Source organism: Lissotriton helveticus, chromosome 5_1, assembly GCF_964261635.1.
Source record: "Lissotriton helveticus chromosome 5_1, aLisHel1.1, whole genome shotgun sequence".
Classification (NCBI taxonomy): Eukaryota; Metazoa; Chordata; class Amphibia; order Caudata; family Salamandridae; genus Lissotriton; species Lissotriton helveticus.
Window position 1 is genome coordinate 682,063,551 of NC_136065.1, and position 288,358 is coordinate 682,351,908.

Consider the following 288,358-nt stretch of genomic DNA (forward strand, 5'->3'; position numbering starts at 1 on the left):
ACAACTGTAGTGCTTTCAGACGAACTATTTGTCAATCAGCCACAAATGAACTGAGCCATGTACATGTTTTATTTTGTTTATTTCAAAAAGGATGTTTTTGTTCTATGCTCAATGTGTATTTTTGTGTAATTGTTTTTCTTTACATTAAGTACTGCCAAAACCCCCAGTCTCAACGTAGATTAGAATTTTAGTGGGTAGGGCCACCTTCCTGGAGAACTACAGCCAAAGTCTAATAAATTTGATACATCTTGCTCTTGTCAAATTTACACAGACATCCTAACACTTTTTTTTACATCTAAAATTACTGAGCAATACAATGTCAGCACTTAATAAATATACAAACTCAAGTCCTAGCACTTGCACACAGTTCTTAACTCTAACTTCAAAGTTATTGCACATAATAATACATTATATGATTTAGGACTAAGCCGCTTATTCCTCTCTGTAGTTTGTTTATTTTACAGGCATATAAATGAAAAAATAAAAAAAATAATGTTTTCGACACCTTGAAAACACGTATCTATTACAGGTTTTAATATACATTGTTTATTCAGCAACAGTGGGCTTTGATTTTTTTTTGTCCAGCAGCAAATGACTTCTTCATTCCAATTTTGACTGTAGGCGATAAGACACAAGGATCACCGACAGACTATCGGAAATAAAAAATATTGTGTGGACAAAATATCGTTTCAAAAATATCGAGGACCAAAATATCAAAAAGGTAAGCGCAACTAGGTAAGTAAAGATTTACTATGCTTTACTCCACATCTATGTACCTTCGAGATATATATATATATTTTCAAAGTACATATATGTGGAGATATATATGTTTTGTAAAACTTTACTTACCTATAGAACCTTACCTTCACAATATTTTGGTCCTGGATATTCGTAACACAATATTTTGTTCGAAATATTTTTGTTTCGGATATTCAATCTAACCACCAAGACACATAGTATGCTTCATTAATACGTATTCACTGAAACATAAATAGGTCTGTGTAGAGTGTAAGCCACAGCAACTGAGGGTCATTCACAGCTTACACATCTACTACAAAATAAGCATTGACTTGTTTTTTCAACATGGCTGTATTCTTGTCAATATCCCCCATACCACTTATGTTATAAACTTACTCCCAAAGTTTACCATTTGTCCGGGATCTTTACACCCATATATTATTCTTGCACCTCATCTATTGCCATCTCTTTTATATGCTCCTCAAACCATGCATAAGTCCAGAATAATGAGGACCTTCAAACAAAGCATAACCTGCTTAGGTATTTATAGACATTTTGGGTGGAATTTTAAATTTCAGATTGTTTGCTCCACATCAGACAGCAATGTTGCACACAACACAACCAAAGCCTCAACTTCTTAATGAGTGGCTAAAAGCCTGGGTATGTCTACCACAGTGATCTTGAAGTTGCATCCTTATACAGCGTTGTATATGTTCTCACAGACGAGCAAAAATTACCAAGGTGACAGCGTGAAAAAAGCGCTTCCTGACACAATGTATGGTAAGTGATTTTGTGATCTAAATTTTAGATATGACTCTAAAAATGCCTTACACAAACATTTTCATTCCCACTGCCATTTCTCCTCAAGAAATATTTGTGTAATTTGAATCCAAAATTGCTTGAGGTTTATAAGTTACTCACAACAAAGATGAGTTCACAACAGTTGTAGCAGTGCATTGTAGAGCCGCATCCAGCAATACAATTTTATTTTGTTAAGGTTAAAATGAATTTATGTTATTCAAGTTCACATCTGAGTGCAATAATTGAAGCTATAAAGATGTGCCCACTAACTTGAGTCAATGGAGTTGACACATTCCACTATCCCTCAGCAGAGAGTAAAATCTTGATTAGCTTGCTCCGTACCCAGAGGTAAAGGCCGCAGGCTGCATCTGAAATGTTGTATGTACTTGCAACAGGATCTTGAATGATGGTGAATATGAAGGAGTGAGGTCAACAAGTAGTGAAAGCACAAGTGGAGCTTTGGGAAAGGACAAGGGTGTGTCCCATCCGAGGGAGAGCGTTAAAGTTATCTACAATCAAAATAGTTACAAAGTAGCATTGCAGTTATCTGATACCAATACTTTGATTGCTCATAAGCCATCATACAATGATTTTTTATACTTCTAAATATTATACCAATACTCCAAAATGAAGCATATAACTATTAGTACCTAATATTTGAATTACAGAAAACGACTTACTATTCTATTATGTGAAACATAGAATAATGAAGGAAGAAAAGAAGTAGGGTGAAACTAGAAAAAGAAAAACAGGAATGAAAAAGAAACAAAATGGAAAAGAAAAGTAAGCTAAACAGAAAAAGATATAAAAAAGAGCAGTGAAAAGGAATATAAAAGAAAAAGGGATACAATAAAGTATAAATACTGTAAAAAATGAGTGGAAGAATGAGGAAAGAAATCACTCTTCATAAATAGGTTAATAATAAAAAAAGTTAAGCAATCCAAACACATTTTGTTACATGCATATTTCATTGGACAGCCATATAACCCCACATGTTATAATATCACATCAGAATAAGAGCAGTACATTAGGCAAAATTTGTTAAATGCATCGTTCAGCCTGCTGGATAGCTGTAGAAGCATGGGAACGGTAATACAACAGTTAAATCACAGCTGTATATTTAGAAGGAAATGCTACAAACATCTTTTAGCCATGCAGGACAGTGATAATACAGAATTGAAGAAAAAGTATTATAGTTTGCAGGTTTTGGAAAGCAACACAACTGGAGATGGATGATTGTGTTAATGAATAAGGAAATTAAGGGATGTTAACATTTAGAAAGAGTGCATGATGAGTCTGGGTGAGTGAGTGAGAGGCTCAGTGCTGTTGGAAGCACTGCCGTGCTTTCTACCAACAAATGTGGAAAAATAATACTAATTAATCATTTTTGTCTGTTTATTGTGTTGAGGTAAGCTGTATTCTGCATTATTATAGAATTTCAATTAAGGAAATGTAATTTTATTTACAGTTAAATGCTTTATTGTTTATTTAAAACTAGACTTGGGTTGTCCTTGCGTTTTACAGATTAACACCCTTCGTGCAAACTGCCTAGTGTCCTTTTATGCCTCTTAAGTGTGCTTCTGTCATGCAATTTCAAGCAAATCAAAACTTGAAAATAGGAAATAAAATGTAGTAGCCTACATAGGTACAACTGCACGCAATTCGCAAAAGTACAATCAATGAACGGATTTGAGTTCAACTTGTGTATAATTTACAGAATGCATGCATATATTACGCGCAAATAATTTCTAAATTGGTGTGTAAATTTGGCTTGACTTAGGGAGAATCAGACGGGGACAAAAGTCATTCAATTGTAGTTATTCAAATAGGTTTGAAATTGCCAACTGCACTTAGCCGAGCGTCACTATCGCACACCCAAATGAACCTCGTATAAATATACTACATATGAGTAGTATGTATACAAATTAGCAAAAAGTTACAACTTAAACTGCACCGTGTAATATATATATATATATATATATATATTTTCCACAAAATAATATCGCGGCACTCCTCTCGGTGATTTAGATTTACTTTATTTCAAAAACGTGTAAAGACACGTTTTTGAAATAAAGTAAATCTAAATCACCGAGAGGAGTGCCGCGATATTATTTTGTGGAAAATATTTGCGAGACCCTGTCCTGGTCTCGACGCGGGCACCAACTGGAATAGTGCTCCGACTGTGCAGGACGCTTTGAGCAGTAATATATATATATATATATTACAGCTCCGCCTGCACCAACAAACCAGTGCACTCGTAGGTGGGTGCTTTCTGTGGTGGTGCTCCACATTAAAATCAATGCTCCAAGCAACTTCCCTTATTCTCCAAAAGAAGTCTCCAGTGGAGTGCTTGGACTTCTTTTGGAGAATAAGGGCAGTTGATTGGAGCATGTAGTAACACTAAGCAAAAGGATGCCACACTCCAGGATATCGTAGTTGTCATGAATTTATTAACACCACTAACACCAACGCGTTTCGACACAAGGTCTTGATCACAGTTGGGTAAGTCCTACATCAATTATTCTTTTATACTGATATCCCATGTTGCCCGTAATGAGGCATTATGGGACTTGTAGTTTCTATATACATTATGTACAGATTGTGGTCCTCAGATCCACTATCAAATAATTACATAGATGTATTTTATGGATCGGATTGTCCCACAGATTCATTACTATTTACATTTACATTTGTTATTATGCGTTCATATGAAGTTGCACTAGCTAAATTAGCATATCTGAGGCATTGTGTCTAGTCATGCACTTTGTTACATGGTTGCTGTAACCTCTAAATTGTAACTAGCTGGATGTTGCATAGAGCACAATGCCTCAGATATGCTAACTTAGCAAGTGCAACCTCATATGTATGCATAATAATAAATGTAAATAGTAATAAATCTTGGGACAATCCGATCCATAAAAATATCTATGTGATTATTTATTGACCCCTTCCATGCTGGTGACGGAGTCACGCCGTCAGGAGCCACGGGTGGCGTGTGCTCATGACGGCGTGGTTCCGTCATGCCGCAGCCGCTCCGCCCACATGGCACTGATTCCCCGCCTGTGCGGGCGAATTAGTGAGTGGGCAGAGTCGTGACGGTACCATGTCGTCATATGCACAGCCACCCGTGACTCGTGATGGCGTGGTTCCGTCACAAGCATGGTGGCGCCGTGTGACCCCCTCCCCCCCAGTGCCGCGGCGGAAATACTGCCGTGGCCAAGGGGTTAATTGATCTATGGAACACAATCTGTACATAATGTATATAGGAACTAAAAAACCATAATGCCTCATGCGGAGTCTGCTTAGGGGGCCCGTTGCGGGCCCCCATGGACTCCGGGGGGGGGTGGGGGTGCACATGGGCGGTACCTATAGTACCCCCCTGCCTTTCAAAGAACAACATGGCAGGCACCGTGCGGTGCCTGTTACGTTGTGCTTAGAAATGCTCAACATGCATTTTTAGCATTGCGGCGAGCAGTGCTGAAAGCACCGCCCACCTCAATGTTAAAAATACAGGATGCGCCCGCCACTGTGGCGGGCGCATCCTAATTGCCCCCAAGGACCCCTCCCTTATGGGGGGCAGTCCCATTCACCGTGAGGATGGCGGGTGGACTTTCCTAATGATGCCCCTAGTGTTGAAACGCGTTGGTCTTAGTGGTGTTAATAAATTCATGACAATTACGATATCCTGGATTGTGGCATCCTTTTGTTTAATGCCAAATGTGTTTCTCTGAAATGTGTGCATTTTTTCAGATCATGTTTTATAATCTGAGCTCCTGTTCCCAAAAATGATAGACATGAGCATATCATTAACAAAATTGAAAAATCTTCGCAACTGCTGGTTTAGTTACTTTTTATGATGTCAATGGGGTTTGCAGAAACACACCTCAGCAATAAAATTAAAACAATTTCTCCTCACAATGATATATGTGTTCGATCTGCATGTATATTTGTGAATAGCAAAGGGGTAAAATTGTATCAGTCAAAAGTGAGCCCTGTACAAATTAATGAGTAGGCCTTGTGCTACCTGAACTACATTCTAGGGCCACCAAAACTTTAATATATGAACAAAGATTTTATGTGTGGCGGGAAACCCACAACCGCCAATAAAACAAGATGGCTACAGCCTCACGTCCTTGTGTAACACCTTTTTTAGCTAAAAATATATTTACACAATTAATTAAACATGCAGAGCAGGATAACTCCCAAGAACATATTAAGTGAGCAAGTAATCAAAGACAGAAATAATACAAATATATTGTACGATTAAGAATTGGCAAAAGCATAGCATCAGAAACAAACTATTTCCAGTGGAAACATAGCAGCATACCTTCAAATTATTTTGCGATTTTGTTTCAGTTGGGTACAAAGAGATTTGAGGGGTAGGAAGTATGCTTTTGGAATATACGTCTTCCTTGGGGGTCGTGCCCATTCAGACAGTGTCCTTACCAGCCGAGTAACATGACTACGTTAAACAGATCATAAGACAACACAGTGAGAGATCTGGATGGGAACCGGAAGTCAGGGGTAGTAGGTCAAAAGTGATAAGCAGCATCTGCCTGAATACATTCCATCTATAACTCTTCAGAGTTTTGTCTCTTTCACCTCCGGGGCACTCCAGGGACTGCATTTTGACAGATTTTTCTTCTTTTACCCTTAATGGCCAACTTGTCATCAATTAGCCAGATATTCTTTGCTTACTCTGTAATTGTATACCAAGTCTCATTTGATGACAAGTGCATGTTATGGTCCCTTGAACAGAGGATATTTCTCAAGGTTTTTCAGAAATTATTGGCTTATTGGCGCTCATTTGAAGAAATATGACTGATACCCCTGCTGTTCAACGGTTCGTGCCCTGGAGAACCCGAGACAACACTCTATAAACTCTGACCTAAATTCATGCATTTAGGTCAGAGTGTTTACATTCATTCTGACCTCTGCAACATTTAAGGTATGAATATACAGTATTGCAAAGCGTCTTATGGACTAGTAATTGTATTCTTAATATTTGTTTACGTCTGGTGCACAACTAAGAGCATAAGTTGCAATTTGCAGCATGTCACATCAAGTCATCTACTGCACACGCATACCTTAGTTTGTCCACATATTCTTGAATATACAGCATAGTTGGGTGACTGTATTCTCCAGTAGTTTACACGTACATGCATAAACAAGCACACGTGCACCCGTACACACATACACGCGCAAGCACACACACACCAATCTCACTCTTTCTTCATTCCCAAGGGATTCATTTGTAAGGCCAAATACATCATAATGCTAAAGCTGTCCATCAATTTTTCTCTCACGAATTTCTTCAGAATTACTTAAGAGATGAAGCAAAGCATCAGAGCCCAATGTGGAGTGGCGTGGGCTTAGAGACTTGGTTTTCTATGGATTTGTCCTGATTTCTTTTTAAACAGTATTTTTATTAGGATGCCTGTGTTTGTAATGGGGCTGATGGTTAAAGTTCTAGTGCAAATTTTCTAGTGCTGGCTGCCTTCAATGGGAGTTTTCGTTTCGCAATAAAAGGCCTAGGATGCTATGGGTATTCGACTTGGCAGAAACACATGCTAGAACAGCCTGCAAGAAAGAGATCCAGTGTGATGGATCGTTTCCAGGTCCTATTTACTACAGCAAATTTAGTCAATATGGCAGTGCCATGCTCATGTGACTTATCGCTGTCAGGGCCTTCCATGGACGAACAAAGTTAGCCAATGAGACAGTGCCAGATCCAGGATCTCCTCCCCCAAATTGTGTTGTTTAATTCCTTGCTAAGAAATTGGCCCACGCCACTTGCCATGTTTGGAGACCTGTGCTTTGTTTAATGCAGTCCAATGTATGCACAAGAACGGTCCTTGCTTCTGTGTCCAAAGAATACAGTGAGTGCAAACAAGGGGAAAAAAATATAGAAAACAAGAATGCAATATTGAAACTTCAGATAGCAGAAACAAATTTCCAAGCGGGCACCTGTCACTGAATAATGAACATACCCTGAAAATGAATATTAAAAACAATCGCGTAAGTTTCTAGTCACAAGTTCAGCCATTTATTGTCCTTGGTTTTCCCCTCCGAATTACTTTACAAGCTGTATGCATGGGAGGTGTCCACATCAACTGGTCATATAAACGTGGAAACATTCAATATGGGTACATATCAAAGCAGGTACATATAAACGCAGGTAATCCACCTTGTGAGAGTTTTGAGAGAAATCAACAGTTGTGTTCACTGCGCTCATGATGGATTTTATGCAGTCCCACCACATTCCACACTTTGGCTCAAGGATGGAAGATAATAGCTGATGAAATCTCAAGATCCTTATTTGTTTTGATGAACAGTTTGACCAAAATGTTGGTGTTTAAAACACCAACATGTGCCACTGATTACAGGTCTTATTTTAGGGTCATCCCTCATATTCTGTGGTGACAGAGATATCTCATTGCTGATTTAACTGTACCACTTGAAATTAATTTGCATGCAATTACTGAGAGGAGGAGCCGAGCCCAGGTTTTAATGGCCTATTTTACCATGAAGCTGAAATAACAAGGATCAAACTACATAGCTGTCACTATGTCTGTCGCCACAAACAATTAGCATGTTGGTGCTGAGTAGGAGAAGCAACCAAGAGGAATATGGGACTGTTCAGCTGCACTGAACTGGGCCTTGGGAGTATATTTGCATGCTCACTAAATCTGGAGAATTGATTGAAGGAAATTTATTACATTACCTCCAAGGCATGGAACTTACTTCTTCATTATAAGTAAACTCTCTTCTGGTTTTAGTAATTTATAAACAGAAAAGAAGACGTATAAGCATTTATATTGACTTATTTTTCCAAATCTTCCCCTCATTTGTTGTAATTTCCGTTCAGTTCCCTTTGTCAGGTCACAATAGCATATTACACGTGAGCCCTGTGGACATGGAACAAAATCATCAAAGAATAAAATGGAATGACTGATTGGGAGATTTTTAAGGAAATGTCAAACTGGCCCTTAATAGGGCAGAGTGGTTAAATTTATCTTTAGGGCAGCGTGGTTAAATCTATCTTTTAGGCCAGTTCACAGTTTGGGAAAAAAAACAGTCCCACCCCACCATCTTGAAAAATTGACCCATTTTTTTTCGAAATGATCCATGAATGGCGTCAAATCACAATGGCGGCCCCATCTGCAGTCCACTGTGTAAAACCAGTACGCTGTTGACAGTGTCCAGTCAAACTGATGGCCTTGAAACAAAGCCTCCTTGTAGACATTTACTACTAATAGACAATAAATGAAAGGGGATGAGTTATTTTACAAGTTTGCATGGCTGTTGTGATCGAATTGGAAAAACTGCATTCTACACTAATTTATCTGCCCGACTCAAGGTTGTTGTCGAGAGCCGCTAGTACATTCCCTCTGGGTTGTTAATATTTTTATCTGGGTCATTCAATGCTTTCTATGTGGTTTTTAAAACTACTAAAGCACAATACAAATATAATAACATAAAAATAATAATGTATAATCCCAGATTATTGGAAGGATAACGTCAAACTAATCCAGACATTATTATTTCCAAAAACTGTGATTTCCCGAAGGGAGATGAATGGGTCTGCATTGAGGCTGGGCTTTCAATTCAAAGCGGCTCCTTGCTAGAGATAGCACTCTGATTCTGAGGGCCAGCACTGAGTACAAAGGCAGCAGGTAAAAATATCAGTCAATATTATGAGGAAAGTGAAGACTTTGTAGCAGAGTAACAACAGAGTGCAGAGTATAGGAGCTGGACCTGAAACCGAAACACTGATTGCGTCAAATAAGATGGCCACACCATTGGTTTGCCCTATGATCATACCAAACTCTGCCAGTGCACGGTGTACGCAACATGCACCACTCCCAAATAGCCCTCCTGGTTGCCTGGACTTTTGCTCTCGATTTGAGGCTCCTTTGAATTTACATCAAATATTGAGAAGTTCATAGGACAAGGCAAAGTCTTAATTCACCAATGACATATATGTGTCCTTAAATAGGAAAAGTGCAGTGCACTTGTCAATCTGTCAGTAAGCAAACACAATTCCAATGATTATGTGTTGATATGTGTGCCAAATGCCACATTTATAAGGAAGACATACCTTTTTTATATGTTAACTTCTTTTTTCTTCATTGTATGTACCCAATTTTTGTCGACACTATCGATACTTGTTATACATGTTACCATTTTTTGAATTTCTATTTCAAACTGTTACTAAACAAAATTGTTTTCCTTTTTTTCCCCTGTTACTCTCTGTTGTTCTGGGAGAAAAGGCGTATTCACCTTGGAGCCCATAAAACAAGTCTCAAGCATTTAGTCCCCAAACATGCACTCTCACACTTGCATGCACACTTGCTCACAAGCACATACAACTTCTACGGTATTAAGTTACTGTACATTCAGCTGTGTTTCCTGATCGTCCAGTGACACCAGTGTCCGTTTTGTTTACTGCAGTCTCCCAACATGGCTGCCAGCATCCTGGCAATCTGTGCTTCGACAATCTACCAAATGTATCCGCCATCATCGGCCTCCCCGCCCTCCCCCTCTTCCTCCTCGGCTTCCTCCCCGGCTTCCTCAGCTTCCTTCTCTTCTTCATCCTCCCAGCCGACTCCACTTCCAAAATCTCCGGAGAAACCAACCACGTCATCTACAATGTAAAAAGAAATGCTAGACTGTGTAGTAATACTTTAACATAATTAGTCATTAAAAATTTACAGAAACAGAGAAATATTCCCTTGTTCACCTGGACATCTATTCCCCCCAACATTGTAGGCCGCACAATCCTCTTTAGAATATGTACTAAACAGCCAGTAGGACCTGCTTTAACGAGCTAACGTTTGCAAGGAAAAGCATTTCCAAATAGTTTGTATATGTTAGTGCATTAAAGCCAGAAATATTGAACAATACTGTAGCGCAACAGGGCCCAGGTTAGAGTAGGCCGCAACTGCGCTAAATGAATGTACGGGAGACAATACTTTCACTCTCAGCCGGCTCCTTTATTTATACCCTCGGGACGAGCCTGCCCCGAGATGTGTAGGAATGCATGGGTGCACTGCAACATTTTATGAGAGGCCCCGGGTGGCTCTCGACATCCCTCCTTTCTTTTGGTTCTAGACCATCAAGTTCTCGCAGTTCAGGGGGAGTGTATACAAAGTCCTTCAGCCGCTGACTCGGCACAGGATTCGGCCGGAGATCATACTTCTGGCTCCGGGCACAGGGAGATGTCGCAGCCCCAGCTGGGGCTCCCTCAGCCGACTCGGCAGCAGTGTTCTGGCTGGACGACCTGGTGTTATCAGCAACCCCTTGACGGACTCGACTGGGTGACTCAGGTGGAGTGTTCCTCATGTTAGGCGAGACAGGGGGAGAGAAGGTCGGCAACTCGTCCTGAAAACCCGACGCCTCCGGGCTCACTTCCATTTTGGTGATTTTCTTGAAGTTGGACACATTCCTCATGAGTGAGTGTTGTTCCTTTGGAGTGGTGACAATGGTCCCTTGGATGTTTACAACGACCCACACCTCTGGTTCGTAGGGCGTCTGGAACTTCCACCCGGGTTGTCGGTCTTTGATCACCACCCGGTCTTCCACTCTTAGCTGAGGTTCCTGCGCTCTTCGGGCCTCGCTGGCTTTCTGATTAGTTTTTGCTCTCCTCGCCTGGACGGCTGCATCATCCCGTTCCACGGGCACCCACTTGGGGTCTGACGGGATGCTGTCTCGTGGGGCTCGCTTGAATAGAAGATGAGCCGGAGCACACTTAGTGGTGCTATGAGGAGTCTGTCGGTACGCACCGAGGAATTGGTCAAGGGCTGCCTCGGGATCTTCCCCATTATCCACCGCGATGCGCAATGCATGGTTGATTGTCCTCATCAGTCGTTCGACTTCCCCGTTTGCTTGGGGCCATAGTGGGGTGATCTTTCGGTGGTGCACCGGTAGGTTCTCAAGGTATTCCTGGAACTCCCGCCCCTGGAAGGGGGGCCATTGTCGGACTTGACCTTTTCCGGCAGCCCCATCATCGTGAAGGTTCTGTCTAGGACTTTCTTCACTTGTGGGAAAGCTGTTGATGCCACCACTTCGACAATGGGAAATTTCGAGAATGAGTCAACCATGACCGGCATGTGACGTCCATCCGGGAAACTCTCAAAATCCACGCTGAGATGGGTTCACAGAGTCTTGCACGGTTCTTCTGTGATCACCGGTGCCAGTGCGAAGTCCCCCCCCCCCCGTGATCGTGCAGGCATGGCACTGCCGTACCATCTCTTCGACCATGCAATCCATTGACGGGAACCAGACTTTATCCCGTAACCTAGCTTTGGTCTTTGCCATTCCCTGGTGACCAACGCGAGAATCCTCTTCTGAAGACTCTATGGGACCACTAGCAGGTGTCCCCGCAGGACAACTCCTTCCTCCCCCACACTGAGTTCGCTCCGAACATGCCACAGTTGTTGTCGGGCATGGCTGACCTCCAGCCGGAGGACGCAAGCCCCATCGATGAAGTGGGCCCAACCATTATTCTCCAGGGCTCCTCCTACTCTGGATAGAGTGGGGTCTTCTTGAGTGGCTCGGCCAATTTCTTTAAGTGCCATGACCTCGGGACACCCCCCTTGCAATATCATATTGACAAACGCTTGGATGCTGCAGGCATCCACCGGTGAGTCGGGTGGCGCTGCGGACTCCGGGTGGAGAGACAGGTAGTCAGCAGGGTTGTGTGCACCTGGGCGGAAGATCACCTTGAAGTTCTAGCCTTGCAGCTGCACCACCCATCATTCGACCCTTGGGGGTGCTAGCCGGGGTGAGCCAGCAAGCAGCGGGAGCAGCGGTTTGTGGTCAGTCACAATATTGAACTCCTGGCCACACAGATACAGGTGGAAGGGCTGGCATGCCCATTTGATGGCCAACGCCTCCCTTTCGATTTGGACGTATCTGATCTCGGGGTCGGTGAGGGATTTGCTGGCGTAGGCAACTGCCCCAACACTTCTGAGCCATGTTCTTGGAGAACAACTGCCCCTAGGCCCACGGGGCTGGCATCAACAACCAGTTCTGTTCGTCGTCTCGAGTGGAAGTAGGCCATCACGGTCTTGTCTAGCAGTCCCGCTTTGACATCTTGGAAAGCTTTGAGGGCCGCCGGTGTCCACTCCCATTTGTGATCGTGACGCGTAAGGGCGCGCAGTGGCTCAGACATTGCTGCAAGATTGGGGATGAAGCGTCCACAGTATGTGGCCATGCAGAGGAAGTTCCTCACCTCGGTGGGGTTTCTCGGGTTGCTAGCCGCCCAGATGGCTTCAGCCTTCTACGGATCCAACAGGAGTCCCTCTCGGGTGAACATGTACCCAAAGAAGTCGACGCTCTCTTGATAGAACGAGCATTTGGAATTTTGCAAAGTCAACCCACAGTCCACTAACCTTTTCAGAGTGGCTCGGAGGTGTGCGTGGTGTTCCTCGAGTGTGCTGGAGTACACAAGGATATCGTCGCTGAGGTTGATTGCCCCCTGCAGCCCGACAGTGCCTCCCGGATTGCATTTTGGAAGACCCCAGTGGCTGATGACACTCCGAAGCTGAGCCTCTTGTATCTGCGTAGGCCGACGTGCGTCGAGAAGGTGGTAATATATCGACTCTCCGGCTCCAGTTCCAGCTGATGGTAGCCGGCGTTCAGGTCTAGTTTATCAGGTCTAGTTTATCTTCCATTGTGGGGGTGATGTGGTGTTCTCTCTTCATGGCGGTATTTGGCAGTCTCATGTTGACACAGAGTCAAATGGCTCCTGGTTGTTTGGGCTTGGGTGCCACGACCAGCGGGGACACCCACGGGGTAGGACCAGAGACCTTTTCAATTACCACTAGCTCTTTGAGCTTTTTCAGCTCCTCCTCCACTTGCGGGCATAGGTTGAAGGGCACCCGACGGTGCCTGAGGGCCACAGGCCATACAGAAGGGTCAATGTGGAGCTTGAACCTCTTGCCTTTGAGTTTCCCGAGGCCTTCGAAGAGAGCTGGAAACTCCTTTATCATTGCTTCTGCATGGGATTCATGGATCTGGTTGGCAAAGAAGACAAGCCCTAGGTCTTCAGCCGTGTGGCAACTGAGTAAAGTTCCCTTCTTGCCCTCGGTGATGTGGAACCTCGCGTCTGTGGAGTAGCTTCCACTTACGACGGTGGTCTGGATGACGCCACGGAGAGGAAGCGGGTCCGTTCCCCCATAGGTGTAGATCCTGGCGGTGGAGGGTGCAAGAGGAGGTCACGGTGAGAGGTGGTCATACTGGTCTGAGTCCATCACGTTGACGAATGCCCCAGTGACAATGAGGGCTTGTACCTCAGTGCCTTTGATGGAGACAGAGCACATGAGAGGTGGCCTTCGACGAGTCCCCGACAGGCTGACGTACAACACCACAGACACTTCTTCGCTGTCTTCATCCTCATACATGGGGCGTCGTTCTTGTGGATGGTCATCCGGCACTGGAGGTGGGTCATCCGGGGAGATTTGGCGAACACGCTGCGACGCGCCTCTGGGTCTTGACGCTGTTGGTGGGAACCGCCCACCGCGGCACACTCAGGCATAGTGGTTTAGCCTTCTGCATCGGGAGCACATTTTTTCCTTTTGCCCCGCAGACAGCAGTCGCGGGGTGATCCTCGCCACAGTATCCACACGGTCCACCTGTTGTCGGTTTAGGTGCCTGGCGAGGCGTCGTGGGGTGTCTCTGGATTGCGTCCACCTTTTCATCCTTCATCGGTGGGTGCTTGGGCACCTGTGATGTGGCGACCGGTGTATGTAGGGCGGCTTCCATCTCTTCTGCCCTGGCATCCAACAGTTCATGGGAGGGGGCTTGGACCAGGATCTCGTCCAGCGAGATCCCAGGTTGCCGGAGGATTAACTTCCTCAGGAGTTTGGAGCTGCAGCCTAGGATGATCTGATCACGGATTTCATCCCTCTGGTCCGTGAAGGGGCACGTGCTAGCCAGCCGGCGTAGCCGCGCATAAAACATATCGACGGATCCGGCATCGGTCTGCCACGCTCTCTTGAATTTGAACTTTTCGAAGTCGTGGTGGAGCTGTGGGTCAAAGTGCCTGTTGAGCGCGGTGACCGCCCCTTCGTAGTCATCTTCATTTCCGGTGTTGGGGAGCGCCTCAAATAGATCATAGATTTCTGCGCCCCCATAGTAGATGAGGAGTGACCGTTTCATGGTGCCATCCATTTCTCTCATCCCCTTGAAGTAGTGGTTGAGTCGCCTGAACCAGTCCTTCCATCCTTGTGCAGCCATGGCGGGGTCTGAGGCTTCACTGAAAGGGGGTAGTGGTGCAACTGCCGTGTGGGTATGCACTGGTGGTGGTGGATTGGCACAACCGATGGATTGCGCCCTCCGTCTTGCTGAGCCGCAGCACCTGTCGCCGGCGGATTGCTCATCGCGGCCTGGTGGTGGTGCGTGAGCGCGAGGCTGTGGCTTGTGTGTGGGCATTCATGATGGGGTGGATGCTTCAGCACGTGGTCCTGTGTCGCTGTCCGTGCAGTGGCTCCGTGCGTGTGTCGGCAGGGGACGTGAGTAGCCCTTTGGCGCAGTTCTGTGAGTAGAGGAGGAGAGCTTGTGTTGGCTAAGCCCATGCACTACTGACCTAGCGCACCATGTGTTGTTCTCCCTCCTTGCCAGATGAGCTCCCCAGCGGTGTGATCTTGACTGGGTAGCCTGCTGCTCTAGACCAGTGCACACTTCCCTCCCTCCTTTCTTCCAAATATATTTTTTTCCCGTTTGTTGCTTCCAATGCTTGTTTGTCCAAAATCACCTCAGGTGCTGCCCTGGCCAAAGTTGCACACATGTGGCCCCTCACGGGGATCCATCGCATGTGTGTGTGCCTCTGGTAGCGAGCGCTGCAGAGAGCGAAGGCAGCGGAGGGGGCAGCCCAGCCCCAGGGCCTCTCTGCTTTGCCGCAGTGGAAAGGAGGGACTACGGGTCTGCAGGTCATGCCGCTGCACCAGTACAGCAGCGAGGGCTGTAGCAGAGGCGTCCACGTGGGAAGGCACTGTGTGGGCGGGGCCGCTGTCCCTCACCCCTCAACGAGCTCTGCTCCAGCGAGTTCCGCTGGCTGAACACACTCCAGGAGGCTGGGGCGGCGCGTGGGCTGTTTCGAGCTGGGCGGTGAAGGTAGATGGTGAGGCCGCAGACGCTAACAGCCCGGATCAATGCGGATGGGTTTTGCGATGCGATCACTGTCAGTCACGCGGTACCAGGAGGAGCAGGGTTACGCGGGTGGGCAACGCACGCTCCTTAACTGCACCACGCGAGGTAGGCGGGCATGCGTGTGGTGCGACCGGCTTTGTCGCCAATGTAGAGTGGCGGGGCCCAGGTAAGAGTAGGCCGCAACTGCGCTAAATAAATGCATGGGAGACAATACTTTCACTCTCAGCCAGAAGACCCAGAGCGGTCGCCGGCTCCTTTATTTATACCCTCGAGACGAGCCCGCCCCAAGGGGTGTAGGAATGCATGGGTGCACTGCAACAAATACTACTTATTATAGTATGAAAGAAATATGTGGAGCACACATAAAGACAATTCTTGTGTGGAATATGTTTTTAGTGGAAACACAAGTTTCTGACAGGCAGACTTCATCAAGGAAATTCATCCCTGTGTCAAGACCTAAGTAAATATCTGTGAGCAGGCTAACCTTTTCCAAGGAATGGCTCTACTTTACAATTCAATGTTTCCATGCATGCCATCAGAACTAAAAGTGCCATAAACAAAAAGTGAATTGTTTTATTTAGAATCAGCTTGAGCTAATATAATCCTTCTTTATCACTAAAAACCTCTGGGGATTGTTTTGTTTTTTGACGCTGTGAAAAATCAAATCTGTTGACTGATTCACTAAAGGTGCGTATTCCATTAGCCTTTGCTTGTTCTAATATATATTTGTTTCTGCCTTATAGCAGTCCCTACTCATTATAGTAAGCTGTGGGCTTGATTTTTCAATACGATATGGTTAAAAATGCATACAATAATCTTACATTGGGGAGGGCGGAGTCAAACTGCATGTGACATCACTTTAATTTTATCGCTTCTAATGGTGTGTGATTCCACTTCCGCTACCCTCTAATGTGGTCATATGACATTTGTGTTAAAGGTGTGGACATATGTTTGTGTAGAGTACTTGGCATGGTTTCAACAAAATGAAGCTGTAAATGTGCATGCCAAATGGTGAAAGAAAACGGATACTGCTTCATTCGCAGGTCTGAGCTAAGTAGCTACACATTGATGAAGACTACGGGCATCCTCGATCTCGGGTATAAAGAGGTCTAACACCTGCAATGTGAGTGGGAGTGGCATTAAGTAGATGCAACAGTGTCAGTGCTTTAGGTATCAGTAACATCTCAGCTGGGACTTTTACTACTGGAAACCCTGTTGATAGATCTAAGGTTAAAAGGGGCTGATCCCTGAACTTGCCCCAGAATGTGTAGAACCCATGGGATTCTTCTGTACCCATTGGATTGTGGGATATGTCGTATTCAGGAATCTTTAATCTGATTCTGTGTGACAGGCAAGGGGAGGTCATGGACCATTTTGGATGGGCCAATCATGATCAAACATGTTGTCAAAAGCAACAGAATGACCAAAAGAGGGAATTTTTGCGGCAGAGAGGGGAAGCTCCTTACCCTGGATCTGTGGGAGCCAGCAGAAACAGAGTGCTAGTTTGCTGCAACCTTCTCACTCTATTTCCCTACCCACCCCCCTTATGTGGACAGGTTGAATAGCATGAGGCATGCCATCTCCGTGGCTTTAGTATGCCTCCCAAGCAATAATACAACCAACCATTCTTTGGTTGTTTGAGAAAACCGAGGTGGCTATAATAAAATAGTTTTTATTTTTTAAAGAAAGACCATAAAGGCGCTTCGCTGAGCTGTTTCCTGAAAATTGTAAAGATGCTGCTCGTGTCCAGGCATATGCTGTGATCCGAAGTGCCAAATATCTTTGGCAGAGCAGGAGGCCTCTTTTGAACCAGAAAAGCTCCCCCCCCCCAGTTAAGCAAAGGTTTTGGCCTGCTATATTTAGAAGTGATTGAAATTCTAGATTTCCTGCAAGGAGCTTCAGCTGGCTACACGGTTAAAAACCCTTAACTGGTGGTCTATCCACTGCAGGCCTATTGGTTAATGTATGTATGTCCTATTGAGCATTGGCATTCTGAGGTTCATTCTTCCGGTTAGTGGGTAATAGGAAAAGCCTAGCACTTCCCAACGGTAAACAACAAAAATGATCCCCAGACACTGAGTTAAAAGTCCCAGCATGTCAAGGTCATTTTTTTTCTGAAAAAAACCTCGCTCTGGGAATTTGCCTCCATAAAGTAAAAATGTTGTAAGCAAATTCAGTGTGTTGCGTTGTGGTTACAGTGACCGAGCATTGTAGAGCCATATCTACCAAGATATGGCACTACAACTCCCTTCTGCAGCACTGGTCTATTGCAAGCACACCGTTTAGCACCATAGTGCCGCACATTGGCTGCCCCAATGACACAAAGAGGCCTGTTCACAAACTGCATTATGTAGTACATAGTGGTAGTATTATAACAGCATTACTGTACACTACAAACAATTATTCACATAGCTATGTTTGGAGGTCTCCGCCTCTCCTATCTTTTCTCCGCAGAGATCTCCACACACTTAAGTATACATTTTAGTGGTAAATGAGGGAGAGACAGAGAAGAGCAGCTGGATAATGGTGAATACGTGCTACTAAAGTGGAGAGGGTTAGAGGAGTAGTAAGGCGGGCTTAAGGGAAGGTGAGGGAGGGTTTTAGGGATTGACATGCCCCCACCCACCAAATAGTAAGCCCTTTTCTTTACACAAACTGTCCTTCTATAGTTACAACAGTCAAAAAGGATCCCAAACAGTCATAAATGAACTCCAGCTCAGAGCTGCAGTAGGTCCAGCACCACCCATGGTCACCTGAGGATTTCTGAGGATCGGGTCAACCATCAGAAGGGGAAATAGTAGTCCATACAAAATGGAGATGTAGGATGTAGGCTTCTGTGAGACTGCAAGGATCTCTGTAGACTATAAATTCAGTCCTTGTCTCTAATCTGAGTGACTCCTCAATATGGGTTTGTGAAGCAACCTGGTTCTACATGTTGCATCCTGTGATACCTTTTGTTGGTCTAGTAGAATACTAAAAATTATATAGCCTATCAGCAATCAAGACTAAACAAGTATTTCCTTTAAGTACAGTTATTTTAACCGAGAGTGGAACCAGTGTCAAACAACCGTTGTTGTGAGACTGGACACCAACTTGACTCCAATGTATAAATCTAAACATTTGAGAAATTTAACCTCTATTTCAAATCTAGCACTGAGATGTCCTCCTGGATTTGTGCTGATCCAAAAGTTTGGAGGAAACCCTTCATCTGAGTCAACCCACTGCATAGGCTATGGCCTTTGGTTAGCTACTCTCTTCCTTTAATAGACATAAAAGTTTTAATTGAATTTTTCACATATGGCCCGAAGAGTGCTCTGTGCATTGAAATGTTTTCTGCTATGTGATGGTCGCCAAATAGAATGACACAATGTCTTACTAAAGTAATCCGAATTCCAAAAGTGCAAATTTAATAATGTCCAATGCTGTAGAACCCATTAACATGGAATCAAATTAGTGTGGAATAAATAAATCATTATGCTATTCCATTGGGTGCGTACAGCCTTCAGCTCTTATAGAAGAGGGTGAGATGACACAGAACTTCTAGAGGAGAGGATGAACCCCCAAAAAACGGGTTCTTGCTCACACCCTGGGCATTGGTGACTCTAGCTCTCTATTGCAGCTTTGCAACAGTACCTCCTCCGACAATATTGTAGGCCGTCTGCAATCAAAGACACCACTCCTATGGCCTGAAAGGCCTGCAGGCTTCTATTACATTACTCACTCGCTTACCTTGGGATAAACTGTAAAAACAAAACATCAGGTAAAATTAATGGCTTGTGATAGCTTTGGAGTTAATGCAATTAGAAATTCCCACATCCAGGAATGACTTGCTAGAAAGGTTGTGTGATTGAAGAAGCACCAACCATTCTGTATTCATTGTAGCAGTTAACACAAGCAATTAATAGTATCACTTATTTGCATTGTGTAGCACGCAAGGCCTGCTTGAATAACTAATCCTGTTCCTCTGTACAACATTACTTGAGAACCAGCGAATAAACTATACTTATAACTTGGGAAAGCTCTTTTTTTGCCATTTTCTTATAGTGAACATTAGGTTGTTAAGAAAGTGATAGGGATGCTCAGAAAGGCAAACATAGGTTTGAAATAAATCTGTAAATCAGGTTTGCCAATGTTGAAAGTCACAAACAAACGTTAACACTTTCCAATGCAGCAATTAGCTCATGGGTACACAGACCACCATTTTTTAACTTATCCATGAGAGACCTTACCACAATCTGGATTCCCATGTAAACGTGTCCCCGTCAGCTCCACACCCAGCTGGTCAACACACCAGCACTCCCCGCTACTTTGGTCGCACTGCATCTTCCTATAGTAGCCATCTTCATCACAGCTGGGGATGAAAACACCTGGAAAGAATGAAACAGAAGTTGATGGGCAGAGGCAAATCAAAAATACATTTATGCAGCATCTTGCAGCTGAATATTTTAAGCTTTTTATACCTCTTAAATTAAGAATCAGCAAAGCCAATAGGTCTGGCTTGCCTTTAGGGTCCCACCTAAATATCAAAAAAGCTTGTCACAGTGAACACCAAAAACAAACTGCCTTCTGCAAACAATGTATCTATGAGATGATTAATTGAATGTGCAATGTCTACTTTTGAGTTGTAAAATAGTCTCTCAGGCATTGTAAAGTAATCACTCCAGAGGACGGGTAATGATACACCGAACATTCAATAGCATGATGTGGAAAAAAATGCTACTCCGGGAGGAGCCAAAATCCACTCTATGAATTTTTTAAAGAATGTATAAAACGGGGTATTCGAGACAGATCTCGCTCTCAAACCACACCTAAACATAGCACAGCATCCTACCGAAAAAAGGTAGAATCAATTGAAAGTTTTCAGATTTCTAAAATTCAAGTAGGAATGCTACTGCAATTCAAGTGAAAGTAAACTTAAAGAGACTAATGGGTCATGGGTAATCTAAAGGGGTATCTTAAAGACACTGATAACATAAAAACGAAGAAAGATTTAGTGAAGGATAATTATTTTTTTCCTTTGTACGTGTGCATGTAGTGGTGAGCAACATGTTTGTATGACTATATTTACTAATTGTGTGCTTGTGTGTATGTGTGTGTGTGTCTGTATGTGTGTGTGAAAAAGAGTGCGTGTGCATGCTTTCATGCAGATGGATACCTGACACAATATTGTGGTAAACAATATCGTTGACAAAAATAACATTTACCACAGTATTTTGGTCCTATACTCATAATAGCAAAAAGAACAAATGATGGACGAAATGCTGAACAAATCGAACATTCACACCCAGTCACAGATATGGGCTTAATCCATCACTTTTTGCTCACCAAGCCACCCCAGATTGGACCTGTAAGGTATTTTTTCACGTATCATGCATATGTGTATATTTTACACCTATTTGGTCAAAATGTACACACCTGCATCAACACATAAGAAAACATATTTTTAATTGTGTCCTGTTACGGTTAGAAACACCGCCAGCAGTGACATCTAAATATGGCAGGCGGGAGACCGTCGACTCCATGGAGTACTTGTGACCTCTGCCGCTGTGGGATGGCAGAAAGAATGTGAAAATTGTAATAAGGCTCTAACAGCCTGATTCATGAAAACCGAAATCTGCGATTTCTAAATAGCAATTAATACCGAATCGCTATTTAGAAATCGCATAATGGGATTCATCAAAAACAGCGAGAAAATAAAGCGAATCGCAAACGTCTGCAAAAGGCGATAGCGATTCTTCAAATTCGCAGCAAATTCGCTAAATCCGTCCATTTCCGTTTAGGAATAGCGATCTCGCAATTAGCGAGATCGGAAATTGCGATCTCGCTAATAGCGAGATCGCAAAAACGGGAAGTCGTTTTTCCAGCACAGTGATGATATCACAACCAGGAAGCAGGCAGTTCCCTCCCCCATTGAGAACACTGAGGCAGAGATTGAAGCAGCACCACACAGAGCTCCTCTCAAAACACCTCCAGACTTGGATATTTTGGATATTGCAGACTGCAGCTATGACACAGGATGCAGCAGCAGGGCCCAGTGACACCGGGCGCAAGCGCAAGATAACATTTTCTGAGCAGGAGCTGGAGCATCTAATCGATGGAGTCTGCCATGACCACAACAAACTATTTGGCAAGGACTCCAGGAGGGTGCCTGAGGCCGAGAAACGGCGACTGTGGCTGCGCATCCGCGCCAGAGTCAACGCAGTGGGAGTAACACAGAGGTCCATAGACGACCTCAAAAAGAGGTGGTACGACCTCCGAGGTCGTGCCAAGGAGAGGGTGGCTGAGAGGCTGGGTGAGAGCCTTGTCACTGGAGGGGGAGATCCAACAGTCCCTACCAACACCCCCTTGGAGGATTGTGTGGAGGACACACTGCAGCGTGAGGCATGTGTTGGGGTTATCCCTCTGGACTCATCCCGAGACAGCCAAGGTAAGTGGCATGCGACTGCGACCCTGTCCCCTAACAATGGCCATGACCCTATAGCCTCCCATGATCAACCCCAGTCATGCAGCCCATGCACATCAGAACATGCCCTATTGCATTGTGGGACATGTAGTCTGCCCACAACTTACAAAAACTCCAATGCAGCCAGACATGTCCCAATGTCTGCAATGCAACAGCCAGTCAGGGAATGGTAGCGAGCATGCATGTACCAACTGCACAAGTCAAAGAGACATGCAATTAATCTACGTCCACTTTCCATCACAGGTGGCGCAGATAACACCAGCAGTGACAGCGAGAGGCTGCAGATAGATGAGGCACCAGAGGAGCCTGAGGGTGAGGAGGAGCAAACATCCACACAACCAGCTCCATCTGGCCAAGCACCAGTGCCACCATGCAGACCACCACCAGCAACGCCAGCTCCATCAGGCACAGCACCAGTGCCACCATGCAGACCACCACCAGCAACGTCAGCTCCATCAGGCACAGCACCAGTGCCAGCTGCAAGACCCGGCCCAGTGGCACCATCAACATCAGGTGCTGCTAGACCTGCGACACAGCGCACACCCACTGTGGGCAGAAGGCACAGCAGGCATGGCAGGGAGCCGCAGCAGAGTACAGCACGCACCGGCAGGAGGGGGATGGCTGTGCGTGTGCCAGGGCTCAGTATTGAGCGCCGCATGCTGCGCGTGCACCAATTGCAGGCACGACGCCAAGGTGCCATACATCTGCAGCTCCACAACATAGGCAGAAATTTTGCCAATGTGTCTGATCGAATTGACCGGATGACAACTGCCATGGAGGCAAACACTGCGGCCATCATCAGCCAGCGCAACATCGCCCGCCGCCGCCACCGCCAGCTACTCACGCGCCTCTCGGCCTACACGCGTTCCAACTACGTGATAGGAAATGCCACCTCCCAGCTGTCCCGTCGGTGTCTGGCAATGCAGCCGCAGATGGTACAATGCAGCAAGGACGTGGCACGTGTACTTGAGCATGTGACCAGTGCTGTCCTGGCTCTAACACCAACTGGCCCAGCCAATGCTGGTGGGGATGACACAAGCGAGGGGACATCGAGTGTCAGCAGCCTGCCTGCAACACAGGTCGGTGTCCTACGCCGCAGCAGCAGGCCCAGTGCGGGATCACGTGCCCTGCTGGAGGAGGAGCCTGAGAGGCGACTGGGTGCTGCGCGCCAGAGGCGCACATGACATTTCAATCCATGGGCAGGGACATGCTGCTGACATAAGCATGTTGTGTCTAGACCATTGAGCAGTATGGCGCAATACTCCTCACATGTAAATCATAACAATTATTCCATATTATTGTGCTATCAACAATAATATTTATTCAAGCATTGAACATCGGACTCCTGTCATTATTTCCATTGTCATGCATTTGTGAAGTGTTGGGTGAGGGGAGTGGGTGCACTAGAAACAGTTCATTGTGATGTGGTTGCGCCGGCTGTGTCCTTCAGCTGGATGTTCCCCGCGTGCATGACGCGCATGTGCAGGTGGCCGGTCGTCCCCTTCCGACTCACTGCCAGATATCTCTACAGGAATCCGGCGCTTGGTAGCAATGTTGTGTAGTATTGCACACACAGCCACAATGCGGCAGCAGACATCAGGACTGTAGTACATGGCCCCACCAGTCTTGTGAAGTATGCGGAATCTGCTTTTCAGTAGCCCAAATGTCCTCTCAATGCAATTCCTTGTGCGTATGTGTGCTACATTGTAACGCCGTTGCTGTGGTGTAGCAGGGTTGAGGTATGGGGTGAGGAGGTATTCACGGAGAGCGTAGCCACTGTCACCTGAATGAGAGGAGCAGAGGGTGAGTGCCTGTGCAGCGCAGCTAGTTCATCACAGTGTAACATTGTGGGGCAAGTGTACTTACCAAGTAGGTGTCCTTCACCAAAGTCTCCCCTGGTCAGTCGTGTGTGGAGGCCGCAGTGCCGGAATATGAAGGAGTCATGTGTGCTCCCCGGGTACTGTGCCACTATGTCCGTGATGTATGTCTTGGCATTGCACACCATCTGGATGTTGAAGGAGTGGTAGGACTTGCGGATGCGGTACATGTATTCCGTTTGTGCTGGTGAGCAGATATGGATGTGGGTACAGTCAATGCATCCTATCACATGTGGAAATTGCGCTACATTGTAGCATTGATGCTTGGTCTCATCCAAGTCCTGTTGGCTGGTGGGGAATTTTATGTGCTGGTGTAGCTGGGTCAGCATTGCATCTAGGAAACTCCTTAGGCAGCGGGACATGGTGGGCTGGGATATCCCCCCAGCAGCGGCAACTATCCCCTGGAAGCTTCCGGAGGCCAGAAGATGCAGGCTGCACAATACCTGGACATGTGTGGGCACGGCATTGGCCCGCCTTGTTGGGTGCTGCATCAGGGGGTCCAGTTCCTGGATTAGCTTGATGATCATTGGCCCATTCAGGCAGTACTTAGCGTATATTTGCTCTCTGGTTTGGCCCAGCAGGGTGACCCGCTTGCGGAATATCCTCTCCTGGATCCTGCGTCTGTTCCGTGCAGCTCGCTGTAGCCTTCGCCGCCTGACCACCATGTTCAGTCCTGGCATTGTGAGAGTCCTAATGCTGCAGCTGCATCTCCTTAAGTGTGTTTGGTCAGGCCAGCACCTGTTGCTGATTGGGTAACGGTTTTTCAAATATTTTATTTTTTTATTTTGATGGTTACCACCTGCTTTGGGTTGTCCTTAAATAGCGCCTCACAAACAGCGATTTTTGGGTTTTTCGCTAATTGCGATTTTTCTTGAATAGCGATAGCGATTGTATTGCGAATTTGCATTCTTATTCGCAGATTCCGTGGTTTCTCGCTTTTCCTGATTCGCTATTGGGCTACTACCGGGATTCTGCGAATTCTATTGCAAATTCGCTATTATGTCTTAACGAATACGCTATTTATTTTCTTGAATACCTTTTTTTAGAATTGCGTTCGCAATTGCTTTTTCGCAGCTATTGCGATCGCAATTTAGCTTCATGAATCTGGCTGTAAGTCTTTCATTTACTGGGATTCCAACAACTTAGTTTTAAGAACAAACTGCTCAGGTAGATTTTTGCCAGGCGTGCATCATCTTACTCCTTTCTCAGGATCATTCGCGCTTTCTCCCATTTGAAGGAATGTTTTTCAGGCAAATGAGCTTCAGTGGCTGGCATATAAGCACCTTTAACCCTGTGACTCAGTAGAAAACGTGTGTCACCAATCTAGGAGGAAAATGCTGGAAGCCGAACTTCAGGATTAGAAGGAGCCATCTTCTTCCAATGCCCACTGTTAACCAAGCAGAAATCCTCAGGGGAGAGAGCCTACAAGCCTGCTCTCTTTTTGATCGAGTGGATCAAGCAAATGTTTTAAAACAAAAGACCAGTCAGTCATGGTGTAAGATCTAGCCAAATCAAATAAAGTTCATAGGCTTTCTATTTCCTAATTTTCGGCAAAGTAATGAACTACCTCCGTAGAGAACAGTATCAAAATGTTCTTAGGGCCCAATTACAACTTTGGCGGCGCAGCGCCGGGTCAGCCCTGCTGCTGCACCACCAGAACCATAGTCAGACCACCCACCAGATTAAGAGTTTCCTCCTGTTTGGCGGGCTGGTTTTTGTTGTTCCCAGGGCGGTTCCTCTAAAAATGGTCCCCGCAATGGGAATGCCAAAAACAATTCCTGAACTGGATGGACGGAAAAGTCCCTGGCATGGACTGAAAAGTCCGTGCCCTGCAGGAACTGGGAAGCATGCACACAGGGGGGCACATAATGTCCCCACCTGCATGCTTCCCCATGTGGCAGAGGAACAGGGGGCTCCCTTTGTTAACTCTCAGCCCCAGTGTTCATGGAAGAGGAACCTCCATGGCACCACCAGTGGAGAGGAAACTTTTAATATGCATGGTGGGATCACAGTTGTCCAGACAATCATTTTGCAACTTCCTGACCGCTGCAACAATGCCAAGGAATGGCGGTTCTCTGGCGGCTGCGGTGGGGCTGTGGCAGTCCCACCACCTGACGCTTAATAATGCAATCGGGAGACCACCACCGACATGCACCCTCAAGTCTGGCAGTCTGTGGACCGCCGGGCTTTTAATCGAGGCCTTAGAGTCTCAACCTGAGTCCCTCCCAGGTCAGCTCTCTCAGCTTCAAAGAAAATTTCCATCCCACAACCAGCAGTTGGCTTAAGCTTCCAGTCAAGCATGGCTTCACTGAGTGTCTTTGGATTCCATTTAGGATGAGGAACAATAGCACATGTTCTATACAGTCACAAATGTATTCCTTGGCAGGGACGAGGGATCTCTTTCCTTCTTTGACAAACTGGGGTGTAATATGATATGATATATATTGCAAAAAAAATCCTACAATGGAAATGTTCTCCATTCAAAGTTATTTTAGGTAATTTACTGACATTACACCATTCTTCGTTGCAATACTTAGGCTAATTCATTCATCGATTCAATTTGTATCCGATTATACCACTTCCCCACTCTTAAATTCAAAGTGTAATTTATTCACCAATGATGTGGTTTCCATAATATCTTATATAGGAAGTATGCTAAATTCAACCCTTTTGTGTGACCAGCCCTTTTAAGTTGCACCAGAAAAGGAAGGTCATGAAGTGAAGAGAAGTTCCAGAGAGAAATGTATATGCCAGTGGAATTGTCTGCAGCTAAGCAGAATACATTTCATATCTCGTAACTTGTGTAAGAGTATTTCGCAACAAGAATTCAAATATGCAAATCTTCTCAGCCCAGTTTACTTAAATGCTGTGAATTCAGTTTTGATATCACACAGTAACTTAATCTTACTAAATTAAATCTACCATTACGTTTTACATGGCATGAGTAGGTCCTACAGCAAAGGCCGCCAGGAAATGTGCCATCTAAACTCATGCTATGGTTTAGTAGCGAATGTCACAAATATTTTTATGATGTGATGTTAAGGTAACTTGAAAATATAAACATCCATACCCTAAACAGAGCACATGTGGCTAAGCCTGTTCAGCAGGTTTCTGTGACTACAGTGGTCAAAATGCTAGATGTTCGGAGGAAACAATGATGAAGAGTTTTGGGATTTTTAAGCCCCAGGTATCAAATGTGCCAGGGTTACTGGTGGTGTGGCAGTCCCATAGCAGGTACGCGAAAAGCAACATTTCTATGCCTTCTTTTAGGATTTTTGTTCTTGCTACTAGTAAAAGCCAGAGTACAATTCAAGGTACACTGTACGATGTACACAAAAGCTCAGGTTGAAGCTGCTTAATATATTTAAAATATCACCATTCCTCTCCTAAATGCAGATCCATGAACAACTGTGTTTTTTGACGAAGCCTCTTTCATGTTTTGGAAAAAAAGTTTGAACCAGGTTTTTTATATCATGATATCAACATGAAAGCTGAACGTCACTAAAACATTAAAAAAACTACCTTATCAATGAGTTATGATTTGCACATTCATTAATGTGGTTTATATTGCCTTCTAAGGATGAGATATAATTATTGTCTGGTTTCACCTTGCCCTTTTGTCCTCTTTGCCTTAATGGTGATAATGTATATTCCAAATCTACTTTAGGTTGATGCTGACGTTTGTAATGATGTCAAGCCATGTTGTGTGAGGCACAGTGGGGCAAATGGCAGTACATTCTAAAGCTACTTTCCACTGCAAGTTGACACCTTTTTACGTTTGGTAGGTGTACCCCCTTTCCCCGCCCCACTGCCGCTAATGTGTGCAAAGTGGGCATAACACAGAGAGCCGAGTGCAAGCAGACCTTACTTTTGAAGCAAGGCCAATCACCTAAAATGCCATGACTTGTCTACCTGCGAAATCATAATGCCAGGTGAAACCAGGTCCAAATTATGGGCAATCATAATATTGCATGATATTCCCACACCGCAGATGTGTGATATATGTGAAACTGCACATTTGACGCGGTAAACAACCTTTACAACGCAACTTTTTCCACGCAGTGCCTTTACAACGCAACTTTTACAACGCAAACTATTACAACGCATTGCGCTGGGGGGCGCTCTAGGATAGGGAATGTGTTTAATGTACTATCCAACACCTTCCCTACTATCCACCGGGACTGGAGTTGGAATAGTAAATTAAACAATTCACTATCCAGCGCCTAAAAGCACTATGCGTTGTAATGGTATGCGTTGTAAAAACCGCGTTGTAAAAGCATGCGATGTAAAAGCATGCGTTGTAATGTCATACATCCATTTTACGCAGCTTCTCCGTCATCAACATGCAACTCTTTACGCAACACACAACGCAGTGCTGCAATTTTCCATGCACTGTTCTATTATGTAGACAATAGTGAATCTAGGTGTATATGTTGGTTTGTTCTGTATACATTTTTCATTGCCTGTTATTTTGCTTTTAGTGTCATTACAACCAATGAACGCATAGTTTCGATATTATATTTAAAGGCAGTGTCTGTGGATCAAGAAAGGATTAGCCAATCAAACGTAAGCATAAAGATGGTAATTTGAACAAAATAAAGAAAATATTTAATCTCAGAGCTCGGCAGAAGTTCACAAGCAGTTGGCTTTGGGCTACTTGTTCAGGAAATGAAGGTATACAATATCTTCCACAGGCAACAGAAATGAAGTGCCAGGAAGGGGTTGATTTAGGCAGATGAGGGACATCCACCCAAAGCAGTAGATGTCCTGTCCACACTAGCTAGAGTGTATTGATGTCTATGCACTCTAAATGGGACTGAGGAAACGCCTGCCATGTTTTGGCATATGTCCCACATCCACTGAGCTCTAAATTAGGTTCTTAGTTTCAACCTTGAACTAACACATAGAGGGACTGATTTAGAGATGCATGCTAATGAGAAACAGCTGGATTTTTGGCTGAAGCAATAAAGTCAAGCCATGCAAATTGTACGCCCCACCTGAAATTCGCAACTGGGAATCAGGGCCATAGAAAGCCCTGTTAAGATACCAAGATTTGGAAAGAATAAGGAAGGGAAATGTGAAGACATGAAAGCAGCAAGGAAAGTTTAGCTGAAGAGGAACACAAAAGCAGGAGGATTACACTACTAGAATCCAATCCTGGCTTCTATAAACATGCAAGTAGCCACTAAATTAGGAGTGTGATCTACAGAGGAGAAGGGGAGCACAACGCCCTTAGTGTTGACTGTAGTGTTGACACTACAGTCAACACTGAGGGAAGCGCAAAGTATGGACTGCATGTTCCATGATGCAAAGGAGCAAACCTTTCTGGGATATAATGTAGTGTCCAGCCACAACCTTTTTCCTGCCCAAACTAATTGTCATGACCTCCTCTGCCATTTATCACACCTTCCTATTGTTCCTTTTTGTTAAAATTGCATTCTGGCCCATTGATTACACTTCATCCGGCCCGAGCCGGAGAGTACCGCCAGGGCCTCGTAAATGACCTCTGTGAACACCAAAAGTCGTATAATTTGATTTTTCTCTCAAATTGCCTTTGAGAATCGGGCCCACAGTCTTAATGTTGAATTTCTGATTTCAGGAGCTTTCTTGGAAGAGTTATGTGATGACATGACAGAAGAGAAGGAGACTGATGGGATATGGGAAGCACAAGAAGAAAACCCTCTGACTGGGAGGACAGGAGTGAATGCACCTGAATGCCCCAGCAAAGAAGCTATGGAATGGGTGGAACATAAAGAGTGAAAGGGGTTATATCTTTAATAAATACAGTAGAGACCCTAAAAGAACATATGGAATACACATAACCTACATTGCCTAAATTATGTTTTATGAGCTGCCCACTGTAAAAAAATGTGTTAGAAATCGGTCAAAATAAATATTGCAAAATGACTGAATACAACTAAATAGTTGTAACTTGGCTTCTTTGCCGTTTTGAAAATCGCAATTAGGTGATTTAATGCTTCTTTTCACTAGCAGTTAGAGATTAATTACAGTAATTCTCAAATAAACTTGCGTATTGATCATATGAAATGGTCTTTGGTTCGAGTCTCATGACATCAACATGGTGAATAGATGGCTGTTCCAGAGATCCTGTGCCCAGCTGCCAATCTGTACGACTGGGACACACAGGGTAATTAATAGAATATCTCAATATTTTGTAGTGCTCATTCATGTTCAAAGGTAGTAACAGTAACAATGAAAAAAATACCTGGCTTCTTTTTGGCTGCTTCCTGGATCTCAATCTTCTCCAGCTCCACTAGACAGGGGGGCTCTATGACATACAGGAGAAAAACATGGAAAGTGAATGGAGACTTGGTACATATAATGAATCAAGTATGCGTAGGCTGCCATTTTGTTTACCCAGTGTCTCTCATGCTAATTCCCTATAAAAGTTGACCGCGCACCTACATATGTATTCTGCATGAATCTGCTTACTTTTACTCTTTTAATTTTTACCTTCTTTTATTTTGTCACATTTCTGCATTTCATACAATCATTATAAATACAGAGTGCAAGATATTTGAGAAAAACTTTAATACACTTTTGCTTCTTTAAATTAGGATCAGAATACATATCATGATGAATGTTGTTAGAACTTTCAGAGGGTCATGGGGCAAGCACAAGCTACTAGGCCCAACTATGGGGATTGAGGCCATTTTCTCCTGAGGAACGCATTTATGGGCACAAAACATGTAGTCTGTTCTTGTCTTCTCTAATTGAAATCCAGCATTCTCCAATAGGCACATCTACTCCTTCTTCCAGTCCACACTTAATTATCAGACACTGGCTATTGCTTTGTCCTTACTGCCCATTTGAAACTTATTTTAAATGACTTAATTTCCTAACCATGTTATTCTGACTAAACGCATTACATTTCCTGCAAGAGAAAATTAATATTTAAACAAGAAACAATAGAACATATTGTAGCAATCATTTTGAAATGCATGTGTTATATTCCTACAGTAAATAAATGAGGCTTTAAGTCAGTTCATGAATTTATCTCTTGTCTAAAAAACATTCTTCCAGCAATTAACACAATATCAAGAAGGCTTCTGAGTTCATTCTGAGCATCTCTATTTCCCAGCACATTTCCACCATTATCTGCAAGGTCAAAGTAAGCTTCTTCCAAGCAAGCTGAAAGCCATTAATTCTATTTAGCTCTAATTGCTCTTGCACATTTTGTTTTAAAAATGTTGAGTTAAGTTAATTACAAACTAAACACTACTACTGAAAGGTTTAATAATTATTGTAAGTTAAGAAAACGCATTTAATAAGTAAAACAAAATCTAAATTAGTTACATTCACATCATGCTTGCACGTTTTAACATTTTTAAAGAGCATGATTAAATATAGGGGAATGCATTGTTTTAATTTTGTGTCTCGTGTTTTTATTTTGTGCACTGAATGTCTGCATGTCATTTTTAAAAGTCCAAGGCAGATTATTATTTTAATTTGGTATGGAAGTCTAATTTTATTTTTTTAAGTTAATTCCTACAAGGCCTTTTACTCCTGAGATCCAGGGGCCCAGTTTATTATGGATCTGGAGCAAATGGGCCAAGAACCTCTTCAGCACTTGACTCTCAGAAGTTTGTGTGTCAAGCAGTCCAAGTCTTCTTTGTGGGAAGGGGGATTGTTAGATGCAAGGGATGAACACAGGCCCACAACTCAAAATATGTTCAATAGCAGCAATAAATGATTATCCCGTCCGTTCAAATACTTCCTTTTATGAAACAGAGAAGTATTTATATACAAGCAGAAAGTAAAATACAGCATATACAAATAATACACACAGCTCCCTGAGGTCAGTTTTCTAATGTTCGATAGGTAGGTAAGTCCCACATACCTCTCTTTAATGAGAGTGGTTATTTCCCATTCACAATAGGTGACATTCAGGACAGTACCCACTAGCAGTCCAAATCTCAGCAGTCCTACTTTGACTCTTCCAAAGTCAAAAGTTTAGCGCCTAAAGTGTTATGAGGCAGAACAAGTTCCCCTGCATCTACCGGAGTCTATAGAAGCATTCCAATCTTGCACAACGCAAAGGTCTGCAGTGGCTGCTGATGGTAGTGTCTAGCGCTTTCTCTGATGACACTATAAGTACCGCTGATCATTTTCACGGCTAGGGGGACAATCATTCGGTTTCCGATACTTCAGTTGGGGCTTGGGCATGCACAAGTCACCATGGCGCCCTTTTCTCTTATCGTTGATGAAACCAGACAATGAACCTTGCTCTTTACACAGCCCTCTCTGGCATATGGGGTTACGGCCTGATCGGCACGACACAGCATTAATGCAATCTTCATTGCGGCCCTCTCTGGCATAAGGTGTCACTGACTTTCCTCCGCACATGGGCCATGGCCTAATTGGCACGGCAGTAATTACATTTTCAGAGTGGTCCCCTCTGGCATACGTTTTCACCAACTTTAATCTGCACACAGCTATGGCCCAATAGGCCCTGCAGTAATGCAATCTTCTCGGTGCCCCGCCTTTAATCGGCAAACGAGTGACAGCTCAATTGGTGTGACAAAGGCTAGCTTTGTGCCAGCCGGCTCTGGCATATGGGGTAGGTGCAGCAGCAGCTTCCTCACACTTCACAATGGAGATCCACTTGCCAGGCTCTCCCACTGGACCTCACTCCCTCCAAGTGCCTTTCTTTTTCTCACAGGGCACACTGGTCTTGGCAAGCAGGCAGATGCTGATGTCCCAGGCTCAAAGCAAGTGGTCTCACCCAACTGGGAGACTGACAGACCTTAAGCCCCAATCCTGGACAAAGGTAAAAGTCTTGCAGAGCTTCTCCTCCCCGACATACAGCCCAACTGACAGTTGACAGTTTTTGGGTGACTCGTGCACCCTTTCTTGCAGTCCATTTTCAGCCACAAAATGTGATTATGGGCCTCATTATGATGTTGGTTGGAGTTGCCTCCAACCAACATTGCTGCGGGTGCAGAACTGACCAACCTCCAGTCAGTTTTTCCGAACACACAATTACGATGTGATCGCACATGGTAAAGTTGCAAACTCCCATTTCTCTACGGAAGCTTGTGCAGTGGTGAGAAACCGGCCACAGCACAAACTCTCATAAAGAAATGGGAGTTTCTGTAAATGCCTGCCACACAGCCTTTTCATGTCGGAAAGGCCGGTATGGAAAGGCTGTCGGAAACCAACATCATAATCCTGACTGTGCAAACACTGTCCTAAAGGGATTATGTGCAGTTTCCGGCTGGCGGACGGGCTTTTTGAGCCCATCGGAAGTCAGTCGGATTGACTGGCCAGTTTGGACTCAGACCACCATCATTGAAAAACAGCTGTTGGAGTTCAAACCAAGGATGTCTGTTGGTAAGCCTCCAACGAGAGCTTCTCCTCCTCGACATACAGCCCAACTGACAGTTGATAGTTTTTGGGTGACTTGTGCACCCTTTCTTGCAGTCCATTTTCAGCCACAAAATGTGATTATGGGCCTCATTATGATGTTGGTTGGAGTTGCCTCCAACCAACATTGCTGCGGTTGCAGAACTGACCATCCTCCAGTCGGTTTTTCCGAACACACAATTACGATGTGATCGCACATGGTAAAGTCACAAACTCCCATTTCTCTACGGAAGCTTGTGCAGTGGTGAGAAACCGGCCACAGCACAAGCTCTCATAAAGAAATGGGAGTTCCTGTAAATGGCTGCCACACAGCCTTTTCATGTCGGAAAGGCCGGTATGGAAAGGCTGTCGGAAACCAACATCATAATCCCGACTGTGGAAACACTGTCCTAAAGGGATTATGTGGTCGGAGGCTTACTGACCGACATCCAAGTCAAGCTCTTAACATCTGAGCCTTTAAAGTTTGTTCTGGTGGTCTCCTTCCTTTTGAAGTGTCCATTGCTCTGCCACACCATGCCTAAAAAAAGGAGTCTGTCACTTTAGAGTGATTCCAAATCCAATAGCACCATACACAGGCCATTAGAGTGACTAGAGGTTCACACTTGAATGTCTGCACACACTGATATGTGCATCAGAGTGTTATTTAAGGGCCCAGACATACATTTTATGACAGCCCCAGCTCCTCTCCAAGATATGCCCGGGCCCATTCCCAGTGACCTCTCGCTGAATCAAAGAGCATGCTTTTATGTGCAATGAAAAGCTTGTCTCTTCATTTCTCCAGTGTGCGTCCCACCCTGCTCTCAGAAACTTAGCTAGCCACAAATCTGTCTGGGGAGAATCCTCTACCCCCTCCCCCATGTGCCTCCAGGTAGCCCTGGGGCTCCCAAAATGTAACCCAGAGCTGTACCACTCATAGGCACACATACACTCAGAACATGCATACAACCATATGTGTGCTATACAGTGCTACATACTAACTTGATGTAGGGCAAGGGTGAGTTAAGCACACAGCAGCAGAACTTTACATGAGTGGGCCTGTAGACCTCATTCCAGGTACCCAGGTAAAAAGGCTTGTTCACTCCTACTGATCATTCCATGGTATGCTGCCACCACTGCACCTGTGCTACTTAACTCCTTGTCAAAACAGTAGCCGTTAACCATCATGTGGATAGCACTTTGTGCACCCCTCCCTGTCCAACAAGACCACAGTCCCTGAGATAGGAATATGGCATTATCCATGTTCAAAGCCAACACAAGGAGATGATGGACGGAGCACTGAAACTTTTCAGACACAAACCCCCAGTCACAGATCTGGGTTGAATCCATCATCGTTCTTAGCTCACTTCAGCACTCCAGTTCAGACACAGCTATATGAAAATCGATCTTGACCCTGTGCCTCGTGGGAACAGTCCAGCCCAAACTGCCAAGTCATGTCTTCCCTGGACCAAAAACAAGCATCCTGGGACTGGTTTTGGGCTAAAAGCACTCCTCAGCCACGCTAGCTTGAATACAGTGGTGAAGTGAGCATGGGACCCATGTCTGGGCATACCCTGCCAACTTAGGGCGAACAAAGCAAGCACAAGGAGATGATGGACGGTGCGCGGAAACTTGTCAGACACTCACCCCCAGTCACAGATCTGGGTTGAATCCATCATCGTTCTTTAGCTCAGTTCGCCACCACATTTCAGACACAGCTATATGCAAATCAGTCTTGACCCTGTGCCTCATGGTAACAGTCCAGCCCGAACTGCCAAGCCATGTCTTCCCTGGACCTGAAACATGCATCTTGGGACTGGTTTCGGGCTAACAGCCCTCCTCAGCCAGGCTAGCTTGAATCCAGTGGCAAAGTGAGCAAGGGACCCACGTCTGGGCATACCCTGCCAACTTAGGGCGAACAAAGCAAACGCAAGGAGATGAGGGACGGAGCCAATAGCAACTAAAATCAGCAGGGATCCAGATATCGTTGCATCTGAGGCACTCAGCTCAATGATACATGTCCATGCAAGGGGCTTAACCATCACACTTTAGCTATGCACCTCTTCAGCAATCAAATTGTGCTGTCTGCAGTGCCTGCGGTCTATAAATTCATAAGTTATGGTAAGTGCTGCAGCGAGGATACCATAGAATCACAGAGAGACATGTTGCAAGGCAGCACAGTCGTTTTCTGCACAGGAATTACACACTGGCAGAGACAGGACTGTGTGCTGACCATAGTATGGCCCTTGATGTTTAATTCGAAATGCATTTGAAAAGAACTGCTGATAAGATTTTGGGATTTAGAGCAAAATAGGGATGTTCCTGAAGAAGGACCTGGTTGAGTAACACAAATTTGGAGGAACTACTCCTACACTGGGCAAACTAATGAACACTTCAATACCTTTACAAACAAATATTTTTTAACTTCATTTGCTTTTGTTTTTTTACAAAAAAAGCAAATGAAGCTAAAAACAAATTAAAGAAAAAATTATGTAACATAATATTATGATTTCTGCTTCTTTCACAGCAGTCTATTTTTCAAGGCATGCATATATAGGGCAATAATTGTACTTAAATGCAGAATTCTCATGATGGTGTGAAGGACTCTTTGGGTGCCACGTAGGCAATACAAAATATGAAACCGATGAAAGGAAAATTAAAATGACGATCGGATAAGAGATAAAAACATATGTGTCTATTCATGAGCTGCATTTTCTTGTACTTTAGTAACACTACAGTAGTACTACAAAATGCTCTTTACAAACATACAAGTGTAAATCTCCATCTCCATCTCCACCTCTCCACCTCTCCTATCTTTTTATGGGCAGATCCTCACACATGTAAGTTTACTAGTTATGGGCAGAAAGCTCTCTGAACGAGCCGGATCCGGAGTGTTTTCCGACCGAGCCGGACTCCTGCAGTCGTACAGAGCGAGTACGATGCAGCCGCATACTGCCAGACTCGGTTCGGTCGGACTCCCATGGGAGCTGGTCGTACGATGCGTACATGGGCTCCCATTGACTGAATGGGTACATCTCGCAAAAGGGTGCCCCCTACAGTGGGTACGCGTCGGTGCCATCTGCACTGTACATGCCTGTGTTGGGGAGACCCATGGGTCTCCCCCTGTGTCCAAGTCGTAAGGCTGCCGGTGACGGGGGGTCCGACGTGGACCCCAAAAGGCAGCTTCCCAGACTTTTGCAAGCCGGTAAACTTTAGCTCGATCTAGCTGGCTGAAGCGTGCATCGTACTGGCTCGGTCGGAAATCGCCTCAATTGCACGGCACGGTTTGCTTACGGACGAGGCGTAGGGAGCGGTTCAGACCCGGAACAATTCGGTCGGCGATTTTGCGTTTCTTGCATCGTACTTGCCCGCTCGTACAGCTGAACGAGTCGGGTGGAGAACACGCGTACGGCTTGTACTTTTTCCTGACGGGTCGCATTGGAGCCCTTCCGAGCGAGATCGGAATCGGCCCCTTAGTAGTAAATGTGGGAGATTCCAAGGGGAGTGACTGGAAAAGAGGCATACTTACTACTAAATAGGAGTGGTTTCATGAGAAATAAGGAGGGGTTTAGGTAGGGCTTTTTCAAGGATTGTGCACTCACCCACACAAGAGTAGGCACCTGGTACTGCAACACTCTCTCATAGAAAATAATTGTGGTCTGGACATAAAATAAAACCTTATAGGAAAGAATGTTAAATCAAGTTAAATTATTTAAAATAATTAAAACTACAATTAAATATAATTTAATGTGGGGGGGGCTAGAGGGCGCACTGCGGGATGGCTGGCTGAAGTGTCAGCTCCGCCGGACGGACGCAACTGCGGACCTCCTTTCGCCTCGTCAACCCGCCACTGAGGTGACCAACTGACATGAATGGACGTCGGAACATGAGGCCGACACTTCGGCGGCACTAATGTTACAGACTAAGGGCTCATGAACGATTAATAAGCGGAATCCCCGGGGACTGCCTGGACGCAACAAAATGGCCGCGCGCTGCCCGGATACATATCGGCGCTTTAAGAGGACTGGCGACCTCCCTGGACGACCTCATGCCGGTCGATGAGCATATGCATGGTGCCTGTTGGACAGTGATTCAGCGAAGTGGAGGGGGTCGCCCTAACCGGCGGTGAACGGAGTACTTTACTGTGCGTTTCAGCGGTGGTAAGATGGCGGTGGCGCTGGAACGCAAGTGATTTGTAGCGCAGACCCACTACGGAGCATGCACAACGGGACTCCGAGTTGCACCAGGCGGCATAGGCGGCAGGCGTGATGTGAGCGAACCTGACTGCACATGCTGCGGGGGCGGCCACATACCTGCTGATCCGTATATTGAGCGCCAGCCACGCTGAATGCCCAGGGGGGGTGAAAGCTGGAACCCGGAGCGCGGAAATACTTAGACCCTACCGACGCGCCGCGGGGCTCTGGAGAGCACTCAGGTGCAGACCCAACACACGTGGCAACACCCAGCCTCATCCAAAATCTGAGGGATGCTACCAACGCCTGCCACAGCGAATGTAGAGATCCTGGCAGCACACAGCAGCTCCCACCACTGCGCCATTGACGACGCTCCTTGAGGCCACAAGGGCAAATGAATAGACGTACCCCGAGGTGGGGCACCAAGACACCGACACCCCACGATACCCTTGAGACTAACAGGGCACCAACAAGCAGCCCGAAGGCGACCACATCTACAACACCCCCGTCGCAGTGGAGCATGGGAAGGCCTGAGAAACAACAAACCAAGCTCCCATTCGAGACGAAGAAACAGCAAAAAAGCACAGCTCCCCCTCCGGAGTTAGAAGGTGTGGGAGAAATGGCGGAAGGATCGGGCATGGAGACGGTGCTGCGAGCGATTCAGCAGAGCCTGCAGGAGATGAATGGCAAACTAGATAGCGTGGTGCAAAGAGTGGACAACATGGCAGCCAAAATAGAAAAACACGACGAGCGTATTGTGGAGGCAGAACAGAGGATTTCCAAAGTAGAAGATGAGCACAACACCACCTCGAAGATCTGTGGGGGCTTGGAGAAGACGGTAGAGACCCTGCGCGCCAAGGTGGAGGACCAGGAAGCCAGGTCCAGGCGGAACAACCTTCGAATATCGGGCCTACCAGAATCCACCAACACGGGGAAACTGGAAACTTATATCGAACTGCTCCTGAAAGACGTATTCGGCGCTGACAAACTATCACCGATGTTTCTGATCGAACGTGCTCACCGCTCACTGGCACCTGTGCCGAAATCAGGGGCCGCGCCACGAATGATCATTGCCCGAGTGCTCAATTACAGAGACAGAGACACTGTGCTGCGGCTTGCTAGGGACATGGGCAAAGTCACACATCAGGGTAACACCCTGGAGTTCTATCCGGATCACACCATGGCGGTACAACTGGCGCGAAAGGAGTTTGTCCCAGTAAAGAAGAAGTTAAGGGATCTAGGACTTGAATACGCAATGCTGTACCCAGCGAAACTCAAGATCACGAACGTGGGCAAGCCTATAATTCTGCTGACGGTGCAGGCCGCACATGAATTTATCAAGCAACATGTGAAACGTCGAAAAGCGCAGGAACGAGCAGAACCAACGAGCGATGTGGACTGACGGGATGAGCTGCGATATCTACGTGTTGTCCCTGGTAGTGCTGCGGGGCCGAACTGATCATTATATAATTGCAACGAAATAAGCAGCTGTGCCAGGGCGACCTGAGTTGGTGCCAGACTCACTTTGGACAATGTGGACCTCGGCGGAGCCACGCCACTCGACCAGTTGACTGCAGAGGTACACCCTGTGATGAACTTCCACGCAGTGAGTACTTGTACGACCGGACATTTCCGGAGGGTGCAGGGCGGACCATGGAGTTCGGGGGTATGGAACACACCAACGGCTGATGGACTAGCATCAGGAAGTACTACGGTGTAGGCCCTCGGATCGATACCGTTAATGGGCACAGGTTCGATATGTCGCTGGGCTACAGTCCTGGGCTGTGCTAAAGTTGGTTGATCTGAAAATGATTTATAATTGTACATGTTTCTTGCTGGCGGGGGGAGAGGGAAAGGTGAATTGTTATGCAACTCACGTTGAAGACGTCATATGCGTCCGTCCACGTCCACTTTGTGGATGGAGTTGTGTGACCCTGGTGACACCCCCAGGCGGGTGCGCCCCAACTTAAGTTCTACACTGATGTTACTGTTTATTAAGGGATGGCTTTGGCAAAGTTTGGGTGCTAAAGTGGGAGGTGGGGGGGGGGAAATCTGAGACGACTGAGCTACGAAGGCTGTGTCTGAGAAGCATGGCGACCTCTTTGACCGTACATAGCCGGGCGGGTTTTAAATGCCGTCAATCTGCACTCTTATGGATTTGGCAAAGTACACTTAATCACGAAATGACTGGGATACACTCAGTGAGGTTACGGTTCTTGAAAATTGATATCATCATCGAGTGTAATGGCGAACCATAGTACGTTGAAGTTCCTCACTTGGAATGTGCGAGGTCTGGGCAACCCGAAAAAGATTAGGCGCTTGTTCGCATATTTTGATCGGTTGAATGTTAACGTTGTCTTCTTACAGGAAACACACTTGGCACGGGATGGCACAACCACATTGGGCGCTAAATGGGCGGAATCAGTCACTAACTCGAGCTACTCGTCTTACTCTAGGGGGGTGAGCATATTGATAAAGAAGGGTACGAACTTTGAGGTCACTCACATACATAGGGACACTGATGGCAGGAGCGTTGTTATGGCGGGCACACTTAGGCGGCAAAAGGTACTCTTAGTTAATGTGTACGGCCCTAATGTAGATGACCCGGGATTCTTTAGAAATGTGTGGCACACCGTGGTTGACCTCCGGATAGATCACTTGTTATGGGGGGGAGATTTCAATGTTACCCTTCGGGACACGACGGACAGGGCAGCACATACAGCTGAACAACATGTGAAGGCCCGGTTGATGCTGCAAGACGCGATGGAGGACCTTCATATGGTAGATATGTGGAGGACGCGTAACCCAGGTGCGACAATGGCGACACACATTAATGCGGCTAACAACAGTTGGTCCAGGCTGGACTACTGGTTAGGCACACAAGAAGTACTAACGTGGGTTACAGATATCAAACATTTACCACGCACGCTGTCGGACCACAACCCTGTGCTGCTGGAAATAGCCATCCCACACTATGACCCACCTCCCTTTACATGGCGCTTCAATGCCACAGCATTACGAGACCCGATATATAGTGACACAATACATAAAGCTATAGTAGAATACTTTGACATAAACGGCCCGTCGACTGAGGACCCGGGATTACTCTGGGAGGCTTTTAAGGCTACGATTAGGGGAGTCTGTATCAGTACGTCCTCAGGTATCCTCAAAGACATTCGACAACAATTACACGCGCGAGAGCGCTCCATACAAACTCTGGAACAGACATACACACACACTGGCAACGCGAAGATATTAGGGGACATTCAAGCACTCCTAACGGAACATCACAAATACGCACTGGAAGAACTTCAGTATGTGTCGAGACGGGCAACTGCTAGGAGATATGGCGAGGGGGGCAGACCGGGCAGGGAACTGGCCGCTAAAATTTGCTCGGGTAAAACTCCACAAAATATTAAGTCCATCTGTACGGATTCAGGGGAGGTGATCACTGATGTGAAGGGGATACTGGCGGAGTTCATGCACACATACGGCACTTTGTACGAGGCGCGCCCGTCCCCCCCTCAGGCTGACTTACTAACATATATGGACGATATTGAACTGGCGTGGCTAGCGGATGGCCATAGGCAATACTTAGAACGTCCGATTACAGTGGAGGACGTCACGGACACCATCCGACGCTTGCCAAATAACAAGGCGCCCGGCCCGGATGGCTTTGTGACGGAATTTTATAAAACATACGCTGACCTACTTGCCCCGCATTTGGTACGACTATACGGGGCAGCCCATGAAGCCCAGACACTGCCAGCGTCACTGAGAGAGGCTTTACTCGTCACACTGCTGAAGCCGGGCAAAAAAGAAGACAAATGTGATTCATACCGCCCTCTTTCGTTATTAAACGTGGATACGAAAATAATAGCCAGTCTGCTAGCAGATAGATTAAAACCTCTTATGCCCCTGTTAATAAGACCCGACCAGTCCGGATTTATTCCTGATAGAGCCACCACACACAACACCCGCACATTGTTTGCACTAGCTCACTACCTGGCTCCCGAAACGAAGGTTGTGGCGGTGTTACTTGACGCCGCTAAGGCATTTGACACCATCGGCTGGCCCTTTATTCAGGCGGTGTTGGTGCGTATGGGGTTCCCCATGATTTTTCTGGGATGGATATCTATGTTGTACACTGACTTAACTGCACGCATCAGAGTGAACAAGTACATTTCGGAACCGATCCGCATAGGCAGGGGCACCCGGCAGGGTTGCCCACTCTCACCGATGTTGTTCGCATTAATCCTGGAGCCACTGGCTTGTAAAATTCGACAACATCACCACTACTCGGCACTCCAAATGCCTTCCCGTCCAATACATATCTCGCTTTATGCAGACGACATGGTGCTATATGTAAAAAACCCTGCACAACATTTAAATCCGCTATTGCGGGAATATATAAAATTTGGCCAACAGTCCGGTCTGCAGATTAATTGGGATAAATCCCTTATCCTATCGCTGACGGACAGCACCAGCCCAACACAATTGGACTACCCGCTGGAATGGCAGGAGGAACCGACGAAATATTTAGGTATATGGTTCCACAGAGACCCGGAATTGGTTGTACGGACGAACTACGGACGTACCATAGCAGCCCTTGAAGATAAAGTTAAGAGATGGAACAGACTTCCCTTGTCCTTGGCGGATAGAGCCGCGATAGTCAAAATGGTACTTTTACCGAAGTTCTTGTACTTGTTTAATAATATTCCGATCAAACCCCCTGCTGCAGTATTCCGTAGTATAAATACGTTGGTACTTAGTCTACTTTGGGCGGGCAAACAAGCGAGAATGGAGATGCGCACCATGACCCTGCCATATGCTAGGGGGGGCTTTCAGGTCCCAGACTTCTACCTGTACTACTTATGCGCTCAGGCGCAATTCGCGCATTTTTGGCACCACAGTGTACCCTTTATGACGCATGTGGCGGTGGAGGCGGGTGATGCGGATCCGATCCCTCTGTCTAGCATGCTGACACATCAACGCCCTAGGATGCACGAGCGCGACATTAACCCAGTGAATGCGACCACGGAGGCTTGGCGATTGATGGGCAAGGCAGCACACACCCTACCACTATATGCACCACGGCTTCCACTAGCACATCACCCGGCACTTTCGGTCACGCAGGAACAGATAGGTATGGATTTGCTTAACCCCTTCGACGCTCATGACGAGCTGGGCTCGTCATGAGGTAGCCTCCTCGCACGCTCATGACGAGCCCAGCTCGTCATGAATAATGGGTTTTTAAAAAAACGAGCACAGGGGCAGAATTTCGCTAGCGCTCATGTGGTTAAGAGGGCTGGCATAGACACACTAGGGGATCTGTACATAAATGGTGACTTCCAGACCCTGGACAAATTACACTACATCAGCAACCCATCCCCACTCTTCTGCTTTAATTATTATCGACTCCAGAGAGCGCTCCGGGAACATTACCCATCACATCCAGGAGAACCGCAGACACTGGAACCCCTGCAATTGCTCCTGACCACACCCACAGCGTCTCACCTAGTATCTAAACTATACACGAGCATACAGGGGGCTATAGGGGGTAACTCAGACAAGGCTAAGGATAGATGGGACTCTGTGCTGGTGGAACCTCTAACAGACGATGAATGGGAATCCGCATGTTTGCTTACTGGCATGTTAACACCTAATGGTAACCTGAAAATCATCCATTACAAATATCTGCATCAGGTATATCATACACCTCAGCGACTGTATAAATATGGTTTGAGGGCCGACTCCAAATGCTGCAGATGTCACCAGGATGACGCAGACTTCATGCATCTGGCTTGGCATTGTCGCAGAGTAGCAGGATACTGGGAACAGGTCATGCGGGTCTTAAATGAAATGCTCGGAGTGTCTGTGGTGTGTGACGTTAAAATCTGTCTGTTGGGTATCGTTCCGCAGCTCAGGGCTTTAAAACGCAAATTCTGTGTAGTTGCATTACTGTTAGCCAAAAGACGAGTGTCGTTACATTGGAACAGCGGGAGAATCCCGGAGGTGAAGCACTGGATAGAAGATTTGGTGTATTGTCGTGACACTCTCAATACATACGAGGAGGAGCTGCCGATCGGGTCAAGACCTAAGGACTATTGGGGGTTTTTGCGCACGTATCTGCTAACTCATGGCGCGTCAGACTCGGAAGCAGACACTGAGTGATATATTCGTCAGAAGGTGTACATAGAGTGTAATGCGGTATAATATTGGTACTAAGGAGGAAGGATGCTGTGATACAGAGTATTAGTGGCAAGAGGAACTCAGAAGTTGGGTAATGTGTTGTTATTTTACAGGTTGTTAAGTTTTTTAAACAAAAAATGGTGAAAATGTAAGAAAATTATCGAACAAGAAAGCGAGTATGACACTGTTGACAGCTTATGGTCTATCTGATAATACGCCGCCGGTCCATTGGATGTCGGCTGATGGGCTGTGTCCAACTATGACTGGCTGTCCCTGCAGTGAGTACATATAGCCGGCCCGCTTGGGTTGTAGGCGACTTCTATGTATTTCTTTATATGTGATGAACAGTGCAATTAACTTTCTTACGTCAATAAATACAAAAAAAAAAAAAAAATATATATATATATAATTTAATGTAAAAAATATTAAAAAAGGAAACATTATTGTTATTTAATTATAGCACATTTTAATAACGTATTGAATTTATAAATTAATGTAACATTAACTTATTTTTTTATTATTTTCAATTAGTTCTATACATCACTTGTAATCATTTTTTATGCATAATATTTTTCTTTAGGTGTGAATTTATTTTCTAATTTAAACTTCCAAAAAATAACTGTAATTTAATTTAAACCATTTAATTAAATTAAAGATTTAATTTAAAATTAAGTTACTAGTGTTATAACAATTTTCAATTTTGTTCTACATTACAAATAAACAAATTAAAATAGTTTAAATTAATATTTAACTTAAAATATTGTTACTATTTGTATGGTGAAATAACTTTTCCCTAAGCTTTACCATAGGGAAACTCCACAATTGGGGTGAAGCCCTCCCCACGATGAAGCAAAGGGAATATTAAAAACATTTATTAAACTTTAGAATGACTTTGTAACAATATTTTTATGTCAAATATTTTTGTAAATGAATGTTATATATTTATTTTAAATGTGAACAAATAAAAAACGCTACAGCACTCTAGATGTAATTCTGAACTAAAACTTTACATAATCTAAATATAAAATTACATCATAACAAATTTTGTAGTAGAAAAATAAAACTCTTACTTTCTCTGAAGTAGGATTATGCAAATGTTGTTAAAGTTTTTGCATAATATGAGTAACTTTTAAAAAATAAGTGTCATTTGTGAAATATGTTTTGCCAGTATTTTACATGTCTCTGCTAGGATGTACCTCATACAGAAAAGTCACATGAGATACTGCCAGGAGATGGGTTCAACAAAAAATATGTCTTGTGAAGAAAAAGTCTCACAGAATGACATTTTATATTTGAAACAGTCTCCCTTGGTAAGAAAACTCATGTAATTTCGTATAATGCAAAAATGGTTAAAATTACGCATATTTTGTGTAACACAAAGTTCAGGAATACGATAACATTATGCTGGTTTAACAAAAATGTCCTACATACCTAACTCTAAATTTGTTGTCATTTTCTACATAACTTAAAATATTAACCTCCTTTTTGTTATACCCCTTCGCTAGTGAGCTTTGGAAACAAGCTTTCTTTAGTCTCACGATGCAAAAATTATAAACAATGAATATTAACAAGGGGAATTTAGACTCCTTCCATATTAAGGGGTCTATATACATCATATTTTTCCGCAAAAACAATAAGGAAGCAACATTTGAAAACCTTTCATTCTACCTAAACTTATTAAGCAAAGTATTATTTCCATAGGAAGGAAACAGATGTGCTTCAGATTGTGCAAAGGAGTCTATGAATGTAGAAAATCTACAAAGTACTGTAGAATTTTCAGATGCTTTTCCAAGACCCAAGCTGCATTGTCCCTCCTTTGTTCATTATGTTTGTTAAAAAATGTCACTCTTGTGAGGATTGTAATAAGAAAACATTTAGTAAAACAGACTTGCCACTTTGTTTATTATTACAACCCCTTCTGAAGTGAGCATTCTGAAAACTTAGGGCCCCATTACGATGGCGGGCAGACTTTGTCGGCCCACCACCATAACCGAAAACTGGACCGACCGCCTAAGGTGCTGCGGTCTTGCGGGGCCAATTTGGATGCGACCGCCACCCTGGAGGTCGCATCCTGTATCTTTTAAATTGCAGTGGGCGGTCCTGTAAGCAGCACCCATCGCAATGTAAAATTAGCATGTTGTGCATTGGCATGCACAACGTAACAGGCACCGTGCGGAGCATGTTACCTTGTGCATGCCAATGTAGGGGGATACCATGGGTACCCCCCAAGTGCAGCCACCCACCCCCGGGGGCCCGCAGCGGGCCCCCATAGCCATTTACCGTTTGCCTTTCCATGGCGGAGTCTCCGCCATGGAAAGGCCTAAGCACCGCATGCATCATAATATGGATGGCGGTGCTGGCAGAAAAGCGGCAGACGGACTTTCCCTGCGCCGTGGTACCCACCACCATGCTAATGTGGCAGTGGGTAAATGGGCTTTAGATGGCTGGCGGATCCTTAACGCCGCAGGCGGATCGCAACCGCCGGCCAGCAGTGGTGATCCGCCCGCGATCATAATGGGACCCTAAGTATTCTTTAATTTCCTTCATTTAAGAGTATTCCATAATTGCACAATGGTCTTTTACAAATTCAAATAGGAAGCAAAAGCTGAAAACATTTATTTGTACTTAATACAATTAAGGAATGTAAATTTTCTGGGAGAATGCAAAATTGTTTATTGTATACTGCAATTGGTTCTAGGTATGCAGCTATTGTACAGAGAATGAGGGGTCTGCAAGGGGTCTACCAATGCAGTGCCTACACTTTCTCCTCTGTGCATACCTGTCTTTTCCTCCTTCTTTATCAGAAGATAAATTATATCTTGAGCTGGCTAACCAAAACAAAACTAAAACAGTCTTTTGTTTATACCCCTTTCTGTTACTCCCCATTCAGAGCATTCTGGCACATTGATTTATTTCATGAGTTATACGCAAATACATACTAACAAGGAACATGAAGGCTCCTTCAGAGGTAGGGAATGCTTTATACAACATATTCTCCCCTAAAAATAATAAAACAGTAAAAGAAGAAGAAACCATCGACTAATGTTTAATACTATTAAAGAATGTATTTTCCCTAATGAATGAAAATGAAGGATTCTGGTTTGGTACAACGATTCTGGGTCCGTAGATATTGTAAAGGGGATTGTGGGTCTGCAGATGTTCTGCAAATACCTTGCCGGCACTACCCTTCTATGAAAGAACTTGGATCTTCTTCCATCCTTCATTAGGCTAACACACAGCTAGTCCTGTGAAGGTTGCTGTGCTGAACACAAATTCCAATGAGAACTGAGCTGATATAAGTGACTATTTTCTGTTTACTTTGTCTGCAAAAAAGAAAGCATGCAGCAAATATTATATTCACAACTTCTTCACTTTCCAAATCAGTAATCCCTGCATCAGAGAAAATGAAGAAATCGATATGTTTCTGTAAAGAGGATATTGTCTTAATTTTTTTTGCAAATAAAGTTTTGTACATCAAGGTTTTCAGGAACCATTAGAAAAGCATTTAATAATAAATAAATGCTATTTCCATTTATGTTGTTGAAGAAAAGGAATTCATTGTCAACAAGGACATCTGGTCCCAGCCTCTGGGATTGCTGTCTTGTGGTCTAGACTCAACAGGGGTATCTGGTTGCGCCTTGTGCTATTGCATGTTTGATGCTAACTCTATGGCATGGCACTAGAATTATTGTACCTTTAGCTAATAAGTTGGAAACTTTCTGATGTGGTATAATAATTTGTTTATAGACACCTGCCTATCGATAAAGGTATAGCTCAGTACATCTGTCTAGCAGTAATTTGGAATGGTTGAACAAATTTCGAATTTTAATAGGTAGATGCTCACCAGGATCACAAGATATTGTCACAAAAAAGGAGAGATTAATTTTATATCTATGATACTCACTTCCAAAAAATAGAAATGAAATGAAAAAATAAAAGTGGTGGCAATTCACTAGGTGCAGTTAGAACCCCAAGGCATCCTATATGGGCATCTGTTGGAAATGGGATGCCCTAAGGATGGAGAATAAGAAAGGGTCACTATGTAAGGAAGTAGTGGGTAAAGTGTCGGATGAAAAGGGCAAAACATCAAACAAACTTCAGGTGAGACAGTATTGAAAACTGCAGTGTTTTTGAAATAGCTAATGGGAACTTTCAGGGTTGGCAAATCCCCTCTTGCTGAAATCTAGCTCTAGAATGTTAATGGTTTGAGAGCGTGGAAAGCAAGTGAGAGGGAGTACTAAATTATATTAGGGTGAAAATGTTCAATGTGTCTTATTACAGGAGGCACATTTCTCTGACTTAGGGCCACATCAGTTTCTTAGACCAACATGAGAAGTCATTTTTATTTTTAGCTCAGCAACACAATACAAGGGGTTCTAACATACTGATCAAACAGGGGATTGAGATTAAGGTTATAAGCAATAAGAATGCTCTAGATGGCTGATAGGTCACACCAGAGATACAATTTGCTAACCTTTGGCGATTAACTAAATTTATCTTACCAATTGGTGCAGTTGCCCTTTCCGTACTTCCTGGCAGAAAATGTTTATGTGGTTCTAGACAAATGGCTGGATAGGTCAAATGTAAGATCAAACTATAGAATAGGAAAATCTAGGTATGAATTGGAGGTGCTGATGAAAGTACTAAGGGTCATATTATTAAGCAAGGGCGATACATTATCGCCGCTTTATCGGCAGGAAACTGCCGCTAAAGCTGCGATAATGGGCTTGATAATATGCCCTTGTGAATTCCCATAGAAGCCCAGGTTAACACCAGAACCTGGGCTTCTATGGGAATTCACAAGGGCATAATATCAAGCCCATTATCGCCGCTTTAGCGTCAGTTTCCTGTCGATAAAAGCGGCGATAATGTATCGCCCTTTCTTGATAACATGGCCCTAAATCCGGGGACTGTGTGGAGGTAGAAAGAGGGATATACTTTGTAGTCAAGAAAGTATGGCAACTCAGCTAGGTTGGACTACATTCTTGTGCATAAAAACAAGACAAATGGGATTGACCTCCCTAAGCGTCTGTCAGATCATGCTGCTCCGAAGTTGAGTTTATAGATTGAGTGGAGCTCCACAGGATTAGCCCAATAGACAGAAGGGGGGGTGCTTCTACTACAATCTGATCTGAATTTGAACTATAAATCATGCAGTATAATAATGAATATAATGCATTAAATAGGGATGCAGCAGGTTTGATGACTATATGGGTTGCTTAAAATACAAACATTAGAGGTAGTATAACCACTTATAGCATAAAAGAGGGAAGCGCAGGAAAGGAGTTTCTGAACAGCTAGAAAGAGAGATTAGAGAACTAGATTTATATCTATTAAATATGCCTAGGGAAGGCCTCTGGAACCCAATACTGACATTAATTACATTTGTGAAGGATAGAGCTGAACGTAAAAATGGATAAGATAATAGCACAAAAGGGAGAGGCTAAAACATGTAGAAACCTGAGTATGAAGAGAACTATGAAGCAGCATTGGCTTGGAAAGCTAGATCTGGTAGGTCAAGGAACACAATTATGAAGTATTCACAGGTGAACTAGGCAAAACCACTGGTGAAGTAGAAGAAACGTTTTAAGGCCTGGATTTACAAACAGTTCATGCAGTGCAGCGCAGCTCAGCAAGTGGAGTTGCTGTGCTGCATTGCATTAAATGGAGAGAGTAGAACTGTGCCATATTGTCAAATAAATGGTGCAGTTCTGTTCTCTCCCTACGATGGTACGCTGTAGATTGCCTTGAGGTAACAAAGTCAGCCTGTGTTACCACAAGGCAATCTAAAGGACTATATTCAACAACGAAAGGACTATGGGGCATATTATCAAGGACGGCATTAAAATTATCGCCGGTTAAGCATCAGAAAACTGCCACTAAAGCGGCGATAATGGGCTTGATAATATGCCCTGGAGAATTCCCATAGAAGCCCATGTTCACACCAGAACATGGACTTCTACTGGAATTCTCAAGCGTGTATTATCAAGCCCATTATCTCCGCTTTAGCTGCAGTTTTCTGCTGCTAAACCGGTGATAATTTTTAATGTCAGCCTTGATAATATGCCCCCTATATGACCAGTGGTGGATTCTGTTTGATGATTTCACTGTGAGATAGAGGTTCGAATACCTCCCCTCCATCAAGGGATAGCGATCAGAGTATGGTTTGTCACAGAAGTGTGGGGAGCTAGAATAACCTGGAATAAATTAGGAGTCGCCAAAGCCTGGTCCATGCCCTAAAAATCTATGGCCCTGTTCGAAAGATCGCCAATGTGGCAACGGATTTAAATGAGTTTGCAGTTGTGGACGCTTGAGTATTAATAGGTTGCGTGTTGAGATTGTGTATGCTAAGCTTGCGGCGTCATGTCACAGACGTGTACTCTGGGGTGTGATGATATTTTGATTTATTGTATAAATGCACATGCACATAATGTTGATATCGGGCTTGCTGCAGTCACTAGTGTAAGTAAACGAATGATATTGAAAATGCACCTCTGAAAAAACGTAAATACATCAATGCCTCATCAGAAACAGTTTTATGCAGGCCTATTAGGTTTAACTCTTAATAGAAATTCGATGTACTTTGCAAAGCACAGAGCAGGATTTAAGTCGAATTAAAAGAGGCAATTATCACAGCAAAGGGGAATTTAATAGAGGCACAAGGCACTTATTCAGTGTGAGTTTTAGCTCTATAAACAAAATTATTTATATGAAGCCACAGTACTTTGAAAGGATGATGAAATAAGCTCCCCGTCTTCTAGACCTTCCCCCAGGGGTTATATGTCACAATATCGCAATTTGCACAATGACCCTCAAAAATATTGTATCCATACTGAGAAAAGCATATTGCCAATCAGACCATAGCACTGTTATGCGACTGAGAATGTTGGTATAAATCGACCCAGGTGTATTCTATTCAGTCATTTAATCTCTTTAAGTACTCTCCTCTCTTTAATTCCTCTTTTATTTTATATTCTCACTACCCATCTAGTTCTTTTTTATTTGAGCTTCAAGATACTGCCTAATCTGGTTATGTTTGTGGTGACTTTAGTTCTTTTTATGACAATCTCAAAAGTCTACATTTCAGTATTTGTATTTGAAAAAGCCCTGTGGCATGCTTATGAACTGTTTGCATTTTTCAAGTGTAGATGATCGAAGGTATACAAAATATATAAGTAGAGTTGTTGAAAGAGTGTCGCCCCACTGCTTTCTCGCACTGCAAGAAAGCCAAAACACAAAAACTGTAATACTTTTGGTTATCACCATTTTATGCTTGCTTTGTGCATTGTTGGAGGGTGGGTGGGTAGGGCTGCCTGCTCTTTGAGCAGAACAGGGGAGGAGTGGTTTGCCCACTCCTGAGTGTGCAAAGACCGTTTGGTCGGCCTTCTCAGGCAGTCCAAACCAGTCATGCACACTCTGCCCTTCTCCATGCAGCCTGCAGAAGATGGCCACCCCATTAGCCCCTGGCTGGGCACCTTCCCAGCCAATCACAACGCTGCTTGCAGAGTTGTGATTGGATTAAGAGAGGGAGCTGGCTGCCTGCTTCCTGTTCCTGTCTGAGGCAAGAGAGCAGGTCAGCAGGAGCCGAGAAGACGCAGGACCCGCCGGAAAGGTAAGTTTAATTTAATTTCTTTTATTTTTTTATTTCCCCGTGACACCCCCCCACCCGCGAAAACCCCCATGAATTCCTCCCCCCTCCGCGACCCCTTGAGCCCGCCCCTCCGAATAACCAAGTTTAGGATGTGTGTAATGTCAAGTAAATAATGGAAGTATCTCACGTACTCTCTCTCCAGAAGCAGAAACACCACTCGGCGGTTGAGACCTGGCCATCTTTGTAGGTGTCGCAGGAGTTGAAGAATGGCCGGATGCAAATCTCGTACTTGTCCAGGTTGATAGAGGACAACTCTGCTTGGTCCAGGAACAGGTCATTGTTCGAGTCCAACTTGGAAAACATCCAGCCAATGGAGTCCTTGCAACTGGCCACCAAGTTCTTATCCAATACTGCAGACGGATACAGGGGTTGGAGAGGGAAAGGGGCAGGCGGGTAGGAACCAATAGACAGACAGAGAAGAATTAGCAAATTATACTGTAAAATCCTTAGCATACTGCAGGACAGGGAGTGATCAACTAAAAAGTAGGAGGTGGCAAGGTATTTGCCCAATCATTAAAAATAACCTGTGAGTGGGTCACATTTAAAACATCACCGGTGTCTGTTCGCATGGCTCAAGGCCGATACAAGGCTATGATTGATTATTAAGAACTAACAACAAACAGTTGCTTTAGCTAAAATCCCAGTAAATAGCTTTTGGAAAAGATTAGTGTCACCCAGAATTAAACAGGGAATATTATCTCAGCTCAAAAAACAAAACAAAAAAAAACAGCACAATCTTTTGAAATATAGAGATAATATTTTCTGCTCAGTAGTTTGCCAATACTATATGTCCTGGTGAGCCATGAAGACAAATGTCTGTTCCTTTCTGCTTGTATCGAAACTTCACTGGGTCCACTGCCCAGCAAACTACTGCCCTTCCGTGGATGCCACTGAACTACTTAGACGGCACAAATGGCACAAAAATGTCTCCTATTTAGGAACTGAGAGCATATTTTGAGAGAGGACTACTTTATGCTAGTTCATGCCTCCGAGTAGGTTGTCCTTTGGCATTCAAGTAAACCCATGAACTAGGTGTAGAGTCCGGCTTAGACAGGGGCATGGTCTGGGAAATGGGCAAAGACAATACCTGAGGTATGAAATTTCCCACCCATCTTTTTACTGTAATTAATGATAGCAACCCGAACAAGGCACATGGACCACCCCACCTTGTCACCAGATAGCTCCAATAACGCTTCTACTTTCCTCAACAACAAGAAGTAGCAAAACCCCCATGACGTCCTTTAGATTGATATTATATGGCTTAACTTATATTCTATGTTGTCCTCTAAGCTTCTATATATCATACATGATACAGTTTTTTCATATGCTGTTGTTCTCCTACCTATGCATGGTATGTTGGACTGTATTTAACTCGAACCCTTCTCGTTTATTGATTACACATTGATATATTGTATGTAATTCTTATATTTTCATTGTCCTTATATCTTATATATTAATGTAGTCCTTACCTTAATAAACTTACTTTTGAACTTTAAAATAATGCTTCTACTTTTATTCCTTTCCTACTAATGATCAGGAGGTATTGTTAAGGTTGTTCTGTTTTCAAAATTCCATTCACATATTGTTTCCAAGAAAATGTGGCAGGTGAAAATATTGTTGGGTCTTTAAACCTAAGGCAGATTAATTATGATGGAGCTTAACGGTTGTGCGGTAAAGTAGGATAGGAGAAATGATTTTGCATATACTTCTTATCATAGGCTGTTCCACCAAGAGCACTGTTATCTAATCTGCTGATAACTAACTTGGAAATCTCCTTTTGGCCCACGTGTTATTTTAGAATGAAAAACAAATCTTTATTACCATTCCTACTCAGACGCTAATGCTCTCCTGGCTACATTTCTGCAACCTAATTTACAGCAGGCGCCAAAGCGGGAAATCTGGAACCTCAATTAAATAGATTTTGCATTGGCCTAAGGAAAACGTCCAACCTCGCAGATGTCCTAAAAGTTGGACAGAGAATAAAATGCAAAATATTTAGCAGAATGGGTGTTTGCAGCAGGAAAACTGTAGTACTCTGAGCAGTGGTCATTACTGAGCCCAGGTGAAGACCAGGTATTACCTGGAAGGAAGAGGGATGAATTAGTTAGGTGCACCTGGGAGGATTGCAAGGTGAGTGCCCACAGGGAGATGACTGGGGTGCTCTTGCGGTGGAGTCGCCACTCAGTGTCAGCCTGCGACCGAGCAGCAAGTTTGTAGGCAGGTTATCTTTGGGAAGCCCAGTGGAGCCTTGGAACTATCGTTCTGGTATTGGGGTAGGAAAGAATAAAGATCTTCCTATGGAAAAACCCAGACAGGGATCCTACTGGAAATGGACCTGACCCTAGGTATTCACAAACTGGACTATTCTGGGGATATTGACTCTGTGCTCTAGAGCCCATCCTCACCAGACCTTCAGCACACAAGATGAAAGGAGTCAGATAATGTAATACCTGATGACTTATGGTGATGTAATAACTAGGTAAAATGCTGGGATGAGCTTTTTAGCAGCTTTTAATTTTGCATTCCACCGCACTACTAGTGACTGTCCACGACCACTCCATGGTATGGCACCCAAGGATATGAACTGTGCTTTGACCAGAGTGTCATTCATGTTATCAGGCTTCCCAGGAAACCGATAGCCAGGCGATGGCACTAGGTCTGTATACCATAATGTTTGCTTATACAATATTGTCCATCACAAATTTACATATAAGACCAGGAAGGCATTCCTCCTCCGGTACAGTCAGCAGCAAAACTACACATGCAACCCGGTGGGTGTCTGAAAGAAGGGAACTATTGCTCCAAAATCATTTGGGATCCCCGAGAAAAATTACATCCAGAAACAGCCACTCCACTGGAGTTCTGGCATTAACCGTAGGTCAGCAACGGATATCTGATCATCTAAGCAAGATTTAAACTCAAAATCCAAAGGTGCAAAAAAAGGATGGTGTATCCCAAACTCTTGAATGCCTTCAGCGCTGACCTGATGAAGCAAACAAACCCCCAGACTTTCAAACGATCTCTGAAGTGGAAGCCTCTGCAAACAAGCATTTGAAATGCAATAGGTCTAGCATTTGCGAGAGTTTGAGTAATTGGCAATGTAAATGGTAATGTCTTTTATTTATGTGTTTTGAAAACCTGCAAGCAGTGCGTAAACACGCACTTTATACTTTTAGTCATTGCTTACGAGAATCAAGGCTAATAGTAACTATGCTTCTTTTATTGCCAGCCTTGCTTCTCGTAAGCAAGGACGATAAGTACCAAGTGTGTGCTTACTCATCACTTGCATTGCAAATCCTTGTTCTTACATGGAGCGCTCCCTACCCATTTAATGCATGAGCGATTACTTACCGGATTGATAACAACTACTCTTTCGAACACCAGATACCTACTGTCGAATCTACTCAAGCTCTACCTCCCTGTGCTCAATGCTCAGATGGGACAAAGAATGAGTGAGGCCTGTGCACTTGATCCAAACAATGGCAAGAAAAAGCAGAGTACACCAGTACACCAGTCACAGAGAGCTACTGCGCTTTTTGACGTTAATCCCCAGAGGCTTTTCCATTCCAAACAGCCAACCACAAGAGGTCAGGGCTCTTATTACACCCAATTATAAGAAACATAATACTGTCATTTTACTGGATTTGTACGTTTGATGCCGTGACTGCTAGTCGAGCGTCTCGGTATTCAGAAAGAGAGCTGGTTTCTTTCTTTCATTTTTTTGACTGAAGGAATAGCAAAAGCAGCAAGCACCACAAGAAGTGCCACTACTTCCTCAGAATTGTGATTAAAAACAGGAATGCGTTTTTAGATGCAAACAGGCATCATTGGGTGCCTCGCTACTCTTGAAAGTTTTGCCGAAAATCAATTTCCTATGCCACGGTTTTAACTGTAGGTTACTATGGCGCTTCTCTGTTGGACCAAGGCCCGCACCCACACAGCTAGTCCTTGGTATAACTCTGAACTAGCTACTCTGAAAAAGGAATGTAAAAAGGCGGAGAGGTGTTGGAGGAAAAACTATGACGCCAACCTCAAACAGGATTATGTCCTGCTACAAAAAACTTATCACCGTAAGGTCTGCAGAACAAGAGCGGCATATTATGCCAGTGAAATCAGCAATAGCTCCAATACTTCGAAATCTGTATTTAAAATTCTGAAAGACCTCACTGCAAAAAAAAACGTCAATACTACTACCCCTTCGCCCGACCTTTGCAATAACATGGCTAATTTCTTCACTGATAAGATCAAGAAAATATATGACACTTTTCCAAAATGCCCACAGTCATCGGTCATCTTTGATCCTACCAGGCCCTCTCTCACCTCCCTTCCTACACTTGAGCGACAGAGTTTTTAAAAAATCTGCAGAAAGATTAAATCTGGATCCCCGGCTGACCCCTTAAAACCGGACACTTTCTGTGAAGCGCACGAACTTATCACAGAACATATCCGAGACATCATCAATCTGTCACTTTCCACCGCCAGTGTTCCTTCCAAATGGAAGCAGGCCTGGGTTTCCCCCATCTTAAAAAAACCCACCTTAGACCCTTCGCTCCCGGAGAACTTCAGGCCCATCTCCTTGCTCCCCTGGCCTGCCAAAATCATCGAGGCACACGTCAACAACATCCTGTCCGACTTCCTCCTTGCCAACAACATTCTGGATGACTCCCAACACGGGTTTAGAGCTGGTCACAGCACCGAGACAGCCTTGCTCAGTGTCTCAGAGGACCTCCGTTCCATTCTTGACACCGGCGGTACTGCAGCACTGGTCCTGCTGGACCTCAGTGCTGCCTTCGATACGGTGTCACACGAGGTCCTCTTGACGAGATTGGAGGAAATTGGAGTTACAGGGGTAGCCTTGGGATGGTTCAGAGACTTCCTGTCTAACAGGTCCTTTAGAGTCTCTACCCCCCCTTACATCTCGAAGGAACATAGCATTGGACAGGGAGTGCCGCAGGGCTCTTCCCTTAGCCCCACCCTGTTCAATGTCTATGTTCGCCCTTTGGCGGAGGTGGCTAGAAGGAATGGACTCGCACTGCTATCCTATGCAGACGATACCCAGTTGGTGGTGGCTTTGAATAACAACAGTGGTCTGGAGGCCCATCACTTTAAACAGACACTAACAGACATCACCAACTGGATGACGGCGAATTTCCTCCAATTAAACGCCGGGAAAACTGAGATTCTGCTTCTGGGGAAAAACACCTCGTCCTGGGGAGACAATTGGTGGCCTGACATCTTAGGCCCACCCCCCAAGCCAAAGGATTGCGTAAAAAATCTGGGAGTATGGGTGGACTCGGCTTTAAAGTTCACCAACCACACTAAAAAAGTGGTTGCCACGTGTTTTGGCATTCTACGTAACATCAGGCCCATTTTGAAGTTCTTTGACTGCCGCACCCGCCAGCTTATTGTTCAGGCGACGATCCTTTCTAGACTGGACTATGCCAGCTCTCTCCTATTGGGAGCGAATCTGGCTGAAACCACCAGATTGCAGAGAGTCCAGAATGCGGCAGCCAGGGCTCTGGTTGGTCTCCCTCGCCATTCTTCCGTATCTGGAGCCTTGAAAAAATTGCATTGGCTCCCGGTGGGCAAAAGGATCCAGTTCAAGGCTTTATGCTTAGCCTTCAAAATCCTTAAAACCGCCTCTCCCCCCATGCTGCGCCCCCTCCTGTCTGAGTACACACCTAGAAGATCGCTCCGCTCAGAGGGGCAACATCTTGCGACCATCCCTCGCACTAGACTGGCCAGAGTAGGCGGCCGATCCTTCAGTTTCTTGGCTGCCAAGTTATGGAATAGTCTGCCCGAAGCCATCCGGGGTATTCAGGACCTCTTAGCCTTCAGAAAGGCCGTCAAAACTCATCTCTTTTAATAATCTGTCACTTATCTGTGCTACCTTCTCTCTGCATTTTGTCTGCTCGCAGCGCCGGGACGCCCCTTGGCTGGGGCAGCCGTGCGCTATATAAATCCCCATAACATTAACATAACATTGTGATATCAGCATAAGAATGCCGCAATTGTAACAAAAGTAAACAAATAGAAAACAATTGCAGCAGCAAGCTTTTTTGATGTTTATTTACTTTTGTTACCATGGCGCCAGCCTCGCTTTAGCTTTAAACAACTTAAGCTAAAGCGCCTCTGCTGCTATTGCTTGAAAAGTAAAGAAATAGAAAAAAAACATTATATTTCGTTACTTTTAAAGCAATCGAGGAACCCGTGCTTTAGCTTAAGATGTTCACAGCTAAAGCGTGGGTGCCACCATCGTAAGCAAAGTAAATAAAGAGCACGTGGTCCTTCATTCCAAACCAAACAAAAGGTGCGGCTGCAATTATTCTAGCCAAGGCATGCCACTCTGCATAAAAAAAAAGCTTTGCGAGAGAGAACGTTTCCTGTCTGCAACAGCAGGCAGGACAAAGCTATGTAAGAAAATAGTGCTCCGAGCGTATTGGTAAAATGTAAGGAGTAACAACACATGTAACAGGGATGTCCTCATGGGAGGCTACTAGAAGAGAAAAGGCGGTACTAAGGAGGGACTACTAAGCCTATTGACCAATGAAAAGCCACCATTTGTAAATGAAATGACAGGAGCCAATTAAACGGTGGGTGGAAAGTGGGCGGAGCTTCATGCCCATATCCTGAATGGTATGCAACGTTTACCACGCAATTTTTACAACGCAGTACCATTACAACGAAACTTTTACAACGCAAACACTTTTACAACGCATACCATTACCACGCAAGATTTTACAACGCAGATACTTTTACAACGCATACCATTACAACGTAAGTATTGGTAAGTATATAATTATTTTTAAAATGTTATATGTTTGGGTTTTTGGGTAAAGGGGTATTTTTAGGGTTCAGGGTCAGTTTTCAGTTTTTGGGTAAAAGGGTATTTTTAGGGTCCAGGGTCAGTTTTCAGTTTTTGGGTAAAGGGGTATTTTTAGGGTTCAGGGTCAGTTTTCAGTTTTTGGGTAAAGGGATATTTTTAGGGTTCAGGGGCAGTTTTCAGTTTTTGGGTAAAGGGGTATTTTTAGGGTTCAGGGTCAGTTTTCAGTTTTTGGGTAAAGGGGTATTTTTAGGGTTCAGGGTCAGTTTTCAGTTTTTGGGTAAAGGGGTATTTTTAGGGTCCAGGGTCAGTTTTCAGTTTTTGGGTAAAGGGGTATTTTTAGGGTTCAGGGTCAGTTTTTGGGTAAAAGGGTATTTTTAGGGTTCAGGGTCAGTTTTCAGTTTTTGGGTAAAGGGGTATTTTTAGGGTTCAGGGTCAGTTTTCAGTTTTTGGGTAAAGGGGTATTTTTAGGGTTCAGGGTCAGTTTTCAGTTTTTGGGTAAAGGGGTATTTTTAGGGTTCAGGGTTAGTTTTCAGTTTTTGGGTAAAGGGGTATTTTTAGGGTTCAGGGTCAGTTTTAAGTTTTTGGGTAAAGGGGTATTTTTAGGGTTCAGGGTCAGTTTGGGGTTTTTGGGGTAAAGGGGCATTTTTAGGGTTCAGAGTCAGCTTGGGGTTTTTGAGGTAAAGGGGTATTTTTAGGGTACAGGGTCAGTTTTCAGTTTTTGGATAAAGGGGTATTTTTAGGGTTCAGGGTCAGTTTTGGGTTTTTGGGGTACAGGTGTATTTTTGATAAATAAAATAAAATTACATTTAAATTAAATTAATTAAATAAAATAAAATTAAATTATATTACAATATTTTTAATTAATTTAAATTAAAAAAATAATGATATACTTACCAATACTTACGTTTTAATGGTATGCGTTGTAAAGGTATATGCGTTGTAAAATCTTGCGTGGTAATGGTATGCGTTGTAAAAGTTTTTGCGTTGTAAAAATTTCGTTGTAATGGTATGCGTTGTAAAAGTATGCGTTGTAACGTCATACATCCATCCTGAATACTGCATGTCACGAAGAGACAGCGCAAGCGCTGCCTAGGCAGAGACTTAAAAATCCGGATTGCACAAGGACCCCCCGCCCCATTCCAGATAAATCATGGAGCCCCACTGCCACAGCACTCATGACTCTGCATGTAAACTATCATCAACGTCTGATAGGAAAATTCCCACCACAACTTGTATCTTCTACTGCGTTCCACTAAAGGCTTCTTGATCCTATGCCAAACAAATTTACAGCACTGCCAATGCTGCCAGGCACTAAATCTGAGCAATATGAAACAATTAAATACAATTCACTTTTTAAGATATTATTCCCCAGCATATTCTCAATTCCACTGCAAGAGTGCAAAAACTGTATGTTTTCTTTGACTGAATGTGATTTCACAAAAATACAGGTTCCGAAGATTACAGTTCACGAGTCTGCAGGTAGCAACCCTAAGCCAAAACACTGTTTTCACTCTGTAATATATAATTTCGATTCATCACTGCCCTTTGAGGAGGCACTGTGTGAATCTGAAGATAGAATAACAAAATGCCTCGCTCCTAGAACAGAGTTCTAGCAACAACGGGCATGTTGTAGCTTCATTCTTTGTCATGGGAACAATGAAAACAGCAATTTCATGGGGAAGGGCGAGTGGATAATCACACTCTTGTAAATTTGCCCAACACTTGAATTTCAATCCCGTGGGAAACAAGCACCTTGTAGATCTGCCTTTTGCAGTCAAAGCCCAAGGCACTGCTGGTCCGGCCCATTGCACTAAATCTCACTATCAATGGCTGCTGCTGTCACGTAGTATTTTGACTCCAGAACTTTCAGTGCTTTTGATGAAAATTTTGGCCAAGTTCAGTATTTTATAGTAATACCAATTAACATACAACCCTCCTGGCCATCACTAATATTGATGAAATAACATTCAGTGGTCAGACAGCCATTGCAGTTTAAACAGGCTCCATAGTAGCTACCTTTTGCTGCCTGGCCCTCTTACAGTCACTTAAGGCAGAACCACGACTGGTCATGTCCATCACTTAGTACGGGAAACATCCTTTACAACTGAACCGTTACAACGCGGTACCGTTACAACGCAGGATTTACAACGAAAGTCGTTACAACGACTTTCGCTGGAGGGCGCTCTAGGATAGGGGATAGTTTAATTTACTATCCAACACCTTCCCTACTATCCACGGGGACTGGAGTTGGAATAGTAAATTAAACTATTCACTATCCAGCGCCCCCCAACGCAAGTCGTTGTAACGACTTGCGTTGTTAAACCTGCGTTGTAAAGGTACGCGTTGTAACGGTACACGTTGTACCGTCATACATCCCTTAGTACTGTACCAGTCCACAGCAGTAAACCACCCATCACCAATTACACAGGCACGGTACAACTTAAGGGATTTGCCACTTACCACTGGCTAACTGTGGACTCTAAATCAGTCCACCACTAGGCAACTAGGTGCATACCATGGCTGCTTCTTGACATCTCACAATGACAGACATTCATGGGACAATGGCAACAAAGTCCATGCAGATTTCCCCACCATCTCTCACTTCAACTTATACCTTCTCAGGACCAAGAACTTTAAACTAGGAATCTCCGAATGGACAACCCAGTGTGGTAATCATCTGTGAGCACTATAATTAGAAATACCATAAAATGTCTTGCAGAGATGTCAAAAATTGCCAGCTTACTGAAAAATGTAAACTGATTTCCTTTCTCTCAGTCTTCTTCATCCTTCACTGTACTAAATGATGCAACCAGTAACATGATAACCATACCTTAGTGATCTTCATGCACTACATTCGAGCTGTACCAAGATAGGGTCAAAACACTGACAATACCCTCCAGTCACGCACCCTACACAGTGTATGTGCTACCCACGTAGGCAAGTGGCTAAGCACAATTTAATGTTACAATACAATTACATTCTGTTTACTTCCAAATTCAACAGCAAATAGGCAAAGAGAATACAGTAAACATAATTACCACCCTGGAATGTAGAGATCTACGCTGAAGACAATGTAGTGCCTGGGGGATGGTAATGGTGGTCACAGGCCTTCTGCTTGAACAAAGCAATGGTGATCTTTCTGTTTTTCATTATATAGCCTTAGAGCCCGACTTAGCGGATGCTACCAGCCATTAAAGGCCCAATCCAACGTTAAAGGCCCAAGCAGAAGGCAAGGGCCTTTAACAAGGGAGTGAGCCTTTAATAGCCAGTAGAGCCCGATACGGAGGCAGAATGTTCTAATTTGTAAAACAAAGGCCTCACGGAGCACGAGGGGGCTGAAATCCCCTAGGGCTCCGTGAGGCCTTTGTTCACAGCTGTTGCAGTGAACAACATTGGAATGTTGATGCTCCGGGCATCTGCCAGCCATTAAAACTCCGGAGCACTCCATTGTCTTCAATGGAGCTCCCAACATTCCAATGTTCTAATTTAAAATAAAACATGCTAGACTCAATGGGTTGACTGTTCTAATAGCATTACAGCCATTCTGCTGATGGCTGTACAGGTTGCTAAAGGCCCACTCCTGCATTACAGGTACCCACACTGTGTATACCTTGGCAGAGGGCTAAAAGGATATTGTCTTCCAGAACCATGTCTCACACCTGGTAACGAACCTGTTAACCGGTTCCATGTCATGAGGGTAACCTTCAGTACGTTTTGTGTTTTTATCCAAAAGAACTAACGTAGCATGCTAAGCTCTGGGTTAGAGCTAGATGCACACAATGACAGCAGATATGTACACACACACCAGATGGGTACATACATCCAGGTATCTTTATTGTTCAAACACACTTCAGATTCACCAACTGATAGACGGAGCATTTCCTGGCTGTTCCTGTTGTCTCTTCCACTGACCCTGTCAAAGGCATTTTGCCAGCAAACTGCATAGAGGGCTAGTTTATCTTAACCACCATCCCAGTAATAAAGAGGTAAACTGAAGTTGGTGCTTATGACTGCTTATGACTGACCTGTCAGACTGATAACCTCTTCGTATTCTCACTGCCTATTCCAGATCTGGCTTCAGAACCGACATAGACACCTGCAAACAGCAGTTCACAACTTCAACCGTGGCGTAGAGTGTCTAGTCTTCTCATAAGTGTTTTGGCGTTCTGTGCCCATGAATATTTTGTGAGGCCTATTGAATAGCGAACAGGTGTGGGATTCCAGAGCACAAAACTAAAAATAAGACACCTTGGAGATGAGCGTTCCAGATGGGAGAAGGGGCATGTTGAGTGAAGGTTAAGTCATGTGACCTGGATCATCTTGAGTCTAACTATTTTTATACAACTGGAACTTTCTTGTTGCCATCATGGACACAGCTTTTTGGTGCTGTTGTTGCTGTCACTCTGCCCTTCCTCCTGATTTTACCTTTGTGACATCTGCACTAATGGATTGTTTTTTACCACATACCTGAGGTCTGAAACTTCCTGCCTCTAGATCTATCCCAATTGTGTCCTGAGCACTGCACATGGATATAGAGTGAGAAAGTGCAAAAAGAACACCTGTAATATTTACAAGACCACAGGTCCATCCCTTCCTTAATGTCTGTAGTCTGGATCAAATTTTGGGTTTGTCACGGGTAAGATCTGTAAGATCCACACCTTCGGTGCCTGTCACACCACACTTACTAATAGTGGTGAGACTGGGCAATGGGGTGGCATTCAAGATGGGTAGAATGGGAGAGTGCAATTCACCACATCTAGAACTGAAGTAGGCGGAAAAGGAATCTTGAAGAAGAGTGGAGGGACTTGGGTGGGACACTGGTGTCCCCAAGAAAACATCAACCTAACATCAACTAAGTATTCCCAAAACCCAGGGAATGAGAGTACAGATAAACAGACAGAAAAAAAGAGTTACCAAAGATCAAAGCTGATTAGGCTTATGCAGACTATAGGTAGAAATCACAACATAGGAAGAAAACAAAAAGATCACTTAGTTTGCCCAATGTGACAGCAGGAGGAGGAATCCTGTTTATCTATTAAAGCTTGACATTTTCTCTCATGGGCTAGCAAATATGAATGAAAGAGAACAAGCCTATAGCACACTTCCCAAATCATCCAACTGAGATGACTCTCACTGCCACCATTCCCAACCATGGGAAATGAGTAATTTCTGGTGCCAAGAGAACCTTTAGAAGGAGTTGGCAATATTTTCTCAAGGGCACTCTTCCAAACTGCTTGACTTCTTACTGCACACAGCGAAGTCCCAGAGAATCCAGAACAGGAGAAAAAGGTTCAGTAGATCAGCAAGAACAGAACTAGAACACCCTAATAGTATATCTAAGTAACCATTTGTGCAAACAATTGGAAATATTACCCATAGTAGACTAGCATACCTATAACCAGATAATCCAGAACAAATTGAGTTTGATCATAAAAAAAATTTAGGAAAATCCTGTTGGTGTGAACCCAAGGATGTTCAAAAAAATTAGTTGATGGCATGTCACCAATCCAAGGGGGAGAGATGTTGGCCTAACGGCTAGGGCGGTCGACCTAGAATCTGGGGAACTGGGTTCAAGTCTCGGCAACGACACTGAACATCCTGTGATTCTGGGCAAATCACTTAATTTCCCCATGCCTAACAAAAAATTATCGTGTTCTCATGTAACACAACTGGTGCTATGTAAAGCGCTCTGATACCGATTCCTTTGGGTCAAGTTCGCGTTATATAAAACTCTGTAAAATAAAACAAAATTAAAAAGGTGGAGCAGGTGTCCATAGGTTGAAAGACATCCATAGTTGTTCTAACAGCCAACATTGATGGTAACTGATACTTCTTTACTCAATTGTTCTCATGGTACTCATCATTGGGGACAAACAAGTCATGGGTTTTTGAAGGTTATCTCAAGTAACTATAACTTGTGCCCTAAGGTAACTAAAACGTGTGCCCCTCATTGCACAGCTCTCACATCAATAATTTAATTGCAAATGTTGCAGTGATATTATCAATCATGTCATAGAAGATGTCATAAGTGATGTAATATGTGGGATATTTATCAGCGCTTGGCGAGGGCACGAATTATAGTTACCTTAGGGCACGAGTTATAATTAGTTGAGATAACCATAACTATAACTGATGAATTACTGTGTTTTTTAGCGTTTAAAACATTATCTTGTTAGAACATTTCACCTAGTTATAGTTACTTTAACCTTAGTTTTGTTTTTTCAGTGAATATCTAGTTTAAAAAAAAAAATGTAAAGTAATATTGTATTACCATATGTAAATCTCAGGCCCTGTGGCCAAACCCCCACATGCCCCTTAGAGGCAGCCAAACCAACGCAGCCAAACCGCCTGACCCCCTCTCCAAGCCTCATTAGGCCCTGGGGACCCCATCCCCCATGGCCGTTTTATTTTTTTAAAGTAGAAGGGGCCACATGGCCCCACCCCGAGCCTCACCATGCCATGAGGGTCCCAGACCCCAGGGCATATCTCTCTTAAAAAGGGAAGAGGGCCACAAGGCCCACCACCTCGATCCTTATTAGGCTCTGCAGACCCCATCCCCCAGGGGGCGTGGTGCTGCGTGGCCGCCTCCCAGAGCCATTTTTGGGCCTGGGCACCCATGCCCGCAATAATTAAAGGTGGATGCCTTGGTGCCTACACAGGGCATCCAGCATACACAACGAAGGGGGCCAAGGGGGAACCCTAGAACCCCCACGGCGCCACCGGGCTCCCCGCATGCTGCAGGAGCTGGCATTGTTCCAGCTATTTATGCTGCATGCTCTGGGCGGGAGCAATCTGATGATATGTTTCCCTGCCCACAACACTGCAGGCAGAGAAACAGATCAAAAGTCTGCTCCCAGCTGGCAGAAGCATTTTTTTCAAAGCTCCTGTCTGCGGGGAGAAGACTTTGGGCCTTATTTATCAAGGGGGCTGCATCGCTTTTGCACCAAGCAACGAGGTGCATTGCAGACGCAACCTCAAAATGCAATTTATCAAGCCACGCGAGGCCACTTTACGTGGTGCTGAGTGGCTTGATAAAACAAGAGTAACACAATGTAGTGCAAATCATTGTGTTAAATTACCCTGCCCTGGAAAGGGTGTTGGGTGACACATTCCCAGATTTACAATCACTGGTAGACCTGGGAATGCACCAAAAAGATACGCCTTTCCAGGGGAGGCGTAACAAGGAGAAATAGCTTTATTTCTCCTTGTTAATTCCTCTTTCTATTTGTGTTGCGTTCTGGAGCACACCTAGAAGGAGGAATATGCCTCAGGGGATTGTTTTGTGCACAAAAACAATCAAGGATGCAACAAAGGCACCTTTGCACCATTCGTCAGTGCTGAGAAAAAGGTTGGAATGCGCCTTATTGTGATAAATATGGTGCATTCCTGTCCTTTCCCTGTAACGCAGTGCAGCAAGGTGACTTGCTGTGTTGTGTTACTTTTTAAGATATATGCACCTTTGAGTTTGCTCCAGTTTGGTGGGAGTTTTGAAAATACTCCCACCAGGCAGGAGCAAACACAAGTTTCTCTGGCCGAGGTGGTATGGGTAGGGAAACTACTGTGTGCCAGGGGTTAGCTCCCAGGGACACAGTATATAAGTCAGATGTGTAGGATGGGATCCCTGGGGTCATTAATGGCTCAGGGAGGGGGTTGCAGAGTCCCTTCCCTTCGTTTTAATAGAAGAAACTCTGGGAAATGTGGTCCCCAGGGTCTTTTAAAGGCTCAGGGAGGGGGGGCAAATGACCCCCCTTAAAAATACAGTGGTCCCTATGGTCCCTAGGGGTGACAGTGGCCTGGGGAGATGGTGGCACCTATCCCCCTCTCCAATAAAACTAAACCAGTCATTCCCTGACCATGGGGGGTTTGGAAAAGAAGTATGGGAGCCCGTGCTTCGTTTAAAAAAAAATGTTGCCATGGATTCACGCATCCTCGGTCAATTTGTGGCACAATTTACAACAAAAAAATGCTTTGCCCCAGGCGGGTTTCCTCTGGCCTAGGGGGTTAGGGTATCCCTACCCTGCACCCTTTTGTGTTTTTCTACATTGTTTTCTAGGATTCAGGATTGGATCCTGAGTCATGGAAAGGCGTCCACGTATGATCTATCGCTTCCTGTTGATAAATGCCCCAGGCCAATTCTTCCTTCTCTGCAGAGGTGGGATGGCTGGGTGGGTGAGCTTGATGATGATGACTGGAGGGAGCCATGCCTGGCCCTAACAGAGCTGGTGAGTTCCTCATGGCATCCGATAATCCAGACCAATCTTCATGTAACATATCTGACCCCTCAGTGGTTGCTGCAGATAGGCTGCTTGTCTCTGGCCACCTGTGCGAGATGCTCTTTCCTTGCTGCTGACTCCTCTCATGTGGACTGGTCCTGCCTGGCCCTGTCATCTTTCTGGGACAGGGTGGGGAGTGAGATTTCCAGGGTGCTGGATCACCACATGGACTTGATTCCCCGGGTGTCCCTGCTGGGTCTCCGAGAGGAAATTAGGGGGTCAAGATGAGAGAGGATCTTCATAGGAGTGATTGCCATAGTGGCGACCAGGGACATAGCCTGTACTTGGAAATGGCCAAAGCACCCCTCTCTTTGCGATCTGGAGAAACGGAGTTGACAGGTGTGCACACCAGGAAAAACCAAAACACGAGGCAAGAGGCTGCCCTAAAATAAAGTCGAATGTTATTGCTAAACACAGCTCTCCCCTGAGATCAGTCCCCCCCCCTTCCAGGTCAGTGCGCAGGGTGGCAGCACTGATCGCACTGCCCTAAAGCCGCCCTTTATTATAAATATATATCTATATGTATATCGACGCTCCTTTTTCTTTCTGTTCTCTGTCAAGAAAGATCACTCACAGGGGTAAATTAGTAAATTGCCATCCGTTTATTTTGGAGCAAACAAACTGTTTGCTCCAAAATAAACGGGTGGCAGTTTAGTTCATTGAGTGCTCTTTCTTGACAGAAAAAGGAAAGAAAAAGAAGCACCAATATTATCGCGGACACTCCTCCGCGACCACAGCACCCATCCGAGAGTGCTTCTGTAAGGTGTAACGGAGAGGCAATATATATATATATATATATATATATATATATATATATATATATATATATATATATATATATACATTGGGATGCGCAGATGATCTGCGCATCCCAATGTAGGGTGCCAAAGAGCTTTTCTTCACAGGCACACATTATACATTGAGAATAAATCAAGGGTGAATATCGGGGCACAGGAGACGTTACATACATTAATCAGGGTTACAATGTGTAGGAGTCACGTATCATCTTTACTGGTAGGCATTAAGGCCCAGATTTAAGAAACTTTCACGCAACGCAGCAATGGAACTTGCTGTGCTAAACTTTGCTGCCTGAAAGGGAGTGCAAAAATGCACTCTATGTTCTCTCTCCTTGCGCTAGCTCACTTGCACCAGCCTCGCGCAAATACAAGCCCCTTTGCACCATGGTGCAGAGGTGCCTCTGTTGTTCCCAGAATAGTTTTATCAGGAAGGGGTACCTTCCTGCCCAAAAACTATTCTTTGAGGCTTATTTCTCTCTGTATGTGTGCTGCATTGATTTACAGACTTTAGTAAATGTGGGTTTGCGATAAAACACATGGGTGGATGCGCGGGAGCGTCCATGCTCCACCCAAGTATCAATTCTCTGAAGCACAGAAAAGCAAGGCAGCACTCTGTACTGCATTGCATTACTTTTTTTGTTGTTTGTTTATTTCACAAAGCCATGCAAATTGGCCTTTACGTAGCTTTGATATCCCGGAATACACGTAGCAAATTATTAGTAAGTCTGCGCCTATATGTTAAGTGTGCATGGTCGGTGGAAACACAAATTCAGATTTTAAAGCGTAACAGTGCTTTGGGTTAAATCTAGCAATAAAATTTTTATGAATATTAAAGGAATATTTTTAGCAGCCTTATAACTTCAGATTGAGAAAAAAACCAATACGTTTCTAAACCCATGTCTTGCAGTTTTCATGCAGCTCCTTGATGTTGGTTCATAGCTCACTGTGCTATATTAGAAGATTTACAATTTAAGAAGGCAAATAACAAAAGGTTCTCTGTGTCAAAAGAAGAAACCCCCTTACCAATCTACATGAAATAAAAATCTGTGATCTGCATGTTACACAGTGTGCTTTGTAGGAGACACATTAACCCTCTATGCTACTTTATGAGTCTCAACTGTGACTATACAAAACACGAATCTCTCGCAATGGTGAATTGCATATGATGGGATCACCTGGCAAAACGTGATGAGGCCCCCAGAGTCTCCCATATCTCACAGATATTCATTGGCCTTGGGCTGAATGGGCTCCATGAATAGTTGGGCCCGCATGGAGTGTTGGATGCCCCGCCTGCGCTGGTACGGCAGGAGGAGGCCTATGTTATGGCCCTGCATTCTAGCAACTGCATTTCACACCAAAGCTGTCTTACCATTATTATTATCCCTGAGATTTTCTGGGCACACAAAGATCTCTGCAGCTGGTGCCTTAACCCCTTAAGATATTTAAAAATGCAGCCTTCATGACAAAGCAAGGAAAGGTTTACTGGCACGTGTGTCCTTGTTGTCAATTTCTTTGCAGCATGGTTTAAAACAAAATAAGTGGATAAGTTGTGTATCAAACTCTGATTTTGATGACGCAACATCTCGTGACTCCACCCACTTCCATCTGTTGATATGCTCGTAAGTTTATTGAGAATTGTCTGCCATTCCGCGTTTCAGCCCAAAAAACAGCTTCAAAATCACTTGACCCTCAATATCCACCCGCTTTCCTTTGCGACGCTGTGACCCCCTAATGTATGGGTTCCCAATGTGAATTTTGTCCATTCCCAGCACTGGGTCACATGGTCTATCTCTGCTGGTTGTAAGTTAAATGTTAATGGGATCCATTAGGACCCACGGTACTCTGGCACTGAATACCACAACGCTTTCTTCAGCTTCATGATGGCAAATCCAATCTCCTCAGGTCGATCAAATGAAACTGTGGCATGCAACATCATTTTAATTTCCAAAGCCGGCTATCATCAATGAGATATGGGGGACGGTAGAAAAAGATGCACTTCTTCATATTTATTCTTTTGATTTTGCATGCTTGCCATAGCGAGATGCATGCATAGAACTTCTTTCTGAATGTAAAGCTAATCAGGTGCTAAATCCCTCACATATTACATTTGTATTTTATATTCTCCTGATTAATAATCAGCGTAGTGTAGAATAATACACTCCCACAAACTGACTTAGCCTCCAGTAGGCTTATCTAACCTAACATAACATAGCCTACCTTGATAGGACATAACTTGACCTAGCATAGGTTTTTTTTACCCAGTTTTTATTGATTTTCTTAAAGCCATACATAGATGCAACATTTACAGCCACCTCATAATGACAATGAGAAATGTATGCTGTTCCCAGCAAGGGCCTGTGCATAGTATGACAACAGGATGTACATCCCAGGAGAATTTTAGCTCAAGCGTTACAAATTCTACAACAGGAGAACAATCTGAACTGCTAAGTCTATAACAGGCGCAGCTAGCATACAGTGGCTAACATGAAAACTGTGTATGCCGGCCTCTAGGTCACACTATCTGGATACATACTCAGCAAGGCAAAAAACATTTGAGAACAGGTACTCACAAAGACAGGCTATTACAGTGGTGTGGATTAAAGCATGGGGGAGACTGCCCATTGATAGATACCTTATATCATTTGAAGACAGCAAGTGAGTGGACGGTGAAGGCGTTAGTCAGACTGAGACTCTTCCGTAAATACTTGGAGCTCATGCAGTATAGTGAGCCATTCCAATGCTATGGGGGGGTTCTGCCAAGGCCAAGGGCTTCCTCCTGCAGGAGGGCCACAGATTCAGCCATTCCCCATGTTAGAGTGGCTGCGCGCCAATACAGCAGTACTGGTACATTGCTGGCCTTCCTATTCATTGCAGTGGACTTATGCACCAGTAGCAATGCTAAGTCTAGGAAGCGTTTGGTGGCGCGGCCCGACTTTTTGCACTTAAAGAGCCCCAGCATGCTACAGACCATGGTGCATAACTCCGTCCGCCCTGTCAGAGCTGTCAGTGCTTCTGTGACTTCCCGCCACCATCAGGCAATTCCAGAACATATGCGCCATGTCTACATCTTGGGCACCACAGCGGGGGCCATTTGAAGCAGCACCATATATCGTGTGTAAACGCGCCGGACTAAGGTACGCACTATGTAGAATGTTATGTTGGATATACTGGAATTTGAGAGGTGGCGCGGGTACACTATTGCCCTATCCCATTCCTTTTGCATCAGGGCTCCTTCTATACCCCCCTCCCATTGCTGGCGATGGATTGCAGGAGATCGTGTGGGGTGGAGGCTAGGGCCCGAGTGAGCCAATGATTAACCTGCGAACTGTACCTCTTGTGTGGAGGGAATGTACCTAGGGATGTTTCTGCCTCCGTATCCGTAATCTGCCAGAGACGCTGCAGTTCGGCTATTAGTGTGTTATAAGCCAGGAAGTGGCCCATAGGTAAACAGTCCTCAGACTGGAGATGCACAAGGTAATAAGAGCAGTGTTCTGAAACATGGCACCAAAGGGCATATTAGCTAGGGCAGTATCGCCGCTTTAGCGGCACTTTTTGCAGCTAAAGCAGCGATACTTCTATTGCCCAATTAGCAAGCTGTCGCTAACAGCAGTTAGCAACAGCTTCTAGGCGATAACAACCGGTTTGGGGCCCGCTTTGCATGTCAGCGATATTTATCACTAATGACTAGCAAAGTGGGCGTACCCAAACTGGTAGCGACTGAAGGAAGTCGCTAACACAGCTATCGCCTATTAGCAACGCAGGCGAAGCGATAAAAAAAGTCACACTAAGCGCGATTATCGCTAGAAATTAACACCTGCTTGAAACCTGACTTACCTGCATTCCCCAATGGGAGGTGGATTATCAGGCTAAGTCCACCATGGCGATAATGCGTGAATATCGCTGGATTTCCAGCGATATTCAGGCATTCCGTCTCTATTGCTAGATATTTTATCACTGTGGAGATAAACGTTGCTAATAGCATGTTTTCTCCGCTAAAATATCCAGCGATAGGCAGTGATAAAAATAAGCGCGCTAAGCGCGTTTTGCGATAAATATCGCACGTTTTTGCTGATATGCCCCCAAGAGTGTCAGCCCTCGCCGTCGTCCAAGCCTCGAGACCCTCCCTCCCATTGACCTAGCACAGTATAGCACAATATAAACTAACATAACATAACATACCATCATAACACATAGCAGAATAACACAGCATACTTTACCATAGCATAGGTAAGCATACCATGACATAACATATTGTAGCATATTATTTTATCATATATTGTACGGAATTGTACGCATTAACCATTACATTTGTATGCTCCCCCACCTACTAACCTTAGCTTGATAGCTTCAAATTACAGTACCCTGTTTTGGGGTGAAGAATTAAAAAAAAAAAATAGGTGCTCAGCTTCTGGCCTGAGATAACTTCAATCTCCCACCCCTTCTAGTTTGGCATACGAAGGCACGTTTTCACGCTCAGCCTTCCTTCCTTGTAAACATTCTCCTGTGAGGCTTTGTCTGGTTTTTACCCAGGACTTTAGTTATTTATTTATTTGCAAAGTTTTATATAGCGCTGGCTAGACCCGGAGGAATCAGAGCGCTTTACATGAGGATCAGCGAGTTACAGGTTACATAATTACATAGCCAAATATGGGGAATGGTAAACAGAGGTAAGGAATGCAGGTAGGAAACACAACTGGAAGGTGCTTTAAGTGGGATGAAAAACTGGTGGGGTCTCTCAAAGGGACGTTGCTTAAAATATGTAACCTGAAAATCTGTGCTTAGCATAGTGTGCAGTCTGACTGGTGTTTTCTGCTTCTGTCATTACATCCAGATAGATAATACAGCAAGTAACATTACACCTACAATAAGCCAGTAATATTGGCTTTGTCAATGATTGTTGTTTGCATTACATAAATAAGCAACAACCATGGCTTCGTTACAGTATAGCATATTGAAAATGCTTCAGTTTTGAAATGATGAGACGATGAAAGAATTATTATGCAGTCTTTTAAGTTACATCAAAGGCCGTGAAGGATGGTACTGCTGCAGAGTTAAGATTTAGTTTTCACCCTGATGGTGAGGGCAACAATGGAGAGCCTGATAGGGACCCGTCTCGGCACCTGGGGCCTCATTTATGAGGCTGTGCCTCACTTTTACGCCGCTGGCGTGTCACTTTTTGTGACGCACCAGTGGCGTAAAAAATGCGCCTTGTTGCGCCATATTTACAAAGTGACGCATCTAGGTAGATGCGTCATTTTGTAAACCCCTGCGCCACATTATACCTACGCCAGGTATAATATATGCAAGGGGGGGCGTTTTGACGCAAGATAGGGTCGTAGAAGTGACGCAGTGAAATCTATGAGATTTAACTGTGCCACTTCTAGGACACAAATGCGTCAATTTCTTACGCCTGCCTCACAGCAGGCGTAAGACTGATACAGGCCCTTTCACATGGGGCTTGCCCCATGTGAAAGGATACATTGCTGGAGTTACGTCACTTTTGTGACACACTCCAGCAATGCGTCACTTTTGCGCCCTACAGATACGTCATAAATACTTACGTATCTGTAACTCCTTGCGCAATGATGCGTCACACTGTAAATATGACGCATCATTGGTGTCGCGTCACTTTTCATAAATGAGGCCCCTGCTTTTTAGCACTGCCGGTGCTCAGCACCTGCAGGACCCGGCCAACTTAAATCCCTGTGTTTAGCATACTGCTGGAGCTGTGGCTTGCTCTCACGAGCGTCACGGGTAGAAAAAGTGGAAGGGAGCGCCAAACATTTCTGTAATAGAAGTGAGTGACTCTCAATTTTATAATGAAGACGTGTTCTTGCTTCATTCCGTGTAATTGCTCAGCATTTTCTCAAGCTATTAATTTATGGAAAAAGTCAACTATGCTGCAGTGGTGTCATTATGCACGCCTCGTTGGTAGAGGCCCCAGGAGCTAGCAGGCCGCAGCACGCGCTTCACAGTAAAAGAGCATGAAACAAATTCACCTTCCGGGAGTCGCAGTCTGAAAGCCCGCGCTCGGTGACATTTCAGCCTCGACAGGTCCCTCCCTGCAGAGCGGATTTCACGGCACTGTAAATGGAGCAGGTGAACCGGAAGAGACGGGGCGGTACGTGGCTGGGTTTCACGCCTGCAACTCACTGACAATACGCTAGACTGCAGGTGGCAGCCTTGCCAGGGAAGATGTCAGCTGATGGCGCTGAGTGAGCATTTGGTTCTGTCCTCCTCTTCTGCTTGTAAGTGCTCCATGTGAACATAGTGTGAAGTGCCACGCATCACACACTCCACCGAATAAGACAAATGTTATAAGACCCCCAAGCAAGGCTCTCAGGCGCACAGGAGACTATTTACTCAATGTCATGCTACAAAACCTTCATAAGAAGCCAGAGTTAGATAAGCTCAACCTATGCGACTGGACTCCATTCTGAACCTAGACAGGTTCGAACCCCTCGCTTTGGACCAGATCTTGGGGTTCCTGACCAAAGCTAAATCCAGATCGCCTGCAGACTTATGACCCCGCAGGATCTCTGTCAGTTTTGCAACTCTGACAGGCCCCTCCATTCTTTCGCCATTCATTCATTCATTCTTTCTTTAGACTCAGCCCAAATACCACTAGCTTGGAAGGCCGCTCCGGTCTCTCCAATACTCAAAAAATCAGATGCCGATCCTAAAAGTCTGTCCAACTATTGCCTCATATCACTTCTTCCTATATTGGGGAAATGTTTTGGCAAAGCTGTGTCAACAAGTAGATGATGACATTCCTGGAGGAGCACAGGAATTTGTTCCCTCTCAATCAGGATTTAGTACCACCCACAGCACAGAGACCGAGTTAGTAGCAGTCACAGACACCATCCGGCTTCCTCTGGATGCTGGCTCTCCTGCCATGCTTGTGCCATTTGGTCTTTTAGTGGCCTTCGATACCGTGTCTCCTGACGTACTGATCAGCAGACTGTATGGAATCGGCGTCGGGGGTAACACCCTTCAGCGTCTCGCTGATTTCTTACACGGGAAACATCCTTTACAACGCAACTTTTACCACGCAGTGCCTTTACGACGCAACTTTTACAACGCAAACCATTACAACGCATTGCGCTGGGGGGCGCTCTAGGATAGGGAATAGGTTTAATTTACTATCCAACACCTTCCCAACTATCCACGGGGACTGGAGTTGGAATAGTAAATTAAACTATTCACTATCCAGCGCCCCAAAGCACTATGCGTTGTAAAGGCATGCGTTGTAAAAACAGCGTTGTAAAGACAGCGTTGTAAAGGCATGCGTGGTAAAAGCATGCGTTGTAATGTCATACATCCTTCTTACACAGCCAAACACAAACGATCACGCTGGGCTCATTTAAATTCACCACAGTTTCCATCAATAATGGGGTGCCTCAGGGCTCCTTCTTGAGCCCAACGTTGTTTAACATCTAAGTAGCCCCTCTGGCCTAGATTGTCAAATCCTGAAGTTATGATGTGGTATCATATGCGGACGATTCCCAGCTGATCATCTCACTGTGACAAAATGTTGATGGTGAAAAGCACTGATTCCTGGACTGTATGAGAATTGCGGCTTGGATAATGATTAACTGTCTCCAACTAAACAGCAAAAAAACAGGGGGCATATTATCAAGGACCGGTGTTAACATTATCGCCGGTTTAGTGGCAGGAAACTGCAGATAAAACGGCGATAATGGGCTTGATAATACGCCCTTGTTAATTCCCATAGAAGCCCATGTTCTCATGTTAACATGGGCTTCTATGGGAATTAACAAGGGCATATTATCAAGCCCATTATCGCCGTTTTATCGGCAGTTTCCTGCTGATAAAACAGCGATAATTTTAACACTGGTCCTTGATAATATGCCCCCTGAACTTTTGCTGTTCAACAAAGCTCAGCAACTCAGGTCCCCAAGAATAATGTCCCTCAGGACTTAAAGTACCCCCCTCCCCAAGGCAAGCCACCAAAAATCTGGGTGTTAAATTAGACCAGGAGTTGCCCATGAAGAGTCATATAGCGACAATCTGCGGGGCTTGCGTTGCCACTATGCAGCAGTTTTTAAATTGGAGAACAAGGATTGCCGTAAGACTTGACAACTCCAGAACTGATTACTTTTTCACTACAGCGGTGAATGCCTGACAGTGTGAAGTGTACAAACTTGTGGTGAAAAGCCATGGGTTATTTTTCAAGTTTTGCTATCTGATAAGAGTGCTGGGTCCCAATGAGGAAAGTTCCCCCTGGACATTGAAAGCTTTGAGGTGGTTCAGGACTACTGAAGATGGATGCAAATTGAAACCTTTGTGCGGTAGTGTTCACAGAAGTTGTTTTATGTGGGAGAGACATTTTGTTTGTCTTGAGGAAGGTGGGGACCTACATGTCTTGTCCACCGAAATGCGTCAACGTAATTCAGAAAACTGAATCTGTGAAGACTGGGGACTTGGCAGATGGTGATATGAACACCATGGGCCATATGCATGAACACATTTTCCCATAGACACAGAAGGGGCAAAGCCCTTTGATGCATCCGGCCCCAAATGATGTACTTTGATACCCACCATTGATCAGATCAGTTTTTTGCTATATAGATAATCGTGTCTGTTTTGTTTTTCTCCCTGTCTGTTATTGTCATGATTGTATACTTGGGTATATGTCATATTGATTTGTGTTGTGCGGTTCTGTGAAGATTAAAAGCAGGTTTTTAATATCATTGTGATAACTTGCTGATATATTGTATTTTTAACTACTGATACATGCACTGCGAGGTTGCTCAGAAAATAAGTATATACATATTGTAATGTATTTTTAAGAAAGATAACATTAAAATCTTCTATATTTTTGCAATAGTGTTGTGGTACTGAATTCAGATTTTTTGAGGTGATTGAGGGTTGGTTGTGAAGTACGCATGTGACTCTATCGTTCTGACATAGGGGAAACTAAGTTTCTGGCTTTGAGCCCTGTCCCCAGTGATGTGGGGCTATCGCTCTCTCTCTCTCTCTTTTCACTGCTACTTCTGAATCTTTCACAGGTCTAGAAGTGATCTAAAGAGTGGGTCTGAGGGGCCGCTATTTGAAGTGGGAGAAGCTTTTGAGGTCCTCCCCCTACAGAGGTGTCTGGAATTTCCTTCCTCTGTACCCTGGCCCCAGCATGCCTGGGGGCACAAAATAATATTGCTATACCTTTTGTTTTTTGTTGTTTAAAATGGTTTTTTTTTTTTAGATTTGTTTACCATACTCTGACAGATTACACTCAACTGTAGTTTGTGTACAACTTCAATACATTTTCTCACAAAGCATCGACATCAAGAACAGTCATAACCATACAACGCAGTACCAATACCACAGAACATAGTATACATGTCCTCTCATAAAACCTAGTCCCATTACGATAATTAAACCATTACGGCTACAATGTCTATGGTCGCTGTAATTTCCGCATCCACACATGTAACTATATGCCATCTTTATTTCAACACATCAGGGTGTTCTGTAATATACACATCAACAGGGCTCCAGAAATCCTTTGGTCTGGAAGCTACAGGCAGATCCTCGGCATATATGTTTAATTGCTCCTTACAATATGCAATGTCTTTAAAGCATTTGGCCACCACCCTTTTTGCCAGCAGCAGAGAGACAGCCACCAACCTAAGATTACATGCATTTAGTGCTGTATAGACACCCAGCAGACACACCTACGGAGTACAAGCCACCGGCTCCATTAACATCTTTGTGAGGTGTTGTGTAACACTGCCCCAGTACCGTGACACATGGGCACATTCCCAGGCTAAATGTCGAAAGCCTCCGGTTTCCACCCCTAATCTCGCACATCGCGAGTCCTCCTGCAACCCATAGCTATGCAATCGTACAGGCGTATAGTACATTTGATGTAAAACCTTGAAGTGAATAATCCAAAGATTACAATTTGCTGTGAGTCGCCCCGTCAGTGCGCAGCAAGCTGTCCAGTCCTCCCATGATAATGGGTCCCTCAATTGCGCAACCCATTTTTTAAACGCCATAGAGGTGTCCATCTGATTCTCCACTAGAGAAGCCCTATATAGCCTAGTTATCAAGCCCTTCTGTCTTTACTAGTCAGGAGCATCTTAAGGGCTTTCAACATCTGCAGCTCCTCAGGATATTCAGGATATTCAGCCCTCACAGCCGCACGTAACCTCACGAATGTAAACCCTAGGATGGCAGTGTAGGCTGTCTTGGCCGTATGATCTTCCAGAGTCACAAAAGAGCCACCACCATACATATCCCCCAGCGTAGTTATTCTAGCCTCACTCAAAATACCTAATGCTCTCTGCTCCTGGGTTACGGAGATACCTGGGTGCGCATTTATAAATAATGCCGGTGCATACCGGTGCGTCCTACCCGCTCTGCCCTGTAAACCCCTCCACGCACGAGTGGTACAAGTCACTGTATTAATATGCACTCTAGAGTTTAGTGGCCGAGCATGATGCAGCACAGCTGTAAGTAAGTGCAATTGGGTGGGCATCATCCGCCTCCACCGCCAAGTGCGGCAGGAAACTCTGCACAAATTGCCAATAGTGAGCAAACTGAGCCTATCATCGGCATACAATGATATGGCCAACGGTCTCTGCCGAAACCCCAGTGCTGCATACTTATACTGCTGCCTAATTTTCATGCTAAAGTTTAGAGAACAAGGGAGAACAATATAGGTGACAGTGGTCACCCTTGTCTAGTACCCCTTTCGATCTGAATTGAATTAGGCACCCAGCCATTGGCATGAACTCTAGCCGACAGTTTGCTGTGCAGCAATCTGATCCATTGCGCACACTCAGGAGGTAGCCCCATCCTACCCATCACCATGAACATGTATCCCCAATTTATAGAGTCGAAGGCTTTGGCGGCATCCAGGAATACCGCGGCCGCCTTCATCTCAGGATCTAAATAATGTAGCACAGCTTTCTAAGATTATGCGTTGTGGATCTCTCCTGAAAAAACCCAGACTGATCTGGCAACACTAAAGCTGGCACCAATGGTTGGAGCCTCATCGCATTATTTTTGCCAGTATTTTAACATCAATATTCATTAAGGACAACGGACAATACGATTCACATTTGTTTGTGTCCTTGTCGGGCTTTAACAACATCACAATCTGCGCCTCGCGTAGAGTGGGAGGCAAGACACCGCTATCATAAGCCTGTGCATACACCTCTACCACTACCAGGGCCAGTTGATCCATGTAAGTTTTATCAAATTTGCTGGGCAGGCCATCAGTACACTCCCCCTTGCCTGTCAGCAGTTTCTGTATAGCTTCCTTAACATCATCAACTGTCAGCCACTGGAGCAAATACTCCCTCTGACCTGAAGATAGCCACCCCAAAGCTATATCCTCCAAAAACCTAGCACACTCGTCTGGCGCAACCTCAGGGCGTTGCCTATACAGATCCGTGTAGAAGTCTTCAAAGACCGACACTATCTCTGGCGTGGTGTAGCATGGTGTCGAATTTTGGTCCAGAATTTCAATTATGTGGCCCTGCTCTTTATGCCGGGCTAGCTTAGCTGCTAATATATGCCCCGCTGTTCCCCCTTCACAATAGGTTCTGGCTTTCCAGCATCAGGATCTGAAGCGTACCTCCTTATCAGCTAATTCTGCCTATTCTGTATTGCATTCCCTTATTTTAGCTAGGAGCTCTGGCGCTGGTGTACTAGTATATTGTTGCTCTAGAGACAGCAGTTTCCCCTCAATGTCATGCATCCTGTTACGCAGGGACCTCAAGACACCGGATTGTACCCAGGTGCACTCGCCCCTTATTGTGACTTTAAAAGCTTCCCATAGAGTCCCCGAGTTGTCAACCATCCCTGCATTCTCTTTAAAAAACATTGTGATGGCAGCACCGATGGAGCAACAAAGCAACGTTTATAGCATGCCTATCTAGATATGCAAAGACCTGCCTTATCTTCCTTGGATTGGTGAGGCCCCTTACGTTCCATGTTATCATTTTAATTACACCGCCCTTCAATGTCATTAATAGCTTTCGCCCGGTATACCTCAACAGCTCATCTACTTTTCCCAGGCGGCAAGACCAGTATTCAGACTTAGAAACAGCCTCCCCAACTGGCCGAAGTCATACCCTACACAACAAACCCAGTTATACAATAGGGGTGCACCCAATTGGGTGTCGCAGGCTACAGGCACTTTCCTCCCGATGATAAAGGGAGGTGGTCGAGCATGCACCTCAGTGGCGTAGCTAGGGGTCCGCCCCATGCGGCACTATTTTTGGGTGGACGCGCGGCACTTGTGGCCCGTTGCGGCCACGGCGGCCTTTATAACTTATTTGGGAACGCAGTGTCCCCAAGTAAGTTATAAAAGCTGCCACAGCCGCAACGGGCCTCCAGTGCCATGGCCTAGTTTGAAAATGCTTCTTGTTGTTTAACTTGTTGTTTAACTTCCAAAATCACTAACAGTCGGTCCCGCGTTTTGTGTGTGCTTGACTGTTGTTGGTCCGAATCAGCCTCCAGGGCCATCAATCTTGTAGCGCGCGAGCGCTACCAATGACAGCCCTGGAGTGACATTTTGGCCAGCCCTCGCGTTGAGAACGTGGCAGTGATGCGTCACGCGCTTCACCACTACGTTCTCGTGAGGAGTCTGGATGCTGTAGAAGTCATAAAGTAAACGAAGTTCGACCCAACCACCCCGCCGCCATAGAGACCCCGGAGCGAGTGAGGTAAGAGGAGAGCTGGAGCAGCAGGTTCCGAGGGGTGGGTGGCTGAGTTAAACATGAAAACGATTTTTCATATTAAGGCAGAAGTCCAGGGGGCATATTACCAAGGAATAGCGATATTTATCGCAAAATGCGCTTAGCGCATCTTTTTTATCGCTGCCTATCGCTGGATATGTTAGCAAGAAAACATGCTATTAGCAACGTTTTTCTCCATTGTGCTAAAATATCCAGCGATAGCGGCGAAATGCGTGAATATTGCTGAGAATACAGCGATATTCACGCATTAGCGACAAAATGCTCTTAGCCATGTTATCCACCTGCCATTGGATAACATGGCTAAGAACTGGTCTGGGCAGGTGTTAGTATTTGGAGATATTCGCGCTTAGCGCGAATATTTCTATTGCTACGCCTGTCTTGCTAATAGGCGATAGCGACGTTAGCGACTGCTTTCAGTCGCTAACTGGTTGGGTACGCCCACTTTGCATGTCATTAGCGATAAACATCTAGCAATGCTTAATTGAAACAAATCTACCTAAAACATCTTGGGCCTTAATATGGACTCTCTTTTTTTCTCCAGCTTCTAAGGTGGTTTATCCCAGAGTTAAAACGTTAGCAGACAAACTGTAGAAAGTATAAACAATTTACAATTGTGGCAAGAGAGATCTGGCAATAGTTTAAAACATATTTTAACCTTGTATTTTTTCCAATTTAATCAGAAATCTAATGTTTATTTAATGGGGTATTTATTTACACTGAACGGTGTTAATCAGTAAACTATTACAAATAATTAAGGAAAACAATACAGTCATGCTGGAGAGATTATATTACTGATAAACTGATAATGAAAGCTTTAAACATATGTTAGGATTATATACCTCCGCAGCCTTTAGGAAGAAAGGTAAATTTAACATTTTCATAAGGAGAAAGCTCAAAATGTCTGAACATATACGGAAAACAAGACAAGAAACCTAATGGGTTTCTAGATACTGTTTCAAAAAAACTTTCAAAAAACGTTTTTACTAAATGTGAATGTGAATGAATGTTCTATCTTTGTTACAAAACGTTAAACATATGTTCTTGGTTACAGTTCGATTTGATGTTTCGGATAATCTGATGGTATATTTCCAGTAGCCAAAATCATTTTTTTGCTACCCTCAATCCACTGAGAACGCCACATTTTGCATACTTTAATAGCAAGAATGTAAGTGAAAGAAATATTATTAAATACTCTACTTATGCAGCTTTACATTAAATATGGCTGCCAGCTGGATTCTTGATTCAATATTTTACACTTTTCTTAGCCTTTGTTAAATGTGCCTAATTAACTTTTAACTAAATTTAGCATTTAGAGGTTGTCCACTCAGCCGTTGCCATTTTTATGTAGGTGGAGTTTGTTCACATTCAGAAGTGTCCAGTATATATAAAATAAAATGTAAAACGCTCTGATATCCTTCGGGATCAAGTTTGCGCTATATAAAACTTTATAAATAAAATAAAATTTGTAAATAAAGCACTACATTAACTTATCACCAGGCACACGTAATAATGCCAGATAAATAATAATGTTAACTGATCCAGCCCTAGAGCTCCCTTTAAGTGACGAGGCCCCAGGGGTTACATCACAGAACATTTTTGACTTGCCGTATGTCCTTGGAGGAACTTAAAGCAATTCTTGATGAAAAGATTTTTTCCACTGTATCACGAAAGCATGATTCTGGAGGTGTTAATGTGTGGCAAGAATATTTGTACATGTTTGTTGGGTGGCATTATGTTGTGGTGGTGAAGTCTACTGTCATTCTCTTTTATTGACTTTCTGGAATCAGCAGTGTACATTTATCAAAGTGGCTTATCACAGAAACAAATTATAAAAATTAAACCTCAAATATATGGAGCATCTTGAAAGAGACCACTTTTCTCTGACTAGTTGCATTGTGATCTCCCATTCATTGATTCTTTGAAATGTAAACATCGACATAATTGCTGAAATAAGTACTTAAGAGATTTACAAACTAATAGGCAATCTCATCTTCTTGGCAAAATAAGTAACTTGTATTTTTTAGCAATATAAAACATGCTCCTTCACTCCTGCTGCTATCGATAGGGAAGGACAAATACTAGAAGAGTATCCGTGGTTGTAATAAATAATTCGGCAGTTCCTTTAATAAATCAAAACAGCCCGTGGTTTCTGCTGTGCAATTCTGCATGTTCAGGAGAAATGTAATGTACTGAGATCACTGCGGAAAGTCTCAGCTCCCCACCATTGGCTGCACTTCCAGCCTTTGGGCCACCAGAGTAGGCTTTGTATCTGGTCTGTGTGGCAAGGTGGAGCTGACTGACCACATGCGGTTTTTCTGAGTCCCCAGATAGATCATGCAGTCTGTGTGTTCTCTTTTGTACTGCCAGTCACCGGTGTATTCAGCTGTGTAGCTTTGTATGTGCATGTAACTTGCATGAGGTAACGACTAGCGGCGATACTACGTGTCTCTCGGATCTCTTTCAAGCGTTCGCCGTCCTTTTTCCCCAGCACCCCCATCTCCCCCCATCCCAGGGGCGGCAAACTGAGGGATAGCCCCGGGCGCCACAAGCTCTAGCTACGCCTCTGATGCACCTAACACCACTGCCTGCACTCACTTTCGGAGATTTCCAACAAACCTCGCTAGCATTGAGGGTAATTTATTAACACATCAGTTTGGACTTAGACCTGGGTAGGTCACCAGTCAGCCATCTGACTCGGCTTTTGCCTCACACAGTACCCGTAATGCATTTTTCTAAGCGAATTACAAATAGACCCTGCTTAACAATGACAAGATATATTCAAGTCAATGTTTCCAGTAAAGACAATATCCCGCTGCCTTTCTTACCCACCCTTGCGTGCACAATAAGTCACTCAACATCCGACATTGGAGCTTCTAGTTTTCTGATTCTTCTGCCACTTTTTTACAAAATCCATAGCACTCTCCAGGTTCATGGAAAGCTTCTGCTTGCCACCCACCTCCACTCGTAGGCGGGCCGGATATAACATTGCATAGGGAATCTTCTCGGATTGCAGTATTTTCTTTACAGGGATGAATTCCTGCCTTGCCCCTTGGGCTTAAGCCGTGAAGTCAGGGTAAAACTCAATTGCATTTCCTTCATATGTAATTTTCTGTTTCTCTTTTGCTATGCGGAGTATTGCGTTCCTATCTCGATAGTTAAGAAGACTGGCAAGCACAGGCTGGGGTGGGCCCCCGGGACTGGGCGCAATACCAGCGATCTGGGCACGCACTCCACCAGCATTACCTTAGAAAGGTTCTCCGGGCTTAATATCTCACAGATCATTTTTTCGATATAGGCCTCCATTTTGCCCGTGTTGGTAGTTTCAGGCAGCCCAAGAATGCAGAAATTATTACAACAAAATCTCGCTTCAAGATCTTCATTCTTTGCCTGATTCACTGCAAGGACTTTCTCCATGTCCCAGGCTTTTTGATGCAACAGACTGCAGAGTGTCTTCTGCTGTGGATATCCGCTGTTCCGCCTCACCTATCCGTGCCCCCTGCTTACCCAGCCTAGTGGCAAACTGGTCCATGCGCATGGTGAGTACATCGATTCTGCCATCTATTGATTGCAAGCTGGCTTGCATTGCCAATAATGTAGTCTCGAGAGCGGTAGGAGTTTTATCTGGGAGTTCCTGCTCTGAATCTGGCGCAGCCTGCTGCTGAGACTTGGACGGCTTCTTAGATTCGAAGGTTAGGCGCGACTGCTGTTTATCAGTTTCCCTCATTTTGGATCGAAAACGCACTCAGTGCAGCAGCCAACCTCTAATCCTTAACGGTGTTGCTTGCCTGTCTATGTCACCTTGCTGATACTGCTCCCTTTGGCACAGCCTCCAGCCAGCCTGATTCAGTAGCACAGGAGACAGCTGATAGTGTTTAAAGTAATTACAGATACCCAGGCGCACTACCTAGAATCAACGTTACAATTCGTAGGAGAATGAAGTCTATGATGTGGTGCGTGAAGAGCGAACGGAGTAACCCTAAACCGTTCCAAGAAAATCTAACAGACTTCCGCTAATGAGACAAGAGCAAAAACTCTCGCAACCACAAAGCAGTGTGAATGAACAGTACAACAGTAGTTTCAATAAAGTAGAACACAACAACAGATCTTCATATTCTTAAAGTTTTCCAGGACGTTTATTTGGATCCACATTCAGCCGACACGTGTTTCGTCGTGTTCCCAAAAGTTGAGTCAACACGACTCTTCAGGGCTGATCAAGAAATAAAAACAACAAGTGTATAGTATAAAATCGCTTTGGCAGATTGAATTGTTACAGTAGTGCACGGTAGTGATAGTTGGTTTTCATCCACGTGTATTTTGTGTCTAGGGTGCAATTTGTGTTACTTGCCCCAAGGTAGGAAAGAAACATGACGTGCTCAGTGTGAAAACGAGAGTCTATATAAATTCGGTGAGAATCACCTGTAAGTAAGATCTATCCACAGTAGCCACTCATTCCTAGACTTGGAATTTTACGTACAAAACAATGAACTCCATAGTAGACTCTTCAGGAAACCAACCTCATGTAACCCAATTCTCCATGCTTGTAGCTCTCACCCCACACACCAAATAAAGGCTATACCTTATGGGGAGTACTTGAGAGCTAGACGTAACTGCAGCGATCAAAAAGAATTCGACTGCTGTTTAACTAACATGGAAAACAGATTTCTCAAGAGAGGTTATCCCCTTAAAACTCTGAAATCTGCAGAGAAGAGGGTTCGTCGAGCCTCAAGGCCAGATTGTTTAAAGAAACGCACCGTAACGGAATCCTCGTCCCATAAAATCAGACTCATTACGGAGTTTAATGCACTACACCACACAATCTCCAAAAGCTTCAACAAGCATTGGAAACTTTTAACTGAGGATGCAACCCTGAGAGAATGGTTACCAGAGAGACCGGCCATTACATACAAAAAGGGTTGCACTCTGAGAAACAAACTCAGTCCCACAGTCCCACACAACACTTCAGCCACAGACTGGCTCACCACACGGAGCTTAGGCTTCCTCAAATGCGGCTTCTGCTCTCTATGTAGTTGGGGCAAACATGGAACCAAGACCTTTACAGGACATGATGGTGCTGTTTACAAAATCAAACACAACATCACATGTATAACTAGGTTTGTAGTCTATATCATTGAGTGCCAATGTGGTAAGATTTATGTGGGCAGCACTATCAGACCCCTTAAGGAGCGTCTAGCAGAACACATGAGGGCCATTCAGAAAAGGGATCCTAAATACCCGGTTGCCTTGCACGTTGCAGCATGTCAACCACTTGAGGATGAAGTGAAGGTGCGTTTCTTTGGAATTGACGTAATCCCCCCAAACATTAGGGGGGGCAACAGGGAACTTACGTTGAGACGTAGGGAGGCCACTTGGATTATGCGTTTGCAATGCGTGGAACACGGGCTCAACTATGACCCAGAGCTTCAATTTTTCGTGGGGAACTAAAACATTGTTGCTCTGTTGATTTTGTATTGAGATGTATTTTGTGCAGTCCTGTCTCACTTACTCGGTCCAAATACATGAAACCATTGTTGATAATGAGAACTGCATAGATGTTTTCACTTCGAATTATGCTGTGTACTACAATTTTGGAGTGACATTCTGAAGTCCAGGTCATCTGATCTATCGTTTCTGTACTATGTGAATTTTAATGTATTGTAAGAACTTAGTATTAGCCTTTTATATGAGACTGTATACAAAGAGTTTAAGCGTGGCATAGAATTCTCAAGTCCGTCTACAGTCACTTAAAATTAGCGCTATACACACTAAAATGTATACAAAATTTTTTTTTGTAAGGCAATATGTGTATGTTGATGATGCTGTCACCAATCACTGCGTGGACTTTCCTGGTTTCACTTAGGGTGGCACATATCGAGGTTTATTAATGGTTTGCAGCGGCGTACTTTTAGATGAGACACCGACCTTCATTGCAGCTTTAACTTGCATGGCGAGAAATTTTAACCTTACACTTAAGTGTTATCCTTAGATTTATCTACCACAATGCTTTACTTTCCAGAGAGTTCGCTCTCTCTGTCAAGAGAACCTGTGAACCCTTTTACCGTGCCGGGTTTTATTTTATTTTATTTTCACTTTGGAAACTTGTGTCAGAAACGACATTATCGCTTGGTGATATGAGTACACATCTATAATCATTTAGTAATGTCACGGAATCATACTGGCTTACGTGTGACTCATTCCTGCAAATCTCTTAGTTGTTTCACTCATCACCAAGAGGGGAACTGTTCTGTAACCGATAGTGTTTTAGATTGATTTGTGACCCTTCTCCTCTAACAAGATGGTGGCTGTCACGAGCTATCCTGAACTGAGACGGCACATTCTAGTCTTCGGCGGTCGAATACTATTTGTTTCCTTCTGGTTTCCGGTCACGTGTCCGTCCCTGGAACACGGCGACCGGGAATATACAGAGGAGGGATCCCGCATCACAGGTAAGACTTAGGTTTCTCGTATTCTGGACTCCTCTAATGCGTAGCGCATTACTTGGGCGGTTTTCTGATCCCCTCTCCGTCTGCCACATTTTATTTCCTTGACTGTAGTGCACACTCGTGTTGCAGGTACGAAACAGGAACTCATTCTGCTACTGTCGCATTGGGATCCCCTCCCGGTTAGAGATAGACACTTACACGTGTCTTGGTATGTATACTTTTAAAGATGAGCTGGTATACACGTTTGTCATGTCTCTTACTGATCTCTATTGCACTTATCCCGTGCTGAATGTGTACCTTACTTAAGGTTTCCCTGTCATTTTTTCCCCATTGTTTCTACAGTCTCCCCTGTTTTTTTTGTATCATATGCGCTTTACTGAGGGCTTCCTCCGCAAGAATCGATACACAATTCACTTGGAACCCGGAACCAGGGCTCTTTGCATTGAATAGAGACTGACTACTGGTCAATCTTTGATGTGGGTAAGCTACAGTCAATTATCTCTGGAGTGGTACTTTGTCACCACAATTACGTGCCCGCTCCTAGTGTCGCCTCCGTATACATATCAATCCTCTTATTATTGTTTCAAATAGATTCTTAGCTCGATTTACCTACGTGTGGCATCGACCCATAGATGCCTGGGTCTATTTACCAGGTACGCATGAGTGGCTACTGTGGATAGATCTTACTTACAGGTGGTTCTCACCGAATTTATATAGACTCTCGTTTTCACACTGAGCACGTCATGTTTCTTTCCTACCTTGGGGCAAGTAACACAAATTGTACCCTGATTCCTTCGCAGACGCGGTTTTTCGTGTGCATGAGACAACGGGTCACGCGTCTAGTAGCGTTATAACCAATTTACACATGAATATGGTTTGCCTCACGCATGTCGTACACTTTCACCATCACAATTTTATGTAGTCGTGCACGATATATCGATCACGAAAATTTATGCTAGACACGAAATACACGTGGATGAAAACCAACTATCACTACCGTGCACTACTGTAACAATTCAATCTGCCAAAGCGATTTTATACTATACACTTGTTGTTTTTATTTCTTGATCAGCCCTGAAGAGTCGTGTTGACTCAACTTTTGGGAACACGACGAAACACGTGTCGGCTGAATGTGGATCCAAATAAACGTCCTGGAAAACTTTAAGAATATGAAGATCTGTTGTTGTGTTCTACTTTATTGAAACTACTGTTGTACTGTTCATTCACACTGCTTTGTGGTTGCGAGAGTTTTTGCTCTTGTCTCATTAGCGGAAGTCTGTTAGATTTTCTTGGAACGGTTTAGGGTTACTCCGTTCGCTCTTCACGCACCACATCATAGACTTCATTCTCCTACGAATTGTAACGTTGATTCTAGGTAGAGCGCCTGGGTATCTGTAATTACTATAAACCCTATCAGCTGTCTCCTCTGACTGGCTTTCAGATTGGGCGCCTCCACGTTACTGCACTTGATCACTTATTCCTTTGCTCCCTATTATGGACAGGGACAAAGCAGCATCAGATCTTTTTGACAACTTAGCAAAAGGAATGGCAACACACCAGGCCTCTGCCACGACAGGTCCTGCACCTGTAGAAGGACTCAGGGCTAAGTTTTTCAGACTAGAAAAGCTGAAGAAACAAGAAAATTCTCGGTGGTGGGATGGAACCACCCTGAACTACTATAGGAAAATGAAACAGATTCCTAGAGGTCTACGATCCCAGACCTTTCCCACTTATGATAATCTTGACGTAGACTTAATGGTCAAATGGGAGGAATCTCTGAACTATAACTCAATGACACTAATGGACATACTAATAGAGAGTGCCGAACGTAAATCTGCAAAGCTTCTATTAGAAATTTCCACCTTAGAGCAAGAGATTAAAGATCTCAACAAACCTGAATCTACTGTTAAGAATTATACCATCATGGATGAAATTCTCCTTAAACACCAGGCAGATATCAAAACCAGGAAAGCCCGTCAAATTAGAAGGGATGAGGCTGACTATAGAAATGGGAGGGTTTACACGTATGAACAGAAATATGACTCACTAATTCCAAGAACAAAACCAGGCTCCCAGATGGGTTTATCTACCCCGGCCAGTTCAGTCGCCTCTAGTACCTCCTCACTGAATTCTACTGGACTCAGTGATTCTGACAATGAAAGAGTGGTCAACACTGACCTAACCAACATGCCCTTTTTTTTAGAAATGGAACGCATCAGAAAGGGCAACATAATAGTACCAAACAGGGGCGCTACAGACCCAAAACCCATAGGGGTAAACACAGTCTCAAACGACGAGTACAGGAAGAAACTCAGATCAGGCACACACAGGATTTGAACAATTCAGGTGACACAGTACAGGTCATTAATCTTTCTTACTTTCCCTTAACTACTGAGATGGTTTCATTACTTAGCAGAGGTTTGAATTTTAACCCTTACACTACTGGTGATATCTGTCAGAGTAAAATTGACATTTTCAAATTTATACGGAATCTTAAGTTGAAGAAACATTTTGCCTGTAAACCCACTGTTACCGATGTTTCTGTGCCTTCTCGTACTGTCTTTAACAAAGAGATTCTGACTATTAAAGATGTTCAAGCAACTCATCTGATTCTTTCTTTGACAGATAGAGAAGACAGCCCTTACGAAATGGAGAGGCTTTTAGAAGAACTAGACATTGAGACTGACTATGGAATGGCCAGTGGCCTGAAAAATAAATCTAGGTGGACCCCCACTCTTTCTGGGGGGAATGCTATAGATAACTTTCATAGGCATGTCCTGGAAGACTTAAACAAACTAAACATTAAGAACCTTAATGACAAATTCAAATACAAGGACAATCTGACTAAAGGTGAACGTTTTGCACTCTCCACTCTTAGTAATAACCCTAACATCATCATTAGGGAGGCGGGCAAGGGTGGCAATGTGGTTGTGATGAACCTCGTAGATTACAATAACGAGATACTCACACAACTTAATGACACTTCTTGTTATGAACAGATTTCCCATAACCCCATGGGTCCTCTGACTATCCTTATCAATAAGTCATTACTTGAATGGAAACAATCTGGCCTCTTGGACGAAGACGAATACCTCTATCTAAAGGTTTTTAGACCAACTTTCCCATGGTTGTACACACTTCCTAAAGTACATAAAAACTTACCATTCCCGCCAGGCAGACCTATAGTTTCGGGAATTGGGGGCCCAACTGAGAGACTTTCGGAGTATGTTGACCTTTTCATAGGCCCTTTAGTTAAAAACTTACCGTCCTATATCCAAGACTCTAAACACATCCTAGGGGTGATGTCAGACATTGATTGGCAACCAGACACCATAATAGTCACATTGGATGTGGTGTCTCTGTACACCAGCATCAACCCCAATTTGGGGATGCAAGCCATGGAGAAAATACTCTCGAATCGACCAGCTTCGTTGTGGGCTCACACGAAGATGTTAACACGAATGATGGAATTAATTCTGGACAACAACTATTTTATTTTTGACCGCAAATGGTTTCGACAGATAAAGGGGGTGGCGATGGGCTCGAAATTTTCCCCCTCTTTTGCCAATTTGTTCATGGGGGCCCTTGAATCTGATCTTATCTGGGGCCCGAAAGGTGCTACCTATATCGACTCAATTTTGTTTTGGGGTCGGTATATCGACGATTGTTTTTTATTATGGTCTGGCTCACTAGACTCGCTGACTACCTTTTATGAACATCTTAATGACAACACATGGGGAATACAGTTCACCATGAAATCTAGCAAAGAGAAAATGGAATTCCTAGACTTGGAATTTTACGTACAAAACAATGAACTCCATAGTAGACTCTTCAGGAAACCAACCTCATGTAACTCAATTCTCCATGCTTGTAGCTCTCACCCCACACACCAAATAAAGGCTATACCTTATGGGGAGTACTTGAGAGCTAGACGTAACTGCAGCGATCAAAAAGAATTCGACTGCTGTTTAACTAACATGGAAAACAGATTTCTCAAGAGAGGTTATCCCCTTAAAACTCTGAAATCTGCAGAGAAGAGGGTTCGTCGAGCCTCAAGGCCAGATTGTTTAAAGAAACGCACCGTAACGGAATCCTCGTCCCATAAAATCAGACTCATTACGGAGTTTAATGCACTACACCACACAATCTCCAAAAGCTTCAACAAGCATTGGAAACTTTTAACTGAGGATACAACCCTGAGAGAATGGTTACCAGAGAGACCGGCCATTACATACAAAAAGGGTTGCACTCTGAGAAACAAACTCAGTCCCACAGTCCCACACAACACTTCAGCCACAGACTGGCTCACCACACGGAGCTTAGGCTTCTACAAATGCGGCTTCTGCTCTCTATGTAGTTGGGGCAAACATGGAACCAAGACCTTTACAGGACATGATGGTGCTGTTTACAAAATCAAACACAACATCACATGTATAACTAGGTTTGTAGTCTATATCATTGAGTGCCAATGTGGTAAGATTTATGTGGGCAGCACTATCAGACCCCTTAAGGAGCGTCTAGCAGAACACATGAGGGCCATTCAGAAAAGGGATCCTAAATACCCGGTTGCCTTGCACGTTGCAGCATGTCAACCACTTGAGGATGAAGTGAAGGTGCGTTTCTTTGGAATTGACGTAATCCCCCCAAACATTAGGGGGGGGCAACAGGGAACTTACGTTGAGACGTAGGGAGGCCACTTGGATTATGCGTTTGCAATGCGTGGAACACGGGCTCAACTATGACCCAGAGCTTCAATTTTTCTTGGGGAACTAAAACATTGTTGCTCTGTTGATTTTGTATTGAGATGTATTTTGTGCAGTCCTGTCTCACTTACTCGGTCAAAATACATGAAACCATTGTTGATAATGAGAACTGCATAGATGTGTTCACTTCGAATTATGCTGTGTACTACAATTTTGGAGTGACATTCTGAAGTCCAGGTCATCTGATCTATCGTTTCTGTACTATGTGAATTTTAATGTATTGTAAGAACTTAGTATTAGCCTTTTATATGAGACTGTATACAAAGAGTTTAAGCGTGGCATAGAATTCTCAAGTCCGTCTACAGTCACTTAAAATTAGCGCTATACACACTAAAATGTATACAAAAATTGTTTTTGTAAGGCAATATGTGTATGTTGATGATGCTGTCACCAATCACTGCATGGACTTTCCTGGTTTCACTTAGGGTGGCACATATCGAGGTTTATTAATGGTTTGCAGCGGCGTACTTTTAGATGAGACACCGACCTTCATTGCAGCTTTAACTTGCATGGCGAGAAATTTTAACCTTACACTTAAGTGTTATCCTTAGATTTATCTACCACAATGCTTTACTTTCCAGAGAGTTCGCTCTCTCTGTCAAGAGAACCTGTGAACCCTTTTACCGTGCCGGGTTTTATTTTATTTTATTTTCACTTTGGAAACTTGTGTCAGAAACGACATTATCGCTTGGTGATATGAGTACACATCTATAATCATTTAGTAATGTCACGGAATCATACTGGCTTACGTGTGACTCATTCCTGCAAATCTCTTAGTTGTTTCACTCATCACCAAGAGGGGAACTGTTCTGTAACCGATAGTGTTTTAGATTGATTTGTGACCCTTCTCCTCTAACAAGATGGTGGCTGTCACGAGCTATCCTGAACTGAGACGGCACATTCTAGTCTTCGGCGGTCGAATACTATTTGTTTCCTTCTGGTTTCCGGTCACGTGTCCGTCCCTGGAACACGGCGACCGGGAATACACAGAGGAAGGATCCCGCATCACAGGTAAGACTTAGGTTTCTCGTATTCTGGACTCCTCTAATGCGTAGCGCATTACTTGGGCGGTTTTCTGATCCCCTCTCCGTCTGCCACATTTTATTTCCTTGACTGTAGTGCACACTCGTGTTGCAGGTACGAAACAGGAACTCATTCCGCTACTGTCGCATTGGGATCCCCTCCCGGTTAGAGATAGACACTTACACGTGTCTTGGTATGTATACTTTTAAAGATGAGCTGGTATACACGTTTGTCATGTCTCTTACTGATCTCTATTGCACTTATCCCGTGCTGAATGTGTACCTTACTTAAGGTTTCCCTGTCATTTTTTCCCCATTGTTTCTACAGTCTCCCCTGTTTTTTTCGTATCATATGCGCTTTACTGAGCGCTTCCTCCGCAAGAAACGATACACAATTCACTTGGAACCCGGAACCAGGGCTTTTTGCATTGAATAGAGACTGACTATTGGTCAATCTTTGAAGTGGGTAAGCTACAGTCAATTATCTCTGGAGTGGTACTTTGTCACCACAATTACGTGCCCGCTCCTAGTGTCGCCTCCGTATACATATCAATCCTCTTATTATTGTTTCAAATAGATTCTTCGCTCGATTTACCTACGTGTGGCATCGACCCATAGATGCCTGGGTCTATTTACCAGGTACGCATGAGTGGCTACTGTGGATAGATCTTACTTACAGGTGGTTCTCACCGAATTTATATAGACTCTCGTTTTCACACTGAGCACGTCATGTTTCTTTCCTACCTTGGGGCAAGTAACACAAATTGCACCCTGATTCCTTCGCAGACGCGGTTTTTCGTGTGCATGAGACAACGGGTCACGCGTCTAGTAGCGTTATAACCAATTTACACATGAATATGGTTTGCCTCACGCATGTCGTACACTTTCACCATCACAATTCTATGTAGTCGTGCACGATATATCGATCACGAAAATGTATGCTAGACACGAAATACACGTGGATGAAAACCAACTATCACTACCGTGCACTACTGTAACAATTCAATCTGCCAAAGCGATTTTATACTATACACTTGTTGTTTTTATTTCTTGATCAGCCCTGAAGAGTCGTGTTGACTCAACTTTTGGGAACACGACGAAACACGTGTCGGCTGAATGTGGATCCAAATAAACGTCCTGGAAAACTTTAAGAATATGAAGATCTGTTGTTGTGTTCTACTTTATTGAAACTACTGTTGTACTGTTCATTCACACTGCTTTGTGGTTGCGAGAGTTTTTGCTCTTGTCTGATTCAGTAGCACAGTCACTGAAACCAGCACTCTCTACTCACAGACGTTCTGCTGATTGGCTATGGCCACCCACTGCTTCCCATCTCCACAGGCCTCCAGTTATCATATTCGGACTGCCCAAGCCTGCGCAGTATCTTTGGTGAATGTGGCCCCTATTTAACAGGTATTCGCCCACTGCAGTCGGTCGGGCCCGGTGTTGCACCAGCAACTCGAGCACCTACAGTCCATCAGACAATGCTTGCCCATGCAACACATTCCTCCGCCCGTTAGTGTCATTTGTCAGGCGGGCTCTGTCAAAGCACCTCCACCCATGTATTATCTGCTGGCCAGGACTCCGCTGTTGCCCCCAATATTATGGCTGCACCCCTGCTCATTCCGCACCATGCAGGTTGGGACGTCTCAGTGCTTCTTCCCGCTTCATAACTGCTCATCCCGCTGGATGACTCTCGTCTCGGTGTGCGTCCTGAACCTCAGTCCAGTAGGATCTGATGGTCCCCCAGGGCGCCGCCCCGACATAGGAGAAAGGAACCGCCACCCGGTAATGGCTCCGAGCAGCCTCTCACGCGCCATCACGGAGCCATCACAGCACTCGTCCCCCGGCGGCTGCCATCTTACTCCTTGCCAGAATAGTAATGCCCCTGCAGCCCACACTTACAGATCCGGTGCTCAACAGGCGGCTCGAGTCAATCTGCAGCACACCACTGTGCTATTAGCGCCGTCCTAGCCCTTCAGGCGACACACCGCCTCGTTCTGTCGCCGTTACACGCCACTCTGGTGGTGGCTGCCATCTTGCGTGGACACCGCAACCACCAGCTGCAGGCGCCAAAAGTCGATCTTACCGACGGACGTCGAGATCCTTGATGGGCCAGCATGCATCCCCCAATGATCCAATGCCCAGATTTATTGACGTTGGGTGCAGAGCTGCCGTATTTCACAGGATATTTTATGGATGTTGCTGCTCGGTCAGCAGAGCTGCTCTAGCAAGCAGCCATCTTGCCGAAGGCACACTAGCGCCCCCCCTTGCTAAACCCTTTGTGAGTGTGCTCAGGCAAAGCCTTTGTGGTGTGCAAATGAAGTAGGAGCTCCTCTCTTCATCCTAACAGAGATGTCTTATCCTGGCAACACCTATTCTGCCTTTGTATCACTGTAAGGGAGTAATACACAAAGACCAACTGCCAGCCACACCTAGTCATGCAACCCAGGATATAGATTGCAGGCATTAAATGGCTGGGACAAGAAAATGTCATTGTTCTAAAATTGCCCTTTCCAGAATTGTGACTTAAAATCTGACTTCGCATTGAATAGGATTTTAAATGACAATTCTGTAGAAAACAAATTGGACATTCCTACCTGCTCTCAATTTAAAGTTATCACGTATTAAATGTAAGAAGGTAAGCCAATGTTATTCTTCAGGAGAGGTAGTCGTCACAGTAGTGAAAAATGAATTTAGGAGTTTTCACTACCAAGACACGTACAACTTAAACGTACAAGTCCCATTTTTTAGGTATATTGCACACTGCCCTATGGGTGGTTTAGGGCCTTCCCTAGGGGTGACTTATTTATTAAAAATGAAGGCTTAGGCCAGGAAAATGGTTTATTATGTCAGTTCGAAATGGTAGTTGGAAATAGCACATGCAGGCTGCAATAGCAGGGCTGGGACATGCTTCAAAGGTTACGTAAGTGGGCGGCACAAGACTTGATGTAGGCCCACTAATTGCATTTAATTTACATGCCCTGGGTACGGGAGTACCCCTTTAGTAGGGACTTACAAGTAAATTAATTGTGCTAATTGGGTGGAAGTCAATTTTGCTATATGTTAGGGAGACAGAAAAAACACTTTAGCACTGGTTAGCAGTGATAGAGCATGTAGAGTCCTAAAGGAAGCAAACATGAAGTATTAAAAAACAGGAGGCTTGAAGGCAAAAAGTTGGGGAAAACCACACAAAGGATGTCAGGTCCAACACACATCTGTTTTAGGATTATAGCGATTAGCCAACATCTTTATTGCTGCTACTTATTCAATCACCACCCCTTACTTCCCAACTAACGCCACATATGGGAGCTGCTTATATGATCCCTTTCACTTGAACTAAATCTATGTATCGATAACGGGAAAAAAAATAATCTATACATCATCCTAGTGGCAACTAGGTAGACCTCAAAATCATCTGTCCAGTGCTCCAAAGCCAGAATAGAAACTCCTTTGCACAGCAGAAAGGCATAGGTAGTTGAACATCTGGCATGGTTCTTAGTCACTCCATACACTCCTCACCAACCTGCACTCTGTGCAAGTCCTGTAGGACTGCTACAAGGAACCATGCAGGGTCTCACGGAAGAAATAAGATCAAGTGGAATGTTAAGAAAATCCTAGATGAAATCACCTGTTCAGGTTACAAATGTATCCACATAACTTCAGCACACTACCCAGGATCCTGCCTCACTTAAGCACATTGTGTCCATAGGAGAGACTGTTAATTCCTATTCACAGTCAGCATGTCTGTCTCAACACTATTTTGCTCAGTTTATATAACCTAGTGTCATACCCTCGAGATTGCTTGTGTTTGCTCGTCCGGATGAAGTTGATGTGATGATTCTCACTTTGCCTATAAAGTTCTTCTCACTATCCGATGGGCCTTGGGCTGTTCTCGGGCAAGCAACACTGTAAATGCTGCCACTCAGGGGCATAACAAAGACCCCCCCGCAGCCCCTGTGGAGTGGGGGGCCCCAGGATTACCCATACTGGAGGAGGCCCCCTCAGCCCCTACTGATGTGAGTGTGAAGGGCCCTTTCAGCATATCTTGCAGGGCGCCCTGTCACGTTTTGTTACGCCACTACTGACACTGTAAGCCTACCATGCCTACAATGTGCGCTCCTTGAACGACCTCCTCAAGCACATGCGAGGTATCCACAGAAATTATGGTGCTGCCAGAAACGTGCCCAGTAAGCACATGACATAGCTTCTGTCCCACATGTAAACAGCCAATTATCTTGCTTCAGGGAGGGCAGAATGACTGTGGAGCACTTTAATATCTTTATTAGGCATTTGTTCATGATATGACTTCTCCCCCGAGATCCATACCGGTCAGGCAGGCCCTGACAGCTTGTATAGTGCTTAATTTGAGCCGGTGGTTGCAGGCCGATCCCACAAGCACACTATTTTGAGGACCAGCACTTATTTGTTCGTATTCAAATTTCACAATGAGCAACAGAGAAAAAACAGAAAAGGGCAAAGAAGGAGGAAAAGAAAGACAGAAAAACAGTGACAAAGAGAGAATGCAGGGATGAAAAAGAACCTTAAACAGAGTGATAAAGGAGCAGGAAGTGTCCGTTGGTGAATGAAAGAGGAATGAACTAGAATCAGGACAGCACACCCTCGTGTTAGGCAAGCTAACCTTCAGAAGCGCACCTCAACATTTCTTCTGAGCAAAACTTTGGGGCCCAGCACTTACTCTGTTACAAGAAATTCACTGTGCTCATGAAATCCATCCAGCTTGGATTCCTGACTTTACTACTACTACTAAATGCCTTTTGTGAATACAGAAAGTCACAAAATTAGGATTTTTCTCAGTTTAGTAGTAGTAAAGTTAAGAATCCTAACTTTACTACTACTAAATTCCTTTTGTGAATACCGAAAGTCGTAAAGTTAGGATTTTGTCTCGGATTACTTTTGTGAATCGGACCCTCTGTGATTTTGCAAAATGTAGAGTTTGCAAAAGCAAAATCCCTGAATATATGTGGCCTCATGAAAATTCCCCACAACACCTCAAGTACCCGCAGAGAGCAAACATGGGTTATATAAATATAATAAACTGTCCAGTGAGGCTTGTCACTATGAAGGAAGAAAATGGAGCCCTACATTACCAACGCTCAGCTTCCATAGGAAAGTTTAATGTCTGCTGCATCTAAAAAAGTGACTGAAGGTGGTGTATTGGTGCCAGCATCTCCTCATCAGAGTCTAGGTATAAGGAAGAAGATTTAATACCAGTAAATGCAACATCCATCCATCAACAGTAGATGCCAAGCAACTGCTATCTCTGAGATTAAAAATGCCAATCTTGCTCGACCAATACCATACCTACCAAATTTCAATACAACCTGTCAACCATGTTAGAAGTTTCACATTGTGTACCTGTTAAATGTAACGGCAAACTCTCAGGGATGGGAGTGGGTTTACTTGGGAAGTAAATTCCTCTCACTTCTCTAGAAAATATCCTGGCAAATGCAGCAAAACATTTTTTAAATACATTGGGCAAAATCGCGTTTTGCAGACAATTCTCAAAGGGGACTTATGATATACTCCTAAACTTCAGCCTCTCTCTCCTTAACCTGGTGCCCACAGTCGCACATTATAAAGGTGTCAATCACAAAATGTGCCTCCTCTTCAGAAACACTGACTGGATTCACTGTGCATTTCAATTGGCTAAAAAGCACTATTTAATTAAATGTTTAACACAATATAAGTACAGCACACGTTCACCCAAGGATATCTTGCCACTGAATAACATATTTATTGTTACCCAACGCAATAGTACTCATTTTATCGACCTCAGAAGGATGAAAGGCTGAGTGGACCCACCGGGATTTGCACCTGTGACCATGAGGTTGAACGCATGCTTCTACAATGGATGCATTAATCCACTAAGTCACCACACCCGGTCGAGCAATGTCTTTCTTGTATTTTTTGAAATGTAGCATATGGGAGTCATCAAGGAGTGCTCAGCTTGAAGCTCCCATGAGGCACATGTTATTTTACCCCATTAGGCTATGACCAGTTCCGGAAGACCAACAGTGCACTGCTAGGTTGAGAGTATATGGGATGTTTTGTCTCTGTAATGTGCACCAGTACATATCATCCTCTGGAGATTTTCCACAGGGAAGTGCTGCCTGGGGTCAATCACTACCTCCCCAGAGATCCTGGAGTCTGGATATTGATCCATAGAAATGTGAGCCGTTGGGGGCAAGAGGTTTGTGCCAAGAGCAGCAAAAAACTGGGTTCAAAGGCCGGTGAGGTTCTTGCTGCAGGGATGCATACCTCGACTCACTTCTGTTCATCTCAGACCCGGATCAGTGTGCTTGTGCCCAATCCTTGGCTCTTCAGCACCCTTAGTCTCTCTATTTCACATATCTTATGGATGCTGAATTGACCAGCTTTTGCTGGCACTTTGCATTGTTTCGTGCTTTACGGACACAGCTCTTGGAGAGCTGAGCAATGAGCAGGTGGTCGAGCATTACAAGTGTGCAATGGCTGTGGCCTGGAGGTCAGAAACATACCTAGGATGCTGGGAATGGCATTGTGAGTACATCTTGGCAGAAAGTGCCACTGGCTGGTAACTGAAGACTGCCTAAACTTAGGGATATCTGGCCCTAAATCTGTCCACGCACAAATAGTGCACATATAAATTAGGACCTGAACTACGGAACTATTGCACCCTAACCTTTTTTTCTGTTGCCTAATAAAATATCTGGAAACATAGGGGTCCATTAGGATGTCGGGCGGATTGCCCCCTCCAGGCTGGCGGTAGCCACGGCCAGCCTGGCGGGGGCAATCCGCCCGACATCCACACTCGTTTTACCCTCCGCCATATTAGTATGGCGGGGGCGACCTCGGCGGACGGAAAGACCGTCCGCCGCTTTTCGCTCCAGTCGCCTTGCAGCCGGGGCGGAAAAGGAATAATATGGTGGCGGTGTCTATCAGACACCGCCAGCCATATTATGATGGTTGTATTTAGGTGCCTTTCCGAGGCGGCGATGCCGCCACGGAAAGGCATGCAGTCTTCACTCTGGGGGCCCTGCGGGCCCCCAGAGTGAAGTATAGGTGAGGGGTGCACACGGGGGGTACCTGTGGTACCCCCCTTCATTTGCATTTACAAAGCGGCAGGCACCGCGCGGTGCCTGCTGTTTGTAAATGCAAATGCTGAAATGCATTTATAGCAATGTGGCGGGCGGTGCAGAGAGCACCGTCCGCTACAATGCTAAAAATGCAGGATGTGCCCGCCACTGTGGTGGGCACATCCTAATACCCCCCACGGGACCCCCGCCCTTATGGCGGGCAGTCACGAATACCGACAGGATGGCGGGAGGACAAAGTCCGCCCGGCATCCTAATGAACCCCATAGTTGGGGCAAAGACTACACAAGAAGCTCAAAGGCTAAGCTACTATTCTCACATAAAGGGGCTATCCGGGAGCCGAAACACTCAAGGGGGTGGCAGAGGCAAAGGGCGCCATGAGAATAAACAGTCAATTCAGTGTGGCCTGCTCAAGCTGATGTTCTGTATTTTAGTATATGTGTTAAAAGTATGTGAATCAAATTTTTGGTATACGTGTAGTTTTTTTATGTATGTGTTACATTTTTAGTAGTAATTACTTTTATGATAATTAATTTCTGCTTATTTTAGTTCTGTGATATAGGAAAACAAGGGTACCCAAAAAAGCGAACCTGAAGTTATAGTGTATTTAAAGAGTACAGTGGTTCGAGGGTGGCCTAGCTAGGTCCAAAGGCAAGAGCAATTACTTAAACTAGGTACTAAATCAATGTGGGAGCAAAACATGTAGGGCAACATGTATTTTTTGAATTGATGTGCTTTTTCAACACATTTAAAAAATACATTCAGGTGCTCACATAAGTGACAGGGTGTGTATTGTGACTGAGTTAAAGTAACATAGACAAAGCATCACCTAAACAACAAAAAATTATATACAATGGAAGAATTTTCGTTGGGGGGTCGACGAAGTTTCGATCTTTTAGTTAGTTGAGATCATCATCAGGACAGGGTGAGCAGTCTGACATTTCTTTGGGGACCAGATCAATGGTGGAGGGAGGCAGACTGTGACATGAACACTGAAGTGGTTGCCTGAAACCACTGGCCTGCGGAAACTGCTGGCGTGATTTCCGGATGAGTCAAAGTTGGGGGAGGAATTTCACGGGTTGAATAGGTAACTCCACAACTTGCTAATCATTCAGAAGGAAGAGTCACTTACACAGAAATCTTGCTGTATACAAATTCAGGCGTGTTCCGAGTGTGGATATCGGGCTTTTTGAACTGGGATTGAATCGCCTGATCGGGGGCCTCTAGTACCCTCCTGGTCCTCACCTTAGTCTCCAAAGACGCTACCGCTGCGTTTTAGTTCTATAGCGGGTTGTGGGTTTATAGAGGAATAGGGTGGGAAGTAATGTGATTATAATAAAGTAATAATACATTTGTATTTATTATTATTTATAATTATTTAGTATTAATTAATTAGTAATTGGTTATTAATCAATTAATAAATAATTCTATTAATTGTGTTATTTTTTTAGGAGCGGGTTGTGGGTTTATAGGGGAATAGGGTGGGAAGTAATTTAATTATACAAAATTATTATTAATTTTTATTTACTATTATTTATAATTAATGTATTATTAATTAATTAATAATTGGCTATTAATTAATATTAATTAATTAATATATAATGATATTAATTGTAGTTTTTTAGAAGCGGGTTGTGGGTTTATAGGTGAATAGGGTGGGAAGTAATGTAATTATAAAAAATGATTATTAATTATTTATTTATCATTATTTGTAATTAATAATTATTAATTACGTATTAATTGGTTATTAATTAATATTAATTAATTAATGGATAATTATATTAATTGTGTTATTTTTTTAGGAGCGGGTTGTGGGTTTATAGTGTAATAGGGTTGGAAGTAATTTAATTATAAAACAGGAAATATTAATTTGTCTTTATTAGTATTTATAATTAATTTATTATTAATACATTATTAATTGGTTATTCATTTGTATTAATTAATTATTTGATAATTACATTAATTTTGTTTTTTTAGAAGCATGGTGTGGGTTTATAGGGGAATAGGGTGGGAAGTAATTTAATTATAATAAAGTAATTATTATTATTTATCTATTAGTACTTATAACTACTGTATCATTAATTAATTTTTAATTCATTATTTATTTTTAATAATTATTTAATTGATAAGTATGTTAATGTTAACCCTCTGCTATCCAACACTTTCCCTACTGTTGCACTCACTGGAGTGGGATTAGCTATTTGTATTCCTACGCTATCCAACACTTTCTCTACTGTTGCACACACTGGAGTGGCAATAGTTATTTTTATTCCTATGCTATCCAACACTTTCCCTACTGTTGCACTCTCTGGAGTGGGAATAGTTATTTTTACCCCTACGCTATCCAACACTTTCCCTACTGTTGCACTCTCTGGAGAGGGAATAGTAAATGTTACCCCTACGCTATCCATCACTTTCCCTACTGTTGCACTCTCTGGAGTGGGAATAGTAATTTTACCCCAAGACTATTCAACTCTTTCCCTACTTTTGCACTGTCTGGAGTGAGAATAGTAATTTTTACCCCTACTTTATCGATCACTTTCCCTACTGTTGCTCTCACTGGAGTGGGAATAGTGATTTTTACCCCTTCGCTATCCAACACTTTCCTTACTGTTGAACTCTCTGGAGTGGGAATAGTAATTTTTACCCCTACGCTATCCAACACTTTCCCTAGTGTTGTTCTCACTGGAGTCGGAATAGTAATTTTTACCCCTATGCTATCTAACACTTTCCCTGCTGTTGCACTCTCTAGAATAGGAATAGAAATGTATCCCCTCCACTAACCAATATTTTCTCTATTGTTTTAGTTAATGTAGTGTAAAATGTATTTTAAAAAGATTTTTAAAAGTTAATATTTTAATTTGTTATATATGTTTGTGTTTTTAATTTATATTATTGATCTATGTGTATATATATATGTATTTATAATTGGTAATGTTTAAGTTATTAAAATAATTATTTATAAATATTATTTTGTATATATATTATATTTTATACATTCATATGTTTAATTAATTTTACATTATATGTATTACTTATATTTTTAAACATTTTCTAATAATTGTAACTGTTTTTCAATTATATGTATTATTTATTTTATTTTAAATTATCTTTAAACAATAAAAAAACTATATTTTTAAAAATGATATTTTTAACAACAATATTTGTTTCCGATATTTTTGTACTTACCATTATGTAGATAGGCCTTCGATATTCTGGACATCGATATTTTTGCGTTAATATTTTTGTACCTCGATATTCCTACTGTCGATATTCTGTCAGTGATCCCCTGTCGATAAGCTGCCAGAAAAAAGGACTGCTGCGCTGCTGAAGGACTGCCACTCTACTATACTCCTGCTGTTCTGAGCTGATCTGCTGCCTGCTGCTCTCTTGCTTAGGTGAGATGGACTGGACCGGCATCTCTTGACCCCAGAACCCAGAGTGACTCCAAGGGCTAGTTGGCTGGCCTCATGATCTGAAGTCTCATGGACATTACAGGCTTCAAAGCCCTGCACCTGGACTATTCTATCTGTGGGTCTACCCTGACAAGTGGTGTCACCCCAGTCCTGGACCCTTGGAAGTGGGCCTAAGGGGAACTGGAGCTTCTTCTCTGCTGAGCGGTGCATCCCTGTGCAGAACCGACGCACCTTCTTGGCTGAGTAGTGCATCTCGGAGCAGAACCAATGCATCATCGCTGTAGTGTAATTTTGACCCATTGCAAGATACTCACATGGTCGATGTAACCCGCACCTTGGGACCGATGCATCACTTTCAGAACAGCCACTACGCAATGCTTTCCCTGGTGCAGCTCCTCGCATTTCTTGTCGACGGCAGCTTCAACGACGATGATGAAGCTCTGCATCGCAGCTTCACTGCTCATCGGAATCGACGCATCACCTCAGCTGAGAATTGCATCCCCAACACTGGACTTCACATCGCAAGACCCGTTGATGGAATTCTTGAAGTTGAGGTAACAGGACCTCGCACCGCAGCCTCGCTGGACATCAGAACCAATGCATCATCTCTGCTGTGTGATACATCTTCGACGCAGATCGACGCAATGCTCCGCAACCAGGATTTAAAGTACTCTGTTCAGCTGGCATAACTGGCTCCCTCTTGCTGGCCAGCACTCCATCGTGGTCAGCCTGAACTTGTGACTTTGTCCCAGTCCGGCCCAACCAGATATACCCAATAGTGCTTTGTGCTTGTTGGCGATATCTTTTTCTATAAAGTGTAAAAATCAATAGCTCTAGTTCTACTGAGTGAATTGTTGTTGTTTTAGTTTTGGTTTATTTAATAAAATCAGAGTTATTTTCTAACCCGGTGCAGAATCATTTTGTGTGGTGCTTTCACTGTTCTACTGTGTGCTGTGTTCCATAAATACTTTACACACTGCCTTAAGTCTGCAAGCTACCAGAGGGTGAGTACAGGTTCATTTAGGGATTGCCTGTCTCTTACCTTGACTACGATGGTAGTTGCTGCTTGACCAGGGCTCCTACCCCAGTCAACTAGTAACCCAATAACTAACAACTGCCTATTGGTCTTCCTGTACTAAAATTTCTTTTAGGTTCTTAATCTCAGTCTATGCCTCTGTATTACGCTTAGGTGGATCTGACACTCATGATTAGGCAAGACATGAACAAATCTACTATACTGCTACTAGAACAGACTGCCAAATTAAAATTGTTTTGGGGTTCCTTGCCTGACAGCTCAATAGCTATAATATGAAGCTCAGCCAGTCAGGACAAATTCTACTTTGAAGAAACTCAAGAAACTCCAGAAGCTCATGATTTAATAAGGTTAGATAAAGGTGACATGTCAATAATAAAAGACATGCACCCGTCATCCATGTTGGGAAATCAAGTCAAATATTTTATTTTTCAGAGCTCTCACAATTTTAACTACCCATTACTCACATAAGGGAAAATGCTCATCTTTACGTTTCCATAGAAGCTACCCAGTATTACCACTTTATGATAATAACGCTGTTCCTTCTCTTCAAGAGGAAGAAAGTATCCCAAGTATTTTCAAGAATCTTGCTAATTCTACCTAAATCCAAACAGTAAGAATGTCTTAAGGCACCCAAAATGCGACCCATAGAGGCTGATGTAGATCTGCAAACCAAATATGATAACCATCTTCTTAAAGGGCTTCAGAGTAGAAAGTGAATGTAATTAGACCTAGTTCCAGGTTGTAGGCTTTCTTCTTGATCATATGTGCATTAGTAAAGTTGATGCATCCAATATGTCACCCTTTTCTCTGGTACAATTACGAAGTCAGCGCTCCTAAGGGTTCAGAGGATTAGGAGATGGCAAGTTCTTAGTCTTTTTTGTCTCTTTCAACCAAGGCCATGCTTAAAACCATCTTCAAAGAAGTCAGAGCTATTAATGGCATACAGTTGCAAAATTGAAGCAAAGATAACTTCATTAGAGGTCACCCTGAAAAAGCATCCTAACAGTATTCAATAATACATGAGAACTATACTGGAGAAATGCGTGGACTTAGAGAACAGTTCTTGTTGATTAAATATGTGAATTGGAGTGATTCCTCAAGGGAAGCAGAGGGAGGTGAAAAAGCAATCTGACTCCATGGTTACAGACCTTATCATACAATACCTGCTTGATAAAAGTCAAGGGGGCATATTAGCAAGGAACCTCGTTAAAATTATCGGCGTTTTATCTGCAGGAAACTGCCGATAAGACGGCAATAATGGGCTTGCTAATATGCGTTATAGAATTCCTATAGAATCCCAGGTTACATGTCCTGCACATCTAACCTGGGATTCTATACGAAACGGCGATAATTTTAACGAGGTTCCTTGCTAATATGCCCCAAGATTCTTTTGTGGGGTGGAGATTTTAACTTGCCAGAATACAAAAAGTTCCATCTTTCATGAACAACCAGGAAGCCTACTTGAACTGTTATTATCTATTTTCAAAACTTTAAGCTCAAGGAAACAATTCTGTGCTGCCAGTGCGTGACTTTTTATATGGCATGTACCGGTGGCACAAGGGGCTTGTAAATAAGCCCATCTGGCTGTTGCCAGGACTAAGCACTAAAATACAACCAAGAAGACTTTCACTCTTTCTGTGTTCCCTTATCTATCGTGGGAAACTGCAATATGTCAGAACGAAAGAAGGACATTCATTCACGCGCTCCATGTCCTTCCCACTCCTGTCTTGCTAGTGGAAGGTTCAACCCTGAAAATGAATTGGCAGTGTTTTTTCAGCTTTTTTTCTAAAGCTACGCAATCAAACATTTTCTTACACAAAAAAGAAACAGACTGGGGTGAAGGGTAGGAAAGGAAACATAGAGGGGACACTATGTCTGAAGAGGGTAGATGAAGAGGATTGGGGGAAGGGTTTGGGGAAAAACATTTTGAATGCTATAAGAAACATTCCTTGTCTTACTTTTTCTTCTCTTATCTCTCCCTCTTTTTAATGGCTAAAGTGCAAAAAATAGCAATCCTCAATGTAACAGGTCTCAATGCTCATTGCAAGCAAACATGGGTGAAAGATGAGCTATTACATTTAAAGCCCCATATTACTTGTCTTCAAGAAACCAGAATTTTATATGCAGATCAATTTATTCTCTCGCCTAGGGTGACAATCCTTATTTGTAATCAAACAATTGTCTTCTTGTAAATGTTTAGCAATTCTAGTCTTCAATACACAGCTTAGGGTTGTTTCAAGCATGGTGAAATAGGGTGGCTGTTGGGTAGGTCTCTGTATCAAAGCCACCTCTTTGCAATTTTACTTATGTTCTTTGTATGAGCTGGATACTGACTCCCTAGAAATTTAATAACAGCTATTGCTTAAATTAAATGGGTTAATTGGCCCATTTATACCATCAACTGACTTTAATTGCTCCTTTTGCTTGAAGAAGATCGAATGACTCAAATTGCTCATGCAATAATTGTGTTGATATATGGGTTGGACCTAATCAATCAATGGAGCTAAAATATCCATATGAAAAGACACATACTTTTACCCCAGGGCATTCACAGTACTCAAGTATTGATTAGTTCTTGGTGAGTAGGCAAATGGTTATAATGTCAGAGGTCAATTGTATAAAAAGAAGTTCAATGGATGCATTCCTAAGTCAGGACATGAACAACATTTGTATATAAAATCACTTAGGCAACTGATGACAATATGGGCAAACAAATATATAAACACAAATCCAGATCAAAATCTATATTGGAAACGATTTATTAGTATAAAAAAATTGAAATGCAAAGGCATAATCAATATACATTAAATAATTACATGATCCAAAAAGGTACCTTTTTGGATCATAATAATTATTTAATGCATACACAAATTCTAGCTGCCATTTCAGGTATGTTGAGAGCAAGGGGACAGCTGATCTACACTATGCATGGCATGACATTGTCCAACATCCTTTCCCCCTTCATGGAAATGTCCCTATTTGAAATATACCACAGCTACCACAGTTTGTTTGATGCCCAGGGGTTCTTTCTGGCTTCAATCATATTTAGAATTGCTCCATCAGCTATCATGAGGAAATCTGGAACTCCTTTTAGGAATTTATCAATACATTTGGGATTCACCGACATGATTTTTTTAAAGAGCAGCTGAATCTTGATTCTCTTACAAAAATATTTTGACCTTACCCAATGCTGCTGCCTTGCTTATGTTTGCTATACTATAATTCTCCACAATTCAAAATGTCTGTGTATTATGAGGTGTCTTTTAATGAGTTAGAAGATTAGCATATTTGGTTGACCGTCAAATGGTCTGAGTGGCTGTGTACCGCAATTACTCAAAGTCTGTTTGCTGTTTCACTCACAAAGGTCTTTCGAATTTCCATATTGCCGAAACTCATTCTCCATCAGAATAAAATACAATATGATTTTTCTGTCACTGCAGAAAAGTTCACCAAGTGGTACCCAAGCTCAGGCCCTGCAGAAACTTGCTCCTGGAGTCAGTGGTGCATAGCTGTCCACATTCATATGTCCGTAGTGTATTTACACTGAATCCACATTGGAAAGACTTTTTTTGTAAAATGCTTAAAGTTGTAAGCTTCTAAAGAGATTTTACTCCAACATAAATTATGATGGGAATCATCAGCATCTTCCGTTCGTTGGCCAATTTTAAACACACTTACTTATCGTTTGCCAGTGTTGAGATCCCTACCATACTGATATAAAAAATTGGGTTGGAGGTCCTAGACTTCTATTACTTTAATGGAAGTATTTACCAGAGAAACAATCACAGGTGTTTCAGTTTTATTTAGGTCAAATTTAAACTGAAACAGTTCTTAAAGCCAACATCAATCTACATAGTGGAGGAGGGCGGGTTTAATTTATCACTGTAATTGAATGATGCACACTGTACTGGATCTTTGTTAATTTTAGATTTTGTCTTAAAATGTGTAGCAAATATTATGGAAGGAATTGAAATGCATCTGGTACAATGAACAAATGAAATACTTAATTAGTTTATTGATTCAATCATTTGTTTACAATTTCAAGTATTTTCTTCTATTGTTATTCAGTTTTTAGTATATCTAGTTCTTGCCTCATGTAATATTTAAATATGCTCAATAAAAAGCAGAAAGGAAAGTCTTCTTCTTTAGTTCAGGATGAGCTCCATAAACTCCACCCTAATATGACTGTCTTACAACCGCATAATTGCGAACATAGTGAGTTGTGACACTATTTTGTTTCGTCTACTTTATTTAAGGCCGTATGAATGAATACGTTTATTTGCATAAGTTAACTAAAACCATTGCAATACCAATTAAAAAGGAAAAGAAAAAAACATTTTATTTTGGAATAAAAGAGTTAATAAAATACAGCACTTAAGTGCCAGTAATTGACTCAGATCTTGTGTTCAAATGTGGATTTCACTGTAGCACTGTGGACCCTCCTGAGTGAGATTATCGCCACCGAGAGTGTTCGGGGCTCTAGGGCTGCTTTTGATGTCTGCACTTCTCTCCATCCCTACTGCTCCTTAAGCCCCCTTCCTGCCCTGCTTTGCATATAATGTATTTTAACTGGTATGATTGTTGGGAAATATGAAGCTCACATTACCCCATTCTTACTGACCGAGCTACGCCCCTGACACAAAACGCATCCAACATAGTAAATAAATAAAAAATCACAGCACCAAACATTGGCACATCACAAAACCCACCCTAAAACAATAGGCCATTGCCATTGTGCTCTGTCGTTGTTATGCATTGATGTGTTTCACTAGTCCAGGCAAAGTCTAAATAGGAATTCTTGTTTAGACTTTGCCTGGACTCGTGATTGATCCAGATATCTCTACCATGGCCAAACTTCCTTACAGATCAGGATCTTTTAATATACACACGGTTACTTTCATAAATATCTCGGTTTCTCCATCGTAAGGGTGACTGCCCTTAGGAGCCCTGATGAAGTTCTCCCAGACAAAACAAAACGTGTTGGCTGGAATCTAATGTCTTGAAATAGCATGATCAATGAAGAATTTTCAAACTCTTACTTTCGCTCTCTGGACTTTGTCACTCTGTGCACACCCACTATTTGTTTTACAAGGATCTGAAACACAGAGGCATCACTGGACGGTTGATGCCAGGGCTGGTTGCGCGGGACTTTTGTACATGTTGAAACTGGTGTGAGGTGCAGAAACTTTAGTCAACCGTCTTTCTCCTCTTTTACTAGAAAATCTTCAGCCTCTGTAGTTTTAAAGTAATGTACGGGCATGAAGGTGAATGTGTTTCTGTAGATGTACTGGTGACAAGGGTGCATTGTGTGTAAAATATACATGTGATCTATTTCGGAGCAGGTTACGTTACCTTTAATAGGGGTTCCAGAGCTGTTCTGCTTGGCGTTCTCATGGAGAAGTTGGAACCAATCTCGAAGGCGGTCTCCCAGGTCTGCCAGATCCTGCCCAGTACAGGTTTCCACTGGACAAAAAGAAAAAAGAGAGATTCAATTACCCAGATACTTTAGTGAAGGAGCATTAAGTGGGCGTGAAACAATATAAGAGAAAAAATAATGCTTGACAAAAAATATCAATATGCGAAGAATTTGCAAAAACATTTTTACATTTTAAAAAGTTGTCAAGAAAAGAGTATTGTGTTTTTATGTATGAGGGCGATGGACATAATTACAGAGATCTTCTATGAAGTCTACAGTCGGTGCTGCCGCTAGACACTGAGAAAAAACTTAACAGATGCTAGAGGAGCCGACGAAGAAGAAGAAAGAGGGAGATATTGTGTTGTTATCCAGGATTCTCAGTTGGAGCAAAGTGTGAAGCAGACCACATTATAAGATGCCAAGTTTAAGGGGAAGGAATGCTTTAAAGAAAACACGCAACATATGGGTAAACCAGTAGGGAGACGTAGCATGGGGAAGAATGATGACTGATGGGAACGCATGAACTGTACCCGTGGAACCATGCACCCATGACGCAAAGCATGACATCACGTCTAATGAATAGACTGTAATCTTACAAAAAGCCATTCACTATGACCGATCTGTAATGATGGAAAATACATAGAAACAAGTATGGTAATTCAGCATCTTGCGTAGGAATTTCGTTCTAGGCCACCAAAAATCTTGCATTGGTATGGGAGGGTGTTACTGCATAAAAACAATAATTTCAGGAGTGGATTCAGCACCCCACCATTGCTGAGCAACTTGCACTCAGATACTATGTGGAAAGGTTGACTTCTGGGGATGACCAACGTTAAGAGTTAGGAACCTGTTTATGGAATAAACGTGATTCTCTCCACAAATGTCTCTATCAATACACAAGAACAGCCCTCAGCGGTGAGCATGACCCGCTGCTTGTTCTCAGGCAGACAAGACGTCGAGGGCTGGACCATCACAGTTTTTCAATGGTCTCCACATGCTTCACCACACACACTCAATGCACAGTCAATTTGTGCGCTGGGAGCCAATAAAAACCATCTAGAGTCTAATTAGAACCGCATTCCTTATTCTGTAGGAACCGATACAAACTACAACTTGATGATACAATGCTATTAAACGAATAACCTAGCAACGTATATGCACACGATCCACCACCTTAAATTCCTTTTAGTCAAACCAATCAATAATTAGGAGACACACAATTGTAATTGAACCACTGTTGTATAGCTTTGTCTATGTAAAAAAGTCTTAAAAGAGCAATATGCAGCCGCGGCCAGTCCCTAAGGGTGGAGGGGCCAGGCCTGCACACCTTTTCGAAAAAAGCAGTGTCCGTCAGCAAATGCCAGCCTCACATACATTCTTTATTTTCAGGTCAAGCAGTCAGGAGCTAGACTTGTGCTAAATGTACAGGCTCTGGGCTGCCTGAACTGAACTTTGCTGGGATGAGGGGGAAACAGCATTTACAGCGCTGTCATTACATTGCTGTACCATTACAACGCGGTCGTTACAATGACCGCGTTGTTAGTACGCAATGCATTTACTTCGCAAGTCATTACAACAACTTGCACTAGGCAGCGCTAAGGTATTGGAACTGAATTCCAACACCTTCCCTACTGTTGCGCAAACTGGAGTAGGAATAGTAATTGATATTATTCCTAAAACCAGCGCGCCCCCTAATGCAAGTCGTTGTAATGACTTGCGATGTAAAACATTGCATACTAACAACACGATTGTTGTAACAACCGCGTTGTAAAAGCACTCGATGTAATACATAGCGTTGCAATGTACCATATTCGGCTGAGGAAGTCACAGCTCCTGTGGGCTTGACCTCCTAAGCTTGACGAAGGTCCTCGAGTCATCCCCCTCGTGATGAGGGGGAGCGTAAGTGATAGCCTCCTACCTGGGTGCTTCAGTTTTAAGCCCTGAAGTGCCAAGGGTCGAGTGTCTATCACTGACACCACTTCACAGAGTAGGTGTTGTCAGCAGTCTCTCTTACCCCATCCTATTCTGTGACACGGTAGGGACTACTGCCTCCCCTCATTAATTGACCTGGCATCAGCCAATGAGGGGATGCAGCTGTCCTAACCCTCCTGGCACCTCAGAGGCTTTCCACCCCAAGAGCTGCAGCAGGTAAGTATTGTGTTTTTATTGACTGGTGCAAACATGCGTGTGTGTATGAATGTGTGTATTTATGAGTGAGTGTACATGAATACATAGGTGTAAGTGAGTGTGGGCCACTGCACCCCTCTAATTTGCACTTCCCCGCCGCCACTGGCATTATGTAGGGTAAAATAAGTACGGCATTCTAAGATGAACCTACACAGACCATAAAATATGAAGGAATGTGCGGCAACATATTTCATAAAAAAGGATCATAATATAGAACATAGCTAAAACCAAGCATCACCATTGGGGGAACTTAAGTAACTGAAGGTACTAAATTCTAAGAACATGGTTCTCATGGTTCTAATTCTAATTGTGTGTTTATTGTTTGTCACTGGGAATTATGAATGTTCTTTCACCATATTTGACGATATGTAGCCCACTTTAAATAATGAATAGGGCCCCTCTGAGAGCACTTCAAATATTACTGAAAATTGGATCTTAAAATTAACACGAGATTTTCATTTATCCAGGTGGTTAGAACTAAAAAACTCACTTGTTCATATTCATCTGTGTTATGATGTGGCTGCCTGTCAAAGCTATCAAGTTACAAAACAAATGCACAAATGATTATGTTTTTCAATAGCGTCTGCTGATTACATTGCTTTGTTATGTTATTATTATTCTGTTATTCGGTGCAAAGTTCTCTCACTGAAACCAGATAATCAGCTACTGTGTATGAACCATGGTCTGTAATGATTCTGAACACCAAATTTGCTTGTGCGTGGGTTTCAGGCCTGACGAATGTTTTCCCACTCTTGTTTCTCAAGTTAGCTCAGTTACAAACCCCCCTCTGAGTCTTCCCCACTCTTTGCAGCTGTGAGCACTTTCACTCACAGGTGCCCTCTCTTTGAAGCTGTCGCCTCACTCCTGGCAATAAGCTAATATTACTCCCTAGAAGCGAGGCCAGAATCCTATTTTCCAGTGGGTCTCCACACACCTGGGCGCCTCTCTTGACAGCCTCAAAATAGCTGTTCACATTCCTATCTTTGTGACCCTCCTCCTTGTCCAAAGGTGGATATGCCCCTTCATGTTTTGCTGAGACCTACGCCTCAAGCTATTCCTGTCAGAATGCAATGTTCTGGCCAGGGCTGTTGCTTTCCTTTGTTACTGTTTTTGCTCCATCTTTCCCTTTCTACTTGCCTCTTTAAGCTTGGATGTAACTCATCTAGGTCTTCTTATTGAGATTTTTATGTTTTCATATCAGGTTAGCATAAAGCATTTTCTATACCTTTAATCCTGTACCCAATGCAAAAAAAATACTCTTAAAAGAAATTAAAACAGTCCTATAGGAAGGCAGCAGAGAAAATAAGTTGAATATTATCTTACAGGAAATTAAATAAAATATAAGAGGTTGAAGTGTTTTGTATGGAGTTTGAGAAATTCTTCAAATCTTCAGGGCTAGCACTTGCTACCCGATCCCACTTTTCCCAATTGAAGGAGGCTCCCATAGACAATGGGCCCGATTCATAAAGGTAAAGTGAGATGAAGTCTAACTTTACGACTTTCGGCATTTACAAAGGGCATTTACTAATCCTAAATGCCCTTTGTGAATACCGAAAGTCGTAAAGTTAGACTTTCGCCTCACTTTACCTTGTGAATCGGCCCCTTGTTTTTAAGTCCACCCTACCCTTTACCACCCAGGACACTGGTATTTTTCAAGGTTGAGAACAGCTTCCTCTGTTATCAGGCATAATCTTCTGCATCTTGTACAAAACAGCCACAGATGCAAACAGACTTTTCAGGTACTACCTGGATGCCTTTAGCCCATTGAATATATTGGAGGCTAGCTCAACCAGCCCTGAAGAATACAGCAGAAGCAGACATCTAAGAAGGACCTGGAGACATTTTGTCCACTTCTTGAGCAAGCAGGAATTCTTCATTGGAGCAAAAAACAGGGAATTCCTCTTCTCTTCAGTTCCAGTGCCACATTGGAAAGGGCCAAGTAGTTTTTTTAAACAATAAATATATTAGCTGTTCGTGGTGAGACTTCCCACTCTCAGTTTTTTCAGCAGTCTGATGCATTTCCTTTCCTTTGAATATGTTCTGTGCCAGCAAGGCTATCCTATAATTCATTTAATCCAAAACCCAACAAGGCAGTTTTACACGTCAACTGTGGGGTTCCTATTGACCAACTCTACCTTCTTGCCCTAACAGTTCCTTCAAAGGAAAACATCCCCACTGACCCGCCACTGTTGTATCTGGTGACAGTGAGGGTGAGAGGAACCCTGTTCTATATATACAATGTCCTACAAAGATGTACTGTAAACAGTGCCACACCCATCAGCTGTTGGGAACGCCCCCTCTCCCTTCCTGTCTATTGATAGTCAGTTGCATGAGGTTTAAAGAAGTTATGTTCCAGACTGAAACATGAATGCATTTTCAATGCACCCATCTGATTTCTGATACAATATATTTCATGTTCGCAAACTGGTAGGTTCTCAATTAAATTTCACTACAGTTCTTTTTAGCCCAGAGTATCAGTACACTGCAAAATTTGGTTTGATGGCACCTTCTGATCAAATGTGACCAAATGTTGATGTATGCGTGTTTTACAAATTGGGGAAATGTCCTGAAGAATGCTGCTGTGAAAAACTGAATCTAAAATGAAGTTATATTTTAGGTGTAGTGTTTAAAAATATTTTCTTTGCTACTACACATCATGATTGTCCTCTGGGCAATTGTGTAAAGGATTTGGCCACAGAGCTTATCAGAGTGACAGTTGGCCATTTGGATTAAAAAGGCTGATCCATTTAAACACAGCACATACGGAAGGGCCTGTTTAGTAGGTCACCAACAGAGGTCAAACACCAGCTGATCGGAGCAAACAAATGAAGGTAATGTTGAAAATAAGTGGTTCCCTTACATGTACAGACAGCCATAACACAGTATGTCACATCATGGGGTTTTCCATTCATCTTTCTGACGCAGAACTTCTAGAAATGTATATTTGAAAATGGAGTCCCAGACTTATAGGCACTATTATAAGGCAATATGGTTTTCTTTAATGGTTTTCTTTAATATAAGTTCTTTGGATGGTGAATTACATTGACCATGACAGCCTGGCAGTGGCGTAGCAAGGAAGCGGGGGTGGGGGGGGGGGGGGTGGGAGGGGCGTCCTCCCCGGGCAGCACGAGTTTTGGGGCGGCAGCCTCCTCCCTCACTTACCTTGTGTCTCAGGGGCAGCAATCCCCCCCCACATTCTTCAATTGGGCCGCTGCGGGCGGCAAAAGCAGGGTCACCACAGGCAGCCATAGGGCTGGGTACGCCACTGCCGCCTGAATAAACATTTGCTTATAGTTTAGGTGACCTGACCTGGTCAGTGCCGGTCGCTCCACCCGCACCGCGTGGCCCATCCTGTGTGTGCCCAGTCCCCGTTTGCCGCCGCCACTGCCGCCACTGCCGCCACTGCCAGTAATTGTTTCTGCCTGTATTTGTATTGTGCGTTGTGCCAGTAATCTGTATTTTGTCCCGCTGTTGTGCCCCTGATTGTCACTGTTGTGCCCCTGATTGTTTTGCCTGCTCTATCGCCGTTTTTCTCCCGCTGTTGTGCCCCTGATTGTCACTGTTGTGCCCCTGATTGTATTTTCTGCTCTATCGCCGCTCTCCCGCTGCTCCACCCCGCTCCCCGCTCCCTGCCGCTGCTCCCCCGCGGCCCCAACCCCGTTTCCTTCAGCCTCACCGCATCGCATCGCTTCCCTCCCCACTCGCCACCCCGCTCCCGCCTCCCAGCTGCTCCTCCCTCCCACTGGATACTTAAGGTGGTGTCCGCGAGGCGGGGAGCTGTGACCTGACCTGACCTGGTCAGTGCCGGTCGCTCCACCCGCCGTGTGGCCCATCCTGCGTGTGCCCAGTCCCCGTTTGCCGCCGCCACTGCCGCCACTGCCAGTAATTGTTTCTGCCTGTATTTGTATTGTGCGTTGTGCCAGTAATCTGTATTTTCTCCCGCTGTTGTGCCCCTGATTGTCACTGTTGTGCCCCTGATTGTTTTGCCTGCTCTATCGCCATTTTTCTCCCACTGTTGTGCCCCTGATTGTCACTGTTGTGCCCCTGATTGTATTTTCTGCTCTATCGCCGTTCTCCCGCTGCTCCACCCCGCTCCCCGCTCCATGCCGCTGCTCCCCCGCGGCCCCACCCCCGTTTCCTTCAGCCTCACCGCATCGCATTGCTCCCCTCCCCACTCGCCACCCAGCTCACGCCTCCCAGCTGCTCCTCCCTCGCTCCGCCCCCCCACTCTCCATTTATGGCAGAGTCCGCACGTACGAGCAGCGCGTGCGCCAATGGTGCGCCGAAGGCACTCCAAAGGCAAGTCCGTCTACGCCAGTCCGCGCCTGGACTGCACCCAGCGCCAGACCCCCTGGCCCCCGCAGAGGCCATCCCACCCGCCGGACGTACGACTCCGCCACCCTCAACGCACTCAACACCGGCCGGATCCCTGGTTGCCACCGAGCCACCCCAGGACGCACCCACGGACCCTTCACCTGCCAATCCTGCAAGTTCTCCTGCATCCGGACCTGCACCGCACCCGCCAAGCCGAGCACCAGCAACAACCACCTGAAGTGCATCCTGCTCAACACCCGCTCCGTCCACAGACACGCCGTGGAACTATGGAACCTGCTCGACACCACATCTCCAGACGTCGCCTTCCACAGGGAAACTTGGATGAACGCCTCCTCAGCGCCCGACATCGCCATCGCCATCCCAGACGGATACAAGATCACCCGGAGGGACCGCGTCAACCAGACAGGAGGAGGCATCGCCATCGTCCACAAGAACACCCTCTGCATCACGACCAACTCCGACGACACCCTCACAACCGCCGAACATCTTCACTTCCAGATACACACCGACCCCAAGACCACACTCAGAGGCACCCTCATCTACAGACCCCCAGGACCTCACACACAATTCAGCGAAGACATCGCAGACTTCATCAGCCCACACGCCCTCCCCTCCGCTGACTACATCCTCCTAGGGGACCTCAACTTCCACCTGGAGAACAACAACGACAACAACACCACCACCCTGCTGGACAACCTCGCCAACCTCGGACTCAAGCAACTGGTGAACACCCCCACCCACTACGCCGGACACACGCTTGACCCAGTCTTCTCCTCCAGCAAGCACATCTCCTTCAGCCACTCCACCGGACTCCACTGGACAGACCACAGCTGCGTCCACTTCAGCTTTAGAAGGACCACGACTCACCACCACCCGCAACAGGCTCCCCGCAGGAGCTGGAACAAGATCACCAGCGACCAGCTCACCACATCACTGAACCAGAACCCCCCTGCCAGATCAACGGACCCCAACCAAGCAGCCAGCAACCTCACACAGTGGATCACCAACTGCGCTGACGACCTCGCACCCCTGAAAAACCATCCCAGCATGCACGGAAGCAAGAAAGCCTCCTGGTTGAACGACGACCTCAAGAACTCCAAGAAGAACTGCCGTACCCTTGAGAAAGCCTGGCGAAAAATTCCGACTACAGACAACATGACCACCCTCAAGCACGCCACCCGCAAATACCACCAGCTGATCCACACCACCAAGAAGACAGCATTCAAGGAACGACTAGACAACAACGCACACAACAGCAAGGAACTCTTCAGCATCGTCAAAGAGCTCTCCAACCCCAGCGCCGGAAACAACGACATCACTCCCTGACAAGACCTCTGCGACTCACTCGCCTCGTTCTTCCACAGCAAGATCGCAGACATACACAACAGCTTCGGCGCACAGACCACGCACCCAACCACAGAACCAACGACCCCCACCACCACCCTCCGCGTCTGGACCCCGGTCAGCACCGAAGACACCATCCAAACAATGAACACCATCCACTCCGGATCTCCATCCGACCCATGCCCCCACCACGTCTTCAACAAGGCCAACTCCGTCATCGCACCCCAACTCCGAGACATCATCAACTGCTCCTTCAACACCGCCACCTTCCCGGAGAGCTGGAAGCATGCCGAACTCAGCGCCCTCCTGAAGAAACCATCAGCAGACCCCACCGACCTCAAGAACTACCGCCCCATCTCGCTCCTCCTGTTTCCTGCCAAAGTCATCGAGAAGACCGTCAACAGACAGCTTGCCGCCTTCCTCGAGACAAACGGATCCCTCGACCACTCGCAGTCCGGCTTCCGAGCCAACCACAGCACCGAGACCGCCCTCATCGCAGCCACTGACGACATCCGAGCCCTGCTCGACTACGGGGAAACAGCGGCCCTCATCCTCCTGGATCTCTCCGCAGCGTTCGACACTGTCTGTCACTACACCCTAGTACAACGCCTCAGCAACATCGGAATCCAAGAGAAGGCACTGGAGTGGATCATCTCGTTCCTCGCCGGAAGAACCCAGAGAGTCCGCCTCCCCCCGTTCAGATCCGAGGCCACCAAAGTCATCTGCGGTGTTCCACAAGGATCATCACTCAGCCCCACCCTCTTCAACGTCTACATGAGCCCTCTCGCAGCCATCGCACGCCAACACAACCTCAACATCATCTCCTACGCCACCGAGCTGATCCTCTCCCTCACCAACGACCCAGGCACCGCAAGAACCAACCTACACAAAGGGATGAAAGACGTAGCCAAGTGGATGATGAACAGCCGCCTGAAACTGAACTCAGACAAGACGGAAGTCCTCATCCTTGGATCATCACCCTCTGCCTGGGACGACTCCTGGTGGCCCGCTGCCCTGGGCAGCGCACCCAAACCAACAGACCACGCACGTAACCTGGGCTTCATCCTGGACTCCTCCCTCTCGATGACCAGACAAGTCAACGCCGTCTCATCATCATGTTTCAACATCCCACACATGCTCCGAAAGATCTTCCGTTGGATCCCCACCGAAACCAGGAAGACGGTCACCCAGGCACTCGTCCCCAGACGACTGGACTACGGGAACTCCCTCTACACCTGAACCACAGCCAAACTACGGAAAAGACTCCAACGCATCCAGAACGCCTCCGCACGACTCATCCTGGACATCCCCCGACACAGCCACATCACCGGACACATGAGAGACCTGCACTGGCTCTCAGCAAGAGAATCACGTTCTGACTCCTCACCCACGCACACAAGGCCCTCCACGACCTGGGCCCCAGGTACCTCAACAACCGCCTGACCTTCTACACTCCCACCCGCCAACTACGATCGACCAGCCACTCCCTCGCTACCGTCCCACGCATTCGAAGAGCCACCATGGGAGGAAGATCCTTCTCCTACCTGGCAGCCAAGACTTGGAACTCCCTCCCCATCCACCTCCGTATTACCCAAGCCCACTGTAGCATCATGCTACAAATAATCACAGACACTCTTGGTTGTCATTAATGGAGCTTTATTCTCTGCATCCATTCTCAGCCCTGTCCCTACTCTAACTGCCTTAGTTCCTGTCCCTGGCTCCTCCCGTTCCTGCTCCTCCCTTTCACTCCACCCCCAACCACTAGACTACATCCCACAATCTCACATCTCCCCCTTTCTTAACAAAATGAACTTAATTTCCACAATGTTCGCAATTCGTCAATCAGCCGCACAGGTCGGCGGACAGCCTGTTCTTCAAGCATCAGTAGTGTCGAATCAGTGATGGACCTAGCTTTGGTCGATCTTTCCGTCGTCGTAGCTAGGTCAACCTTGACTACGGGAGTGCACTTTTGAGGACGTAGACAATTGCGTGTGAGCTGCTTATTCTCAGGTTCCGCAGTTACCATGCTTCTTTCTTGTTGTGTGACTGCTACTGGCTCAGCTCGGCAGTGACAGTCTGTTTTCTTTGGTGGCTCTTGTTCTATTGACGTTCGATCTCCTTCATGAGTGGATGACATTCTGGTTCTCTTCCGAGCTCCCACCTGTAGGGTTACTTCCTTTTGTCTTGTCAGGTTGGGAGCAGCACTGTTCTTCTGTTCACCGTCAGGCATGCCAGACATTAACGTACTGTCTGAAATGGGTGTCCTGGTTTGATTCTTGGACTCATTTGCTGCCTCTGTTTGTCTCACCCACTCGTGTTCGCGACTGGTGTACCCCTTGGTCATCCGGGCATGTAACTGTTTCTCTCTCAGCCGGTGACAATCTATCTCTTTCACCACATCTGGTCTTCCTTGCAGGGTGACAAGATAGTCCTTTTCCACCTGATAAGTGCTGTCCCATCTCTTTGTTTGCCTTCTGTCAGTCCTTTGAGTCAGCCTCGCTGACCCCATCAGGGGTGACGGTATGTTACTCATGTCTTGATATGGTGATGACTGACATGACACGTTGTCTTTTGGTTCTATTGTGCGTTCGGGTGATTGATGCCATAGACGGGATCGGGACCATGACTTTGTTGACCCGAGTGATTGGACAGACATGCTTTCCCAGTCGGAGGAGTCGGTCGCCGATTCCCTTTGAGAACGTTCCTTTGGGGTTATCTTGACTGGTAAGTTTATTGCATTGGTAGTCTGTGATGATATGCTTCTGGAGTCAGAGCTATCTGTAGGACATTCCTTTGGGTATGTCTCTTTACGTGTCTTCTGTGTTGTTGCTGTGGAAAGGTCGTTTGCTAACCACTCGTTTACTTCTTTAGTTTGATCTCGGAACATTTGGTCTCTGCCCCTCTCACGCGACATCAATTGTCTCTTCTCCGTTTTCTCATCGTCATGACTGTCTCGAGTGCACATGCCTCTCCCTTTTCGGTGTCTGAGTGGCTTACCACTCCTCATGTAGTTAGTTTCTTCTCTTCGCTTGTGTGTCCCACTGCTTGATGCTTCCTCCGACTCATCTGCAGAATTTGGCGAATAGTGAGAGGATGCCCGGGGTGTTCGTGTGCCGATTTCCAGTTTTGACAGGATTGGTCCCATCTTCTGCAGTTTGTCTTTCTTGCCCGCTTGTTGGGCAGATTTCCATCTTGTCCATGGGTGCAATCTGTCCCACTTGACACTTCATCTTCTTCAGAATAGTTTGTGCCATACTTTGAATGACTCCTTGAGGTTGAATGCCTCCTTGAGGTTGTGTCAGTGAGACTCTCACACTCCTGGATTGTCCCGGTCTGTTGTATTGTTGACTTGGAGTGCTCCATGTCACTTTGTCTCTCCCTCTGTCTTCTCTCTGGTCTACCTTCACCCTCCCTCTTTCTAGTTTCGTTTGTTTCTTGGGCTTTGTTCCCAGACATGAGGGAAGTCTCTTTCCAGGTATTTTTGTGTCTTGCCTTCGGGTGCAATTCTTTCAATATGTCTCTTGCTTCGACCCGCACTCCAGCCTCGGCCCCTCTGATGATTCTCCTTAGCGACCATTGCCCCTGAAGCATCTTGCGCTTTGTGTCTGCATTTGAACATCCTTCGATTATCCGAAGTCGAATGGCTTCTTCATTTGTAAAGGTATTGAAGAAGCAACCGGGCACCAAGCTCTGCAACCGGGCGATTAATTTTGGCAATGGTTCTCCAGGTTCCTGCCGTGCCGTGGTGAAGGCGATGCGAGCATGATCCACGTCTACCGGTGCATGGAAATGGGTACGCAGCTTCTTTTGGAGTCTCTCATTGGTCTCTGTGTCCTTTTCAGGGAATGTTCTGACTAAACGTCGGCCCTCATGACCTATCAGCTGGAGAAGTAGTGTCAGACATTTTCTATCTCTTCGTTCACCGATCGCGTCAAGGAAATCGTCCAATGATTCCAGCCACCGGTTCCATTTGAGGCCCAAACTCTGACCGTCAGTCTGTGTCACCGGAGGCGGTACTTCAATGCAGGGATTGGACCGATGGGTTGCTGTAATCACCGCCATGAGGGAGGAAAGGTTTCGTCTGCTACCGACGCAGGATTGTTCACTTTGCCTCCCGTCTTATCTGCTGACCTTCTTCTGCCGAGATCCTGTGTCTAGTCGTCTCCTTTGGTTTTGGGAAGGTTCGCCACTCCTGGGTGACTACTGTATTCTGTCCGCCCTTAGTACGACGGTCTCGGCAGGCTTCAATGAGTTAGGCCTGGATTCCTGATTTCGAAATGGCCACTACTCCGATCATTTGATCTCTTAGCTCTTCTTACTGTTGATCATTTATCTTCGCGGGGTGTTGGAAATTTACTTCAGTACTTGCCTTTGCTCGTGTTTGTTGCGTTCAGGATTTGCATTTGCTTGTATTAGTTTCATTCGAGATTTGTGTGGGCTAGTGCTTGTTTGTGTCGAGGCTTATATTTGCTCGGGCTTGTTTATACTTGAAGCATGTGCTTGCCTGTGCTTGTGTCCAATGTATCTCTTGCACTTGCCGGTGCTTGTTGTGTTTATTGTTGTCTTTATTTGTGTCTTGCATTTACTTATGCTCGTTTTGTTACTCTGCTTGCGTTCGCTTATGCTTGTTCTGCTGCACTTCTTGTAGTTGCCTGTGCTTGTGTATTCGTTTCATTTCTTGCCTTAGCTCGTGCTTGTTTTCTTGTTGCACCTCTTGCACTTGCTCGTGTTTGTTTTGTGTCTGTCCCATGCATTCGCTTATGCTTGCTTTCTTACTTCACTGCTTGTATTGGCTTGTGCTTGATTGCAAAACTGTAACTTACTCTTGCCAATGTTTGTTTCCTTCTTGTGGCCTTTCCACTTGTGTTTGCCAGTGTTTGTTTCTTTACGTTTGTCAATGCTTGCTTCTTTATGGTTGCCAATGCTTGTTTTCTGCCAATGCTTGTTGCTAAATTTGGCTCGCCTGACCTCAAAATGGCCGCCTCCAGTTTGCACAGGGAAGACGTCCCAACAGTTGCCTGACTCAAAGATGGCCGCCGTAGTTATCTGCAGGCACTACTTTCTCTCTCTTTACTCGACCCAGTTCCTTCACACAGGACTCACCGGCAGTCGTTTTCAAGGGCAGCACCCTCCAGATTCGGCTCCCTTCGGTCACTGCTGCAGTCAGGTGAGGTTGGGGTTGGCTCCCACGGCGTCTCACCAGGTCCCGCGCTCACTCGGCGATCGCGTGCCAATGCTCACGCATCGGGAGTGAGGTTTCCGATGCCGGGACTCCTCGAGCTCCGTTTCAAACTCCGCTTTCGTCGCGCTTGTTAGCGCCTGCCAGCCGGTCCTCTGGGGGTACTTTCCTTCACCCTGGGCACTCTTCACTACTTTGGGGTGGGCTCCCACCTTATTTTCCAAGTTCCCGCTCTTCTGTGCCGATAGCGTGCCAAAGCTCACGCATCGGGCGTGAGGTTTTCCGACCTCCGACGGCACCCGGGCTCCCACTCCAGCGCGTTCAGCGGCGCTTGCCAGCAGTCTCTCGGGGACAGCGTCCTCCACGCCGAGGTACCTTCGTCTCGCTCTGGGGGCGTTAGGCAGGGTCGGAGTGGGCTCCCGACTCCTGTTTCTTCAAGGGTGCCAAGTTGCACGCATCCGGCGGGACTCGCGCTTTCAGCGCGTACAGCTTCTTCCTTCGAGCGTTTCAGCGCTCGTCACAGTGGCTCCCTCTGGGCTTCTCACGGTCGCTGGAGGGGCAGGGTCACCTGCTGCTGTCCTCTGTCTTCAGGGAGCAGCACCACACGGCAGCGAGCTCCTTTTCTCGACGCTGCAGGGGACAGGGCACTCTCCTGAGATTCTGTGGGTTGCAGTCATGCACATCCCACCCTCGTCGCCAGTTGTAGCATCGTGCTACAAATAATCACAGACACTCTTGGTTGTCATTAATGGAGCTTTATTCTCTGCATCCATTCTCAGCCCTGTCCCTACTCTAACTGCCTTAGTTCCTGTCCCTGGCTCCTCCCGTTCCTGCTCCTCCCTTTCACTCCACCCCCAACCACTAGACTACATGCCACAATCTCACAACCACCTCTCCTTCAGGAAGCAACTCAAGATCTGGCTGTTCGAGCAGTAGCGGACCCCTCTCCCCCAAGCGCCGTGAGACCCTCCGGGTGAGTAGCGCACTATACAAATTCTTGATTGATTGATTGAGGTATATCAACACTGTAAATAAAGAATAGGCCTCAGACTAAGAACATAAGCTTTGATTTTTTTAGTTTTGCGATCATCCACCTGGAAGGAGATGTTGAGTTGGGAAGTCTTGGACAAACTTCTTAAGTGTTACTTAGGGATGAATGTCTACAAAGATGGAGGCTTGATGCTACAGAAGACGGCAGCACCGAATTGCCAACCTTTTGTGGGGGCCTTGATATGACATGAAGCTACACTAATATTAATGTTCAATGCTTGAATGCACATTTATTGTTGCGCTTAAAGTTTCCATAAAAGAGGTTAATTGCATCTTGTAGTGCAATTCCTCTGCTAATGTAGGCAAAGTGATCGCTACGGATCAGAAACTCTGACCTCATAGGGGCAAAGACCATAACAACGCCATGTAGGGCGAACCCACTGTTGTATGGAATACCAGTGCCAAATTAACATAGGCACCAACAATGGGCAATATCTATGTGGGTGGCATCGCATGGGTTTATCATGCATAATACATGTATCAATTGCAAAAAGTATGCATATTAATCAGTGTACCCGAGGTCAATTGTCTACTTAAGAGATCAGTACTAACAGTATTACCCCGAGTAGAAAAGTCGCACAAGACACTTAATAAGTCCTCCTCCAGGTCTCTGTGTCAATGACCCTAACAACACGTTTACTAGATTCAACCACAAACTGCAATCAAGTAACATCCGATAGCTAATTGGGTAGGCAGATATTTTTCTAATCTAATGGAGCTTCAGTTCCCTTGTATCGTGACGTTTTCCTGTCCTTACAAGAGAATTCTACAAAAGCTAGAGTACACAATTCTTATGAAAAGGAGAACAAATGAAACAAAGTAGTTTACAGTGTTTTTTCACGCCTGAAAGTGTTTGTCTACTCAGCTTCCCGTGAAGCTAGCTGATGCTGACATATTCTCTCCGCCTCCTGCTGCCAAACACAGCCTGTGGCTGTTTGCCACTGAACCGAGGAAGATCTCACAGGATACGAAGAACTGAGGCAGCTAACACAAAATGATAAACAAAAGCAACCTTTGGCGACTCCTAACTGGTTCTTGGCAAAAATAATCTTAAAGATTTATGATTCTCCACCCAGACAAATTTACCCGAAAGCTTGTTTAGATTATACAGCACAGTGGACCCCAAAGGAGTCTGTGAAGCACCTAAACGCGAGGAACCCTGCGTGTTTTCGCACAATGAGTGCTTTGAAACTTAGGGGCCATATGTATCAAACTCTGATTTAGCGATTCTCAAATTGCAATTTTTTGCGAATCGCTATTTGAGAATCGCAAACCGCTATGTATGTAGGATTTGCAAATAATTTTGCGAATCCTACATATTCCTTAATTGTGAATTGCAAATTGCGATTCACAATTAAGGAATACCTCCCCATTCATCCCTATGGGCCTAGAGGCCCATAGGAATGAATGGGAAGACATTCTCAATTTGCGATTCTCAATTTGAGAATCGCAAATTGAGAATGCAATTTCAAGGGTGCCAGGGTGTCAAAAGGACATCCTGTTGCACCCCTGAAATGTGCATGTGTGCACATGTGGCACACATGCACATGGCCTCCTAAGGGCATGTATGTGCGCCACATGGCACTTTGAAAAATGGAAAAAAGTGCATTTTTCTGAGAAATCGCAAATTACCACCAACTTGAAGTTGGTGGTAATTTACGATTCCTTAAGGCCAAATTGCACTTTTTCTGTGCTTCCTACATTGCATTTAAGGACTAGCAATTTGCGATTTCTTAAATGCAATCGCAAAATAGGGAATCGCAAATTTTGCGATTCCTTATTTTGCGAGGCAGTTTTTCTTTCATACATACCACTGAACCCAATTGCGAATTTCGGCATTTGCGATCGCAAATTGTAATGATACATATGGCCCTAGATCTTTAGCTGCGTAGGTTCAAATCATGACTTCAGCTGGTGCATGTGCTGAGAACAATGAGCAGGCAACTGAAATAATGCATTTCTGTGCTCAGAGCATTTTCCGCACATTTATAGATTTACCGATGTGCCATATATTCCACCATCAGCCCCAAATTTGCCTTTTCCTACTGCATAAATACTCAACTCTCGGATAATAAGGACTTCCACAGCTGCATAATTCTAGTGGCCCATGACTAACTGCGATGTATTTCACAGACATAACCTGAATAACAAGAAGTGAGTGTGATTTGATAGGATCTGTAATAGCGGGGTTGATAAGGTCAGCATTCCAGTTTCTCCAAATAAGAAGAAACAAAGAATGAGAGCAGCACGTGTTATAATCACCTGGAATGAGCATGAGAGAAGGCAATGGCTCCAAATGTTATCTGTTCAATTCCTCTCTGATGAGCAGAAACTCAGTTAACCCCAAAGGAAAGTGTCACCTCTGTCATTAATTTGATTGACGCTGATGACTTTTAGGACGGTCGTGAAATATGACTTTCAATAGATTGTAAACACCTCCCAAGAGTAGGAGTCCAGTTCGTCAAACCCATCATGAGATTTGGAGTGCTTTGCTACTTCTGTTGATGATCCTAAAGGCTGGGAACCGTGGGGACTAAACAACTAAACACAGTTTTGATCAGCCGATGAAGTAATGTAAAATTAGCTTGATGATATTAGTCCAAGTTGGCAGGTGCAAAAGCAAGGGGCGGAGAGGCTAAAAAAAATTACCTTACCAAAAACTTTCATTAAATTGGTTTCCAATTGGTAGGCCAGTTGACATTGCTACCCTGAATGGAGAAATTATTTTTCCTTCAGTAAAGCAGTGCTCTGCCACAATTAACACCACCCAATATCTAGATACATTTGGATTGCAACTGGCTCTTACCCTTCCAGAGCTTCTGAATCTCTGGTCCGGTGGCATCAGCTGTGCCATCATCCAACCTGTTTGCTAATAAGTGCAAATATTGTTGTGGTCGGCATATATAAGAAAGTCAATGCCGCGAGATTGTGGAGAAACCGCTCTTACTGGTGAAAGTAAGATACATCCGTTCTTATTCCTGTGGAGCCATTGAACAATCAGCTACACTATTCCCTAAGCTTTTCCCAGCAGATTTCATCAACTGAGAGGCTGCGGGAAGAAATAGGAATTGTAGGTGGAACCTGGCTACTAATTCCCAGGGGTCATGCGACCTTTGTAGGAAAGCGCCTAGTCTTAGGGCCGGCTTTAGTGCGGGTGGCACCCGGAGTGACAATTATTTTTGGCCACCCATCCTCCCTCCCTTCCCCAAGGATCTCCTCTACAGAATCTCTCACTACCACCATGCCAAATTATCCATCATCTCCCATAGCCCCTCTCTCACAAACATTTTATTTGTTTTAAAGCACTGGTAAAGGCTGGCTTAACTAATAATAATGCAGATCTACCCAAAAAATTCCTTCTTAGCAACATTAGAAATAGGTAATGGAAGACTGGGGAAAAACACACATAGCATCCTAACCTATTTCATGCCGTTTGCATCCAGCTCTTTGATGACAGTTCATAACAGTCACTGTTCTATTTCAGAGTTGCATTTATGAACTGTGTTAACAAAGGGATCTTTGTGACAAAGGCAGTAGTCCACTCAGCTATTCACATAAAATACTAATCTGTGATCTGTACATTATGCGTTCTTTGCAGCAGGCATATTAACCCTTTGCTCTACTTTATGGTGAGTTGAAACTGCCACAAGACAAAACTTCGATCTTTCTCTCTAGCAAGAACATTAATTGCAAGAGTTTTCTTCACATTTTTATTGCTGCCTGAAAGCTGGATGCACAAGGAACTCTGCACAGGTGCTGTGAAATTGTAAGTTATTGCTAAACACAGTGCCCCCCCCCCCCCCATCCCCCCGAGGTTGCTGACTCCATCCCTAGGTCAGCGCCCGTGCAGCTGCATCAGTCGCACAACCCTAAAGCAGGTCCTGCCTGAGCCGTTCATACTGCCTAAAGGAAACATTCATGGAAACTAGATCTGCATAACAATAGATATAGGTGACATTCATTGACCTAACAGTATCCTCTTACCCTGTTTGATGGTGTCCGTGGTTGAAGTTGGAGTGTGTGTTGTTGGGCACGGGCATGACCCCTGACACTTTACAGTCAGCTGCTTGCTGGACAAACACGCCTGTTGCTCCAGTTTGCACTAAGTGAGGAAAAAGAAGGAGTCACACAATACATAGAGCTACAAATGGGTCAGATCCATGATGCTTAGGCCTCACATTCAATTCAATCCCAAAAATATATACACCTTACATGCATGTGAAGATTCACAACTTTTTGGAATTCACAAACATTCCCAGGAGTTTTTATGGAAAGCTGCAGCAGGTGCAGGTTTCCATGTAGAATCCTGGAAAGGTTATATGACGTTTCAATCAGGATTCTATTCCGACTGTGCGGAGTTCTGTATACTAGACAAGTCCATAGAGGAGGAACAGAATCCCTTGTGCATTCATATGGATCCCAGGATGCAGAATTGGAATATGCATGATCTCTAGATCTAAGATAGCCAAGAAAAAAGTTACAAGGCGTCCCCCATTACCCCCTCCCCAACCCTCACGCTGATGATGGAATTGGTGGTATACAGATACAGAGATATCCATCCCATGTGAAATACCTGGTGGCCCAGGTCTCCTGAAACATGATACTATTATATGTCTTTAATTTGGATCCATCATCATTCTTTGAGAATTCATTTGGCAGCTATGACTGAAATATTCCAGTAAATCAAATATAGATATCTAGCTTGGGTAGTTGACGCAGGTGCTTTGCATGAGATGTCATTGTGCTTCCATCGAACAATCATTCCTAATGGATGCGGTACCCTCCACCCTTTGTCAATCCAAGTCCCTCAGCTCAGAGAGTGGAGAAAAATTGATGATAACTTTAAGTTGTTACCATGCCTCCTACACCAAATGAGGGAAAAAATTATCATCCTAGTTGCTGGTTTGCGGGCCTATGCTGAAAACTCTTGTGAAAGAAGCCCAAGGGTAAAACGCTAATGTGCTCCTCATTCTTGCGATCTTAATGATTCTGGGAAAGAAAATATTGTGCGAGAGCAGAATATTTAAAGTTGATGACTCCATAGTCTCCTGTAAAGGATTTCTGGGTTGGTCCTATCCAATTCACCCCCTGACAAATAAAATATTTCCATGATCAGCAATAATAAAGTTGGCATGGTTGACGAGCCAGTGGTACACCTTATTCTTCAGTTGTACAGTAGAATATGTTTTCCCTTGTTCCAATATCGACATGTTAGCTATAACAACATTATAAGGGCATGCATCCTGTGGACGATTAAATCAAGGAAAAGGTGATATCTGAACATGTTTTCACAAAACCATGGGACTAGGAACCTGCGTTCTCTCACATTCTGGGGCTGTAGGATGATCTAAACATTCAGGTATGGGAGTAAGTCAGTTGGAGCAGACTTTCAGAAGGGTGTTGCAACAGATGAAACTGCTGTGACTGGGAGTGAAAATGGGTGTGGGCGATGGATGTGTAGTAATCCCACCTCAGTATTCATACATGACACAAGGGGTGGTTAATTTCACAATTTAATTTTCCAATATATGCAGTTGCTCCATCAGAGGGTAGATACAAGACTCAACAAACCTTTTGGTTTATCAAAAAAGATATCCCAGTAGGTGTATCCACCCCCTACCCCAGGAGCTCATGTTCTCCCCAACCAGATGAGCTAATAGATAGCAGCCAGCATGTGTTTCAGGCGATACCACAGGTCTCTTCGCCCTTTTTATCCCTTTCCACAAAACGGTAACATAGCTACTATGAGCACAATCAGTCGGTAAACAGCGTTTACAACGCAACTTTTACCACGCACTACCTTTACCACGCAACTTTTACAACGCAAGTCGTTACAACGACTTACGCTGGGGGGCGCTGTAGGATACGGAATAGTTTAATTTACTATCCAAAACCTTCTCTACTATCCACGGGGACTGGAGTTGGAATAGTAAATTAAACTATTCACTATCCAGCCCCCCCCAACGCAAGTCGTTGTAACGACTTGCATTGTAAAAGTTGCGTGGTAAAGACATGCGTTGTAAAAGCATGCGTAGTAACAACATACATCCCAATCAGTCCAGTCCTTTCACACTGTGACAATATTATTGCTAAAAGAACCTCATCTGGAGCTTGATTATGGTCTCCTTAAAGAGGATGAACTGGAATGTGGTCCCAATGATCTAGTGAGCCTCACCTCTCTGCCAAGGCAATCTTCTTAGAAATGACTCCCACCACCTGTGCTAAAAAATAATTGAGAGTGGTAATTTTTTGATCACCATTCTGGGTTTGAGGAATGTAGTCCCTGTGGTAGCTGCGTGTAAATAACACCCCACGTAGTGGGATGCTGGAGCACTCTTTATAGTGGCACTGCGTGGCCCCTTCTGCTTCACCAAACAAGCAGGTACAGTCACAGGCTTCTGGTCGATGTAGTCTTTGCGATAGCTGCGCACAAATAACACCCCTATTGAATATATACTAGTGGCAAATTCAGAGATGGGGAAAGAACTTTCAGTAAAAAATAAATGTGCAATTTTTAACTTTATCAAGGCTTGCTGTCTTATGCACAAGAAAGACCGACTGTTATACTGTTTGCAGTTGTTGAAAAGCTTTACCACAACTATATGACTTTTCCTGCAGGATACATAACTGTGTATCCAGAGAGTAGAAAAGAGAGATACTGCACTCTCACATTGAACCACTTTGACTTTTGAAATCTAAGCTGAAAGCCTGGTTTACTGTTTCTAAAAGATAGCTCTGAAGAAGTGTAATCTTGATCCCATCAGAAGATAATATAGAAGTGCACCTTACGAACAGTCAGTACTCAAATATACTCTGTCATGACTAATGTATTAATAGGAGTGTATAATATATATCAAAGATATTTTGTTTGAAACATTTATTTAGAATGTGATTAATATGGTTATGTGACAAGTTAGCTACTAATGCAACAGGAGAAGTTAAAATGAAATGTTGTATTGTGTGATACTTAATGTGTGCAACTAATGTTAATGATTATATGCATAATTTAAATTGATTAAGTGTAGACAGATTTACAGTGAGGCTGTTATGATAAATAAACCAAGTAGATCTGGTAATATTTCCAAGTGGATTTATTCTTCAAGGAGGCTTTATAATTCATTGCATTTATTCATGCTTTATGCAGTTGCATTTATTTTTCTTGTAGATCAGTGCACGTATTCTGTAACCCTGTGCAGGTTAACTTAACAAAACTAGGCCTCGAGAAGAAATTAGTTTAGTTGCTCCTCACATTAAATTTTGAAATGCAATTCACATTTAGCCTTCATTATGGAATGTATGTTGCTGAGCTATTCCAATTGCAGGTGGATAAGCTTCATGATGTAGAATAAAGGAGTCTTGTGTTAATAGATAGCAAAGCACGAGGAGGCGGAGGAGGACAAAGAAATGGTGGTAACAAGCGAGGAAAGGAGTTCTCATGGGAAAGAAATGGCCAAGGACGAGAAGAGACAATGTGTTATCTGACGGGGAAAGGTACTGAAGGTTTTCAATTGTGCCAGAGCTATGGAAATTTCTCATCGAGAAGCCACATGAGAGTGTCACATTGACTGCAGATGATATTATGTGCTGTGTTTATTTAGGGAGAGAGTCTATCTTAGCTTTCCTTAGGGAGCAGACCTATGCTACTGCTTGCGTGGCTTTAAGCTACTTGACCCGTTTTTTGAGTTTTTCTATTGAAGACTCTGATACCTTGACACCTTTCTTCTTTTCAAATTTGATTATAACCTATGCTACTGCTTGCGTGGCTTTAAACTACTTGACCCATTGAGTTTTTCTATTGAAGACTCTGATAGCTTGACACCTTTCTTCTTTTCAAATTTGATTAGGTCCTTATTCAATTTCTTTAGTTTAGGGTTGGCCTTTTAGGTTGTGTAGGGAAAGTTGTGTTACTCATGCTTGTTAAAGACAATCATCTGATGCAATTTAACCTTAATTTCTTCTTTTTGATTACCTGCATCATTGTCTCAGAGCTAGTCATTTGCTTTGTACTATATTGGGCTCATCTCTTAAAAAGTTGGACTTACTCTGATCTTTTTATATTTGTGTATGGTTATATTGAGACTAATTTATACTGATTTGTTTCTGAACTTATAATTAAACCTACTAAACTCAAATCAAAGAGTCGAGTGGATTAATGTGAGGCCACATTGGTTACACTGTACTGAAATGATAACTAGTGATTTGATTCCTTTCACAGCTCACTCTACTGGAAAGACCTGACCCCTTTACTCAGGAATGAGAAGGCTATACCCCGTAGAGCAATGCAGTATCTCCAATCCTGATTCACTTGAATACTTGCCCGGGGTGCCAGTGGCATCTCTATCTGCCCACCTGCGTTGAGTAGTTCTTCATAGCCTGGCACTAACGTTGCTGCCACCATGCATTACATGCTGAACCTCTTCAGCTCAGTCAGGGATCACAAGTGCAGTGCTGCAATGCAGGAACAACCTTGTACACAGATTCATCATGTCAACCTACAGCAGGCAACTCTTTGGAGAAGCACAAGGTGTGACAAGTCTTTGAGGGTAGGCAGACTGACTCAATGATAACCATACTGGGACAAATACGTTTGACATAATCACCTTTTATTCTTTTATGTAGTACGTTTTAATCCATTTTTATTTTCACCACAATGATGGTTAGAGTCTGTTGCTATTCTTTACAACTTTGCTATAGGAAAAAAGGCTGGATGTGTTCCTATCTGCCTGAAAGGCGTTTCACTGGCAATACTTAACCCCGCTTCACTGATTTCTTTACTGAGGTATAGTCACTCGCACAGTCAGTCACTGGTGTGAGGATACCTAAATTAAGTCTCCTGGAGACACCAACTCAGTGCATAATTAGCAAAAACAAAAGATGGACTTGAAGGGGCACAATGTCTTGTTAGATGTGTGCTGCCTGTGCTTGTGAATGTCAAGGCTGCCAAATATATTGTCTGCCTAATCCATCCCAGACTTCTTTCCTCAACCACTCCACTCTTTACATCTCCTCAGCATACTTTACAGGTTATTTTTCATTACTGGGTTGTCTCGTTATCACTCATTTCCTATCGTTCTTCTCCTCTTTCCTACCCACTTTTCTGATATTCTCTCTCTTGCTCAGGGCCAAAGTCTAATGATTAAAAACATCAACAGGACCTGAACATAGACTTGGGTTTCCACCACCTGCAACACTCTGCACAGATTAAACACTGCACTAACTTAGTCTTGCAAGAAAAAGGACTCAGATAAACCCAGAGAACGAGGATATGGAAATATTACCTTTGTCATTGATATAAATAGTAACATACCCCACTCTATCTATGTCGAAACTGGAATATGGGAGGGAATTAAATATCTTGACAGTAGCCACTCTTTCACCAGGACCCGGGAATGTGTGATGTCACTGACTGCCACACTGTGCTAGACCAGGCCTACCAATGGACGGGGCTTAGAGTCTTTGATAGAGTAGAGTGGCCTTCACTTGTTGGAGCAGGATTGGATTGATCCAGTTTTAGTCCAATGCTTAGCACATAAGTAATTCTAGAGGTTTGCATAGTATCCTCACCACAGAGCTGTAGGTGTGTCCATCAGTGCCGCAAACAGGTGCAGGTGTGGTCGCGTGGCATGGCTTGCAGAGGTTCTCCTTGCTTCCATGAAGTTTCACAGCAGGCTGCTTGATTCTGGGCAGATAAGAACCAAAGATGAGCAGAGTATGAGAAAAAAAGGTAAAAAGAGAGCGAGAGAGAGAGATGGAGTTACAATGCAAGAGGGAAAGAAGAAGGAAATAGAAAACAAGAGGAAGATATAAAACACAGTAGTGACGAGACCAAATGGAAATACAAGAAAAATGAAAACAGAGAGTAAGATGGGAAAAATCTAAATCATGATGAAAGTAAGTTAAAGCCAAAGGTTATGTGTGGGTGCAAAAATCGAAGTAGTAGAGGGGAAAAAAGCAAGAAGGAATTATTATATGAGCCACATGGAGAAACAAAAGGGAAAGGAAATAAAAAGTAGCTTAAGTGAAATATAATCTAATTGCAGTACAGTCAAATATGCATGTTATTTTCTTTGCAACTGGAAAGGATACATTTTTGTTGTCATCATCAAGCCCCATTTCTACATAATAAATGGTATGGTCCTGAAAGCTAACTTAAACACAACTTCACCATGATACACTGGAACAATAATAAATGACAGATACCAGGAAACAGAAAGCTTGTCGACCTGTGATGTATCGGACCAATGGCAGGCTTGAGCTGACTGGAGCTGAGTCAAGCAAAATGGAGGCGAATGTGATAGGACCTACATGTACAAATGGCCAAAATGGAGCTGAAAGGGGTGAATGCCCAAACAGGAAACCAGTGACGGCTGACTGGAGCAGACAAATTGCATATTTGATTTGAGAAGAATGGGGTGAGTGTTAACAAGAGTATAAGGAGTGTGAAGGGGGACTCGAGTAGTCAGAAATAATGCCTGACTGGAGCATAATGGGACCATGTCTGATTCCAGCAGAATAATAGATGACAGACTGGAAGAGACTGGGATTATGACTGGTTAATAAACAAGACTGACTGGAGGAAAGTGGAGTGGTGGCTGACTGGATCAGAATGGGGCGCGTCTGAATATTGCAGAAACAGTCTGATGCACATTAGGGTGATTAGTAACTGCTCCACGCAGTGGAGACGACTGACGGAAGCGCAAAGGCTGATGGCTGGCTGGAATAGACTGGTGATGGAATACTGAAGAATCATCTTAAACTAAACCTTTCTCAATTGGAAATATTTACCAATGGATCATTGCAAAATTAAACAAATCTACCTATTTCTGGATATGGGACTGCTACTATTCACATCAATTGAGATGAAAATCCTCGGTGTGATCATGAATCTCAAGCTCTCGCTCGAAGTCTAAATCAACAGTGTGTCCAGAGTGCGTTCTACACAATGAGCACACTGCAGATTATCTTCATTTAATTAGGCCTGTATCACAGGATACAGTGGACTGTAACGACACTTCATTGGAAATTCTATATGCCATACCCCGCTAGGTCCTACTGATCAGGCGGGAACCCAATACCACTGCACTCAAGGCTCTATAAGGACTATCTTTCTGAAGAAAAATCCTTTCTTAGTCTTCTGCATTGTACACTGGGCAGTCCAGGGAACAGGACCAATAATTTTACATTCTTACCCCAGACTGTAATTCAAGAAGGAGAAATCTTAAATCGTGTATGGCTCCACACCTGATAATCCTACCTTTTATTAAATGACTATGTAAGAGCGCTGTCTCTGAATAGACATGCACGTTGTGGAACGTGCCTTCCAAAGAGAATAAGGATCCTCATCAGCTATCTTAATCTCAGAAAAGAAATCACAATGTGAATTTACCCTAAATCATAACCCAAGTGTCTGTCATACTAGTTTGTAAAGGCGGTGCATGACTGATCCACCATGCTCTCTTCACTTGACACTCCAAGAGCATGACTCTCAGATATTCACACATTCCCAGGGCCATACACACCACACCAAAATACACAATTAAAAAATTACACTCCCATCAATATCCTTCTCTCAGTATAAACCACAAACGTAGCATGGGTAAAAAGAATAAAATATCCTCAAATTATTTTGTTGGTCTTTCACCTTCACCTAAAATAATGCACAACTTAAATGAAAAAGAAATGCAATATAAACTAATCAGTGAGAAATTGACTATTTTAGTCAGTGAAACGTCTATTGGTTAATGCAATCACAGCAAATGTCTGTGTAACCAGATAGCCACAGAATAGAATCTGGGTTGCTGCATTGAGGAATAGTGTATTTCTAGTGATACGAGTGATACAAGGTCCCTGCCAGTGACAGAAAGCACTGTGAACATTTATGAAAATATTTTAAATTTGTGCTACACACAGCATAACTTCCAGAAAATGCACAAAAAATTGGTTTAAGTTTAAAAAAGTGCTTTAAAATATAGATTGTTTAAAATATGCAGACTGTACCCAGTGCAAACCATTTTCATAATTGTCATTTAAAAGCACACGCTCCAGAATAACTAAAAACTCTCTTACAAGATCGGTCAAAAACAATAAATCTTTGTCATTTAAAAGGCTCAAGTATCTCCAACAATTAAAGCTAATACCAGCTACCAAGCACCCATTATCATTGATGATCAACCAGTTGCACACATTTAAATTTCTTCCAGACAGCAGGCCCCCTGGAAAGAAGGCTTGTTTCCTGATTAGATTTCTATTCCTTCTTCGATTTCACAGCACAGGAGATTCCCTCCGTTCCACTTCAGCTGAGGCACTACACTGTCAAAATTAACCATGCGAGGAAGCTTTTAACAAACAAGCATTTTCAATGCAGTAGGCCTTGCATTTATGAGAGTCTGAGCTACTGGGATTGTAAATGACAATGCCTTTTATTTAATCATTTGTTGTTTTAAAACAGATAAATAAAAGGCATTGTATAGCACGCATTGCAAATGCGTGCTATGAAAATTAAAAAAAAGCATTAGGAGAGAGCGTGACCTGCCGCAATAGCAGGCAGGACAAAGCTGTCTGAGAAAATAGTGCTTGGAGGCTGTATTTAAAGACTACCGTAACAGGGCGTGTCACCATGGGAGGTTTCAAAATGAGACTCAGATTAAGGAGGGACTACTAAGCCTTTAGACCAATCATACGCCACAGTTTACAGTGTACAATGACACAAGCCAATGAAAAATGGTGACAGAGATTGGGAGGAGCTTCAAGCCTCTACCTAAATACAGCATGCCTCGCAGAGGAACTGTTTTCCTTAAATTAAAAGGCCTGAGCATGTAGTGCCTCAGAGCTACTGCCCTCTTAAACCTCCGCGCCAACGGGTGGCAAAGATACAAAATGCTCCAATACAATAGAATGACTATGCCTGGGTTGGGGTAATGACAGAGTGGAGCAAAATATGATGATGATTAATGTCTTTTGTAAAAAAAAGAATCACGTTTTCCAAAGCACCACATTAGATTTGAGGCATCTCTACTGCAAGTGTAAAAATATATTTTGTGTCAAACATATAGAGGTAACAGAAACTACTATCAAACTATTAGTAAACAGTGAAACCTGAAATCACAACAGCCAAGTAATCCAGAAAAGAAGAAGGGCACTAACTTTATGAAGCACAACCACATAATTTCTAAACTGCAACAGGAAGGGATGGTGAGTGACCCGTGCATTACATAGTGCAGGATACATGGAATAAAATGGTGCTAGGAGCATGCAACATCAATGTGTGGTGGCACTCCCGAGCATAAACACCCTTTCTTTCAGTGCACCATCTCACCTGCCACTCTGTTGACCATGGGTGCAACAGGGTGCCCCAGACCTGTGGGAGACCAGGACCTGTCTTTGACCAAGGTACAGGAATCCTCTATCCCTCTAAAGAGTCTTGAAGAGCAAAATGCAGATAGTAGTGGTGGTGAAGGATGGGCATGTAATGTTGACAGGACCCAAAGGGGCTGAAATCTAGTGCAATGCATGGATCTTTTATATACAATGACATTTGCAGTGCAGAAACAATGTAAATATAAACTTAACAGTGTCATGTCACAACTCATGTTTTGCATTCTAGAAAATGTGCAGCCAGTTGGTGTTCTTTGATGGTTCTTACCTGTGCTCCAGCTTCTTGCGGCTAATGCACATGGCTCTTTGGTAGCCATGGGCTATGCAAATTTTATGCCGGCTACATTTCACCTTCTGGCAGGGGTCCTTTGTGGTGTCCAATGCTAAATAGAGCACATTGGTAGTTAAATATAATTGCAAGTAATTTCTCCACAGTAATACAGTGACATGGTTGCAAGCACAGATATCCCACTTAGAACCCTTTAGTTATTTGGTATTTTTAACAAGAGCTGTACATTGCCTTTCAGTAACTTCTGTGTGCTGAGGTCATGATGGAGATTACCAGGTGGTAAGTGGAAAAGGTGTGTGTCCCAGTTGGGATTGAGCTGATCCTATTCCAACACTCCCCGCTCATGGCATGTGTGGTGAGTAAGGGAATAGCCTCATTCCATTTTCAATTAGTTTCACTGATCGTGCTTCTTTGGTTGCAAGTCAGAATATCTATAAAAAATATTGTCTATCATGAATATCTTGGCCTAAATATCGTTGACAAACATCACTTCATTGGTGGGAGATTTTCTATTAGTAACTCCACCGACACTGACATTTTGACTTGACTCTCCTACTTTTAGGATCTTTACTAAGACCTGAGATCAGTATTTTAACTTAAATCCTAACATGACTTTAATGAGCTAGACCAAATTTTCATAAGGTTACAGGCACAATTCCTTCTATTTGACTCGTCCCCCAGTTTATGCTGCGACCCCAGCGTGTGTAGCACAGTGGGTCCACAAGCTTCTCTGTGATGTAACCGTTTTAAAATTATTGGGAGTCTTATTTAGATCTGTTTAGTGGAAACTCAACCATTTTTTAAGGGGAAAGAGATATAAACCTGAAACCTCTAAATCTGAATTAATCATTTTAACACCTTTTGGGAAGGCGAGAGCAATTTTGGCAAAAATGTACTACCGGCTAGGCTACCATATCATGTTTATGGGCAATGCCACTGTCAATCAAAGACAGAATGTTTTTCTTTCATTCAAAAACTCGGGGCATATTATCAAGAAAGGCGATAAAATTATCGTCGCATCAGCGGCAGGAAACTGCCGCTAAAGCGGCAATAATGGCCTTGATAATATGCCCTTGTGAATTCCCATAGCAGCCCAGGTTAACACCAGAACCTGGGCTGCTATAGGAATTCACAAGGACATATTATCAAGGCCATTATCGCCGCTTTAGCCTTTCTTGATAATATGCCCCATAATGTTTTCTGTCATCGTGGGAGTCATTGTCTTCTCTCGCTCATGACAACTATGCCTTCAATAATGCCTTGATCTGGAAAAATTACAAATCCTAGACCAGTTGCAAAGGGTTTCCAAAGACCAAGTACAGCTGAGGAGGCTATGCGGTCAGATACCAAGGTGGTCTCCCACCTCTAAATGGGAAGGGAGAACTGCAAGGTGGACAGACGGACATGTACTGATTTTTTGTTGATGCCCTCTTCCACCGAATTGTAAATGCCCTATAAATCTTTATCCAAACTTCCTTCTTATTAGACCAGCAGCATTCTCTCACCCAGTCAAACCACGGTTTTATGAGACAACGGTTTCTCTTTCACTAAACAAACCTTCACTTTTAACAGGAAAGCCTAAATAATTGAAAAAGGAATGATTGCCAACAGCTCATATTTGGTCATATCTAGTGGCATTTTGTTCATAACTAACTGAGGGGCATATTTACAAGCCTATTTTTGCTGCTTTAGGGGCCAATTTCGCCCGAAAAGCGGAGAAATAAACATCTCTCTAATTTCAAGGACACACTAACGTGTGTTTCCTTGATGCATTAGCCAGTTTTCTCTCCATTTTGCATGTCAGCGATTATTATCGCTAATGACATGCAAAATGGGCGTTCCTCACAATGTATGCATGATTTAGGTGGCAGACAGACCTTCGCACTATTGACAATGTGGCCCCAGCGATGTAAAAAACTGCGCTAACCACAGTTATTGCATGAATTGTACGTCTACTTTTTCTTGTACTTAGCTATGCTGATAATGGGAGGTGGATCGCCATGTTACGACCACACTCCCCTATCAGCAAGCATCTCCATTATCATCGCTGGATTTCAGGCGATGTTTCTGTTTCTCGCAGTCTATCGCTGGAACTACATCGCCAGTTTGCAAAGCGTTGATAATACGCTGCTAACATGGCGATGTAATTCAGCGTTAAAAAACGATCAACAGAATCGCGCTAAGTGCGCTTAGCGATGTTTACCGCTCTTCCTCGATGATATGCCCCTTAGTGCAGAGGTCTAATAAGCATTTAGAAGGCATGTTTTTTAGTTGTACCCAAAACCCAGGTTTCACATTGTACCTGTGACAACCAATAGCAGCCTGGCACAGAATACTTTAAAGTAAAAAGGATAATACGTGCATGTACATCTCCCACTCATAGAATATCTGACACGGGAAGGAACCTTAGGGAATTTCACTTTGATTAAAATCAGTGACTAATCATTAAGTCTTACCTTCATCTCCAGGTTGGCTATCCTCCCAGTTCTTGATATAGTCATCCTGTGTGGAGAAGGGGGATAGGAAAGAAGATCAGCCAAAGAACAAGCAACAGTATAACTACTGCTGCAAAGCAGACGCCTACGCACACATAGATGAGGTTTATTCATTTGTAAAGTGCAACATATTCCAGAAGGACAAGCTTCAATGAGCATTTGGAACAACATATAAACAAACCTAACAAAAGCTGATTCATTGAAAAAAAAAATACACCCCTCAATGTATAATACCATTTCCCAACTAACCGTACATTATCCAGGCCACTCAGCAATTTTAACATGAGATTTCATCCCATAAATATTTTGTCAACCTTGATTTAAAGGAGAAGAGGGTAGGGCAGTGTTAAACAGAGGCAATCGCATTAAAGACCATCTAAATTTACCATTCAACGAAGCACAGTTCAACTTTGACACCAGAGCAATACTTACAAAATAGACACGTAAACACATTGTGCCGCAAAACGACTGTAGTTCTGATGCCGCAAGTACCCAAATATACTAGGATTGCACCGAACAACATGAACCCTGATACATGAGGCCCATTATTCTTTAAAAAGGAAAATACTTGAATGCACAACTAAATACAATAGTGAGAATTAGAAACATTTACAAGATTTCAGGTGGAATTACAAATTAGAATCCTCCTATTGGCACATTGCAGATTAATCGGAGTGCAAATCACAAACCCTGAAAAATTAGCATGGGAGGCACATAAGCCTGTTAATGTGGTATGCTCTCATGATTTGTGAAGTACAATGTGAGAATCTGCACACCAGCAGGCTCTAATCATAAAAACCTGAAATTGTCTATGGGACAGCCTGATGCTTTTCACTATCACAAGGGTTTTAATCCAACAGGCTTCGTCAAGTCAATCCCTATATATATTTATATCATATATGTTTGATTTCATCATAAATATATATTGTATACACACACACACACACACATAACATATACCTTTATTTAAAATTGGGTACCCCCATTTTTTAAATGACCTTTACCACCCCATACCCCTACCGACCCTTAAACCCCCAAAACACCCTTACAATCCCAAACCCATACCCACTCTTAAACCGTAAAAGCACCTTTACAACCTGATACCCTTAGCCACCCCATAACCTTAAAAACACCCTTACCACCCAATACCCTTACTTACTCCAAAAACCTAAAAACATCTTTACCACCCAATACCCTTACCCACCCCTAAAAACTAAAAACACCCTTGCCACTCTGTACCACTTCCTCCCCATAACACCAAAAACACCCTTACCACCCCTACCCACCCCTAAACCCTAAAAACGTGCTTACCACCAAATATCCTTAGCCACCCCAAAACCCTAAAAACAACATTACCACTTAATACCCTCACCCACCTCTAACCCTAAAAACACCTTTGTACCTACCTAATACCCTTGCACACCCCTAAAGCCTAAAAACAACCTTACCATCCAATTATCTTACTCACCCCTAAACCCTAAAAGCAACCTCACCACCCAAACCCCTTACTCACATCTAATCCCTAAAAACACCATTACCACCGAATACCCCTACCAACCCTCTCCCCCATAAATTATGTTATAGACAGACAGACAGACAGATAATCGATAGATAGATAAATAGATAGATAGATAGATAGATAGATAGATAGATAGATAGATAGATAGATAGATAGATAGATAGATAGATAGATAGATAGATAGATAGATAGATAGATAGATAGATAGATAGATACACACGCACTTACCTTAAATATGCCACCCATAAAGGCCTATTGGAATTTACATACATTAAATTCAAATAAATAAATAAATAAATAAACATATGCGTTTCACAATAAATAATGTAGGCCTACTGTCTTTGTCATAAGTTTTCATTATAAACAGTTCAGAGCTATGGATTCTTACATAACTTTTCCCAATGAACCATTCGGGTCTACAGCGTTGATGCTGGCTTATTACAACAAAAAAAACACATGCCTACCCTATTTAGCATACTCTGTGCAATACACACGCTCTCGTTCAGTGAACGCACATAACCTTTCCCATATCACATCATGTAGGAAGGAATATTAATATGTGGGTGGGCCCATAGCTCATCTTTCAATACTGCTTCTTAAAGCTCTTTCTCGATCAATAACATAAGGCAAGGAAACAGCTCTGCGTTCAAGCCAGACCTAAAACATAGGGAAGTAGAGAGGCGGGAAAATGGAGCGAGAAAGGAAAGATGTAATTACAAGAGGCAGAATACTGTTGTGCAATTGAATCAGCAGTCCAGTGTTCCATTAATTCCTTTACGGAAACTTAATGCAAAAATCTCTGCCACCCAAAATAGCAGCTCAGAAACAGGCCCTGTGCTCCTTCTCCTATCGCAGGCGAACTCCAAGTCCTTGTAGTTGATCACACCCAGTACAGTCCTCGATCTGAGTCTCAAACTCAAAGGGAGCCTCATATGTAGGCAATAGCCTGCACAGCCAAGAGGTAAACCGTCCCTGGAGGGAGATATCTGTCAGTGACCTACTTTATTCAATTTTCAGCAGATTTCGACCAAAGGAAAGCCCTTGGTCAAGGGTTTATTGCTAATATCACCTAAGAAGAAACAGTTGAGACGAGCATCAGGCAAAAGCCTCTGCCCTGAATCCCTGAAGTGGAACCAAGCGCTGCTTTATTTTTAAGGATATATGTTTCTGCAGCTTCCTTACTTTGGCAGAAGAAAATAAATTGAAAACCTTTGGGGTGGACCAATTCTTACGTACGCTCCTCCACCTATCATTCTTATTCTCCCTCCCAACTCATACTATACAAACTCTCCACCAGGTCAAGTTTCCACAATTGTTTTGTTTCTTTTAGATTTCTGTAGAAATGCCTGTGCGACTAACCATCATTAAGCACCATGTTCTGTATGGCATTTTCCAGAATTACAAGCAATTTATTATATCTGCTGATATCCACTTGATAAATTCCCAAATTTTGAGTGGAAACGAGAAAGGTATTTTTCTTTACTCACAAACCCACTCCATATGATTTAGCATCCTCTAACAGTATCTGATTTTTTTAAATAACACGTTAGTACCAAATAGTCAAAGAGATGTAAGCAAGTATATTACATAGACACCAGTCTTCAAATAAAGGGCTAGTGGTGGCCCTAAATGATATGCTGTGGATCATTATGACTGTTATCTCCTCACTTGCTCAAATCTGAGTTTACTGTTGTGCTTTCAGTACTTTAGATTGTGATCATGATAGATGTGTTAAAAGCCTACTGTAGGCTGCGCAGAGCATGCTAAGCCTGGTCCAGTAGATTGTGTCTGGACATGCCGCTATAGTATATCTTCCATGAGTAAGGATTCCATTGAGGAATGGTTCAATGAAGTAATGAGAGGATTTCTTACTTGCAACCTTCATTCACCATTCCTCAACCACTTGAAAGGTTCGAAATCTTAAATACGCTTAAGTACTAAACTTAATAGATCGCCATGTCATCCAGTACCACTTCAGCTTAAATTTAAGAGATATGCAAATTGCATTTTCATGTGACGATGAATAGAGATGATGCTAATAATGGGTAGCAGATGATACGACTAGCTCAACTTTTGCTGCCACTGGCACGGCTCATGCTAACCCTGGACTCAGGGATAACAAAGAAAGTGGCAGTAGAAGGACCTAAGAAGTGTTCAAGAAGATATGTTTACTTCCTGTAGCTTTCACAACCTGATCCTTCTAATACCCTCAGCAGCAAGTACCCGAAACTCGGGGGACTAATGGTGGAGCAAAGGTTCAGCAAAGTGAGGTCTTTGGGGACATGGTGTCATTTCCTCTATCCCTGGCATTTTCCCAAATGAATATCCGTGACATGGCACTGAAAGTAATCATTTAATCAACACTGGGAAAAGGGAATTTTGAGACAGAATGACCAGATATGGGACATGTAACCAGCATTTTTTTCAAAGATTTCCAAAGAAGGCACCCTGGCCCTCTAAACCATTTCATCAATAGTCCTCAATATTTGCAATTACAACAGTATGGAATAATCATGAGTGTTCATGTCAAAATTGGCAAGGCCAGAGAATTGCCACAATTTCAGAATGTCATCATGAGATAAATTTACAGGCAAAAACCTTAATGGTAATTATTGTGCTGGTCATACCTTGACACTGAAAAATCACTTGTTGCACCCCACAGTTTTGTAGGCGCACTATGGTAAAATAATACTCAGGACACCAGTGTACTAGTATTGATGTCTGGCGCGCTACTGCCTCATAGCTGCGCCAATACATATTTATTCCCCGCCGCACGCACCTTGTGGGTAGTACTATCTGGGGCACATCAGTGGGGTATCAGAACAAACACCCCTGCCACCAGTATGGTATAGGTGACATTACATCCCTTCTCTAATTTAACAAAACAAACCTTTGCCAAAACTCAACATTTGGGCTGCATACGATTGGTATACGAACCGCACTCAATGCCAGCTGAGCACTTACACTTAACAGTTTTTAAGCCTGGTACATGTCGCTGGATTGTGTTGAAGGAGGTCTTTTGTGGGGTCACTCCTGTCACTAGAGTCTCTGGTAGGCCTTGAGAGCATCTGTACATCAGCAATCTTCTCTAGCTAGTTAGAAGAAGAATGAGATGTTTAGAGTGATCTCCACTTCACTTGCCTGGCAGTGATCATGGTGGCCTTTTGCTGTGTGACGACCCAGGGATGGTGTTCAAATGGCAGTCATAATTTGCTTCCTGAGTGTTGGTCTTTGACGAACACTTTGCTCCAGGGTGAATGCTGGATTGATGGGTCCTTCTATCCCCACTTGCTCGTTCACTGGTGTCTCTTCTCTTTTGTAGAGTCCGGGCATCATCAATGGGGGCTGGACTCCAGGTCAAGTGATGTGGGAGAGCATCAGTTATGACACACCCCACGCTGGCATGCCCTGGGGCCTGCCCTGTGGTGGAGTGGAGTGTCTGTTGGTACTCCATCAAGAACGCATATATGGCTTGTTCCAATGGTTGCTGACTTGCGTGAGCGATGCAAATCACCTTGATGAATTGCTCAACTTCCCCTTTGGCTTGGGGCCGGCCAGTGGGGAGTCACTTTTCGGTGGTGGATGCCCCAGAATTTTAGATAATCAGCAAATTCTTGACTTTGAAATGGTGGTCCATTGACTGTCTTGAGTTCTTTTATTAGCCTGTGGGTGGATATAATTTTTCTATCATGAGAATTACCTCGACTGCAGCTTGAGACCCTGCTAACTCTATTTCGTGGTATTTCGTATAATCATCAATCAGAACAAGGGTGTATCGCCGATCCGAGAAGGCACCCAAAGTCTTAGGCTGGCACATTCCCACGACTGCTGGGTGCCTTGTTCCGTGAATATGGGTGGCGGGGCTTCTAGAAAGCCTGATAATTGGCACCACTAGCAAGATCTTACACTCGTTTCTACCATCTCATCCATCATAGGGAACCAGACTTTAGTCCTCAAGCAGATCTTGATTTTAACCATCCAGTGATGGCTGCAGTGGGTGAGCTGCACAGCTCGTCCTGTCAGACTGGCAGGTATTTTACATCCAGGGTCCTCAATGCAAAAATCCCCTTCCATTGGTCTTGAGCTCATGGCACAAACTGAAGAGTGACTCTAAAGTTTATTTTGCTTCTGGGGTTCTGTGGAACTGATGCTCCTTGAGCGAGTGACATTTTTTAGATCAAATCACAGCGATGGCCAGCAGTAAGCACTCATTGGCTTCAGTGGCAGCTTGGATGGTTTCAAGGGATAGCGGTAATGATCTTGCTCACTCTATGACATATTTGACGTACTCTTCTGTCTCTTCTGTGTCTTCTGCTTCCTCTGAGTGGCACTCCGTGGGTGTCAGGAGAGGTAGGCCACCGGGTCGGTACTCTACCTTGCAATCATACTCTTGTAATTGGAGCATCCACTTTTCAAAGTGAGTTTTGGATGCTGAGCCATGGAACAGGGGTATGAGCGGATTGTGTACAGTGGTTATCACAAAGGGGTGGCCGTAAATGTATAGATGAAAGTGCTGACAGGCCCAGTGGATGGCAATGACCTCCCTTTCAATTAGCAAATATTGCTGCTCAGTGTCCATGAGTGATCAGCTAGCACAGGCAACTGGGACCAATTACTGTGAATTATTTGTTCTGTGTGGATAACTCCTAGCCCTTTCGAGGTGGTGTTAACGGCTATGGTGGTTGGCTTTGCCGCATCAAAGTACAACAGTGTGGTGTCTGCTGAGGGGGCCTTCTTAGTCTGTTGGAACTCTTCCTCCTGTGCTGTACCACATGTCCATGGGGTTGCAGACTTCGTACGGTCTCTGAGTGGCTGCGTGAGATTTGTGAGGTCAAGTATGAATCGCCCATGGTAGTTCACCATACCGCGGAAACTCCTCACCTGTGATGTATTAGTTGTTGCATTGGCCTCTTGAATGTCTTGTACTTTCTCTGGATCTGGTGTGACTCCCTATGTTGAGAAGGTGTAGCCATAAAAGCTGATTTGTTGCTTTAGGAATTCACTCTTTTCTTTGTGATCTTGGCAAAGAACAGAATGTCATTGCTGATATTGCTGACACCAGGTAGCCTTGCCAGCAGCACTGTAATGGTATTTTAGAATACCAAGGTGACACTTGATATCCTGAAATTCAGTCATTGCTGGTAGCGACGGAGACCAACGTGAGTGAAGAACGTGGTTATGTACCTTGAGTCCTGGTGTAGGGGCAACTGGTGGTAGCCAGAGCGCAAATCCACTTTTGAAAACCACTGTGCTCCGTTGAGCTTTCCTATGATGACGCTGACTGTGGGGGTTAAGTGGCGTTCTCTCTTGATGGCAACGTTGGGTAGTCTCATGTCCACATATATTTTTTTCTGCTTTTTCGCACTGGGATCAGCGACACCCATGGCGTGGGGCTTGTCACTTTTTAGATGATTTTGGTGCATTCTACTTTGTCGAGCTCCTTCTCCGCTTTTGGTCTGAGGTGGAATGCAATGCGTCAGTGTCAGAGCACCACTGGCTGTATACATTTGTCAATATGCAGACGCATAACTTTCTTTTTCAGACAGCCAATCTCTTTGAATATGGTCTAAAATTCAGTTGGTATGCTGAACAATTCTTCCACCTGTACCCCAAATGCGAATGATATCAGGTTCAGCGTTTCCGCTGTGTGTTTCCTTACAAGCATGCCCTGCAGTGCATTGGCTATGTACATGGTGGTATTAAAGCTCACTCTTCTGTGTGAGACCGACAATTTGAAACTCTCCAGCATGGGCAGTGACTGCGTCTGGCCATATGCGAAGACTCTGACATTAGCTTTGGTGAGTGCTGGGTGGTCTGGCAGTGCATGATATGTGTCTGCAGACATTTGATTGATAGAGGCCCCTGTGTCAATGGTCACGGTGATTGGGTGTTGATCAACTTGGATTTGACACTGTGAGAGTGGTCGGCTTGCGACGTTGACGGATCCAATGGCGAAGACTGTATGCACAGTATATTCAACCACATCATCATCATTGTCCATATCCTTGGCCCTGTCATGGTTTCTGGGACAGTGTGGACAGACTAATTTGCAGGAATGCTTTGCCTGACCTGCAGGATTTGGTGTAGTGATTGTATTTCTCTACATGCCGTGCATTTCCGGCCTTCCATTGACCAATCAGTTGGTCTGTGAGCTTGTCTGCCAGAGTATCCACACTTTCTCAGCTCATGTGGTGGTCTCTTTTGGGGTTTGGTGTGATGACGTGGTTGCAGTGTGTTGACAGGTTCGGTTTTAATAGCTCAGTGGAGGGCGGTCTCCATGTGTGACGCACAAGACTTTGAGAGTTCTTTCGACCTTAGAGTAAGAATGTCTCTTAATGACTTGCCTGATTCTTGGAGAATTGTTTCTCTCAAATTAGATGAAGATCAGCCTTTGATTGTTTGGCTTCTAATCTCCTCTTGTTCATCCTGGAACCCGCAGGTGCTCATGAGTTCCTTGAACCAGGCGTGGAAGGCATCGAGTAACTCTTTGGGCTCATGGCGGCTTGGCAGAAGACAAACCTCTCATAGTCTCTATTTGCCATTGGCTTGAGGTGTGCGTTCAGAGTTGCAACAAGTGTGGCATATGTCTTTGGCGTCGCCTCTGTGAGGGTTTCAAATATTTTGTGGATGTCTTTTTTCCCAAATGTAGTAGTAGGGCACAGCAGTGTTCAGCTGCAATGTCTGCACCTTCAAAGTCGATTTTGAGGCATAATACCCAGCCCTTCCACTTTGGCGTCTGTGATTGGCTCAATGGCAGGGAGGGCGGACATGTTAGTGCAGTTATGGGGAGATGCTCCCTGGGATTCGCAGTCCCAATGAACGCACACCTCGCAGCACCATCCCTGCTCCCGCTGTGTGCACGAAAACAACTGCCAGGCCAAGGGGCAGAGATTGGCTGTGTGACTTTGCAGGCTACACTGGCGGGTTGGGCGTGTGCCTCCTTGTGGTGTCATGGTGGAGGTGGCACATGTGGGGGTGGGCATCGGCTGTTGATTGTACAAGCTTGACACCACTTTAACTACCTGAACGGGCAGTCTAGCTTGCACCCACCTCATGCTTTTTGTGGAGGTTTTCCTCTGGCAGGCTGGGCACCAACACTGGAGTTCCAGGCCGCTTGGAGCAATACTAGCTGTGCCAGAGAGGCCTGGTGACCTGGGCTTGAGGCATGAGATTGTTGGGCATGGGATAGCTCACATTAGGACTGACACATTATGGGGGCACATGGTAGTGCAGATGCCCATGAATTCAGGCACTGCCTCACCTTTCCTACGAATGAGTGTTTAGCAGCTATAACCCCCAGGGGGCTATTATCAGTGTAATGCAGCAGGAGTGAGGGCACGCGTGCAGGCTTAGCTCTGGCCTCGTCACCAGTGTAAAACCGCTCATTGCACCCCAAAGCTATGAGGGCGCAATGCCCTGAAATGATACCCAAGACACCAGTGTATTAGTATAGGTGTCTGGCGCGCTACTGCCTCATAGCCACATCAACGCATATTTATTCCCCGCCACAAGCAGCGCGTTGGTGGGACTATCTAGAACTCTTCGCCGGGGAATAAGAACAAACACCCCTGCTGCCTGGTTGGTATCGGCGACATTACAGACACTAGGGGCCCCATTAGGATGGCGGGCGGATTGCCCCCGCCGGGCCAGCGGTGACCGCCCATCCCAGTAGAAAAGACCCCCGCCATATTATTATGGCTGGGGGGTCCGCGGCGGACGGAAAGACCTTCCGCCACATTTCCGCCCCGGTCGACTTGCGACCGGGCGGAAAAGGCTGCAATATGGTGGCGGTGTCTGCTTGACACCGCCAGCCATATTACAATGTGCATTACGGAATGCCTTTCTGTGGTGGCATTGCCGCCACAGAAAGGCATGCGGAGTCTGCTAGGGGGGCCCCTTGCGGGCCCCCAAGGACTCCGGGAGGGTGGGGGGTGCACAAGGGGGTACCGATGGTACCCCCTGCAGTTCTGTGCGCAACATGGCAGGCACGACATGGAAGTGCACAACATGCCTCCCTAACATTGTGGCGGGCGGTGCTGAGTGCACCGCCTGCCACAATGTTAGGGATGCAGGATGCGCCCGCCACTGTGGCGGGCACATCCTAATAGCACCCACGGGACCCCCGTGGGTGGTCAATTTCCACAACGAGATGGCGGGCGGACAAAGTCCACCCGTCATCCTAATGGAGCCCTAGCCGTTTAGGTCTTTGGAACAAACATCTTACTGACCTGACGAACATTTCTGACAAATGCCCTGTTGATGTTGCTTCTTTCCTCTTTGTAAAAGTTTCACATAGTCCTTCTTCCAAGGATACCTAAAAAAACTAGTACTATTGGGTGAGAAAAATGTACTTATTTTTCAGAACCCCCAAAAAAGCTTGATGTCAAGGTAGGGCGACCGAGGCTGAAAAACGCAGTCACTGTAGGCTAACAACTAATCAATAACACAATGGCATATTAAAACTGTCCTCTTCCATAACAGATGCATCTGCATATTCTTAATTAGAATGCACGAGACGTCCGCATTTCCACCATCTTAGTTTTTAATTTAGAAGGATTGTGAGTAAATCTACTTTTTCTCTACGTTGCTCTTTGAGCAGAATTTACAACTTCGTATAATTGCATTTGTGGCAGAGAGGGAATATGGATTACTCCTTGAATACCGAAGAATGAATTACCATAGTGATGTGCTTCGACAAAAAAGAAATGATAGGCTTCGACTTGCTTCCAAAGGAACAAATGTTATTCTCCAAGCCGACTGCAATGTCAGACCTTCACAATATTAGGCTTCAATTAGGTTGGACTTGGTAAATTATAGCATATACAGTGGTGCAATCAATAGACTACATTGTGATTCATTTTTGTGAGGAAATGGGCCCGGATAGTTAGCTTCTGGGCTGGTCAATTTCAGGAAGATGCCATTATCCTGTCTCAGATAACTGTTATTCAGCATTGCATCCGGGATGTTAAGAAATTTTTCCTTGCTCGAGGACGGTATATAAATTTGCCTTTTGGAGCGCGCCCCTTACAGTGAAAAGGAGCCTTTTGGGGGGTCTAGTTCAATAATAGGCAACCACAATCAGGAGGTTCATAAGGCTGCTGCCTTACATTTACTTTTAGATGCATCAGCACTGTATAGGATTTAATCGATAAATGCAGCAAAAAAAGCCCTCTATATGGAAATGTTAGCTCTTTCTGAACCAATGGAACAGTGGATTACTCATATTTAAGGCATGGTTTAGAATTTGGAGAATTTGATATTCCATCACAAACGTGGCAGATATCCAGTCCGCCCCATTATTAATGGATTAAATTCTATGTGACTTGTAAAATGGCAAGTGGGATATCCGTCTTGTTTGTGACAGAGTAGCCATCTGCCAAACTCAAATTCAGGCCCTTAGTCACATTGCACCTCCCCAGCCTTTATCGTTATAGGCCTAACATGGGAACTCTGGGGCATATTATCAAGAACAGGCGATAAAATGATCGCCGCTTTATCGGCAGGAAACTGCCGTTAAAGCGGCGATAATGGGCTTGATAATATGTCCTTGTGAATTCCCATAGCAGCCCAGGTTCTTGTGTTTACCTGGGCTGCTATGGGAATTCACAAGGGCATATTATCAAGCCCATTATCGCCCCTTTAGGGGCAGTTTTCTGCCGATAATGCAGCGATAATTTTATCGCCTGTTCTTAATAATATGCCCCTGAGTCCTTACCCCAGAAATTCACTTGACACCTATTGAAAATATTTTGTCAGTTTTCAAACTCCACCCTTCCTCTCACAGGAATATTACGCCCAGAGTGGACAGGAATTTGCACACAAAACTGTGTGGCAACCCTAGCAAGTGTGGAAATGGAGGACTGTGATGAGGGAGCCCAAATGGAATAACAAAGATTACCAGTGAGCAAAGTAGACATCAAAACCTCGTCTGCCTTCTTTGTCAAATTCCTAACATTTGAGAATGTACCCAGCAATCAAATAATACACCAGACACCAACGGAATAAAATGATGTGTGGATTGTTTCAAGACGCAGAAAAGTCAACGATGCACAACTTTGAGGACACCACCTCCAAATACAGTGGACTCAGGATTAGCAAGTGGGGAGGGAATCATTGATGGTTTTGAAGATGAGGACTAATGACTCGTACAAACCCCTGTTTTTACCTGTAACCAGTTAAAGTGAAGATGGTACTGTGAGGTAGGTGTATAAATAGTGAGTTTGTGGAGAGTTCTTGTTGCAGGATTTCGAACTTTCGCTTGTGAGGTAAAAGAATATTGGGGAGACCTACTATTAGAGTTACAAACTTGCTAATGAGATGTGAGGAGATAAGTGTTTTGGTTATAAAGAAGGAAATGTTAGAGCATAATTTTCGTACACTCAGTAATTGAAATCTATGTGCTATGGCTACCTTGGTTATTAATGTGTTCATGTTTGTTAAAGGGTTAAAATGGACCATTAGGTTTTTGGTTGAGGATGACATAGTGATGATGTGTTCGGTGGAACAGATAGGGTAGGAAAGGCTTTTGTGGAAGCAGGCAATTATATTACTTCTTTTTTCATTAATTCAACATCAACTGGGGACCCTCCAACTCATGGCACACAAGAACATATAATGACCACTAGATCAGCAAACTCCAAAAACTTTCATTTGACTTCTTAAGTTATTGAAATTTGGCTGCTTCCATTAGCCAAAATAAATCTCATTCTACTAAATGTAATGTCGGAAGCATAGAACTGCATTGCTATATTTATTTATTTATTTAAATAATGACTTGAATGCGTGGGTAAGTAAATAGGCACACACATTCAGCACACTGGATGTAGCAAATCACAGCAAGGCACTGTCTTGTGTTCTGCTCTGATTTCTTAAACATTTTAGGGATGAAAAGGGCATTGCCCTAATTTACTTCTAACCATGAAAAACAAATTGTAATCATATTCTCTCCCCTCACACACCAGTCACAAATTCCTCCCTCTCGGCTGATGGCCTTGCATCAAGCTTCTCTTCAAAAATCTAAAACCTCGCAGTTGGTAAGGTTCTGATACTTATCTCCAAACTACCTTCTTCATCCTACACTTCTTCCACTCCTGCTGCCTACCTTTTCTCACACATCATTTACTTAGTTCTTTCCCAGTCTCTTAGATGCCAATCCTTCATGAGCATCACCTGACCCCAAGCCTCCATACCAGCTTTACATCTCTCTTTAATCACTCTTTCAATGCAAGTACATATGCAACCCACATCAAATAAGAAGGACCCTTACCAAAAAGCCACTGCTAATCTTATATCAAAAGCAAATATTGGCCTATTTCTCTATTTCAATTATCCTTCAAAATTCTCTAGTGGGTATGTTTTCTAATATGTCATTCCTCATTTATCATAATCTCTTAGTCTCCGACTTTTTAACCTCTGCTTCATCACAATCCCTTATCATCTGTTTTCATACTCCAAAACCTCTGTGTGACATGATACTGTGGTACTGAAAATTCTGGACTTGTGTAATAAACTTTGTCGTAGCATGACGATTTTTATATCAAAAGACCGAGAATGGCTAGTACACTATGTACAAGCATTTTCGTTAGATTCCAGTAACAATTTCACCTCGAAATCGTCATTTTCGTTCTGAAACCCTTGGCAGCCATTTGTGTGTTGCCCTTTACATAGGCTATAACACACAGCTAAATTCGATTCCAAAAGGCCACGTACACCTTGATTGACTTTCCCCTGACCTCAGCATGTTGGAACCATTGCCCCAGGCCGGACCTGTTTGGTCAGTTCCTCTCCCAGTGGCCGAGCAAGATAGCATCATGCCATAAACCTTTTCATCGCACACACACCCTGCCTTATCTTACTTCCATCTGTTCCTGCTCCTGCCTCCACGAGCTATTCATGACATGGGCTGTGATCTTACTGTTTTGGGGTTAGCCAGCCTTGTCAGCTAAAGAATGTATTCATTATGTGGACATTGTTTATGGCCTGGACTTATCTTGAAAGTGGGTTTTGCATCTGTGTGCACGTTCTGGGAATGTACTTCAAATATGTGCCTAGGGCATAATAATTTGTATAAAGGGCCTGTGCTCAGACCATCCAGCAGGCTATCTCATTCAGTCGCTTTTAGGCGTGGCTGGGCGACGTAGCCTCACAATTGAATTGTAATAAAGATGTATTTTCATATTTCAGATTCTCTGTTGATTTCTTTGCTGCTTTTTGAAGGGACTACTTATTGGTAAGACCCCTGAGAAGGAGATTGGGGACTCCTAGTACTTCAAATGGCGCCCTAAACAGTGGGCCTCGTCAAGCAGTGATTATCTGGAGAAGTAACTGTGTCAGAGGACGGAAAACTACTGGGGAAGGCAAGACAGAAATCTACTAAAAGAGGTACTCTGTGCACAGAGGTTCTGGGGGATTCTCTGTCTTTGCGGCCCAGTATATTTTTGATTTTTCTGACTTAAACTCTCCAAAAGGTGTCACTCACGACTGAGGAACCCATTTTGGCTTAAGTGCGTTTTTTGCAGTTAGAACTTGGCAGTTAGAATTTGGATAACTATTTCTTTGCTATAGGTTTGAAGGTTTGTATAGGTTTGGATATGCGAATTGCAATTTGTGTAGGCGGATAATGAAGAGACTTTTCTCCATCTGCTTTATTTTGGAGTATAACTGGGTCGCTTCCAGTTCTTTGGTATTGCGCTTAAGATTATTTGAACATTGCAATTTTCAATAACCGAGGGTCTTGTAAATTTACGAGTGTATCAATAGAGATAATCCCTTGAAGTTTAGAAGCTAGATTAGGGGGATATAGGATGCCTGATCTTAGCATATTTGGAGTTTTGTGTTGGCCAACTTTGGTATACGTTTGGATTTGCCGGCTTCCCCTAAAGGGAATATCTAAATAGGTTTAGATTTAAAAACATATTTCTTCCTTGGTGATTTTTGTATCCCCAGGGAATTAAAATATGACATAATGCAAAACAAGGATCCTTTGCTCTGTGCAATTTTACATGCAAAACGATTTTTTGGTGTTCTGCCACCTAAAGCTAGTGTATTAAGTGTATTTTTGGTTTCCTGCACATACAGTGGTCTGTTGAGCTGTTTATGCAGTCTTTTTGAACAATATTGAGAAGTGTTTCTTGTAAATATGGTCACAGCTACACTGGTTGGGTTTTGAGTACAGTCTGGGCTGTCCTGTTTCCGTCCTATGTATTGACCTGTGGGTTCCATGTGTGTTTAAATGTGGTTTTTGCCGTTACTGTAACTTCTGTTGTGAATAGCGTTGGCGCGAATTTATGAAACAAAATGCCTAAAAGCGCTGTATTGTGTGTCCTGAATGTTTTGAACACTTTCTGTTTCTGTTTGAAATGAGCTCATGTGTGTATTAAGAGTTTTGATGTTTGTCAGTTTGGTGAGTGAAATGTTGGATTAATTAATATTAGGTCGAAAATTACATGAACAATGCAGCAGTTTACCATGCGACATGCTAAAATCGCTATATGTTGCTATTTAATTTATACATTAAGCAAAACGCATATGTGCAAAATGTTAAAGGATTGAAATTAGATAAAGTTAAAATTCGCATTTACTAGGAATATGAAAGGCCTCAAAAATAAATTGTGTGTTTTATAGAAAAACGAATTTATAACATTTTTGTACCTACATGCATTAGTATATGCACGCATACAAAACTGCCGTTACACGCTTAAAAAGGATAAAATTAGAAAAAAAAATATAAAATGAATATAAATAAGGCCCCAAAAAGAAAAAAAACGAAATTGTCTATTTTTGCACACAAAAAAAAAAACAGCATTTTTCCTTAGTTGCACTGTATTAGATGTTTACAGGCAAGCCTTTCAGCTGCAGTACATTTGATAGGAATGTTCATTCAGCCAGCACTTTTCCAGTTAAAGATGGGTGGACCTTTGCATAACCGTCCATTTAAATGAAAGTGGCGCAGAAATGTGACGCAGGAAAATGTCATGTTTAAAGTTAAGCTTTTGTGTTTCGGCGCATAAATGAATTCATCTAAAATGATAGGCAAGGGATGCAACTTACCTTTATATGTGGAATTCTCATAAAAAGATAATTGGTTTCTTTGAAAGAAAAATTATTAAATATGAAAAAATTATCTGAAAAAAATAAGTGCTTTTTAATATCGTTTTTTGATATTTATAAAGCTTAGTACTCATGCTATGACCCCCTGGCATTAAAATTTGATTTAAGTTATGTGTTACTGAATAATTAGGTAATTTGCATGTTGGTTTTCGCTTGGCGCAGGCGTAAAACACCTTTTTTTCCAGGATTTACATGAGAGATGCCCAATGTTCAACCTCTGTAATGTGTAAAGGATATTCTGAGGATGATTAATATGTAAAGCAATCATAGGATATTAACTTTTAAGTTCCCTAAATTCCAAAGTCGAAAATGGGTAAATTAGACTATTTAAAGAGGCATTCTTGCCATTAGAGTAACTTTCACAGTGTCTTAGGCTTTAGTTAATACATACATTTAGGTATCATACAAGTTTGCCAGTTATTCTTATTTGGGGTTGCTATGCTGCCTCAATGAGCCAATGTGACTGGTGCACGGGTTTTGTTTAATATCAGGATTGAAGGTTCTAGGTTTGGCAGGGCCTACTTGGACATTCATGTTTAGGGTTGATGAAAATAGTATCATTGCATAGGGTGGTAACAAGCAGTTGTTTTAAGCTGGTATGTTGTGTTGTTGTGCTCAGCAAATTCTTCACAGTGAATGTTTTAATAATCTAAGCATAAATGAATTTTAGCCACTAAAAGAAGTCATTTATAAACATGTGTGAGGGTTAAAAAGAGTTGGACAGTTTTTGCCTTTGTCAGCACAAGAGACGAATAGGAGGGTGGTCAAGGAATGCACGAAGTATGTCAGGCAGAGTTTGACCTGAAGGTCAGTGAGGTGGGGGTTAGGAGTAAGTGAAACCAGATGTTCTGCTGAGGGCCTTTCGGACCTCAGGGCATTCTGGTGCAGGAGACGTAGAGTGTCTGTGAATGTGTTTTACTTTTGGAAAGTTGGAATTTAGTATGTTTATGGAAGTTGGTATTTTGTATGTTATGGCAAGTCAGCAGTATGTTGAAAAGAGATGGGTTTTTATTATGACTTCTTTGCAAGGAAATGTTTGTGTGTTTTTTTCATGATTTAGCATTTTCCCCTTTATGAATCGTTCCTGCTGGTCGACACTGTAAGTTTTATTTGACAGTTCAATCTCCAGTGCTGGTGATGATCTGTCAAAAGGGTGGGAGTAAGTGAAAGTGTAAATTTTGAGATTAAATGAAAAGTATAATTTTGGTGCAATTTTGATTTTTGATTCTAAACCTGACAAATTAAGCAGGCCTGCATTTCTGGGTTTTGGGCTGCATGAATACATGCGTCACTGTTTCCTTACATGTGCTATTGTAATTTGTCCATGCCTTTTTGTGCTTGCTATACTGCATGTATATTTGATGGCTTGGTATATGTTGGTTGTGTTTTATGTTGCTACTTAAGAAATTATTACAAGTTTGCCTTTATTGCAAGGAGGCATGTATGACGATATGTGTCACTTTTACAATAATTAGGTAACATTTGTGTTGATACTAAATTTCACAGACATGATGTTTGCATGCTGTGGACACGAATAGACAACACCTCACCAGTGTATGTCAAAATTTGGCCATAATAGTATTGAAGTAAAATAAAAGAGATATACAGGAGTCATGATATTGCCCTCTCCCTCATGGACCAGGTAATTCTAAATTTATGTATCCTTGATTGGACATAAGGATGAAATTATAGATTTGTGGCTCTTGTTAAAGGTGACCTAAACTTTTCATTTTTTCCCTGCAGAAGGAACTGGACCATTAACTGACATTACCGTATATGGTGTAAGGGCCAGTGGTAGAGTCCAAATTTCTGCACTATTTGTAACTTTTGTGTCCATGCTTTTGGTATTATTCTTTCTCCCCTGACTGATGTCGCATCATGCTTAGTTATTGGGGATTTTAGTTGTGTCCTATTTCCATTTCCCTTTTCCATATTCCTTTCACCAGTCAGCCCATTTATTATTATGGGTGTAGTGTTTATGCGCACACTTTTAGACTAGAGTGATGTATCAGGGATCCCCCATGTTATGTAAAATGTTTTTTTTCTCAGACTGATTGTCGGGGTAGTGACAGGCTGGTTAACTGACCCAATGTTATAGTAAGACACGTTTTTCATCTCAATAGGAGATATCTTAAGTTTACCTTTTGAACATGACAAAATTTCAATGTCTATTTTAATTCCTCAGTTCTCTTTTATTCCTGCTGCTTTAATTTTTGGTGGGATCAGATGTGTTCTAATCATACAAATACAAGGGACTCTTAGTTCGTGTCCTTTTGTCTGCACATTTGATCATTAGCCTTTGTATTGCATAGTGCACTTAATGCACAACTTTTAAAGGGATTTTTCTTCATGTCCTTGATAATCTGTATTATGTCATTTCTCTATTTGAGATGTTCTAGATAAGGAATTTAGAAAACCTAGGCTTAATCATTGAGGAAAATATGTATTTGCACCATTAGACAATGCCACCATATGTAAAAACATCCATTTAGGTAGAATTTTCATGTAGTTATTTACCCTTCGATGGTGAAGGATATGCTCTCACACGAAAACCCAATTGAGAAGCCCAGAGACACCGTTTTGCCTACTGCCTTTATGTTTGAAATTGCTTTTTGAAAATGACAGTGCATTCTAGACCAACATTGTCCCATGGCGTGTGGCCACTCCCTTGCAGATTGCAGGCCACCTGCTTGCAGTCCCCTTGTTAAAACCCATGAACTGTTTTTGTGCTTGATTTGAAGGAAACTAACAGTTGTGTCACATTTCCTATATCACTAGGTTCTGCGGGATCTTCCAGAGTCAAAGGAAGAGTGATACCCTGCAGACCTGTGATCGAGACTAAGCCCACTCTCCATCAGTGACAGATGAAAGACAGACTTCTTGGCTCTACAATTCCTGCAACCAGAAAGTAGTGTGACAGCAATCGTCAGCGTGACAGCGATCATCAGCGTGCCCCCAATGGTACCTCCCAAGCAAGCCATTTGTTTCATCAGAAGGCGTTGTAAAAAGAAAAGAAAAGAGGAGCTGGTTTCAAAGATGTGAAGGATCCCTGTTGTTGATGGCAGGGCTGTCATCCAGTTTGTTCAGTTTGTTCAACTGTCATGTGCTTGAACCTCTGACAGCGCGCGGTCCCCTGATCCCCTTGGCCTGAGTTTTTGGCCCCCCACACACCTCTTTTCCTTTGCTCCAGCGGAAAGGCAGTGCACCTGAGGATAAAAAGGCACTACATTCCGGTGCCCATGAGAGAGCAGCTTGAGCGTCCTCTGACACTCAATGATGAGTGTTGGAGTCTGAAAGTGCTGCTGATCTTGCTGGGTTGTTTCTCAGTAGTGCTTGGATCTGCATGAAATGCTTTGTGCCCTTGATCAATGAAGGGCACATCATTTGTAGTGTCTGCCACGAAGAAGAGACACTGGTGCACTGCCTTGAGACATTGAGACTTTGTAATTGAGCTATGAGTGTTTGCCAGGAGGGCACTCCAACGGATACTGAGTCATGAAGAGCCTGAATGAAGAGGCCCAACGCGAAGAAGACACTGGAAGCGGATTTGATGGACAATAGAAGCCTGCCAGCAGAGGCTTTGACGGACTCTGGGTATTTTCTGTGAGCTTGTATAGAATTGGAGTTTGGAAACTAATTTTTTGCAGCTTTGCTGGCATTGTTTTAAAGTACTATTGTGTTTAGTAAAAGCAGAATAACGTCCATTTTCTGTGAAAGAGTATTCCCTTTTCACCTCAGAGCATTAATGAGAGTCACCACTGTTTCACTTGAGCATATAATGAATTACAGAAATGCTTTGGAAGACCTAAAATGTACTAGATAATTTTAGGATTTACGTTTGCTTAGGGTTGTGGAAAATTATGATTCATTTGTAATAGCGGTCACTACTTTGTCTGTATGTTCTTAATTATGTGTTTTCTAGTGTGTTTTAAACAGGCATTGTCTTTTATGGGTGGGATTGTTTTGGCTGCCCAATTCACATCTGCACCCACCTCCCAAACCTATGTCTTTTCCTACTTCTACTTCTTTGCATCTTTCCAGATTTTACCCGAACACGGATAGTTAGGAGATCAGAGTTTACTGATTTTCCCTCTTGTCCTCTTGTACAGTTTCTGCATCAACACCAGTTAGTAGTTGAACATCACTGATTGTTGGGTGTGTGGTCTTGTACCACATACTACAGATAGGCCTTTGTGCTACTGCGTGTGTAGGGAGACCTGTCCCGAGAAAGTCGCTAGGTAATAGGATTATGCTTCAGTAACATCTTGAGGATTTTTATAAAATATAGATCTGGACTCAGACTAGCGTGAGTATAGGTTATTGCCTATGTAAGGGCAAAAGGTGCGTCTGTGGTACTGAAAATTCTGGACTCGTGTAATAAACTTTGTCGTAGCATGACGATTTTTATATCAAAAGACCGAGAATGGCTAGTACACTATGTACAAGCATTTTCGTTATATTCCAGTAACAATTTCACCTCGAAATCGTCATTTTCGTTCTGAAACCCTTGGCAGCCATTTGTGTGTTGCCCTTTACATAGGCTATAACACACAGCTAAATTCGATTCCAAAAGGCCACGTACACCTTGATTGACTTTCCCCTGACCTGAGCATGTTGGAACCATTGCCCCAGGCCGGACCTGTTTGGTCAGTTCCTCTCCCAGTGGCCGAGCAAGATAGCATCATGCCATAAACCTTTTCATCGCACACACACCCTGCCTTATCTTACTTCCATCTGTTCCTGCTCCTGCCTCCACGAGCTATTCATGACATGGGCTGTGATCTTACTGTTTTGGGGTTAGCCAGCCTTGTCAGCTAAAGAATGTATTCATTATGTGGACATTGTTTATGGCCTGGACTTATCTTGAAAGTGGGTTTTGCATCTGTGTGCACGTTCTGGGAATGTACTTCAAATATGTGCCTAGGGCATAATAATTTGTATAAAGGGCCTGTGCTCAGACCATCCAGCAGGCTATCTCATTCAGTCGCTTTTAGGCGTGGCTGGGCGACGTAGCCTCACAATTGAATTGTAATAAAGATGTCTTTTCATATTTCAGATTCTCTGTTGATTTCTTTGCTGCTTTTTGAATGGACTACTTATTGGTAAGACCCCTGAGAAGGATATTGGGGATTCCTAGTACTTCAATACTGTCAGTCACAGCACTTTCCTAGCCTCCTTCACCAACTTTGCAATCAATCACATGATCTTCTTTGAAATGGTTCTCATCATATCTCTCTCTGATCGATCCTGGTGCTCTTCATCTCCACACTCTTGCCAGTTTATGTTCCACAAGGCACGGTCCTCCTCCTGATCCCATTGCAGCCCTGGCAATATCATCACTGTGTTAGTTTTTCCTATTGTTTCTCAACAGCAATATGCCATACCTTCCTCTCCTTTTCACTTTAATTCATTGTTCATTCGCAGATATTAAACGGCCACATCACAATTTGCCATGGGTTGGAGGATCACCCATTGATGTTGAATTAATAAAAATTGGAAGTAATACAATTACCTGTTTCCACAAAAATCTTTCCTACCTTATCTGTTCCACCTAACGCATCATCACTATGGCATCCTCAGCCAATATAAATTCTCTTCCATAGCAGCTAACTCATAAGAGAAAACTGTGTAAGTAAGTTGAGACTCCTGGGTCACAAAAGTTTATTTCCAAACAATAGATTACCTTAGCTGCCAGATAGTCTGGACATAATCCTGTCAGGGATTCAAATGTGAGGCAGGCAATCTTAAATGTGAATATTTCCTTCCCAGCCAAGTAGTGTGGTGACTTAAGCAACTCAGAGGCACACTACCTCTGTTTCAGACCTCCTCTGAGCCTGACATGAAGCATTCTGAGACCTCAATAGAACCACTAAGAATTCAGCCAGGAATGTGTAAAGTGAAACCCACTGCAATGCTTTCCTAGGGAGAATAGCTTGAACTCTCTCTAACTCTTGTGAAAGATGACATATATTCTCTTCACTACAGTCAATATTTAAGAGTGAAACAAGAGATCGAGGTATCTCCTCATTCCTTCAATGTGTTTTTACTTTAGTTTTCAACTCAAAGAGTTTACTTAAGTAAATTAAGAGGGTGTTGGGGTATACGTTCCTTGGCCATTCTTTTCCTGGCTTTAATAATAATCACCTCTGCTTTTGAGACATGTAGACATTGAGGATAGGCAATTAGGATTAAGTTAAAACGTGCCTGAGAGCTGTCATTCCTAATATATAACTGAATACCCTGTGTGTATCTGTGCCACTGAACCGATGTATTACAAATTAATTTTAAAAAGTGGGGCCAAATAGATGTAAAAATCCTCAGCTAGAAGGACAAGCTCAGGGACCCCAAAAAAAGGACCGACCTTTAGAACAGAGGTTTCCCCATTTACTGAACATGATATGGTAGGAATAATTGAGCGAAGTGCAGTCAAATCACACCCTATACCTGCAAGGTTTGTTATATGGTTCAACAAGATGGAGAAGTAAACCTTGTATGTTGCACTGATTTACTGATTCAGGCGTAACCAGAAGGTTTAGGTTCAGAATCATCCTAATGGTCAGTTGGGGCACCTCCGTTTCATGATGTGGTCTAAAGCCTTTCCAAGCAAGATGACACAATTAGGGTTTTCCAAAGGATCCTGCAATTGAATCACCAAATTCTATGGTAGACCTATGGCTGGTGTAGGAAAATGTATCTTTTTGCATATTCACTACCCATTTATTTGGTCTGATGATGCTGCTTTTCTGTGACTAGGCACTGAGACCTTACTAAAAACTGCACATCCAACCTGTCTAAATAACTCCTTTTGACAGGCCTAAGCCTTCCTTTTAAATTAGTCACCCCTCGGTATGCCTTACTGCCCATAACACAGGGTGCATGATATGTTAACGTAGGGCATGAAAAAGTTTCATTTTCAACAGTGAAAAGGTCATAAGAGCTATTCTTGCTGAAGCATGGTTGGCTGTTCCATAGAAAATAATTGGGATACAATAGTAAATGTAATAATGTCATCTCTTACTAGGAAACAGCTACAAATGTAATTCTTGGACTTTTTGAAATATTGAATACAAGCACCATTAACTGGTGGAGTCAGATTTGTAATAAATATTTTGGAAAAGGTACTTTTGGAAAGTTACCATATACCTGCCATAAGCCTCTAGAGGCTCATTTGCATGAACTCCAATTGTAGCCCTCAACAGCTGAATAGCCCCTTTCACAAAGTGTGAACACTTTTTCCAGGTCAGGACAAAGGTTGAGTTGTGAGGAGGAGTTTCTGTTCTTCTGGCAGGATGATTGTCTGGGCTGTGCCCAGGAACTTGTTCAACTTCAACTTCATAGAGGCCTACCCTATCAGAGACAAACGTTAGCTGACACCTGAACAGGACCTTCATTTGTTCCCTCAGTCAGGTCCTAATCCCAGTGGGAGAGGGGCTTCCCAATAACTGGTTTGGAGTGATGACAGAGGAGGGGCTGCTCATTTCCGAGGCCACTCCTCTTGGGTAGGCATAGAGGCTCTGCTCCTGGGTATAAGGATTTCAGCATCTTTGGACAGTAGGGCTAACTGTAGTATTGTGTGCATTACCGCACGAAGAAACTGCTACAAAAGCTTGGATATTTTTTCCTATTGATTGAGGAGAGGCCAGGACTCACCTATACCCACAGGCTAGTGTCAGACACCAATATGTCATCAATGAGAACCCTCTTTGGAACACTCTTGGTCGGTGGAAGACCAGAAGAAGGACTGCAACAGCTGTTTGAGACCGGTGAGGAGTCCTGAAGGGTAAACAACCTTTACAACGCAACTTTTACATCGCAGAGCCTTTCCAACGCAACCATTACAACGCAAACTATTACAACGCATTGCTCTGGGGGGCACTCTAGGATAGGGAATAGGTTAATTTACTATCCAATAACCTTCCCTAGTGTCCACGGGGACTGGAGTTGGAATAGTAAATTAAACTATACACTATCCAGCACCCCAAAGCACTATGCGTTGTAATGGACTGCGTTGTAATACTTGCGTTGTAAAGGCATGCGATGTAAAAGCATGCGTTGTAATGTCATACATCCGTCCTGAAGGGCTGAACCTGCTCCCACTTGTACCCAGGACTAAGAAATAGACTCCAAAGGGTCTGGTGGCTGAACTGCTGTTAAGCCATAGGGCTACAAAAAACTTCAGGAAGCCAATTTTCGTGTACAGACCAGCAACCCAGTTCTAACTGGATCTGCCCTGGACCCTGCTGGTGGCTTCTACTGGAGTGAGTCTTGCCCCCCCCTCGCCATCCTTGAAGTCCTTGGACCTTTGGCTGTGTCAAGGTATACTCCTTCTAATATCCTAAGAAATCTGGGGGCTTCACGTCTTCACATCTAACATGGGCTTCGATAGGAATTCATAGAGCATATTATCAAGCACATTATCGGCGCTTTATCGGCAGTTTCCTGCCGATAAAAGCTGCGATAATGTATCGCCCGTCCTTGATAATATGCCCCCTGGGACCTAGAAATGCTAACAGAGTTCCCTCCCCATCAACATTATTGTCTGCCCACCTATTTTTGATTCGGACAGACCATAGTATGACGCTGGCGGTGACTAATCCACCTCTGCCATGGTCAAATTTCTCTGATGGCCTGAAGGAGTAAGGGCCATCAGAGATATGGCCATATGTCCGCCCACCTAATTTAGAAGGGTGGACATATAGCCGTTTTTCAAAGGCAATCAACGGCAGGAAAACACAGGCAGTAAGGGGCACTGGAAAGTGATCAACCACCCTCCACGAGAGGAAATTTCCATGGTGCAGGGGCATTCTGCCAGATGTTCAGTTCTCTTCGCCAGGAAGATGGAGCCCTTTTGGAGGACAAGCTGACCTCCAGAACTTAAATATGGCTCTCTGTCAGAATGTTTAATTTCCAAACCGGGTCGAAACTGCCTTCTGTAGCTGGCTCACGCTCCTTGTGGTCAGCCTTAAATTGCGCCTAGGTCCTGGTCAAGCGCAAACAGATTACCATAGTTGTCACTGAACACTTTTCTGCACTTTTTAAAACATTTGCCTTTAAAACTCATATCTCAAGTTCCCCTTATTGGATTTTTGTTATTTTTGTGCTGTTTTTTTTCATTACATAAATCTGTATCTTTATAAAGTGGAGTGGGATTTTTATTTTGTTGTGTTTTCAACTCATTAACTGTCTTGGTACTTTGTAAATGCTTTCCACATTTTCTTAAATTAAGCCTGTAAATCGGGTTGGGCTCAGGTTTACATTACTGAAACATTTGCTGTATTTGATAGGAATAGTGGCATTATTTATTGTGGCTGATTACCATCCACTCGAACTAATAATCTTCTTTCCCACTGCTGGTACTTGTAAAATTATGATAGGCCGAAAATTTGACAAATTAAATGCATCTAGCACAGATTTCTTAGGAGAGTACGTTTTTTAATTACGTCCTAATAAAGGGAAAAAATTGTTGCTCATGCATTATTCAGAGACATCTGTGGGACAATGCCCATGAACCGTATTCATTAGTTTAATCTAATTTGATCTCGGAAAAGTAGCTTCTAAGTGAGACTTTGAAAAATTAAATGATGGCAGTAACTGATTTGAGGACTTACGTAAAATGTGTCATTCGCCGGGCTCCAGACTTTTTAACACATATTTGTATAAAACTGTGAATATTGAAGCACAATTCCAGAGTATAGAGTAACTGATTTAGAACAGCTGGGCATAGCAAGTTCAGGCACAGCTGCAGAGAATTCTGCTTTGATGACCTCCAGAGGAAATATTCAAGAGGTCAGCTTTGCTCCAAAATGGGCTTGTGGTATAAGCAGTGTTGTTTATTTAATCTTATTTATCAGCCACTAGGTATTTCTCCTTAACTTTGGCTTCAATGGCCTGGAGGTCTGAACCTCTTATGTGATTCACAGGGTCCGAAAAGGGAGTATGGGGTGCCTCATAACTTGCTTTCCAGAGGCAATCGGAAAACCTATTTAACGAAGAGTATCAGTCCTCACTGTATCATGGAGGACTGGAGATAGTGGGCTGATCATTTTTCTATCCTATGATGGGGTTAAAAAAGGCTGAGCTGGGATCTTCATTGGATGAGAGGAAAGAGGTATATCATTTATTAGAAAAGGGGCAATATTTTGATCCCTTTTGCGCCTTTTCCCAGGTGCCGAAAGACGCCACCGCCTAGTTTTCTATGAAATTATGCTCTTTACAGTGCATACATATAATCACCAAGGGCCCTATTGACAAATGCCTCCGCACTTGTGACGGAGGCCATTTAGTCGTGGCGGGAGGCTCACACTCGTTACAGGACCTCAGCAACGAGAAATTACAATGCAGAGATCCAACCACGAGTTCCCGACCCCTGCCACAAATGCGGGGCCTCCACCAAAAATGCAGAGGCCCTTTGTGAATTGGGCCCCAACAGTCCAAGTTAGTGTATGATCTGAGGCAGCACATCTCACACAACAGGGCATTGGTTACCGTTCTTTGTATTTAAGCTGCAGCTTGTACACTTACTCACTTAGTGCACCTAGGAAGCATGCTATCATGGAGTACAGGTGGGTGGCCCCATGTTGGCTTTGAAAGGCTGAGTCATGGAGAAGCTGATTCAACGAGCACATATTGAGCCAGATAATTTCAGGGGGTGCTGAGTTGGATTGAAAAGGGTAGCTTCAGCTCAGAAGGAATGAATAAATCCGCATCAGCCGAAGGCCCAGTTGCATTTAGCTCACAGTAGGGTAAAGAAGCTCCAGAGAAGCTTACCTTTCCCTCGTGGTATCACAGTTTCGGCTTTTAATTAGATTGGGCAATTCTAATTCTGAGAATTTAATTCTGAGAAATGTTATGGAAGAGCAATGGAAGCAGAGGCAGGAGATACGCATCGAGGGCAGATTTACTAATATTTTACGCACCGCAAAATAGCAAGACAACTTTCTGCATCATGCTGTGTTATGTGAAAGGGAGAGAACAGGAATATGCCATATTTACGAAGGTTTGTCACATTTCTAGTGTCTCCTAGCACTGGCTCACTTGTGGCTGCCTACTGCCAATGCAAGCACCCTTGCACCATGGAGCAAGGGTGGCTGGATCATGGACAGGATCTTTTGCAAACAGAATTGCAAAAAGAGGAAGTAAAAAGGAGAAATACAAATATTTCTTCTCATTATGCCTAAGTAGGGGAGGCACACCATTTTGCCGCAATCCCAGGTTAACAGACCTTCATAAATCTCGCATTATGTCAAAAACCATGGGTGGATGACTGAGGATGCCCATACTCCACCCATGAAATACCTCCATGCCGCCGGGTAATACAAGGTGGCAATATGTGCCACCTTACATTACTTTGGATTTACTAAATCACGGAGAGCCAGATAAGGTGGCATGGCTTAGTAAATCTCACTAAAGAACTTGCGTTACCTGGCGACGGCTTGGGTCACGAAGGGCAATGCAAGTCCTTGATAAATCTGGTACCTGGACCATAGAATCAGAGCAAAACTGGACTGTATTAAATAGAGTGGAAACCAGTGGAATGTAAAAATACAGTGGAAAAAAAGGAAGTAAAAAAGTTGTGGCTGACTTATATATAATGATGATAATAAATGTAGAGGTAAAACAAGTTTTACCATTGCATTTGTGCACTTTACCTAGACATTACCTAACGTATCTCTAGCCCCCTCCGTTATGCAAGCCCTAACCCTTACCCCAATCTTACACTAACCCTAAGCTTTTGCTCCTGTCATCCTAGTTATAAAATACTCCCCATTCAACCTGGCATACGTAAGGATTTGTACCCCTGATATGTAATTTGTTATTAGTCTTACCTAAAAAACGACCTCTTCATCATTGAAATTTTACGCTTTTGAAAGTGTAAGAATGGATATAACTGTTTTCAATTTGCAAATATATGTGCCAACTAACCATGTGATCAAAATGTCCGTAGCTTCCATGAATCAAATACTTTGCCCTGTGTTTCTTGCTTCATTGTGCAGGTGTAATTTAACCAAGGGGTGTGTCTCTCAAATACTTTAACCCTTTGTGAATTCACATTTTTTGTACAAATTGTGTCTATTTGAAAGTGCATGGATTTATTTAACCAGATATGATTTCTCCTTAGTTTCACCAGCCATGTTATAGCAGTTATAGTGAAGAGAATATCTATAACATTGTGCAGTGTGCAGTCGCTGATATGTAATGTGACATACAACCTCAAACAAAAGTCTATACACCTTATGAGCAATATATCTGAGGACCACATATTTTGGGTAGCTGTTGTGAACATTGACGTGGATCCATGTTTTGTTTGTTTGACATTCTGGATGCAGACCAGGCTAACTCTAAGTCAAATGATTGCGAAACCATGTATTAGCATATGATGTAATAATAAAAAGATCCTCATATGAAACAGGTAGTTGAGTACTTGCCCCAAGCCTCCAGCACCCTGGGGAGGCTCTTCCTTGAACTCTCAAATATTTGTCCTACCAGAATCCTGAGCTTATGGAGAAATGACTAATCCACCCCCTCCAAATCTTGAACCTCCTTCTTCAGCTAATTGTCCAGAATTTTATGTCAAACTATATTTTGCTGATTAGATAATAATGGAGTAACCCTGAGTCCCTCAGAGCCTGGGTAAGTATTAATTAAACAACAAGTGGTTCTGTTGGGTAGAATGTACGTTAATTAATGTTGCTCGTAGTGCATATGTAATACCGAAAGCAACCTCTAGGAACACGCCTGTGGGGTAAAAACACATATCTCTTTGAAGAAATTAAGACAGAAATTTGATGCTTAGTACCGGTTCTTTTTATCAGAATTAATTCATTTGTAGATAATCACAGTTACCAGAAGCTGTCAACAAGAAATATTTACATGGATGTGGGGTGATTATGTGACAATAGTGTGGGGGGAATCGAGGAGGTAGGCTCATTGCAGAGGACAGACGGCACTATGGCCTGTCCGCCGACCCCCTGACTGAATTCTTCCTTACACAGAGCAATACCCGCTTGGACCCGACTCGGAAACCTCCTCGAGTCCCCCCGCCCTCGGCTGAGACACATCCGGCCTCCATAGGGCTGTCAATCCCCTCCCCCCCGACACATTGTCCTGATAAAGACCCGTCGTGACCACCAACCGGGGCACCACTAGGGTTGAAATGTCGCCGAATATTTCAGGTCCAGACCTACCAAGACTCCACACAACGGAAGATAGGAGTCGCTGGTGTGAAAGCATTATCTGGCCTATCACCCACCTGTGCATTGAAACCACACCCACCCTGTATATACTGTACACTTGTTGAGCACTTAGCACTATTGTCACATAATCACCCCACATCCATGTAAATATTTCTTGTTGACTGCTTCGGTTTACTGTGATTATCTACAAATGAATTAATTCTGATAAAAAGAAACAGTACTAAGCATCACATTTCTGACCTAATTTCTTCAAAGAGATATGTGTTTTTACCCCACAGGCGTGTTCTAGAGGTTGCTTTCGGTATTACATATGCACTACGAGCAACATTAATTAACGTACTTTCTACCTGACAGAACCACTTGTTGTTTAAACTATATTTTGATGCCACATGGGGGCTTTCACTGTCTTGCCCTAATATCTTAAACATTGAACCATGATTTCTGACTAATCAAGTGCTGATTCCTTTCCTTGACACGCCATTCCACCATTGTATTCTTCTTTTCCCTACTGTTCATTACCTTTCATGTCCTTACATATTGGGCAGAAACTGAGAGAAAATGGTTGTGTGAATTGCCTGCGTTTCTCTGTCCGATGAGGTATCATCTACTCAAGGAAAGCATGGCCATCATATGATACTGGACCCTACAAATTCCTGTCTCGAAATGTAGCACATTTTGTTGCCTAAGTTCTGTGATTTCCTCAATTCAGTTGCTTTAATGTCCATATTTGCTTTTCTGAATTTGGCTGGTTCAAGGATCAAGAGCAGAAGATATGTTTTGGTTAGCCAGCAAGCCTTCAAGGTCTGTTATGATAGGTAGGACAGTTTTGGTGGCACTGTGTATGGAATCAACTCCTTGGAACTTACGTTTCAGGCATGTGTATTGGGTAAGAAAAGTTGTTTTGGGCAATGCGTTTGTATGTTAGGTTGCGGAGCTTGATAGATCATACCAAAGAACATTTTTAAAATGCTGCGACATTAGGGAGGTACATAATGAAGGTTCAATGTATAACTTCTGGTTGGGTCAGTGTGTTATATTAGTATGTTAGGTTGGCTCATATTTGTGGATGGACAGTAATATTCTATTTGACAAGTTTATGGGTTTGAGATGTAGGGTGTGGCTGTGACAATGACACTCAATACCTACTGAAAGCGAAGGGCAAGCATATTCTCAAAGAGGTCCTTTGCTAGTTTCAAATCTGACCTGGGGCAGCTGAAGTCCCCTGTGATCAGAATTTCATTGCCAATAAATTGAAGGTGAATTTGAAGTTCAAGGAATGTGTCCAAAAAGGTTAGAATGTAGCGTATGATGTGGTTTAAAGCTTTCCCAAGCAAGATGACACAATTTGGGGTTTTCACAGGATCCTGCAATTGAATCCCCAAATTCTACTGTAGACCTTTGGCTCGTGTAGGAAAATGTATCTTTTTCCATGTTCACCCCCCCCCCCCCATCTTTTATTTGGTCTGAAGCTGTTGTTTTTCTGAGACTAGGCACTGAGCCCTAACTAAAAACTGCAGATTCAACCTGTCTAAATAACCACCTTTGACAGGGTTAAACCTTCATTTTAAATTAGTCACCCCTCGGTAGGCCTTACTGCCCATAACACAGGGTGCATGATATGTAAACGTAGGGCATGGACAAGTTTAATGTTAAACAGTGATAAGGTCATAAAAGCTATTCTTAGTGAAGCAGGGTTGGCTGTTCCATAGAAAAGCATTGGGACATAATAGTAAATGTAATAACTGACTAGGAAACAGCTACAAATGTTATACTTGGGCTTTTAGAAATATTGAATACAAGCATCCTTCACTGGTGAAGTCAGATTTTTTTAAAACATTTCTTCACTTTCTTCTAATCATTCTGATATTTTGCAACATAAAAGATGTTGTATATGGCAGCTAAACCTTCACATTTTCATTTCAAAGGATGAATACCTATACATTTAAACAAAACCACGTAATTTTGCTTTCTATATTTGAAAATAAGGGAAACAGATTTGTTCTCAGCAGTTTGCCTTCCAATGAGAACGATAGGAGTTAATTACTAGAATGATAATTATGTTACACGGTGTGATTACTGTTGGAGGCAACAATCGAACCGTGAAAACTATACATCTGGGAATCCAAGGTATATATTATTATTTGTCATAGCTCTTGGAACTTTTTCCTGCAATTATAAGAATGATGGGTGTGTTTTTCTTTATCCATTCTTCTTCAACCAAATTGTTTTCAATCAAAAAGTGGTATAGAAGGAATATAGAAATATTGCCATAAATTTGTGACGGCTGGGGTAAAGTATAGAGAAAATTTAACAAATGTATTCAACTTGAAAAAATGTACTAAAAATATCTCTAGGTCAAATGTTAATGTAAAATCATTTTGTATATTTTTTTGACTGCAGTACAAAATAAAAAAATGCAAGAACATTTTTAATTTAATTTTGAACTCCATATTTAATTATTTCAAATATGCTAAATTAAATGAACATTACATTTCTGAGGCTTAATTTAAAAATAAATACCATCTAAAGTAAAAACATACATTTTTTATTAACCATTATTAATTTGAAACAGGAAGTATATAATTAATTCTAAGCAATGTTATAATATCTTAACAGAAAGTATTACATTCAGTTTTAAATTAATAAAAGGTTATTAAATAGTGTTAAACGTATTGATTTTTTTAAAAATTAAAATCTATTTATCTGTTTATAGCTTAAATCCTTTATTTTTAACTTAGGACTATTTTCTATAAGTTTTTATTTCAAGTCCCTACCTCCATTGATTTCTATGGGTCCATTTGGTTGGCCAAATGTAGTGCTGGTCTTACTCCGCTCTGAGCTGGAGTGGGTTTACGACTGTTTTGGACCCTGACTGGCTGTAGAAACTTTAGTTTGTGAATAGCAAGGGGCTTAATCTTTTGTGTGTGGGTGTCTGTGCCTCCCTAAACCCCTCTTTACCCATCTCTTAATCCTCCCTAAAGCCCACAGACTGTGTAGTAAGTACCCTCGTGATCCAGGCTTTATTTACTACAAAGGGCCTTATTCCGATCCCGTCCGGAAAGCGCTCCGTATTGCTCAGATCCGGATGGCTTTCCAGACGAAACGTGCTCCGGGCATCCAAGCGAGCAAGTACAATGCATCCTTAAGCATACACACCCAATTTGCTCTCACCCCATGGTGTCCACCACACTGTGCATGCTTGGATCAGGGGGGCCCATGGGCACCCCCCGTGACCAAGTCGGAGGGCCCCGGGTGAAGAGGGGCCTGCTACGGCCCCCCGAAGTATGCTTCCCAGAGCCTTTTCAAGTCAGAGGCTCCGACTCGATCTGGCTGATCAACGCATGCATCGTACTTGGTCTCTCAGAAATAGGACCCATTGCGTTTCACGAGTTGACCATGTTGTAGTCATCTGGACGGTTTCGCTGACGGGTACCAGTTGCTCGGAGCACGAGGTGATATTAACAGCGTAGTTGCTCGCACCTACAGAGGTACGAGTCGTTCGGAAACCAGGGTGACGAATCAGACTCGCTTGCTATGGATCCCGTTCGGAGCCCTTCCGAGCGAGATCGGAATCTGGCCCTAAGAAGTGAACTTACATGTGCAAGAATCTCCCCCTAGAAAAGGTAGGAGAGGTGGAGGTGGAGATTTACACTTGTAGGTTTGCGAACAGCCCTTTTGTAGTTATTTAATGGTACTACTGTAGTACTATTGAATGTTAGGCAAAAATCAGTTCGTGAATAGGACCCATAATGCCTGTGATTAGGAATGAGGATGAATGTCAGTGGTGGTTGTTGGGTCAAAAAGGTGTATGATTAAGTATCAATGTGTAAGGTCTCCCAATAAGAAAGGGGAGAGATAAATGGAGATCATGATTATAGGATGAAGGAGGTGTATCATAACAACTCAGGTGTAAGGTCTGCGAATAGCAGAAATTACAGGGAGAGAGGCAATGTTGGTAGGGTTAGAAAGGCACGTAAAAAGTGGCAATGTGTAAATTATACGCTTAGTAATATGGATTTGAGTGGTGAATGTAGTTATGGGATGCTGAAGAAATAAATAGGACTAAGGGTTCATGTGTACTATACTATTACTAGGATAGATTGGACCAGTGGCAAATCTCGGAAAAAGGAATGATGTGCTCAAGGCTTCAAGAAAGAAATAGCACGTCTGGAATGAGGCACAGACATGGCATGTTTTTCTGCCCCTACAGGTCTTTCAACTGCCCAAGGCTGGATTGGCCTCTTATTCCACAGGGTATTTCCCCGGTGGGCAGGAGATCTTGGAGTCCAGTTTTAGTGCCCTGGGCTGCGCAGCCTGCATGAAGAAAATGGCCTCCCCGTAGACGCCTGTAAGGAAGGCGTCCTAGCCAATCACAACGCTGCCATTGCAGTGTTGTGATTGGCTTAGGGGAAGAGAGGGAGGCTGCCTGCTTCTGCTTCCTGTGAGCAGAGAGCAGGAGACCCGACACGGGAGTCCGGGACCGGAGGCGAAGGTAAGTTTTTATTTCATTTGAATTTTTATTAAATGAACCCCTCACCCCCTCCCCAATTGCCCCCGCCACTCCACCCGCGATTCATGCCCGCTGCGACTGGCTTGGATGCCCAATCATGTCTTTGAACTCTGTTACAAATCTCATATATTATCAACTCGAACACCACTAATGCCCTCTGGAGAAGGAGCATTTCTTTTAGTAACTCCTCATGCTATTCATTTGGTCACATGTAACGTTGTTTACAACAAGGGGTTGTAAATGAAAATGACCATCTTTTGCGTGGTAATCCCCCCAGAGTTTTTGCCTTGACTAACTAGTGGAATATGAGCTCCTGCACTACATCACTTTCACTACATCGTCTTACCACTACATTATGGTCATTATATCTTTCTTGAACACATAATAAACTGGATGCCAGCAGATCCCTGATTCGAAAGGAAACCATTTTGTGAGGTACGACCTCAAACAAGATACCACGCTTTAACTTTCAGTGGAAACACAACTCTTGAATCAGGAGGTCAAAAATTATGCTCTATCTATTTATACTATTAAAGGCTCACAGCCTATTTTCAGATTCTGAATAGATGCTGAGGTTTTAGCTCTTAAATTGTATGGAGGAAGCTGAGAACCAGTGAGTTATTTATGATCGTGATAAGAAATATGGATGTACTGATAATAGGCAAGATTGAGCATTTTTCATGATCCCCCAAGGCTCTCTGGTCACTTTTTTCAGAGCAATCAATTGTTTTAGGAACTGATTTTCAATTTACTCTCCGATGCAATAAAGATCTTAACTGCTATCACTGTCCTGCTTCTGGGAAAACTGTGTATTGAGCCTGTTGGGAGGTGAAAAGCAGATTGAAGAATATTACTCCTCCCTCTTTCTACATCATCTACATCTACATTGTCTCTCTCTCTCTCTCTCTCTCTCTCTCTCTCTCTCTCTCTCTCTCAATACACCTCATTACCTCTTTTAAATAACCCTGATTCTCTCTACACTCTCTGTGACTATCTTTATATGACTTTCTCTCTACCCCATCCCTACCTCAATGCTCTACCATAAGATATTTATCTGCACTTCAATGCTGTTTCCATCTCACCTTACAGTATCTCTCCTCAATCTCCTTCACCTCTTCCTGAATCTCATCTTTTTTTTCCTCACCTTTCTCTCTATCTCTCTCCCTCTCTTTACCACTCCTTACCTCCCCTCTCTGTGCTTCGCTCTCTCTCTCTCTTAGTTCTGCTCCACCCTTGCTGCTCTTTAACTCACCACTCTTTCTCACACATTCCTTTTTACATCACATCTCTCTCACTTCCTCGAGTTTCTTCACCAACCGCATCTCTCTGTCGTTCTTTCATTTTCTGTCCCTCTCTCTCTCTTACTACCCAATGTAGTGTTGTATGAGTTTGTAATGACGAAATCTTTGTGGCTCCTGGCGGACTTCTTATAACTGCGATATAAGCATTAGAGCACAGTGAGTTGAATGCAGGTTTAGAACGTTGAGTTCATGGTTATAAGCAGAAGAATAAAGACGTGTTTTACTAAGCTCCATGTTATTGGCGAGTACCTGAACTGGGGAGGACACTACAACTAGCTTCTCAATTTACATCACCATTCAGTCACTCGTCTCTCGACTTCCCTCTCTCTTCTTTTGTTCTCAAAGCCTCACCTCTTTCACTGCTTTACTCTGTTTCTGCACCTCTCTTTCTTTATCTGTCATTACTTCCTCTCTCCCTCTCTCAGGACCACCTTTTCTAATTCAACTCACTGTTTCTACCTCACCTCTATTTCTACCTCTTTGTCTATATAAATACCTTTACCTTTCCTTTCTGCCTCTCCCTCTTCTTCTACCTCCAAACTCTGACCTTCTAATTGTCTATCTGTCTGCATCATCTTTTTTTCTCTGCACTCACCTTTCTCTCTACTTCCTTTTTTTCTGTACACCTAATCTCTTTTTCTTTGCATCACACATCTATCTTTTCCTTTCTCTTTGCCCACTACTTTTTTCCTGAAGTGTCTTTCTATACACTTTCTCGTTTTTCACATCACCACTCTCTCTGCACTTCACCTCTCCATGCCTTCCTTCCACCCGTTCACTATACTTTTCTCTTTAACTCACTGACCTTCTCTTGTGGCCTGCCCTTCCCATTTCTCTTACGTAACATAGTCGGAAATCGTTGTTTAGTCAGAGAAGTGTAAACATAGAAAAAGGAGAGAATGGGCAAGCCAGAAGAAGTGAAGAGAAAGGAATTATGACATTTCACCTGATGAATTTGCAAGAATGCCAGCTGTAAAGGGTGATTTATTTGTGATTAGAACTTTTGGGCAACTAAAAGCTACAATCTCAAGCGCTATGTGCCTATTACTCTTGCCTACTAAACATCCACCAGGCACAAGGTAATGTCGTGATGTCACTGCCTGACCTCTGTCTGCGACAGGGCAGGCAGGAAGGGAAGGGGCGGAGGAAAGAAAGGAAGTAAGGGGAAAGAAGGCAGTTAGGAGGTATGCACGCAAAATAAAGACGTGTCCACCTTACCTCCTCGGCTCCCGTGTCTCATTTAGGGTGCGAAGCGACAATGGCGACGAGGATGGGATCCCTACATTAAATCCCACGTCTCTCTAGCACCCTGCTGCCGGTGAGCAGCCGAACACTCCGAGCCTGCAGCCCTCGTCGGAGCGGTGAGCGAGCAGCCGAAGACGCGCTCACTCGCTGCCTGGCTGCCATCAAAGCGGCGCCAAAGGAAGAAACCCTGGTGCCCAACAATCCTGCGGCCGTGACCAGAAAAGAGCGCGAAAGACGCTGAAAGCGCTCCATAGACGCGAAAGAGCGCGAAAGACGCTGCGGCCGCGAAGGGGAGAAAAGGAGACGCGTTGTGGCCACAAACGGACTGGGTGAGTCCCTGAAGCAAAGCGACTGCCCCTAATACTGTAGTTCACCTAAAAACTACTAGCGAGCACGCTCCTGCAACTAAACTAGTCCTTCACAAGCAGAGCCACGTGTCACCAGCGGCGGCCATCTTAAGGTCAGGCGTCGCCCATAGACCTGCATGCACACCTTCTGTGTCGGCCATTTTGAGGTCAGGCAACTGAAAATAAGTGCAACAAGCACCCAGACGAAGGGATGTCTGTGCAACCCAGCTCGTCCAGCGACACGGGAGGGTCGTCAGCAACAGCCGCCCCACCAAATAATCCCACAGCAATGGCTCAAGGGCTCCCAGCCATCATGGGACTGTCATACCTCAGACCACCTGAGCCTCTAGAACTCACCTCCGGCAGCAGCATGGGCCCCAAATGGAAAAGCTGGTCCGAGGACTTCGAGGACTATATGACTGGGTCGCAAGTACAGGACCCCAAACAGAAGCTAATTGCCCTAAGAAACCTAGTGGGAAAAGATATTGCCCAAATCATCAAAGAGCTGCCTGACGCAGCTACAGCCTCATATGATGACGTCAAAGGAACTCTAGACCGGCAATTCTTACCCAAATACAACCTTGACTATGAACGGTACACGTTCAATCTAGCCGCGCAGGAGAAAGAGGAACGAATGTGTGACTTCATACTGCGCATACGACGGCTAACCCGACACTGCAGTTTGACGACTTCAACACTGAGGATGCCCTACGGCTCCGCATAATCGCAGGATGTCAGTCTGAATTTTTACGACGGCGCCTACTGAAGAAGCGCTATTCATTAGAAGAAATTGAAGAAATGACACGCATAAACGATCAGGCGGAAGACCACGCCAAGAAGATGGAGACAAATAAATCGGACAAGACGGAACAAGCGTTCCGACTCCAAGCTCACAAGGATCCAAAACGCAAGTCTGATCACCGAAAATCGAGCAAGTCATCATACCACATGTCATCTCGGAGAAGATCCCGAGAAGCACGACATGCCAAACCCAACAAATCCACGTCAGCCTGCTACAGGTGCGGACAAGACTATCCACACTCCGGCCAATGCCCAGCTATGGGGCAGCGCTGCCACCGATGTGGCAGGGACAATCACTTTGAAAACGTTTGCCAGTCTAGGTCATCAAGACAAAGTTCACCGCACTCGGGACGCCGTTCGTCACAACCTCGATCTTCGGCACGTTATCATGCACGAGCAGTAAGGGAGCGGGAAAGACGCTCGACCAGCTCCTCCCGATCCAGCGACCACTCACTCAGATCACGTCAGTCACGACGATCCAGGTCAACATCCCGTGACTCAGTGACACATACACCGGTGTCCCAAGACAGTGATGAGTACATCTGTATGGTCTCGGATCCAGACCGCCTACGGAAATACCCAAAACTGGACATCCGGATAGGCGATCATCCAGCCAAGTTTGTCCTAGATTCAGGCGCCTCGCTGAATTACATCTGCGCCCTAGAACACCAAAGCATGAAACCACGGCCAGCGCTAGAACCGGCAGCGGTAAGAATATTCACATGGATGTCCCGGAAACCACTGCCATGTCTCGGTCGTTTTCACACGACCCTATCATTCAGGGACCGAGCGATTCCAGCCTACATTCACATAGTGGAAGGACCTGATGTAGCCGACTGCCTACTCAGCCTGCCAACAGCAGAACGACTTAAACTGGTGGAACTCCTCTACATGACCGAAGATGCCCCGGACATCGTGGCCAAGTTTCCAAACTTATTCAAAGGATTTGGAAAATTAAATCACTTCAAAGTCAAACTACACATAGATGAGCGGGTAACGCCAGTGGCACAACACCATAGAAAAGTACCGTTTCACCTGCAACAAGCAGTAGACGAAGAACTGCAAGAATTACTCAGAACGGACATCATTGAACGCACCTCTGGCCCCACTCCGTGGATATCACCTGTAGTCGTAGTCCCAAAAAAAGGTCAAAACAACAAAGTGCGCCTGTGCGTGGACATGCGTGCGGCCAACGTAGCAATCGAACGTGAACGTCACCCTGGACCACACATTAGTGACATGATTGCTCGCCTCAATGGAGCCACCATCTTCTCGAAGCTGGACCTTAATAAGGGCTACCACCAGCTTGAACTTCATGAAAGATCCTGCTACATCACCACATTTACCACTCACCAGGGACTCTTCCGCTACAAACGCCTCAACTTCGGCATATCATCTGCAGCCGAAATCTTCCAAGAGACCATCAGGCGCGTAATTCAAGGGATACCTAACTCCTTCAATTACAGCGATGATCTACTGGTGTATGGCAAGGATCAAACCGAACATGACACTGCCCTTGACAGAGTGTGCCATGCCCTACTCAATGCAAACCTGACGCTGAACTCAGACAAATGTGAATTTCACAAATCGAACCTCAAGTTCTATGGCCACATATTCTCTAAGGACGGCATGACTCCAGACCCTGAGAAAGTCTCCGCACTTGCGGACACACCAACACCACAGGACGTGAGCGACCTTCGTTCATTCCTTGGCATGGCAAGCTACTGTGCCCGTTACATTCAGGACTTTGCCACACTCAGTCATCCCCTGCGAGAACTCACTCGCCAAGGACAGCCATTTGACTGGACGGACGCATGCCATCACTTGTTCCAAAAGATCAAAAAGGCTGTCAGCTCTACGATCAACCTGGCTTACTTTGACGCAAAAAAACGCACAGAGCTCACTGTAGATGCCAGCCCGGTGGGCCTTGGTGCCATTCTTGCACAATACACAGAGGACTCCGACCAACGCCACATCATCGCATATGCCAGCCGCAGTCTCTCTGATACTGAAACCCAGTACTCCCAACCTGAGAAAGAAAGCCTGGCAGTGGTCTGGGCATGCGAACACTTCCATCTCTTTGTTTACGGTAAGCATTTCACCATCGTCACGGACCACCAAGCCCTCCTCACCATCTTCGGCAATCCCAAGGCCAAGCTGCCTCCACGTATTGAGCGATGGGGTCTCCGTCTTCAGGACTACATCTACACCATTGTCCACAAGCCTGGGAAGTCGGAGAACCCAGCCGACTATATGTCCCGTCACCCCATAGTCACCACCGCTGCACCGCAATCGGTTGTGGAAGAATACTTACATTTTGTCATTGACGCGGCGTGTCCTCCCACGGTCCCGCTCGCAGCCATTTTAGAAGCCTCCATCCAAGACCCAACCATTCAGAGTGTGACTGAACGCATTCGCACCAACTCCTGGCGCCACGTGACGGAAGACCAAAGTACCCAGTCTCGCGAACTCCTAGCCTTCAAACACGTCCACGACGAACTGTCCATCAGCACTGACGGTCTGATTTTGAGAGGGGGGAGGATTGTCATTCCCCAAAGACTGAGACAAGGAGTAATCAACCTTGCCCACGAGGGCCACCGAGGGATAAGTGCCACCAAGAAAGCACTACGGGAACGTGTCTGGTTCCCGACATTAGACCAGATGGTAGAAGCCACCCTCAAGGACTGCATATCATGTCAACTGGTAAGCCGAGACGAACCACCAGCCCCACTACAGATGTCGGAATTGCCTGAGGGAGTGTGGCAACAAGTTGCTGTAGACTTCTTTGGACCCCTGAAGTCAGGCCAGTACATATTCGTCATCATGGACGAATACTCCCGGTTTCCGTTTGCACACCTCACATCATCCACCAAGGCCACTGCAGTAATTCCAATACTAGACGAGGTATTTGCGGCATGGGGTATCCCACTACGTGTCAAGTCAGACAATGGACCCCCATTCAATGGCCATGAATTTGCAGACTTTGCCAAGCATTTAGACTTCAAACACCAAAAGATCACACCACTCTGGCCGCAAGCCAACGGCATGGTGGAAAGATTCATGGGCACATTGAAGAAAGCTGTACAACAAGCGGAACTGGCCCACAGAGACATCCAACAAGCACTGAACGAAGTGTTACGAGCCTACCGCACCACGCCTCACAATACCATAGACCAATGTCCAGCTACTCTCATGCTAGGAAGGATTCCACGCACTCGACTGCCCACTCTAAGCAGTGTGAGTCAGTCCAAACCTCCGAACATTGATCATGAAACATTAGTCAACATCGATCAGGAGAAGAAACTAAAAATGAAAACGTACGCTGATCAGCGCAGACATGCCAAGCACACCGACATCCGAGAGGGAGACTGGGTGGTAGTCCGACGGGATCGAGGAACAAAAGCAGACAGTCGCTACCTTGCCCATCCCTTAAAAGTCAGCCGCCGGAAAGGAACCATGATCACGGCGCAAGGTGATCACAAGAGAATTACACGGAATGTGTCGCATTTCAAAAAGTACAGTCCCCAAGAACCTGACGATCGTCACCCTTGGGAATCATCTACGGACTCTGAAAGCCAAAGCAGAAGCAGCGACCGCAGTCAGTCCAGCCCAGCTAGGCATGATCACCACTCACATCACCGACGCACCTCGGAACCATCTGAGAGACCAAGACGCCAAACTCGACGGCCAGAACGCCTCATCGAAGTCATCTGAGATACAGTAAGACATTATACAAAAGGGGGAGATGTTGTGATGTCACTGCCTGACCTCTGTCTGCGACAGGGCAGGCAGGAAGGGAAGGGGCGGAGGAAAGAAAGGAAGTAAGGGGAAAGAAGGCAGTTAGGAGGTATGCACGCAAAATAAAGACGTGTCCACCTTACCTCCTCGGCTCCCGTGTCTCATTTAGGGTGCGAAGCGACAGGTAACATTTACCATATTTACAGAACAGTGGTAGGAATAGTCAGGCTAATCACTGTTAAATATTATTGTTGCAAGTCAGAATAATTTCAATGACGGCACAAAATAAATGACTTCAACAATGTTCATTTAAACTTGCCTTTGGTTCTGTTTGGATGGCTAATGCCAAGCAGCTTGAGATTTTGGATGTTTCTGATACTTTAACACATCACTCAATATTGAAATGAACAACGGCGGACCTCTAGTTCCGCACCTCACGCCAGTTCCAATTAGTAATGTTTCTGCGCAGCCAACCCCAACGCCAGTCGTTGTTTGGCGTTTCTGTGCTCCAGATCAAGACTTGTTCTTAGTGAAATGGGGTGCACAGGTCATAAAGTCCAAAAAGTCAGGTAGTAGTTTAAAAATAGAGGGGCATATTATCAAGAATGGCGTTAAAATTATCGCCGCTTTAGCGGCAGGAAACTGCCGCTAAAGTGGCGATAATGGGCTTGATAATATGCCCTTGAGAATTCCAATAGAAGCACAGCTTCTGGTGTTAACCTGCGCTTCTACGGGGATTCACAATAATTTTATTCTTGATAATATGCCCCATAGTTCTTTATTTTCAAATTTTAAAATTCAGCAAACTGAGACACTCAGCCAACGCGTTTTATTCCCACACTGGGAACTTCATCAGGGCAACGAAAATCAACGCTGGAATGTGCCGACCCAAAATGGCCTGTGCAAGTGTGACATGAACCAAAGGTACTCCCCCTTATATTTTCAAATTCAATAGGCGTCCATGTGTTGTCCAAGAGAATGTAGGGCAGGTTGTGAGAACTCTTCAATTGAATTTTTAAGTTCAAGAACAAGGTTTGAGGGAACCTTTTAAGAAAATAGTGGGCACAGGAATCAGATCGGATCACTCCTCGTTACGATTTTCCTATGCAGGATTTATACTAAACTGACAGTTCTTTGGTCTGTTCCAGCAAATTACACTGGACCATAACACAAATTGTCTCTCTGAAAACTTGAGCCATGTCACTATTTTCTTTAAAGGTTCCCTCAAACCTTGTTCTTGAACTTGATATTCAATTGAAGAGTTCTCATATGATTCCGTCGCTTATGGAATCTATGCATTTGCCTTTCACAGCCTAACCTACATTCTCTTGGTCAACACATAGACGCCTATTAAATTTGAAAATATAAGGGGGTGTACCTTTGATTCATGTCACACTTGCACTGGACATTTTGAGTCGCCAAATTCCAGCGTCAATATTGTTGCCCATCCTAGGGGCTTGAATGTGCTGAAAACTTTAACACATCACTCAATATTGTTGGCCATGGGGGCTCGAATGTGCTGAAAAGGGGAAATAAATTCAAAGTTGTTCCAAACAGAGGACTTCAAAATATGTCTTGGCCAGGGCCTCAAAAATCCTTAAAATAGTGCTATCAACACCAACAAGTGGAAGTATCCCAGTCACTAAAAATGCAGGTTCCTCTTAGTTACAGAGATCGCTAAATGTCAATTCTGCTGTGCATTGATGTCCTTAGCTGTGAGGATCTGTGTTAATGGGTAATAATAATAAGGCTAGTCGCAGTGCTCTGATGGCACTTGTATTTTGTCATGTCCTCTGGGGGCCAAAACCAGATTATCATTTCCTCGACTCTTGTCCCAATACTGCAAAATATGATTTCCCTCTCACATGATGATGCCTGACATGATGGGATGTCATCTCACTGGTGATTCTGAAATCTGAGAGGTACAAGTTATTTTGGTCATGCAGCGTGGGCGAGACTGGTGTTCCATATGTCAGCTTTTCTGATCTCGGACCGCTCCTGTGTGATGCAATTTCTCAGGATTTGTTTTTTATGTCATTCCTATTAACATAATTATGATGATTCGGGTATGATGACCTTCTTACCCTACCATCCTGGGGAACCCACTGCACCTATTTTTGAATGTCCAGTTTCCTCCATGCAATATTTTCAATCGCTACCCCATGACTGAAATATTAAAATGTAAGCTAATAGTTTGAGCTTCACCAATATAGCGAGATAAATGTAATCCCCTGCCCAACACACTGTACCATATTGGTGGGGGTGGTAGGGTATTTGTTCCCCAAACATATCCCTTCCACAACTTATCACATAGTTATGGAATAAACATTCTTTGAATCTTGTCTAAGTGACTGATTTAGAGTTTGGTAGAGACAAAGTACCTTCTCCACCAAACAGTAGGTCTGCGTACTTGATTTATGATTTACAAATGGGCGGACCTTAAATATGTCAGCAACAGAGACTACTCCATCTCCGTCGATACTTCTCCGACTGCCAGTCCTTTGCCCATTTGACCACCTGCCTGATTTATAGTGGGCAGTTGAATGGCCACTATGCACTGACCGTCACCGCTGGGTATAACCTGGTCATAAAGGGCAGTGAATATTGCAAAATGACCGGTACGCCATGGGAGAAAATCCCCATGGTGTGAGGGTCATTTGTTTTTGTATTTTCAAAAACAAAATCCCGCTTTGGTATTTTGTTTTTTAAATTACAAAAACATGTTAAAAGTTTGGCAGCTCTTACCTTCAGGTTGACGGAGCCGTCTGTCAAACTTTAAATACATGGACAGGAACTGCCCTGACGGCGGTTCCTGCTAATGTTATGAAATGTCTGCTAGGCCCGCAGAAATCTCTAAATTTGGAGCATTGTTACTCTGCCCTGGAGATTGAGTAATTTTGCATTGTTGTCCTATTAGAGTAAGTAACGAGCTTTGAACTATGAATCAAGCCTATATCTTCTCATGTTACAACAGACAAGCAGTGAATAACTTAATATTTCCAGTATGGCAATCACAGTAGTTAAAATATCTATGTAACCCCATTTTTTCAATGTTATTATGTCAGGTGTTAGCCAAGTCCTTTTGAGTTTATTAAAAGTATATATATGTATGCGTACATATAGGGGCATTGCAGTCAGCCCTCTTCATCCATTAGTCTTTTGTTCTGTCATTCACAATTTGATTCTGTCCATTGCAGCATATGGCATTGGGCAATGGGTCAAATAGATGAAGTCATTGATTTCCTTCTGGTTGTTAGTTGGCATTTTGCTTACGCACAATGTTGAGACCCACAAAGAAAATAGTTCTCTTTAGTGTCAAGGACTTGGGGACCAATATGTCCAATGGTGTTTTTAAATTTGTTTATAAACTTTTTTTTACCTGCAGCTCCCTAGACACTGTTTCTCGGCCCTCATCACCACTTGTAGTTAGCTAAACCCTAGATGGGTACAGAGAGTAGTACCCGACTTCGAATGGTCTTTAAAACATTTCAAAGAGGGATACCTGTTGTTCATCCACGTTCACATGTTGCCATCTAAGAAAGCATTTTGCTTTTTTCCCCATGTGTGCATGCACAGGCACCCATTTGTGAATGAATTTGGAGATATTTTACATAAAACATTTTCAAAGAAAACAAGCGTTGTCAAAGCCACCAGGTTGGCAAGGAACGCCAGATCTATTAGATGTGCTAATGCTTCTTGTTTTATGAAGTAAGTAATTCAATAAATCACAGGATGTCATAAGGCAATTTAAACACCTTTTGTTTTAGAAGAACAACATAAGAAAAGCATTCTAATATGGTCAAATAAGCATAGCAATTCGAAACTGTTGCCTTGTGTTGAAAATGCCATCTGGGGCTTGTTTTGTAGGGAATGTTATATTCTCCCTTGCGTTTTATCGCTCTGTTTCCTAATTTGCGCCTGTAGTTGCAGGTGGTGGGCACCAGCCACTCAGTTTGGAGGCCAGGACGTTTTTTTCTATCACCCGACCTTGACCCAGAATAAGTGTGAAATAAGCAGAAAGTGAACAAACAAGAAGAAAGTTAGGGGAACCACTGACAAAAAAGGAAGCAAGAATGGGGAACGCCTATAAATTATAAAGAGACAGGAAGTGTAGAGCGAGGAAAAAGAGGCAGGGGGTGCAATCAAGACTAAGCAGCCTTGGTATTTGTCAATTCTGCTGTTTCATCAGCACCAGGAGTGGAATGCGAAGAAAAACTTTTTCCCTCCCTGCACTTATGAGGTTACAAATTAAGCACATACCATTACAGGCCGCTTGGAGGATTCTCAGACCCCCTATTCAGTATTGTATTTTATTGAATTGTATTGTATTGCAGCATTTATATAGCGCTTACTACCCCAATGTAGGGCGCTGAAGTGCTTTGCTACATAAGTAGCATGTCACACCATGTAGGGAAGAGGTGTGGCGCCGCGGCCAGGGCGACTGACTCCGGAATCTGGGGATCACGGTTCGATCCCCGGCACCGGGGGCAGATTAGCCCAGCACCATGTGACTCTGGGCAACAGCTTGCTTAATCTTCCCGACGGCCCCCAGCGCCTAGAGACCCTAACGGGTGATTGTGCGCTTTACAAATGTGGATATTATTATTTATTATTATGTAGGGTGTGAGGTTGGAAGGATGTTATGTTTGTTTTGATCCTTGTGGGTAGTGTTTGCATGTTGTGTGTGATGGCCACTGTAGTGTGGTTATCAAGATATGAGACGCAACACTTATCAGTGTGTTGGTTGATGAAGTGTAAGAGACACGTCTGCAGTTTTATGGTTTTCAGCATTCTGTTATCTTTGATCAGCCCTGCAAGTGCTTTTATGGTATTTCAAATGGTGTAGTCTGTTTAGATGGTCACTACACTGGGTTGTCCAATCTTAGATTTAGTGTATAGTTTTGGTCCTGAGTTGGCATGGTTAGACATAAGTGATTAAATATTTGAGATGCAGGCTGAGCCACACCATCTCAGGGGCCCATAAATATGTGACATGATCAGCCTAGGCTGAGCCACACCATCTCAGAGGCCCACAAATGTGTAACCGGATCAGCAATCAGCCTAGGCTGAGCCACACCATCTCAGGGCCCATAAATGTGTAACCTGATCAGCAATCAGCCTAGGCTGAGCCACACCATCTTAGGTGCCCTTATATGTGTAATCTGAACAGCCCTGTCAGGTAATTATTTTATCAAACAGTCACTACTTGGGCACTTGTTATTTACACGAACTCCTCAGTTCTCAAACAAGCACAGCAATTAAAGCCACATTGCTTTCCTTTTGGACAAGTCATTGCAGACCCTGCTGTGAGATGTGACACACTGTGCTATATGAGATCAGATACTTCTATTCCAAATAGAAAGTAGACGAAACATCATACATTATGCAACAAAACAGTCAGAAATAGAACCTTGCATGCTATGTGCTGCACTAGGCCCCAGTCCTGCTGCATTTCTCATGACGGAGATGATGGATGGAGCGCTGAAACTTTTCAGACACTCACCCCCAGTCACAGATCTGGGTTGAATCCGTCATCATTCTTTAGCTCACTCTGGCACCTCAGTTCAGACTCAGATATTTGCAAATTAGTCTTGACCCTTGCTTTGTTCGCCCTAAGTTGGCAGGGTATGCCCAGACGTGGGTCCCATGCTCACTTTGCCACTGGATTCAAGCTAGCCTGGCTGATGAAGGGTGTTACCCAGAGACCAGTCCCAGGATGCTTGTTTCCAGTTTAGGTAAGACTTGGCTTGGCAGTTCTGGCTGGACTGTTCCCATGAGGCACAGGGTAAAGACTGATTTGCATATAGCTGGGTCTGAACTGGGGTGGCGAAGTGAGCTAAAGAATGATGATGGATTCAACCCAGATCTGTGACTGGGGTTAGTGTCTGAAAAGTTTCAGCGCTCCGTCTATCATCTCCTTGTGTTTGCTTTGTTTGCCCTAAATTGGCAGTGTATGCCCAGACGTGGGTCCCGTGCTCACTTTCCCACTTGATTCAAGCTAGCCTGGCTGATGAAGGGTGTTACCCAGAAATCAGTCCCAGGGTGCTTGTTTCCGGTTCAGGGAAGACCTGGCTTGGCAGTTCGGGCTGGACTGTTCCCATGAGGCACAGGGTCAAGACTGATTTGCATATAGCTGGGCCTAAACTGGGGTGGCGAAGTGAGCTAAAAAATGATGATGGATTCAACCCAGATCTGTGACTGGAGGTGAGTGTCTGAAAAGTTTCAGCGCTCTGTCCATCATCTCCTTGTGTTTGCATTTCTCATGACACCTGACTATAGCCGCATATGAGTGTAGTCCACATTAAACAAACCTAATCCAAAGTGAATATTAATTTGAAGCGATCAATCTAGGGCTGATGAAAAAATGCAATACTAATTTTATTAAATAGAATTGCCTCTGGATTTAGTTCCCCAAATATGAGGAATGACCAGCGGTTGTGACCTTACCACACATTTTACCACTTTTTGTGGCAAGTAATTATCATCAGAATTTTACTAGTGGTAGTGGGGTGTAGTCTGCAGTGACGTGATTGGTAAAATAGCATCAGGGGTGCGATTTTATTGAAAAGCTTTCCATCGGTCCAACAATATTTTGGTTTTACTACTTAAGTAATCTAACACAGGGTCCAAGAAGGTTCAGGGGCTCTGTAAACGTCCTGTAAACTTAAAACAAAACAAATAACTGTAGATTTATAAGGCGAGCAATACAGCAACTCTGGCTATTCCAGAACATTCAGACAAGAGAAAACAGTAATATGTTTGTCATGCAAAAGTGGCTAAGTCTGCACCGTTTAACGAGGTTACCAGGATCCCAAACTACTCCCCCACACAGTGACGTACAGACTGATTCCATGACGTTATACGTGCAACAGACGTTAGCATGGACAATGTCTACGTGTCACTCTTATATGCGCAGCCTTACATACAGATAACAGCATGCAAATGAGCCAACATGCATGGACATGCAGATGTGATGACAGGTCATGCAGGCTATTGAAAGCGGGCATACACACAATCCTAGAGAGTGCTTTCACTATAGTTCCCTAGATATATGGCCGTTAATAGGTATAAGCATGCCTGGTGAGAGGGACACTGCCTAGGTTTGAGAGTTTGGGCTGCAAGAGTCAGAACTGGTGCAAGGACAAGTGACATGTTGTGCCCCAAAGGATGAAGGGTATCTTTGTGCTAGTCTCCTGGCCATGGATGCTGATAGACTAAAAGCCAGGAGTAGCGGAAGTGACGTTACAATATCCCGAACAAGAAGCAAGCGTCCCTTTACAAAGCTTCTTTTTCTTGTTCTTCCTCGAGCCACTGAGCAGTGAGTGGGAATCTACGGGTGGGTCACCTCTGTGAAATCATCTGCAATGACAACAGCAGGCCTGTCCCTCTCTTGTACTGGCGCGCGACAGATCCCTGCCCACACCGCTCAGTCAGATCAGGTCCTCAGGCAGAACAGAGAGCGCGTGACAAGGAGACACAGCAGAAACACGATGAGAAAGAGTCTGAAAGCATACTGACCTCCACCTCCTGGAAGCGGTGCGAGCCGAGCGCGAGCAGGGGAGGAAAGAGAAGAGATAATTAGGAGGCAGAAGGAAGGACACCTTCAGAGCAAAGCTCGGCGCTTCTCCAGGCAGCCGAAACAATCATCACTGGAATTACCCAAGGTGTCAGGAACATATCGCTTTCACACACTCCAGCAAATTCTGTACTGCTTTCTAATTTGTACAATTTTATATCGTGCCTGTCAGAGTGAAGTACGATGAAGGACGGAAAAAAAATATTCACGCGTTCTGTAATAAAAGCAAGCCGCACTCCTCCCACGCCTCCTACATTGTATAGGAACAAAGAAGCAGCGGCTTCTGTACGGTTGTAAAAGAAAACAAATGCATTGCGCCGGCCTCGTATTGACAAGTGCCGTCCCTGAACCGAGACCGTGTGCGTCAATGTGTTCTGCTGGCGGTGGCCGCCATTTTATCCTACCGCGTTCCTCATCTTCAAATACAATGGCAGTATGAGTATCGGAATCAAAACCCACCTATCCATAAATTATTTAAGTGTATTGAGCTGCAAGTCTCTGTTCATAGCAAATTTAAACGAAGCGCCTCTTTTAAAAAAAACGTGCTGGGTTGCCTCCAATCAGAATTCTTGCTTATAGAGATTTGGCCACCAGAACAGATACAGAACTCCTGAGGACGTCTCAAAAGTATGTAGGGCCTCATTTATGAGGCCTTGCGTCGGTTTTGCCCTTCCGATGCGTCACTTTTGTGACGCATCGGTGGTGTAAAACTTGCCTCCTGTTGCGCACTATTTACAAAGTGACGCATCTAAGCAGATGCGTCACTATTTAAAACCCTGTGCTACATTATACCTGCGTCAGGTATAATGTATGCAGGGGGGGCTTTCCCCCGCAAAAAGCCTCGTAGAAGTGACATAGTGAAATCTATGAGATTTCACTCCGTCTCTTCTAGGACACCGTTGCGTCAAAATCTTGCGCCTACCTCATACCAGGTATAAGACTGATGCAGGCCCTTTCACACGGGCTTGCCCCATGTGAAAGGACGCATTGCTGGAGTTGCGTCACTTTTGTGACACACACCAGCAATGCGTCACTTTTGAGCTTACAGATACGTCAGAAATACTGACGCATCTGTAACTCATTGCGACATGATGCGTCATACATTAAATATGACGCATCAGGTATGTCGCAAGGAGTGCGCACTGAGTAGTGACACATCGCTGCTTTCACGCAGCGATGCGTCATTTCTCATAAATGAGGCCCCTAGTGTTTTCCTTGAAACTAGCTGTATTGTCCCCTGGTGTGTCTTGAACCTCATAATGTTGCTTTATTTATTCAGGAAATGTTTTTATCATCTGTACTTTTATGGCCACGATTGCATGAATAAAGGTTTTGTGACTGACTGACTGATTCAAGAGTCATGAAAGGGTACCACAAGTTAAATCTCCCAGATACATCAGTAAATCCTTCAACACTGTTTCTGATGTCACTCATACTTATCTCTTTGTTTTGCCACAGTGAGATCAGAAAAAGAACAATTATTGAAAATATTTTGCTTTTATAGAGCACTTTGTACTTCACTTCTTCAACTTCAAAGGGCTCTCAAAAACCACTGTTGCTAATTCCCACTGAAATGCCAAACTTGACCTGATGGAAAACTAAGGGGCATCTTAGCAAGAACCTCGTTGAAATTATTGGCGTTTTAGCGGCAGGAAACTGCCGCTAAAGTGGCGATAATGGGCTTGCTATTATGTGTTATAGAATTCCAATAGAAGCCCAAGTTAGATGTGCGGGACATCTGACCTGGGCTTCTACTGGAATTCTATCATGCAGATTAGCAATTGCTGACATTCGAACTTTTGACCTACAGATCACCACATATCTCAGGAGCAAGTATTTCATTCACTCAGTCATCCAGCTGGTGCCCATCAAATGATATCAAACAGTCAACAAGTGCAAAACTCGAGTTTTCTATGATATTAGTTGGAACGCCAAAGTGGAGAACACCCATTCTTAAATTTTACGATCAAGAAATCTCATGTAACGTGATTGCTTGGGTTAGCAGTGCAGATAGGAGGTGTCTAGGGAGAGCCACACATAAGATATTCCTCTTCACCCATGCTCGCATCCCTCGATGCATCTGTACCTCCTTTATGAAAGCAACTCAGGGCAAACTGCCACCTCCAACCACCTCCCTCAGCAAAATTCCCCTCCTCACATACTTTTTAAAAATATCCAGCACGCTGCCCCCATACCCGTTTACTCTAGGAAGCCTCATGTCTGCTCCTGTCTAAATAGTAAAAAATAATACATGACCTGGCTTTTTGCCACTGACCCCTAACATCCACTGAGCCATCCTTCCTACTATACCCCCGAAGGCAGTGCTCTCTGAAACGACAGCATATTGAATTCTCATAACACTTGTAAGTCTGTTCAGGCATGCTCATGATAGTATAGATGGTGGCTGGCAGCACAAGAGTGCCCACCCAACTTCTCATTCATTGAGTCTGTGTAGACCATTCTAACATCTCACTTCAATACACGGAGACCAGGAGATAAATAGGGAATTCGGACCGGAGGGGAGTGCCTAGGTGAGACCGATTGTGGTATCCCGGCAGCAAATCTACCAGGATATTGTACCCCTACCGATTCCATGGGGCACAGTTAAGCCTCTTTTCATGACCACGTGATTAAGTTCGGTCGCGTAGGTACCAGATGCATGCCTCAATCTTTTGCAGCATAAAATTGTTTCTATATTTAATAGCTTATTAGGCTTTGGATAAGGAGTGGCGAACACAGGGCTGGTCCCTGTGTAGCCCTGAGGAAGTGCTAGGGGGACGCACGAAACATGTTGGCAGACAGGAGTTGTTAGGTACACCTAAACCCATTGTAATTTAGGCATCCTACCAGTTCTACCCCATTTTTAGCTTTACCACCTGGGAGCCAGAATAAAGTGTTTGAAACTCATTAGGCAGGTAATTTTAATCAATCACATATACTCCACTCCTTCACATCACATTCCTTGCACCACACATAGGGGCCGATTAGGATGGCGGACGGACTTGCGTCCGTCCGCCACCCCTGAGTAGGAGGGACCGTCCGCATGGGCAGCGGCGGTCCCTCCATGGCAATTAGGATGTGACCGCCACCCTGGCGGTCACATCCTGGATATTTAACATTGCGGCGGGTGCTGCTTCAAGCAGCACCCGCCGCAATGTTAAAAGTGCATGTTTTACATTTACATGCACAAAGCGGCAGGCACCGCGCGGTGCCTGCCGCTTTGTGCATGTAAATACTGGGGGGTACCATAGGTACCCCCCATGTGCACCCCCCACCCGCCTACACCCTGGGGGCCCGCAACGGGCCCCCAAAATCAAAAGTACACATGCTTTTCCACGGCGGAAAAACCGCCGCGGAAAAGCATGTTTACTAATGCATCCTAATTTAGCTGGCGGTGTCTGTTAGACACTGCCAGCCAAATGAGAGCTTTTCCGCCGTGGTTGTAATCCGACCGCGGCGGAAAAGCAGCGGACAGAAACCAAGACCCACCAGCCATCGTAATGCGGCGGTGGGTCTTTGGTGACTCCGCAGAGGATTTTCCGCCTCCTCCGGGCCGGCGGTGGCTTCCGCCGGCCCGGAGGAGGTGGAAAATCCTCCATCCTAATCGGCCCCATAGTCTTTTGTAAGTGCTCCTACGTAACTCCGTAAGTCGCAGCACGCCCCAGTCCGTAGAGGGCTGGGATGGCCCCAATGATGAAGCATGTCACCGTGGGGCAACCCTGGTGAGTGAGGGGACACTTAAAAAAAGGAATATTTTTTCCTTTTTTGTTCTTGAAGCTATTGATACTATTCCAACACCATTGTGTGCTTTGGGAATAGAGTCATAGATACCGGCTGGGTTCTTGATCTCTGTCCTCAGAGATTGTTTGTGACTTATTGATACTAGGAGGGTGAGCCCTAGCCTTTCTCCCTCTACCTCCCTCTTTTGTTAATGTATTTATATTTCACCGGACAGGATATCTGTCACCATTTTAACGGAGTAACCCATCCACCAAGATCTAAATCAGGCCCTTAGTCTCGTCTTCCATTTTGGGAAAAACATATTATGAATGCAAATAAGTAGAATAAATATCGACTCTGTGGGAAACACACATGAATATGCAGCTTCTAATTAGTTGAAAACACATATTGTGATCGGTTTAGAGTGAATCTATTTGTTTTAACTGCTGCAGTACAGAATGTGCAGAGTCCTAAATTTTTATGAGGAACCCCGGCAGAGCAAAACATAATTATTGTACCACTCTTGTCCTTATTAACTAATTAATTTTCAGGGGAAAGTAATAAACGAAAAAGAGCTTAAAACTAACTATCTTTTAATTCGCTTAAGCAGCAAATGTAATTCTGTTTGGTGGCATACCTTTCACACTGTCTGCTGACCCTAGCAACACGCACCATGAAGTCCAATTTGTTCTAATAAATGGTTACTCTAGAACAGTGTTTTCATTTGTTTTATATTGCAGATGAGTAGCCCGGCCACAGTGCCACTGCAATAAGGGAAATCAGAGACAGGTAGTTATGCGGTTAATGGATATTTGATATTCAGTATTATTAATAACAATAATGATAATAATACATGTAATAAAGAATTAACAACTGCACCTCATCAGGTTATTGCAATTCACCAAGAGTTTCATATCCATGGACAGGCACAAGGCTGCAGGACTTTATAAGGATGGGGGACTCCAACGTGACCTGCTTTACTCCAATTCTTTACAATTTTGAGGGAACTATTCTATGTAATATATGATGACTCAAATGCGGTATATTTGGATAACAGGGAAATATAAAAAATAAAATGGTCCAACTGTCAAACTGCACCCTTTATAAATGAAGCTCTGTTTGCTTATAACATCTCTTAAAATATGAAGTCAAATAATTTACAATAAAATGGTACATTAGGATTGTGGTTATGGAGTTGTATGGGGAAAACATGTGTTGTTGCCAGTAAAATTGAGGGGCATATTATCAAGGACCGGTCTTAAAATTATCGCCGTTTTATCGGCAGGAAACTGCCGATAAAACGGCGATAATGGGCTTGATAATACGCCCTTGTTAATTCCCATAGAAGCCCATGTTGTGGTGTTAACATGGGCTTCTATGGGATTTAACAAGGGCGTATTATCAAGCCCATTATCGCCGTTTTATCGGCAGTTTCCTGCCGATAAAACGGCGATAAATTTAACACCGGTCCTTGATAATATGCCCCTGAGTGCTCTTTTCCAATGTTTATACATCTGGCACAAGGCAGGAATGGGCTCAGTCTTGAGAGAACTAGGCCGGGGTAGTAAATTCCATTCCGTTTGCGGAATTTGCGGAATTTGGGTAATTTTGATTTCCGCAGACAACGCAAAATTGCCCAAAATTCTGCGTTCCCCGACTTCACGAAATTTTTTGCTTGTTCGCGTTCTCAAATGCGTGTTGGCAATATATTTTCCCCTCAAGCATGCAAACAGCAATTGCGAACAGTAAAAAAGGATCGCGAACAAGCAATTCCACGTGTTCGCGGAATTTCTGCGTGTTCGCAGAGATTTTTTACCGTTTCGTGGAGATTTGCATAACGCGATTCCGCAAATTCCGCCCACCCCTAGAGAGAACATTCCGCTCCTAAAGAGCCTGTAGGGAACAGGCAGTAAGCTGGGCCTGTTTTTCAGCAAGGACATTGTCTAATTCAGGAACTAATCCACTTTAGTAATAGCGGTGTACCATTAACTTTTATGTTTACTGATTCTTCCATTGTTATAATGTTTAAAGTTAATTTTGTTTGTTACATGCATTTTGCAAGTTGCCAGACTTAAGCATAATTTCACAAAGTTTTTTTCAAGTAGTAGGAGTGATTTAAAGCCAGAAATTAAAAAGAAAATTACATTTACGACAAGATGGCTCAGTTAAATAATGCTTGCCTCTGGCATCTGCTCTGATTTGCAGGCTAGGAGTCTTCAATTCCTGGCTAAGCTTTTCAGGGTGCCATCCTTCCAAACATAGATGACTATCATTACATTAAGATGTAGGGGATGTTGGGTAGAGATGGGGCTAACGGCCAGAGCTGCCGATTTTGGAACTGGGGGGCCAAATTCGATTCTTGGGTCGGCTCAACTTAATGTGATACTGGGTAAATTTACACTGGTTGGAAATGGCAGAAGTATGATCTGAAATGCTTTTCAAAAAGCACATTTTTAGGTCGAAGCCTGTGCTTTCTGATTTGCAAAATCCATCTTCGGGATATTCAGAAAACTTCACAAGAAATGCATTCTGCCCATTGCTTAAAATTGGTTTTGTGGTTTGCAAATCACATTTTCTGGCTTTCTATTTGCTGGCTTTATTTATTTTAGGCTGTCCAGCATAAGTGTGTCCCTCCCAATGAGCAAAGCCTTTTCACACTACTTCTCCTTGTATTCTTCCATGAGTGCTCCTTTTGGTAAACAGGCCTGTAAATCGTGTTCTTACCTTGTCACATTTGCTGTGCATTCAAAGACAGAGGCCAAATGTCAGGCTCTGTTTTCCAAGGGAACTTGGTATTTTCTTTTCTTTCTCTGGCTTCAAAGTGAGAGGATTTATGCGGTAATCTTGCTGGATACTGGGTGAGGAAAAGGGTTTCTTTCTAGCACAAAACAACATTTAAATGAACTGTGCAAGTATTTCAGAATATATCAGATTTAAGAAACTCATTTTTTGTTAATTTTGAAGTGTGTTGGAAACAAATACTTTAACCCCTTCCATGCTCATGACGAGCTCAGCTCGTCATGGCATATACCTCTCAGGTGCTCATGACGAGCTGAGCTCGTCATGACCACACCCGTTTTCGTTGCTGTCCAGCACAGCAGGGGAAACTCTTAAGCAGCAATGTGGTTAACACGATCAAAACAAATCAATACACTAGGTGATGTAATTTCCATACATCATTGTTTGTGCACCGTATAGTTTTATAAATAAAACTGTATGTGTGTGCAAATGTAATGGTCATTTCAATTGAAAATGTGCTGTCTGTAATGGCAGTGTGGCACCACACCATGCAACTCCACTCTATGCCACTCCACTTTATTATGCACCACTCCACACCATTGCACTCTACTTTGCACCACTCCACTTTACACCACTCCATGCCACTGCACTCTGCACCACTTCACTCTACTCCACTCTGCACCACTTTACTCTACACCTAATTACTCTACTTTGTATCACTTTACTATATGGCATTGCATTCTATGCCACTCTACTCTACACCACTGAACCATTCACCTCTCTACTCTACTCCACCTTACTCTATGCCAATGCGTTCTACACCACTGTACTCTACACCACTGCACTCTTTGCCATTGCACTCTACACAACTCCAGTCTATGGTACTCTACTCTGCTCAACCCCACTCTATGCCACTCTGCAACACTGTACTCTATGCCACTGCACTCTATTACAAGGCATTCTAATCAGTACCACTCAACTCTACATCCATGCACTCTAAGCCAATCCAGTGTATGCCACTCTAATCTACCCTGCAACACTGCACTGTATGCCACTGCACTTTACACCATACTGCTCTACACCATTACACTCTATGCCACTGCACTCTACACAACTGCACTCTACCATGCACCAGTCCACTCTTCACCACTTCACTCTACTCTGAAACAATCTAGCTTATGCCACTCTACTATAGGCTACTCTATTCCCCTCTACTCTACGCCACCCTACTCTACGCCACTCTACATCACTGCACTCTATGCCACTCTACTCTGCAACACTGCACTCTATGCCACTGAACTCTCTCCTTTTGCATTCTATGCCAATGCCTCTACACCACTGAACTCTGCAGAACTCCACTTTATACCGCTGCACTCTGCAGCACTCCACGTCACTGTACTCTGCAGCACTCTATGCAACCGTACTCTTTAGCACTCCATGCCACTGCACTCTGTAGCACTCCATGCCACTGCACTCTGCAGCACTCCATTTTACACCACTGCACTCTATGGCACTATACTCTGCTCTGCACAAGTCTACGCCACTCTACTCCAACCTGTATCACTGCACTCAATGCCACTGCACCCTACTATGCAAAACCCTAATCTACACCACTACATTTTACGATGTTGAACTGTACGCCCCGAATTCTATGCTACTGCACTCTGCGCCAGTAGACTCTGCAACATTCAACGTCAATGCACTCTACACTAGTCTACTCTACTCCACTTAACTGTACACCATTGGTCGCGACTCCACTCTATGCCACTGCACTCTACAACACTCTACTACACTCTTCGTCATTCAACTCTACGACACTCCACACTACTCTCCCCTACGTCACTACTTTTAGCCATGCTGAACAGCAGCCACGCTGGTCTACGACATGGCTATAACACAGAGAACAGCTTTTAAGGTGTCATCAAAGAACAAGCATATGCAAAGCCAATGATTGTGGATAGGCAAGACCTATTGGCTTTGAAAATGCTTGTTATGATTAGCATTACAGAAAACTGTTTCCAAATTGATACTCTTATTCTTATTTTATTGATAAAATCTATGTGGTCTCAGTATTCAAATGCTTTTTCATGGTCAGTATTGGTTTTGTCAATCATGATATAATATATACATCTGCTTAAATAAGGCAGTTGGAAAGAAATGTCGGTGTTGGCATGATTTGACATTCTTATGTAGTGTCTCCATGCACTTTTCTGGGCCTATCCAAAAGGTGGGGGTGTTTCCACCTCTTTGAGAATGAAGGCAACTGTTTGTAAGTACTGTGACTTTGATCAAAGAACACTGCTTGGGCATGTAGAAGTGTGGTGCAAGTAGTGGGACAAGCAGAAGTGCTGGACTGCCATTTTGGATTGGTTTGGTATTTTGTATGCTGCTATACCCTTATTACTAATCCCTTTAGGGTACTCTAACCCAGATAAAAAATCGCGTATAAGGATAGTGTGTGTCATACTGTCAGACCACAGAAGCCTGTATGCTAGCTGTCCTCAATGCTTTGGACGAGCTTTGGGTAAGTAGGATCTTAGTCACTTCTTGTACTGAAGAAATCGGTTCTTGAAGGATGAAATTGTCTGTTCAGAGCATGACCAAAAAGGGAGATGTTTATGGCAATGTCACTGTAGAGGAGTATGGGTTATGCTGTAATCAAGGACTTGAACAACACATATTTGCCAAGTTACATTTCTTACCTTTACATATAATTTAAGAGTAGCCAGGAGAAGCTGCTACCTCTAATGTGCCTCCTGCTACTCCTTATACTTTCTTTACTAGCCCTTGAACCAGGGGTTATGAAGGCGAACGTACAAAGAGACAAAGACATTGTTTTAAGAGCAATGTTCACTGTCTTCTTTCCACTCTTTGCCCACCTCCTAACAACTGACCAGAAAATGATAGGTTGTTGAGCAAATATGCGCGGGGGGGATATATTGTCAAACCTGCTATGTCTAAAACTACTCGGTGCCTGTCCCTTTATTGTACCAGGTCGCCTCTTGTGGTGAAGCCTACCAGGCTCCCGTGGAAGAATTTGCTATCGATGGACCCTCTGACCGTTAGCGGGTTCCTTAAACCGCCCTTAGGTCGGTATCATATGCGCGCGCAGTTGTGGCCTCCGCTCACCCTCACCAGCAGAAGGGTGAGCGGAGGCCATCGATAGCAAATTCTTCCACGGGAGCCTGGTAGGCTTCACCACAAGAGGCGACCTGGTATAATAAAGGGAGAAGCAAGACTTGCAGGAATTACGCTGACCCAACATAACCCTGATGAAATCGCCGGTAAAGTACTTCAAGGCGATGAAACATGTTGGTTGTTTTTATTAGAACGGGCATACAGCACAGAATAAAGTTGGAGTTGCTAGTAGAGCTTAGTTCTTTTTAAGGTGGCGGGGACCAGATCTCGTATATAGGAGATAGGTTCTATGACCACAGGGTCACTAACACAAACACATAGAGTTTTCTTTTTTGCACCTTTATCCCCTTTCATTTTCCAGGTTGGCAGTTGCTGAAGATGAGATAGTGAGGATCCAGGCGAGTACCAGTCTGCCCTATCCTCCCCCGGGTGTTGCTCCCGTGAGGCACTGCCAACCTTCCCTCCCCTTTTTTCACTAGAGAAGGGTAGAGGTAGGTGTTAGTTTAACACATGGAGAATATGCACACACATACCTTGTTTTTAAATCACTAGCAATTTTTTCAAAGAGTGACTAATGGTAGCACCAGTAGACAGAAGGCTGTAGTGTACCCTTTGTTTAACTATACTGATGTATCGAAAGAATCGGGGTTTTCACCCCCAGACTGTATAGGGACAGGCACCGAGTAGTTTTAGGTGCAGTGAGTGGGGGGCTGCCTGTATAAATCCCTGTCCTATCCCCCTGAAGCCCCTTGTTGTTCAGAGAAAACCTGCTATGTCTATCTGGTGGGCCCCAAGGATGAGTGATGTCATTTCTGCTATTCCTGGCCTTTTGGTTAATTGAAATCAGTTATCATGTTCTAGTACCTGAGAGAATGTGATGTAATACACTCACAGTGGATACCCTGAAAGCTTCCCTGTAATGCTGTTGCAGGGTCCAGTATCTATCGACCTCATCACCAGTAACAGAAACGAGCCATCTTGGAGATCAGATACAGGGAACTTAGATCAGAAGGAGGGAACTGGGAATAAAACGACATGGTGCTCTACTATTATGTACTCAAAAACTCAACTATTTTACAGTCCTAGCCCATCCACTGCATTGGTGACAAGGGAAATGATGGACATATTGTATCATGGATACATACAAGTCTTAGTCCACTGTGATGCAGAGGGCTGCCATATACACTTAAAGGCATCCTTATGTAATGTGTCAATGCATGTTTACAAGCCTATCCACTATCCAATATGTGGTGGTCTTTCCTACACATTAGGAATGAAGGTACTTGCTGGTAAGTACAAGGGCTTTCATCAAGGCACACTATTTGAGCATGATGGCTGGAAGAGTATCTGCAACTGAAATAAAAGAATATACTTCAGGTTTAAAATCAGCATCGGCAAAGCCAAAAGGGGTGGTATTGGCTGACACTATATTGGCTTTGCCAAAAAGCCCACCTATGGATGCACATATATGCACTCATAGGTCTGCTTTTTTGTTATTTTGGTAATACATTCAAACATGGATTCTCATGTGCGCGCATGCATGGTTTTCCATCTTTAAATGTCTTTAATCTAAAGACATTCAAAGATGGCCACCTGAGTATGTGAATGAACTTGCAGGCTCAAGCAAGGGCGACCATCTTTGAATGGTTGTAAGGCCAATCAATAATGGCCACCAGTGTGTGCACAGGTACACACATGCTCACACAAAGGTTGTCAGGCTTAAGTGGGATTTAACCCCTATTTAAAAATGTTTGGCGTGGTTACAACGTTGACTGTAGCTTCAAAAGGCCTGATTACTAATTTAGGCTCCGACTTGACCTAAATGTGTGTTCTTAAGCAGCTCGCAATCACTCTCATATACCTTTAATCCAAACGCTGGAAGTGCATAGAAATGTACTAACTTTCTTTTTTTGAGTCATGCAGAAATGTATCCATTCACCGTTAGAGCTGTCTTTCCAAGTGCCGTATTTACGCAATTGCATGTATTATCCTTCGGTTACATTTTCCCGTTGGCATTTATGGGTGACGTTCAGGCGCTTTGACTTCGACCCTCAGATGACGCCATTGTGCCCAGTGGCCACATTACAAGCTGATGTCAGTCGAGGCCCTAAGCAGGCTGCAGGCAAGAGGCGATATTTTCAGTGCTGAGTTTTGCTTTCATGATCTCAAGCCTGCCGACTTCTCTCATCGCTGACCCTTGCCCGTAGCTATGGAGCCAATATTCCTACCGCGAGGAGGTGAGAGGGGGGTTACGCTGCTCTGAGCCATTCGTTTTGCGCTTTGGAATGTGTTGAAATTCACATCATTTTGCAGTACTACAAGCAACTCTTGGTGCACAATTCTTCAGTGGAGCCTGAACACAGACACAGCCTTACTTAATTCTACCTTCTAGCTTCTACCACACATTGCCCTTGCTGTGCTGCCAAAGATAGTACCAACACAACTACTAACCATCACACTCCTACAAGTGTGACAATTCGGACTATCCCTTGCCCCCAAAGCTGTAAGAATGGGTTGGGCGGCAGGTAATATTTATTTTTAATGTATATTGAATTCATAAATAGGGCTCCCGTTTTTATGGTATTTCTTTTTCTTGACATTTCCTTCTGTATTTATCCATTTTTATTTTTTGCTAATTTTATCCATATTTATCCATATTTATTTTGGGTTGTGGAAAAAAAAGGAATTTGAAATGAGTATATTTCTACATTTATTTGACCTATAAATATGCACTCATGCCTGAACAACTGACATATTTCAGGGCTATAAACACACTCAGATGATAAAATATGCACTTATAAGAAAACATCCATCAGAACTCCCTTCAGCACGGAAGGGAATAATTGGGTCGCACTCACGTCTGGTGTGTTTTGCACTTTTTAGATTTTAATTTTAAGTTATACGTTCATCAATAAGGCACAGGCAGACGATAACGAAAACCCATAATAAATATTAATAAATACAGATGAAGTTGACAAAAAGTAAATATGGATAAATACAGATGGAAATGTCCAAAAAATAAAGACCATAAAGCCAGGAGCCCTATTCATAATTAACTGTGTGTTGTGGTCATCTCATAATTAGTCAGACAGCGCCACCTTATGGCAGATGGTCACAAGTGCCAGTGTTGACAATTAAATGCTGGTGCTGAGCTCCGGAAACCATCAGCTCATATTAAGCTCTGTGAGAAAGGAAGTATCCAGTGTTTCTGTGGCAGTCGACATGAGACAAGACAAAAAAATACATTTTCTATTCCCAACAACAGAACTGCTGTGACCGAATAAATGCCCCTCAGTGGTGAACACCTCGCCTCTTGGAAATCATCATTAAACTCTTTCGAAATTAAGGTCCATATAGATAAATATGTTTAGTTGGCAAAAAGTCAGAAGTGTGCAAAAATCCATCTGGGAGGTTCAGCAACCGTTTTCAATGTATGGTATTGGTTTCTTCATTGAACAATTTGCAGGCAACCATTGCGGCCAGTACCGAGTAGCAATGCAATAAAATATAATATAATGCAAGTGTGTACACATGCCCCATTATAGTGTAGTTTGGTTTGGCGTTTAAAAGTGCATGGAAGCCATCCCTGCTGCTCGGATTCATTCAGAAATTATAGTCTGCCGCCGGCCGTCAGTAAAAAAAAACATCATAAAATCAGCCACAGCTGGTGATCCTTGAAATAACTGCCCCGAAATGTAACTAGCAAGCCCATCTTTCTCCAATAGGTACATTGCTGGAGGATACTCCGTCTGCCCCAATTTTGAAAAAGATGGGACAAATACCATATTTTTCAGCACAGTTTTCACATGATTGTGATTAAAGGGCAGAGGTCCCGGAGGCGTGCTCAAAGGTTTGCTAAAACATCGTCTAATAAGCCCTAGGTGAAAAAATACAATTTCGCCAGGCCTATCATTTTTCATAGCATCTTTCTTCACTTCTATATTTCAGTTCCTTTCATTTTACCTTCCAAGTATACTCTTTCTCCCAGATTCATCATGCTCATGTTTTGCGAGTCCTTAATAGCGATTTTTAAGGAATCGCTATTAAAGACTCGCAAAACGGGATTCATGTAGAAATCGCAATATTTTTTGCGATTTCTACTGCTACCTTATTTGCGATTCGCTAATTGCTAATCGCAAATAAGGAATGGCTTTCCCATTCATGGGAGTCATTCCTTATTTGCGATTAGCAATTAGCGAATCGCAAATAAGGAAGCGATTTCAAGGGTGCCAGGGTGTCCAAAGGACACCCTGTAGCACCCCTGAAATGCTAATGTACACTGGTGTTGCGCACACACATGTGCATTTTTCTAAGTTTTCGCTATTTACCACGTAGTTAGACTTCGCGGTAAATAGCGGCCCCAGATTGCGAATTCGCAATTTTAAAATGGTTCATGAATTGCATTTAAGGAATCTTAAATTGAAATTCCTTAAATGCAATTATTCGCAATTTAGCGATTTCTAAAAGTGCGATTTTTGCATTTGGGATGATGAATCCCAAATGCAAAAATAGCGATCGCAAAGGGCCAGATTCTCAGAATCTGGCAATTTGCGAGCCGATTTTTCTTTCATGAATCTGGCTGTTTGTCTCTTGCTGTGAATGACAGTCAATTAAAGATATATCAGTCACAATATTGGACTGTAGACACCAGATGTATACAGATTGTTAAAGCTCTTAAAGCAGTGCTAACACATAGGTTAAAGACACCTTGCAGGCTTGGACAGCAGGGAGGTAACAGATATCAGTACTAATCTTCACACAAATATATGCTTTAAATGTTAAGCAATGTAATGAATGTGTCCCAAACATTCCCACTCACATCTATTATTGCCACATATGGATAGATTATGCCCACGTATCACCATCTCATTTCATCTCATGTCACGAATGCCCATCATACTTCAAGAATTGCCACTGTTGTGCCAAGGTCAAGATTATACAAGGGTTGCGCTCCATCATGACACTAAGGTCCGCAGTATATCAAAAAGAACCAGTGTTATATAAGGGTCACTAATATATCACGGTTGGACACAATCATGTTATGGGTGCCCACAATATAGTAAGAGTGACCATTAAAATGGCAGGAATAGCACTACCGCATAACACATGCCATGGATGACCACAATATGGCAAGAACTACCATCATTATGCCATGCCACCGTTATAACAGGGGTGCACACTTTACACCCACACAAACACACATAACATGCACATCATGCGGGCAACTAGAGCAAAATTTAGGGGGGGCTGAAAAATATTTCGGGGGGGGGGGGGTAATTCTTCCAACCATAGACAGAGTGGCTGTAAGAAGGGGTGAACACACAACAAAAGCCTCATTTACAAGTAAATGGTATTTTAAAGATCTGTTAAGTACTCTGGAGCGGCTGCAATTAGATGCTCGCCAGCCTGCGAAGCTGTCTCCGCCCGGACTGACACACACGATGCGGGGGGGGCTGAAGCCCCGTGAGCCCAATGGGTGTTGCGCGCCTGCATGCACTTATGCAAACACAGAGACATCACAGACTTAGCTGGATCAGTCAAGATATTTTTTTCTTAAACTGCTGCAACGCACCCCGCTCTTACTCATCCAACTGCGACCAACCCTGATGGCGCTACCCGCTCACTAACAGTGAGATTGACAGTGCAGGGTCTGTAACACAGGAAATTACTCATTACTTGAGGTGCATGATGCTTGGCTGTGTCACGCGCTTTGTGCTGTCAATATCACTGCTAGTGTGATGTGGGGCTTCAGGTTACCTTTAGAGTGCTGACGTATGGTGCTCTGCGGGGGAGCTGAAGGCCGCAACTTCAAGCCTAGCTCTTTAACCGAGCACTTTAGCCTCCATGATCAAAGCAACACAAACTGTGTATGTGTGGTAGGCAGAGCATGGATGGTCAGCGCATCACACATGAAGATGGTTCACAGAATAACCTGGTGCTACACTGTGCTGAATTAAAGTGCAAAGCAAAACCAAAGGTGGTGATGGACGGAGCGTTGACAATACAAGCACTCACCCCCAGTCAACTGATCTGGGTTTAAGCCATCACCGTTCTTTAGCCCACTCTGCCACCCCAGTTCAGACATAGCCATATGCATATCAGTCTGACCCTGTGCCTCACTGGAACAGTCCAGCCCGAACTGCCAAGCCATGCCTTCCCTGGACCGGAAACACGCTTCCGAGGACCGGTTTCAGTCACCTGTGCAATTGCCCTCGGAAGGTGGGAAAAATTGGTGCTAGGCAAAGTTGTCCCTCATCACTCAACTAGGCCCAAACAATGCTGATTTATGAATATCAATCAGATGTGATAGTATTAAACCCAGTGTAAGTCCTTAACCAGAGTTCCTTTCTCAGAATCCTGATGTACATACTAGAAGCCAAGTTCTGCCATCGTTTTGGAGGACGCATTAAGGCAACTTCACTAAAATTTAGTGCGACACAGCACACAACCAAAGTTGTTGTATTGTGTTGGAGAAGTTGGAAAAAGCAACACAAAGTCATATTTATTAAGTATGGCCAGTTGTTGCTCTATTCCACTGCACTGGAGCACAAGCAAGCTGCCTAGAGTCTCTCTCCCTCACACACACACACACACACACAGCTTTGCACCATGGTGCAAAGGTGTTGTGCGTGTGATATCTAGCACAGGCTTTGTACTAAAAGTATTCCTTTCCAGTACAAAATCCCACGCCTAGAATTTTTATTAAACATTTCCCACACTGAATGTGTGCTCTACGTGCACTGCATACATAATTAGTGAACTGTTTGGAGAATTGAAAATATTTCTCCAACATTAAGGGCTTTGCGTCAAAAATATGGGTCTTAGTGAATTAACAACCAAGTACCATCCATGCAAAGCTCACTAGACGCAAATTGGCGCAGAGCAAAGATCGATTTGCGAAGAAAAAGATCACTTTTCCAATATAAAAAAAGTTTTGCGCTGTGAAGTAAACAACCTTTCAAGACTTGGCCTCAGTTTGTGGTGGTGCAACGTCTTGATAAATCTGTCTCTTAATGTTTACAGTGTTTCCATGACCTACAAGGCGGTCGATTGCGTTTCTGGCATTGTCAGCAAAAAACAAAGGGCCATATTATCAAGAAAGGGCGATACAATATCGCCGCTTTTATCGGCAGGAAACTGCTGCTAAAGCGGCGATAATGGGCTTGATATTATGCCCTTGTGAATTCCCATAGAAGCCCAGGTTCTGGTGTTAACCTGGGCTTGTATGGTAATTCACAAGGGCATATTATCTAGCCCATTATCGCCGCTTTAGCTGCAGTTTCCTGCTGATAAAATCAGCGATAATGTATCGCCCTTTCTTGATAATATGGCCCATAGAAACCAGAACTGCATGGCTCAATGTTTGCTGGGCAAAAAAAAAGTCACAAAACATTGATTTGTCCTCTTCTGCTCGGCGAGGGTGACTGCCGCCTCGATGACAGATGTTTCTGCAGCTCTGTATCCAGATCCCTTGGGTTAATCATGTGAGTAGTGTTAGGCCTAATCCGTCTGCCCACACAGCTCCCAGCAGGCCCGGCGGAGCACGGCTGGCTGGTACTTCCATGCTTAATTTGGAGAAGCCTTGTAGGTTTAGACGGGAGGAGAAGGGGGAGACTGGTAACAGCCGTTGGCAGAATCTGAAATACATTCTAGGGCAAGTAGGCACTGTCCGCCTTCTGATTAACTACTCTCTCGCTGAGCAGCCAATTTCCAAGATTAATAAATACATTGACAAAGCCAAGAGGCTTGGCAATGGAATGCTGGCACGAATGTTACTGAAAGTGCTCTTAGAGCAGGCATTGAAGCCATTTTTATTTTTAATGCACATCACTGGAAAATATGATTCTTTCGGGCACTAATCATTAATCAGGTGCCTCCAACAAGTAGCTCGTGAGCGACCAGTAGCTCTCCATTTACCTCTTAGTAGCTCTCATGCGTGCAGCCCAGCCTACTACTATGGAAGCTTTTGCTTGGTTGAATTATTATATGTATACCAAAATTAAAAAGCATGTATTTAAGACAAAAATGTGTGTATTTTCAGAACTTATAAACTGATGTCTGAAGAAAATTGGCTGAATGTTCAAAATGAATTTAAAGCTATAACTGGAGTTGTAGAGATTAATCATTCATATTTATACCTTGGTTCCAGGGGGTTTGCATCTATGTTTTGTATGTAGTACTCATGCAATAATTCAGTTCAAATGGTCAACTCCTTTTTTGCATTATTCCTGGAAACCCTGTCTAATCCACCAATGTGATCACTGCTGACAATCGTGAATGGGGTGTTTACTTTTATATCTGTGGTATTGGTAGCTTTGAATGAATTTCATTGAACCAAAATAGTTCATGTTACAGAAAGGTTGAAGACCCCTGCTCAAAATCATACAATGATGGGGCTTAGAGTCGCTCATGTTGGTTTTAAAAGAACTGCAAGGCACCATGCTTCAAACTGACGACAAAATAACAATACAGGAAGAGGACAACAAGGGGCATACTTCAACAATAATGCAAAATATAGCATCCCAGAGCCACTGGGTGTCGCAACCGAGTAGCCGATATAGACCCATGAAGCAAAGTCTCAGATATTGTCAATTTGGAGTGCAAAGTGGAATTCGTGGAAAATGGATTAAGGCTTCAAAGATTGATATCTAAGGCCTGCTCAAGCATGTTGACAATCTAAATATAGAGGTGCAGAAGTTGTTTTGTGATGTGGTGATGGAGGGTAACTAAGCCCCCGTGATATCTGTGCTGGGCTTTCACAACTTACCACCAAAAATGCTACTGGTCAGTATGCCAGTGACTCTAGCTATGGGCAGGAAGAATTGAATCAGACTTATTTAGAGTTTGGCATACAGGATACTTGTGAAGTTATTCAGGTAGGCAGCAAGACACTTCTTAGTAGTTTCAAGATAGGTTTATTAAGTTACAGCAGAGCAACACAACTCGCCAGCTGACCAGACCATCAACTGACAAGTGTGGAACATTCAAGTACAACATAGAATATAGACAGGCATTCTGGGAGGCTAGTAGGTAGGAGTATAGAGGAAAGTGTGATTACAGCAGGTGGCCATGTTGGGAGGAGAACCAGTTTACTACACATCCTCCTCCTTTATCTAGAAAAGACTAATGACCGCAGATGACCATGTTGGGAGGAGCACGTGTACACTACACAACCTCCTTCTTTATCTTGAAATTTATTACACATCCTCCTCCTTTAAAAAGGAAAGAAAATAAAGATAGAGAAGGCAAACAAGCATTAAGGGGCAAAGCGTGTTAAGAGCGAATGTGAGGTGAGGCACATCACACAAAAACAACTAATAGGTATCACCACCACCTATTCCCCTTAAACTGATAAAACGGGAAAAACAGTCCACTTTCTCCTACCTGTCCTTGACCCGCAAAAAACATAAAGAGACAGTTCACTTTCTTCAACCTGTTTTACACTGAGTTGAAGATAAAAGTTCAACTGAACATAGAATTTGAACTAGAAGTCCCGGTCTGGTTCTGGATCCCTCTAACAGGTTCTTGACCTCTTTCTTCTGTATTGGGTTCTTTGCTCTGGTTGAGGGCCTCAGTTTTTTTTAAAGATTTTGTTTCTGGACTCTTAGTTCACAAGAAAATTATTATTATTATTATTTTTTTCTTTCATTTTCTGATACTGGACTCTGTCTCAGTGTAGGGGCAGTAGGACCCCGTTGCAGGAGCTTCTTCTCGATTCGGGACTCACTCTCCAAACTGTGGGACCTTTGTCCCCTCCTGGTTCTCAGTCAAGGTTAAGAGCTTCCTGACCAACTTCCAGATGTGGAACGATAGACCCAGTTCTGGGTCCTCTGACCCGCTTCTTGTCGCCATACCAGTCATGGGCTTTATTCTCTCCTGGACAACCTTTGTCCAAACCTTGTTCTGTGCTCTCCTGGACGACCTTTGTCCAAACCTTGTCCTGGGATGACTTTTGTCCCCTCTGGGATGAACTTTGTCCACTCCTTGTTCTGGGACGACCTTTGTCCCCACTTGGATGACCTTTGTCCACTCTTTGTTGTGGGACGACATTTGTTCCCTCTTGGACGACCTTTGTCCACTCAAAAGTGTGATGACAGCAGGTGGCCATGTTGGGAGGAGAACCAGTTTACTATAATACTCCATAACTAACATGGCGGATGTCCAGCCCGCTGTATTACAAGTGCCTTGTAGCTTATGGAACTTGTAATGCTGACAACAAGAGATCTGCAATATTTTGACAGAGTTTCTGAATTGCCAAACACTAGATAAGGCCCTTTGTGAATCCCTTCAAGATCCACTTCTTCCTGTATCTCAGACTCAAAATACTATGGCATAGGCGGGACCTGGGTTAAAAAGAGACCTCTCTCAATCCAACAAGGCTGTCAGTTGTGAATACGAAAGAAAATCCTTGTTTGCAAACCCTAAGTGTGGCACAGGGATAGTTCTCCTCGAAGGAAGATAAAACTCACTAAACTGAGACGGCGGCTCTTTGCTACTCATCTACTCTAAAAGCGAATGCTGACACCACAACTTCAGGGACTGCTTGGAACTATTCCCCGCTAGTGTGCTGGTGAAGGGCGGAACATACAGAGAGCCTCAACGTCCTGTCAGATTCAACCCACTGTTGGAGTTAATGGTGTTGAAAGCATCTTGCGTTAACATGCTATCCTCAAGCTGTCCCGCCCATCGCATCCACCGTGGAGGACAGCTTGCAATGGCAGGAAAAAAAAACTTTAATTGGTACAAGCGATGTGGATGTCTATAAATATAAATATTAAAATCTAAAGAAACTATTGACTACAGGTAAGTTCATTAAAACAATTAAAACACTCCATGCTTGGATGCCATTAAAGGAACTAACTAAAATAATATCTTCACCAACATGAAGAAGGTTAGTCGATACATATTAAAGAATGTGTGACAATTTCAGGCAATGAAAAGCATGTATTGAGAATTAATTACACATTGGCATTAATGCTTTTTCAAAATATATATATATTGATTCCTTTTTAGGTTTAACGGGAATAGCACGTGTACCATTCTTGGCGATCATTCTGAGTTCCTACACCTTGAAACCTTCAGCAAATTTATTCTGCCATCATGAATCACACCTTATTTTAGATCACAGGAGTATTTTGGTGTCAATCTTTTACCATTGAGTCTTTAGGGTGTGGCCTTTTGTCTCCCTTGTATTGCATAAGGGACACATTTACAGTCTGCGGACGGCCTCTTAGCACTTGGGCGCGAGGACAGACAAACTCATCTGAAACATGGATGGAACAGCAAAAGAGCTTTGCTTGCTTTCTGTAAAAACAAAAAAGCTTTACTTTATTTTCTGCAGCATCCATTTTGTAGATGTTATTGACTAATTATGAAAATCGTGATCTTCTACCTATGCCAATATTGGTTTGCCTTTCCATGGCAAATGAGGGATACATAATCCATTTTGCTTTTAAAAAAAAAACATGATCATAAAACATACCGTGCTTCACCCTCAAAATTATTTAAATATGTACTAGAGACCAAATCACAAAATACGCATAGGCATGACTAGCACCTACACAAGTCCGATTTACACAAATGTTGTGCTTGAGAAAACATAACTTCAAGAGATGTACTTGCATGAGTGCACGACTTCCCTGTTTGTGAATGTGTTTGAAAAAGAGTGGATTGGAGTCGGCATATAATGCAATGACAGCACATGCGATGCACGTCGACATGCACAGCCTGTGCGCTACCCATTACAACGATATGCTTGAACCACTATTGAGGCGACACCAATGCCGCCTCACATTGTGTCTGTGATTGTAGGTGTGTAACTGTTCATCATCAGACTTTGACCCAGAACAAGAGAGAAAAAGATAGAAATCCTTGAAAGGAGGAGGAAGCCAAAGGTAGGAAAGCAGGGAGGAAAAGGAACTTGCCAGAAGGAGATAAAGGGACAAGAAGCAAGGTTGTGGAAGAATAGGGCACGAGGTGAAATCAAGGTTAGGCAGACTAGGAAGCCTTGATATTCATAACCCTAGAGTTTGCAAGCACCAACAGTAGGTTCCAAGGAAAATGTTAAGCACATGTACTTTTAGGTTTACTAATTAATCTCTTAATGTCACCTATGCAGTGTAAATCTAAAAGCCATATAATCTGACTCTTGTGCATCGTCTATCCGTATTTTAGAGCTGCCCTTATGTAAAGCCTGACAACTACCACAATATTTTTACCCTTAAAATGGAAGAACTGTACATTCAAATATTGAATAATCCTCAAGATTTACCAATAAAGATCATTTACAATTTTAAGGTGGGGGCATATTTGCAGCTATTTCTGAGATTCGATGAAGGAATATTATATTTTCACTATTGACCTACCATAACATCATTGCAAAACTATCCATAAGCAAAATATCAAGAAGGCAAATACATGTAGGTTAGTATAGATTTACTATTCTTAACTCCCCATCATTTTATCATGGCAATATATATTTCACAAAGTTACAAATATGTGGAAAAGTAAATCTATACTTACCATTATATATTTTTCTTCTCAATATTTTTGCTGTTGATTTTTTTCCCAAGCGATTAAGGCTCAACAGTCTGGTACCATATTGTGGGAGCAGAACCCCAATATTCTAATGCACCCCAAAATTGTGATCACCCCAAAATGTACCTCAGGCGGGTCCACTCCAGTACTTTTGACCTTGTGATAAGAGTCACCACCCTCCTTAGCACCAGGTACGACAAAATTAGGAGAGTAATAAAATAACTGGGTCCACCCAATAAATGAGTTCGACATAAGGGAAAAGTTATGGGTTTTTATTACTAAAGTCTCAAAATAAAGCATTAGAAAAAAAAGCAAAATATATGCCATGGAGACTTAGAAACAGAGTTCATATTCAGAAATCAGAAGTATTCTAATAAACAATAGGCAGCAAAAAATCCAAAATGCAATGGACAATATCCTTAGCAAATGGATGCAGTGGTGGCCGACTCAATGAAGAGGTGGTGGGGTGGGTGGAGATGGTGCAGGAGAGTGCAGGTGAAGGAACGCAGGGGGTTAATAATAAAAAAAACCACCTAAATAAAGCTGCTAGTCGCATCTCTACTCGCGCCTTGGTGTTATGCTGCTTCCTTGTCCCAGTAGGCAGCGGGACAGCATCACAGACTACCTGTGCAATCCCCGTGCTGCATTCTATGAGAGCAGCGCAGGGATTGGCTGAGCAGGCTGGTTAGACGCTCTGCTCAGGCACAGGAATCTGTGCAGTTTCTCCACCCCGGCTATTCAATACGGCCAGTTGGAGAAACCTAGGAGCGCTGTGTGTTTGGCGGGCCTGAGATGCCAGCCAAACACACATGCGCATTTATGAGTGTACAAACCAGTCCTCCTTCCCTCTTCAATGGCCCAGTCTACGCCCCTCCCTGCACACGCTGGCTCTGAGCCGGCAAATGAAAAATAAAACGATTATAGTATATCATTTTATTTTTCAGCTGCTGGCCCTGAGTCAGTGGGGCAACCCTCCTTCACCATTGAGGAGGAGCCGCCCCTACATGGATATTCAGGAAAATCTTTCTAAATTGTAACTGTCAGATTCGCAAGGAAAACAGGCAGCAGCTCTAATGGAAAGGGAAAGTCTTCAATACATGGATAGAGTCCCTAGTAATCGGACAGAGCCCTATTAGAAAACGAAAAGCCTATGGCTCACCCCCAAACACATTTAATGAATAGATAATAAGCCAAATCTGCAAATTCCGCCTGGGATGACTAGTGATAACATATTTTAAACAAATCAGAATTTAGATTGTCACAAGCAAACATATAACAATAGCCCATTTCTAAGGAAAGGAAAACTCCAGCAGCTTCTGCATCAACAGAGCAGTCTAGAGTTGCTCACCACAATCTGAAACCTATTTCATACAAAGAGCCATACTCTAGTGTATTCTAGCAAGTCCACATCAGAACTTCCAGCAGAAGTGTCCTTGGGACTGATGCACTCAGCTCACAAAGAAAGGTTCATTCACAATACATGCTCTTTAAGGAAAACAACCAGTTGCGTCACCTTGTACTGTGCTCTGTGTAGACCGTGCGGAGAGAAGACATGCTGGGGGGCATTGATTGGGAGGTGTAGTGAGAAGGAGCAAGCTGAACAGAACACCAAAACAGCATATATTTTAATAAAATGGTGTCTCCGTAAAAATGTGACACAACTAAACTACATTAATAAACGCACTTTTAAAGATCTGATCAAAATCGGTTCAAGTGCACATTAATCATCTACTAGAATCGTCATAAAAATTAGCAATATTAAAAAATAATTTGCCACCCAAAATCACACATTTAGAAAAAGTTACTACACTACCATTTCTCTATCGTTATGTCCAGATACTGAGGATGAAATATCAACCTACAAATATATAGTCAAGGTAAGCAAGCAAGAGGAAGTATAGATTTACTGTTCTAATTCCGCACCTACTTATGATGATGATGAAGTGGAGCAAGGTAATACGCAGGTCGATATTAAAAACTTGGGGCCTCATTTATGAAAAGTGACGCATCGCTGCGTGAAAACGCCGATGCATCACTTTCCATTGCGCCCTCCTTGCGACACCAATGATTCGTCAAATTTACAGTATGACGCATCATTGCGCAAGGAGTTACAGATACGTCAGTATTTCTGACGTATCTGTATGGCGCAAAAGTGACGCATTGCGGGAGTGTGTCACGAAAGTGACGCAACTCCAGCAATGCGTTCTGTCACATGGGGCATGCCCCATGTGAAAGGGCCTGCGTCAGTCTTACGCCTGCTGTGAGGCAGACGTAAGATATTGACTCATTTGCATCCTAGAAGTGGCGCAGTGTAATCCTATAGAATTCACTGCGTCACTTCTACGACCCTTTCTTGCGTCAATACGCCCCCCTTGCATACATTATACCTGGCACAGGTATAATGTGGCGCAGGGGTTTACAACGTGACGTATCTACCTAGATGTGTCACTTTGTAAATACTGCGCAACAAGGCGCATTTTCTACACCACTGGTGCATCACAAAAAGTGATGCACCGGCGGCGTAAAAGTGACGCACAGCCTCATAAATGAGGCCCTTGCTATTTCGGTACAACACCATATGGGGATTCAATCAGTCAACATGTTTTTAAGCAAGAATGCGCAGTTTGTTTGCCAACATTATTTGTTTTGCTGTTGCGGTAACGAGATGAAATACTTCAGACATAAATGGAAATACATCATTGTGTTCGGTCATTACTAAATACCATTAGCAAGTCATTTGTGACATCCAGTTAGCCTGACATCAGTGGTTCTGGAAAGCAGGCAATGGGCCTTTTGCTAGCCTATTAAACATCCATTAAATTGGAAATGTGCTACATATTGAATACATCCATAAAAAGAAACTGCTTATTTTCAGAGGTATACTTACACTTTGTATCAGAATGTATCGCTGTATGTTGGTTTTACTCATTCCCAATCTACCTTCTGTAAAGACTATGTTACTTGGTCATTATTTCCATCTATGTAACAATTTTGTGTTAAAAAACAAACATCTATATAACGGGCCAGCCCTTTCTATTACCACCTCTATGCACCGTTCCTCCATATCTCTCTGCCGGTTGTGCTTAAAATAGAGACCATTTTCATTTTTGTAGACATGCAGTTTTATTGTTTACAGAAAGTTTTAAGAAAACCACTAATGGGTAAAGCAAAGCCTTGTCAAAACCTTTTGTAAGTAAAAAGCATAATGTAAAAACCGCATGGAACCACTTCTGTCTAAAAAGCTATTTGTGGCCTATTGTTGCCAACATTACAAATATGCCTGGAATACTGCATTGGCATTCCCGTATCTGAAATGACAATTTCAGGATGCGCTAAAATCTGAGGGCCTTATTTCTGAGGCCTTGTGACAGTTTTGCGGTTCCGTTGTGTCACTTTTGCGACACATCGGCTCCGTAAAACATGCATCCAGGTGCGCCCTATTTACAAAGTGACGCATCTAGGCAGATGCGTCACTTTGTAATTCTCTGCGCTACATTATACCCGAGTCAGGTATAATGTGTGCAGGGTGGGGGTTCCCAGGTAAGTAAGCCTCGTAGAAGTGACACAGTGAAATCTGTGAGATTTCACTGCGCCACTTCGAGGGTGCAAATGCGTCAAAAACGTACGCCTGCTTCACAGCAGGAGTAAGACTGACCCAGGCCATTTCACATGGGGCTTGCCCCATGTGAAAGGACGCGTTACTTGAGTTGCGTCATTTTTGTGTCACACTCCAGCAATGCGTCACTTTTGCGCCTGCAGATACGTCAGAAATACTGATGTCTCTGTAACTACTTGCGACATGATGCGTCATACACTAAATATGACGCATCCATCAACGCGCAAGGTGTGCGCACTGAGAAGTGACGCATCGCTGCTTTCACGCAGTGACGCATCACTTCTCATAAAGGAGGCCCTTAATATGCAAAGAGATTTGGCAACACCACATCAGATTCCAATGGTAATTCGGCATTTTTCTGCTCATTCTCACATGGAGATTTACATATTTATGTGAACAGGAAAAAAACAGGGGAATCTGATTCTTCCTTATTCTCTATTCATCCTTAAACACCATGCAATGATGAAGTCCATTAGCCGAAGTGAAGCTAAAAATGATTTATTAAGATAAAGGTGTAGGCTGGTAGATCCATGTACAGCAGCCCCGCCAGGAGCAGCCTGCCTGCTGCTCAGCCCATACTCCAACTGTCACAGCTCCCCACCCAGGCACCCAAACATTCCATTCATCATCACCACACCAACATACCACGCAGCACATTCACACTGGCTGAGCAGGTAGGGAGAAAGCAACAGGAGAGAAGGATAAGCGCATATACAAGATACTACACACCACTTCCATCCAAATCCGGAAATAAACTGAATTTAACAGTGTCAATGCGATATCAGTTCAAACATCTTGAAAGGTCTTCAGAAAAGCTCTGAAATCGGTGTAAGTTAATTGACTTTGCTATATATCTCCAACAGTCCTCCATACATCCTGCAGTGGATCTGTAGATCGCCCTGTCCTTCGGAACTTCACCTATGAATAGCAAATATTTGAAATGCTGGAAGAATCTTTCTACAACAGTTTACCACATCCAGTCGCAGACATCCCTGATCCAGTGCCTTCTCAGAAAATCATGAAAACCGTAACCTTTGTGTGGTTTAGCCTAATCCCAATTGCTACATCCTGTATTGATTTAGGCTATCTTCTCATGCCGTGAAGGATTTAAAAAATATGCCAAGCAAATTACCACCTAGGGCACTGGCTGACAATCCGTCAGTTGGGATTAAAAAAAAAAACACTATGCCAATTTTGCACACCACTATCCAGACCCCAGCCAACATTGTGCCCTAATTCCCTGACCCTACCCAACAGTGTCCCTTCTATATTTATTAAATCTTTCCTGCTTAGTAAAACCTGTAGTTATTGTTTTTTTCTCCAAACTGTGTGGCTATGCAATACTTTGTCGTTCATGGAAAGCTATAGCTGGAAATGTTAATAAACATTCAAACTGAAATTATCAATGATGATAGAAATGAAAGAAATAAAAACCCAAAATGCAAGACAACATCGATGATCATACAGAACAATAAGATCGAATAAAGACTTCCAAAACGTAAGCATTATTATATCTTCTTAAAGAAAAATAAAGGTAAGTGAATTAAAAGAGATTTGCAGACAAACAACCTACATATCTTCAAAGGAGTAAAGGGATTTTCTGCTCACAGAGTCATGGGACTCAAAAATTATTCTGGTACCAAATCCCAGGGAAAGCTGTTCACCCTAGGTTGAAGAACAAAACAGAAAACATGCAAAGAACATAGTAACACCCTGAAGTGATCAAGGAACAGAAACGAATCATCCTTGGTATAAGCTACCAGCTCACCCCAAAGTCTGGCCAGATACCTAGGGATCAGCCTTTATTGCGGGTACTTTAGTCAGGTGCGCAGTGTGCAAGACCTAGTGGCATTATTTTCTGTAAAAGGGTTTACCAACATGAGACATTTTTAGGCCTTCCAGGGTCTGGATAGGTTGGCCTGCCCAATCATAACGAACGACCTTGGGCTGGCCCTCGCCATTCAGGCATGACTCACTTCATGCGTCTCTTCCTATGTCACAGAGACCTTTGACCCAGCCAAAGAGTGTCGCTGAGACTTAGACCAAGACCATATCTAAGACAACCATTGTAGATTCAGTGTATGATCTGCATTAGGAGGAATTCTGCATCCCAATATTTTGTTGGTGGGCACATCAAAACGGTCTATCATTTTCAGAATGTGATTAGGATTTGATTTTCGTGTGCAATCTGCTAGAACATGGTCAGGATACATATTACAGCTAAAAATATAAATATGTTTTAAAATCACCGTTTGTACATGTCTTTTTTCTTTCCAGGATTACTACTATAAACATAATCTTCCAAAAATAGGGGTACAGCTGCCATTTTTTCCCCTGATAACTACTGTCAAATATGACAACACAACATAAATAATACAGGGCAGATTTACAATTTCTGGCGCATCTCTGCTAATCAGCAGGGATGCGCCAGAAGAGTTGCGATGCATCTGCCCACCCGTGCGCCAGCACTGATGCGCCTCATTTACAATGCAGCGCACCATGGTGCAAGGAGGGGCAGATGCGTGATGCATCCCCCGGCGGAAAGGCAGCGCATTGCTGGAGTCGCGTCGCAAGCGTGACGCAGCTCCAGTAAGGCTCGGGGTGCCCCTATGCCTAACATGCTGCGTCAATCCTTACGCCTGCTTCAAGCAGGCGCAGGGTTTTGATGCAGCAGGGCCGTAAAAGTAACTGAGAGAAATCTTGTAGATTTCACTCAGCCACTTTTGCGAGGAGTTCCTGCGCCAGAACGCCCCCCCCGTGCCGGAACGCCCACATGTGGCGCAGGGCTTTGCAACGTGACGTATCTCCCTAGATGCGTCACGTTGTAAATACCCCACAGCATGGCGCTGGCTTTACGCTCCTGCTGCGTCACAAAAGTGACGCAACGGCGGCGCAAATGTGGCGTAAGGGGCTTGTAATTCTGCCCCTTACAGCTTATTATAAATGTACATTCTATGCCCTCCCTGAACACATTCGACCCCCATCTCTCTCTCTTTCTTTCTCCTTTCCACTCTCTCCATTTCTCTTTTGCACTTCCTCTCTATGTATTTTATTCATGTAAAATCGTCTGAGCTGGCAAGAATGCTATGCATGCGTCTGGAAAACCTTAGAACTCATGAAAAGCGCGCAGGCTTGTATATTGACCTGGCTTCAACTTTACCCTGAAAACAACAAGAAATGAACAGAGAATGTGGAAAAATACATCAGCCTATCAGGAGGCAGGATTCATTTATTCAATTAATTAAATAATTGCAATGTTTTATACAGCCCCGTGTCACCAGAGTGGTATTAGAACACTTTATGTAGAAACTCGAATTGAAAACAAATACATTGTTTACATTTGTTTTAGCTATTATATTGTTGAAACCATAATGTTTGTATCGCAAAAATATGAATTGATTCATGAATTAATAATCATTAATCCAGAGGTGCCCAGAGGAGAGGAGAACAGGAAAAAGAGGTAAGAGGGAAGGAGAAATGGAATGGAATGGAATGGAACAACACTAGGGGCCATATTATCAAGAAAGGCGATACCATTATTGCCGCTTTAGCGGCAGGAAACTGCCGCTAAAGCGGCGATAAGGGGCTTGATAATATGTCCTGTGAATTCCCATAGAAGTAAAAAACACGAGAGGTACTAACAGTCTGGATATAAAGAATCTACTGGAACCTAATAGTGTCCCGTATTCATGCTAAGACCACAAAGTTGGTCTCAACAAGTGACAATGTCATGCCAGAAACAGTGAGAAGGAGAAGATACAGAGTCTGAAGAACTAGAAAAAGTACCCATCAGCCCACTCAAAAGTGGAATCTCGTCATCTGGGTTGTTAGTGTTGGAGAATGGTGTCCTGTAGGCTCCTCCTCAGGGAGAGTCTGAGGTTACCTAATATCGGACCCAATGATCAAGCATTCAACCAACAGATGACAGTATGTGAGCGGAAGGGGCAGAGGTTGCAGTGCTCAAAAGAAAAGACAGAAAAGGAAAATGATCCTCGTGATTTAAAAATACCTACTTTGATGTCATAAGAAACTTTATTGGGTCTGACCATCAATGTGGTATTGTTAAAAGCAGTATAGTGATAGCATGCAAGGAATTGCTATCCACCATATATGTTAATTGGTCAACATGTTTCAGCCTTAAGCGGCTTTCGTCAGGACCTATGATGTGCTACTGCAACACTTACTTAATGTGATGTAGTACGTGATCTACACCCACTCTCCAATTACTAAAAGGAAATTGGTGTGTCTTCTCCTGTATATACAAACGTGGGAAACAAAAACAAAACAGTGTTAGAAATATACATATCTGTTGCATGAATCTACCATCTCTGTATAAGTAGAATGTTTAAATAAACGATTCTCACTCACCCTAGTTGAAGGGAGAGAAAACCTCACCTCACCTGGCAACTGCTCAGGGTAAAAGGAGGCCACGCACTAGAAATAAGCGCATGAATCTGAAGTTAGCTCCAGAATAAGACTATTCTAGTCACAAAGACATTTCATTAGTGATACAGTAAAGGCAATATGGCAGGCCTAGATTGAGAATGTATAGGGATGAGGAAGGCGTCAAACTAGAATCCTCCGCTAGGCTACCTCGCATAATGATCAAAGTAGCAGAGTAGCCAAATGTAAGGAAACAAGGACGCCTTGTCCTGAACTATAAAGTAATTACTTTCCAGTGTAAGATCTAACACTTACAGCGCTCCGCTATCTAAACCCTCTTTCTAAACAAAAACACCCGCATAGTAAGCTAACAAATCGCGATCACTCACCTCTCCGTCGTTGCCTCGGATGAAAAACTGAGCCGAGGGGGAGGTGGTGATGCTGAGTTGTAAGCGGGGTTTTATCTATGAATAGCGGACCTTGGAGGGAACTATCGATGTGAAAGCTCTCATTGGCTCGCTGTATGTTGATAGTGTGGGCCAATGGTTGCTTACCAAGCCTCAGAGATGAACTGTACGAGGCGGTTAACATGGATGGTTCAGTGTAGACCAATAGAAAAAGCCATTTTGGTGCGTAAGACGCAGAGTCCGTTTAGATAGCGGACCTTGTAGGAAGCTCATGGAGGGAATATTCTGATTCGTTCACTGTCTTTTATCGGTATGCACCAATGGCTGCTTTCCCCTCGTTCAGAGCCTCGAAGAAGAGCTGTGCGAGGCAGTTAGCGTGAATGGTTCAGTGTGGACCAATAGGAAAGGCCAGATTGCTGCATGGGACACGGAGTCCGTTTGTAGAAAGGACCTTGTAGGAAAAACATGAAGGGAATGTTCTGATTCGCTTACTGAACTTTATCGGTCTGGGCCAATGGCAGTTGATCCTTCGTTCGCCAAAAAACATGCGAACTCGTTTGGTTAGTTGTCTGTTTACAAAAAGCGGAGAAGGGCAGCCCCGATGTAAACAGGATACACATGAAAATAATGTCACATGCTTATGCAGTCTTTTGAGGCGTAAATATGTATATGTGTTTTTATGTGTTTTTACTGGACACATATTGATTTATGGCATATGTGGACTGTAGAGACCACGTGCAAACAACAGGTCAATTGTATGGCTATGCTAATTGACGAACCAATGCCCGCTTGCTACAGGAGCATAGTCAGATCTATACTGTTCTAAAAATTGACAGCATGCAAAGGCATGAGTGTGGCTAATGATGAGACATAGCAGATCACACAGATATAATGTGTGGTCAAATAATATTCTAGTGAGTATGAAAACCCAGACGGTTGCTTCATTATCAAAGGACCTATATCAGCAATATGACAAACCACTTGGAAAACATTATGCCAGGTGAAATGTGGTCCCACAGTGAACAGACACATAATGTATTGAGAGAACATACAGATGTAGACTATGGTCTATAATGTTGACTCAGTGATACTGGATATTACACTAAGTTAAGACTCACAACTGCATCCACGGGATGTCGTCGTTCAAACCTTCCGTGTCACTGCGTAGTTTGTAGACCCATCTTTGCTCTTTCCTTAGGAGGAAAAGCGGGACATCTGTGACATGACCAGGTATATATGGTTGCTCTAAGATTAGCCCTTTCAAATCATCAGGATTGTGTTTTTTATCCAAAAAGTGCGAGGTGAGCCGGGTCGCCTGCTTGTTGCGTCTAATTGTGCTCTTGTGTTCTTGTATGCGCAATTTGATCTTTCTCGTAGTCATTCCTATGTACCTCAAACCACAAGGGCAGGTAATCTGGTAGATGACTTTCTCACTGTTACAGTTGGTATGGCGTTTAAGTAGCCATGGTCGAGTGGTGCCGATATCGACTGCAAGAGTCTTGGTTGTTTGCGGACACACTGAGCAGTTCCCGCAGGGATGATGTCCTTGCACTGGCGGGAGGTTCCACAAGATAGACGTGGGTTCTTCGACTTCTTGTCGAGGTCTCGTGTGGACCAGTGCGTCTTTCAAGTTGGTGCCTCTTTTAAATGAGAACAATGGCAAAGGAATGTGCTCACCAGAGCTGTTCAAAATCCGCCATTTCTATCTAATGATTTTCTGGATCTTAGACGATGAGGTGTTATATGTGGTCACACATACCAACCTATCAATGGGTGGTTTCTTAACTGGAGGTTCCAGCAGGGCCTCGCGATGGTTATTCGCAGCACGTTTTAGGGACTTGCGAACTAGAGTGTTGGGGTAACGCCGCATTCTCAACTTAGTGGAGAGATCTTTGGCTCTTGAATGGAAATCTGTTATGTTAGAACAATTCCTCTGAACCCTCAGGAACTGCCCAAAAGGGAGGTTCTCCCTGAGGGAACGGGGATGGTGGCTGTCAAATCTCAGCAATGAGTTGCGTGCCATTGGTTTGCGATATAGGGAACTGGCTAGATGCCCTTCTTGTGGAAAAATTACAAGGTCCAGAAAAGGGAGTTCAGTTCTACTATACTCTAATGTGAACCTGAGATAAGGGTTCTGACCGTTTAGCCATTCTTGAAAAAGCAAAAGGGATTGTACGTCACCACGCCAGACAACTAGAATGTCGTCAATGTACCGCTTCCACATCATCAATTGCTGATGATGTGGATTGTTGTTATTCAGTACATGATGGGTCTCAAAATGGTGGACGTACAAATTTGCCAGACTAGGCGCAAATTTGCTGCCCATCGATGTCCCTGATATCTGTAGATACAGGGATTCCTCAAAAGCGAAAAAATTCTCAGTCATGGCAATTCTTGCCAGTTCCATTACAAAGTGAATTGGAGTCACCATGTCAACAGAAGAGTTCTCTAAGAGTGCTTGTACCGTCTCTAGTGTTTCAGTTTGAGGTATACATGTATACAATGATTCGACATCAAAGCTAGCTAATATGTCTGTATTGATGTCGAAATGAACCTCAGGTAGTGCACGTAGAACATCTTTTGTATCCTGAAGGTATGTTGGCATTGTTTTCACAATAGGACTAAGAAAGACATCAACAAAAGTTGATAGAGGTTCCAACAAAGATCCAATTCCCGAAATAATAGGACGGCCTGGCGGTGGTCTGGCCGGTTTGTGGATCTTTGGAAGTGTGTAGAAATATGGGGTGATGGGACACTTAGTAACCAGGAAAGTAGCCTCTTGTGGAGTAATCCAACCCTCAGCGCTTGCTTCTTCCACTAGATGTTTGATCTCATTTGTGAGTCTAGCGGTGGGATTCACAGCAAGAGGGGTGTAGAACTGTGTATTGCCTAGTTGTTTGAGACATTCAGTTCGATATGCATTTGTGTCCTGAATAACTATAGCACCCCCCTTGTCTGCAGGTTTGATCACTATTTTGGTGTCCTTAGAAAGGGTTTCAAGGGCAACTCTGTCTTTTTTCGAAAGATTTTGGTAGTTGCCGTCTTTGGAGAAATCAATAGATTTCAGATCTTGCAGTACTGCTGCCTCAAAAGTGCCAACTTTAGATGGTACTTGTTGGAGTAGAGGCATAAAAGTGGATTTGACTTTAAGCCCTGTGCTAGTGTCTTCAGTCAGTGTATCTGGTTCTTTGTCCTTGAAAAAATAGTGTAGCCTGATCGTCCTGAAGAATCGTTCGATTTCTCCTCGTATTAAGAAGGGTTCTCCGCTGTTAGTGGGAACGAAACCGAGACCTCTATTCAGAACCTCCTGCTCACTGGGGGTAATAACCCGGCTGCTCAGATTCACTACCAGGTCCTCAGTTTGCTGGGGTCCGATGTTCACTGGCCTCGTTTGTTGTGGGTCATTGAGGGATCTTGATTGTCTGCCCATTGTACTTGGCCTTGACCCTGACCTCTCCGTCTGCCTCGGTTCCAACCACGGCCTTGTCCCAAAAAAACCTGGTTGTCAAAATACTGAGGCTGCATAGGGTAGTGAGACATGGGTGGGGGAAATTGTGGATAGCCCCATGGAGCTGGTGGCCACCAAGAACCTGTCTGGTACATATTCCCACGTCCATTGTATCTCTTGTTAGGTCGATTGTTCCGACCTCTCCCTCTTGGCTGACTGGTGTCTCCGCTATCTGAGCCGGAGGAGTCGGTGTCTGAGGATGTAGCATAGGAGGAACCTTGAGTATGTTTCTGTTTGTTAGAGTCAGTAGGAGTGTAATTGTCACTAGTGTAGGGATACACTTTCTCATGTGAGAATTTCGCCAAATCTTTTTTAAATTTCTCTATTTTGGCAAAGAAGATAGGTTCCTTGTACTCCTTGTTGGCCTTATTAGAGTCCTCTTGCTGTTTTTCAAATCTTTTTGTTGTTAGGGTGGTTTTAATTTGTCCTTCCAGGACCTGTATTTCCACCAGAATCGCGTCTGCAATTCTTTTGGCTGTGGTGATGATTAAAATAAGCCAGTCTCTTGTGCAGCGCCAGGCTATCAGGGACCACATTTCACCTGGCATAATGTTTTCCAAGTGGTTTGTCATATTGCTGATATAGGTCCTTTGATAATGAAGCAACCGTCTGGGTTTTCATACTCACTAGAATATTATTTGACCACACATTATATCTGTGTGATCTGCTATGTCTCATCATTAGCCACACTCATGCCTTTGCATGCTGTCAATTTTTAGAACAGTATAGATCTGACTATGCTCCTGTAGCAAGCGGGCATTGGTTCGTCAATTAGCATAGCCATACAATTGACCTGTTGTTTGCACGTGGTCTCTACAGTCCACATATGCCATAAATCAATATGTGTCCAGTAAAAACACATAAAAACACATATACATATTTACGCCTCAAAAGACTGCATAAGCATGTGACATTATTTTCATGTGTATCCTGTTTACATCGGGGCTGCCCTTCTCCGCTTTTTGTAAACAGACAACTAACCAAACGAGTTCGCATGTTTTTTGGCGAACGAAGGATCAACTGCCATTGGCCCAGACCGATAAAGTTCAGTAAGCGAATCAGAACATTCCCTTCATGTTTTTCCTACAAGGTCCTTTCTACAAACGGACTCCGTGTCCCATGCACCAATCTGGCCTTTCCTATTGGTCCACACTGAACCATTCACGCTAACTGCCTCGCACAGCTCTTCTTCGAGGCTCTGAACGAGGGGAAAGCAGCCATTGGCCCATACCGATAAAAGACAGTGAACGAATCAGAATATTCCCTCCATGAGCTTCCTACAAGGTCCGCTATCTAAACGGACTCTGCGTCTTACGCACCAAAATGGCTTTTTCTATTGGTCTACACTGAACCATCCATGTTAACCGCCTCGTACAGTTCATCTCTGAGGCTTGGTAAGCAACCATTGGCCCACACTATCAACATACAGCGAGCCAATGAGAGCTTTCACATCGATAGTTCCCTCCAAGGTCCGCTATTCATAGATAAAACCCCGCTTACAACTCAGCATCACCACCTCCCCCTCGGCTCAGTTTTTCATCCGAGGCAACGACGGAGAGGTGAGTGATCGCGATTTGTTAGCTTACTATGCGGGTGTTTTTGTTTAGAAAGAGGGTTTAGATAGCGGAGCGCTGTAAGTGTTAGATCTTACACTGGAAAGTAATTACTTTATAGTTCAGGACAAGGCGTCCTTGTTTCCTTACATTTGGCTACTCTGCTACTTTGATCATTATGCGAGGTAGCCTAGCGGAGGATTCTAGTTTGACGCCTTCCTCATCCCTATACATTCTCAATCTAGGCCTGCCATATTGCCTTTACTGTATCACTAATGAAATGTCTTTGTGACTAGAATAGTCTTATTCTGGAGCTAACTTCAGATTCATGCGCTTATTTCTAGTGCGTGGCCTCCTTTTACCCTGAGCAGTTGCCAGGTGAGGTGAGGTTTTCTCTCCCTTCAACTAGGGTGAGTGAGAATCATTTATTTAAACATTCTACTTATACAGAGATGGTAGATTCATGCAACAGATATGTATATTTCTAACACTGTTTTGTTTTTGTTTCCCACGTTTGTATATACAGGAGAAGACACACCAATTTCCTTTTAGTAATTGGAGAGTGGGTGTAGATCACGTACTACATCACATTAAGTAAGTGTTGCAGTAGCACATCATAGGTCCTGACGAAAGCCGCTTAAGGCTGAAACATGTTGACCAATTAACATATATGGTGGATAGCAATTCCTTGCATGCTATCACTATACTGCTTTTAACAATACCACATTGATGGTCAGACCCAATAAAGTTTCTTATGACATCAAAGTAGGTACTTTTAAATCACGAGGATCATTTTCCTTTTCTGTCTTTTCTTTTGAGCACTGCAACCTCTGCCCCTTCCGCTCACATACTGTCATCTGTTGGTTGAATGCTTGATCATTGGGTCCGATATTAGGTAACCTCAGACTCTCCCTGAGGAGGAGCCTACAGGACACCATTCTCCAACACTAACAACCCAGATGACGAGATTCCACTTTTGAGTGGGCTGATGGGTACTTTTTCTAGTTCTTCAGACTCTGTATCTTCTCCTTCTCACTGTTTCTGGCATGACATTGTCACTTGTTGAGACCAACTTTGTGGTCTTAGCATGAATACGGGACACTATTAGGTTCCAGTAGATTCTTTATATCCAGACTGTTAGTACCTCTCGTGTTTTTTACTGTTAAGTTGGGGGACTAGGTATTTTTTCGGTCTATAAAAACAGTTTCCCCTCGGACCCTCTACCACTCCTTTTGTCTTTTTGTTAATTCCCATAGAAGCCCAGGTCCTGGTGTGCAGGACATCAAACCTGGGCTTCGATGGGAATTCACAAGGGCAGATTATCAACCCCCTTATCGCCGCTTTAGCAGCAGTTTCCTGCCACTAAAGCGCGATAATGTTTTTTTTTCTTTTTTTTTTTTTTGAGAGCCTTTATTGTTACTTCAAATAAATACAAGCATGGGCCTACAACCACCCCGGCCGGCCGCTAGTCAAGTCATAAGTACAGCAAATCAATGTAGAAAAATACAGCAGCCCGAAAATCGGGGTCTAATAAGTGTCCAGGATATAACTTGTATTCAAGCGTACTGTGCAAGATTTAGGATTCGAGAAGGTTCATTTTACAATAAAGAAAAACTCAGAATCAATGCATGGTCCTACAATAGCAAGCATGAAGCAGGAAATCCGCAAATAGTGCAAATACGTTTGAAGTATTGGGGGTAAGGCATACGAGTCAGGATAAATGTAAAAACAAACACGTTTCGTAGCAAAGCTGCACCCCACCCCGCAAAACGAAACATACTGTAGGAGACATGAAAAACGACAACACCAAAAAGGAAGAAAGACAAAGGGCCATAGAAACAAAGAAAGGACAAATTAACAAACCCCATCCCCCTACCCCCCACCCTGCATCCCTGCAGAAGGCTACGGCCTATCCCCCCCCAGCAGCGTGCCTGTCGCCCTAAATAAGAGACCCGAAATATAGAAAAAGAGAAAAAGAAGAAAAAGAGGAAAAATGTGGGGAAGGGCCATCGATCTGGCCACCCGGCCCCCCCCCCACCACCGCGCACAGAAAACATCCTAAAAGCAAGATCAGAATAGCCACGGAAAACATTAATCACCGATAGCACAATCAATAACATCCCCACCGAGTGTCCCCCAAATCACCGTCAGCCAACAATAAGTTCCACTATGTCCTAGACGGTCTCACCCCTGGCCCTTTCTATCAGTAGTACCAACATACGTCCACTTTTCAATCGGCATACAGAGCAGCGTGGAGGGTCCAAGTGATCCGGGCGGACCGGGCAGTGTTGTTACTCCATGGGACTTCAGCCACCAAAACCCAGCCGAATATGCATGGCGGAAATCCGTCTGTGTCAGTATCGACCCCGAAAACATCCTCCAGTCCGAACACAGTCTCACCAGCCAGGGAAAGAGAGTCACACCATCCAGTAAGCGCTGAAACGCCGCCGGGGCAGCCCAAACCATAGATCGACGTTGTTTCCCCAGCCGCCGAAGAGATAAGTGCCCCGACGAGTCACTCACATGTACAACAGATCTGTCCAAAGCGATCTCATGAACCGGGTCTTCCAGCGTCTCCACGAACATAGGCGTAGCTGGAGCACTCATCACTGACGCAGAGGCGGGCACATCGGCGCTTCCTTGAGATCGCACTATGCCCGTGTGGAACGGTGGGACAACAATGGCGGCCATCCTTCTTCCCAGATCCCGGGCGTCCCGGAGCAGGGTCGTATGCAGGGTTGTTAGCGCAGCCAGTATATCTCTGGACGTGGGCTCTGTCTCGTGTCGCCAGACCCCAGGACTCTCCCGCACAGCAGCTTCTCTGCCTGGATGTGGTCTGCGTAAGAGGGTGCCATCCGCCATCTTAGCTGATCCGGCCTCGTCCTTCTCCACCTCACCTCGGGACCGGGCCCCACACCAGGGTGCAACAGGATTCACCACGAGGACCCCGAAGGTCAAGGCAGGCTTCCCAGCGAAGGGTCACCAAAAGGCTAAACGAAACCTCTGCCGCTCCCTGGGAGCCGCCCGCCAATTCCGGGAGAAGTCATTAGTCATGCCCGGACACAACACTGGAAAGGGGCCCAAGTATCGTGCACTCCCCTCGACCCTGCTTTACCACACATCCCACAAGGCACTCCGCTAGATGGACTGGGTCAGCACTGTCGCCATCGGCCCATCAGATTTCCGGTGCCCTCCGGCCGACTCCTCACCTCCACCAGAGGCCGCTGTTGTCGCAGTCGCGGCCGGCTACCCTCCTCACTCGACACCCCGGTCCCAGCTCTGTGAAGGCCGCAAAACAGTCGGGGACATTTCCACGGGTCTGCCGCACGTAAAAGCCTCAGGAGCAAACGGTCAGTGAAAGTTGTCCTTCGCCTACTTAAATATGCTGTTACGGCTCAGGATAGTTGCCAGGATGTATGCGCGGGGTGAGAAGGCTCACGGAGCCGAGCGTCTATGCAGCCATCTCGGTCGCCAGCTTGAAGCGCGATAATGTTATCACCGTTCTTGATAATATGGCCCAAAATGTCAAAAAACATAAAGTGAGCAGGTATCAAGGCTCTGGTCTGACATTGCGGCCTGTTACAACAGTCTGGGTCCCAATTTGATAGAGATGCCAGAAGGACCTATTCTAACACGGTAAGTCCTAATGACGCATGTCTTTTGGCCTCTCAGGATCAACAAGAGGCTAGGTGCTGTTCTCAGGTGGTGAGGCAGGGAGTTAAGAACTTGAGGCAGCACAAGTGAAATATTTTGTCAAGGAATGAAAAGTTCTGAAATTTAAAAAGTAGGAGAGCTCTTACTGATGGATTGCCTTTATCCACCTGATATGGACAGGAGGTCTACTAGGTAACTGGCTGTACCAAAGTGTAGGCTCTGTAAGTGATACAAAAGGGGGTGGTGATGGACGGAGCATCTGAACCAATCAAACACTCACACCCAGTCAACAGATCTGAGTTTAATCCATCACCGTTCTTTAGCCCACTCTGCCACCCCAGTTCAGACATGGCCATATGCAAACCAGTCTGACCCTGTGCCTCATGGGAACAGTCCAGCCCGAACTACCAAGCCATGCCTTCCCTGGACCGGAAACAAGCTTCCGAGGACCGGTTTCTGGCATTTCAGCCCTCTTCAGCCCGGCTTGCTTGAATCCAGTGGCAAAGTGAGCAAGGGACTTGCGTCTGAGCATACCCTGCCAACTTATGGCGAACAAAGTGGTACAAAAGGGGGTGGTGATGGACGGAGCATCTGAACTAATCAAACACTCACACCCAGTCAACAGACTCAGACTCTGCTTTAACGTTGCCTTAGTTAAAGCACCCGATCCAAACTAACATTTTTAAACTACGCTTCTACTCAATACTGCATTGGGATGAATAAGATATGTGTGTAGCTTCACTACTCCAAGATGGCCGCCAGTTTCTGTATACTGTTTTACTTCTGTTTCAATGCACACAAATTGGACGTTATACAAAAAAGCCCCTCACACTATTTGTTCTGACCATGAACGAACCCTGTTACGCCTTAACATGATCTTTCATATACTTTGGGATCAATGGATTGCACCATCCACTGAGTCTTTTGGAGAAAGTCGTGCAACAAACATTAACTCTATTTAATTTCAAGATGGCCGTCATCTCTATGACCTACATGAGAGAGCGGGTTGTAGTCCTATGGCTATGTCCGCTGTCTCGCCGGTATTTAGACGAGCTTTTCAGTGGGCCAAACTTAGGGCCATATTATCAAGCAAGGGCGATACATTATCGCCGCTTTTATCGGCAGGAAACTGACGCAAAAATGGCGATAATGGGCTTGATAATATGCTCTTGTGAATTCCCATAGAAGCCCATGTTAACACCACAACATGGACTTCAATGGGAATTCACAAGGGCATATTATCAAGCTCATTATCGCCGCTTTAGCGGCAGTTTCCTGCCCATAAAAACAGCGATAATGTATCGCCCTTGCTTGATAATATGGCCCCTAGTTCCTTCTGCGGACATGCCAGAGGCAGCCCTGCTACACAACAGAGCTAAGCGCCTGTGTTAGGCTACCGAGTAGTACTCAGCAGTGGTACACTATACACTCCTGAGACACGCCCCCTTACAGGGGGGATGCTCTTCATTAAATATACTTTGAGAGTGTTTGAATTGTCATTGTGACAAAGTCCATATCTTCCATTTATTGTGTTTAGGGCTTATTTACACAACAGCAAAGACTTGATTGCTGGTATGAGGGACATACTTAGCTCCCAAGATTGGTTCTACTACACCACGTCGCCGTTCTTCTAGATCGATTAATGACTTACACACACCAGATCCATACTTAAGGTACGTGGGGTTTCCTGACAACATCTACGAATGAGGCCAGAACATGCCCTTGCTCTAGTAAGGTGTATTCACAAATGTAATTGCCCCTAATCCGTCTTTCTTTTTCGTTTATCCCCAGAAAAGACTTCTGGAATACACTACATTTTTGGACACAGTATACCCTGATGCCTGTTACAGTGTAATTATCACTGGAGATCTAGAACCCATTCCGGGTCGGAAATACAACCGGAATTAAGGTTGTTTCTTTGCAGCATTTGGTCACAACTTTCATTATTCACCATTACTGGTTGATTTAAAATTCTAATATCACAGTATTTTTATCGTCCTTTTTTACCCTTTCTCTGTTAGGGTCCATACAAAGAGAGTATAGGTATTTTTAAATTGCAAATATGTATTTTCTTAATTTTAGGCAACATTGAGGGGGTGCAGTTTTTTTAAAAAGTCACTAGTAACTGTTCGGTGATTGAATGACATAAAATAGGTCACCAGATATAGACTTATCTTGCATTGCAGACGATTCTGTAAGGATTAGCAATCATTTTAACTGCACAAGTCTGTCCTTTGACAGCATTGGTGATATGTTCTAAAAAAATAGCATGGGTTTCCACAAGCTCGAGGATTAGACTTGGGCCGCTCTTTGCAATAGACATACTGTCACAAAAGGTGACTGACATCATACGTAAAGTGATGGATATCTTTTACTTCCAACTTCTAAACACTTGTTAATTTCTTAGCCCTGAAGAATTCGCTGCACACAACCATTAAACGCGACAAAACACGTGTTGGCTAAGGATTTCAAGATTAAACTGAAGTGACTGTTTCAGCGGAGGAACAAGCGTGTTTTTTGTTACTGTTAATGATATTTTTAACATACACTGTTGGCATGTGCAAGGGATTGCTGCTTTAGTATGAAGATTAACTCCCACAAATTTAGGATTTTGTGAACCGAGTCAATCTAACAATGAGCATGTACAAAACATATGAATCAAATCTGCAATGGGGCCTGACATCGAGGCCAGTTTAGCCCATCCATACTCCCTCTTTGCAATCTTTGCTGGGGTAAAATATAAGTCAAAAATTGTTTTGTAATGTTGCGCCTGTAGACCGGTAGAACACAGTACAGTGCGATTCAACTCTAAAGATTTATAAAAACTAAGAACTTCAATATCAAATTTTTGCTGTCATTTAATATTGTATTTCACTAAATCTTCTGGCACCACATCACATTGTTTGACATACTTCGAGCTAATAGAAGTTTTCCCTCCCGAGAAACAAGTCCAAAAGTTGCACCCTTTCAAATCCCACCAGCACCGCTGTTTTCTTATGCATAAAATTGCAGATTTCCTAATAGTCAAAAAAATCCCTATACTTCAGATCAAACCTAGCCTGAAGCTCCTTGAATGGTGTTATTCACTGATCCTGGAAAAAATGATCCCTTAATTTTGATAAACCATGCCTCTCCTATCTTCACAAACAGGTATCCTGGAAGATCTCTAACAGTTAAGGGTTCCTCTGCACTTGGAGCATACCAGTGCAATCTCCGAATCCAAAGTTCTTCTGGAGGGCCACACAATTTTTATAAGCTGCCCCAACACCTTAAATCTGACTTTCTTGTAGTAGTGGGTTCCACCAACCATAACAGACATCCTTTAGCCTCAGGTCCTATTAATAACTCATCAATTGAAGGTACACCCTGTATCGACATAAACATTCCATCGTTGTTTCCCATTAGGACTCTCATGTGCTTAAGACCAGCAGCTAACTGGTAAAATTTACAATTCTGAAGAGACTATCCCCCTCTCACTGGGCAGAGTCAAAAATGTAATCACCTTCCTAGTTTTACCATAGGACCATATGAATCTACCATGCATTTTCAAATTCCAGCGAGATAGACATAAAAGATATAAAATATTAGGAATAACATCTTACCTATATAACACCGACATACGATAAATAAATAAGGATTATTCCATCTCTCAAAGTCCTATTTTGCTTTGCCAAGTCTCCTACCAATGTTATTCTTAACCAACATATCAACTTTTTCACTAATCTTTATGCCTAGATAGACCACCCGATCAACCACCTTAGAATCCTGAGTATTGATTAGCCGATTCACCACCAATTGCATCTTGTGCCTGTTAAGCAAAGAACCTGAAAACTTGCTCAACTCATGGCCTCCTCCTCCACTATTTGCAGAGTGGCCTCTGGATTGGCTGAAACTACTGCAATATCATCTGCATGGGTCAACATGTTCGTCTCCCAGCCATGACGTCTTATCGGCATTATAGCTGGATTAACTTCTAGCCTACAGACGTAAACAACAGAGGAGAGCAAGGATACCATTGTCTTGTTCCTCTCTAAATACAAATTTTCCCTGATTGACCACCCATCATCTGCAACTGGGCCACCAGTTTAGAGTAAAGAGCCTGGGCCTCATTTATGAGGCTGTGCGTCACTTTTACGCCGCTGGTGTGTCACTTTTTGTGACGCACCACTGGCGTAAAAAATGTAAACTTATTGCGCCATATTTACAAGGTGACGCATCTAGGTAGATGTGTCACTTTGTAAACCCCTGCGCCACATTATACCAGCACCACGTATAATGTATGCAAGGGGGGGCGTTTTGATGCAAGAAAGGGTCGTAGAAGTGACGCAGTGAAATCTATGTGATTTCACTGCGCCACTTCTAGGACACAAATGAGTCAATTTCTTAAGCCTGCCTCACAGCAGGCGTAAGACTGACACAGGCCCTTTCACATGGGGCTTGCCCAGCATCCATATCTGTCTACCCTACTACGTATCCCTCCGTTAACCTCCTTTGTACGAATATTGTGACCCTCTTCATCTTTGTATCTTGCGTGGAGCTTGCTATTAATGATAATACCTTTGCATTTGAGCGATCTCTATGTGTCTCTTGCAAGCAATAAAAATCCACCCTGAGAGCTTTCAAATCCTAGGCCACCCTCCTTCTGTTACCACCGCTATTGAGGCCACATACGTTTATAGTAGCCATACAGATCTTTGCCATGATCTTGATTCTTTTTCATCAGGCTAGCAGGCCCCTACACCAAAACCCTTAGCCCTCTCTTAAACCTCACCGGCTCCCTGTACTGCCATATATGTAACTAACTAGACCCTGTTCCTTCCACCTTAAACTGATATAAACCATCTCTATTTCCCACATCGACTGCAGCCCCTACCACTTTTCCACCTTCCCTGTGACAAAACCACCTATGACTTACACCACCCCACCTAAAACCCAAAAGGCCCTCCATTGACCCACCCCTGCCTGCACCCAGCACCGTCCCATTCTTGCTCATCCTCCCCTCCCCCACCAACCATTTAAGGCAATCAGGCCACCCATTGACCTGAGTCTTCTATAAAATATCATAGTTGTCCTTACTGCAGCTCGACCGGATCCTTGAGAACCCTCAAATCTGTTTCAACCACCTTGGTTCTCTCTTGTGTGGAACTAAGGTGCATATAAGCAAGGAAGTCTTCGCCACTTTAGCAGCACTTTTTGCCCCTAAAGTGGTGATATTTTAATCGCCCTATCAGCAGGCTGTCGCTAACAGCTGTTAGCGACAGCTTTCTGGCGAAAGCAACCGTTTTAGGGGCCGCTTTGCATGTCGGCGATATTTATTGCTAATGACATGCAAAGTAGGTGTTCCCGACCAAAAGACCACGGAAACAGCCAATAACAGACCTAACGCCTATTAGCAATGAGGCCCTGGCCCCGGTTAGTGGTGAAAAAAGTAGCGCTGACCGGGGTTATCGCAGGAATTTTTACACCTGCTAAAATCCTGACTTAGCCATTATTCTCAATGGGAGGTGGATTCTAAGGCTGAATCATCCCCTGCCTATTAGCAAGCTTTGCGTTAGCGATAAAAGTTTTATTGCTGTTTTACTTGAGTTTTTGGTAGATTTCACCGCCATCGCTGGATTTTTTATTGCATTGGAGATAAACGTTGGTAATAACACGCTATCTCCGTGATAAGGTCCAGCGATAGACGGCGATAAAAAAATATGCGCTAAGCGCGATTTGCGATATTTATCAGACGCCCTTGCTAATATGCCCCTAGGTTTGTCCCCGATCTCCATACAGGACATATCCACCTTTTTTTTACCACTCCTTGGAGTTGTTTAGTGGCTATTCTACCTCTTCGGCTGTTAGCCCTGGTCTTTGCATGATGTTCTGTAATAGTGCCAAAAATAAGTTTTAGTGTTGGTTCACTTGATTTCTCTCCAGTACTTGCGGGGATCATGCCTCTGAGATGGCTTATTATTGTGCACAACATCCTGGCCCAGTAGTTGCGCGTGAGAATATTCCCATTTTAGTGTAGCTGACACCTGGGGTTCTTTGTCTCCCTTTCTATCAGTAGAGATGCACCTCCCTTACTTCCCTTGCACCCTCAGGTGCTTCAAATGCCTCCTATGTTTCACTGTACCACCCCGTACCATGGAGAAGCTACTTCTGCTAACCACTACTGGAGAATCACTGATTTCATCCTCGCTTGATCTGGTGCTTAAGTCGGTTGAGCCTGATTTATCGGTGAGGGAACAGTTAGTTCAGAATATGTATCCTGGGTCTTGTGCAGCTGGCAGACCTTAACGCCATAAGGCCTAAAATCAAAGATTTGTCTCTGAGCATCATGCTAGCAAGTGGTCCATCTACCGTGCCCTGCCTAAAATACCATCCTCTTTTATTCAATTTGTCATGGTAGTCTATGGAGTAAGGAGGGGTCGGAACATGCCTGACCCTTGATTCAGTAACACTGAACAGAATACACAGCTTAGATTTCAGAAATCACACCAAAGCTGCTAGCATTATATGTATATTAGTTCCTCAGATATGGAAACGTACAAGGACTTTTATTCTTGTGGTGCAAAATCATTGTTCCCATGATAGCAGGCGTCAAAGCGCTTTTTCAGCGAATAGCACACTACTGAGAGAGCACAAGTTTGGAAAAAAAATGTATAAGTACGCCATATTTACAAGCACGTAGTTAGTTTAAACATGTTTTGCACACGAGTGTTTTATATCCAGGAGTGAAATATACAGAGTGTTTTATATTCAGTAGTGAAATGTATAGAATGTTAAGTAGAGTAACTATAATTGTAACGGTGTGAGATTAATGTAGAAATGTTGGAATATATGTGAAAACCTCATGTTCTCATGTTAAAAGAATCATGTCCGAATTAAATGTAACTTTGAAATCCAGTATACTGTGTAGGCCTTAGGGCAATTCACAGCAAACCTGAACGTGCTGCTAAATTAATGTGAGATAAGGTTGACATGGTTCTTCCAAATGTACTATTGAACTTAGGGTTAAAAGTATATGCTTTATAGATGTGTTATTTTAGAAACGTATGCTAGTTAAGAATGTTTGCTGTTTAAATCAAGTTAACGTTTTAAGAGTGCAGGGACCTGCTGCATGTAAATCAAGTAGGCCAGAGGAGATAATGTCATGTCGTTTAAATCGTCATGTGCTCGTTAGAGAAGAGGTCGCGAGGTGTCCAGCACAGAGCTTTGAGAGTGTTTTACGACTAAAAGATATGGTGAAGTCTGGAATTTGAGGCCCACTGCAGGACGAGCTGTATGCAGGTGCGAGGGTCCTAATCAGCTCGAATGAAAGGGACTTTGTTCAGTGGCGCCTTGCGCAGGCCTGTAGGAGTTTCCAGGAATTTCAGGGGGTATCAGCGCACTGGAGAAGAAGCCTGGGAACCAAGGTCAACTATAACGAGGGTCTTCAAGAGTACCATCATGGAGTTTGCCGCGCAAAGATGTACCACGTGAGGGGCGTCCCAAGGGGCGTTTCTATTGGAAATGTGATTTGGTATTAGGGAAAGCGACCCGGGAGGAGAGCAGAGCAGATGATTTTGGGAGCCTGAGGAAGCGGATGGGTAGGCAGATAGGCTGATCAGGAGAGACCCATTATCAGAGAAGAGACAAAGAGAAGTGCGTGATCTTCTTAGGAAGTCACCACGGCTGACACCTAGAGGGTTAAGATCTTGCTAAGTAGGGATGTCACTTAGTATAGTGTAGGGACAGACTAACTTTAATTTTCTTTTCTGTAATGACTTTGAGATTGCAACTTATATCTATTTTGACAACCCTTATGGTTTTTGAGCTTGTACTTATTATTTTGTTCTTCAGACTTAGATTATTCAAGAAGTTCATGTTTATAGTGATACCAATTTACCTTTTGAATCTCATTTTGAGAAGTTTGTATCTTCAGTTATCTTTGACTTTATATTAAATCTTTAAAACTTAAATTTGGTCAGTGGTCATTTAGAGTGGTGTAAGTTCTTAAATTGATTGACTTATTGCGAGATTACCTTTTACTCAACGACAGGTACCAACGATTCAGTCGACATAGTTTGGGATTTGGTAAGATAATTAGTAACCAGTAATCCCGCGTTAGCAGTTGGTAGCAGAGTGAGGATGGTTATCTTCTTGAGGAAGGTAATCTAGAGAGGTTAGTTTACCCCAAGGCCCGAGACGCCGAGAGACGAGCAGCGGAAGAATCGTGTGCCGAAAGGTGCAGACGGTGCGAGAAAAGCAGCAGTATCGGAGAGTGAGTATAAAAAGGGTCATGCGTGAACAGATTGCGGTGTTTTGTGTTGTATTTGTATTGTAATGTCTTGCGGAGTTGAATGCCTGTAGCGTGAATGAGAGAAGGTTGTTAGCGCGCGCAACCTGGTAAGCTGGTAACCTGGTAAACGGGTGAACTGGTGAAATCTTAAGTTCAGGCCAGAGCTTAAGTGGTTTTGGGTGTATCGAACATCCAGGGTAGTTGTCGACCATAGTACGGAGGTCACGAGGTACCATTGACCGCCGTGAACCCAAGATAGGGGGAGTGTAAGAGTGAGTGTATGAGTAACGGACGCTGGTCGAAAGTTACTGTGTGTGAGTACCCTATCGGAGAAGGCGATTGTCTGGAAGTAAACGGAAAGACATTTCGCCAAGTTAAGGTGACAACTACAGAAAGACTGTGGGCGTACAGTCAAAGAAAGGTGATCGCTTGGACGGAAGTAATCATTTTTCGGAGTATGAATGGGACGCGTGCATGACCGAGGAGACGAGCTGAGAAAGGAGGGGAACTGCTGCGAAGGGGGACGGGTGACGTCGGCTAGAGCCGCGCTGTGATTGAGCGGTTGGTGTGACGTTAGCTAGAGCCGCGCTCTGGTTGGGCGGCTAGCGTGACGTCGGAGGAAAGTCGCGTACGGATAGGCCAGTTAGTGAGAACGGCGCTGAGATTGGTGGAGTGTCATCAGGAAGTAAACAAACGTAGAGAAAAGAGAAATCATGAAGTGTTTTAAGTGTTTGAAAGGGATTTTTAAACGTAAACGAAGTGAACATTATTACGGGGAGGAGGCTCCGCCGGAGGGTACGCCAGCTCATTATATGGCAACGAATGTGGGGCTGCATACCATATTGTGGATTGGGGCTTGGAATAAGCTTACGGAAGGGAATGAGGAAATGCAGTTCCCGAGGTACGGGACGTTTAAATTAGAGGTGTTACATCGGCTAAAAGCAACCATGTCCTCATTGAAACCCTCGCCCAGACCAACACAGTTTGAGGCTCTTAAAGCATGGATTAAGGCTGCACACGACCGAAATTTGAACAGGCGTCAACAAAGACTGACGCGATCGGTAAGGGCAGTGCGAGATTCCAAATGGGATGAGGAGGAAAAGCGTTGGAGGGTACAGACTATTGAGGTGGAGAAAATGTATCCGATGAGGGAGGTGTCAGGAGGAGGAAACCTCATGGAAGAAGACGAGGAAAGCGAGTCGGAGGACAATCTGATAAACAGATTGTTAATGGATAGACCACCTCCGAGAGTTGAGGAAATTGAAGATAGAGGGCTTGCAAGGGAAGATGGGAATGACATAGAGGGATATACACCACTCCCTATATCGGAATGGACACCTATCAAAAGTGGAGAAACACCTCCAAACAACACTGTACAGAGTGTAGTGGGAAGGTTTGTGGTGCAGAAAACGCCAACCACCGAAAGGGCTGAGTCTGTGGGATTACCAGACGCTCTTCAAGTGCCTGTGACCATAGGACCCATAGTTTCGATCTATAACCCTGAGAGAGATAGGGGGGAACAACAAAGGCAATTGGATAGAGAAAGGATCGAGATGGAAAGGAGGGATAATGTGACAAATGCATGGAAACAATTGCCAGGATCAGTAACATGGAATACCCCATTAGACATAACTGTCGGTCCCAATTCAGAACAGGGAGGTCCGAGAGGACCAATGGATCTAAGGGGACCACGGCCAAGATCCTATTCAGAGTTAAGAGCTGATTTGAGGGAATGGGACGGGTCCATAGTATCTCCAAGTAACAGGACAAGAACAGAACCAGAGTGGGAAAGCAGGGGTAACGGGACTGTATCTCATTGTGGGGCCAGCGAAAGCAGTCAGGGCCGGGAAGGCCAAAGTCAAGCGAATAGAGGGGATGCATGTCCTACAAATCAGAGAGAACAGCCGGAACAAAATACTAGGATTGTAGAATGTGAGGAAATGTCCCGTCTCTGGGGGAAAGGAGGAGATGAGGCGGTACGGGCTTTTCAGAATAGGTTTAGGTGCCTTCATCATACACTCGGGGAAGACGTTCAACATTGGAGAAAGGAGAACAGCGATAGGTCCCGCCACGCCTCGAATAATCAGGAATCACAGGGAAGTAGGGAGGAAAGAGGGAGTAATGGAACATCTTACCCTGCATCCCGTGAAACTAGCCAGGATGGGGAGAGAGAGGCTAGGAGGCATGAAGGAGTGTTTCACCACCCACCCCGAGAAGATGGAAAGGCATGGGACCTAGAGAGATGGGAACAGGGGAGGACTCCCTATAACTCACCAATACCTAAACGTAGATCTCGGAGCTGGGATGGGAGAGATGCAGATGGAGGAGCTAAATTGAGTGTCTTAAAAGCTGAAATTAAGGCAAAAAGGCTTGATGTTACTAGTTTAAAATCAGATGTTGATGAGATAATAGATGGAACATTGCCTTTGGAAAGGATAGAATTGTATGAACAGGATGAGTTATTGTTCATGGCAAAGGATATTACTAGGAAAGCTAGAGCGTTTCATGAGAAACTGACTGATTTGGCAGATAGATATGCCGTGGATTTGTCTAGGACAAGGGCATTACAGAGTAACCACAGATTACAGTACGCAGACCAGGATCTAGATGAGAAGAGAACTACTGGATTAAAAACACACATAAGAGAGCTGGTATCAGGGATAAGAGTGTGGAGGGAACTGGATAAATGGGAAGAAAGGTGGTCGAAAAAGGGCACGGTTAGACGAAGTACAAATGTGATGACCCCAGAGGGAAGGGTAATGCATATGGAGGCATTCCCTTTGCGAGAAATATCAAATGGAAATTATGTACATGTGCCCTGGAGTAGAGGAGACTTAGCTGCATTCACCAACTCATTTCCGAAGTTGCGGGACAATCCAGTAGAGTGGTATAAGCAGGTAGAAAGGTTTGTTAAAATTTCGAAGGTATTGTGGATTGATTTGAACACGTTGTTTGACATCGTGGTCCCATCTGATCTGTGGACCCCTTGTAAGACTAGTGTTGAATGGCCAAATACTGAACCAGTGAGGGATCTTCGGACTAATGGACCGTCCGAGATTGTCATGCAAAAGTATGAAAGGGTAATAGCATGGCTGAAAGATAAGGTACCACCACAGGACATAGATTGGGTAAAAATAGACCGAACAAGGCAGGAACCCAAGGAGACAGTTCACGAGTTTTATGAAAGGTTATTGAAAACATTCAAGCAATACAGTGGATTAGATGTAATGGATCCCAAAGATATAGGGCAGTTTGTGTCAAAGTTTGTCTTGGGGTTGAGACCTGATATTTGTTTGATGATACAGCAACATTTAATCTGTTGGCAGAACAAACCACTAGATGAGATTTTACGTTATGCGAGGTACTGCAGTGACGAGATAGATTCTAAAGCCAAGAATCTAAAGGAGAAATTGATGGTGGTGCAAATGCAGTCCGCTGGGAAGGGTGGCCAGCAGAAACAGGGGATGGGACGAAAGCCAAACGGTCAGAATAAGGACAATGAGGAAGGGCAGAGACCTAGGATAGACTTTGCCACTCTAAAGAAAACGACAAAGTGTCATCAGTGTCACCAGGTGGGGCATTGGCGACGCGAGTGTCCCTTTAACCCTGAAAATGGAGAGTTGGAAGTAGAAGAGCAGGTCCAAGAAGTCCCAGTGCAAAAGGTGACAGTCCCAAGTAATAAGGTGGCCAAAGGGGGGACTTCGGCCCCACGGGCCCAGTTCCCACAGCCACCGAAGGTAGCGACAGGGGGTAAGGTCTTTAAGCAGATGCCTCTGTTTATCGAGGAAGAAAAGTGTTATTACATTGATCCATTGACAGGACAACGGGTGAGCAGTGAAGAGGACTGTACCCTTGGGGCAGTCCTAGAAGTGGATCAAAGAGGGCCATTTGTTGAGGCAGAAGTGGCAGGGTGTCCCACTACGTTCTTAGTGGATACTGGGGCTACTCGTTCGACTCTGAGATCAGCGGTGGTTCCAGACTTGCCAATGTCAGGGGAAACAATTCAGGTGGTAGGAGTCGCAAATAAAAGAATGACTAGTCCTTTGACAGAACCAGTGTCTGTGAAAATTGGAAACCACATGAACGAACATCAGTTTGTGGTTTGTGACTCGAGTCCGGTATGTCTGTTAGGAAGGGATTTGTTGTGCAAATTGAACTGCACCATATACTGCACCCCACAAGGAGTGGAGGTACAGACTACCGACGAAGATGCTACTTTTAAGGTGGCCAATTCGAAATCTTGTGTAGAACTATATCCTACTCTGACAATAGAAGATCTTCCCCAAGACCTACGAGATGCAGTGGCGTCAGAGGTATGGGATTTCACAGGAGAAGAAATAGGATTGATTAAGGGGGTAGAGCCGGTAAAAATATTGGTAAAACCAAATGTTGAGTTTCCAAGAACGCCTCAATACAAATTGTCCCAGGAAACGATTGCGGGAATAAAACCTGTGATCGAGTCAATGATACAGCAGGGAATACTGAAAGAAATCGTGGGTAGTCCTTGTAACTCCCCGATCATGGGTTTGCAGAAACCTAGCGGGAAGTTTAGGATAGTTCAGGATTTACGAAAAATTAACAACATAGTCGTTTCATGTTGTCCCGTGGTACCGAATCCATCAGTGATATTGTTTCAAATACCATGTCAAGCAGAATGGTTCACAGTGATAGATCTTTGTCAGGCTTTCTTTTCAATCCCATTGGATGAAGAGAGCAGGTATCTTTTTGCTTTTAAAATGGAAGATCGCGTTTTAACATGGTGTCGAATCCCCCAAGGATTCACAGACAGCCCATCCATCTTTAATCAGTTGTTGAAGAAGAATCTTGAGAATCTAGTACTGCCACAGAACTCGGTTCTGGTACAGTACATAGATGACCTACTTGTTGCGTCAGAGACAGAGGAAGCTTGTAAAGCAGATTCAATTGCCTTACTGAATCATTTAGCTGAAAATGGACATAAGGTATCTCCGAGCAAGTTGCAGTATTGTCTGACAGAGGTACAGTATCTAGGGCATAGGTTAGAAAAAGGGAAACGTAAGATGTCCCCAGAGAGGATTGAGGCGATAATGAAAATGAATGCGCCTACAACACAGAGAGAAGTTAGAATGTTCCTAGGAATGGTGGGTTACTGCCGACAGTGGATAGTTAACTTCTCACTGAAAGCAAAGCCCTTACAGAAACTGACGCACAAGGAGGTGAGTGATCCGGTACCATGGGATGAAGAATGTCTGGTGGCGTTTTTACAGCTGAGAGACGATTTATGTCGTGCTCCGGCTCTGGGAATGCCAGATTACGAAAAGTCATTTTCACTCTATTGCTGTAAGAGAGAGGGATGTGCTTTGTCAGTCTTGGCACAGACCCACGGAAATGCCCGTAGACCAGTTGCATATTTTTCGGCTACATTAGATCCAGTAGCCGCAGCGTTGCCCGGATGTCTCAAATCCGTTGCTGCAACAGGTGTCAGCATTGAAAGGAGCGAAAGTATTGTGATGGGACATCCAGTAGTGGTGTATGTACCACATTCAGTTGAATTGCTAATGACCAGGACGAAGACGCAGCATCTGACCAATAGTAGGCTCACGCGCTACGAGCAAGTTATTCTTGCCGCAGAGAACGTGACTCTCAGGAGATGCTCTGTCTTGAATCCTGCTACTTTGATGCCATTACCCACTGTGATAGAAGGCGAAGGATGTGAAGACCACGATTGCCTTGATGTGACTGAACTATGCACGAAACCCAGACCAGATATTGTGGATGAGCCATTGTCTGACCCCGATGAAATTTACTTTGTTGATGGCTCATGTTTAAGAGACGATACTGGTCGGTTGAGAGCAGCTTATGCTGTTTGTACCATTACTGGAGTTGTGGAAGCCGCTTGCCTGGAAGGAGTACATTCCGCACAGGTAGCAGAAATTATTGCCCTAACTCGTGCCTGCATAGCAGGAAACGGAAAAAGAGTCACCATCTACACGGACAGCCAATATGGTTTCGGTGTGGTTCATGATTTCGGGCAGTTGTGGTCTCAGAGGGGTTACATGACCTCCTCTGGTTCGCCCATTCGAAATGGAGAATTTGTGCGGCTGTTGTTAGAAGCATTGCAAGGTCCAGTTGACATCGCAATAGTAAAATGTGTAGCTCATACTAAGAATACAGATTTTGTGTCACAAGGCAACAGATACGCTGATGAAGTCGCACGCTATTGTGCGGAACAAAATTATTCTTTCTCAAAGGTGGAAATAGAAGGTGCAGAAGAAAAGACTGAATTAAGTATGATGTTAGAAACTGTAGACACTTGGGAGGATTTAAGAATAATGCAGGAGAACGCACCTGAAACAGAGAAAAAGGCATGGGAAATAGCAGGTTGTGTGCGAAGTGAAATGGATTTTTGGGTTTCAGCAGATGGGAGAGCTGTGTTACCTGAAGAATTAGCTAATCCCATGGCGAGAGAAATACATGGTCCAGTACATCTAGGAAGGGATGCTATGATGAGAGTGTTTAGGCAAACTTGGTATTGCCCTAAATTTAGAATAGCAGCAGAATCAGTATGTAAGCGATGTGTTACCTGCCAACAACTGAACGTAGGCAAACGAACACCAGTCACACTGAGTCACATTGGGAGGTCGGGGGGGCCTTTCAATAGAATGCAATTAGATTTCATCGAAATGCCAAGAGTCAATCGCCTTAGGTATGTGTTGGTGATTGTATGCGTATTTTCCAGATGGGTTGAAGCGTACCCTACACGTAGGTGCGATACACTCACAGTGGCTAAATTGTTGCTCAGGGAGTTGATACCGCGCTTCGGGGTGCCTGCCTCTTTGGAATCTGACAGAGGAAAACATTTTAACAGCGAAATAGTGAAGATGTTGTGCTCCACACTGAATATCGATCAAAAGCTGCATTGTAGTTATCGACCAGAAGCTTCAGGAATTGTGGAACAAGTGAACGGCACGTTGAAGAATAGATTGGCTAAAGTAGTGGCATCCACATCTTTGAGTTGGCCAGATGCTCTTCCTTTAGTGCTCATGAGCATGCGCAGCACCCCTGACAGGAGGACAGGTCTTTCTCCCCACGAGATCCTGATGGGGAGGGCCATGAGACTTCCTACAGTTCCGACTACTGCTCTATTGAATATTACAGATGATCTGATCTTGGATTATTGTAAAGGACTGTCTGACGCCATCCATTCTGTGTCCCTTCAGGTGCATGCGGCTGAAGTTCCAGCATCGAGGAACCTGTGTCATGATCTGAACCCAGGGGACTGGATCTTAGTTAAAAAACACGTCCGGAAGAACTGCCTAGATGTTCGCTGGCGTGGGCCCTTTCAGGTAATCCTGATAACGAACACCGCGGTGAAGTGCGGGGGGCTGCCAAATTGGATCCATGCTTCCCATACTCGAAGAGTTCCAGCACCTCTAGAGGGAACAGCTCCCATCCCAGACGAAAGCCCGGAAGTGGAAGAAGAGTTGCAAGAAGGGATTGAGGCAGCCCAGGGGGTGTCAGAAGAAGTTGGGAACGCAACGGATTCAGAAGAAGAGCGAAGGCAGGACGGCAGTGAGACAGAAGACGCAACTGAAGGAGAGAGCAGAAGTGAATACGACTCAGACTCAGATCCGTATCAGAGCGACCAAGAACCAAGTGAGAGGACAAGGAATAGGAGAATAAGGCTTGGAGCTGCCACTTGGCCAACAAGGAGAAGAAGGCTAAGTTTGAGGTCGGCCCAGGAAGAAACGCTTACTCCTATATCCGAAGACTCAGATCCAGAAGAAGATATCCAGGATCAAGCCGAGGAGGGTCTTAGAAGATCAAGGAGGGTGCGAGTGCCTAGTAGAAGATACTCTACTCCCGACTGGACCTACCTCGTTGCAGATGTCTGGGAGACACAGAACAGGGAGGATCAGGGAAGTGGAACTGATCAGAACTGACCCGATCATCACAGTGCAAATAAGGTTTCTACTGCCAGGAGCGGAGACCGAAAGGTTGCTGACACTCAACATCGTTCATCCTGCTCTCCTGAGTGGAATAAGAAAATTGATTTTAGAGACAGTTGAGTTTCCAGTTTGCTGTTCACGATATCCAATATTGGAGGGAACTCTTCTTCGTTTGGAAATGCTTGAGCGAGTAGTAGAAATGCTAGGAGCGCTTATTGTTGTGGATTAATACCATATTGTGAATGTCTTCAAAGGGGCGCAGAACTGGAAAGGTGAAGAAAGTGATCTTGATTAGAACGGACCCCTTTGTAATTGTGGATGTAGAACTGATAGTACCAGGAGTAGAAATTGAAAAAACGCTAACTCTCAATTTCGTCCGTCCACTTGTCTTGAGCGAAATAAGGAGAATAATCCTAGAAAAAGTTGACTTTCCATGTTGTGGTACGAACTGCCCAGAACCTGAGGGAATGATACTTCGGATGGACATTTATGAAGACGTAGTGTCACTCCTTGAGTCATACATAACTTCAGACGAAAATAAGACTTTTGAAAAGAAATTGTAAACTTGTTGCAAGATAACCTAGCGCCGAGTGGAAGAAGAAAAGTGATAGGGGATTCCTTTTAGTGGATGGAGAAGGGCTAGGGTTGTCTAAATTTCTACTGGACTTTGAACTGTTTTGCGGAAACAAATTGTCAAGCTTCCAAGTGTTCAAAAGAGAGACATTGCAAGAGAGAAAGACTTTGTTTGAAAACGGGGAAGAAGTTGATGCGAGAAGAACGTCCAAAGAGACACTGTTTGAGAACATGGAGGCTGGCAACCCGAACCGCAGGGCAAAATGTATAGCTGTTACACTTTTAGGAGTAGTGGTTTCTCTTATAATTTTAGTGGTAACTGTTTCATTCCTAGTGGGACACGAAGGGGATGAAACCGCAGTCAAGGAGGATAAGGGAGTATCAACCCCGAAAACTACCATTATTAAAGGGAAGGGAAACATCAATGAGAAAGACAAAGCGTTGTTAGATGCAGAAATAAAAAGGCTTCACACAGATGAGTCACAGGGAAATTGCAAGTCAAATGCTTATGCTAAATTGCTTTATGAATATGTTGATGCCATGGAAGTGAAGGATTGTTACGTTTGTATGCAATTACCAGCTTCAGTGGAGGAGGGTATCAGATACCATCATCTTCCGTTGACATATGGAATAACGTGCAGTTTATTGTTGAGCATGTTTTATGGACGAGAAGGATTCGAGTATTATTTCTCGAATTTCGACTCGACATTGCCAGAGGTTCCGAATTTCAAGCATTTGAACAAATGGGACTACTACAAAAGCGAAGACAGATTACACAAATGGTTTATTCCATGGAAAACATTAGATACTTCACATGCTCGAAGGAACAATCTGACTTGTCAAATATCAGAAGTTGAGAAAAAGTTTATAGCACAGGTAGATACTAGATACAGGAGGCAGAAGATTTTGAAGGCATCAGGACAATGGGAAACAGATTGGACCAAGGAGGAAAGGGCACATCAAAGAAAAGGTAGTATTGGTCCAATTGCTTTGGATAAGGATAAACGGGGAAAACTGTGCATTCACAGGAGTTACTCCTATTATGAAAACTTTTATGTAGGTCAAGTCCATTGTGAACATGCCTTTCAATTGGAGTATTACTCTAAGAACTTTTTGAAAGGGATGCAAGCAATACCAAATGTATATTTTGTATGTGGAAGAAATGCCTATGTGAAGTTACCAGATAATTGGTACGGATCATGCTATCTGGCTGTTGTCTTCCCTAAAATATATCATGTTGAGAATTTAGACACGCCTAAGAAAGAAATATCAACTAGATGGAAGCGAGGGCTGGGTGCAGCAGAAGTAGTTGGAGATGTACTCGGTGCTGCATTCCCTTTCTTAGGATTGATAATGAATGATATCAAAATTAGGAGGTTAGCTACAGTCGTAGATAGGCTATCTGCTAGTACTGCAAGATCATTGATGCTGATAGAAGGTGAGATGCAATCGATTAGGGCAATGGTTCTTCAGAACCGACTTGCTTTAGACGTTCTGTTAGCAAAAGAGGGAGGAGTCTGTAAGGCCTTGAAGGTCCAGGAATGCTGTACTTACATTCCAGACAATTCAAAACCTCTAGAGAAGTATATACAAAACATCACTGCCATACACTACGAAATTGAGGACCTAGCAAAGGTAAATGTGTGGGAAAAAGTAGGTCATGGAATGGGTAAAGTTGGAAGTTGGTTTGCCAACTTAGGAAAGGGTATCGTTTGGTACATACTGAAACCCATCATCATAATAGTGATTTGTGTAATCACTTTGTGGGGATTGGTGCGTTTGTATCAATGTTATAGAGCAAATAGGTTACAGAGAGCTATGAAGAAACAGGAAGAAGAGTTGACAGCGATGCAGGACGCTCAATATAAGAGTCTGAAAGCATTAGAGAGTATGAAAAGAGGTGGAACTGCCCTGTCTTCTCTTTGAAGGGTTCTACATTTTTTGGTGTCTTGGTGATGATGACCCCTGAAGGTCATCAAAGGGGGGACTGAGAGAGCACAAGTTTGGAAAAAAAATGTATAAGTACGCCATATTTACAAGCACGTAGTTAGTTTAAACATGTTTTGCACACGAGTGTTTTATATCCAGGAGTGAAATATACAGAGTGTTTTATATTCAGTAGTGAAATGTATAGAATGTTAAGTAGAGTAACTATAATTGTAACGGTGTGAGATTAATGTAGAAATGTTGGAATATATGTGAAAACCTCATGTTCTCATGTTAAAAGAATCATGTCCGAATTAAATGTAACTTTGAAATCCAGTATACTGTGTAGGCCTTAGGGCAATTCACAGCAAACCTGAACGTGCTGCTAAATTAATGTGAGATAAGGTTGACATGGTTCTTCCAAATGTACTATTGAACTTAGGGTTAAAAGTATATGCTTTATAGATGTGTTATTTTAGAAACGTATGCTAGTTAAGAATGTTTGCTGTTTAAATCAAGTTAACGTTTTAAGAGTGCAGGGACCTGCTGCATGTAAATCAAGTAGGCCAGAGGAGATAATGTCATGTCGTTTAAATCGTCATGTGCTCGTTAGAGAAGAGGTCGCGAGGTGTCCAGCACAGAGCTTTGAGAGTGTTTTACGACTAAAGATATGGTGAAGTCTGGAATTTGAGGCCCACTGCAGGACGAGCTGTATGCAGGTGCGAGGGTCCTAATCAGCTCGAATGAAAGGGACTTTGTTCAGTGGCGCCTTGCGCAGGCCTGTAGGAGTTTCCAGGAATTTCAGGGGGTATCAGCGCACTGGAGAAGAAGCCTGGGAACCAAGGTCAACTATAACGAGGGTCTTCAAGAGTACCATCATGGAGTTTGCCACGCAAAGATGTACCACGTGAGGGGCGTCCCAAGGGGCGTTTCTATTGGAAATGTGATTTGGTATTAGGGAAAGCGACCCGGGAGGAGAGCAGAGCAGATGATTTTGGGAGCCTGAGGAAGCGGATGGGTAGGCAGATAGGCTGATCAGGAGAGACCCATTATCAGAGAAGAGACAAAGAGAAGTGCGTGATCTTCTTAGGAAGTCACCACGGCTGACACCTAGAGGGTTAAGATCTTGCTAAGTAGGGATGTCACTTAGTATAGTGTAGGGACAGACTAACTTTAATTTTCTTTTCTGTAATGACTTTGAGATTGCAACTTATATCTATTTTGACAACCCTTATGGTTTTTGAGCTTGTACTTATTATTTTGTTCTTCAGACTTAGATTATTCAAGAAGTTCATGTTTATAGTGATACCAATTTACCTTTTGAATCTCATTTTGAGAAGTTTGTATCTTCAGTTATCTTTGACTTTATATTAAATCTTTAAAACTTAAATTTGGTCAGTGGTCATTTAGAGTGGTGTAAGTTCTTAAATTGATTGACTTATTGCGAGATTACCTTTTACTCAACGACAGGTACCAACGATTCAGTCGACATAGTTTGGGATTTGGTAAGATAATTAGTAACCAGTAATCCCGCGTTAGCACTACTCCGGAACCCATGAAGGATTAGTGGAGAATTAGTAAAACTGAAATATGAAATTAATTTGAGCGGTGGATATATTAGTCTGTTATTTGGATTGAGAAGGATAGTGGAGGGATAGAAGAGGGAAAAGGTTTGCATTTATATAGCGCTTGCTACCCCTGATGAGGTTTTGAAGCGCTTTTGGGCGAGTAGCACCCTGCTCTGGAAATGATCTCACTTAATAAGTTTTGCCTAATGCTGATGGGCTCACTTTAGTTTTATGCAAGCCTGTCTTGTAGGTACTAAACTTCTGTCAAGCAGTTCAAAACATTATAGGGCAGATTTCAAAGCCCCTTGCGCCGCTTTTACGCCGCCGTTGCGTCACTTTTGTGGCGAAGCGGTGGCGCAAAAGATGCGCCATGGTACGGTCTATTTACAACGTGATGCATCCCCAGATGCGTCACGTTGTAAAGCCCTGCGCCAGAAGAGGGGTACCATCGCAGGGGGAGGCGTTCCGGCACAGGAATGCCTCCCAAAAGTGGCTGAGTGAAATCTACAAGATTTCACTCAGTCACTTTTGGGCCCATGCTGCGTCAAAACCCTGCGCCTGCTTGAAGCAGGCGTAAGGATTGACGCAGCATTGGGCACATAGGGCCCCCCTGATCATTGCTGGAGCTGCATTGCGCTTGTGACGCAACTCCAGCAATGCGCCGCTTTTACGGCACATATGCGTGACGCATCTGTGCTGTTTTTGCCCCATGGTGCGCCGCATTGCAAATGCGGCGCATCAAGGGTGGCGGAGCTGTGGCGCACAATTACAGGCGCATCCCTGCCGATATGCAGGGATGCGCCAGTAATTGGTAACCTGCCCCTATGTGTCTAAACAATAGTCGTAATGACGTACAGCAAAGTTATTGCTGTAGATAACATTACATACAATTAATAAAAACCATGCAGCGCACATCAATACTCTTGAAATGATCAACTGTACCGCTTAGACTTCAGAGTATCACTGCACAAGTCTTGTGCACTTGGAAGTCTCTTAATTTTGTGTACACTTCATCCACAATGGGATACAAACATTCACTGCCTACTATGATCTGGCTCACGCTGCAACTCACTCAGTTTACCACAGGCGGCATCCTACGAAACCACGTTCATAAGTTACTGGCCATATATACCTTTGCTATGTTTAGGGATGTAATTGCAAGGCATTTGTTTTAGAAGATAAAAGGCTGTAGGTATGGGGATGGTCATGAAACATATTTAAGTGGCAAGGACAAAGAACGCTTTGCAAGGCAGAAGATAGACCTGCCCCAGAAACAGACTATTACAAGTGCCCTTGAGTTATCATATGGAAGACATGTCATTTTTTACACACGTGCTATGTTCTCCTGGGGTTTAGGATATGTGCTCTACTCTTGATGTCTCACCGAACACCCTGGTGGCGTGCGAGAGAGAAAGAGGAGAATTAAAGGACACATTTATAGGTCACAAGGAAATACTAAGTGAGTAATGGTGCAATGATTCCTTTAGTGGGACCATAATTCAGGCAAATTTAGGCACTGACAATGAAATTGATGTTAATTCAATTCTTAATATCACCGAGGAATAGAATGTGATCCATACTAATTAAGAAGTCTGTCATATTCCTTTTACAGTGAGGTTTTAAGTAATCTTTTTATGTTGAGGATATTTATTACACACTTTTGAGACCTCTGGCTGAAATTCAAAGCACAAGGGAACTGGACTGGTGTGCTCTTACCACTGTCTTCAGCGCAACTTCAAATGCTTCTTCGTAAAGCGCTACTTCCACATAACAGACAAGTTACAAAAGGGAATACTTGAATAACATTCCATTTATAATATTCAGCAATAATACTCATATCCATAATAAAGAATTAGAAATTCAGTACCCTGTGTAGCTTCTCTTGTCTGTGACACCATCTCTCTCCCTAACCATCTCACCAAGCTAAGGTAAGTTGATGTGGAGTTAAGAATACCAAATATATTCCTGCCCTGACAATGCAGGGGATGCAATCTTTTGGTAGGTTAATATTGTCAACCTCAATATAATTATATGAAACTAACTCTCTCTCTCTCTCTCTCTCTCTCTCCCCACCTCCTTTCATTCCCTGCCTTTCATGCCTTGCTGCACCAGCACTTCTCCAAGCCTCTTCCAAGCATTTTCCAACCACTGTCCCTGGCATCTTCTCTTTTTTACTTTAGCTTGGTCACTCCCCTTTACTCTACAACACTTTCCTGTGGGTGAGAATAAAGACTCTTTTCTAAGGATTTATGGGCCATATGTATCAAAATCCTGATTTGCGATTCTCAAATAGCGATTTTTTAGAAATCGCTATTTGAGAATTGCAAATAGGGATGAATGTAAAAAAATCGCAATTTTTTAGCGATATCTTAATATTCCTTAATTGCGATTTGCAAATTGCGAATCGCAATTAAGGAATACTTTCCCATTCATTTCTATGGGCCAGGAGGCCCATAGGAATGAATGGGAAGTTATTCTCAATTTGTGATTTGCAATTTGAGAATCACAAATTGAGAATAATTTCAGGGTCCAGGGGTGTCAAAAGGACACCCTGATGCACCCCTGAAATAAGCATGAGTGCACATGTGGCGCACGGGCATGTATGTGCTTCACATTGCACTTTGAAAAACGCAAAAAAGTGCATTTTTCAAAGAAATCGCAAATTACCACCAACTTGAAGTTGGTGGTAATTTGCGATTCCTTAAGGCCAAATTGCACTTTTTTGATGCTTCTTACATTGCATTTAAGGAGTCGCAAAATTTGTGATTGCTTAAATGCAATCGCAAAATAAGGAATCACAAATTTTGCGATTCCTTATTTTGCCTTAATACATAACATTTGGCAAAATTGCATTCGGCAAACGCCGAAATTCTGCGTATTTCGGCATTTGCGAATGCAAGTTTGATTGATACATATGGCCCTATATGATTATTCGTTTTATTAAACTCCTTCTGCTATGGTTACCTGTGTGCTTCCAGTTTCGTGTGGACACAGTACCACAGCTTCCATGCTACAGATATCAGTGGTTACACAGATGATTCTCAAGCAGCCTTCGTTTTTTACTTGCCTTTTTCTTTCTAACTTCAAATCACCAATGTAACTATTCCTGGCTTGAGTGCTTGATATTACTTCCCTACGTAAGATGTTTCTCCTCCTTCCTATTTCTACCCGTATTAACCCAGGGAACGACAATTGTTTTGTTCTTCCTAAATATTTTTGTGTTCACTGCACCTCATTCAGGACTCAACTGACAGAATGGTGCTGGGCCTACCTCACAGAAGCCCATTTCGGACCATTTTACTAAGTTAAACTAGGTTCCTCTATAGAAGAGGGCTCTTAGAAGTCCCTGTGTGCGTCACAAAGCAGTCCACAACTCACGCCCCAACATCTTTGTCACAATTTATTTATGTGTAAAATACATGAAAAACCCCAAATCGGGAGCTACAGTTGTGAACCAGACATGAGTTTTGTTGTGTCCTGTAAAGGTAGACACCAGGAGCCAGGAGGAATTTTCAAGTCTTCTTTATTTAGTCTAAAGTTCAAGTTACATCAGTCTTGAGTCCAGCCAGCACTGGTGTGGTACCAGCCCCACCAAGAGAAGCCTGCCTAGCTGCTCAGCCCATCTCTAACTGTCACCACTCATCCACTCAGGCACCCAGGCATTCCACGCATCAGTCACACCAACATTCCATTACCATCTCTCACTCTGGTTGAGCAGCTAGAGGCAGCAGGGCTGGAGTACATGCAAATACAACTTAGTAGGGTATAACATATTTCTAAACATTGTCTCCTCTCCTCCTTGTCACACATTTACTTTCTTTTCTCCTCCCACGTGTGCCATTCTATAAACCACTTTGTCGTATGCAACATCCTTCTTTCTTCTGTGTACTAATTGTCTTATTTGCTCATCTTTCAGTTAACTCATACTACTTTAGCTCCAGGGTACATTCTGGGGTCACTGTGCATTTCATAATTCTGATCCATTATTCCTTCATCCATTATGAGGATCCAAGGGCCAGAAGTATAAAACTCTTACAATAAAAGGGGTGGCGCCTCTAAAGAGCTTTCTCCACAAAATCTGTTTACAAGTCAGGATAATCTTTGAAACTTGTGAAAGAGCTTCTTCCACTATTTCTGAACCACCCATAGGGGAGATGAAAGAGGTGTCCAGCAAGTAATTGCAATTCTGAAACAGGTGTATCAATGTTTTGTGACAGCAATTGAAGTTACAAACTATTGATCAGATACCGACCCCAGATTTTGGGGAGGGGGTGTTACTGAGTCACATAGGGAAAGCAGAGGCACTGCATTGCATTTGAAAATTATTTTGGTGGCCTCCAGGAAAGCAGGCACGTTACTATAGTACGCACACACTGTGCTACTCACACCACCCAAAGTTTTCCCCCTTCCTTCCTGCACCGCTGTCCCAAAGAAAGCTTAGATTCACATTATGTTGTCGAAAGCATAGCCTTTTATTCACATCAAACAAGGTTATTCAAACCAAAACCAATACAAATGGAGAAATATTCTATGCTTGCATATATGTTATATTTATAAAACACACTTTAGCGGCATCAACAGGTAGAAGTCAGTAACACAAATAGGCACGACATTAAACTTGATCTTGAACTTGACCTTTGCCTTGACCTTCTCACCACATCCAGCCCCCCTCCGCTGTGCACATTGTGCCAGAGGCTCCAACGCGCCACAGTAAGCTCTTGCACTACTTGAAATCCAGGGCATTGCATAGCACACCGGCGCACCTGCCTACCAGGATACCTGAAAATTGTCTGTCTCCCCAAGGTTCTAGTCAGTCCATACGTGGCACTTTAAAGCAGGAGAGTCCAGGACCACTTGCAGGTCAGTCCACCTTCACTGCCTGTCGGGTGTACATGCGAATCCTACCCCCTCCTGAGGTCCATCCAGTCTCTGAACCCCCATTCTTGTGCATCCCCACTTGTTGTCATCTGTCAGGGCCTTGTTACAGGGGGAGAAGCTCACTGGCGCACTCACCCTCCCCATCTGCCACAGACTGTGCTCCACGATTGCCCCCATTATAGTCTGGATAAAAAGCTCATGTCCCTTGCCGAGAGATGCAACATGTCTTGATGGAAAAGCACCACTTTCCTTTGATGGAGCAAACTGCGCCAAATTGTGCCCCTCCTGATCTATCTGCTGGAACGCCACCGCTGTTCCAGAGTCCGTGAGGCTTGACAACGGGCAGATGCCACCTGCTTCCGCCTTAGGTCCAAGAGGACAAAAGGCACTGGAAACCCTGGTGAGCCACCTTAATTGGCCTTCCAGGTAGCCACAGCCCCCCCCAATGACATCACAGCCCCGTCCCCTTACCTGCACCTCCTGGGCCAAGCGGGGCTCTGGCCCATGGCGTGACTAAGGGCGCCCCTCACCTAGGTGCGGGGGGCGTCTGTTCAGATGGAGTCACATCGAATAGTATACTTTAATAACATCGAGACTAGACTTTGGAAATGCATTCCTGTCGGGTGTGGGTCTGTCATCACTTTACCCACTGAAAATCACTTTCCAGAATATGGGCAAACTCTAATAATTTTTTTACACATTTCATCACATCCATGATTTCAGGTCTACATTGGGTCACAATTGATGTTCAAGCTGCTTTGTCTCCGTACAAAGTACTGCATCTAAACACTCCACCCTATCAGTTGAACTAGCTTAAGAGAGATAGGCGCAGCAGGTACACAAACTACTCTAGAAAAATCGTGATGTCAGAACATCACATGCCACGTCAGCCATTCTCAAGCGCCGCTACCACCCTCTGAATCTCAATACAGAACAAATTGACACTGAGCGCCAAATTTATGTCCTTCCACAGACATTTAATAACTCCTGTTAGAATATACCTTCCTAATGAGTAGTTGCTCAATGCTGACCCTGTCTACAATATACACATTTGGTTCCTTTCCTTTCCTAAAGACTGCTATTTTTCATTGAGTAATAGTTCCATCTCCCTGGTTCTTGTCTGGGTTATGTTATCTGCTTTTGCTCTGTTTTATTATTACTAATACTTTACTTGTGCAGTGTTCACATACTTCCATGTGACAGAGCACTTAAAAACATTCTCGAATCAACAACACAAAAATATAAGTAACTATACCTGAAAAGTTCAGCCACATCTGAGTTAATGTTTTTGATACCCTAAGGAATGCAGGCAATTCACGGCCTGATTGTATGTTAACATGACTGTATTTACTATTAGAGAATGTGTGTGTAGGCCTGGGGTAATGATACCAAATGTTTCTTTGATTGACCTGGCTTCTGCCCAAAAACTCCATGTGTTCTAATGCTGTTCAAATGAACAGGACAGAAAAGGAACACTTTTCACTACTCTGGTGCTCGAACTACAGCTGAAAGATGAATTTGTGGAAATCTGCCTTTGAAGGAAGAAGAAAAAGTAGCATTACTTTCATCAACTTCTATGGCTTCCATTTGCATCTGTAAAGGGCTTTATTTACCACAGATCTTCATATGACTTTTTATAGCATTTTGCAACAAGACTTAAGGCATGTCAATAGTAGACTTCCAACAACCTATCCCACAATAGGATTACATCTTTTGGACTGGTGCTGATGCTGATGAATGCCACGGATACTATGAGGCCACTAAAAAGAAACATGTCGACCGATTCTGATTCTGTGGATAATTGTGCCAGCGAATCCACTACTAATTTTAATCTTACCATGGAATCAAGACATTAATAACATTACACATTAGGGATTGCCATAGGTAATTTTTATCAACTCATTTGTGATTGACCCAATCTCTTCCTACTAACCCTCTGGATGGAAAGAAGAGAATTCTCACATGGGGATACTTCATCAGGCCCAATTGGCTTTCTGGGCTTAGGATAAAAAAGCTCTGTAAAGTGCACCGTAATGATGCCCATTGGATATTGTACCTCCACCTGATGAGGAGCAGGTTCCAAATGATGATGCATGCTACGTCAGTGGGTGAGGGTGCTGGCATCCTAAACTAGGGATGTCCCTAAACTTGGCACCTTCCTACTTGTAGCCTTACAAATGACCAGTAGATCACACACAAACTTGTAAACAGATATTTCTCCAGAATGTCATACTTGTTGCTTTAGTCTTTATGAGTTGAGATGCTGTATGACAAACCGATCAACCTCTCCTTCTCCGCTATAAGGATATATATGTATATATATATATATATATATATAATATGTACATGTAAAGCTCCATGTTCTCAGTCCATGTTCTCAGTCTGTAGCATTCAAACATGCACCTGAAGTGTGGAGAATTAAACCAGGAGGTCTGAGGCAAACAAGATCGCATCCCTGGTACACTGGCTTGGCCCAAGAACAAGACATGGAACATTCATAAAAAGAAAATGTGATCATGGCTGAGCCTCACATTCTGGAGATCATTTCCAAGTGATCTCTAATGGTATAGAACCTGATCTGCAAGATTATGTTAAGTTAGTGGTCTTTGTATAGCGCACTTCTGGCATTTCTGTGGTTTCATAGAGCTTATCCTGGAAGGGAGCTCATATCTTCCACAAATTATATGCAATTGCAACACTGTTGGTGGAGATGTATACATTTGATCCCACCTTGAAACTAAGTAGGAGTGCATCATATCTATGAGTAGGCAGCACCCAAATGTATTTTGTGTGATTAATGTACTAATAGGTAAAGTTGGAGTACTGCATATATAAAGTGCTTCACGCAAAATAGATGCAGCTTATAAATGTGTGCTTAAATTGTGACCAATAGAGAAATCTAATGTCCTGATTTATTAATGAATAGGGGAGATCTATAGTCATGAGATGATTTACAGCGAAACGAATGAAATTAAATGTGCATACTAATGTTTAGAAGATTTAGGTGTAACTTGATATCATGTTCACTTGAGAGTATTTTCTTGATCGTTTTTACATTATTCATGTGTTATAAGATTTAATTTGTGATGCATTTGCATTTTGGACACGTATTTGTAACCTAGTGCATTTGCTAAAGTTAGTTATTAATTTCAGGCGCAATGTGCATTTTAATTTAAGTTCATGTGTCATTTCATTCTAGCCTTGTGTTATGTTTCAGTGCCAGCTCATGTTGCAGTCTCACGTTCTGATTGTGTTCAACCTCCACTGTGGAATGTTTTGTAGCATTTTATTTCGACTGAAGGCGTGGACAAAGCCTCATTAGCTAGCATTAAGGAGTTTAGTTATAATAGATGCCAAGGTATGAGAAGATGGAGCTGGCAGAGATAATTGCGGTAATGAGTGAGTAGAGGAGTTCCCATGGAGGACAAGAGAAAGTTGTTACTTATTGATGTGGGAAAGAAGGTGATAGTGTCCAATTTGTGCCGAAGAATTGGAAAATGTCCTGGGAAAGGAATCCCGTGGGATTGTCTACATTGAATGCAATTTATATCATGCTGTGCTTAGTGAAGGAGAACATTAATTTCTGTATTTTTCTCCTCTTAGGGGAGACATCTTGAGACTTGGTAGGGTGAAGACCTATGCTCTGCATATTTGGCTTTAGGCTACTTGACACAATGCTTGAATATTTTCTACTGAAGACTCCAGAAGCTGACACCCTTCTTCTTTTATTCCTATTGTGAGATCTAATGCTTGCGAGAATAGTTGGTCTCTGATTAAATAGTATAGGGAAAGACAGGACTAATGCTTTCTTTTGAAAATCGATGGACGCAATTTAACTCACAATTCTTTTTCCTCATTTTCTGTTGGATGATTATTGAATTGGCAGTATTCTTCCTTCTGTATGGGGCGAATCTCTTCAGGAGATGTGGTCATGTTTAGTTGTTTTGTACTCTTATGGTAAGATTTCATTGGTCTATCTACACTTATTTCTGAATTTATGAGTGAAGCCTCACTAATCCTATGTTAAGTTGTGGTTTGGATTATTGTGTGACCCAATTGGTTGCAATGTCTTGGAACTTCTGGACGACTGATAGTTTTCTCCCTTTACCTCTCATGCTTCCAAAAAAAGATCATTGCATCTGGGTAAGAGTGTAAATGGGCCAGAGCTCTGACAACTAGTAACAGAGCTGCAAATGTAGGTAGCAGTGGGTGAGCCCCAAAATTGGTATTCCTCTACTGAGAATACTTATGTGATCAGATATCATTCTGCATGCAAAAGAGACTCCATGCCTGAGGTGTGAGGCCACATTGTATGCCTTGTCAGCTGCATGCTGGATTACCGTCCCTAGTGCTCCACCGCCTCCCTGCAGACTGGAAAGAAACACATCCTCCCAATGATTTATACAAGAGTAAGTATTTTGGGTCATAAAGTAGTAGTCCAGTAGTACTGTTTTACGGATTCTTTAATGCCTTTGTGAGTTTGTGCCAAACATACAGAATGGGAATAAAATGTGAATATTCAGGGAATATGTATTTACAGTTACTACAAATAGAAAGGACTGTGCTCTCATTGCACTTTTGCCTATACAAAGTTGGATGTTTTAGGTTCTGAAAAGTCCAGCTTTCCACTCCTACTATTGCTATATTTCCAACTTACAAAGGCATGGAAGAGTATGTAAAAGAGTACTACTGCTGCACTTCTATGGGGTACTCCTAAGCACTTTTGGGAATTGTCAACTTTGTATTTTCCAACTTGAGAACGACTATTGTTCCATGTAGAAAAGGAAGGAACATGGTTAACATGAGAGAGATTGACCACTGCAAATAAGTTGATAGGATGTACAAGTAAGGGAGGAGGCAGCATCTTTTGAGGTGTCTTATCCCCCTACTGAAATACGGAAATCACTAAGGCGTGCTGTGGGTCCGTGCTGACATTAGCCAGGATAGAGGTACAGAGCAGTGGAAAAATGAAATGCAAAGGGGGCAACAGCAAAGTATATGGACAGAAAGAGAGATGCTTTTGAAATATTTTATCAGATTCCCTTTCAAATTACTTCTCTCTGGTCTGAAACGAAGTGTAGTTAAGTAGCTCTGTAAATGTAAAAAGGTAATTCTGAAAATGGGTCAGATTTTACTAATGACTTGTTTTTGTATTGGGTGGCAAATCACCCTTTTGCCATTTGTAAGTGCTGTAAACAGCCTGGGTTCATATTATCCAGTTAACTGCACCGAGTTTACAACCTTGCAGGATGCAAGGCTGAGCTGGACTTGCCAGGATTGAAACTTCTAACTTGTAGATCACAGAAGGTGCCAACAGCGAACCTTAAGTCACTCAGCCATCTTGTCTCAGTAACAACATTCCTTCAGTCAATGCATGACCATGGCAGTCTATCACCTCACACGCCACGGTCAACAATGCTCAAAGTAGACAATCACATCTGCAAGCACTTCCCCTGCAAAGCCATGTTTGGTCCTCAGCAGACAGTGAAGTGTCAGTGCTAGGGTCGGCTCGGCTGCCCTCAAACAGTCCATGTTATTTTCTATTTTTTTGTTACCCGCCAACTTTTTAGGTGCATATTATCAAGACCCGAGTTAAAATTATCGCCGGGTTAAGACGGTAAACTGCCGATAAAGTGACGATAATGGGCTTGATAATATGCTGTAGAAAATTCCCATAGAAGCCCATGTTCACACCAGAACATTGGCTTTTATGGGAATTGACAAGGGCATATTATCAAGCTCATTCCTGCCGCTAAAGCAGAGATCATTTTAATGCCATTTTTTGATGATATGCCCCTGAGTTTTCTAAAATGAAAATTGTTTTATTGGGATCCTCCCAAAAGTCTCAACAATACTATGACGCCCGAAGGCGAGTGATTCATGCTCTATAAGCTACAATGTTAAACAAAAGACAAATCCTTCCATCACACCCATCAAGAGGTGTACATTCTCCCTGTTGCACTTAGACAAAGAAATAGTGAGGGCGATGAGAGAATGTATGAGAGACAGACTATGGGGCCCATTATGATGTCGGGTGGATTGCCCCCGCCAGGCTGGCGGTAGCCACCGCCAGCCTGGCGGGGGCAATCCGCCCGACATCCACTCTAGTTTCCCCCCCGCCATATTAGTATGGTGGGGGACCTCGGCGGACGGAAAGACCGTCCGCCGCTTTTTCACCCCGGTCGCATTGCGGCCGGAGCGGAAAAGGAATAATGTGGTGGCGGTGTCTATCAGACACCGCCAGCCATATTACAATGGGCTTTTGAAAATGCCTTTCCGCACGGAAAGGCATGCGGTCTTCACTATGGGGGCCCACAGGTGAGGTGGGGGGTGCACACAGGGGGGTACCTGTGGTACCCCCCTTCATTTGCATTTACAAAGCAGCAGGCACCGTGCGGTGCCTGCCGCTTTGTAAATGCAAATGCCACAATGCTAAAAATACAGGATGTGCCCGCCACTGTGGCGGGCACATCCTAATACCCCCCACGGGACCCCCGCCCTTATGGCGGGCGGTCCCTATTACCACGAGGATGGCGGGCCATCCTAATGACCCCCTATGTGTCTGTGAGTGAAAGAGTGAAAGAGAGAGAGCAAGATAAATAGACTCAAACATCAGCCATACGTACCACAATATGGCTGCTTTTTCATGGAAATATTCTCTGTGTGCAAATATTTATATATTTGAAAGGTTTTATATAGCATGAACATGTCAGAGTGCTGTGCATAAAAGCATGCAAGATAAACAGGAGAAGGTATAAATACTAACATATAGGTAATCAGGCAAGCAGAAAGCGAAAAAAATAAAACGTATAAAACAGTACAAATCGCATTGTTGAATGTTAAAATCAGTGCTGTAAACCAGAAGTAAAAGTTAGTTTGGGTGGCTTCAGTTCTATTGTTGCAGGTAGCTATTCAGGAGCAACCCTTTGACTTCTTTTTTTCATGTGGCAATCGAAGGGTTAGTTCTGATTTCGGGAAGAAGAGCGTTCCTTATTCCCTGAGCAAGCCCAGAGAACAACTGCTTATGTAGCACCTTTTACGAAATGAAACTAGATTACTTACAGATTCCTGGAAGAATCTGCATTAAAGCAGATGTGCACAAACTTGGTCATTCTGCAAGATTTAACTCTTTCTATGGCGTGTGCTTGGTTATTCACTGCAGCCTGATCTCTTCATTTCATCTCTGTGAACAACTTGTCAACTCAGAGGCATGCATCTTGAAAAACAGTTCTGGAACCCATGTCAGGAAGATCCCCTGCCAGTGTAAGAAACCATGGCAACAACATGCTGGTGCCTGTACATCTATCACAATTTCACTTGTACTTACTAATATACACATTTTGTGATTCAAACACTGCAAGTAGGGTCAAAGGAGGTGGTTCATCATATCCAGGTGTACCCTGCTTTTGTTGTGTTCTTCGCTGTCAATTATGATCCACAAAAGTCACAATTGTAAAAGTGATAGGCAGGGAAGGTTAGTTTAACCTCTAGGTCAATGTTGTACTATTAGGGAAATTCACCTAAATTATGTATTAACGTAATAATAAAGTAAAATAAAAATTTGCATGAAAAACGCAGAAGAGATCAGCAAGAGATGTGGTTAGTATTGTCAGATCTCTCCATGTTAACGAGGTTCATTTTTCCAGTGCTGGACTTTTCTATTACAAATCATTGCCATTTGGTGCTGCAATTAAAATTTTCTCAGTTAATGTAACCCTAGACTACATGCATAAGGATGTCAAATTAAAGCCTGAAGCTGGAAACTCAAAAACAACAGTTGATGGACAGAATGCAGAACAATATCATACATTCACCCCAGTACAGAGATCTGGGTCTAAATCCATTGTTGTTTTTGCGCACCATGGCATTCCAGTTTGAACCCAGGCATATGCAAATCAGTCTTGACCCTGTGCCCCATGGGAACAGTCCAGCCCGAACTGCCAAGCCAGGTCCTCCCTGGACTGGAAACAAGCATCCTAGGACCGATTTCGGGCTTTCAGCCCTCATCAGCCAGGATAGCTTGATTCCAGTGGCATGGAGAGCACGGGACTCATGTCTGAGCATACCCGTCCCACTTGGGGTAACACATGCTAAAACAACAGTTGATGGACAGAATGCAGAACAATATCATACATTCACCCCAGTACAGAGATCTGGGCCTAAATCCATCGTTTTTTTGCTCACCGTGCCTTTCCAGTTTGAACCCAGCCATATGCAAATCAGTCTTGACCCTGTGCCCATGGGAACAGTCCAGCCCGAACTGCCAAGCCAGGTCCTCCCTGGACTGGAAACAAGCATCCTAGGACTGGTTTCGGGCTTTAAGCCCTCATCAGTCAGGATGGCTTTATTCCAGTGGCATGGAGAGCACAGGACTCACGTCTGAGCATACCCGTCCCACTTGGGGTAACACATGCAAAAACAACAGTTGATGGACAGAATGCAGAACAATGTCATACATTCACCCCAGTACAGAGATCTGGGCCTAAATCCATCATTTGTTTGCTCACCATGTCATTCCAGTTTGAACCCAGCCATATGCAAATCTGTCTTGACCCTGTGCCCCATGGGAACAGTCCAGCCCGAACTACCCAGCCAGGTCCTCCCTAGACTGGAAACAAGAATCCTAGGACCGGTTTTGGGCTTTCAGCCCTCATCGGCCAGGATAGCTTGATTCTAGTGGCATGGAGAGCACGAGACTCACGTCTGAGCATACCCCTCCCACTCGGGTGACAAATGCAAAAACAACAGTTGATGGACAGAATGCAGAACAATGTCATACATTCACCCAGTACAGGCATTCTTCTTGCATGCAGTGATCAGTCAACTCTAGCAGAGAAGGCATATGGCAGGGTTGCAATCTCAGCTTGGGCTTTGGAAAATGATGTGGTCTTGTGTAAATCACTATCTTCCTGCATCTCAGTTTATTAATTGACAAAACTGAGGACACCTAGACTCATGGAACGTAGACCCAACTGTAAAGCGAATATTGATAATTGTTCCCTTTTTACAAGACTGAGGCTCAGATTTCCACTATGTCACAGTAATTTATCACACATTTATGTAAAGAGCCTCTTAACCCATAAATTTTGCTCAGCTTTATCTGGCGAAAACTGGGGGTACGATAATTATCACACAACACAGAAGTCCAATCCCAGGCTACAACTCCTGTTAGCACAGGGATCGGAACGTAACCCTCTGGTTAAAGATGGGTGAAATTATTTTTTATTTTGAACGTAGGCAGTGAATGAGATGTCTTTAAGACATGCTGTATTCAGTAAAGGACTTTAATCCCGCCTGCTGCCTACCACAGGTTGACTCCAGCTTCGCTCTTCTTTGGTGCCTCCTGATTGGTTCGAGCACTCCATATGTCACTTCCGCTCCTAGCTGAGGAGCACCGGACAAGCACAGATTAATTCTACTTGATCAGTGCCCGTCTGCTGCAATGCAGGTACTATTTCATCAACACCTCTCCCATTCCCCCTGCCCTCTTTGCCACGAATCTCGTGTTATACTAACTCTTTTTTCATCTTTTGTTTCAAAATGTTTTGCACTTGGCAAGGCTATACTGGATGTAACATTTTAAATAATACACCTGAGAATGCGCCCTTTCTGCATGACTTGCTGCAATCTGCACTGGTTCTCATTGCAGCACTAGCAGCTGTGGTTTGTGCTGAGGCTCAGGTAAGAGGTGAAGTTTTTTAATGTTATTCAGCAAGGCTGAGGCACTATCTCTGCCTCTTTGATAGAGTTGACTGGTCCTTCCTCCATTGTTTGCCTAGTGTGGTTTGGTTATGAATGTGTGTTACGGAGATGGTGGGTCCCTCCTTACCAGTCCTGTGGCGGATGGAAGGAACACCTTAGTGCGTAGCTTCCACCATGACAACCAACAGCCACTGATTGTATTGGATGATCGCTAGTGGGCCAAATTCAGGCCACACGAGCAGGAAGGAGTTAACCTCATAGTCCAGCATTTAAAGTGACAGGACATCTTTTCCTAAAAGCTGCATTTTGATCACACGTCTTGTTTGCTACAGTCACGGTGTGAATATATGAATGTAAAGTGAGGTATCCCCCCACTGATTTCTAATCATTACGTTTCCCTGTGTTTCCACTATTAAAATGTAAGAAAGGATAAGACGTTATGAGAAGAGCTGCTGACTTTAGAACTGGGGAGCCAGGTTTTAGGCTCTGCATCGCTTTACATCCTTTGATTCTCCTCGTGCATAAAAAATTATTTGGCGTGCTGCTACTCATGAAAAGTGCTATACAAAGAATGGTGCCATTTATTATTTTTAAGCCGATCCATGATATATTAAAAAATATATAATATAAAATGTCTTCACAGACTTAAACACATCAGGCACTATACACGGCATGGACACTTAGAGTATCTCAGCATAATGTCCCTTGTTTGCTATAAAACAAACAAATTATAATAGTTTTGTAGTGGTCTCATTCCCCAGCCATTCAGTCCTATGTTCTTCAGGCACCAACAATGACCAGTTACATTTTCTTGTTCTACGGATCTTGTCATTATTTAACTTTAGCTCTGAATCTAGTCATTTCCATAAAAGGTAGTCAGTGCTGGCAAGAGTACTAATAACAACTACTGATATTGCAATAGCACTGATAACAAAGAGCTTGTGTTGCATGAATGCTTATCATGTATAGTGTTGTTTTTAGTTTCATAGGATTGTGTGTGGGAGGTGTTGTAGTGCCCATCCTATGATCTTAATTAGGTGTGGGCGACTCCAAGCAGGTCGACAATAGCTTATTCTTCCACTTCATTACATCACAGAGACATAACTGCTTTGTTCTACCCCAGATAAAGTGTCCCCAGAGTGTCACGCATTAAGGCTTGAAATGTCACAAATACGCTTGATAAAACCATGAAAATGTCACACATAAGCAAACTGAAAACTTGGTAGCCATGGTGACGGTGAGAATGAGTTGTACTGTAGGTATGTCTAAGTTTGTTTTGAGGCAATTAGTATGTGTTTTGAACGTGGTGTTTAACAAACGTCGCTAGTTTGCTTAAGTAATTCTGTCTAAGATATTGTGTGCATATGGGTATTGAAGTAGAGGCTGGAAGGTGTGTATTTTACATTTTTGTGCTGTGCATTGAATTGCGACTTGTGCAGAAGATGCGGCGTTGCTCGTAGAGACCTGCCTGCCTCTGAACCTTAACTCTGAATTCCTTTTGATCTAAGTGATTTGATGTTGCATAGTTGTCAACATTAAAAATTAAGGTTTATCTGGAGATTTCTGTTGAAGTATTTGTTTTTACCTGACAATAGTTAAATAATAAAAACTTGATGTGCCTGATTGAGTTTGAAGTATTCTTTGTGTGTTAGGAAAGCTATAAGACCCATTGAGACTTGTACTACCTAAATATCAGCAAGCAGTCTTAACAATGTGTCAGTTCACACCCCCAGATGTAATCTTTGCAGAGGCAGAAATGTGTGCTGTCTGAACCCACACACCTCAGATTTGGAGTGCTGCCTTTCTCTACCCAGGATCTGGTGTTCCAGTCAGAGCTGATAACTGGGGAACCGTGTTCGAGTCTCGGCGCAACATCCTGTAATTCTGTGACATCATATAATCTCACCATCCCTATAAACAATTGTGTGTGACCTTGTAAAATGGAATTGGTGCTCATGTAAATTGCTCCAATAACCTTCCAGTCGAGTTTGCACTATATTTTGAAAAGTGGACTAAGATAAAAACAAACATAAGTGTAAGGAAAAACACATTGATACCCGTTTATTGGCTAATTTGTACAAAATGAAACCAGAAAACCTGGACACATTGTGCCTTCCTCGCTTAAATTGTGTTATCAGGCAAATTATTAATTTCACTAAAACTCTTTTTTTCATTATTATCGTGTATAAAAGCACTTAGAGATATGAGTTCAGGCTACCAGTTGTACAAAAATAACACTTAAAATAAATACTTCTCAATGCAGTGCTATAATGTGCCTATTAGTGTCAAAGTTTCAACGCTAAAGAACAGTAGATGTTGTAGCACACAGGATAATGTACAGCACATCTAAATACTTATAAGGTCCCACAGGCAAGACCTATTGTCTATGCCAATTCTAGTTCAATCTGCATTAAACGATGCAAATCTGAATCCCAGGATAGGATAACAGGAGGAATGGAGGCGAAATGTCCTGCAAAACAAGATTTTTTGTTCCAAATATTGAAGAATGTCAAGTGCAAAGAGTTTTTGTGCATCTGGCAGTGGCAGGGGTCAACCATTGGAATTAACCTAATAGTAATTATCTTAAATGAATTACAAAGGCTTTCCCAAGACAGCACTCTTTGAAGATAGTTTCCCAGTAGGGGAGTTTAAGTGTGCGGCCCCAAACTGCTAGAGTGCCAGGAGCACCCTGCAGGCAGAAGTGGTGCACAGATTTCTGTGCTGGGTAAGTTGCTTTAAAGTGCACCTTCAGTGGTTCGTGTAACATATTAACCTTGATGCACTTCTCATTAAATACATTGCCCCTCTACTCACAGTGCTTCCAAATGCAACTGTGCTTTTTGGTTTTCTTCACCCATGGAGTAACCGATCAGCCCTAATTCTGTGAGCAGAAAAAGTAGGCAAAATGACTGCATTTAGCTTTCTCTAAAGGAATGTCTCCCCCCAGTACACCTGGTGGAAATCAGAACCTTGGAGACATAGCTTGAGCTAGAAAGGTTATTTGACATGTCTGAGGACTGTAACAAAGCAGGGTATCATCTAAGAGAGTAAAAATAGATGTTTCACAGTATGATGAACTGAAAAAACCCATGATCCAAAGGTCTCCCTAACAAAGGAGGACGAAGAACAGGATGTGGCAGATGTGTTAAAAATAAGCACAATAAAGCAATTACAGCTGCTGTGCAGTGGTGGGGAGAGAGTCAGATCTACTAGAACAATGCACTTCACATGCCCCTCACCGTGCAAAAATCATTCACATTTTTAAAAAAAAAAACAATCAAATATATGATTGTCAACATTCTAGTTGCAGCCTGGACTTCCTAAAAGCGTCTCCAGTGTGATCCTTTATCAGAAATGAAGGGAGTGAGTTTGGGAGTTATTTAGAAGGCTTCAGCACCCAACTACTTTGATATCTACTTTCAGCCAGGACATGAGTGGAAAAAGACATTAATAATGAGCCATTGCAAAGTTGCTCATTGCCACTCTGTTTTCATCCACTAAAGCCACAGCACTGTTTTAAGCATAATGTTTTTCTCTGTTCCCCAAGGGCACAATAAATGCTCCTGTTGCCAGAGCCTGGGGTGCCTCCTGAGATCCATCCAAGCCCTCCATAGGGAGCACACACCCCTATTTGAAAGCCTCTATACCATGGTCTGGCACTGCTGCTCTCTCCCCCAGCTCTAGCAAAACACAGACTTCCTTGCACCAGATGTGTAACCTAACATCATAAGTCAAGCTGAACAGGACAACCAACAACCGCACAGTCCGTGGGCCACGCTGCAGAGACCATACAACTCTTACTGCATCAGAAGGAATTGATCAACGTCCACGTAAATTCGTATTGCACCCTTGGGCAGAGCGGTATATACTATTTATTGGTATAGAGGGGTGATATGTGAGAATTGTTACAGGACCCTTTGGTAGCCTTACTTAATATTGAAACATAATCAACCTTCAACAACCTTATGACCCAGTTGCACATACTCGAAGGTAAAGTCCAAAATGGAAATTTGAGGATGTGTGGGGTGTTTTGGAAAGGGAACCAGAGATTCAAATGGAAGGTGCGGGATTCAGTTTCTATTGAAGGGGATTGACCCTGACCAGCTCGTCTCAGGTCCTACGCTGAGGATATACTCACATTCCATATACAGATCACTGTCTTTGGACAGCCAGGATGAATTGGTAGCAATTGCTTCTGTCACTCGGGAGCCATCAGTTAGAAATTGAGGACATTTCCTTATGAACAATATGTGGAAAATCAGGGTTTCCAAAGAAATGTCGTCACAGTGTGCCCTCTAGAAAGAGATTGGGACCATATCTGATTAAAAGTTGGCACCTAATATCTCTGAAAAAAATTGAGGAGGAGATGGTTCCAAATCTTTAAAAAGAGTCACAGAGAAGCAAATCATTTAAGAGTTTCCTTAACAGACGAAAAGTGACTAAAACTTGTTTCCCCAAGAAACCAGGCTGCACCGGTTGCTCAAAATCCTATGAATGTGTAGTGGGTGACCCTAAGCAGTGGTTCGCAAACTGTGCGCCGTGGCTCCCTGGGGAGCCGTCAAACCTATCCAAGGGAGCCGCACACCAAGCGCTTTAATGCATTTAATGTTGAAGCGTCTGTTGGCTTCAGTTAAAGTAATTTGACTTAAACGCATGATGTTGAAGATTTGTAAGTGACATGCCTAAAGCTGTACACATCGTGCTTATTTGATGGCATGTACAGGGAGATGATCTCCATATTTCATTTGATCACTACGTTCCAACACTCCCAAAGTAAGTGGAAGATGCCTGATTTATTTTGGTAGACTCATTAATAGTTTCGTTTTTTCCCAAATGCATTTTACACTAATGCAAGTTATCAGGAAAGTACAGCTTGTCCTGCCTATTAAACACACTAAGTAATATTAAGTATTGACATTTGTACTTGAATCATAGGTACTTCCAGTACACAATTCTTTCAGTACCCACACATTTGCAGACAGGCCTGCTCTCTCCTTGAGCACAGGGAAGTAACACACCATATACGGCATAATGCCAACATTTGGAAGTAAGAAAGAGAGACATTTAAAAATAAAATAAAATCTAAGGAATTTATTTTACTAGCATTGATTTGGAGGCAATTTTAGGGAGGATACAGCAAAAATAAAGCAACGTGGTTTAATAAATCTTGAGTCACCCTGCTGAGACAGATGTATTGGCACGTATGACATGGTTAGAAATGGAAGTGCATGCAAATATTCTGTAAGCGCAGAAACACTTTGGCAATGGGGCCTACATGCAGAGGTCTGATATCTAGCACTTTAAGTGGGATTAAATGTTTGAGAGGGTACTGTAAAAAAGGCTTGGGCAAAGAAGTGTAATTAGGAATATTTTATTAGAGGTGCCGCCTTGGTAATACGAAACACCCTGCATGTATGATTATAATACCTCCATCAGCTTTATCCCAATTATTTTCAGGGAGAAAAATTCAAGGACCCCCGAGACCGGACTTACATTCATCCGCCCAAAAAAGTAACAGTGGGGAGCCATGGGCGATGGCAAATGGGTCGAGGGAGCCGCAGGTCGAAAAAGTTTGGGAACCTCTGCCCTTATGGAAGGAAGTGATTGCTTGGCTCCTCTTCGACGCACCTCGATTAGACGCCCTAAAGACGCCAATCGGTGGTTTAACAACGAGCTGAAAGATCTGAAGCTCTCGGTTCGAAGGGCAGAACGCAAATGGAGATGGGATTATTCCCCCGATTCCAGGTCCCGCTACGTCCATCTTCTAGGGACCTACAAGCATCACATCACGGAGGCCAAGAAAGCTTATTTCTCGGCCAAAATTCTGGCGGCCGAGAATCAACCAAAGGAGATCTTTGCCATTACTCACGACCTGGCCTTCTCCGATAGGACCTCTCTCAAACCCCCCCCCTCCCAGAAACTCTGTGATTCACTGAATCTTTATTTTGTCGAAAAAATTTCGACAATCAAATCTAACATCCCCCCCCCTTCTTCTGCTTTTGTTGACCCCTTGCCGCCCCCTGCCCAAGCCTTGTTAAATTCCTTTCCTCCCCTTTCGGAAGAACTTTTTCTGTCTCTCCTTCCTAAAATTAAATCCGGTTCCCCTTCCGACATATGCCCGGCACATATCCTACGGCAGGTCTATACTGTCTGCTCCCTGCCTCCCCTGGGCTTCCTTAACGACTCATTGGCCCGAGGGGTTGTCACTCCATCGTTAAAAGCTGCCTCTATTGTCCCTATTTTGAAAAAGCCAGGAGCCGACCCCTCGGTGATGGCCAACTATCGCCCCATCTCCCTTCTCCCCTTTCTGGCGAAGGTGCTTGAGCGACATGTTACATCTGTGCTCAGCTCCTTTGCCGAGGAGAATGGGAGGCTGGCTCTGTGTCAGGCTGGGTTTCGGCCTAAGCACTCGACAGAGGCAGTGGTGGTGTCTGTATTAGACACCCTCCGAGAGGGTATGGACATGGGCAGATCTCAGGCGCTGGTCCTCCTTGATTTGTCCGCCGCTTTTGACACGGTGGATCATTCCATCTTGCTTTCCCGTGTCAAGGCGGCGGGCATAGGAGGCTCAGCCCTTATCTGGCTTTCATCTTTTTTGAGGGACCGGACCGAGGCGGTCCATCTCGGGGAGTTTTCAGCCACCCCCTGTCAGGTCCAGTGCGGTGTTCCCCAGGGCTCTTCTCTCTCTCCTTTACTGTTCAATCTTTATATCGCTCCTCTTCTCTTTGCCCTACAGCAGCTGGAGGTCACGGTATATAACTATGCCGATGACCTCCAGCTCATCTTCAATCTATCTTCTACCCCTGATTCTATCTCTAATTTCCAATCTATTCTATCTTTCATCAGGGACTGGATGAATTTCAACCACCTGAAACTCAATCCCGATAAAACGGAACTTGTGGTGACGGGTGGTTGCTCCAGTCCCTGGAATTCTCTCTTTTGGCCCCCCTCCTTTGGTTCTCCCCCCACCCCTGCTTCCTCTGTTAAGACTCTTGGCATCAAGCTAAATGATAAACTCACTTTGCACTCCCAGATTGGTTCGGTGGTTTCGTCTTGCTTTCTTACTCTTCGTACTATCCGCTCCATCTCTCGTTTCTTTTCTTTCTCTGCACTCAAACTAATTATGTCCGCACTGGTCCTGTCCCGCCTGGACTACGGGAACATTTTGTTCAATGGCATCCCTCAGTACAGCCTGCGTAAACTGCAACTAGTGCAGAACCAGGCTGCCCGCCTGGCCTTTGGTCTCCCCAAATTCCACCATACCTCCCCCCTCCTGAAAACCCTCCACTGGCTCCCTGTGCGGGAACGCGCCTTATTCAAATTAGGCTGCATGGCGTTCCAGGCCAGGACTGGCCTGGCCCCCTTTTTCATATCTTCTGCCATCAAGGCCTATGTCCCGGGCAGAGACCTCCGCTCCTCGGCACAACTTCTTTTAGCAGTACCCCGCTACCGGAAAAAAAAACAGGGTGGCTCCAAATTTTCTACTCTCGCCCCAATTTTCTGGAACTCTCTCCCCTTCCATCTCAGATCCCTCACTCAGTATTCCAGTTTCCGCAAGGCACTGAAGACCTTTTTATTTTCTCAGGCTTTTCTTTCATAAGCCCTGTCTGCCTCTCCAGTTGATGTCCTAGTGACTTTTCTTGCTCAGCTGGCTGCCTGCTACATTAGCGCCAAGAAACCGTCGAGGTGTACGTTGCGCTTGACAAATATTTTAAACTTAAACTTAAACTTAAACCAAGTGTGACAATGGAGTCTAGAATCGTTTTGGCATCTGACAAAAAAAATAGATGCAAAGGGCTATCTGAGAAAAAAATACATGTTACATATGCCCTAATCACTCCTTAATTATTGAAAATGTTTTATATTTTACGACTGGTGCCCTCTAGTATCATTAAGAAAAAAGAAATGTCTTTCCACTGTGGAATATCTTCTGAAGTTACCTAACCTGGACCTTTTATTGAGATTTATTTATAGGGCAGTAGAAGCCTATGAATCTTCTAACCTTAGTCCATTTCTTTGTAAGTGTTTTCTCCAATATTTGGTAAAATGGGAAGATAACATAAGTGGTGCTGGGTGACCTAATAGGCAAAGGAAACCAGAAGGAATTTGAAATCCGGCCCCACTGCTATCTGAACCAGGAAGGGGAAAGCATAATACATTATTAAAGTATTGACTCTCAAGCAATGTTACCATGATAAAATAGAAATTGCAGTTTTTAGAATTGATTTTCTACCCTTTCCAGCTAGAAAGTTGCCCCTGTATACTGGCCCCCAGGTAACCCCCTAGATTTACCACTCCATTGATGAAATTAATTGCCCCTCATATTATCTCCATTCTACATAACCTGTTATTAGGGGACTTCAATGTACCTAGTGAGATCACTTCTATTCAGGATGTCTCTATGTTTCTCGCCGACTTGACCACTTTAGGACTAGGAAAGATCAACGAGGGTCCTACACATCTAGCGGGACACACGCTAGATCTTATCCTGACCAACTCTCCAAACATCTTTTGTGAAGCTCCTCCCCACTCACATGGTCAGATCATTCTATAATTTACTTCCAAATTAGGGGACCTAGGGTCAACTCTATCCCTTCCACGGCCCCTGATAGTCTCTGTAGACAGTAGCATACAATAACACCTGACTGTTTTATGAATACATTCCCGACAATTGTTCACCTGGAATCAGGGAATGTTGAGCCAGCTACAATTCCTTAGTTAAAAAAACATATATCAGCGGGCCCATTGAAAAAATACCCAAATTCAGCCAGACACTTGTACTTCATTTCTCAGTACCCTTGTCCTGATGAAGCCACAAGCTACTACTGGCGGAAACGCGACCGCGACTGCGTCGACAGATAATTAATTGTGTTTTCTTTACCCCCCTGTTTTTCTTTTTGTTTAGGGTACATAGTTGTATATTCTGTATATATTGTAATTACAAGTCTTGATTACTGTATATAGTCTGGTCACCTCCCTTTCTGTGATTCAATACTTTGTCCTTCGTAAAAATCATATCATTCATTGTTGATAAAAAGATTGAAGAAAACAGGTGAATAAATTGTCTCCTGTTTTGAAGTAGCTTTTGCTTTATTTGTCCCTCAGTACCTTTCGTTCTACTTTTTCATCCATGTGATGCTCCTTGCCCAGGTATGGGAGGGTAATTTGGGCAGAACCCCTGTTCATTACGTAGTAACACTCACATGCAGTGTGGTTCTCTCTAGATTTGTGGAAGGAAATATGTCTTTGTAAAAATCTGGAAAGACGTTGACGTCATTTCCATGACGTAAATGATAAAGAAAGGTATAAAACCTCTCTGGCGCGTTATCATAAGAACCTAAAGAACGCACGCAGAGCCCATATTGCATTGCAACTTAACCAGGTAGGGAGCGCACCAAAAGAATGATACCAAATCCTTAAATCCTTTACCAACCCGAAGTCCTGCAATAATGAAGTTGCTCCATCTCAAGAACTCTGCGATAAAATTGCTAATTATTTTGTACAGAAAATCAAGCTAATTTATGACAAAATCACTAAAGACAGGAAACCTCTGAATGATACTGCATTCCGCTGTCCTCCATCCTTGACAATGTGCAATCACAGGAAAGCTTCTCCCTTCTCAAAGTTTATACTGTGGAGACACTGTTGAACACAGTTAAATCGGGTTCCCCTTTGGATGTCATTCAATCCAAAATTTCCTCTCTACTCTATAAACAGTGGTCCCCATCTGTCTGCTCAATCCTGAATCTCTCCATGAATGAGGGCCAACTACCACACGAATGAAAGGCCGCACAAATAATCCCCATCTGAAAGAACGCTAATGTGCCAATGGAGGATCTGTCCAACTATCGTCCAATTTCTCTTCTACCTCTTCTGAGTAAGTTATTGGAAAAGCATATTAATAAACATCTCTCTGACTATATCGAATCTACTGGATGCCTTGACTCCTCACAGTCTCGGTTTAGGCCAATGAACAGTACGGAGCCAGCATTGATTGCCATTAGTGACAATATAAGGTTCTCCCTTGACTACGGACAAGCAGTTCTACTAGTGCTGCTGGATTTGTCAGAGGCTTTCGACATGGTTTCTTATCCCATTCTTCTCAGGAGACTTAGAGAAATTGGAATCCAAGGACAAGCCTTTCAGTGGATCTCGTGCTTTCTCACTCACCGGACTCAGACCATCAGTCATGGCCCTTTCCGATCACTGAACATGGAACTTACCAAAGGAGTACCTCAGGGATCCTGCCTTAGTCCCACTCTGTTCAACATTTATGTTGCTGCGTTAGCTTGATTACTTAGAAAGCTGGGCTTCACACCAATCTCTATGCTGATGACACCCAGCTTTTACTGTCATTTGACAAAAATTCCCACAATACTCAGACTGATTTCTCTGATGGATTGACTGTCATCGCTACCTGGATGAGGAATAATTTCTTGCAGCTAAATGCTTAGAAAACTGAGATCATGCTATTCGGAGAAGCTCCTCTGCTCTGGTCCCCCAGAATGGTAGCCACCTGAATTAGGCGACACCCCGGTCCCTAAGACTGTGGTCAAGAACCTAAGCATATGGCTGGACCAGAAACGCACAATGAAAGAGCAAGTTACAACCACCGTGGGCTCATGCTTCCATATGTAAAGCCTCCTATGCAGGGTATTTCCCTTTCTCCTCCTAACCGTATGAAAAACACTCATCCAGGCACTGGTGATAAGCTGCCTAGACTACTGTATGCTCTCTTGATTTCAGCTAGTGAGTCCTCTCTAAGTAGACTTCAGGTAGTTCAAAACACCGCTGCTCGCCTTGTCTCAAACTCTCCTGCCAGAACAGCTCCTTTCCCTCTATTACAATGTTTGCACTGGCTTCCAATAAGCAAGCGGGTTGAATTTAAAGATATGTTGCATTGTGCACAAAGCACTAAACGGTAAAGGTCCTGGCTATCTAGCAGAAAAACGTACTCAATACCAGCCACTTAGACCTCTACGCTCAGGAGCCAAATCCTTGCTCCTTGTCCAGCGTTTTAAGAAATCCCGCTAGGGTGGGAAAGCATTCTTTACTGAAAAACAGCTCCACTTTCATTTCCAGAAATGCCCAGAATACCTTCTATTTAGAAAGCTCCTTAAAACTGAGCTTTTTTAAAATACCTGCTTCTAATCTGCCTTAACTGCAGCACCTCCATAGCGCGGAGATACCCCTTTGGGGGGGATTCGGGCGCTTTACAAGTTAATAATGTGGGAGAGGTTTCGGAATTCTGACCAGAAGAACTGGGGAACCATGTTAGGAGTACAACCATCAGCTCAACAACCTTAAAAATGAATGTGACTGTGTGATGTAACAGGTGCTCAAGTGAAGTGCTCCAATACCTTTGGGTCAGATTTGACCTTTATAAAACTGCAACAACAAAAACAAAAATACATTACCCTGCAGTATCATTAGCAGTTTTTTGTCAATCTAGATAAAGACATCCCCTCTACAATTAAATTGACTCATTCTTGCTGCTTGTAGGAGACAACTCAGCTCTGTCATGCTGATAGGAGGTTGTTTGGCGGGATTGTTGGTGCACAGAGGCAAGGCGTGAGAGATAGATAGAAGGGGGTGGGGGAAGGTTTAGAGCGTGTTAAAATGGCACCTACGACATGTAGAAAACACGAATGAAAGAATCTTAAATAGATTCACAGGAGCCAAGTGAGGAACGCTGTTGCATGGAATGCCTGAATGGCGACTGCTCCGTGTGCCCCTCTGAAAGCTGACGCCTTGGTCATGGGCCCAGCTCGCAGATCCTAAAGGCTGGTCCTGCTTCTAAAGTTGTTAAAATGAGGACCAATTTAATTGACTGATAACTATAGTTCTTACAAAAAACTACTGCTCAATATGAAGTAATATAGAGGTTCGTGGTTGCAAAGCACCAGAGCCCTGATGCCGCTTTAAGCCCAGAGCAGCGCCTAAAGAAATAGCATGCGGTACAAAAGGGGGTGGTGATGGACGGAGCATCTGAATCAATCAAAAAATAAAGAAATAGCATGAGCGCTTGTCCTTAATTTTGAGCACAATAAGTGGTGTGCTACTGACTTGCGACTAGATGGGCTTGAGCACCACTGCTTAGTTGTGGTACCCCATGGTGCTGTTTGCACTATTGATCCGCCTCCTGGGTCCTCTACTGCTTCTCCTTGCATGCTCTCTTCACTTCCACCATCTCGCTGGACTTCCTCCCCCTGACAACCCTTGGACTGCGGAAGGGCTAATGCATGTTTAAAGAGCACTCTGCACTTTAAGGCAGACATTACGTGGCCTCGCATCATGATTGATTAGAAGAAAAAAAATCTTAATTGGATTTCCAGGCATGACTCCCCCATCCGCCTTCAATGACCCTCTTTGTTGAAATGAAAGCTACCCTCTGTGTTGCTGCTGCAAAGTTCTTTAGACATTTAAGGCCTTGATTCATTTCGGAGGCGCAGCTGTCAACAGTAAAGTTGGTGCAGTGCCATTTGGGCCCACTGCACTTCAATTATGGTTGTCTTTTACAGCAATACAAGTGGCAGAGTTTGATTACTGGTTGACTGAGGTGCGAGCCCTGGTCAAGAGCAACCAAAATACCTGCCAGGATAAGGCGCAAGCAAACCTCAAATTAACCTGTGCTCAAACCCCTGGTAGAGTGTCACAGAGCAGACATGCTTAATTCAGGGATAATGTGTAAAGTATGTGTGCAACAGTAATAAAGGGAAAACACCACACAAAAAGGATCCCACACCAGATTAAAAAATGAGAGACATTTTTAATAAGTAAAAAAAGCCAAAATGACAAAAACAATCAGTAGATCCAGAGATTTGCAATTTTAAAGATTGTTAGTATAAATAGCATCAACAAGCGCAAAGCGCCAACTGTGGGTATATGGTTGCGCCAGACCAGGACAAAGTCACAAGTTCTGGTTGACCACAATAGGGCGCCGGCCAGCTACAGGGATCCAGTTAGACCTGCTGATCAATAGTATCTTAAATCCTGGTTTGTGGCTCATTTTTCGGTCCTGCGCTGAGGATGCATTGCACAGCCCAGGACATGCATCAGTTCCAATGATAAGTGAACCTGCAATGCAAGGACCTGCATCGTCATCAAGAATCTTGTCAATGAGGGCTTGTGCTGCGAAATCTGAAGTTGAGGTTGCATTTCGCAGTCAAAGCAATGCGTAAGTTCTGAAGAGCTGTAAGGCTGCGTTGCAAGAACCTGTGTCATCGTTGAGGCTGCCATCGACTAGGGATTTGTGATGTGAGGGCCTGCACCAGGAAGGTTTCGCACCAGCAGTGGTTCTGAAGTGGGCTACGGGTCAATGAGGAGTCCTTGCATCAGCAGAACTCTTGCATAAGAGACGATGCATCAGTTCCAAAGGAGATGCATCGAACAGCAAAAGCAATATGTTGAAGGGTGAGGTGTTGAACAGCAAGGGCGATGCACCAGTTCTGCTGGAGATGTGCCACACTGCAGAGGAGTTGCATCGGTTCTGCTGGGTCCACAGATGAACTGGCGGGCACCTTCAGGCCTACTTCCAAGGATCCAGGACTGCGGGGGCACCAATTGGCAAGTTCGGACTCACAGATGGCTGAGTACAGGTGCTGGCAAGAGGTTAGTAGACAGCTGGCCAGCATAGCAGAGCAGCAGTCCTTCAGGATAGCAGTCCAGCAAAGTGGCAGGTCTTTCAGCAGTCCTTCCTGGATCAGTATCCATAGGCCCAGAAGTGTACTGAAAGTTGGTGTCTGGGGTCCAATATTTATACCTGGGACTTCCTTTGAACTAGTAGAAGTTCTTAGAGGCTTCTTTTTTAAGTCCCCATGCATCCTGCCTGCCCTGTCCTGGCTCCAGACTATCTACAGGGGGTATGCAGTCCCTTGTGTGGAGGCAAGATGCAGCCTATTCATGTGTTAGTAGGGCTGTGCCCAGCTCCACCCTCCCCTCCTGCCAGTGACGGCCCATCCAGGCACACCTAAGCTCGCTATTGTGTGTGGCTGTCTAGGTGGAATACACATAGCGCAACTGCCAAATACACCTAGTCATGTCACACAGCAACAGGCTACAGGCACTGAATGGTTAAGGCAGGAAAATGTAAACTTTCTAAAAGTGTAATTTTCAGGATTGTAACTAAAAATCTGACCTCTCCATGAGATAGCTTTTTCATAATAATTTCAAAGACAACAAACATGAACTGGTCTTTTGGAAATTCCCACTTATGGGATGTGAAACGGTAACTCCAATGGTAGCCTATGAGAGAGATTGGCCTTACAGTAGTAAATACGTTTTTCACTATCAGGACATGTAAAACAAAAAAATACATGTCCAACCTTTTAAATACACTGCACACATGCCCTCTCAGCTGCCCAGGGCCTACCTTAGGGGTGACGTACATGTCTCAAAAAAGAAGATTTTGCCTGGCAAAAGGTTTATTTTTATAAGGTTGAAATGGCAGTTTAAAACTGCACCTACAGGCTACAATGGCAGACCTGAGTCATGTTTAAAGTGCTACTTAAGTGGCTGGCACAATAGTGCTGAAGGTCATCAGTAGCATTTAATCTGCAGAACTGGGCACAGGCAGTGCCACCTTTACTAGGGACTTACAAGTACATTAAGTATTATTATTATTATTATTATTATTAATTGTGTTTTGTTAAGCGCAAACAACCCGGAGGCCTCGTAGCGCTGAGTATTGTCTGACTAGTATAGGTGGAAAGACCAAGGTTAGATAAAAAGAAAAGTTTTAAGTTCCTTCCGGAATTTCAGAAGGTTAGATTCGCTGCGAAGAGTAGTAGGCAAGGAATTCCAAGCCTTGGCGGCGTTCCAGGAGAAAGATCGGCCGCCCCATCTGGTACGTTTGATTTTGTTCCTAGTAGCCAGGAAAGCTGTACTAGATCGCAGTGATCTATGGGGGAGGTAAGGGGTCGCTAAAGAACAGATCATGGCTTGTGCGGTCTTCCACATTCCACATTCCAATTCTACCATGTTTAAAGGAGAGGGCACAAGCACCTTAGCACTGGTAAGCAGTGGGATAGTGTGCATAATCCTCTAAGTCAGCAAAAACAACGTAGGCAAACAGGTGGGTTGAAGGTGAAAAGTTAGGGGGAAAACCACGCCACGCATGTCAGGTCTAACAGAGACCCACTGCACCCTAATTATGGTTGTTTTTTTACAGTATAACGAAGGAGCAGAGCGACCATTTTTAGATCTGACATTAGCCAAGGCCGTTTGATTTTGCGGAAATTATATATTTAATACGCTTACTGGTAAGGGCTTTCAGCCAACCTTCTCTGTCCATTGGTTTATTGCTGGGTTATTCATATGTTTCTTCCACCCACTGCAGCAAACAGCATGCAGACATAGGTCAGCCAACTTCAGGCATTTGCTAACTTCACTGTGAATGATAGGATTCTGCTCTTTCAAAGGAGCACATCCACACACAAACTTGTTACCTTAGTATTGTAACAGTATGTGCTTATTGACCCCAAAAATGTTTTCGGTTTAAGCAAATGTTTTCTTTTTTATATTTTCATGGTTCCATCCAGCAATTCCTCCAAAAATAACGGTTTACAAAAATCATGATAAAAAAGCTCTGGGAAAGCCAAAAGGCTTGCAACCAATGCCAGACCTATCACTTTTGCCAATGCTTGCTTCTTCCTCGACCATTTGATTTTAATAAAGTTATATATGCAATATACTTGCTAACAGGCGCGGTGCGTCCATTGGGGCGTGGGGACGTAGCCCCCCCGCCCGCAGCTCCCTTTGCTTTTGAACTTAAGTAAATTGAATCAGTTTACTTAAGTTCAAAGATGCCTAGGGAGAACTAGTCAGCATGATGTCGGACCGCCCACAAAGGGCGTCATGTTGACTGACATGGCTGTCACCAGGGGCAGCAGAACAACACAAGTGCGCATGAGTGGGGACAGAGGGCTAATTTTCGCACCGTGCCCACTCATGCGCACTTGTGTTTTCCCTTGTTTGCGCATGCCCATTAGGAGCCCCTCGGCCTCCTAATGGGCGTGCTGCGGGCGAAAATTAGCCGTGGCCTAAGCCTTGATTGGCTGAGAGGGGCCACTCCAGGGCCGTTCGTGAACAAGGCGCCAAGGGGAGCAGCAGAGGTGGCGCGGACCGGCTGAGGTAAGTTTTCCTTTTCTTTTATATTTATAATATATTTAATTCCCTGCCACCCAACCCTGCGGGGCCACCCCCCCCCCCTCCCACGCGAGCCGCGACTGCCTGCTTCCTGCTCCCCGCTCCCCAGCCCGGAGACCTGCTGCGCCGCATTGGCAGGAAAAATCAGAGCTCGGTGGCGGTGATATTACATGATTTATGGAACAAAAACCAGCAGATTGTGAGTTTAATTTTTAGAAATTATTTTTTAAATACAGGACTGTGTTCTCATCAACATGTATATTGATGCTGTCAGACTTGGCAATACACCAGAGTGAATTTTTTGTTCCACTGGTATAATCTTAGTGAATAATCTTTAAGAGGAAACGGCCCCGTCAGTGCCCCATCCTCCACGTAACACCCCCATCCTTTGGAAGTGTAGGTGAGCGTTTCTATTTCCCCACCTGTGGCTGAAGGGTAGGTGTGAATGGGCGATTTCCCAGTTCTGCACAACAAAGCGGCGGGAATTTGACTCCCTTTAGTCATCCCGATTTCACCTCTTGGCTACCCCAGAAACAGAGAGCCTTAGCTTAATGGGGGTGGGCTCGTGGGTAGAGACGCTCTATTGCTGATGTGTGACCCCTTACTGCTGAGGCAGTTTTGTTTTGTTCTGTTTTCAGTTACTCGAAACACTCGAGTAAACTTGCCAGCAAGAAATAATCATTTTCAAACTGGAGATCAATAGCTTCCTTCAAGAGAAGGAAAAATATAGGCAGGTGTCCAATAAAAGGATGACAGGTGCACCTTTATAAAGGCCATGTGAAGACTATTTTGTAATTTATGAAGAAATATGTGTGTGCACTTGCTCAAATTAGCCCGAGTTTTGCACGTGTGAAGCCCTATGATATTTCAAGCTTTTCATTGTTTATCTGGACTATATACAGTAACTGAATTTGAAATGTTAAATGTTTACAGCTCTTGATGAAGGGCACAGTAATCTGAATTGGATAAATGTATGTAAGTGGGCTTTAAGAAGGGCGGTCATTCAAATATACAATTCATGGTTTATTTAGCCCACCATATGAGTTATTTAAAAAAAAACTAGAAATCCACAAAATATATTTTATGCAAGTGGGATATTTCACTGACTTTTGCCCCTAGAGACTTAGGGGCTTATTTACGGAATGCCCTTACCGATCTCTGTCTCACACCTCTGTCCTTTCTTTGCCTCATGTATTCTAACCCACGCCCTCTATATCTTGATGTTCCCACTCCTAGCTCACCTCTGTCTGTCTCACATCTCTATAGCACCCCTCACATCTCTCTCACCCTCTTCATTTCCTTTAACACTCCTTTTTTCATCTCACTTTACCTCACCTCTCGCCACCCTTCATTCCCCACACTTTCACTCACCACCTCCATCTCCTTTCTCTCTCTTCCTCACCTCACTCACGCTCATCTTTGTACCCCACCCCCTTCACAAGCTAACCTCTCAATTTGCCTAACATTTATTCACGGCCTCACCTCTCCACCTCCCTTCTTTCTCCTTGTTGGTTCCTCCTAACTTGCCTCTTACTACCTTCCTCCTCTGTTGCTACCTCTTTCTCTACAGCAATCCTTTATTCAGTCTGCCATTCTCTTTTCACTCCACTTTCTCGGGGGGGGGGATGAGAACCACCCAGGACCCCCCGTAGGCTGTTCGGGCGCACGCTACGCTTGCGCGCCATAGTGCAATACGACAATAATTTTACGCCTCACCACTTTCAAATATCACCAGCCGCCACTGCTTGCTAATAGGTGTTTTCAGCCAGTCTTTTTCATTCATTCATGTTTCTGTGTCAATCCATTTTTTATTCTGCCCACTACAGCTTGCTGCATATGGCAATGGGCGTCCACTGCAACCATTGGCATTTTGATTGTGAATGCTGGCATTCTGCTCTTTTACAAGGAGCACATGCATGCACAAAGTAGTTCCCTTCAGTGCTAGGGATGACTATATCAATGTGTGGATTTTAAGTCCAAAAAATATTTGTGCCTTTAGCAAATGTTTTCATTTTTTTATTGTTGATGTGCCAGCATCTCCCTCAACAAAAATGTTTAGCAAAAACCATGACAAACAAAACAATCAGTGACAAAGCCAAAAGGCTGGCAGCCAACACCAGAGCTATATAATTTGCTGGTGCTTATTTCTTTCTTGCACTGGCCATATACCCCTGCTCCACCACTGAATGTCTTGGGACCATTACATACGCCAAAAGATACGGGGAGCTTCACTACTTGCAAAGATCCATGTCCCACCTCAGTACAACTTTCCTGTTGGCATTGAAAACAGGCAATATTCATTGCTCAATATACTAACTGGTAACCACCATTACCCCATTTATTAGCACTGTCCATTTTGCTAGATAAGTGAAATGAGGCGAAGCGAAAAAGAAGAATTACTGCGATTCATAAATCTTTTGAAGATTGCTCTGGGAATAAAGTGCTTGATGCTCCATGGGGTTTCCATAGAATGGCCTCGATGCTTATTATGTCACCGTTTGATTGGGAATGGAAAATGGGATTTCAACTCTGGTGTCCCAGTTTCACACTTGACTACTTAACTGGGAAAGCATTTTTGCATCTGGAAGATGTTTGTGCGCATCAGAGTCATTCTGATGTTTGTTTCATACACAAAAGGAGGAGCATTTAGAGCATGAGTAGGTTAGCCCCTAAGCAATGGAAATGGGAGAGTTGTGGACATTTGTAGTGGTGGTAGCAATTGGTGTCTTTCTGCTGTAGTACGTTCTCCAGAGGCTAAGGGTGCTGCGATTTGTGATGTCCTTGGGTGCAAAGGAGAGAGAACTCCATGCTATTGTTGATTTTATTTGATTGATTTGAAAATAATTTATATCGCGCAACTAAAACCCTAAGGTATCAAGGCGCCTAACAAAATGAATCAAAAAATGGCAGATCAAACTACAAGTATGCGTGCGCAAAAAGACGGGTCTTCAGGGCCTTTCTAAATAACCATACAATCTGAGCCTACGGCCGCCAGAACTTAGCTTCTTCATGCAGGGTGTGAACGACAGACAGTATTCAGCAGATTTCTACCCACTTACTAGCTGAGATCTTTGAAGCCAGGCTCTGAGGGAGCTAGAAGCCTACTACCATATTACATTTTGAGTGAACCAGAGAGCCTTGAAGTCAGTGATCCAGAGCCCAGAAACCAAAACAAGCATTGCAGTGCAATAGGTCTCACACTTACTACAGTTTGAGCTATTGACATTGTAAATGATAATAGCTTAAAGTCTTGGAAATACCAGACCTATTGCATTGCAAATATTATTTTTAGTAAAAGCGCCCCATGCGGCGCTTTTACTTTAATGGCGGCCGCACCCCTATCTTTAGACTTAGCCACGTCTAAAGAAAGGGTCGCGGCCACCATTAAAAGGAAAGCGCAGTATGGGGCGCTTTACCAAAAAAAAGCATTTGTTTGTCAAGGCTTTTTTTTGTAAAAGCGGCCCATGCTGTGGTTTCACTTGAATAGTGACTGTGGACCTTTCTTTAGACACGGCTCATCTAAAGAAAGGGGCATGGCCTCCATTGATGTGAAAGAGCGGCACTGGGTCGCTTGTAAATAAAAATTAAAGTGAATAAAAGAAAAAAAACATTTTGCCGCATTCTGCCCCACAAATAAACTAAAGGCGCTGCTCCACTGTGGCATGATGTGCTATAAAAACAACATTAAAGCTTTAGGAGAGAGTGTGTCTTGCCTGCAACAGCAGGCAGGTAAAAATAATATTACGAAATAGTGCTTGGAGGCTGTAATTAAAGCCTACTGAGTAACAACACACGTAAGAGGACCAGTCCTTATAGGAGGTTACAAGATGAGACAAAGGCAGTACTAAGGAGAGTCCACTAAGCCTATTGACCAATGAAAAGCCACAGTTTACGAAGGACAGTGACGAAAGCCAATTAAAAATATGGGCGGACAGTGGGCAGAGATTCAAGTCCAAACCTGAATACAGTGTGCCTCCCAGAGCAGCATATGCGCTGCCCAGGTTCGGCCTAATAAGAGACATTGTCTGCTAGCCATGAATTCAATAGTCCAGGTTGATATCAAGATGGACCACCACATGCAATATTAAATGAAGCCTCCTAATGGACTTCTGAGGATCCCTTATAAAAAGTAGCTGATTTGATAGATTAGTGTCCCCTTATAGTCCTAGACCAAAAACAGATTTAAGGCTGCACGCTAGTGGGCTAGTGCCTTCAATGCAGCCCAATTCACAACTGGCATTTATTCAAGCTGAGAATGAGAAGGATTTTCACTTCTTGCATCTGACCGTTGAGAAAGGCCTTTACCCATCTTTTCTGTACTTGACTGATCATTCCTTGAGGTGTTCCAGCAGCTCTCCTTTGTCAATAATGCGAAGCTGGCCAACCGCTTCAGTGAAACCAGACCTGTTGGAGTAGGTACTGCACTTACCTGATTTTGTCCCTAAAAATCCACGGTGGAAAAAGTTGTAGAAAAAACTGCCAGAAATGTATTCCCACTCAGTGAAAATGTGATTGCAATTCCACAGAAAGAAAATTGAGTGAAAGCAGTCCATAAAGACTGTGTGAGTAAAGACGTTTTTACTCACTAGCAAAATGATCATGATAACACTCGGCTCTCTGCACTTCTGGAAATTTATTTCAGAACAAAAACTGTTTCAGAAAAAAATCTGTTGTTTATATAGACTGTTCTAGAATAAGAAACATTAAGGCTTTTGGTGAACACAGGAGAAATGTTTCTGAGGGAATGAAATATTCACATACTTCCAAGTCTAAGAAGCAACATGGGCGATATTTAAGAGATTTTTCTTAAAATGTAGGGGCATATTATCAAGGACCGGTGTTCAAATTTTCCCCGTTTTATCGGCAGGAAACTGCTGATAAAACGGCGATAATGGGCTTGATAATACGCCCTTGTTAATTCCCATAGAAGCTCATGTTAACACCAGAACATGGGCTTCTGTGGGAATTAACAAGGGCGTATTATCAAGTCCATTATCGCTGTTTTATCGGCAGTTTCCTGCCGATAAAACGGCGATAATTTTAACACCGGTCCTTGATAATATGCCCTGTAGTGTTTTCATAGCCTGATTATGATTACTAGCCCCTCCTTTTTGGTGGAGACTAAAACATATGCCTGCTCTTGCTGAATAGTATCTGTCTTTTAACCCCTTCCATGCTCATGACGAGCTCAGCTCGTCATGAGGCACACTGGAGCTGTGCTTATGACGTGCTGACCTTGTCATGAACAATGGGATTATCAATCAATCAGCACAGGAGGGGAAAAGTCATAGCAGCCAAGGTGTTAAACAAATTGTCAATCTTGATAAGCTCCATGTCAATAAGTGGGTGACCTCCATAAAGGATATATTGACGACGCTTGAGTTGGCCGAATATTGGCCAGAGGATTCTCCACCACCATCGCGTGAATTTCTGAAAGTGTCCTACTGGAAATGGGTCAATGACACAGAACTCCAAAGAAGGGTCCTTGGCCCCTTGACTGATTCTTTCCTGTATATTAAGCCACAGAGTGCCTTTGAGCTGTTATTGGATGTTTTAATGTCACCTGGGGACCGAGCTCTGCTCCTGAAGTTACGGTATGGAACACTTCCCATTCTGCCCTTCACTGCAAAATTGCAGCCTATGACCGCTGGCAGGGACACTTGCCCAGTGTGCTACAGTACACAGGAGACTTCAGCCCATCTTTGCTTCTATTGCTCAAGGTACACACGACCATCGAAAACATTGATTTTGCCTATATGTACGCTGATGGGATGCCAGCAGTACTTTATTGCACTTGGGCTACTGTGCGTAGAAATTAGAGAAGATGTAGTAATTGCGGTGGCCACATTTCTGAAATGGTGCTAGGTCATTCGGACCAGTGCCCTAAGAACCTGATTTTCATGCTTCAATAGTGTTATGATTTGTGACCATGGGGCCTTTTATCCCATTTTAATTCCTTGTAATTCACCCCAATATCCAGTCTGTGGGCAATAGACTTTATTGTATATATTTGAATCAACATTGCATTATGTCTCACGAGGGCACCTTTTTATACAATGCCTCTATATGTTAGGTTTTTACTTTGATTTTAGATAAACCTTTTTTTTGTAAATCCTAATACTTTAAAATTGACTTTTATCTTGATTGTCATCTATGTACTTTGATGGTCTTAAATTTACCAAATAAAGTTATATGATGAGGATGATTACTAAATGCAAGACTCTATTAACATCAGTTGACGTTAATTTGCTTGTCTCTAGTACTTTATCACTGGGTGTGAGACTGACATCCAGTGAGTAATATTTCATGTCAAAACAGTTAGCTTTCTTGTGAAAGTCATAGTGAGTTGTCAAAGGTATCCAGTAGAGAATATTGGCACAAGGATTGATGCCATCTTTACTGCAGAACAGCAGTGTTTTAACCCCTTTGATGCTGGCCCGTTTCCGCCGCTGTGCGGTAAACAAACGAACAGGGTGGGGCCGTGACGAACCCCAGCCGTCATCCACACACGAGCACCGCGGAGCGTGACGGCTGGGGTTCGTCACCAGCATGCAAGGGGTTAATGACGAAGGACAAAATAATGGATACATTTATATAGATTACATTATGTTAGATGTTATGTTATGTTAGGCATTCTTGTATAGCGCTCGAATCACCGTGGGGCATCTCGGCGCTTGATGAGATAAGAGAGATGAGATGAGTTGAGTTCACCAGCCCTGAAGAGTTTCCATTCTTAAGCCTGTATTGTGTAAAGTGCTCTGTTGTTTATCTCACACACACAAATAAACAGGTTGATAGATTGCTATATAGAGCTATAGGCAGACAGACGGATAGACAGAATACACACATTTACATCATTTTGGATGGTTTAGTCCCTTACAAAACCGACAAATCAAACGAAGAGCACAGCATGGAAAGCAGCACTCGGTTAACTATAATGGCTGATTCTCTAATTTACTGTAAGTGCAGTGGTCCCTCTGAGGATATCATTATCTGCATGTGACAGCTCTGTACTGCTCTCAGCGGAGGGCGGAACTGGAGATCTTTCCTTAGATCTGACACACGCATACAAATGATGCTCAAAGCTCTTAACGTGAAGCTCTGATTGAGAAGGTGAAGCAGATGGGAACAGACAGATGACAATATGTCCACCTCAGGACAAACTGCAGCACTCACCATTTGGACTACTCACTTGCCACATTGAAACCTCTGCTCTCTGCTCTCACTCTGCACCCCGCTGTCCTAGGCCATCGCCAACAGGAGGAGGGGGTTTATGCCACTATATTGAAGTAAACCATAAAACATTCAAAATTATCACATCCCGTATATTGCTCACCACTAGATCATCATGGTAGGTATACAAAGGTATATATAGCCTTACTTGTATTATCTCCACATCTACTTACTTTGATGACATACTGTTAGTCGATAGAGCGAATGCAAACATTTTGTCACAGGATTTATCATAAGAAACATGGGGCCCCTCTTGCGCCATCGGAACGTCACTTTTTTGTGACGTTCCATGGCGCAGAAGCCTGCTCCATATTTACGAGGCACCACTAAGCCTCTTTTTGGGGCTTAATTCTCCCTTGTAAATATTGTCCCCTTAAACACAGTTTTCTGCATTAAAGGGGCGTGCAATGGGTGTTGCTGGGGGTGTTCCCTTCAGGTGTGGATCCCAAGGGAAAAGCCTATTACCGATCAGGCTCACGTGGTCCCTGTGTCAGCAGCCATCACAAAAAGTGAAGCAAATGCTTTCCATAGGACTACATAGATGATCTGCCAGATATTGGAAAAAAGGAGGTCTCAAGCACACCCCAGTCTATTACAAAGCATAACAAGAGGATTTAAAACTGGGGACAAATGTATCAACACTTTCCACTGGTTTGATGCAAACCCAGCACAACGTTTTGATTTTGTAATTTACTTTCCCGAGCAAAGCCTTCTTTGCATTGGAAGGTAATCCCAAAGTAATGCAAAGTAGCACTTTGAGCTACTTTATGTCAAAGGGACGTACCATGGGTCGTACATGGGTGTTCCCATCCAGGAACCCATGGGTTTTGATACAAAGCCCAATCTACTAACATTGGTAGACAGGGATTTACGCCCAAAATTGGCACATGCTCGATACAAAAGTTTTATTTTCTCAACATTATCTAACTTTGCGTGTGTGCTTAATGTCCGTACAGCACACACACAAAATTATAAAAATGTTCAATGATACCAAAGCTTAGTGTTTTGTACTGAAATGTCCCCTTCAGTGCAAAACCAATGCTTGATATGACGTACAGACCTTTGCACTTTGGTGCAAGGGTGTGTGTGTTGGCCCTAGGCAGTGTACAGACAGCAAGCTTAGAAGCTGCTCTGCTTTAAGTGATTTCTTTGTAAATTTGCCCCTGAGTGTGCTTGTTGTTTTACCCATGCCGTGAGTTAGCGCATCCAATGCTGAAAGTACATCGTTGGAATGGCTGGTACCATACTTGTTTGTTCAAACCTGCCTGTACTTGTGCTGGACATGGAGAGGTTGCAGATAAGTTTACAGTGCTTAATTTGAGCCAGTGGTTGCCATTGGGAACCACCGTCAGTCATTTTTGGAGACTGGTGTTTATTTGTCCGCATCAGATATTTTCTGAGTACAAGAGAGGGGAAAGCACAGATCGGAAAGACAGAGGTCAAGAAAGACAGCAAAACCATCACATAGGGAGAAAGCAGGAACCGGAAAGGCTGAGATAAAAGGCAGGAATTGTCTGGTAGTGGATTAAAGCTGCATGAGGTGTATCCAGGACTACAGAGCCTTGGTATTCAGTTCAATGACTTTTAATTGCTTGCTTCTGAGCAGAACTTTGGGCACTGGCGCTCATCATTTTAAAGATTAAACAGCTAGATGTTTTGTTCCATGGAATGTACTCTTCAAGTAAAATTGTTTCTTTATTTATGCATTGTGAGACTCAAGGATGACTTAAGGAAGAGGTCATTCATTAGAATAGCACATTAAAACAACCATCTGCTAATGTGCAGAGCAGTGGCGTCTAACCCCTCTTCTTACCAGCTGTGGTAAATGTGGATCCAACCCCTGTCTCAAAGTGACAATCTAAGATAAGACCAGAGGCCTATTCTCCAGACCCCTCCAACCAAAGCCTCATTTTCCATGCATACGCATCTGGCGAGCATCATTAGGCAGCAACAGGCATGAGCCAAGGACAATGTGGCTGGCATGATGGAGTGTGTGTGCACACCTTAGACACCTTGAAACAGTGTTCACATATAGCTTTTGGGCATTTATCAACCAACGTACAATTGGATCCTTACTTTATGGCCTACCTATGCTTCTGTCTATGTGGTGCCACTGCAGCCCTCTCCAGCAGAACAGACTGAAATGCTCCCACCTCCTGAGTATTCTTAACCTCATTGCAAAAATACAAATGTGCAGATGTCTTTTGAGCTCCATGAGGCCCCTGTTTTTAAACACACCCCAGTGGTGTTCATATTAAGGGACCTGTTTACGAACTTGTCACCTTGCTGCGCTGCACTGCATGCGAGTGAAAGGGCAGGGATGCACCATATTTCAGACAATACAGCACATTCCTGCCTTTTCCCATGTGGTGGTGTGCTTGTGGCAGCCTAGCACAAACGCAGGCACCATTACAACTTGGCTCAAGGGTGCCTGTTTTGCATGCAGGGTTGTGTTTTTTGCAGGAAGAGATGCCTCTCCTGAGAAGGCGTATCTTTTTGGTACATTCCCAGGTTTTCCAGTTCAGGTATGCATCAAAAACTATGGGAGTTAAGTGGGAACACACACGCAACGCTCATGGAATGTCTTTTCCATGGCATGGTAAGGCAATGTTGCAATTTGCACTGCGTTGCCCTCCTTCAGATTAATGGAACCACTCAGGGTCCCGCAAAGTGGCCTTGCATGGCTTCATAAATCTGACTTAAGGTTTGTGTCGCTCTTGCACCTTAACGGCAGGGCTAACAGCTAATTTGGTTTATTTGTTTAGTTTCTGTAGTATTTTCATATTTGTCATCTACGGGAGTTCATGCATTTCTTTTTCTATTTCATGTTCATTTAGAAAGCTCTGAAAAAAGGCAATGACTCTTTAGACAGTTTTCATGGGCAAAAGCATAGAGCATATAGGCCTCTACCCACAGGTAGTCGGAAGAGAGAGAGAGACACAGAGGCAGCAGCTCTAGGAGATGTGAACAGCAACATTAGACACCACTCAGCAAACAATCCTTAGCTCAACAGATTCACCCCTCTACTTTCAGTGTCAG

At 43.8% G+C, this 288,358-nt stretch overlaps 1 protein-coding gene across 1 annotated transcript; it reads right to left on the minus strand.

Moving 5' to 3' along the window:
* Positions 1 to 7,533: 7,533 nt before the first annotated feature.
* Positions 7,534 to 139,505, minus strand: LOC144754831 (testican-2-like). The gene is made up of 9 exons (XM_078643074.1): positions 139,464 to 139,505; positions 136,987 to 137,101; positions 132,909 to 133,023; positions 127,329 to 127,446; positions 109,186 to 109,296; positions 51,564 to 51,782; positions 30,260 to 30,322; positions 19,923 to 20,060; positions 7,534 to 10,186 (listed from the first exon to the last, which is right to left on the minus strand). The coding sequence occupies exons 2-9, from the start codon at positions 137,016 to 137,018 to the stop codon at positions 10,041 to 10,043; spliced, it is 942 nt and encodes a 313-aa protein (XP_078499200.1). The 5' UTR covers positions 137,019 to 137,101; positions 139,464 to 139,505; the 3' UTR covers positions 7,534 to 10,040.
* Positions 139,506 to 288,358: the final 148,853 nt, after the last annotated feature.

Excerpts from the sequence above, each read along its gene's own strand:
- LOC144754831 (XM_078643074.1), bottom strand. The coding sequence starts at position 137,018 with ATGTGCATTAGCCGCAAGAAGCTGGAGCACAG. Across the intron at positions 109,297-127,328 it reads CACGGACACCATCAAACAGG|TGGAAACCTGTACTGGGCAG; the intron begins GTAAGAGGATAC and ends CTTTTTGTCCAG. Across the intron at positions 30,323-51,563 it reads TTTCTGCTTCTGGAGAGAGA|AGCCCCCCTGTCTAGTGGAG; the intron begins GTACGTGAGATA and ends TGTATGTCATAG.